This window comes from Parasteatoda tepidariorum, chromosome 10, assembly GCF_982258835.1.
Source record: "Parasteatoda tepidariorum strain Cologne lab strain chromosome 10, Ptep-v5.0, whole genome shotgun sequence".
NCBI classification, from domain to species: Eukaryota; Metazoa; Arthropoda; class Arachnida; order Araneae; family Theridiidae; genus Parasteatoda; species Parasteatoda tepidariorum.
The window spans coordinates 59,156,562-59,429,628 of record NC_141764.1 but is presented as its reverse complement, the minus strand read 5'-3'; the positions used below and the strand labels follow the sequence as shown (position 1 = coordinate 59,429,628).

Here is a 273,067-nt window from a genome sequence, read left to right as displayed (position 1 = left end):
GAAAAACATGATTATGCAATTTATCTATTTAGTAACTAAACAGAAAGAAAAATGAAATATTTACATAACTAATCTACTAAAATTTTCAAAAAAATTTTTCACACAAAAATATACAAAATTTTTATGCAAAACGAACTGGACAACAAGTGTCATTTATTCATGATTTAATTTCAACATTTGTGGGTTGTGATATTTCCTAAGCTTTGATACATGTACTATTTCAAAATTTTGTTTACTCAACATATTCTTTTTATTTATTTTGTAATTAGTTTCTGAAATTTTTTGAAGAATTTTATACGGTCCACTAAAAGGAGGTGACAACTTCCTCGTATTAGGATAAGTAAATTCGTCAAACATAACTAATTCATCAGTTTTAAAATCTATATCTAAAAATCTAGGATCATAATAGATTTTATTTCTTTCATGATATTCTTTAGTTCTTCGAATTGCTATTTTTTTAGCTTCCTCAACAGGTGGATAGATTTTTTCCTTTAAGGGATTTTCATAGGGGAGTCTACCATGCATGAGGTATGCAGGTGGAAATTTTGTAACAGAATGTGGAGTTAAGTTATAAGTATTAACTATATCTTTTAACATAGTAGGCCAGGGAGTTTTAGTAGGTTTTTCATTGATTTTACATTTTAAACTCGTAATTATTGTTTGACCAAGGCGTTCTACCTTGCCATTAGACTGCGGATGATGTGCAGTTGTCAATAATTGTTGAATTTTATTATGCTTCAAAAATTTTTTAAAATGAGAAGAAGTAAAGGCAGCGTTTCTATCACTCAACAAGGATCTAGGAATTTGATTTTGAAAAATTTGATGTAAAAAATTTGTATAGGTTTCTGAGCTAATGGATTTTGATGCAAAAGCCCAAATGTATCTTGTGAGGTGGTCAATAATTAAAGTTAAATATTTTTTTGTTGAATTATAGTAATTCAATCCACCAACACTATCTATTGCTAGCAAGTCAAATGACTGATTAACAGGGGGTAAGGATTGTAATAATCCAAATCTTTTTTGTCGCGGTTTTTTATTTAATTGGCACGTATGACAATGTCTACAAAATTTTGCTATATCTGAAGTTATGTTATTCCAATAATAAACAGGGGTTATCAAGTTTATCATTTTTTGCACTCCTGGATGATTAAATTTATCATGAGCAATTTGCAGAATTTTTAATCTCAACGAAAATGGAACAACTATTTTAGTAAAATTTTTCTTACGTACACATAAAACATTATTGATATCAACAAAATTACCTTGTAAGTTATCTTTCCTTTGAGCTTCAACAATTTCATCCAATTTTAACAAATGTGAAACATGAACATTATTATTGTTACAATTAATTTTGACAAGTGAATGTGTTGCATCTCTCGAAAGCCAATCTGCTTCAAAATTAGTAGAACCTTTTGTGTATTTAATATCATATTCATACATACTTAACAATAATGACCATCTAAATAATCTACCTTTGAAATTTTTAACATTTTTTAGCCAAACTAAAGCAGCATGGTCAGTATGTATGGTGAATTTTTGGCCAAAAAGATAATGGTGGAATTTATTTAAAGAATCTACAATAGCAAGACATTCAAGTTCTGTAATTGCATAGTTTTTTTCATAGTCCCTTAAGGAACGAGAATGAAAAGCTACAGGATGCAATACACCACATTCATCTGTCTGTTTTAACACAGCACCAATTCCAACTAACGATGCATCAACAAAAAGATGACATTCATGATTAGGATTAAAAATTTTCAAAATTGGTTTACAAATAATAGCATTTTTTAAAAGTTCAAAAGATTGTTGACATTTTTCTGACCACACCCATTTTACATCTTTCTTTAACAAGTTATTCAAAGGATGTCGAATACTTACATAACTATCAATAAATTTATTGTAAACATTTATTGATCCAAGAAATCTTTGCAATGATTTTACATTTTTAGGGGGCAATAATTTTTTAATAACCTCAATATTATGGTTATCGGGGAACACAATTCCATTGCTAATTTTATATCCTAAAAATTCTATTTGTTTTTGCAAAAATGAACATTTTGAAAGTTTTAATTTTAAGTTTTCTTGTTTACAAATATCGAAAATCTTTTTAAGATGGGTTAAATGCTCATCATAAGAATTAGAAAATATAATGATATCATCATAGTAGTTTGTAGCAAATTTAATTTTATGTTTATTTAAAATTCTACGAATTGTACGTTGAAAGATGCTTGGCGCATTCTTCCAGCCAAAAGGTAATCTTAAGTATTCAAATAGACCATTGTGAGTAGCGAATGCTAATTTCTCAGTGTCATCAGGATGAATACGAACATGATGATATCCCTGTGATAAATCTATTTTAGAATAATAACAACTATTAGATAATTTTTCAATTAAAGACTGCATTAAAGGTAGATGTTCAGAATCTGTTTTTGTAATTTGATTTAATTTTCTAAAGTCAACACATAAACGACTCTTTTTATTTTCATCTTTTTTAAAGACTAAAGTTACAGGGGCAGCATAAGGGGATGAACTTTCTTTTATAATGTTATTTTTTAACAATTCTTCTGTTTGTAAATCAATTTCCTGTTGTTGTTTTGGGGATGTTTTGTAAGGCCTTAGAGAAATAGGTAAATCTGATGTTAACCTGACTCTTTGCGGTTCGATTCTAATTTCTCCTACGTCATGTTTATGTTTTGCAAAAATATCATCATAACTTTTTAAAATTTCTTTTAAGTCCACATTTTCTATCTCGCTTTCATTTTTTATTTTTTCGTCGATATTAACCTGATAATGTATGCATCCATTACCTAGATCTATCTCCGAATCATTTGAAAATTTTGGACATTTTTTCTTTTTCCTATTTGTCCTTTTCCTTTTATTTTTGTTACCCTTTACATTATTTTTTTCAATGTTTACTTTAACTGAAACATCTTCAACTTTTATTTTTTCAACATTTTTAACTTTAACATTTTGAGAATTTTGTTGTCTAATGTGCAAAGATAAGTTGTCACTGTTAGAATTAGCAGAGGTGATCAATCTCTTACCAAATTGAGTAACAACTGGCCCGACACAATCAATAAACAAACAAAACTCTTTGCAAGTCTGCAACCCAAGTAAAGCATATGGTAAATCAGTATCAATTACAAAAAACTTAACTGACTTAACAATTTTGCCTAATTTAAGGGGAAACTCACAAATTTTGTTAAGTGTTAGTTGACCTTTCGTTTGGGTAACATTTAATTCCTCACATTTTTTAATAGGAATATTCAATTTTAACACCAAATCTTTTGGTATTACATTCAATGTTGACCCGGTATCAACATTCAACAATATCTCTTTGTTAACTTTTTCATTTTTATTTTGTTTTGGACGTCCCTTTAGGTATTTATTTTCCACTTTACCTCCATTTAGGTATTCATTTTTAACTATATATCCGGATATTAGTAATTGCTATTGATTACTTGTCATATTTTGAACGTTCATTTCAACAACATTGCTAGGGTTGTTTACACACGAGGAGCCCATGTGAAATTGATTCAAAAGTCCTTTCTTTGAGCAATATTTACATTGATTCAATGGGTTCTCCTGTGTAGTATGATGTATTTTGGGTTTTGTCACATTCGGGGTTACACTTTTATTTTTAGGACAAGCCGGGGCTTTATGTCCTGGTGCATTACATTTATAGCACTTTATGTCATATTTTGGGTTTTCCATTTTTTTCATAAATGGTCCCTTATTATTTTGAAATTTATTTTTGTCTAAGTCACTTTTAATTTTTTCATAAATTTTAAGTTTTTGTTTAAATTCAAAAAGATTATTGGCTCCATAAAGAATTGATTTATTATTTGTTTGGTCTGGTATTCCCTGAATTATGTAAGTGATTAGAGCTAAGTCATCAATATCACTTTGAGTTGCAATTTCTTTCATTTTTAGGAAATATTCTTGAAGTGTTTCATTATACCTTTGCTTTCTTTTTTGCAACATTGCATGTACTTCTGCACTATTACAACTAAGTCCGAATTCTTCAAACAAAAGATTTTTTAATTTTTCATAAGAATTTAAATGAGTTTCACTTCTAATTAAAGTTAATGCATTTCCCTTCAAACATCTTTTAGCAAATAAAAATTTTTGCATATCAGACAATTTAAATAAGGTAGCATGAGTTTCAAAATTTTCAAACCAAGAATTTATATTTTCGTGTTTTTCTCCTTTAAAAATAGGATTAACTGCTTCAACATCAGCGAAATTAACTATTAATTTAGTTTCAGGTTCTCTATTATTTAAATCATTACTAGAATTTTGACTTTAGGATGCCATATCTTTATCAGTATAAACATGAGTTTGTATTTCTTTATCAACATACATTTTAGTATTTAAACTAGCTTGTGTAAATTGACTTACACAATTTTTAATTGGTAAATGTGATTCAAAATCCGTTTGAGTTTGTTTACATTGAAATTGTTTAGTTTCCTCCTCATCTTCAGAGGGATTTTCAATTACTAAAGAATTTTTTAAAAAATTGAAATCGCATAAACAAGTTAAGATGTGTTTGGCAATTTCATCTTTATTTCCTTCACTGGAAATATTTAAAATGTCTGAAATTTTGACTAAGTCCGAAAAATTGAAAGTATTACAAATTTCTTGTAGTTTGTTTGAAAATTCTTCATCGTTTGGTTCAAAAGAAAATTCAGAAAAATTTAAAATTTTGTTACGGTTTAATCTAGAAAAATCATTTGGAAACAAAAGTTTAAATAATAACTTAATTTTGTTTGCCGTCACTAATTTAATTGACGTTTGAATCACATTTATTTCCTTTAAAAACATTTTAGATGCACGATAAATACAATACTATATCATAATATTATATAAAAAAAAATATATAAACACAAGAAATACAAGCTAACTCTTAAAAATACTCTATTCCATTATTCAAAATAAAATATTTAAATTACTACTCATATCCAATATTACTAAAATATTTAAGCATAACATTGAGACAGATAACAAAATAGAGAGGGAAAAAAAAATATATCTACAGTCAATCCTTTTCATTTGACCTTCATCCATTTTTCGTTGACGAGAGACACAAAATATATCACTTTTTTTTTTCTTTCGCGCACTTAAATCGTAGCAATTCATGAATATTCATGATTAAAATTCGTGCACATTCTCTTTTGTTTTCCCTTTTTTAGAAAACAATTCTTGTAAGAGACTAATTCATTTTTGAACCAAAGTGAAATTTCTTTTTGAGCACTAATGAACATCAGAACTGGATGGATGGGACACTGTAGGACTGTAGGGTCATCGGATGGGATACTTTCACTGGTTTCAGGGGACACTCTCCAGCATTTCAGGCGCAACGAGGTACCAGTAGTACGGGTTGAAAATCGCCATCCTTCCTTCCTTCAACGTTTTTTTCACTGCCGATTTTTTTCTCCTCCGGGGTTGATGGAAAATTTCAACGTAGCAGTCACAGCCGGTCAAAGATTTCCTCAGCAAGCAACTATGCTGCCGACTTGTAATAACAGGGCTCCAACCCTGTTATTAGTGTTGTATTTAGCTTGAAATAATTGCAGTCATAAGCCATCAGACGTTCTAAACAGGTTTATTAAATGTAGGCTGGCATTGCTAACAGTGGACGTCCAAGTTCCCTACGGGAGGGGAATGGACAAGACTCCGGACAATTCCGGCACAGCTTATCAGGATCACATTATGATGAAAAGGACACGCAAAACTATGCGCTCTTACGTTTTATACCAACATAGATTTGAAGTAAAAAGGCACATTCATACATTCCTTGTATCCTTACGCATTAAGGAAAATCATTTCTGCTTCCTTATATGGAATTGAAAAAGGGCACGATTCTATAAATAACTCTTCCTTTGAAATATAAATCTATTTATATTTCAATGGTATGTTTTCAGCCTTGATTTCCCAAAATAGAATCTCTCGACGTTTATTCTTTAACAAAGACATTTTATGAAAACGAAAGAGTTTTAATTCTTTTATTAATACAAAAGTATTTAATTTTTGTATTACATATATATATATATATATATATATATATATATATATATATATATATATATATATATATATATATATATATATATATTCTACACATAATTTGCATACGTGTCACATAGATTTGCTTTATTTGTTTTGAAAAACTATATATTTTGATTTGTATTATAACTTAGAAAGTACTCTAAAATTTTCGTTCCCTAAATGTTTATGAAAACATTATTTTATCAAATAAAATAAATGTGAAAATGCTGACTGATCTTAAAAATCCTCCAATTTGTAAAATATGAGTTTTTATTAAAATTGCTTTTCGATGTATAACGTCAACGTATTCGATGTATTACAAGTTGTAATAATTATGTGAAAATAATATTCACTTTAAAACATTTGATCGGTAAATCAAAAATGGTCGCTATTTTTATTATCATGTATCTATGATGTAAAGTGTGCTAACTCCCTTAATAACATTTAAGTGAACTCCCTTAATGACCTTTCATCTAATGATTTGATTTTCAGATACTGGACTTAAATGGTTCGAGGACCTAACCTTAAAAATGCTAATTAAATATTAAAGACGTTTTAAGTTACGAAATTAGAAACAGAAACGCTATTTACATGAATAAAAAAAATTTTTTTTCCTTAAGGATTCTAATTTTTGACCCTCAAATAATTGCCATATTTTTCATTGCAAGTTTATTTGCGTTGCATCTTTGGGGTTGTATACATTGCATCGACGTATTACAATCTATATTGCATTTTTAGATTTAATATTTATAGCTAAAAGTTAACAACACTTGATATAACTGTCATTGATTGCTATCTGTATCATACTCGTTACTCCAATCTTTGTACCCAAATTAAAATAGTGTGTTCCGTTATCACCTCTCTAAATATACATATTTATATGCCATGTTAGTAATGTGTTAAACATATACTCATAAATTGTAAAATCTATTGTTTAAGTGAGAAAAAACCATTGTCTAACCAGATCAATGTCTTTTTAGATAAAAACAGTGAAAATAGAATTCAAACTATCAAAATCAGTTTATTCGTCTGAAAGTAAAAGTCTTTTTTAATAATTATTTTTTACTGACTTTTAGTTCATCCAACAAACAAACTGGTTTCGATGCTTTTAATTGATATTGTCATAACTTTGTTTCCTTATTTTGAAAATTTAAACTCTAAGTTAGATTTAACAAAATTTTTACTGTTGTAATTGTACTAAGATATTCATCTATAGTTATACTAAGATATTCATATATGCTACCAGATTCAGTTAAATATTAATTTTCATTAGCATATAATTAATCCATGCAACATTAATATCTGTAGAAATTAATAAATATTTATGTACATTCTTTATTAGAATGTACATGAATATTAATTTTTACAGAATTATTTTTGTTCAGCAATACGAATAAGTTTGAATTTTTATTTATTGATATGACACTTAAATGAACAATAACTTTTTCAGTTAAAGTAGAGTGCCTGTAATTAGAGTCAGGGTAACTAAGACATCATGGTTTCTATTATCAGCGAATCCTTATTCCATTATAATTTATTAGGGTAACACTTCAACAACAGTAGTTAGCTATAATATAATTTTAGGGAAATCTACCTAGAAACACATCTGTCAGGTCCTTTATCGAAGCACTCTCATACGACTGAGAGTCATGGTAGCTCAGTGGATAGAGCGCTCGCCTCCAGGTGACCCGGGTTAGAATCCCCTGGTCGATACGATGTCCGAACCCGACTCGCACTAACCACAGCACTCACGAAAAATATCCTCAGTCGTAAGCGGATTATGGGTTAGAGTCCCCTTGACGTCTGACTAACCGTGGGAGGTTTTCGTGGTTTTCTCTCTCTATGTAACACAAATGCGTGTTAATTCCATGAAAAAGTTCTCCACGAAGGCATATTTCTCCCAACACTTGATCCAAGAGTTAAAAATTACAAGTCTAGGAAGTTGAATATTGATAGTCGTAAACTCAAAATTAGGTCTGCTGTTCAACGACGGTTATGAAATAAAATCTCGTACGACTGGTACATCTGATTAGTAATTTCAATAAAAAATATCTTTTTCTCAACTGCCCGCAGTTATTGACATTTTTGGTAATAATATTTTTATTCAGACGTCATATCATAATTGATTAACTCATTAAGGATCAATGTTCCCGAACTAACAAGACGATGATTAGTAACTCCAGGGCGGTTAACTTTCTACGCTTTTGGGGAAAATTTCTTCTAGTGGTAGCTAAGTTTATGTTTAAATGTATGATTATTTGTTTTATAAATTTGATTTAAAGTTGTTTTCATACCACTGCATATAAATAATTCAAAACGCCAATTTATTCCAACATTTTGTAGTGAGGCTTTTACTAAAAGCTCTAAAAGTTTTAATTTTTAATAATCTGCCACTCAGTAAAATATTTTGCGAACAGCTTAGAAAATTGGCAGCACTATAACTCTATAATCTTAAAACATTTTTTGAAGAAATATAATATAAATTTCATATAGATTAATAATTGAAATGTGTCGTATTCCGATATAAACTTATGAAAAAGCTATTTTTTTAAACTAAATTAGAAGTCAACATTAGAAAACAACTAATTGAAGCATTAATGCCCTACTGGTTTTTTCATAAAAGTAATTTTTTTCATCACCTCAAATGTTGCGTTTGCAATTATACGATTTGAAGTTTGCGATTGCAAATCTTCAATAATAGTCCGAAGTAGATAAAATATGCTTTTATCAAAAATCAATTTCTATTTAGAACTCACATAAAATAATAGATCGCAAACTTTTCGCAATTAGTGGGTTACATATGTACGCATAATAATACACATTTATTTGTCAATATGCAGCCTAATTATTTTATTGTTCAGAAAATAATTTAGTGCATTTTTTATGATTAATCATTTAGTGAAATATAAATTTATTTAATAAAATAATTTATTTGATCAAATATTTTTATACGAAATATATTTCTGTTTTTAATTACTTGATATACTGAAATATATTTTTATAAAAAAATACTAGTAACGATAGGATTAACCGAAGATGTCCACTTAAAATATATACAGAACTATTTAGGGTCTATTATTGTTTTAAAATTAACATAAATTAAAATGATTTTAAACATTAAAGTTAATCAAGCAAATAAAAAGTATGCATTACGACCATCGATTTTTTTCAGAAGCAAATATTACCTAATTCGTCTAGACATCCCTAAGAAAATTCATATTAACCTCCTAGCAGGCTGTTACACTTTATGAATGAATGTTAAGTATGACGAAATGAAGCAAAATAATCTAATTTATCAACATCTAAGTGGATTTGCGTTATTGCTTTTTTATGAGAAGGAATTCAAGGTCTTAGGAATAAAGCTGCTGATAGATAATTCCCTTATTTTATGTTTTAATTTTTCTGGTCAAGTAAATATTAGCGATAAACTTTAAATGTTACAGTTTAATTATTTTTTAAAATTGATATAGAAATGGCTCTTTGTTTGAAAGCATCTTTAAGGTAGGGAGTTGAGTTTAAATTAAAAAGTTGATATTAAATTTGGGGAAAATTAATTTTTTCTTTTGTGTACTTAATGAGGGGAACTTTAATAATAATAGTTACTCGAGAAATTTATTGAAATTTTATTTTCTGAAACTCTGAGGAAAAATCTTTGTTCATAATCGTAAACTACTTTTTTTTAGAGGAAATATAATTCAAATAGTTTATGTTAAAGATAATTTAATAGTAAGAGAAAAACCTTGATGTAAGTCTAATATAGAACATGTTTTGAATGCTAATTTAAATATTTATTGGATGTCTAAATTGAAGGCTGTACTAATCAATTTGTAGGCAGAATTGACGTGATTTTTAAATGAAATCTTAATTAGAGTAAAAAATACATATACATTTTGAATTAGTTGAAAAATAGTTTTTATATTTTTTCTTTAATACCTTTTAGACTTAAGCCCGAAATATTTATATCGAATTAAATTTTTTTGGTTATTTCCAATTATCCCTATTTTTAAACGCGTCCGAATAGTGGGAAAAGTCATCCGTATTTTCTAATTTTCATCATATTTTTAGACTTATTACAATCATCCAATATGCCTTTAGGCTGATAAGAAAATGTGCAACAAATTACTCTGGCTTGAATATTGGTTTATTGTAATAAATGTGTAAAAAGATTATTTACTCTAAGCCTTTACTACTCTAGGCTTAATACAAACACCTGAAATATGTCAGCTAATTTAGTAATAAATTATATATATTTCAATTAGCCTGAAGGTATCTGGACTCATTAGAATAACCCGAAAAGTATCTATCTGATCAAAAAAATACTGCATATTTTTCCAACTAGGCTGGAGCATTATAGAAATTAGCATGCGACGCATATATTATTTAATTAGCGTATGACATATACTTCTATTATATCTCAGTAATTTTTGTTATTCTCTTTTATTATGTGTATTTTTCTTTATATGTTATTTCTCTTTATCTAAATTTAAAAAACCCAACTATTTTGCAGTTAAATTTTACACTGTTACAATTATTTTACTGTAGGACTGTACAATATGGTTGAAAAACATAAGCATGGAAAAAAAATTTACTGTATTGTATGGTTTAATTTTGAAGAAATTTTTTCAATTTATTTCTTTTTTCAAAAACGATTTATGTACGTCTTACACCATTGAACAGTCGACCCAGCTTATAGTTTACTGCTACCAATAACAAGCTTAAGCCCGTCCCGCCCCCGTAAGGGGGCATCCGGGGGCACTCCAAAAGTTCGAAGTGAGCGTAACAGTTCAATTAGATGAGCAAACAAACATATTCAAAATTTTCAAATTAGAGTTTTAACAAATAGGAAGAATATTAAATATGAAATCCAGAAAACAGTGCTACTTAGAAATAGTTTTACTGCTACCAATGCTCAACTCCATAGCCTTGTTATTTTGAACCCAATCCAGAAGACAAGAGAACTCCTGGATGTGGTATTGGGAAAAATTTGCCTTCGTGGAGGACTTTTTGATGGAACTAACCCCCATTTGCTTAACGTGGAGAGGAAGAACACAAGAACATCCCACGGTTAGCCTATTGACAGCTCATCTCGTCCCTTTGGCAACAGCATTGGGACCTTCAAACTCAAAATAAACTTCATAACATCAAACCATATATAGACCCCTTACCTGTATTACGTTTACGTAATGCAGATGTAAAGCTTAATCGTCTCAGAATCGGCCACACTCGACTCACGCATCTTCATCTGTTGTTAGGAGAATCTCCTCCCAAATGCGACTCTTGCAATACTTTACTTACGGTTCATCACATTTTAACCATTTGTCCTTGTTTTAACCAACATCGTCTTACCTTTTTTAATAGCACGATTTTATGTATGAAGGATTTGTTAGATGATATTCATCATCCCAACATTTTCGCATTTCTGCGAGCTATTGGTATTATATATTGTATATAACTGTTTTATCTGATTTTATTCACTCTTATTTCCTACCCATGAACCGTTTTACCTTTTCTGTGCATTTTATAAAATTATGCTTTTAATGATTTTTATGAACTTTTAAAAATACGAATCTTGAGATAAACAATTTTATTACTTTCATTTATTTTATGACAATGAAACTATTGTGTGCAATTTACCATTAGATCTAACTCAACAAATTGTTTAGCGCAGCATATCCTCCTTTGGATCTTGTGCCATAAAACTCCATTCAATCCAATCCAATCCCACGGTTAGCCTAACGGCAACGGGACTCTAATCCATTATCCGTCTACCACTGAGGATATTTTGCGTCTTCACTGTGCTCGGTGCAAGCCGGATGAGGAATTCGTATCGACCAACCGTTGCTGGGATTCGAACCCGTTTCACTTCATTGGAGGGCGAACACTCTATCCCCTGAACCATCACGGCTCTAAAAAGTTACTTGACGTTATTTGCAGTTATTTTTCTTCCATTCTATTAATTATGGTGAAGGATTCATTCCAATGGAGAAAAATTCTAGCAACGAATGCCGTATATAGCCAATTAGCTCGTCAAGTCAGGTTGTACACTTTAGTTAAGATGGCTGAGCGTTTCACTAACAATTATCTGATTCCTGGTAGTACCTTAAAAAAGATTTTTAAAAAAATTAAGCATATAGATTAATATGTAATACTGTTCCAGTATTCCGCATAAGCTTGTTCATAATACAGCAAAAGTTTCTGCCTAAAATTGTAATTTACTTTTCATTTTACTACCACTGGGGAATATCATCCTTGAAAGGATTAAAAGTTGGCAGGTATGCATGTATGATAAAATTATAAATTTAAAATGTTCTTTATTAAGCTCATTTTCTTGCTAATAAGTAAATTATAATCTTACTAGTATTCTGTATCTATAAATTTATTTCGATCTAAATGTAATACTCTTTAAAGTTTTGATTTGATTTTGGTAAAAAAAAAAGAGTTTGGTTTTGTTGTTTTTTACGGTTGAATTATTATAAATTTTAAGTAAAAAGAAACAAGTCTTCTGAAAGAAAATTAGACATTAAGCTGTGTGCTTTAAGAAAATTTATTTTTCGTTTTTATATTTTTATTTTTCCCTAGAACTAAAATTCAAGTAAAATAGTTGAAAAAAAATCTAAAATAACGGCGAAAAAAGTTACTGTCGGTAATATCCGTAACGTTTCAAAGAACGTTTGAAATAACTGAAAAATAAGAAAGATTAAAAAACTTCTTTGAGGCTTAAGTTTCTTGGTCAAAGTAGAAAACTCATAGAACCGCTAACACATTTGTTTCTGTAAAATCATTCTTTATTTAAAATGTTAAAGGTAATATTTTTTTAAGGATAGTTAAATTAATAAATTTATGTTCTTACTTCACGAAAACAGTGTTCGTAAAAGTTTTGCATTTAAACTATAATACACAATAGGTATTGATATTACAATCATAAAATTTCATTCAGTATTATAAAAAATATAAGACTACATGAAATGACATAAACTGAATAATTTACTTAGCACAAATTAAAATAATGCTTTATTTAAATTTTTATTCTTATTTTAATAAACTGTACTTTTTTATGTGTTTTAATGTGAAAAATCTTTCATATATTTTTTTAGAAATCTTAGTAAAATGCATATTTTATTATAAATCAAATATTTTTTAAAACTAAAATTTAAATCTTCTCATGCATTAACACTTTTATGAAGATTTCAATGAAAAGCATCAAAGCAAAACTTTTTGAATAGTATACATTAAAAATTGTTATGTAAAATTGAGGTATTCAATTCGCCTTTATAATTAATAATGAACAAGAGCGTTTTTAAAGTTAAAGGAAACGTTTTTATTAATTCCTTGAAATATATACAGAGAATCTTACTCCACTAATGGGGTAAGACCGGGTGCATATGTGAACTCAATAGAAAATTTGGAAATACTTGTATTTCTGTAAAAAAAGTAGTCGACGTTTTTATGTTACGAGACAATTTAAGTATATTATGTTCAAAATGAGTGTGATATCATAATTTTTTCCTTCTTCCTCTGCTCCACTACAGCTTTCGTGAGCCCAGTAAAAACACTTTTCACGTGTGATCTATCTTTCACCTTTTTTGAGACAATAAAAATTTTGTATACACTTAGTTTTTGAACTGCCGTATTGTCTGGCGCAGTATGTCCTCATTTGAACCTTGTGCCACCAAACCCTACACACAATCAATCAATCACCTTTTTTGAATTAGAAAATACATTATTAGAGTATAACAATAAGCTACTATTGTGTTTTTATCGTATTCATCGGAAGAAACATCAATCAATAATTAAGAGGGTTTTTTTTTTAAAAAAGAAATGGTTTTGTTTTATTGATTTTTCATACATTTCTCTCTTTGATCATTCTACTTTGGGGTTCCTGCTTATTGCAAAACAACTTTCTCTTCCTTGACAACATATTTTTTTCGTGTTTGTTTCTGTTCTATTTCTTGATATTATAAATCAGCTTTATATGGTGAAGGTAGTACCCGCTCATGCCCCAACTTGCCCTACCCGATCTTACCCCGAGTTCTTTGGATTTTGTGCCATTAAACTCTACATTCAATCAATCAATCATTACCCCGAGTTCAGAGGTTATCGAAACTCGCGTGCTTTTAATTTATAATTAGTCGTCATTGGCGTCAGTACCAGTTGGTTACTTGCAACTCCCAAGTTGACTCCGTGGTGGGTGGTGTCACTAGTTAGTGAAATTTGGTTTATTTTTATATGGTTTAAAATAGCAAGGTGTTCAGTTCCACACACCAAAGCAGAAACACCGAAACATTCCTTATGCTATATGAATAGCTCGAACCAAATACTTCATTTTGTCCTCATTTATGATATAAAAGACTCTTTTTTTCCGTGCAGATAAAACAACCTCTATAAAGACCTGCTAGTACAGAGGTCCTCTGAAAAACGGATCACAATTTTGTCATCATACACAATGCTCTCACTCACAATAGTAGTCATACTTCATAAATCCTTCCACACCTCTCGGCGTGTTATATCAAAATATGAATTCATTTACAACACTGCAGAAATGATTACAAAGAATTAACAAGAACAAAATGTTATCCCTGTTCGTCGAGTTCTCAGGGATGACAAATTCATTTCTACCAAACGTCTTATTCTTACGGTCAGCACGCAAAAATCACCATGTTCTATTAAAATTGCTTAAAATAACTGTCCGGATCGAACTTTTGTCTCAAACCCATTTAGTTGCTTTCAGTGTCAAATGTTTAGTCATGGTCATTCTAAAGCATCTTGTTGAGCTCTACCCGTCTTTTTGATCGCTATTCTGGAACTGAATATATTGACACTTTCTGTGAGTAACTTCCCAAAATAGTTCTAAGAAAAAGAAATACACTCTGTAAAAGGTTTGCAAAACCTGACCTTTAATAAATCCCGCCGAATAGTTACCGCCTGTTCACCCACCCGAGGGTGTCGTATTCCACGACTCAAACTCCTTATTGTTAATTTGGTACGCAAACTGATACTGCAACACAAACATCTACTTAACATGCTCAGTTTAACATGCCACAAAAAGAAAGCTTCTCGCTTTAATTTTACTGTACCTTCAACATCTAATAAAACCAACATTACCTATAGGTATAGCTATAGCTATAGCAAAACATCTAAAACTGTCAACGAAAAGTCTTAACTTTTTCAGAAACAGCTCCCTACAACACAACTATTCCTAAGTCAAAAGCCTGGCCATGACACAAAGTATGTTCAATATGTTGCTTTAGCTGCTTTACAGAATTTTCAAGAATTTTTCTTGCACTCTATTAGCAATCAATGCCCACTTGACTGACCTTAAGTTCATGGTCAATTCTTGTCTCGTATATTACCTGGAAAAAAAGCGTCCTATTCCTAACTTTCAAAGCAGCTGACGTAGATGAAGGTCCATTATTGATAACATTGATATCGATTGCGTTATCATAAGGTATTCATCAGCTTAATTATAATGAACATACTTTAAAAAAAATAATTTTTGATGCAGTATTAACTGATAATTGAGAAAAATTTCAATATTCAAAAGAAAATTATTACTTTCCTAACATTAAGGTGTTTATTAATCATTATTCTCCTAACATTGAGGTTTTTCACTGGATGACTGAACAATAGTTTTACTAATGACAATCAACTTCTTCTAAGTTTTCTTTTAAATTCGCTCTTAGCTGGAATATTTTAATGGAAATTTCGATCTCTTCCTTACCAGCTGAAGCACTCAAATCTACCCTGGAGCTTCGTGCTTGTTGACAATGTAAGTTTTAATCATTAAGTTTCAATTTCCTGACCACTTTCTAACTAGCTAGCGTGTTCAAATTTTAGTTGTAGCTCAGTACTAGATGTCAACGGGGCAAGTTTTTCACAGCTACAAGCAGAATTTGTTGACATTATTTTTTCTCAATAAGAATTTATTTTTAATTCAAATTCCGATGATTTTCCGACAAGTATTCAAAACTGAAGAACTGTAATATTTTAAAAATTCACTCGACCGCTTCAAGCAGAATTGCTTATTGCAATTTTATCTTATTTATATTAAGTTGAAAATTCGCCTATTTTCAAGAATAAACAAACATGAAACTGAAAAGAATAAATACTAATAACATAAAAAGATAATTTAAGAAAATTACGCATTTCAAGTAGATAAAAAACAGTGAAGAGAATTTTACTGTTCGCTGAAATAAGAGCCTTGTAAAAGCTAATACAAGAAATGCATTACTTTCGAAATAAATTTCCATCATCACTAAAAATTCCATACACCTTTCATCCGTAGGTTTTTTTTCTGTTTATTAAATATTATAAAAAATATTTTTTTTTTCTACTCTTCTTGAAATAGTTAAGATGTTTATTTTATTAGTTTTCAAGATTAATTTATTTTTAAATAAATGATAAATTACAATTGAGTTAGTTATTAAATAATTTGTTAGTAATTGTAAAAATAATTAAACTAGAATTAATCCATTAATGCTCTGCTTTTTTTACCTGGACAGTTTACATCATTAGCTTAAATATTTCGAAAAAATAATATTAGAGAAATATTAGAAGAGACAATATAACAGAAATATTTTTATATAAAATAAATTGACATAAATTATTATTAATAATTAATATCTTTTTAATTTTAGCAATAGCAGAAACTGATTGCTTTAAAATGTAACCAAATTCTATTTCAAATTCGAAATTAGTTTTTCCCTATTTTTTTTAATTACTCTAAGGAAATTATCTGTTTTATAATCTGTGTTAATTACTCTGTTTCAGGAAATTTTGTAAAACGTATTTTCGTGTCGTTGATTTCAAATCTGCAAACGCTTGTTTTCTAACAGCTACAGTTTTTATGCAATTTAAAACTATATATCTGACCTGGATTTTTTAAAATTCATTCGGATAAATATTAATTGTCTGCATTTCTCTGCTGCGTAGGGAATAGTATAATACGGTGATAACACATTTCAGTTTACGGTGCGATATGTTAAGGTCAAATGTTTTTTGTCTTCACTGTTACTTTCAAAGGAGCAGACAAGTATATATGTATGCATATAAGTCAATACGTTCTTTGTAAATTCAGACAAAAAATAAACTTAGGTAAAAATACCATTTTAAAAAAAGAAATCTGTAGATATACAAAAAAAAAACAATTTCAGATTTGAAATTTTTTTTCCTGTGCGTTATTTGTAATTCAAAAATATTTGATGTTTAAATATTAACTCATTGGCATTTTAATAATTAAAACGGTAGGCATATTTTTTTGATATCTGTCACATAAATTTACGTTTTGTCAGTTTTTTGGCACATTAACTACCTTCTTTTTTGCTACGCAACGTGCTTTTGTCATAAATAAAAGCGAAAAATTGTAGGGAACTAATCTTGAAAGGATTCTAAAGGAATGTTTTTATTGAATATAAAAATTGCTCTCCACTAGTAATTCAGTTACTCATGAAATTACTTACAGCATATTGCTTTAAATTTAACTCGGTTACTAAAGACAGCTATTTACTGAAACGCTCTTTAAAAGTTATGAGAAGGGCTAAGTTTGAAGGAGGAAGTAAACAAATTATAAATAAAAATTTCAACTTTTTTTTACCACGGGCTAGAGCGTATAATGGCAAAAGATTAAAAGCATTTAGGCATTTAGAATTTTTTAAAACTCTGCCTGGCGATTAATTTAGTTTTGTACCTGAGTGTTCGCATTAGATTTAATGAGATAAGGTTTCTTAATCATAACTTTTATCATAACTTTTGTCGTCGAAAAAAAATTAAAGAGGTTTAGCATTCTATATTATATTTTTTTTCCTTCTCATGCAAAGTCACTAGCTCGAACTGTTTAACTTATTTTTCATTTTTAAGACAAATTATGAAAAAATGAAAATAACTCTCATAAAGTTTTCTCGCTGAAGTTAGTGAAAAAAATGAAAAGGGAGTGAAAAAATGTTTTTATTACTTCCAAAAGAATTCCACGCCATTATATATCATAATTGTCAATTCTTTAAAAAAAATAGATTTAGGAAATTTTGAATATTTACTTATTAAATCAAGGAATTTAGTTTATTTTTTTATTGTATTAACTCCTTTTTCGATAACTTTGAGTAAATGCAATCACAAAAGTAACTTTATGACGAAAAAAATACTTTAATTAAATTAAATTACGAAAATTAAATAATTTCTGTGTTGCTTACTATTAGTTTGAAAAAAATGTTGCAGTCGCATAAATATCTAGCAAAAGGCGAAATCTGTTGAAAAAGTACACAACCATGTTGTGCCTGGTTTTCAATGGTGTAGTGTTAAATGACTGGTACTATGAGTCATGAAAAAACTGAAAATGCGCACGAAAAAAAGTTTGATAATAGTTGCAAAGCTTTGCAAGCCAAGCTTAATTTAAGCAGCCAGTTAAAAGTTTTGTCAGATACTTTTTGAGTAGACCTCATATAAATGCTAATAACATTATTATATTTGGCTTTATACAAATGTTTTATATCTCCAATTGAATTTCAGAAATGAAATAGATATAGCCTTTATCTTTTTGTAAAGAGTACATGAGAACAGCTAATATTTTAAGATAATTTTATCAAGATCCTTTATCAAATTTTAAATTTTCATTTTCTTTGAATTCAAATTTTGTATTCATCTTCGTTTACTAAGGTAACGAACCTAGCTTATAATGCACACTGAAAAATTCAAACATTTTGCAAGCTGATATTTTAATTAAATCCGTTGCTTTATAATATTTTGCCTTTTGAATGCGTTTGCTTCGTTGTATTCAGTTTTATAAATTCAGTGTGATTTTTGATGGGAAAAATTTGTAGTATACATCTACCTGAGATTTATTTTGAAACCATTTGTTTGACGCAGCATGTCCTTCTGTGAACTTCGTGCCATTAAACCCAACACTCAATCAATCATTATAATATTTTGCATAGGGATTTAAAAAAAAGCGAATTACATATTTGATAATTGAATTTTGTTTTAGCGAACAGTCTTATGAATCTGAATTACTCATACAAATGACTTAATAAGTCTACCTTATAATTCTATTTTAAATTCAAACTGATGAAAATAGATTGCATTCGAAATATTAAATCAAACGATCTAGTAATATGAATTTAAACGACGTTTTATTTGAGTGCATTGAATTCTAAGCAAGCCTCAGTTTCAATCGAAAAATATTATACTGGGAAAAATTGTCTGTAATTCGGAGAAAAAAAATTACCAATTAGCAAGATTGCAGAGATAAGGACCATAAACACAATATTTTTGAAACTTTTTCGTCAAAAAGAAAATAAATAAATAAATAAATATATAAAAGAAAAGACACAGTTTAAGTACATTACACATGGATGAAAGCTATAATTTTAATCAGTATATATACCGAAATGCCGTTAAGAATTATCTGACCTTGAGAACGGACTAATCAGCAAACATTTACAAATTCCCAATTTGTTGAAATTTTTCCTCTTAGTTAAAAATGATTAAAGTTAATAAATAATTCTCAATTTTTAAAAGAAATTATGGTCCCAAATAATGCAATGCTAGTATAGCTGTTAAAGTGTTAAAAAAATAGTTGGAACTAGTTGGCTAGAAATTGTTGGCTTTTCTGCTCTTTGGTGGTTAGCGCCATTTTCTGAATTAGCATATACTGTAAAAAAAGGGCTTCCTAAAATGGCACAAAAATGTGCCAAAGTATCTTCGAAACAAATCTAGTCGAATTTAAAAACCCCATATATCCATTATTGAGTAAGTGGTACCGGATATGAATTCATCATTGAGCATTTTGAGCAAATCACTCTATTCAATAATGAATTCACGAGGTTTTAAAATTCGACTAGATTTGTTTCGGGACCATTTTGACAAATTTTGGCTCAATTTTAGGAAAACCGTTTTTCCAGTGTAGAGAGTGCTTGATATATATAGGCTAACCTTGACCTAACAGTCATGAATAGCTGTTATGGCACATCAGTTATGAAAATAGAATATTGATTGCAAAAAACTGTTATTTCATATGTCGGTAGAGCCTTTCCTTAAAAACAGCAGGGTATTTTCTGATCTAGAATCTTTTATATATTTCGATAGCTTATATTACAGGGTATATGTGGTCGGAACCGTTTGGCCCGGAAACTGTTTTATATAGTTGAGAAACGGACCGGCGATTACACGTCGTCGAGGGTTCACGGACGGTGCAGGAAGCAATCAGGCCTATATATGAAGACCTGTCAGATAATAATTTAATGTGTTAACGTGAACAGTCAAGACAATATTTAATCTCTAAATTCACTTAATTGGACGTTTTCTCTAACATTCACCTATTATGTTAAAGATATGGTTGAAATTGTCAATTATTTGGCTACGGTGATCTTCCACAATCGTCTCATGGGGATCGCAGCATGATGGATGTTATGGATATTCAAAGTGGCAATACGACGTTCGAGTTTTGCAAACGATGCAGAGATCGCCTTGAGCGCTCGGAACACCGCACTTCTAACAAAAAAGACAGTTTATGTACATTCAACGTTTAAATTTAAACGTTTTTTATGTAAAGTGTTAAAAAAGTCGATTTTTTTTTTCAAAATGGGCACCATTTTGTGAAAAAATAGCATTTTTCGCTTTTTTTTTTTGTTTAAACTGTAGCTATGCTCTTACATAATCGTTAATTTTTGGTATTTTCTGTTTCAGATTATACAGTATGGAGAGCAGCTACGCTTAGCATCAGTGCTCCGCATCGCCACCATCTTCGCCATAGTTTTTGTACATTAATTTATAATTATTTTGGACAGTTTAAAAAATAACAGAAAAGTGACGAAATGGAACCAGGAAATAATTTACCGGAACTTGTCCTTTTATTTCCCTGAAAAAAATTGTAATAATGAGGATTAAATCAGACATCTAGACCAGAAAACTTTCTTAATCCTTTACTAATCCTTTATCATCCTGATTTACTGCTAAAAACTCCCAACAGGTATGACATATTATTAGCTAAGAAGCGTTATTTTATGCATAGACATTAAGAGAACAGCCTTAAGAAGCATTTTAGTTTTTGCAAATTAAGGTTTACATTTCACGTTTTTATTAAATATCTCTTTAAATTTTTATATCACTGTGAAGTTTAAATTGCAACGTTTCTAACTGAGTAATAATTTTTATTCTAGCTGCACATAATGTTTTCTCATAACTATAAATTTCAATACAAAAGGAACTTTTTTTTAATTTAAAACTGCTGTTCCAAATATTTCTATTAGAATAAAAATTTACCATGGAAATTGTAATGAGTTTTCAATGTTTTTTCTTAATTTGTAAAGCATTGTCAACACTAAATCTTTTTCATTCGAAATGCTAGAAACACTAAATAACGTTAAATTTTCTTTTACTTTCATCAGTCATACTTTTTGAGTCGTGGGGGCTCAAGGGATGGAGCGCTCACCTTCCAATGAAGTGAAACCGGTTTCAAATCTCAACGAGGGCTGGTCAAAGAATTTCGCACCCGGTTCACACCGACCACAGTGCTGACGAAAAATATCCTCAGTGGTAGACGGATCATGGATTAGTGTCCCCTGTGCCATCAGGCTAACCGTGTTTTTCCTCTCCATTTAACGCAAATGCGAGTTACTTCTTGTTCTTAGAGGTTACCTCCAATGACTTCAAAATTGTTATCGAAGTTGCATGATATTTCGCAAACGATTTCAATTTAAGTCAGTGTCATTTTCTTGGTGTGGAAGTGCCACTTCTGTTGGCGTCATGAAAATACGGATCTATGAATAACATTTAGCGTCTATTAAAACGATCCCAGCTAATATAATTATGTGTAAAAACAATTTCACCAATTATGAACGATAAACCTAATTTAAATTAAATAATTATGATTTTTGTTAAAGTTTGCATTTAATTTTATATTATAAAAATTAGTTAGCTTTAAAAGATGAGAAGCGGTTTGTTTATTTCAGATGCTTGTTTTTTTCTAAAATGACTTTTTTTCTAATGCAACTCTAAAAGTAAATCATTCATAGCATCGTTTTTAGTACACTCTGACTGCAACATGAGGTTGTATAGTCAAAAAGAGTTCTCTAAATAAGAGCCGTACGCATATATTTTGAACACATTTTAATCCACTTATTTGCATTGTTAAATTTTTGGTTTTAATAATTTTTCATGTTTCCTTATTTAACCGCATTTGGTGCAGATGTTCTTCATGTTTCCTTATTTAACCTTTTCCGCATTTGGTGCAGATGTTTTTCATGTTTCCTTATTTAACCTTTTCCGCATTTGGTGCAGATGTTTTTCATGTTTCCTTATTTAACCTTTTCCGCATTTGGTGCAGATGTTTTTCATGTTTCCTTATTTAACCTTTTCCGCATTTGGTGCAGATGTTTTCTCGGTCGCTGGGAAAGGTTTTAATGGTCTCTCCTAAAGGTTTTTTTCAACCCAAAGTTAATGAGAAAAATTCCGTGCCCCCAAAAGTAGTCGTAAATAGAGGTGATCTTTTCTGGAGGTTTCATTGTATTATGTTTTTCTTATTTATTTGCTTTAATTATTTAATTTTATTTATTTAATATTTTTATACTAAAGTTTATGCTATGTTTACCCATCTTTTTAATTCATCGAAAAGGTTTCAAAAAAGATTTAAAAATTCACTTCCTCTGTTTTCGAATGATGCTTATTTTTATCCTAATTTTATTGATATATATATATATAAAATTTACTATTTTTTATTAGCATTTTACTTAAATAATTTCATGAAAATAACCTAACTAGAAAATAAATCGGCTATTAGTTCGATACAAACCTTTTACTTGTTTAAGAAATAATTACTGGTTAAAAAAGTCAAGGAACCCTTTTGACATTTCCCGGAACCCTGGGGTTCCGTGAAACCCTTTTTGGGAACTGATACTCTAAGGTATCATGATATTGTCAAATTTTATCATACATTATAACACCATATTTTATTGTTAATATTAAAAAAGGCACTTCGGTAAAAATTACGAGCTTTTTCACATTCCTATCTAAAAACTTGGCACATCAAAAACCAGAAATACGGTAAATTTGACTATATTCTGGTAGTCTTGACAGTACTTTTTTCTCAGTGTATAATTCTATAAAACTGATACTAAGCACTTGAACTAATTTTCAATCCAACTATATGCTTATTGTATTTGTTAAATGAATTAGAGAATTAATTTGTTTTTGCCGTAATTAGAACTACAGTTATTGCTTATAAATAGTTATCAAATAATTGCTTTATTTTTCTTTTTAAATTTAAATACTAGTGTTAAAGCATATCTAATATGTGGTATAGTTACTATGTTTTTAGGGATTTTTAAGACACTAAAACCATTTGTATTTTAAACAACAGTTTATGACATATTTGAATGTTTATCATTACAGTTTTAATTTTTATGTCTTGTTATGAAGTTTAAATAATTGTTCCGCAGGAAATGTCATTTTCAAGTAGATATATTTCCCCCCCTTTAAAATGCATAAATGCAGCACATTGTTTTACAATAGAAGTAATTCGAATAAAAGAATTTCTTAAATTGTCATTATATACGAAGTATATAAGTTCTAAACTAAATAAATGCATTTTTTTCAAAATTTTTTTAAGTTCTAAAACTCAACTAACTTTTTTTATGTCCCATAACTTTATTTTACGATTTTAATTCTTTAATCATGATTTTTAAATCCTTTTCATGAATCCAGCTTTTTAATTGTTTAAAACCTAGTAACCTCCTAGTGCTTAAATTTCTTCGAATTTCTATTAAAAATATAAAAATAATGTATTATATGTATATTTTTTATTTTTCAATTAAATAAACTTTAAATATGTACTACGTATAGCAGGAAATTAAGATTATTCCTCAAAATTAATAAATTAAAAACAGTTCTTGTTACAACTACATAAATAAAAAAGAACTTTTTTACATAAAAAAAAGAGACTTGTATGTAAGATTTTTACAAAAATGCTAAACTTTTGTAATCAAATTTAAATGTCATTCTTTATTTCTTTTACAAAGTCATAGAAAAAAGATTTACATAAAATATTGATTTATAACTATCTAGTTGCATGCTTATATAAAAATTTGAAACTTAGGCAACCAATGTCATACATTTTAGACAATGTCTACTTTAATTAGATAAAAAATAAGGAAAACATGATAACATAATAATAGGAAAACTAATTTTATAAAAAATACCATCACTTCCAACGGCAATGATTTTGAAGATACTTGTTTCTTGCGAATTATTTTTTACAACTATGTATCGCTCGTTTCTAATCAAATGCAAATATACTCTCATTAATACAGCATTTTTTTTTACAAGAAAAGTTGTTTACACATGATTTCTTTATTTTTCGGTGATTGCAAGAATTTTCCGGAAACCATAGAAAAACTCATAATGATATGTACTTACTTATACTGTTCATTATTATCTATGATAATAAAAACTTTTATTAACTAGAAAAAGAAGTGTATTTCAGCGTCTGGCAAAGTTTTCGGTGCAAGTTGAAAACACTGTATCGTGTAATGAAGTTTAAGGGGTTCAATATGATTTAACTTAGCATATAAAGGCTGATGCAAATTTGAACGATATGGCAATTAAACACATTATAAAATTTATTAGTTCAGAAAAACTACTCAGTTTCCATTATGCACTGTATTTAATACATTATTTTAATATATTCAATCTTATTTTAATGTATTCAATTCTATTTTAATACGTGCCAATTTTTGTTAATTTTTACGATTCTTTTAATTAAGACAGCATTCCTACATCATTTTGAAATAAATATTATTTAAATTCATTGTGTAACTAATTTAAATCAGGAATTAATTTTTCACTTTAGATAACCATTTTTTGAATTACAAAATTGCATCATTTTACGATAAATATGCAAAGAAAAAAATTATGGTAAAATTACCGTACTGTATAGTAATAATAATTCAGGTAAAAAAAGTCATAATTTTCGTTAATAAAACTGAAATATACTTCGTTAATAAAACTGAAACTTCTATTTCATTTAAACCATCCATTTGGTATTTTTTTCATTCATATGGTGAAACAGTTTTCCGGAAAATATAGTATTAAAATTTATAGTCCTTATTATCACATATTTAATTAAAAATACATAATTGAAAAATAAATTTAATCGAATAAATGGTTTTTCTGCCTTCCTCTAGGGTATCAAAATAAAATTACTGAAACCATTCTTAAAACTATATTTTATTATTAGTTGTATGAAACTATTTTTAATTATTTATTTTACCAAATTATTACCAAAGCTCTTCGGTGTTCCCATGGAACCAGAAGCACGTTAATTTATGTAATATAATTCTAGTAATTTTGTTCTTATTTTTCTTTCTCAGTGTATTTTCTTAATGTATTGTATAAACAGTTTAAATTGTTATAACTACTTTCGCCAGAAACTTATGTTTTCACTGTATTTAAACATCGCTTGAATTGAAATAAATTCTATATTATTTTGAGATAATTAATTATTTTGTAATAAATTGAAATTGATATAGTTTTAATCAGAAATTAACAATTTACCTTTTTTTTAAACAATTCTTTGTATTAAAAATAGGTACATTATTTTGCGATAAAAATTTTCTTCATGTAATGTATAAATAATTTAAACTGATGTATTTAGTTTAATCAGAAACTAGTTTGATTATTAAAAGATTAATTTGAATTGACGTAATTAGGCTAATCAGAAATTTATATTTTACTTTTTTTAAATCATTCGTTTAATTAAAAAATTTCTACCTCATTTTGAGATAGGGAAATATTTTTTAAATGTATTTCGTAAATTATTGAAATTTATATAATTAGTGTAATAGGAAATATTTTTTTTAACTTCATGGTTAATTACATTTTTGATGCCTATTTGTCTGTTTAAAAGTAAAATATTGACGGTTGTTTGAAAAAATCATTCTCATAAGCTTATAATAAGCATTTATGGGAAAATCTGTAAATTAAGGGCATTCTATTGCTTTAAAATATTTCATATAATACTTTCCTCATTTATGTAAATTAAAAGTTACGTATAAATAGAATGATGTTGTAGTAAGATATAATTTCTAAAATCTTTGTTATAATTAACCCGTTTAAATAGCGAGGTTTAAATACTGCTAAATGTTCACTAAAATACTTGATTTAATAGGTTGTATTTAAGGTGCAATTATAAGAAATGTAATTAAAGTTCCTATTTAGTGTTTCATTAAATTAGAAATGTTGCTGCGATAGATATTTATAGTTTATAGTATCTGAAAACTTTTGCTCCAGTGAATTAGATAATGCTAGTTCAAGTATGGTTTTAGGAAATTATCTTTCAGTTTAATGAAAGTTTTTGATATTTATTTTATCTTCGTTGTTTTAGAGATACGTTAAATTAGTCGATTTTTTATTTTGAATTTTATTTAAAGTTTCCTTCTGAACAAGTTTTAAAAGCTAATTTTAAACGCATTTCGTTCTTAATTTTTATATCACATTAAATTTTAGTAAAAAATTTTAAAATACTTTTCTTCTTTTCAATTCCGAACATAAACCAAGTAGAGAGATGTCATGAACTTTAAATCTCTAGAATAAATTTCAGAGCTTTGTTGTGATAAAGAGTGTGCTTTTTAAAATTTATTGCAGTCACTTTAGCATGTAAACATTTGGTCGTGACATGTATCAAAATATTTTTTGCATAAACTGGGTAAAAAGTAAACACTATATTATGTTTTCACTTTTTAACTGAAAGTTTAAATTTATTTTATGTCGAGCATACCTTTATTTTTCAAAAGAATTGCGAAAATTATAACGCTAAGCCAGTCCCTTGATAAGAAAATTTGAATTCTATAAAAATCGTTAAACCACGAAAAGTTATGATAATATATTTTTATCCTTTTTATATTTAATGTACAATGTATTTTGTTTTATCATTTTAATTCATAGAATAAAGTTTATAAATGACGAACTGATCAACTTTCATCTATTTTAGGAAATTTATAAATGTTTTAAGAAAAGTGCATACAAAGTACAAAGGAATTATGAGCCAGATTAATCTATCGCTCATTGGCTACAATGGCGGCACAACTAAAAAAATCATGTTTTGAGATAAGTGGGTTTAAAGTTTTCATTACTAAGGAAAATGCATAAGAAATGCTTTAGTTTGCTTAAACAAAGATTAAATTTAAGTTGAATTAAGAGTTGTGCTAGTATTGTTGCTGAAAAGAATGTGTATTTTCATATTTTACACCTGTTCTTAGTCCAAAAACGCGTGTTTTTTGAGTTGTGCAGCCCATGAACGATATGATGTTCGGTTTGAATGGTCTCTTTAAAATACTGTTTAGAAGTTGCCATAAAAATAATAAGAATAATTTTTATTGTTATTTGTGTCAACACATAAGTAAGAAAAATGTTTTATTGAATTTCCATTTTTTAGAAATTATGGAGCGTGCTAAATCATGATGTAATTCAAATATGCTAATATTAATATGTTGCCAACAGGAACAATATTAAATTTCAATTATTAAACTCTACACGGAGAAAATTTGATATACTGCTCTGGTAAAATTTATATGCTGCATAGTAATGACATTTTTTGAAGGAAAAAAAAATTCTAGTTAATAAAAGCAAAATAATCGTATTTAAACATGTCATTCTAATACAAGCAAATGCTTTTGCTGATCTTTGAAATTTCCTTTCCTCGTAAATAGGACTTCAAATTAAATATTTTGCGTTTTATTGTAAAGTAAACGGAATGCCAACACAAAGGGCTAAGGATATTTAGTTTTGACTTTAAAATACATTGAATCAGAATTATTAAATATGTATTTAATAACTAGCTAATGGGTCTATACTAATGCATTTTAAATTCATGAATACTCGCGAATACTTTTACTGATCTGTGAAATTTCCCTTTCGCTCGAATAGGATTTAAAATGAATTATTTTACGTTTTATTGTAAAGTAAAAGACAAGACATAGGTTTTAGGATATTTAATTTTAATCTAAAAAAGCATTGAATAGGGATTATTAAATATATATTTAATAACTAGCTAATGGATCTATACTAATGATTTTTAATTTATTACACTACGGTGTAAGTCTATAAAGTATATCCAAAAATTGTATGAAAATTTTAAATAAGGTTTTCTTTTAAAAAAGATTTACACTTTCTTGAACAGTACCTTTGTTTCATGATGGGTTACTTATTATTATTTTTTTTCAAATGTTGTTTTAAAACAGATTTCACTTTTACAAAATACGCGATTAGAAGAATTATAATTATATTTTGAATAACATGCATTTTTACAAATTTGACACGCTGGTAAAAATAAATGGAAATCATTGTACCTAATTCAATTAGTTACTACTTGAATATTGTTTATAATTATTTAAGGGGGAAATATTAAAAATCATATTAAAACTTTATTTCTAATCTTCATATATATATATATATATATATATATATATATATATATATATATATATATATATATATATATATATAATACACTATAAAAAATTCCGGATCAAATGATAGTAAAATGTACAATCACGCAGGGTGCCGGTTTTTTTTACCTTAAAAATTACTTTTTACAGTAAAGTTTTACGGAGCAAAACTTTTGATATACCTAACTTTTTCACAGTAATAATTACCGTAAAATTACAGATTCATTCTAGATGAATAATAATTATTGTAAAAATTACGGTATAATATTTTTCAGTAGAAATAGATTTGACGCTAAAAGTACATTTTACGGTAAAATGGATTTTACGGATGATGCAACCGAAGTAGCGGTACTTTATACTGTTGATCCGGAATTTTTTACGGTGTAGTTATAATTCCCTCGTTAAGCGTTGTGATTTTTTAACAATAACCACAAAATAAACAAGCTAATTGAAAAATTCATTTAAATAAATCGTTCTCCTATAATGAAATAAATGAAATAATTCTGGTGTTTTATATTTAAAATAATTTCCTGTTCCTTAAGAAAAAAGAATTTCATAAGAAAAAAGGATTGTTAAAGCAGCTTTACTGATATATCTAAATTTATATAAACAAAATGGAAAAGCAATTGTTTTAAAATTTTCTTTCAGCAAAGATTTTCCGTTTCTATATATATCGGATATAAAGAATTTTTAATTTAGTTTTATCTTTTTCTACGCGTATTTGTTTCCGAACGTTTGCATGAGTTGACGTAGTTGAGGCTTTAATTTTAAGCGCATTGTTATGCGTTAAGGCTTCTAATTTTTTTAATTTAGGTGATTTTATTTTCGAAATTGTAGTTCAAATTTAAATATATTTTTTACCCAACTAAACGATTTTTAATGTTTATCGATTTAAGATTGAAGCATAAGCTTAAAGATTGAAGCATAAGGGATAATGTGTACATTATTAAATGAGTTGAAGAATGTAAGAAAATAAGTGCATTAGCGAATCAGAAATCGGCGTATTAGTGAATTTGTTCCCCGCCACTCTGGTTACATCATCCAGATAATTAAATTTACCGTAAAATCCATTTTGATTGTAAAATTTTATACTGTATATTTTACAGCAATAATTGTTTAATTAAAGTAATTGTACTGTAAATGTTACTGTAAAAATCAAGGTAAATCAAATATTTTGTCCCCTAAAATTTTACTGTAAAAAGTACCAGCAGTTTGGTTGCCGGTACATTTTACCAGAATTTTATCCGGAATTTTTTACAGTGCATATTTTCTGCTCATTTTTTATCAAATTAATAAAAGAGAAAAACGGTCCTATTTGCTCAAATTCTTGGAATTTCGGCGTTCCTTTGCAATATTTTTTTTTATCTATACCTATATTGATTTGTTCTTGCTTTTTAAAAATTAACAGTATCTTTTTGCTCTGAAATTTTTAAATTGAGATAAAGTTAAGGAGAGAAAAATTTCATTAAAATTGGCGAGAAAATCAAGGGAATAAATTAGCATTTTCAAAACTGGCATGGCATAAATTTTTCACGTTTCATCAAATTTTTTTTATTTTTAACACTGTTAAAATACCTTGCATAAGAATGGGAGAGGTGGGCGAAATCGGGTGAGATGGATACTAACGGGATCTGGCACTTTTGACTAAACTGAAACCACATGAAGCTAGTTAAAGACGGTCGCCATGTTACTTAAAGATAAACGAGAGAAGCAAAAGGCTATTTGTTTGTCATCGCCAATGTTTTGGGAAATTTAAATAGAAAGTTTTAATTTTTGCTGTGCAGTTTCTAATTGCTCGGAGATTTATTTTACTAACTTCGACATCTGACAACTCCTTTTAACTCTTATTCTAAATGGTTAATACTGGTTGTAAATGACGTTTAAAATATACTCTTCAGGTACTCTTTTATGCTTAATAACGTTGTTGGACAAAACAGAGACCTTATCAAAAGGACAAAATCAGATAAACGTAAAAATCGTGGTGTAATGTCTTATCCAGGAAATTAGGCGAAGGAAGTTTTTATTTCAAGTTAACAGTAAAGAGAGCTTTAGTGTTAACACAGAAAAACCTTAACACTTAAGGTAAGAAAAAAAATCACGCTTATAAATGTGGAAAAAGAAAAGTTCACTCGCTTTTAATTTTTCGTTGCATTTATACAAATATTTGATCTTGAATGATTCGGGAGAAGACATTTCAAGTCCGAAACTATTTTTGCTGCAGTTTTTTCAATGACGTTTTTGGTCTAACTTTAGTTGAAATATGCAAGTTTAAAAATGCTATATATAACAAAAACTCACACAAATATTGCGGCAAATTTCTAAGGGAAGCAAGGCACATCACCAGGATTAAAATTGCATAGGAACCCATGCCCGGAACGCTTCCCTACATGAACTGTTCAGAAGCACGCGTATGAATTGTTCATAATAGTGAAGCACCCCTAGCGGTTTATGATGACATTTCCTTGCATGGGTTCCTATTCAGTTCATTACCGGTTATAAAGAGAACAATGAAGCCTGTAGCAATGATGCGGAATATTATTTAGTTTTATTCGTGGTTTCTGTTCTTAAATATGATCAGCTACTTTAATTTACGAGAAGTTAAAAATATATTAAATTTTAAATTATTATGTTCTTTGATTTTCAAAATCCACTTTCTTCGGGTAGAAAGATTATTGTCTTAAATTATTGCTATAAATTAATATTTCAAACTCGAAATTTCTTTTCTCCCCATTATTTCAATGTATACCTGGTATTATTTGTCGAGGTTGAAAAAAAAAATGGGTACTTGCATACTTCCTAAAATGATTATTTTATCTTCCGAAATATATAGTAACTTTTAATTAAACAGTATTTATATTTCCCTTTGGAACAAAAGGACTCATTTATCATTCGAATAAAAATTTAAACTACAATATTCACATAGCACTTTAGAAAAAATAATGGAAAATTTAAGAAACTAGTTTTGTCTAACTTTTTGATTTTAAAGGAATATATTTTATCATAGGACAAAAAACACATCTAATTGTATATCATCTTCAAAAAATAAATGGACCACTTTGAATAATTTTCGATCTAATGATCGAATCTTCAAGTTCTAGGACTCAATGTTTCGAGGGGGTTTAACTCAAATATGCTAATTGCATGGGGCAGACGATATTCTAAGTTATGAAATAAGTACGTACACGCATTTTTTTCGACGAAATTGGATTTCTGACCTTCTTAATATAGGAGGTCATTTAAAATTGCATCCTTTAAATTTATGTAAAAGATTGTGTAATTAATAATTAAATTTTTTCAACTTTCATTTAGTAAAAAATCATAAATTTACTAAAAATTATATTTTGAATGGAGTAATCTTTGAATAAAGGAACTTTATAATTGCGTGCCAAAATTTTTCAATTCGCTTAATAAGTTTTCGAGATATGGTGAAACACGCAAAAAAGAGAATTAACATTAAGGGATGCAAACTTTGAACTGCTCTCTTGACCTAACTATTGAGACCATATTTACGGGATTTCGGCTACCCCCTATATTTTGGGGGTCAAAATCCAAATCCGTCAACAAAAAAAAATTAAATAAAAAACGTTCTGTTCATTTATAGAAAATACGTTTTTGTGTCTAATTTTGCTACTTAAAATATCGTCTGTACTAATTAATTAGCATATTTGAGGCCACCCGCTCAAACTTTTAAGATTCATTCATTGAAATTGAAGATCCGATTAGTAGATCAAAAGTTATTTAGGGTGGTGCATTTTGGTATTTTGAGCACTTGTACACTTTAGTCAATAATGTGCACTTTCTCTTGGTAAACTTTTAAACATAAGATAACATATCTATAGAATCTCAGGCATCGGATAATTGAGATTACATAATATTCTTTAAAAAATTGATTCACAACAATATATGAAATATTTGTTTTGATATCAAGACAAACTTATATCAGAACGTTCAAGCTACTTTCTGTGTCAATGACAACATTGTTCGATGTTATAAAACACTTTTACGTTTGTGCAAAACGTTTAACATTTTGAAAAACATTTTTATACTTAGTATACTTTACACTTCTATTCGTGAAACTAATGTTTCTAAGTTAAACAAAGTCAAAAATATTGAGACTATTATGTTATTACATAAATTTATTCAACACTTAAAGTTTGATCAACACTTAAAAAAAACCACTTAAAGTTTGAACAAAATATATAACATCAAATCTATAACATTTATTCAACATTCTTTTATTTTCAAACCAAATATGCTTGTTTCGAGAAAATCTAGTAATGTAAAAAAAAAAAAAAAAAAAAAAAAAAAAAAAAAAAAAAAAAAAATGGTATTTCAGCTTTTTTTATTCTAAAATCTTATTTTTTCGTTGTATATTTTCCATTTTTTCTTAACTATAAGTTTATATTAGTTGTCAAATTTTTTTTTGTAAATGAAAAAATGTGGTTTATTTAATCGCATTAAAAATATTTACCGCAGAAAAATCTATATTTATTTATTTAAGAAAATTTTCACAAAAAGACGAAGATTCTCTAAAAGGCTAATTTTCATTACATATAAAAATAAATAAATTTTATTAACTTTAACAGGGATTTATTCGCAATATTATTACTTTTTTTATTTTATTGCTATGAATAAATATGAACATTATTTTTTTATTAAAATGAAGTTCTGTATAGCTACTGCTCTAACAAATTGAAAACTGACTTCTGAATTCTTCGAAAAATTTATTTATTTATTAAGAAAAACTAACGGATATCGTTTTTTTATTAATTTTAACTGTAATTCCAGAAAATGGAATCATTACCAAAGTATTTAAAACTTCTCAAAGTTTTATTTTTCGGCCCAATTTAAAATTAATAACAAGTTCCGAAAAATCACAATGAAAATACATGCATTAATAAAAGTTATAGCAAACATTAAAGTAACTGAAATATTTATAAACATATTAGTAATAATAAAACTTTCTATTGAATAACTTTTAAACATTTTAAAATTAAAATAAATAAGTTGGAAGAATAGAGAGAGAGTTTTAAAAATCACAGAGTTTTAAAATATTTAAAAAATTACTTTTTATTATTTTTATTTAAAAATTTCATCTTACCTTGATTTTTCTAATTTAAAAGAAGATAAGAAACTTTTTCAGTTCCGGTAAAAGTTCTTGAAAACAAACGAAAAATAGTTTTCCAAGCTGCAAGAAAGCTTCTGATGAAGAGGGAAATACTTTTTGTAAAGAATTTTTTTCCCAGGAAACTGGAAAAAAACTGGATATTTTTCAAGGGGGGAGGGATCCGATCCTTTTCGAGATAGGATAAGAGATGAGAACGAATCTGCAGATTCCACCCCTTTTAAACAGGGAGCGTTCTGCCCACTGCGTGGGAAGATCAACTGTTGCGCATGTGCGCGCTTTTCCACTCCCGAAAAAAGGAAAAAAAAAGGATAAACGTGTTGGTAAAATGGGAATCATAAGTGTGACAATAATTGTATTTGTTTTGATTCAACCAAAGACTTAGATTTTGATTAAAACCGTAATTGTTGGCAAAAGCCCATTCATTTTTTTTGTTTCTGTTATGCTGCGATTTGTCTTGCATGAAAGAAAACTGGATTAAAATTATTTAATGACTTTAAATAAAAGAAAATGAAAAAGTTTGCCTTTTTTTTCTTATTTTTCAAATTTTTATTACATTAAATTGTTTTTGTAAGCAAGTAATTTTGATCTATATCAATATTTCTTTTGTTTGTACACCGTAACAAAACTTTAAATCTACGGAAAAAATGCCAGGTGATGTGCCAATATGAAACCGTTTATTTCCAAGAAGAATAATTCCTATTAATTAAAAACAGACGCCTGCTATTAAGTAGATAAATACTGCTATTTTAACAATTAAACTCCGTTATTTTAACAAACAATCTATTTTATTTTGACAAAAAATTCTATAAAATAATTATGTCAACATTGTGGTCTACTCGAGCTGGGGTCACTCTTACGATCTGTCGAAGCTGGGATTCGAACCTGGGTTCTCTGCATAACAGCAGCTCTACTGTCTCAGTTAGTAGAAAAATCCTAAAATGTTTTTACCTTAAGAATCTTATTTATTGAAATAATATTTAAGTGTAAAAACGTTTAAACCTATAATTTCCCACCCGTAAAGCAATTTTTGGCGACTTAACTTACCAAACAATTGTATCTAAAGAAATATAATAATCAGGCAGAATATCAATTTAACAATAAAATCGAATCTCAATTTTTTTGCGATGTTCAAAAACACAAAATAATTGCAAAATGATATAAAAAAAGGTAGAGATATCACGCTGTTAGCAAAATTGCAAGACAAAAACTAAAATTGAACTGGCGGTTTCAAACCGCTTATGATTAGGATTAAAAACAGAGAAAAACCCCTTTGTCAACAAAACAGCTTTAAACTGCCAAATATATAGAAATTCTAGAAATAAAATTAGAATTTTTTACAGTGCGCGTATGTAAGATAAAAACAGAAAAATCTATAATTTTATTTGAACATGTTTTTCAGTAAAAAATATGTTTTTCAGTGAAAAATATGTTTTTCTCCTAAAGACTTAACAGTTATTTTTAACAGTGTATTAGACAGTTTCTACTTTGCCAGCTCCTTAAAATTGCTGAAAAAATAACTGAATTTTTGTTAACGGAACACATTTCAAATCAAACTTTATGAACGTTTATTTAATTTAATTATTTTCAGTCATATGTGATTTAATCATATGATTGTTTCAAAAGTTAAAAAAAATTTAAAATGGTTAAAACTGATTAAATCAAAAGATACTTATAAATAAAAGATAAAATGAAAGAATATAAATACGTTTTCTCACGAAGAGATTCCACGGTTTTTTGTCTCACACGGGAGACGTATATTTATATATTTGTCAAAATATATTCTGACAAATATTTTTTGAAATACTTTTGTATTAAATGTCAATGCAATAAAATAACTTTTTTCAGATCAATAAAAATACCTGTTTCAGATTATAATTCTAAATTGTCCCTCTCACGTAGAATTTTTTAACATTTCAAATTATAGAGCAATATTTTAAGAATAGATCTATAATTTTAACTGCATTTACTATGTTAAAACAATTTCGTTTTTAGATGAATTAATAAAATAATATATTGCTCTGAAAGTATTATTTCACGGTAAAAAAAATTCTGATAAAATTACCGTAGTGCATGATAATGACACTTCCGGTATAAAAAAATCTGGCTATAAAAACTGAAATATAGGGTATTCAGTTGCTAATTTTTCCATTCATTAGAAATATCTTACTAGAAATTCTGGTTTTCTAAATTACAGTTCTTATTTCCACACTTTTAGTGGGAAATACAAAACTAACAAGTAAATTCAACCGTACAAATGGTTTCTATGCTATTCTCTTAGGTATTATAATAAAATTACAAAACTAAATTAAACTCAGTGACTCTACAGCCCATTGAAGGACCAGGCCTTCTGAGCATACTTCAGTTTTCTTGACCTTGGGCTCGGGGCTGCAAAAGCAGATGTTCCGGTTGGGTGATTAGCCGAACACAAAACCCCCACTGTTTAATCCCTAAGCATGCTCAATATTAATTTTATCGACCCATTAAAAATGATGAAAGGTTAAGTCAACCTTGCTCGACCTGAGGATAGAACTCAGGGCCTGTGACATGAGACCGAAAAAAGCATACCATTCTGCCACCAGGATTATGATAAAATTACGAAATTTTATCACATTTGCCAGATTTCATCACATTTTCCAGATTTTATCACGTTTACCAAATTTTATCACATATTATAAAACTATTTTTGTTCGTAAATACACCAAAATCCTTACCAAAGTGCTCGTTCTTTTTGGTGCTCCTATAGAGCTGGAAACACAATAAATTTTATCATATTTAAATATGGTTAAGAAAACAATAAGACAATGCAAAACAATACAATACAATATCAGAAATCATTCATGTCCTCATCTGGACCTTGCGCCACTAAACCCTACATTCAATTCAATTCAATTCAATCAGAAATCATTCGGTTTTGCGGATATAATTGTGTGGGCTGATGAAAAGATTATATCTTTTTTCCCAGGTTTTTTTAAATAAAATTTTAACTTTTTTTTTTTTTAAACTGTTGTTTGTTATTTTTTTACTTATTATTTCCCCCCCTTTTTTTCATATGTCTATAATTTCTCTTTGTTTTATCTTCAATTTGAACTTTATATATATATATATATATATATATATATATATATATATATATATATATATATATATATATATATATATATATATATATATATATATATATATATATATTACGTCTTATAAATACATCCAAATGTTGCAAGTACTAGAAATGAAAGTAAAATAAAGTGAAAAGAGCACAAATAATGTCACTTAAATTGACATTCGATCGTTTCATTTCTAAATTGAGGCAACTTCTTCAGTGTCGAAACATATCTTATGTTTCAAAACTGAATAAAGATCTTTATTTTATTGTACCGAAGCAATTGTATGTCTGTTAAAGGGTCATTATTTACGCTCTTTTCTCGCTTTTATAGTTTTATTATACTGATACGTGCAATGGGTTAAAATGTTATGTACCGTAACACTATAATATAAAATAGTGGTTCCTAATTTTTTCTGCTGTGGAACCCTAAATTATCAACATTTTCTTGAGGTTTAACCCCGAAGTTTGTTAACTATACTTAAGAATATGATTAACGGATGACAACAGACTATTTGAATATTTAATATTAAGACTGAAATTTTTTCATGGTTCTATCTATAACAGTCTTAAATCAAGATTTTTTGTAAGATAAGTTAAAATTTAAGAAAGAAAAATTATTTAATGTAAAACAAGTGAACACAGGAATTTATTTATTTAACTTTTAAATTGAAAAGTTCGATGGGAAATACTAATACAACTTTTTTTAATAAATGCGTGTTATTTTCTTTATTTATTAATACATTAAAAAGTAGTTTTTTGTTGTCAAATTCGCAATTTTTCTTGCCACAAGCGTTTCATTTATTATAAGTTAAGTTGCATTAAGTCATATCATAAAAATAGCAAAAATATTATATAAATAATAGATTACTGATTGAATATAAATGTAATTACGTATTTCAAAACTCATTACGGGTTATAAAAAAAAATAAAAAAAAATAGTCTGTCTCCCGGATCCCTTGGTTTCCGAATTACAAGACTATTTTTCTGCGATTCTTGACTAAATTTTGATTTTTGGTCCAAAAATTCAAAATTTACTTACTGTTTACAATTTTCTTAACTGTTTACAATTGCCTTAAATTATACTTAAAAAAACTTTAACTGCAAAACCAAAATAAAATAGACCAAAAAAATGCTACATGATTTGCCATGAGCACTTTGAATACCTTACAAGTAAAAAATCTAGTTTGCTTAAGAAGAAAAACTAATGGGTGAAATATTGCACGGCTCAGGATCTCTCTCTCCTTATAATTGAGCAGGTGTCACAAAAATGATGGATAGATTTTGAAAATCAATAATAATAAAGAAAAGAAAACGAAACGAAATAAAAATTTCTAGTTTGGAACAGTATGCTTCGGAAATTAGGCATTCAGTCGCACCTAACAACACGTTTAGTTATACTTCCTGCCTATAGATGGTGCTGCAAAAAATGTGCAGATGAATATGGTTCTGGTGCTGTTTTGAATTTTTTACTTTATAGATACTTAGTTATGCTTTGATGGGTTGTTTTGCTTAGATACATAGTTATTCCTTTTCTGCAGAGCAACATATTGGCGGAAAGTTTAAACTATATGTGCAGTTTAGTCAAAAAAATTTATGTTCCCAAACAAAATTCATAAGTAAATATAAAAACAACTATACAAAAGGTTTTAAAGTAAAATGATTTTCCTAAAATTTTATCTTAATTAAGATAAAAAAATTATATTAAATAATCAGAACCTTGAAAAAACAAATACTTTCACGTATGTTTAGATAGAAAATTTTTAAAAACTCTATTTTAAAGAAAACATTTAATTTTTTCTTCACTTTATTACTCTTTAAAGGCAATTCTGAAAAAAATTTGATAAAAAATAATCAAGCAATTGATGGTTTTTTGAAACGATCCTTCTAATAAAGTTATATAAGTCTTGGGTTAGGCGTATTTTTCCATTAATTCTGTGTATTTGATAACTTTATGAAAATCACCACTTCGTCCTGTGCCGACGCAGATTGAGTAAGCCCACGACAGTAATTAAACAGAATAATTTGTCACCTGTCTAATTGAAACAAACAATGACAGCATGACCGATCCGTCTTGATTTAATACTAAATAACAGCTTTTAAACATGTAAATTTAAACCATAAAATGACGGCAAATTACCACAGTATCCGGTATTAAAAAGCCATTTGAGAAATAAATGATAATGGATTTGCAAATTTAAAATAGATTTTTAAACCCTTTTATGTATTTCTACTTATCTTACTTAAAATAAGTATTATTTTGGAAATGCTTATCAAAGTTGAGATTGCAGTTGTTCACATAAAATAGATCTGGTCATATTTATGCAATACGATTCACTGAAATTTAAAAAAATGTGCAGAACTACAAATCAATTAAATACAGATATACCAACTGCTCCGGATTCGGCAAAATATTTTAAAAAACGGTAAAGAACTACAAACTAAAATTTTTAGATTTTTGGTAAGTTTTTCTAAATTTTTAAAAGTCTCAACACAGCTCAACTGTTACGAACTGGCATATCACATAAGTCTGAATTATTTAGAAATAGTGATGTGTAAAAACTCTATGAATCAAATTTACTAAATCAAGAATCATGCAATAAAAGACTACCACTGGAAAAAGCTTATCCGCTGTCCGGAGAAAGTTGGCATATCTGGAAATTAAATGAGGAATTATAATAACAACACGGTTGGCACCAGGTATTATTTCAAAAATGACCTATGATCCAATAAATATATTTAAGGGGAAAAAGGTTGGAGACAGAAACATGCAATTCCCTGCATTTTACTTAGGAAAGCAATTTCGTTTATTCTCCTCACTTTTCAAAATGTATTACAAATTTCTCCAACAGATGGCGATGTTGACTGAAAAAAGTAGCAATGTTACTTCATTTGCAGTTTCTACTTTTTCTTTCAGTTATTTAAATTTAAAAAAAATTTCAAATTAATCAAATCATTTCAATGTAATTGTAATGATCTTTATTTTTGTTTTATTATTTTTTAACTGCTAACATGCTTTTTGCTTTTTTTCAAAGTAGGAATTATTTGAAAAAAGTTTCCAGCGCGTAGTGGCAGTTAGCACAGCAGTCCTTATTTATTTGTTTGTTCATTAAACTTTACAATCGCAATACGCTATTACATAATAATTAATATAATTACATAAATAATGTAATACAAAAAGATAATCATTTTAATTAATCCCCTAATTCAATATAAAATTATCCCTCGTAAATATTCCTTCAGTGTTCGACTGTTTTAATGATTTTGAAATTTTTTTACCGATTTTTGAATGGAATGTCTACATCAAAATAGACGAATCAAATTAGCAATGAGATGGAATAGGTTAGCAGCCGAAATAGCAACTGAGCCGAAACGGCAATGGTACCGAAAAGGTGGGACGAAACGGTGGATTGAAATGGCAGGACCGAAATGTCATGGACCCTAAAATACGCATAAAAACAACAAAGAAAAAGCACGAAATCGTTAGCCGCTCTTTCCCTGAGAAAAATTCGCTGCCATCTCATCTAAAGTTAAAGGCATTAAAGGTTTTAGTAATACGTACGGTTATTCCAAAACACATTTTATTACTCTCATAACTTCCAAAATCCAAAATTCTTTTCGCGAGAAATCCTTTTAGTCACTATAAAGATTCAATTTCTACAAATAAATGAAAAATAGTTCGTTAAAATAAGAGGTATTTCGAGTGTCAAAATGCACTGCCAAAACAAATATCTTTTTTAAAAATATATTGGTAGCTTGTTATTTAATACTGTAGTTTCCCCTTAATGTAATCGCAGTTAATGTTATCAATAGTTTGTTGTTATCGAAATAACCGGGGGATGATTTTTTTTATTTATTTGTATGTAAAAATTTTCTTTTTGTGATCATTACATCGTTTAATGTTATCAGTATTTTTTTTTCTTCGAATTCTTAGCTTTTATTCATTTTTATTTATTCTGTGTATTCAGAAGAAACCTTCTTTTTTCTCCTTGCGCTTAATGTTTGAATTTCTTGGAATTCTGCTCTTACTCTAGAATTCAAATTCTTTGAACCGATCTTTAACTGCAGGTGGACAGGAAATACACTGATTGGCTGTTACTGAAACGAGATTTTCATTGTTTCTCGGAAAAGTGATGTTTTATTTTAACTAAGAGCAAGAGTTTTGCTGTTTTATGCCCTGCTCGATTACATGAGTCCGAAGATATGGACGGCAAAAAGCGAACTAATTTAACATTAAAACAAACAATTGTGTTTGCATAAAAAAGATGAAAAAATAGTTTAGGAAATTCTAAGTTAATTTTCTAAATACTTTCAGAAAACTCAAAACTATCAGCAATCTTAGACGCAATCTGGTATATTTCCTAGAATTCAACTCTACACAAAGCGGTTCCAAAATTTTTTAAGCTTCGGAACCCTAAACGATCATACTTCTTTTTGGCGGAACCCCGACTTTTAAATTCAATTCTCTAGTAGGTGGGAATATGCAAATTAAAAATAATTTAGGAGCATTTAATGTGAAGAATAAAATTTTTTCATTGTGTCATCAATAACAGTCTGAAACGTTAGGTTTCATGTTGACTTTGCAAGTCTTAAGCGGTTTTAAATCTGGTAGTTTTTGGTGTATGCATAAATAAAATGATCTGAATAATGGTTTTTGAAAAAGAGCTGTTATCAACTGTGGGAAAGGTTATACACTGTAAAAAATTCTATTTCAAATTACGGTATAAAGTACCGGCACTACGGGGTGACAATTTTTACCGTGAGAATGGATTTTTGGGTACTAATTACTGTTACCCTGATTGCATGTTCTTTTTATTGGAAATTTCTACTGTGTAGGATAAAAATAATTCACCATTCTTGAATTTGGATACCTTGTTTTAAATTTTGAAGTCCGATAAGAAATACAGATGTAATCATTTGTAAATGCACATCCTTTTAGTAATTAATTCAGTTTATTAGGAGAGTAGGTTTTTAAAATTTGCCCTTTCCATTGAAATTTTATTTAATGAATTGTAGAAAAAATATCTAAGCATTAAATGAGTATTGGTTGGATACCAATTTATTACAAGTTTCAAAAATCAATACTGGTTAAAAATAAAAAAGATATTAGCTCAAGGAATCTCAGCGATCTTTCTACGGAACCCTAGGGTTCCGAGGAACACTTTTTGGGAAACGTTGTTCAAGAATATTCAATGAACTGCGATACTTATTATAATGTTGTATTTAAGGTGTCCTTAGCACCAGTTAATTTGTATTTTTAAATCTATACGAAGTTTTAATTAACATTGCCATGAAAGTATAGGGCAGTGATTCTCAACCACTGTGCCGCGGCATTTTTGTGTGCCGCCAAATTCTTAAAATGTGCCGTCAAATATTAGAAATGATACAATAAAAAATATAATGCTTTTTTTATTACGATAGTAAAGTTTAAATTGAATTAAAGTGTATATATATATATCTACTTTTTATAATTCTTCCACGTTTTAACCGCGTGAACAACTAACAAAAAAATAAGCTAACAATTAATAATTAGCAATAAAACTAGTTAACAAGAAATCACAAAAAAAATAATAATTAATGTTAAAATAAATAACAGTTAATGACTATGGAAAACAAGCTAACAATTAATAACTAACAAAAAAAATTGAATAACTGTTACTTACTAATAAAAAATTAGTCGAAAAAAATAATTAATCCCTTAATAAACGTGCTTTTGTAGTACATATTACTTTATTTCACATTCAAAATTATTATTACAAACCATTTAACACAGTGTATTATAGTTAAGCAAACAACTTTTAAACTAATTGTTTTCATTGTGTGCCGTCAAATTTCGAAATCGTTAAAAGTGTGCCGCCACAAAAAAAAGGTTGAGAATCACTGGTATAGGGCATTTTCATATAAAGTATTTAGAAATAAGAAAACTTTTTTTGCTTAAAATACTTAGAACATTAAATGTATTGACCACATAATTTATCAGGCAGTGATCTAGAGATAAATTGCTATTGTTTTAGAGAATATCTTTTAAAGAAAATATATGCAATATATATATATATATATATATATATATATATATATATATATATATATATATATATATATATATATATATATATATATATATATATACACAATAAAAAAAGTTGTAAATTATAACTGCTTATTTTACTCGTAACACTTTCATCTATTTTTATCTAACTCAAGATTAATAAATTAAACGCTGATTAGCATTGTAAAAGTAACGGAAAAATTTCTTTAAATAAGAAAACGCAATGCAATTCCTTTCAGTTTTGATTAATTTCATGAAAGCTAGATGCCTCGATGCAAATCCTCCAGAATCCGTGATAATAAAAGTTAATTTAATTAGTAACAGGTGTTTAAATTATTTTTTAATTTGGTAAAATTAATTAACACGTCGTACTTTTTTCTTGAAAAATCTATACTAATTAAAAACTTGTAAGGTGTTTATAAGATTTATGGTACAACAAACTAACAATATTATCTTTAAATATATTACTTCAATAGTTTTGTAAATTAAGTTTAATTACTCGGAAAAAAGGATATACATTTTAATTGATTTAAATTCTATTTTAAGTAAAATGAGAGTGTTTAGAAGTCATTGTTATAGAATTTGTCATTTCGGGATTTAATATAATACCGAATCAAAATAATTAACACTTAATACTATAAATAAGGATTTAATACAACACTTACAATAAATTATTTTAGTATTTATATTCTTCAAACTATTACCCTTTTCAGGAGAGAAGCCATTTTTGAAGCCAAGCAAAACTTTTTAAAAAGAAATAATTTTAAGAAACACAATACATTTTCTTCAATCTAGATATGGTCCGTTAATATATATATATATATATATATATATATATATATATATATATATATATATATATATATATATATATATATATATATATATATATATATATATATATATATATATATATATATATATAAAGTTTCAAGTTCAGCATCTCTAACAACCCTTTTCTGTAACTATACAGCTATTTATTTTTTTTTACTTTTACAGTAGCATTACAATAACTGTGTAAATTGAAACTTACTTATCAATTTCAATACTTTATTAATATTTATATTTCTTTCGAACTTTTAAAAAAATATGACTAATAATATTTTGTAAAACCAGCTTTTGTTTCTTTCAATGCTCATAAATCATTCTAATCACCTGCGCAAAATAACTAAGTATCTTTTTGGTTATAATGATGCTTATTTAAATATGATAAATATTTAAATCATTTACTTAGCAGGAAAATTATTCATTCCTTACAGGAAGAAATGTGACGCTTTTTTGTAGATTTTTAAAGAGATGAATAATTTTAAATAAGTACTCTTAAAAAAGAAAAGGCAACTACTTAGTAATGCTTAATTCAAATTGTGTTTTCAAAATCTATCTTATGTCTGTTTTTAATTGTTCTAAAAAGAAACCCAAAATTCTAACAAAAAAATATCGAACAATATCGTAGTGCTTATGAATTAATAAGAAAATTTGAGAAGCCTGAAAAAGGCTGTAATAAATCAATGAAAGCAACGATTCAGAATTAGAAACTGATTTCTATAGATTATTTATTTAAAAAAAGAAGTGAAAAATTTGTCTGTGCAGATATCTATTGACACGAGATATTTGTATCTCTGAGATACGTATTTGTATTGACTATAATCTTCTTTAAAATAAATTTAAAGAGCATGCATATAGCATTTGTGACATCGGTTACAACTTGCAATTTGTACATTTTCCCTTTTTAGGTAGAGCCGCATTGGAATTTCCACTATGCAGTCACCTGCCTGTGTTTTTCTTTCTCTTTGATCGACACGTGTGATTTTTTGAGCTTTTTTAGTTTAGTTGTGACACGCTTCTTTTCTGGCACTTTTAAAACTAAAACATCAAGCTGTAGTTTTCAACAGGGCAAAGTTAGGTCCCCTAAAGACTGAAATTTAAGGGCAAAAACAAGCTTGTGTATACGTACCTTGAGAAATTTCTTTCGCGCACCGACCTTCGTAGCATCATGACATTGAACATCTTCCTTCAATTTTTTTCTTTGACATTCCGACGGGCACCATTCCCATCGACACTGTAAAAGAATGATTGGAATCCACGACTCAAACTAAAATCCTTTTCTTCTACCATGTGATCCCATCCAGAGATTAAAGATATTTCCTCTTAACTATACCTGATCAGGTGACTACAAAAGTTTATTTTAATTCGCAAGAGGATTTACCCTTACAGTGTCGCTCCATAGAATGTACCTTTGAGTTTAAAAGGTTCCCATGCCTTTGATTTGAAGCAATAAATTCGTTATCTATCCATGACCACCTTTTTGTAGCTTTAGGAATGAAGCTACCTCTGTTCGCCGTTTAGACCACCTTCTTAAAAATGTAAAGGAGTCCACCCAAATAAATCCACATCTCCACCTAAAGATCAGATAAAAAAACTTTTATACTCTTTCCGCATACATCCAGACTCACCTCTACTCATTTTTGTTTTTTAAATTATTTTTGTAAAACTTTTTTCTAGAATTTTTTTTATTTTCCAATACAAACAATAACACAGAGGATCAATAAAAATAGAAAATAACAAAAGACCGAAGTCATCTTCCCAAAAGCTCTCTCGCACGCCAATATCTTGCCGTCTCCGAGTCAAGTCCATGGAGCCTCCTACAGCAATGCAGGTGCTCTCTATTCATGGGTGCTCCAGAAACACACAGATGACACTAAGGGTGGTCATAAATACCTATACGATGCAGGTGTTCTAGACAATCATGACCTGTTAGGAGTCTAAAGGATTTTTTCTAGAATATGATATTTAATATTGCTTGAATTATCTTTAAAGTGAGTTAGTGAAAATAGTGCCAATTGTATTGCTATAAAATCGACATGGTCTAAAATTTATTTTTGTATTATGTATTGATTAATCTAAAGCAATGGCTCTTACTATAGTAGCTTTTTCTTTTTAAAAAAAATCATTAAAATACGAGCCATATATATATATATATATATATATATATATATATATATATATATATATATATATATATATATATATATATATATATATATATATATATATATATATATATATATATATATATATATATATATATATATGTAACATTAAAAGCTTCAATTAATCTTTTTATGTTAGTTTCTCTGCTATAAAACTTCATCCTAATTAATTATTCTAATCGAAATACTTTCTCACACTTTTAAAAGCCACATCCTGTTCTTAAATCTATTTTTGGCTCAAGTATGCATTTAATTAAGAGCAGGACATTTTTCCCTTTGCTATGTGTGGGAAACATTCGATCTATTTCATAAACCAATAGCAACTACTAAGATTTCCCTCTTTCCCTAAATTAAGACATTTTACGGATTTTACTTTGCAAGATTTTCCCTAACATATAACCAAGGAGCGCAACTTTTCAGGTACACTTTTACTCACTCTCATGACTGCTCTTGTCTAATAATTAATAAATAAATTTTGTACCCTCCTTCCCGACCTATGACCTGTTTTAATCCTTCGACTCGGCAACGACGTTATATATATATATATATATATATATATATATATATATATATATATATATATATATATATATATATATATATATATATATATATATATATATATATATATATATATATATATATATATTAATTAATGCTGTACCATAATTTAAATTTTAAATTATGGTGCAGCATTAATTTTACTATGAACTCGACTTCATATTAACTTGGAATAACGCAAATTCGGTTAATAAAATGTTAAAAATGGATTAAAAACGATGTTACCTCTATTATCCAATTATTTCAGTTATTCGAAGTGTTTCGAGTTTAAATTACTTTGGGTATGTGAAGTTTTGTATTTCTCTCACGCTCTTATGTTTATGAGATAGTGAAGCACAAACTTTGCGAAATAATCATTTTAAAGCTGCAAGCATGAAAAAACTATATGATGTATGATGTTTTCACAACAGATAATTGATTTTATACAAGCACTGAGAGTATTTCTGGAAAATACTTAGCCATTGAAATTCAATCTAGCCACACGTTTTTCTCTTGAACTTATATCCGATTATCTCAATTTTTCAATTAGTATATTTATGTTTTATTCATAAGTCAATTACTCATAGTATATCGTCATAAATTCTGAAAATAGTGGATTATTTAAATGAATATTTCATAAAAAAAATCCACGTTTTAAAAACTGATAATAAAAATTCCTAACTTTAAGAAGAAGAATTTAGACTTTAAGAAATCAGTAACGAAATTTGTAAAAAAAACTTTTTTTTAACCGTTAGAACAATCTTATTTTTAGATAAAAGTACAACCAAAAAGAGAAAAAAAAGAAAGGGGATTGATGATTTCTTATTTAAACTCATATCCATATATTGACTTAGTAAATTAAAAGCGTTTGAAGAAAATATTTTTTGAAAACCCGATTTTTACTAAATAAGTTTCCTTAAAAATTTCAAACTGGTATTTTAGGCGAAGCTGTAGGCTTTCTTAGCATGTAGTTTTAATACTTTTTGATATTTTTATATTTCTGTTGACAAAAAAAATATACTAAATATTTGCAGAAAGATAATATTTTAAAACCTTGACATTCTTATGATTTTTCTTGAATCAAAGCTTACACAACCAAGCATTTTGAGAGTTATTAAGTCATACAGGATCAGATAACTGGGACATGTTCTTCGTCGTGGAGATTCTGATCCAGCTAAAAAACTAACATTTTCAAAGATTGAGGGTACAAGGAAGAGAGAGGCAACAAGGTGAATGGACTGTGTGGAGAAGGATCTAAAAGTATTGGGGGTGAATAGATGGAAAAATCTAGCTACAAGGTCGAAATATCAGGAAGAGGCAGACTGAGAAAGCCTTGATCTGCACTGGGCTGTAGTGTTGTTAAAGAAGAAGTACATTATACAAAACCTTTTACAGTGATATTTATTTAATTAGAAGATTCAGCGATTTTACGGTAATTATTACTGCAAAAATTACGGTATACCAAATTTTTTTTTGTTCCTTAACATGTTCCGGTAAAAATGGACTTAACGATAAAAAGTACCGGGACCCTGAGGGCCGGTACTTTTTACTGTAATTTGTTCCGCAATTTTTTACAGTGTGTTAAATTGAACCGTGTTTCCGTTCAAGTCACCTAAGCTAGCTTAAGGAGGGTATATGATTCAGTTTAACAATTTATTGAGTTTTAAGTACGAGGTACGATACGGGGTATAAAGTACGAGGCTGCAAACTATTCTATAAAGTACTAGGTACGGGTTACGATATTGCAGATCTGCATTATCCAATTTTTTTGATAGTGTATAAATTTTTTAATGTCAAACCGATTAATTTTTTTAAATTGAAATTTTAGCTAATCAAGTGTAATATTTTGATTTCAATTTAAGTAAAGGCAATCAAAACATACAAACGAATAACTTGAATACGAAATTTAATTTGTGTCTGTTATTTTAAGTTTATCTATCTATCTCTTTAAATACCTTATGAAAGTGAGATAAAAAAAAATTGTTCCTAGACTCTACAGTGCACGTTTTTATTTAATTTTGCATCAACAACCTCATTTTAGTAGCATTTGATGGAAACTCAGTTTTGCCGATTTATCTAAAACTCTCACATACACAAAATCATCACTCATTTTACACAAAAGTGAAAAATAAAGAAGGTTTAAACTCAAGTTAATGGTATTTTCGTCTCAATATAATACGTTAACTCTTTCTGAGCAGGAAAAAGCATTTTATTATTTATACTTTTTTGTCTATAAAAACATTCGAACGTATTCTAATTTATTAGGTATTAAAATTTTAGTGAATTCCTTTATAGTGACTCAAATTTTACTCATGGTATTTATTCTAAATAAACTTAGACTTTGTTTTCGTATATTCGAGGCCGTGAGAGATAAATAGTGGAATTAATCCTTTTTTCAAATACTAAAAATAACAACAGACAAGGCACGTGACGTGATTAACCTGTAAAAGATATAAGATTTTATTTATGAAACTGAATAAGGAATATTTTCACAAATTGTTATGTAGTCCAAACGGGAAAGATTTATTTATTTGTACTGAAATGCATTGATTCTGTTGAAAATTTCGTAGGTTTTTTCTGTACTCTGATTTATTTTACTGTTTGAACTGTGCTTTAGATTTTCTTCTAAACATTTACAAAGTTCTATGGAGTACTTAATTGAAATATAATTGAGTATGTTCACCTCATAGATAGCATACACCATTATTGAGACAGAGTAATACTGAATAATACAATTTGAAACCTTCATCTTGGTTATTTGTTGTAATTTGGTATGCATCAATAAAGGCTGATCCAGGAGAGCATAAAGTGCTGATCCAGAAGTAATATGGCTGATATAATTACCTTTACTGCAATTACACGGTTTTGTTGAAGATTTTCTTAGTTTTCTTCATAACTTATACAATTCTTGAGGAAAAACTTAATTGGAATCTAACTGAGTTTGTGGCCCTCATAGATAGCATTGCACCATTATTGAGATAGTCAGAGTAATACCGAATTCAATTTCATCGCTTCATCTTGGTTGTCTCTTTCAAATTGGTACGTATGAATAAATGCTGATCTAAAAGTAATATGGCTGACATAATTACCTTTACTACAATTACACTGTTTTGTTGAAGATTTTCTAAGTTTTCTTCGTAACTTATACAATTCTGAAGGAAAAACTTAATTGAAATCTAACTGAGTATGTGCACCTCATAGATAGCATGAACCATTATTGAGATAGTCAGAGCAATACCGAATATGATTTCATCGCTTCTTCTTGGTTGTCTCTTTCAATTTGGTACGTATGAATAAATGCTGATCTAGAAGTAACATGGCTGACATAATTACTTTTACTGAGTTACACTGTTTTGTTGAAGATTTTCTCAATTTCCTTCTTAACTTTTACAATGTTCGATGGGGTACTTGTCTGAACCATAATGGTGTGCGTGCACTATTTTCCTCCCAGATAGCGTGCACTGTTATTGAGAAAGTCAGGATAATACCGGATATGACATCAACGCTGCATTTTGATTGCCTTTTACAGTTATGTGTGTATAAACAAACCTTGATCCAGGAGTACATAAAGGAAACAGGTCACAGCTTTTTTCAGACTCATCCTGTTAATTGGATGTCGTTCGCAGCATTTCTTGCGTTTATAGGTCAAATGGCCATATTTTTTGCGAAGAAGAATTTATCGACAGTAATAGATGAGATTGCTCTACACCTAGCAATATTTTTGAAAAGCTATGAACACATAATTGAAAGTCTTGGGGGGTGGAGAATGTTCTCAGCGCAATGTACTCTTGAAGTTGTAAGGAATGCCTTGAACAGGAAACAGCCAATCAATAGTGTGAAAATAGAAGATCATGCGTTTGTTTCAGAATTGATTTCTTCAAGCAGTTTAGCTTTAGAAACAATTGGATGCTATTGTAGTCAACAGTAACTTTATTGTTCACTTAAACTAAGTATTTTCTAATTTTGAAAAAAAAAAAATTTAAGTGACGAAATAATATCACATAATTTTAATTAGTTAGTTTTATATGTATTTAATATCATAATGTACTTTTAAAGTGGTAAGAAATACTGACGAAACTAGCAAACACCGTGCCTAAAAGTGGAGAAAGTATATATTCAGCATTAATTTGCTCAAGGAGTATTGCTTTAGAACATTTGTATGCAACTGTGGACTACAGTACTTTTTTCCATTTAACGATATATTTCTAAATTTAATAAGCATCTTATGGGATAAGAGATTTAGTACTGTGATATACACAGGATTTTAATTTAGTGTAATCACAGCTTATCTGCAAAGTTGCAAGAACTGCTTTACGCAAAAAGCAGTATAAGCGTGAAAAGAGTTTGTTTGTTTGAGACTTGGATTTTCTCACGTAATATTGCCTATTAGAACATTTGGATACAATTTTAACAAACAGTATTTTTTTATATTTCTAACTTAAATGAAATATTTCCACTTTTAAGAAGAAGCTTTAGCAGTGAGATAGAGCACAGTGAAATATATATTTATACAATGAAATCTCAGTTTCTTTATGAAGTAGCAAGAACTGATTTGCGCAGAAAACTAGCAAACATTATCATAAAAGCAGAGGAAGAAGTATATGTTTGTTTGAGACTTGATTAGAATATTTGAATGCAACTATGGTCAGCAGTATTTTTTTTCTTAAATAGCATATTTCTCCTTTTCAAAAAGACACTTTACTGGTGAGAGATTTAAAACAATGATATATAAATAGGATTTTAACACAGTGTAATCAGTTTGTTTATGAAGTTGCAAAAACTTCTTTACGCTGAAAACTAGTAAACAATATCATGAAAACAGAGGAAGAAGAGCATATATGTCTGTCTCGGAGATGATTTCTCTCAAGCAGAGTTGCTTTGAACATTTAAATGCAACTACAGTCAGCAGTATTTTTTTTCCCACTTAAATGTATATTTTTAATTTTAAAAACAGCTAAGAGAATGCTTTAGCTAAGAGAAAATAGTGACTGAATTCAACACAATACTTAAACAAAGTTTCGTACTGTGTTTTTAAAGATTAAAGTACTACCTTACTCAGAAAACTAAAGATAATGTCAAAAAACCAGAGGAACATGTTTGTTTCAGACTTCAGTTCCTTAAAGGAGTATTTTTTAGTACAGTTGAATACTTTGTTTGGTAAAGTGAGACTTTTTGATTTATTTATGTACTTCTAGATTTAAAAAAAAGTCTTGTATGTGTTAAAACATTAGTAAAAAGCATCTTAATGAAAAGAAACTACAAATGACTTTAAATAGAAAGAAAATAGAGTTCGATTTTCAGACTTGATTTTACCCATGAATTTTGCCATACAAACCATTTACTGCAAATGTACGAAAGTAAAAGTTTTCTAATTTTCATTGAAATACTATGTTTTCATGTAGAAGAATTTAAAACTGCATATTGAACTGTATTTGTTTGTAAAGCACTTTCAAAAAGATATTTTATTTTTTAGAATTTAATGAAACTGAAGTTGAGCAAAATGCAAATATTTTGAAATAAATCAAATTTGATTATTTGCATTTAAAATACAGGACGCAATTTGTGTTTAAATCTTTCTATGTATTCGAAAATGCAAAGAAACCATTATTATTTTATAATTTGTTTACATTCATTTTTATTTTATGTTATTTATTCAATTAAATATTTTCAGTTTAAAATTTATACAAATCGGTAGAGTTTAAATTTTTTAAAATGTTATATCTCAAGACATAAATTTTTTTTAAAAAACAAAAATGTAAACTCGTTTTTTTTCTAAGTGCAACTATTAATTAATGTAGGTTGTGGTGCACTAAAATAAAATAAATTATCTAAACATATTGCAGTTAATTATTTCTTTTTACTTGCGTTAATTCAGAAATTTAAATCCATGGATAAATTTGTTGTTATTTGATGTAATTTAAGAAATTAAATAACTTCTAATTGTTTGCAAACTATATACATGAAAGAAATTAATAAATGTTTCATCTATTTTTACGCTCTAAAGTATTGTAATTTCCAATTTCCAGTTCCTTGACAAAAATAAGATTTTCATACAATAAATGTCCTATTTTAGTTCTTATTAGAGCTAAGATAACCACACTTCTAAAAAATATCTGTGATTAATCCTGAATACTTACATTTAATAATTTTGTAACTATAATACTGTTTAAATATTATAACTATTACAATTTGAAGGAAATCAAGATATATTAATACCACTAAAACTTTTCTTAAAATAATTTGTAACTTTTAACTTATTGATTAAAAAGAAGCAAACAATAATTATTATGAATTTAACATAAGCAATCTCTTTATTTATTATCTCTAATTATTATTTTTGAATATTTTTCATTCCATTTTATTCATTAATGTCTTATGAATTCTGATGAAATTAGTCAACAAATTTTAAATTTCTAAGATTTTAAGTGTTAAAAATAATGTGTTAAGTAAGTAAGTTAAATTTTAAGAGTTAAGTGTTATTTAAAGTGAAAAATTAATAAAATGATTAAATGTTAAATGTTCATAAAATGATAACTTTGAAAAACTATTTAATACTTTTACAATTATTGCATCATAACACATTTTTAATATATAACTAAAAATATGGATGTTTGAAAAAAATAATTAGCATCTTATTAAAAAAATGCATATATTTTTTATATATTACAGTGAAACCTCTCGGTAACGGCCACCTGTCGTTCCATTGAAAATTGGCCCTTATGAGGGGTGGCCCTTAAATGGGGGTGACCAAAAAATAAAATGAAGAAATCAAAATTTATGTAGAAAAAAACTGTTTCTTAACATTTTAAGTTTTAATACATGTTTAAAAAAAATTTCAATTGAAGTTTGTTTACTTTTTACAACTTTTTCGCAAACAATTTTAGTTTCTAATGATTCCTTAACTCTATAGAACAAATTAGTTAAATTCGCATCATTTATTAATGCCTTGGATTGGGATATCAGTTTATTTACTTCTATTAGCGTTTCTTGGTTTGATAAATATGGCACGGGGGACTCATTCTCATTATCTGAATCAGACTGAACTCCTGAAAAAATTGAACAAATAAGTTTAAAAAAAATATGTATTGTATTTTTTTAAAACTTAAAACAATATAATTTTTGAGAAATTTTTTTTAAAAATAAATGGCCTTTATTGGAGGTAGTCAGGAAAATGTGGCCCTCTAATGGGAGGAAAATTAACATTATGTCTATGGGGAAAATTTTCGTTCCTCAAAATATTGGCCCTTAATAGAGGTGGCCCTTAAGTAGAGGTGGCCTTTAGGAGAAGTTTCACTGTATATATTTTTTAGGCTAACATGAAAATTGAATATCTTTTCTGCTTGAAGGACGCAGCTTGTAAAACGTCTTTTTTTTATCAAATGAAATGTATTTTTTTTTATCACTAACATTTTCAAAACAATGACTAATTAAAACGACCCAAATATTCCAAACCTACATTTTTGACAAATAACCGTCCATATTATCTCCATCTGAAAAAATTAGCCATAAAAAGAAAACTTACCGTGCGATATTTTTACTATACACTTTTAAATGTATGTCACATTTATATATTACCTATTGAACTCAACCCATAAAGTTCCTACAATTTTCTATTTTTGTCTTATAAAAATAATAAAAAAAACAAATAAATAAAAATGACATTGACATTCTGCAGTAACTCTTGACAGTTATTAGGCAAGGAGACAAATGGATTAGAGAAGAGAAAAATGAATTAAACGATAAAACAATGGTGTTGTGATGTAAAAAATTTAACGTCACTTACTTTTAATTTTTTTTCTTCAGAATATACGTCTCGTGATAGGATTATAATGTAAAACAATTTCAGTTGTTCTGAAATAAGGAAAAAAAATTATTGAAAAGAACTCCCCGGTATTAAGATCTTAAGATCTATTCAAAATTTGAAAACATTTAGGAAAAAATTATGACCCTTTTTGTCTTCTTAGATATTTGACTGAGTGAAAATGGGCCTCAAGGATAAATGATTTAATGGTAAAAACTTGTTTTACATTTTATTCAAGAGATGTAATGAAAAATGAAGATTATAATTTTTTTTCCTGAATGCTTTATTCAGAAGACTTTTTATTTGAAGCATTTTAAAAGTTCTTCAAGAAAGTAATAACTGCTGATGAATGTTTTTTTTCTAAGTAGGGTGATATCACTGTGAAGGGATAATTAGTAATTATATTATTCAAGTCAGAATATGAGAGAATTATATTAAAATATATTAGAGTCAAGAAAGTGAATAGAATAATTCTGTTTGTTTGCAAAATATGAAGCAAAAAGAAATGCTTCTCGGAGGAAAAAAATTCTGAAAAAATTACCGTACTGTAAGGTAATGATATTTCTGGTAAAAAAAAAACCTTATAATTCTGGTTTATAAAACTAGAATATACGGTATTGACGGTACGGCCATTCATTTGGTAATTTTTTCATTCACATGGTAATAGAATGTCTTTTGGAATGGAAATTCTGGTTTTCGAAATTATAGTTCTTATTACTACACATTTTGTAAAATATATACAACAGTAAAATATAAATTTGCCGTACTTACCATACTCTAAGGAAGGTATCATGATAAAATTACCATATTGAATCACATTTACCAAATTTTATTGCATATTATAAAATCATATTTTATTATTAATTTTAACTAAAATATTATCAGAGAGCTTCGGTAAAAATTACCGAGCTTCCTATAGAGTAAAAATATATTTTACCATTTTCAGGTGGTTTTGACAATATTTTTTTTTCAGTATACCATTCATTAATATTTCAGGTATATTACTTTTTTTGGTAAATATTTTATTAATCTCATGCGTCACAATAAGGATTAAAGCAATAAATCTCTCAGCATTAGTTCGATTTTAAATATTTTATTTTTATATATACGGGGGACAAATGATATAGAATGCTTAAAATGCAAAGAGAAATAAATTTGGAATCAAGAAAAAAAAATTTACAATTTTGATTTTTTTTAATTTGCTTAGAAAGTTCTATCAATGTCCCGAGCAATTTCTGTTTTTTTTTTTTTTTTTTTTTTTTTTTTTTTTTTTTTTTTTTTTTAAAAAACTTTAAAATTAGGTGGATATTGTGACAAATAATATCCGCTAACAAAAATACTCAATTTAGTTGGGTAATAGGAAAAAAAATTACACCGTGAAATTTTTTGTTTTGCTTTCTGTAGCATGAGAGTTTTTCACAGATCTTCGATACTTTTGTATCGATGATTTTAAATCTGCAATAAGTTTTTCTCTCCGAAATAAGCTTCTTTTTTATTTTAAAAGTGAAATCTTTTTGTCAATTTTTTTGTCGAAATATAAAATTCTATTAACGTTATGTATAACATGGGTTTACAGTGGCGACAAACCTCTTGGCAAGTTAGGACACATCATCATCAGGATTAAAACTGTATTTGGAATCTACTCCCAGAAATATCATTCTAAGCCATTAGGGGATCTTCCGTAGTGGGAGCTTTCGAACAGGTTAAAGTAGGGAAGTACCCTCAGTTGCGCAGGACGACATTTCCGGACATGGTTCCTATCCAATTTTAATTTTGCTAACTCTCTTAGAAATTTGCCGTAACATTTATGTGTCCCCTGTTATATAGAACGTTTTAAAAAAATTTGTTCCATTTTGGCAAAAAAAGACAAAAAATCAGTAGCTTTAGGAGCTAAACTAATTTCAGATTTGAAATCTCCTTACCCGAATTAGGCATGATGAAGTAGTTGTATAAATGCAGTAAAACAATTGCTCCCCCTGGTTATTAATTATAAATATATTGTCAAAATAAACATTTTATTAATTCTTCTGGAGGAAAATTATTAATTAACCAGAGAAGCAAAGCTTTTCGTTAAAAGCCTTGATTTTAGCAGTAGGAATGTTCATATTTTAAATTTTTATTTTTTGTTTACTTTTCCTCCTTAAGACGTGCTGAGATGTTAGAGATTTTTCAGAAAAAAAAACGGTTAAAAAGCAATTTATTTATTGTGAGAAAACCGTTAATTAACTGTTTTAATCTAATACGGTTAAACAACCAGAATTTTGTCACGCCAACTGAGCTCACCTAATGAAGCCACTTAGCTCCTTGCTGATGGGTACATATTATAGCTGGGAGGGCTCATAATCGACATCATATCGATCATGCGATCTGTGAATCTCATGATCGACAGAACTGAGGTTAGAATCCCAGCGTTGACATCACAAGATTTCTTCCATTCCCTTCATCACATGAAGAGTTTCCAGCTTCCTGAACTTCTCAATTTGTGACCCTGAACTATAGGAATGCGATTCTCTTATTCAAGCATAAATAACAGCCTCATAAAGCTGCTTAACAAAAAAGGATAAATATTGTCCATCTAGTACTATAGGAGGAAAAAAAAACAGATAAACTAATTAAATTACATTTCATGAGTTCATTTGATACAACACAACTCAATCTAACTCCAGTGCCAATTCTTGTTTGTGGTTTTGAAACCATGCTAATTGTAAATGGTTAAAACATATAGTTTTGTATTTACGGTTTTTTTAATCCTTCTTGTTAAAAATGGTTTCAAAACCATAAAGATAAAAAATATTCTTTACCGTAAACTTAACTATTATAGACAGACTGCTGCCGGCTATTTACTGTAATTTTAGAATGAAATTTCTATCCAACAAACCAGGAAAGTTACTTTTGGTTATGATCAACTAGTAAGGCACAATTTTCTTGCATTTATATATTTAATGTGGTGGACATTTTTATGCTTTGATTATTTTGCTTTGATTTTACTTTTGAAGACTTTCCAAAACGCATTGATTAAGATTGGAGAATTACTTCTGAGTTCCACTGAAAGAACCCTGAGTTCTTCTCCAATTTTTAAGGAAAATATTAAAGCAAACAATAATACTATTTTTTATAATATATTTTCCAGTGTCTAGTATTATTTTGTATGTGATTATTAACATAGCACAAATTTGAAGCTTGAACAGAAAATTCTCTTTGACTCTTGAGCAATTTATACCTGTATTTGAAAATTTATGATAATTTTTATTCGCAAAAATGAATTTTTATTGATTAGATTTTTTTTAATAAAAGCTCACTTATTAATTTTAATTCTGAAATGAAATTTACAACAATTTATGCTATTTTCCTCATTGTTTAAATTAATAAAAATGAAAACTTCAACTTTGCAAACTAAGACAATTTTTAGTCTTGCAAAAATTCGATAATAGTAACTAAAATTTTCTTTTTGCTGTAAAATAATTTGTCTTATTTTTTACCCTTTGACGTAGATGAGACACTCCTGTCCTTTAGTATATTTTTCTCTGACTCTCCATTTACAAGAAAAACTATATCTTTGTATTTTTTAATTAAAAAGAACAGTCTCACATATACTAAAAATATTTTAGATTATCGGAACTTAATTTTGACTAAAATATTAAATCCAGAAATGTAGATTGAAAAAATATTTTTTTCATTCATTTTCAGAAATGTATCAATTTATTTTGAAAATTAAATCAATTTAAATTATGAATAATTGTTTCTCTTACTTTTAAATGACGGTAAACAAATACAAATTAGAAAATTTATTGTTTGGATGTCACCCGTGTTTTAAAGATTTTACATTACAAGACCGTAAATTAACAGTAAAAAACCATAAATTAAAATATAAAGTCCAGAAATGTAGATTGAAAAAGATTTTTTTTCCATTCATATTCAAAAATGCATAAATAATTTATTTTGTAAATTAAACCAATTTCAATAATAAATAATTGTTTCTCTTAGTTTTAAATGACGGCAAACAAGTACAAATTTAAAAAATTATTTTTTGGAAGTGAGCCATGTTTTAAATATTTTACATTACAAGACCATAAACTAACCGTTATCATAAATTCTTAAAATGTTAAATAAAATATTTTTCACTTTTTTTTTTACCTAAATTATTTAAAAAATATTTGAAAAAAAAGTATAAAAAAATATGATTAATAAGAATTCCGCATCAAAAATTATACTTAACGTTTTTGAAAAGTTAGTACATAATTTAATTCTGTTGCATGTCTATATAGAGTAGGCAATCGATATAAAGTTCACATATTGTTTGTGTCTTTAACTTGGGATTTTTTTCACCAGCAATAATTGTAAAATGTATTCTAAACTTTTTTTTTTTACTTTTCCGCAATCTGTGCTATAAGTTATTGCTTAAGTTTAAAAAGTTAGAGTAACAGTAATACTGAAAATGGAGACCCACCCGAAAGAGGAAATGATTTTCCTTGTTGAGCATTGTTTGTATCATTTTCTGGTAGCGTAATTTTCCGTTTTAATGATTAAGTTAGTCTTCTAGATCATACATCCTAGATCATACCATACAATATTGTTGAATTTTTTTTAAAGTCTGGAGTTTCTGCTAACAAGTACACAATCAGCTACTCTTAGTGAAATGAAGATGAAGATTGAGTACCAAATCCCGAAATTCTGTCAAATTTATGCGAGACGGTGATTGTAAATTTCGTCGTAAGTGTTTCTGAATCTGTTACGTTGTTTCATATATAGAGGAAGGGTATGATTGGGTAGCACCTTTGTTGGCTTCCTCTATTATTTTCCAGTTATTGACAAGAGGTGATGGTTTAATATACTTAATGAAATTTCAAAAGTGCCATTCAGAGTATGAGTTAATTCTCGTTTAAACAAAATTTATGAGTAAGAAAGTTTCAATTTTGCACTTATCTTCTAATTTCTTAATATAAACAAATCTTGCATATCAGTAAGACAAAATAGCCTTTCATTTATTACTGATAATATTTAAAATGTCATAAATCAGCATTATTTAGCGATATTAACAAATAGCTGCATACTTGTGAAATTGAATTCTCGGACGTATATGTCAACTGCTCATTGCCTCCAATAAGCCAATCCTAGTTTTTAAAAATGAGCTGATGGCTTAATCATAAAAATAATATTGAGATTAATATTTCGAAATTTTTTGGAAAGATTATAAAATGATTGGGAAGATTATGAAAAACGCAACATTAAGATCTGGAGACATTGCAGAGTGGTATTCGGTTTTTCATCCAGTCTATTTTGGCTCGACTTACACACCTTCATTTGCTATTTGGAGAACCTCCACCCAAATGCAACGATTGCACCGTTTTACTCACGATTCATCACATTTTAATACTTTGTCCATGTTTTAACCAGTTTTGCCTCACTTTTTATTGGTAGCTCCATTTTATGCATAAAAGACTTGTTAGATGAAAACCCTCATCCTAACATCTTTGCGTTTCTACGCGATATTGGTATTTTAAACTGTATATAACTGATTTATTATGCTAACTATTTTTATCAAGTTTTATTCACATATAAAAATATTTGCCTTAACACTATTTTAGAATTCTCATCATTTTTACTATACTTAATGATTTTGTAATTGTACTCTATTCTATCTTTTAATATGTTTTTAAAACCGTGTGTTTGGCGCAGCATGTCTTCTCTAGACCTTGTGCCATTAAATCCTACATTCAATTCAATTCAATCCAGTCTATTTTTGCTTATGGCAACAATTTATCAACATCTGGATAAAATAAAGGAAGGTAAAAATGATATGGCCGTAAAATTGAAGGATGCATTTTACGTTGACGATGCAGTGACAAGCGTCGAAAAAAAATGCAATTAGAGCGAGCAATTTTCAAAGACAGCTTGTAAAATTATGTCCCAAGCAGGGTTTGAGCTTGCGAGCTGGGTTTTGAGATCACAGGGTAAAAATCAAAATCTATACTTAAATGAAGATAGATATTCTGTTCTTGGCGTTTTGTGGTAGCATGCGATGTTAACATTATCACGACTTAAATCGACAATGGCCCAATTTTAATTGGTGCAAACAACGAGTTCAAAAATATAGACTGAAATAAACTACATCGCTCATTCAGATTTGAATAAAAATCTTTTGGCATTTCAACTGCTGTTTGGTGGGAGAGGTTAGTGAGAGAGGGTAGTAAGAATGTTAAAAGAATTACTGAGACGAAATTTAGAAAAAGCGTCTCTTGACTGCGACGAACTGTGTACCATTGTATGCGAATTTGAAACTACCTTTAATGGTCGACCCCTTACTTACCTCTCCAAAAACCATTAGATCTAGTGCCATTAACACCATTTCTCTTTTTACAGGTTCAGACTGAATTCTGTGACGAAGATCTCGATCATAATGACATGCGAAACCTTCGCAAACGCGCGAAACACCTTCATCCCGTTAATAACACGCTAAAAACGTGTTTTCATAAGGAATATATTTCTCTCCTGAAAACTTCTAAACATTCTCATCAAACCCCACTAGAAGTGGGAGGATATTGTTTTTATCAATTGAGATAATAAAAAACGCCTTTAGTCAAAATCCTAGAGGGCGTGGTGTTTCCCGAGTTGCAAGGAGTTAAAACTACCATTTCAGCGTTTGTTTCGTTTGGAGACTACAGGCATTGCAAGTTAATTTATAAGGTCTGCTAAAGCTATTAAATTGTAGTATTCAATTTTATGTTAATATTTTTTGACACCTTTTCTTTTGATATGCATCCATTATGTATTCTATTTAATATTTCTGAATTTAATATTTTAACTTAAAACTTTTGATAAATTTATTCTGTAACCTTTTTTTCGGTTAGATGATATTGCATCTCCTTCCATTTAACAACTAATTTTTATCTCTCAATAGATGGCACATGCATTGTGTGCATCTTAGAAGGGAGTAATGGATTTTTAATTTTTATCTTCATTGTATATGTTGCTCGTCGTTCTATTAAGTTTGTAATAAAATATTTTCAAAATAGCTCGCACTGAATTTAATCAAACTAACAGCCTACGAAATATTTCTCGTGTTTTAACAATTGTTTAAAATATTGAGCTTGCGAAATACTGTGATTCCTTTCCCAGAAATCTATCCAGATTCAGATCCATGGATATCGTATTGTTTTGGAAGCACAGACAAACAGTGTGAATTTGCTGACCATATTGAAACCATTCTGCCTTTTGTCACGCATAGGAAAAAAATTCTGGTAAAATTAACATACTGATGGTAATGACATTTCTGGTAAAAGAAATCCATAATTCTAGCATTAAAAATTTATGGTATTTAAACCACTGCTTTAGTAATTTTTCCTTTTACATGGTAACGGCTTTCCAAAATTTCTGGTTTTTAAAACTACAGTTTTTATTACCATATATTTAGTAAAAAATATAAAACTGAAAAGTAAACATAACCAAATGTGTTGTCGTTTGACAAGTGCAGAAAAGTACAAGTTAAATAGGACCAAAGGCAGTCATAGAGAGGTTCGCCATTGCCTTAAGAGGTTGGACTTCTATCTGTTGGTCCGCGGAAGGTATTTTATTTCCCTTCTACCATCCACGGGAAGACCAGCCATAACCAAATAAATGGTTTTTATGTCATGCTTTAAGGCATCATATAATTACAACATTTATCAGGTTTTATCACATATTATAAAACCATATTTTATTGTTAATTTTACCGAAATCATTACCAAAGTGCTTTGGTAAGAATAGGGTCTATATAACAATAACTATATAACCATGGTCTGTATAAGTATAGCACTTACTGGTGCGTAATTTTCACCTGATTTTATATACTTACTCTACCATTTAACACATTGACTGCCGCACGCATTTACAGTAAAATCTCTTTCAGGCCACGAGTACCGGCTGTACGAAACGTATTCTGCTAAGTACTCCCACCTATATTTTAATAATGCGAGTCTCTGGTGGTCACAAGAATAATATCTCGCTCTCCATGGTATCTTGTCAGTTTGTTTGTGTCCGCTGCTTCGCACCTGTTTCTCATCTCGCCACTTTACACGATCAGTTTGAATCTTTGCCAAGTAAAGAGGAATATAACTTAAAATCTTTACCCAAATTCGTAGAAATTTCGAAAAGGAAAAATGGAAAACATTTCTTTGAGTCAAATAATAATGAAAGCTTTTACGAGACTAATAATAATTTTTTTAATAAATCATTTTTATATTACTTTATAACTTTTATAATTCAATAGTTATGCTATTTCCTGTGTAATATCCTTTCAAATACATATGAATATCCTTCGAAAGTTGTCAAATAAGCGTTACCCCAATACGGTTGACGCGGCCCGATCAGAAACTTTGCTGTCACCCGAATATGGGTGACGCGGCCCGATCAGAAACTTTGCTGTCATCCGAATATGGGTGACGCTATTCGATCAGAAACTTTGCTGTCATCCGAATATGGGTGACGCGACCAGATCAGAAACTTTGCTGTCACCCGAATATGGATAACGCGCAGTCAACGTGTTAATCTGTTTTTTAAAACAGTGTGTTTGGCGCAACATGTCCTCTCTGGACCTTGTGCCATTAAACTCTGCATTCAAATCAACCCTACTGGAGCGTAGGTACTATCTAACCATAATTGGCTCTTGTGATAATTACTCAAAACAAACTAACTAACGTATCAACTTGCTTTCAGTAGCTTTAGATTCTATGCAATGCAGTTTCTAAATAATATTTTAACTCAAAGTTGAAGATACCATCTTGTTTTCAATTAAAACTTGACAAATAAAGTTATCTAGTTAACTTCAGTAAATTCATAAATTTATTTAGAATGTTTTTAACTACTTTTTAATTTACTTTTATTTATGAAATCAACGGTGAAATGCCTAAGATATTGTTGTCTTTATGAAAGTTAAAGGAAGTTCGAGTCGCGTAGAAGAGAAGTTAAACATAAATTGGGGGTAGCAGGTGCTTTAGAGAAAATATATTTTTTTTAAAAAAAGGAAGTGTAGAAAGCTTATGTTGTTATTGATAGGGTCTTAGATTCGTAGGCTATTTTTGGTCTTGAAAATTATCAGAAGACAACTGCATGATTAATGAATGGGTGGTTTTAAAAAGAAGTATTCAAATTTTGTTAAACTTAAATAATAAATCTTGATGTCTTAATGCAAAGATTATTAATCAAAAATAATTTATAGGACTATTTTAAAATGTGTAGGTAGATGCTAGTGATTGGATATTATATTAACTTTTTTCTTACTTGCAAGTAGAATTCATTTTTTGAAGAAAAATGTATTAAATAATTTTTTACAGCTCGTAAAACAAGAAATGTGTAGGAAATTTATTTAAATTGTATTTAATTTGTTTAGGTTTGCAAATGATTTAGATTTATAAAATGAAAAAAATAATGCTCACACGCGAGACTGAATATTTTTCTTAAATATTAGGATAAAAGCTCAAAAGAATTTTCTTAAATTTTATGAAGAAAAAAAAATTTACAAACGCATTTTGTTACGTTTGATTAATTAAGTTAAACAAACAAGTAGTGAATATTTTATGCAATGAGAAACAAAAATTTCTAAACTAAAACCTTGGACCAAAAACGTTGCATATTGATGTCTATAATGTTTACGATAATTTGTTTAAAACCTTGTTCAAATTTCCCTTTGAATTAAAATTCTAAAATGAATTGCCCATTAACATTAACTTTTTCTACATTTAAATAACTCTTATTAAGTCAGTTCAAAGTTTCTGTATATGAATCATTTTAGAGTGACACAGATCGTTTTGAAATTTAATAATTCATTTTTAAGCTTTTTTATTTAGGACGTTGTTAAACCAAAATAATAAGGAAAAATCATTTAAACAGTATTTCACAAATTTATAAAAGGTTTGACTTTCAATGAAGAATTCAATGAAAATGAAAACATTAATACAATCTTCATTTATTTTCTGATCACCTACAAATCGTAACTGTTCATCGCAAATTGAACCAATAATTGATTATATCAATTATTCACTTTATATAATTAATTGATATTATCAATTAATAACTAATGATTAATAACTTATCTCGTTGAGATTTTTATTTGCGACCTATATGTGTATTGTATAAATGTATTCTTTTCAGTGTTATTGAAAAATCAAATGTATCTAAGAAATTGTCAAAAATTATACTAAAATATTCATAGAAATGTTTTCAGAATACAAAGTTTTTTGAAAATTTTTTATTTTATTTATTTTTTAATGACAAGTTTCCTTTAATCCTTAAGTTATTTAGAAGCAATTTTGTTCTTCAAAATTTCGAGGAAAGCGATTAAAATTTAAGTTTTATTATAAAAACTATTCTCGCAAAGTATAAGATTTAAATTAATATTTTAATTCTACAAATAAATTAGTGATGAATCTACCTTTAGGTCCATTAAAAAGACGAATAATCTCAGTTTTTGAAGGTTATGTTTAATTTAATTAAATATGTAATCCCTTAGTTTTTTTAACCTACGTTTTAAGATTGATCTTTAAGAAACAGTAAAAAAGAAAAAAAAGGAAAATATTAGGAAAACCAAATCACTCAGAAATATGTTGCCAGGGGATATTAATAAGGGATTCACAGAAATCAAGTATTATTCATATTATGCTGTCAACAGAGTTAATATTACTGTGTAATTTTGAAAGGCGAACAATACAGGCTTTTAATACTCACTTTTCATGATCATTTCAATTAAAATGCGTTATCCTTTCTTTTAATCTTCTGTTTAGGCATTTAGCATAGCTTCAATATTTCAACTTCAGATATTTGGAAACTGAACCAAATGATCACCGGACATGGAGTATTTTTCTTTTCTTTATTTCTGATGCAGCAGACGAAACAGATATACATGGACTTCGTTAATATTTTCATAAAGAGAAGATACATGGTCAAACATTCAATATACAAACAAGCAAAGTACTTTTTTTATTTATTTCCTATGAGCTGCACAGTCAATCTTCCCGATGAGCAGACCTAGTGCGTTCTCCAGAAGTGGTATCCACTCTTTCAGGACCACCACAATGGGTGAGATACCGTTGGCCATGTTAATTTGGACGTCTAGTTTCTGTCACACTAGATGGCAGCACCGAGACTCTATTTGGATGCACGAGGAATTTAATACAAGCAAAGTACTAACCAGAGTTGGCCGTTGATTACAGTAATCGATTACAACTGTAATTGATTACAGATAATTACAGCTATGTAATCAATTACTTGTAATCACGATTACAAGTAATCAATTACTTGTAATCGTGATTACAACTTTCAAAAAATTTTGATTACAGCTGTAATCATGATTACAATTTTGATTACAGTAATCAAATACTTGTAATCGCGATTACAAGTAATCAATTACTTGTAATCGTGATTACAACTTTCAAAAAATTTTGATTACAGCTGTAATCATGATTACAATTTTGATTACAGTAATCAATTACTTGTAATCATGATTACAAGTAATTGCGATTACAAGTAATCACAACAAAAACGATTACAAGTAATTATGATTACAAGTAATCAAAATATATGATTACATGTAATCATGATTACATGTAATTTGATTACATGTAATTGTGATTACTTGTAATCAAATTATACGATTACAAGTTATTACGATTGTATACTATAGTCAAATTTTTTATGTAAGTATTCATGTGTTTGCATATTTTTATGTACATAGAATGTACGCACGCATGAACGTACAATTTGCGATTCCTATACATACAATGTATGCACAAACGTTGTTTGTACGTACAATATTCATAATTATATTGTAATATACTTAATGCAATGCGCATATGCTTAGTACATATAATTATGCATTTATGATTCATGTACGCATGTATGTTAGTTTGTACAAAAAGGCAATGTTTTGTATCTTTGTATACATAGACAATGTATGTATGAACGTATATGAAAATAATGTTTATGCGTTTGTATGCTTTTATGTACTTAAGTGCATATATTGTATAAATTTACGATAATAGCACGTATATACAATGTACGTTTGTATATAAAATTGTACGTATTTGCGGACAATATGTAAGAATGTTATTTAAAGGTACAATATATGCACATAGTTGCGTAAATAAAATGCGTACATGTATACATGCATATTTATATGTACATCAATATATGTGCACGCAAAGTATGTACTTATGTACAACTTACGTATGTACTTGTATAACTACATACTTTGTTAATACTTATGCGCATGTAATGCATGGATGTACAAAAAATAGTTATATGCACAATGTATGCATGTGCATACAACGTATACATGTACATAATTACAAGTAATGTACAAATACATGCGTATATTTAAATATATGTAATTACAATATACACATACATTATGCATACATTAAAAAAATTTATATGAGTAAAATTATTAAAATTTGTTTTAAAATTTATTCTAAGGCATATGAAACTCGACCTCATATTTTTTAGAAAGCAAACGATAATTTTATTTGGAATTTCTAAATATTAATTCCACACATAAAATTTACCGTTTTTCTTACCATTTAAAAAAATTTCTATGAATCATGCATTATGTTATAAAAAAAATAAATCTGTATTGTCAAACATTTCATGAAAATACCTGAAAATAATTTTTTATTCAGAGAATTTCAAAATGATATAGAACAATTAAAGCTGAAAACTAAATTTAAATATCGTTTGATTTTGTCATTTAACTTGCTTGAGTCATTAAAAGTTAACTTACATGCATTTTATTTATTGCATTGTACACATATTTAGACATAAATGTAATGTACATATGTATACGTGTAATGTATGTACGCATGTACAATGTATGTACGTACATTCATGTATTGTACGTGCATGTAAGTTAACTTTTAATGACTTCATGTATAGTACATATGGATATGCATACATTGAACATACGTGTATTGTACATGTGCGGATACATTCATTGGACATATATACATTGCACTATATGCATAGATAGGGATAGCATGCATGTACACATGTAAAATTTGTACGAAAGAATTATGCCCAATATATTTATGCACATATGTACTGTATATGTACTTTATATGAACATTATATGTTCATTTCATCATATGTACATTATATGAATATACATCTGTACGCTATATGTATATACATCTGTACGCTATATTTATATATCTGTACAATATATGCATATCAAATGTGTGTATGTACGTACGTTATGCATGTCGAATGCATGTATGAATATATGTGAAATATAAATACGCCCAATGTACGTACAATCGTACACAAATGTATTATGCATATTTGGATACTTACATTGAGCATGAACATATTATGTACATGTACATAAATACACTGGACATGCATATCAGGTACATGTATACATACATATATTGTACGTCCTACGGATATACCTATATTGTACATGCATACATATATTATACTGTTCATAAATAAATTGCACATACATGCATGGGACATACATTGCACAGACAATGTATGTATGTTCTTACAAACAAAAGTACTTGTATATACATGCTACATGAACATAGATATACATTTCACATACACAAATATTTGCATAAAATGCATATATTCATTATGTATAAATGTACATGTCTACATTGTTTGCACATACATACGTAATTATTATCTATATACATACGTACATATATTTTATACCTACAATATAAGTGTATGTGCATGTGTGTGAAACTAAAATGTCTGAACATATGCACTAGATAAAATCATATGTACACACATTTTAGTTACATTCATTTGTACGTATACAAATACGTACAAAATGCAGTACATGTTAATATGTGCAAAATGTATCATTATAAAATACATTCTACTATCTACTGTAAAATATAATCATTTATAAGAATACAATAGTCTTGTAATCGTGGAATTAGATTACAAGTAATCACAATTACATGTAATCAAATTACATGTAATCATGATTACATGTAATCATATATTTTGATTACTTGTAATCATAATTACTTGTAATCGTTTTTGTTGTGATTACTTGTAATCGCAATTACTTGGAATCATGATTACAAGTAATTGATTACTGTAATCAAAATTGTAATCATGATTACAGCTGTAATCAAAATTTTTTGAAAATTGTAATCATGATTACAAGTAATTGATTACTGTAATCGACTATGTAATCATGATTACAGCTGTAATCAAACTTTGTAATCATGATTACAAGTAATTGATTACTGTAATCAATATTGTAATCATGATTACAGCTGTAATCAAAATTTTTGAAAATTGTAATCATGATTACAAGTAATTGATTACTGTAATCAAAAAATGTAATCGATTACATTTTTGGCCAACTCTGGTACTAACATATATATTTGAGCCGTGGGAGCTCAGGAGATAAGGCATTCACCTTCCAATGAGGTGAACCGGGTTCGAATCCCAACGATGGCTGGTTGATACGAATTCCGCACCTCTCTCCTGACCGCATCGACCACAGTGCTAGAGTTCTCTTGTCTTCTGGCTTACCATGTGAGGTTTTCGTAGTTTTTCATTTCCATGTAGCGCAAATGAATGCTGGTTAGTTCCATCAAAAAGTCCTTCACGAAGGTAAATTTCTCCCAATACATGATCCAGAGTTCCCTTGTCTTCTCGATTGGGTTGAAAATAGCAAGTCTACGGAGTCTACATCCATTAGTAGTCGTAAATCCAAAATTGAGAAATTAGCTCGGCTGTTCAACTACAGTTGTTAAAAAAATGAAGAAAAATAAATAAATAAATAAATAAAAGAGAGACAGAATGGAATTAGTTATGGAGATGAATTAGATAAAATGTCCCTTATGTCTCTCAACATCGATTAGTTCACAGCAGACACTAAAAAATTCCGGATCAATTTACGGTAAAAAGTACCGGTCAGTACTCAATCAGGGCTGCTGACAATTTTAAATATGGTTCAAGCTTGCAGAAAAGTTAACACGTGGCATTGTGATTCAATTTGCACCGATATTTTGTAATAGTGTTGAAAATTCTTTCGATTTTTTGAGATTATACAGCGATTTATTTATGAAACAATATTATTTTTAAAGTGTTTTTGCAACAATTTTGTACTGAGCAACAATTTTAAAAAAAACCTAAAGGGTTATAATTTATAATTCTATGTTTTAAAATGTTTCCTTTTTAAAAAACTAATTTTAATTTAAAAACTAGAAAAGAAAATGATGAATTAACCACTCAACAATATAACTTTTAAACATCGTATCTCAAATCACGTACTTAATCTTGAAACTCGTACCATTTACTTTAAAACGACCCTTTAGTATGTAATTCTGCCTCCAGTGTTGCATACAGAGAAGAGTCATTTGTCAACGTCTGTCTCTGAAAAGAAACGAAGTTCGTCAATCTCTCAGTAAACTTGTTTTTAGTCTTCCTGTACGTGATCAAATTAAATCAATGAGTTAATCAATAGAGGTATATTATAATTTATTTTAGCCCTAATCAAAATTATAATGTTATGATTTTTGCGTATACTTGGGTGGATTTCAAATTTGAGGGATTTTGATGTCCGTCAGAAGAATATTTTTTATTACGGAATTTAATAGCCTGGTGGGCTTTGATGTTTGTGATTTCCAAAAATACATAAGATTAAAAATTATTGTGTATAATATTATTAGAATTTGTGAAACGCTTTATTTTCGATAATTTTTTTAACAAAGGGCAATCCAAGAAAATACGTTGTCCAAAATGACGAACTTTTCTTATATATTTTACCTATTTCCGAAAAATAACTTCGAAACGCATCTTTTGGACTTTGTGCCATTAAGTCCCATATTCAATCAATCAATCAATCGAAACACAAGTATTTTAAAAGAATTTTACAAGGTAGCGTTGAATTTTTTTAAAATTTCCTGCTACATATTGATCATCTTGTTCTGTGCAAGATAAGTGTTTGGCCTGTAATTGTTAGGTCTGTTGAGAAAATTATAGCTTTCACACAATAATCACAAATAAAGAGTTGTAAGTGTCATAAGAAATTAGTTAACATAAGTAATTAAAAAAGGCAGAGCAACGAAATCTATGAAAAGCAGACGACAATTTTGGAACATATTGAAGTTAACTGTTTCTGAGATTGAGTTTTTGTCTTTTTATTTTTTACAGCATGCAGTTACACAACATTAATTTAACATATCATTCATGATTAATTTATTCATAATTACTGTCTTGACGGCGATTATAACATAAATATGAATAATGAAGGGAAAAAAATTGTGATGTCTTAAGAAACGTATCCTGGCTGGAATTGCAAAATCAAACCTGTCCATTCGACGACAACCTATATAGGATAAACATCGATTGACGCAATTTTTATAGTCCATGATTTGAAATGTTGAAGCATTTTTGAAAGGCTATCCAGAGGAAAGAAAACATTTGACCAAAAGGTAATCAGTGATCTCAGTAATGGGCTCGCAATTTTTTCTCTTTTGTAATTAATTATAATTTTAGTAGTTTATTTATTTCATAATCTGATTTTTTTTTAATCTAAAACTTTTTGACGAAAAAGGACGGAAGCTTAAGTATTCCCAAACCTGTTTGTTTGAAGTTCATTTAAAGATTGTCAAGAAAGCAATCAGTACTCAGTACAATGTGAACGCTTATTTGGAGATTTATCAAAAATTTAACAAATTGTGAAATAGAATTTAAAATAGTTTAGCTAGAGAAAAAAAAGTTTAAGGATGTTAAATATTATAATAAATCAATAGCAATTTAAGATATTTATATTAATGCAAGTTAAAGCTATTTTTTATTTACGGAATTTGATTTTCACTACAAGTATTTTGGGGAAAAAGATTTAGTTAGGAATTTATGAAAAGAAAATTTGAGGATTAAATGAAAATATTAAGTAGGTAACATGTAATACGCATAAAGGGGTAACAGTATTGATGTTGGTTTAATTTATGGCGAGTCGGTCGGGCATATATTAATAATGCTAAAACTGATCTTTTTCGATGTATCTTTTTTAAGAAACTACTTATCTGGATGAAATTTTCTGGGGAATATTTGAGATCATATCAGTTGTATGCTGTGATAATGGTTTAGCTTTAACAAAAATACTTTTTGAGTTATAAAAGAATTTTGATGAAACAAAAAATCAAAAAAAGTCAAAAGTTCTCAGTTCATAATTTTTTAATGGATTTTCTGCCAAAGATATGTATTAACAGTTATCAGAGTGTAAACGTGTATTTGTGAGAAAAAAAACTTAAGCGACATCTTGTTTAGATGCTGATAAAAGATACAATAAAAATACAAGTCGACGTCGATGACTGAATTTTGGAAATTTGTACTAGAATCGAAGTATTCTGAATTAAAAAAGGCTGCTTGTCTAATTATTTCAATATTCGGAACAACGTTCGTATGTGAATCATTTTATTTCACTTTAAAATTCGTGAAATCCAAACACCGATCAGTATTAGCTAACCAACATCTCAAAGAATTTCTGAGAAGTGCTGTCACCAATTCTTCACCAAATTTTAAAGAATTATCAAAAGAAGTAAAATATATGTGTTTAATTTTTAATACACATATTTTACACATACACACATTTAAATTCAATACACATATTTTGTATTTATATTTATATGTTTTCAATAAATACAATTTCTGCAGAAATTTTTTTAATACCTTTTTTGCATACCCTTTAAATACGTATTTAATTGCGGCTCGTAAAAAATTTTAAATTTTGAAAAATGGCTCGACTATCAACAGCTTGGCCAATCCTGGTATATGCCCTACCAACTCCCCTTTAACCTACTTTTTCGAGCTTTTATGGTAAAAATGCCATTTCATTAGAGAAAAGTATTACATTGACTAAACATGAACTGTTCTTTACAATTTCAAACTAATAATTCTTCAAAATTAATCTCGATTATTTTAAATTACAATTTATTTTGACATAATTACATCTAATCTAAATGTAATTTATTTCAAACCGGTAAATACTTTTACCTACATTTAGTGTGTCTAAATTTTACAGCAATTACTGACATCATAATCAACTTACATTTTGGTCATTCCGACATTTATAGGATACAGTTTATTACTATAACGAATGGTTGGATGGAATTTGTCAGGTAGGCATTTCGGCGGACTGTCAAAATCTCCTGCCATTTACATAACACTAGCAATAATCATATGTGATACGTTCCGCATCTCTCAAAGTCACTGTGTTTTAATTAAAGATATATGAGGGAAATTTAGATGTTGATCTTAGGTCAACGTGATGAAAAGGGCAAGAATATTTTATTTCAGTAGCGTTTGAACAAATATTTGTTAGTTTAAGAATGTTTTCAAGTTATGAACCTTGTATGTTGAGATTTGAGATGACTGGCGTACGATAAAAAAAGGTATTAGATTCGGATTTGTAATAAATAAATTGATATGCCATAAATGGATTTATAATAAAGAAATTAGTTTTATAGTTATTTCATTGTACAGTTACAATCAGAGCAAATGTCTTACATAATTATTCATAAAAATAGGAAATTCTACCATTTTGTCACGTACACTGAAAAAAAAAATTCCAGATCAAATTTCAGAACAGCATCGGTAAAATCCACTTTTACGGCAAACTTTCTTTTATTTCCTCTGAGCTGCACAATCAGTCTTCCCGATGAGCAGACCTAGTGCGTTCTCCAGAAACGGTATTCACTCTTTCAGGACCACCACAACAGGTGAGATACCATTGGCCATGTTAATTTAGACGTCTAGTTTCTGACTCACTAGATGGCAGCACCGAGACTCTATTCGGATGCTAAAGTGCACTAAGAATTTAATTTTGCCGGAAATGCCAAGAGCCAATAAGACTCTCCAGGGATCTTTTACATGACGCATAATCATACAACATGGCCACTGAGGATTTTCTGCATCCCGAAAATCCGGTGTCTGGGCCAGGGATCGAACCCGCAGACTTGGGCTCAGAAGGCCGACTACAAACCAACTGCGCCACCCAACCTAACGGCAAACTATAATACCTTAATTTTTAACAGTAATATATATTTAACACTAGAGTGCTCAAGGAAGTCATTTTGACTGCTTTTTAATTTCACTTAGAAAAACAATGATGTATTTAGTGTTATGGATTTTTATCTGTTTCGTAAAATGACACCCTAGTGATAAAAAAAGTCGCGAGTTAGAATCCTGTTTCTAAAACCATTTTAGAAAGGACCAAATATAAATGGAAATAATTATTTAGTAATAAAGTTTTTATTTCTGAAAAAATACAAAATTATTCTAAATAAATACTTAAAATGTAACTAATTTTTTAACACAACTTAAATTATTACTTAAAACAACCTAACAAAATGAATTTAAATAAATACTTAACGTATAACTAATTTCTTAGCACCACTTAAATTATTACTCAAGACAACGTAAAATGATCAATAACTTAAGTGTTGAATATAGATAAAGTAATACCCAATTTTATGGTGTCAAATAAGAGAATATGAATTATTGATTCTGAAAATATATTGTAAGTTCATAAGGAGTCATGAATAATCTGCAACTGTAGTTAAATGTTTGTTTATTTCATAGTTTATATTGTGCTAAAGAATATTAACTCATATTGATGTATTAGGATTCCAAAAATATAATATAAGGTCATAAATTCTGTAATGTATTTATATTTGTTTATTGTTAGAGAATTAAATTACATTGCTTAATAAATATACTAATTTAAAAATGCCTAATTCGTAAATGTAAGTAAAAAAACTGTTGTCCAACTTATTCTTGTTAATCTGATATTATTCCAATCGTAATTTAAATAAAATTCATGTCTGCCCGAAAATTGAACTGATTTTCAATATTTCTGTAATGTTTAGTGACTAAAACCGTCAGAAAAGAATTTTATATTCGAATTTTATTAATTGTAGGCTGCACAAGGAATGAAATTGAAGAAACTTATGAATGAAAAATACGTATGATACTTATGAATACAAAAGTTTCCAGTTTAAAACGAATTACTGGCCTCATGTCGAATTTTTGTGCTATACATGTATATATTTACATGTTAAATTAATCAAATATTAGATGATATATCTTTTCCCAACTAAAACGAATTAATAATTAAAAGTTCAAAAATTGCAACGATAAAAAGGAAATAAAACAATCTGTTTAATATGATTCCTGATTTCGAGTATATTTTAACAAATAGTTCACTTTAAGATTTCTCTTAAAATTCCTCGCCGTCGCTAATACTTGTACCGTTTTGAAAGGCGTTTTACATCGAGATCTAAACAAATCTAATCTACATATGATTAAAATAATTCTTATCTAAATATATCTCAAATAAAATAAACATCTGAAATAAAGCAACTTCTAAACATTTTGGTTACTAAAAAATACTTAAATGTAAAATTTGAAAGCTTTTACTCTTTGTAATTAATAATGAATGAAATAAAAGACAAATAATAACTTTATATCATAATAAAAATCAGCTTTTATTATTCTGAAAATAACTACTTCCTTTCATTATTAACACTCTAAAGTTTTTAAAAGATATAAATTTATTGAAATCACCTAAAATACTGTCTGTGCATAGCTTTTAACGTTTATTTTTCTATAGAGATAGAATTTGATATTGTCATAGATAACAGAATAGACCTTATAAAATATTAAGTCGCGATGAAAATTTAAACTTTTTACGTACTCAATCTTTTACTAAGCCAAAAAATATTGAAAAAGATTATCAATTATTCATATTTAATTCTACATGCACTATGAGGAATTACTTTATACTATAAATATGAATTCTTTGAATATTTTAAGATAAATTGAGGAAGAAATATGCTAAGATCCACAAAAACTCCTCAGATACAGTTTGATTACTATGCATTTAAGGATAAAATCATACTATTTAGTGATATATTTCTTGTTATTGCTTTTACATATTTAAGTATTACACTAAAAAAATGTTTTTTTTGTCATACCATTAAGCATATTAAAATAAACTATGGGTGATTTAACGGTTTTATCACACGCATTTTTTTATATGTTTGACAAATATTTTGCAAAAATATATCTATGCCAAAGACATTTTAGTAAAACGTTTCTATTTTTTTTATTATACCACTAAGCATATTAAAATAAACAATGGGTGATTCAATTGTTTTATCACATACATGATTTACGATATATATTTTGCAAAAATATATCCAAGCCAAAGACATTTTAGCATCATTTTAGTAAAATGGTTCCATTTTTTTAATTATACCATTAAACATATTAAAATAAACGATGGGTAAATTCACGGTTGCATCGCACACAAGATTTATATATTTGGCAAATATTTTGCAAAAAATATATCGATGCCAAGGACATTTTAGTATCATATGTAAACACGTAAAAATTGTTTTATTCATATTCATAGGAAATCTTGTGTAAAATAATAATTTTTGATACGTGAACAAATCATCCTAATACTTTTGCAAGTTTATGGGGTATTACCTGCTTGGGGGAGGGTGAAAAAATTATAAACTATTAGGTTGTGTATTGTTACCTAATTTATGTTATGTTTTAATAGGCTTTTTGCAGAATATTCGAGCTTTTTTATTTATTTTCAATTTTTATTCTTAATGCCAAAGACATCTTTGTATCAAATCTAAATACGTAATATAATTACAAATAATTATTATTCATAAAAAGAGCCTATGTAAAACAATAATAATTTCTAATGCGTGAAATCGCCCAAATACATTAAGTTCATGGAATAATCCTCTGTTTTTTTAAAGGGGCGTAAAAATTTCTCACCTGTTCGGTATTAATATAATTACCTAATTTAGGTTTTGAAGTAATAAGTTTTTTTGCACACCCTCCTCCTAAAAAATAATTAACAAAACAAACCCGTATAAATACCGTTTGTGACTAAATTTTAAGGTAAATTCGGTTGTATTTTTACTTTCAATAATTGGGTTAGAAGTAATATTGGAAAATGGAAAAAGCAATTTTTGAATTGCTTTGTTCATGCAATAAATGTAGTACTTATTCTAAATTTAATGTAATCAAAAAACTTTTAAAAATGTTACGTCTATAAAAGAAACTATTTCTTAGAGGGTAAATATTCACTTTTTAAAATAACTTACGGTAGTCAGTCAGTATTAATAACAACACCGAAAGTCTTATTTCAATAATTTTTCAACACAGTATTTTTTTTCTTGGTATCACTACCTAAGAAAACCACAAAGTGTGTAAGATAATTTATTTCAAAGGAAACTACATAATAATGCCGCACAACACAGCGAGTTCCCATGTTAACGAATAGGCACTTTTCGCGTGGCTCTTGTGCCTAACAGCATTTTATATAAAAAAGATGTTCTGATCTTTGAACAATATTCTTCCTCATTAAAGAGAAATGATATTGGATCAAAAAAGTTCTACTTTCAAAGAAACCTTTCCTATTAGTAGGCACTACAAATATTGGATAAGAATTTTTATTACTTTAAACAAAAAAAATTAATAAAAAAAACCTTGACTCAGTATGTGTATTTTGGAGATTTAGAAGTATTATTTTCGTTCAAAAAAAAGTCCCATTTTAATATGTAATTATAATATTTTATACTTACGTATTACGATTCAAACATCAAGTTTTAAATAATGACAGTAATATTCAGAGCACAATTTGTAATTTGTCGCCAAGATAAAAATTTGTCACACGAAGTTATTCACACTATAGTATCTAATTTTTATCGAAGACTAAATTTTTCCTTCTGTCAAAAAAACGAAATTTAATAAGTTGGTCAGTTTTTCCTTTTTTTAAAAAAATAAAATATAAAAAGGTTAGATTTTTCTTCGAATTAATAAATTATGTTACAATAATTTTCGCATAATTGAATGTGAAACAATTGTGCAGGTCTTTAAGACGTTTTAGAGTTATAAATGAGTTTTAGTAATAGTCACTATCCCATACTGCTCAGTATCTCGCTCATTCTTTTTATAAATGTTGAGTCTCTTAAAGCGTTGATTAATAAGCTTTATATCAAAAAATACTGCAGTTTAAACATAAGAAATGTTAAAAAAATTTTACCTTTCTTAATATAATAAATTGAATGTCTAATAATTAATTTATAAGAGCTATAAAAATCAATTGTAGTTCTTTTTTTAAAAAAAAGTAATAAAACTTAACAGCATCGGACTGAAATGATCACCTCCGAAATCAATATACAGATTTGGATTTTCACTTCTCATATAAGTTTGTAAAATAATAATTAATAATAATTATTAATTATATTAAATATTTATTATAATTATTAAATGTAATAAATATAATTATAATAAATATTATTAATGACAATTATTAATGAATCATAGTTTGTAATAAATATTTATACATAATTCGTTAGAATTGATTACTAATTGACTTAATTAATAACTCCGCGTAAACGCAGTGGAAGACGGATCATGCGTTAGAATCTAACTTTCCATCGGGATAAGCGATAGAGGTTTTCGTGGCTTTCCTCTCCGTGTAACACAAACGTGGGTTAGTTCCCCCCAAAAGTCCCCCCAAAATCTAGTTTGTCCCAATGGTTGATCCAGAAGTTGATCTCTTGTCTTCTGGGTGGGTACAAAAGTACAAGGCTACGGAGTGACATTCCCATAGGAAAATTTGCCACAGACACATTCATGGCTATCTATGTTAACCTATTGCAACCGTAGAAATTTATATGGCAAGACACCATAAGTGTATGGTTACCATAGAAATTTGTTTGACATCCATATGGCAAGGTACCGTAAGCTTATGATGACCATAGAAATGTGTATGTCATTTTATGGTGAGCAGCATTGCCTTATGGTATGTTTAAAGGGAAGTACTCTAGACAAATGGCATAAAAATGATGGAAGCAAACGATATGCATGCGGTGTTCATATGGGAGAGTGGTTATCGTTGCACAAGGGTAAATTTTTTTTTTTTTTTTTGCAACTCTTACGACCCAGTTCAATTCTGCGTTAATTAAACCAATTCATTCAAAACAATAGATCTTTTCAATAAAGTTCTGCCACCTTATAGAAATTTATAGTTATTTAAAGTATTTCAACGAAATAACAGTATTTCAACTTTAAAAATTTCCAGTGCCCCTCAGGTCGACTGCAAGGTCAACGCGACGCTGATACCTCGACAAAGCCTCATTCGGCCAAAAATACAGGTTCGATTTTTAATTTTTTTTTTTAAATTAATTTTTGTACTCGTTTTTTTCGAATTTCTAATCGATTTCAAAACTTCTTGAAATTGATCAATATCCTATTAGTTTCGAAATTTTGGAATTGCTTAATTGAAATAATTTTAGAAGCATCTAGAAACGAATTAGCACGGCTACAACAATGATGTGTGAATTTCGCACCCTTCTACGAGATGGTACTAAATCTTTGATGTTGTGATTAAGTTTGGATAAATGAACAATTGAGAAGCAACAAATCTACCATTAAGTCCATTTAAATTTATTTTTCAATCACTCATATTACCTTTATTTTGTTTATGTTTTCTAATTAATTTTTGTCGTAAAAATCTAAATCATCCGGTTATATTATCCTTTGTTTTCTTACATAATTAATAATTATTGTCATTTCTTACATGTTTAATTGCTTAATCTTTCACTTTAATTTATCTCATTATAATCATTCTTCTAAAAAGCTTCCAAAAGAAGAACACTTATTGTAATCTAATGACTCTTGTCTATGTATAAATTTTCGTTGTATGATAAAATTCCATAGGGTTGTGAAGAAATGTTGTCCTAGACTAAGGAAAAATTTCATAGGCTATAAGCACACCATAGATTTTTGTTATATAAAAAATACCTTGTGATTTTACAATGGGGTCTTGCTTGTGGTAAAACTTTACCATGCACTACATATACGTATGGCAAACATTTTCCGTATGTTTATGGCAAAATTGTATGGTAAAATTTAACTATAGGCAGACACCCATAGAGATATCCCATGATAATTTTTATGACATACCTATTGCAAATTTTCCTAAGGGTAGGTTGGCTGTTCAACGTCGGTTTTGAGATAAAATACCATCACCAGTTTGATTTTATTAAAAATTGGACTCAAGTAGTTTTTTTATAATTTGTGCATAACTTTAATGATGAAAAAAATAATCCAACATTGTACAAAAAATTTCAAAAAGTAAGTAAAAAATCTTTGTTCTGAAACATTTAAAATTTTCAAAAAGTTTTTAAAACTTTTTTTTTCAATCTCTAAACCGTATTAAAAACCTTTTCCTTGCAAAACTTATACACACTCTTTCAATTACGTTTTTGAAACAACAAAAACGCATCCAATCTATCACAAAAACATTTCATATGCTTCCAAAACACTACATATTTAAAATTTCATCATAAAAATATTTCCGAAAGCATACGTAATTAAGTAATTGAGAGTTTAAAATGTTTCTGAAATAAAAACGAGATGTTTTGCGTTTTTGAAGAAAATTGTATTCAAGGAATAAACTCCGAGGGTCCCATGTGGCACTCTGGATCTAAACAATGAGAAACTATTTTTCGTTATCGATTCTCTTAGAGAGGGCATTTACAGATAAAACTCACAGCTTAACTGAATACCTTTTAAGGAAAGATACGCTTAGTTATTTTATCCACTATAGTCCTTTTAGAGAGTATTGACCAGAAATGATTAACGGTGCACTGATTTTCTATAGATGAAAATCTCTATTTAAAAGAAAAATTATAAAGAAAGAGAAAAAAAATGTTTTACGATTAAAACTTGTTCTGAAAGTTTTTATTTCGAACAAAAATATTTTAAATGTAATGTTATATTTTGGAAAATGTTTAAGTAATTTAAATGAACATTTTTTCAGCTTTAAATTCCTCAAGCAGCTTAAAGTAACTCACATAACCTGTTATCTTTTTTTTCGACAGATAAAATCTTTTTTGTTGTAAGATTTATGGTACCATTTGAAAAGTTTGCCAATATTAGTTAATACAATTTACGTCAGCATAGCAGATATTGAACTCTATATTATATTTAAACTTTTAAGGTTTAAAATCAAAATAACACTAGAAGGGTTCTACTGAAAAGAAAAAAAAATGCTATGATAAGTAAACTTGACCGATTTATGATAGTTACCCTTTTTCTAAAATGATTTATTGGTTCATTGATATAAACTTTTGGAACAAGAGCTATGTTTAGGATATACTGCTCTTAAAACTAGGTAAAATTCAAAATAACGAGATCAAACTTTAAGCAACTTGGTTCAAATCAAATAAATTAGGTTTAAAATCAGAACAGCAAGATTAAAACTAGAACGAAATCCAGGTAAAATCTGTTTCTGTTTTAATACTATAAATGGTTTGTTAGTTATAGTGTTAAAATTAAAAGGAGAATTAAAATTATGCCCCGTGACCTTGATGTTTTTTCTTCAATGCCTGCCTGGGGAAAGACCTACGTCATACTGGCTTCTGAAGGGCAGTTTTGTTGACCACTTTTACAGGTGCACCTTATTAGATGGGCCACCGTTGCTTCCACAGTAATAACAGATAGTACAGAGAATGAAAGAACATCCATGCCTTGCCCGGGATATGAGCCCAAAACCTTTCTGATGCAAGATCAGTTCCCTGACCCCTACACGGGACAGTCGGCCTTGTCTCTGAGGTAAAGTTTAAGATTTGTATGAGAAGACTCTCCAACTAAAGCAGATAAAGAAGTAAAATTGCAATTGAAGTATCGATGTCCTATAGATTTAAATTTTAGACACTGGCATTACGTATGTTCAACTGCTAATGTTTTTTGGCATATGGGATAAGTTGGTACTGATTCTCATCAAGAAGAAGGTGTGGTCAATACTTAATCTATTCATGAAGACTTCCTACTTGTCTCGCTATTAACCGTTTTATTTTCTTCATGTATTTTATAAAAATAAAATAGTAGTGTGCATTTTACCTTTAAATCGGCATTAACATACTGTTTCGCAGCATATCCTCCTTTGGATCTTGTGCCATTAAATTCTACATTCAACTCATGAAGACTTCCTTCATTTGAACGTTGTGTTATTAAACTATACATTCAATTCAATTCATGAGGTCTTCCTGTTTTTTTCTGTTTACTTCAGTTTTGTACGGTAGTCTGGTCGGCTATATTACGCGTAATTAATTGTTTATTTTTCAAATCTAGTCAATTTTTATCAAAATTTCATTATAGCATCACCTATCACATCTCTCTCATGGGCTACAGCAGTGGCACAACTCAAAAACCACGAGTTTTGAACTAAAAACAGGTGTAAATAGAAAAATACACATTCTTTCAGCAGCAATACTTGCACAACTCATAATTCAACTTGAAAGTAATCTTGATTTAAGCAAACTAAAGTATTTCTTATGCATTTTGCTTAGCAAGCAAAACTTTAAATCCACTTATCTCAAAACTTGATTTTTTGAGTTGTGCCTCTATTGAAGTCCATGAGCGATATATGTAACGTAAGAGTAGGTAAAATGTCGTTGTGCGAGGTTTTGCTGTGGTATTTGTTTCTCTGTTGCCGGAGAATCCAGTAAATCCAGGAATCCTTGGTATAGTTTTGTATATAGCTGTGAAATATGATTTGTGATTGAATAAGGTTTGATAAAGGGATTTTACTATGCATCAAATAAACTTCTTAGAGTTCAAATAAATTAAATCCCGTTCTCCCGTTTAAAGTTTTGTTAAGAAATAAAATCTAAGACTACAATTAATGCATAGCATTCGTCGGTAAAAAAATAGCTGAAAGGAAAGAAGGTTGTTGTTGTAGTTAATTTACGTTACACTAGAGATGCACAATGGGCTATTGGCGACGGTCTGGGAAACATCCCTGAGGATGATTCGAAGACATGCCATCACAATTTTAATCCTCCGCAGAGGGGATGGCACCCCCGCTTCGGAAGCCCAACGACCTTCACGCGAAGTCGAGCACTTTACGGTTGCACAGTTTAACGAGGACCAATACCGCACACCCTCGGTCCCTACGCAGACTGATCCAAGTGGTCACCCACCCGCACACTGACAGCAGCCAGTGATGCTTGACTTCGGTGATCTGCTGGGAACCGTGTCTTAACGAGAAAGGAAGGAAGGAAGGGAAAGGAAAAAGAAGGAGAAAAAAAAGGGATCTAAAATTTTAAAAAATACAAATTTGTTCGATACATTCATCAGTCTTTATTTCTAAATACTATCTATCACGGCCATAGTTCTTAAGCTAGATAGATGTAAAACACTTGCTTTGAAATATTAATAGTTAAATAATTCCAATTTTAATAGTTATCTAGTTCAAACATATTTTTAACTTTTTAAATATATAAATAAATAATAAGCCTAAAAAATTAATTCATAACTCAAAATTGATGCTATACTTGCCTTGTTTTAGTACTATACCTGAAACATGTATAATAGAGCTCTTAATTTCTGTATAATTTTTTTAAACACTTGAAATAAACGTTAACACTTCTGAGTCAAATTTTAAACTCTCTAAGGACAATAAATGAAAACAAATGTGATAAACGCAAATATATTCGTTTAATGTAAACTAATAATATCCGCAATGAGCATATAGTGAAATTGGAAGTAAATAGTCATGGATATTTCTTACGAAAACCATAATAACTTGAAACAGAAAAATAACTTAAACTCGGTAGTTTTAATTGAAATATTTAACTAGATAATTAAAACAGCTTTGGTTGATGTATTTTTAAAGAAAAGACAATGGCGTTTTTAAATTATTTAAAATAAAAATAACAATTCTCTTAAGACTTGGAAAAGTAACTTTGTTTTTCTTAAAGTTAAGCTTTTGGACAAAATTTGCTATTCAGAATGTATTCCATTTTAATTCATAGCAATTAAGGAAATGCATTAAAAGTAATTGCATTGTATTAAACAGGTAATAATAAAAAGTAAACATAATATAACATAATATAAAAGCAAACATAATATTACATAATAAAAAGTAAAGTCATTTTCTCGAATGAAATTATCGTTTAGTTGCGATCTTTTTAAATTTTTATTTGTATTACAGCTTATTTTTTTTAAGTTCTGAAAGCTTGATTTCTAGATGTAATATCGTAAAAAATAATTTAATTTTGTAATTTCCGTCTGTTTTTAGTTACATTTTCTGTTAAATAATTTAATTGCAGTTTTGCACAGAGAAAAAATAATCTGGTGAAATTACCGCACTGTATGGTAATGACATTTCTAATTTAAAAAAACAACAACATAATTCTGGTAATAAAATAAAAAAATACGGTATTTAAACCATTAATTTGGTAATTTTTCAGTTAATATATGGTGAAGGTTTACCAGAAATTCTGGTTTTCCGAAAGTATCGTTTTTTTACCAGACATTTAGTAAATAATACAAAACTGAAAAGTACATTTAACTGAATATATGGTTTTTCTGTGCCATCCCTTATGGCATCATGATGAAATTATCAAATTTTACCAAAATTACCTCATTTTATAAAATGTTATTTTGCTTTTAATAGTACCAAAATCACTACCAAGGACGGTTCGGTAAAAATTATCGAGTTTTAGAACCAGAAACATGGTAAATTTTACTATATTCTGGTAGTTAGGACTATTTTTTTTCTCAGTGTATTATTGGTCCCTTACCGATGCGAGCTTACAAATGCAAATATCAAAATTGTCAGTTCATTCGAATTCCAGTCAACTTGATGAAACCAAATGAAATTTATTTTTGTCTAGCATGGTATTTTCTTCGCTATCCAAATGTTACAAAGCAATTTTTTAAAAAAAAGCTTTTTACGGAATTCTTTTTGCATGAGAGTTTTTGGATTTTTTTTTAATTGAACATATGTTCAACATGCAATTGAATATGAACATATTCTATTCTATTTTTTTAATTGAACATATTCTATTTTTACATTCATAATGTAAAAAATATGAAAATGTAAAACAAAATTGCTACCAAAGTATTTATTATATTCGTAAAATATGTAACTAACATCAGTTATTATCTCTATGACATTAGTCTTAAAATGCATCAATATAAATTTCATCAAAAACAATTTACTACGTGTAGATCATAATGCTTACAACAAATAGTATCATATTCTTCAGTAAATTAAACATTTTTAATCGTACATTTAAATACTATTGTAATACTTATTTCATTAAGTAACCTACGTATTTCAAAAGAGAGATAAAAATTAACTTTGAGATTGGCTGTATTGATTCTCTGAAGAAATAGATATTTAATCCTATAATTAGTGCAGAAAGCTAAAGCTGTTTCGATCCCAATTACACTTGTTTTGTCATGTTATTTAATTGCCAGATTTTCAAAAGTTTCTCCTTATAGTTAATTCATTATTTCACAATCACTAATTAACACACTTTTTAAACGTACTCAACGAAATCATTGTCATTTTAGAAAATCCCTTCTTCTAGAAACAGAAGTTTTTTTTTTACTTTCAAAAATGTCATTAATATCAAAGGGAGTAGTGGAATTAAACTAATTATAATTTTTACGGAAAGAATTAAGTTTAAATAATCTTAAAAGGAAATGCATGAAATATAAAAAGTCTTTCATTCAAGAAAAAAAAAACTTCTTACTAAACTAAAGCCAAAGTATTGTGTATGTGGCGTAACTACCACTACGAATATTAATCATCAATTCACTGGTATATAAGGCATGCTAACTTCATTCAATCATGAGGTACCTTTCGATGGATAGCTGTTTAAATAGATTATAATTTCTGATTTACATGTGTAACTACCACATGTATATCAGAAATTACCCTACTGCAATCAAATTTTTTAAAACATTTTTAGCAATCATAATCGTAATTATAGCAGCTATAATTTGCGGACTAGCAATATTTATGAACTGCAATCATACTATTGTTTTTACAGCACTTTTTGATATATTTGATATTTCAATATTGCGGTACATAGCAGAATTTCCCAAAAATGTAGGTTGACCCCGAGTACCATTATTAAATAATACAGTTAAATGGAAAATTGACAATATTGCGAAACATTTAGAAGAAAAATTAGTTGCTAAAGTAAAAAAAAAAGCTACATTTTTTTTAAAATACTAATACTAGTTACTAAAATACTAAATATTACAAAAATATAAATTACTGAATACTACTTTATATTACTAATTTACTAAATTTATTAATAAATTTAATAAAGTTTTAAATGATCATAATCGTTAAGTTTTTAATTAACGATTATATATTTTTTATATCACTATTAATATTTTCTATTTTTCTTGAATAAGTATTTTGCAATTTTTGCGCATGAAATGAACGAACAAAGAACTTGATTTTTATTTAAAAATAAAATTTGTTTTGTAAATAAATCTGTTTTCTTTTTCATAAGGTGGGTCGCGAAAAATTTCGACTGTGAAGTGCTGTAAGTTTTTGTGACTCTACCAAAATAATTCAAAAAATGTGCCAACAATTTATTCTTCTCGTTTTTTTAAAAAATATTTAGAAAACGAAGCTAACATTGAACAAAAGTTTAGTAAATAGGTACATATAAACAAGCAAATTTAAAAGGAGGCAATTGAAATATTTTAATTCTCAAGTTTGCCTTCCTTTCAATACAATACTCATCTCACACAGCTCGGCACGCTTAAAAATTTCTTTCAACAGATTTGAGAAAAAAAGGAAAAGAAAGGAATGATTTAAAGTACTGAAAAACTGGAAAATGCAATAAGTTCATATATATTTTCGTTGCTCTTAGTCTAAGTTCCTGTAATTTAAAATAAGCATAAGTCAGGAGCCGACTCTTTTTATATGTTTTGAAATATATCGTTAAACCATTCATATCTATTTATGTCTAACCTCTTATATTCTTCGGCTATCTATTCTATAGAATAATGAAGAAAAATATGTGTTACTCAAAGCATTGGAATGTGAAATTCATTGATGCCAAAGCGTAAGAGATATAAACTGGAATTTCTGAAAGTATTTTTTGGCTATTTTTAGGTACTTAAAAATTTTGTTTTTAATTTATATAGCAAATGATATTGAATTCTAAAATGTTTCTTTTTATTGTAGACGATTCCATTGTTACATCATTATTTTTATGTTTTAGCTAAAGGAAAATACTCAAAAACCTATAATGTTCGTGAAAATAAGACTTGTTTCATTAATTTAAATGCATGCTGCATCAAATGTTTTATATTTGATATTCAGCTAGTGTAAAATAATATGCCATTTTTGGGTTTTTTTTATGACGTGGTCCGAATTAAAGATGTATCTTGTTTCAATTTTGAACTTAACAATTTAGTGATTTCAAATTAAAACCAAATTATAAAAGCATTAAATAAATGCGATGTTTTCCAAAAAAAAGTATCCATTTTATAACCAATTTCCACTAAATAACTTGATGCTATAATTTCAATGTCATTGACATCTTATTATAATCGATGTCTTTAAATAGTTAATTCATGTCCAACGTAAGCAATGTTCTTATTTTATTTCAACTGAATTTATTTGAATATTTGTGCTCTGACAAAAAATGTATCGTCAAAACTACATCATCTTAAATCACGCGAATTACGTAAATTATGTTAAATTAAATAAGCAATGTTTTTTTTTAAAAATTTCAACTGAATTTATTATTTGAATGTTTGTGCACTGAGAAAAAAAAAGTATCGTCAAAACTACCAGAATATGGTAAAATGTACCATGTTTCTGGCTCTATGAGAGCCTTGGTAATGAGTTTGGCAGAACATTAACTACAAAATATGGTTTTATAATATGCAATTAAATTTTGGTAATTTTATCATGAGACCTTAGAGCATGGATAAAAAACAATTTATTCAGTTAAATTTTCGTTTCAGTTTTGCATTTTTTACTAAATGGGTGGTAATAAGAACTTTAATTTTGAGAGCCAGAATTTCTACTAAACCGTTACTATAAGAATGAAATTGTAAGCGAATTAAAAATAATAGGAAAGACATGGAGTGAGGCAAAATATTTGGTCACAAATAGAGTGAGATTATGATTAGAAGTCCTATGCTACAATTTGGAACAAAAAAATTACCATACCATTATATTTTGATTTTATTTACCAGAATTATGATTTTTTGACCATAAATGTCATTACCACATAGTACGATAATTTTCCAGAATTTTTTCCTGCTTGCGTCTAACATCCTCTTAGTATTTACCCTGATTTTAAAATATCACACTCAGTATTGAATAGTTATTAAATCCTTGTACGACATGAAACTTTGTTATTTTTCTTTAAATGTTATCTCATATATTTTCAGATATGAAAACGTACTTTTCTTTTCTCAACATGGCAGAAACAAGCACGACTGTGTCAGCAACAACTATTGAATCAAGATAAACTGACCAATAGCACGCATCTAAAACACGACATGTGACATGTCTCATGATTTTTTAACGTGATATCATAACAGTTTCGTATATGTCTGAAAATTCTTTTCACATTTAACGTCAATAATATTTTTGATTCTTTCTTTTCATTTGAATATTGAATTTTGAATTATTATCCTGAAATGTATTTCTGTTAATAAAACATACTAAATTACAAACTGAAAAATGGTCCTCGGTTTTAATTAAAACATTTATAGACCACATTTGCTAAAATTTAAAACAAAAGCAATAGATTCTCATTGGTTATTGCTGACTTTTATCTCAATTCTTCGATATGGTGTGGCAGAAAATTTTAATCAAAATAATTATTTTTATATTTCGATGGACATCGAATCGATGAATAGCATCTTATAATTTTAATTGAATCCCCCCCCCTCCCAACGAAGTTCCCTCAATGAACATTTCCCTACATTGACATAAGAGAGAAAAGCTACATTTACGTAAAATTATGATTAATGTCTTTTGACTTAACTACATTTCAACAATCATTGCACCATGGTAAAACCAACATTTTGTAGCAACAATAATTTCGTTTAGCCTATAGATTATATAGTTACAGATTATAAAGTAATTAATATCTGAATTTTTTGGAGTAATCAGAATAGTAAATTAGTGACGCATGAATCTCATCTCCATTGTAAATCATACCAGAAGCTTTCACTTGTTAAAAGAAGATTGGAACAAAAACTGACGTAACTAGAATTAGCTTTACATAAAATTGTGATTCCTTTCTTTTTACTTGAATTTAAACTACATTTCAATCATCATTGTACGATGGTAAAAGCAACATTCTGTAGCAGCAATTATTTCTTTTAGCCTTTAGATTATATAGTTACATATTATAAAACAATTAATGTCTGAATTCCTTACGATGATCAGAATAATAAATTTATGAAACATGATTCTCATCGCCATTGTAAATCATATCAGACGCTTTCATTTGTTAAAAGAAGATTGGAACGAAAATTGACGTAACTATATTCTAGAATTAGTTTTACATAAAATTATGATTCATTTCTTTTTACTTGAACTCAAACTACCTTTCAACCATCATTGTACGATGGTAAAAGCAACATTTTGTAGCAGCAATTATTTCTTTTAGCCTTTAGATTATATAGTTACATATTATAAAACAATTAATGTCTGAATTCCTTACGATAATCAGAATAATAAATTTATGAAACATGATTCTCATCGCCATTGTAAATCATATCAGAAGCTTTCATTTGTTAAAAGAAGATTGGAACGAAAATTGACGTAACTATATTCTAGAATTAGCTTTACATAAAATTATGATTCATTTCTTTTTACTTGAACTCAAACTACCTTTCAACCATCATTGTACGATGGTAAAAGCAACATTTTGTAGCAGCAATTATTTCTTTTAGCCTTTAGATTATATAGTTACATATTATAAAACAATTAATGTCTGAATTCCTTACGATAATCAGAATAATAAATTTATGAAACATGATTCTCATCGCCATTGTAAATCATATTAGAAGCTTTCATTTGTTAAAAGAAGATTGAAACGAAAATTGAAGTAAATAAATTCTAGAATTAGTTTTTATGAGTTTTTGTTCCGATTATTTATAATTTCTTGGAGGCTTTGCTCCCTGCTGGCTCCACTGACTAACTCTCGTGATTGCACCACATTCATCATTGTTTTTCTCTTTTAAACGTCAATATTTTCAACAAAAACAAAGTTAATTTCGTTTGTAAATTGTATAACAAATATAATTTTATATACGAACAAACTTCAAATATGTTAATCGAGACAAAATGAATGACCTAGATTTCACAAATAACTAGTATAAACATTATAGTACTATAAACATTTTAACTTAGGAATGCAGAACGAGTGACACAATACGAAGAAATAAATGAGATGTAAGTTTTCTCGTTAGCAAAACTTATAACAGTTATAATACGAGCATTATAACTTACACGTTAATGTCATATACAAACTTATAACAAACATTATAACAGTTCAAATAGGAAACGAGTTTTACCTCCCTTGGATAAGTATTTTATGTTATTAAAAATTTTAATATAAATTTCAAGATTTATATCTGGCAATATCTAATCTCTCAACCACACACACTTTCTTGTTGCAACTCAAGCTTGAGTTTATAAAATAAAGATCTCTAGGGAGTAACATTATGTTTTCTTACAACAGCGGATAAATATCCATTATTTAAAGCAGGAGAAAAAAATCTCAAAAATAGCTCTTAGAATTGCAATAACTTTCTATGCCTCTGATCGGTCATCGAACCAGAGACTTTTCTGACATAAGGTCAGTTCCGGACCAACCGATTGTCAAAGCAATAAAAGTATAATAAGCAGGAAAGAGCAACGTGGAGCAATTTCTTAGAATGCCCCACGATAATGTTGAGGAAACATTTTTTTCATACATATGAGAGTTCAGACTTCGTCACGAATCACGTGATTTTGTTACGAAATGATTTTTGTTTTTATAACCGTCGTTGAGCAGTTGACCCAATTTTCTGGGTTTACAACCACCACATGCTCAACTCTGTAACCTATTAATTTTGAACCCAATCCAGAAGACAAGGGAACTCCTAAATCAAGTATTAAACAGTATAAAAGTAATTATCAAGTATAAAAGAAGGATAAATGTGCCTTCGTGGAGGATTTTTTGATGAAACTAACCCGCAGTTGCGTTACATGGAGAGGAAAACCACAAAAACCTCCCACGGTTGGCCTGATTGCAAGGAGACTTTAACCCATAGTCCGTCTACCACTGAGGATATTTTACGTCAGCACTGTGGTCAGCGAGACCTGAGTACGGGTTTCTTATCTTTGAACCAGTTCGTTCCAGAACGTTCTATCCCCTGAGCCAGCAAGAACAATTGAAAAATTTAAAAGATTACAATGCTTTTCGGAGCAACAGTGCATTATTGGAATTGGGAACCAATCCAGCCAATTCGATAATAAAAGGTCAAAAATCAATTAATGTAGTGTCTGAAACCCATGACTGGAAATGTTGTGGCATATATGTGTAAGACTGTGCAGAAAAAAAAACACATTTGACCAATGGGTAACCAGAGATTGCAATAAACCGATCACAATTATTTCTCCTTTGTGATTGTCGCTTTTCTTTCATTACTGAAAGTTCACCGTTTCATATTTTTACATTATTGTAAGCTGTTTTCTACATTAGCGAATAAGTCAGAGATGATTGAGCTTTATTAATTTTTTGCTGCTTTTAAACATTACAATACCAATGGGTTTATTGGTGGGGTTACATTACCAATTTTTATGGGTTACATTACCAATTACATTACCAATCTTACATTAGACCAATGGGTAACCAGAAATTGCAATAAGCCGATCACAATTATTTCTCCTTTGTCATTGTCGCTTTTTTTTTTCATTACTGTAAGTTCACCGTTTCATATTTTTACATTATTGTAAGCTGTTTTCTACATTAGCGAATAAGTCAGAGATGATTGAACTTTATTAATTTTTTGCTGCTTTTAAACATTACAATACCAATGGGTTTATTGGTGGGGTTACATTACCAATTTTTATGGGTTACATTACCAATTACATTACCAATCTTACATTAGACCAATGGGTAACCAGAAATTGCAATAAGCCGATCACAATTATTTCTCCTTTGTCATTGTCGCTTTTTTTTTTCATTACTGTAAGTTCACCGTTTCATATTTTTACATTATTGTAAGCTGTTTTCTACATTAGCGAATAAGTCAGAGATGATTGAACTTTATTAATTTTTTGCTGCTTTTAAACATTACAATACCAATGGGTTTATTGGTGGGGTTACATTACCAATTTTTATGGGTTACATTACCAATTACATTACCAATCTTACATTAGACCAATGGGTAACCAGAAATTGCAATAAGCCGATCACAATTATTTCTCCTTTGTCATTGTCGCTTTTTTTTTTCATTACTGTAAGTTCACCGTTTCATATTTTTACATTATTGTAAGCTGTTTTCTACATTAGCGAATAAGTCAGAGATGATTGAACTTTATTAATTTTTTTGCTACTTTTGACATTAAGTCAAGAGCGAACTTATAAAAAAAATTTCGTTAGAAAGAAAAAAAAAGTCAGGATGAGTAATCATTATTTAAAGCAAAAACAAAAAAGCATTCGAGAAAAAAAAAGAATTTAAAATTGCAGTAATCTTCGAACGAATTGAAATTTAAAAAAATTCGCGCGCATTCATTAATCAAAGCGGCCTTTTCAGGCACATCAAATTACAACTCTGTAGTTGAATTTCAGTGGGAAGTAAATCAGCAAACATGCTATTTTTTTACAAGTTTAACAATTAATAATTCTAGAATTAACAAATAAATGTTAATTTTTTTTATTCCCCCTCACCTTTTGTATTTTTCTACACAACAGATGACTAAAAATTTTTAATCTAATAAACAAATCTTCCCGTTATGCAATTTCTGCATTATATGAAGATGATGACAACAATAGTTATTGTGCAATTGCTTAAAAAAATCTTGTTTTAAATTTTTATTTATCTCACAGAAATAATTAGCACGAAAATAAATTATATTTAAGCAAAATACGCAATATATAATTTCAAATTTCTTTTTGTAAAATATTTATACGCGAAAGTAAATTAAAGATTTATAAATAGATTAGTATAAAATATTCTACACTAAAGAATTGTTTATTAAAAATCAAAATGTTGAGATATCAGTTTTAATATGAACAATAAAAATAATAAGTAATTAAAAGGCAATTTTTTTTTAGTATAAAAATATCTTTTTTAAACAAATTTTATATTTGTATTCAAATAGTTTTCAACTCATTTTAATTTTTATTATCGAACAAAATGCAGAAAATGTGAAAAAAAAATGTGGAATGTTAAGTTTTGACCGCTTTTTTGGCTAATATATTGAGATCATATTTTCTCAAAATTGCGCCTACTCGAAAACAAAATCAGATTGAGGGATACATTTTAAAAAAATACCTTATACTCAAATGATAAATCTTATTATTAATTTTTAAAAGCATTTAATTAAAGCAGAAAGTAGCTTTGATTTAATTATGTCTCGAGAACTTTTATTTTCTCTATTAAGATTAATCAAATAAGAATTCTTTTTGTGAGATTTCATTTTTAACAGCAAAGGAAATTCAAAAATATTTTGCTAACTTATAAAGTATTAAACAAAAAATTAATTACAAAAAATTATCTGAGTAAATTATTAAACAAGATATATTTATAATAGATATGCATACTTCTAAATTAATAAAAAGTTCATTTAGTTTTTTTTCCAACTCTTGTCATTAAATAGATTAATGCTTGATGTACATAAGATATAAAACTTAGGTAAATGTTTTTTTTATTATCAATCATGAATGCACATGTTCTCCACAATCAATATTAATTAGGTTTTTATGTATTTGAAGAGTAAAAAATTTATGAGAATATTTATTTGTTCAACCAACGGTATTTTTTTATAAGATATTGATTTATTTAAAATATTTATATGAACTCCGGATGTTATGACAAGTTTACTACTGTTCCTCAGAAAACACGGAAGACAGTTAAGAAGAAAATATTCTTGTTTGCTCATTAAATCTGAAAAATAAATGTTCTTCCATGGCAAATTTCCTTAAATTATTGATATTGACTTTTCTTTATGAAATAAAACATAAGACTTCAGAGTTTCAAAAGTTTAACCATAGAAAAAATGTTCATGTTTTAAAAAGAAAATAACCTTTTTTACGAGCATAACTACTCATATTATTCATGTCATGGGAAAAAATGCTTTTTGAGTGTTATATTACCTATTTCTAACCATTCAGACTTTACAGTGAAAATAACGTTTAAACTTAACGTTTAAGAAAATGAAAGGACTCATGAAACTTTTCTGTAGTTTGTATATAGAAAGAACACTCCTTGCCACAAGGTCTAAGGTTGCCTGCTACTATGGGAACAAGAAATAGGGAATCTTTCTCTCTATCTACCTCTATTTCTATTTCTCTCTATCTCCATCTCTCTCTCTCTATATATATATATATATCTTTCTCTATTTCTATCTGTCGTTGAACCCTTGAAATAGTTAAACACCTCGTAACCGTAGTCAACGCCACTGCTCCCACAAACAGATAATAAGTACTCTTATCTTAGTAAGTGGCAAAAAGTAACACTCTTTTGAGTATCGGATTTTGGACAGAAACAAAATGGGAAACGGTAAGTTAAAGGGATCAAACTTATACAAAAAAAAATAATAAAAATCAAACAAAAGGAAGGAAGATATGAAAAAGGTGTGGTGGTGGGGGGGGGGGTAGATCCAATAGCCATGTAGTTAGTCTGCATGTTGAAATTAAAGAAAATTAGATTTCCTAACATTTGGAAAGGATTAGAAATATTATAACTAAATTTTTCGAGTTTTCAAAAACTTGAAATAATTCCCAAAAATCTAGGTAAGTGGCTGAGAAATGGTGTTTAATGTTTTTAGAAGAAATCCAGCTATGTAGAGTGATGGAAAATAATTCGATAAAAGAAATGTTTTGATTTAAAACGCACAAAGTTATAATTCGACAAAAAAGCAAACAACTACTTAGCAATTAGTTAGGCAAATCCCTCTTTAATTATTTATTTCATTATTTTTTTCTTAAATTTTTTAAGAATCAGAAATAATTACAATAAGAAATAGATAATGCAATGAAAATGTGCAATTTTAAACTGTAATTTATTAAATAACTAAAAACGGTTTTATTCATTAAAAATATATTTCTTAAATCGATACAAAATAATTTAAATGCTTGTTAAATTAAAAGAAAACTTTTTGACAGAAGTGTTTTGAGAAAAACTATTAGGAACTTAAAATTCTGTTAGATTTCATTAGCTTAATCGGATTAATTTTATTCTTTCAAATCAGAAGAAAAAGTATCAATTTATACTTCTACGGCAAACTAAACTTGAATAAAGTATTAAGGGGATAATGTTTGTGGATTAAAGTTCAATGAATTTTTTTCATATACGTTATTATTTAATACAATTAATTTTATTTGTAACACTGCATGACTGTATTTTTTTATATAAGTTTTAAATAGAGGGACAATTTTTACATCACACTTGAATGTTAAGCATTTTAAAACATTATGAAAAAAAAATAATAATAAAGAAAACGTTTTCTGTAATAATCACCATAAATAAAAGTTTTTAAAACCCTTCTTAAAAAAAATATTTACATATTTATTTATTCGAACAGTGCGCAAAAAAAATAACACCACGTATAACTTTTAATCTAATGATCGGATCTTCACGTTCTAAGACTCAATCTAAATGATTCGAGAAGGTGACCTCAAATATGCTAAATCATTTAGTGCTAACGATATTTTAAGTTACGAAATCAGACACAAAAACGTACTTTCTCTGAATTAAGATACCTTTTTTATAATGGTTTTGGATATCTCACCCTCAAAATATAGGGTGTAGGCACAATCTGAGAAATATGGTCCCAATAGTTTGACCAGGAGAGCGGCTGAAAGTTTGAACTTTCGAGCACAAAAGTATTTTATTTCTTTTGTTTCTATGAGTGGTGCTTTTCCGAGAACTATTAGTAAACTACTTCTCGATCGGAAGTATTTTATTTTTAGCGTAAATTTTTTTTATTTTTTATTTTAAGCCATATTCCATGCAAAAAATAATTTTTGATAATTATTTTTTACAATTCTGTTTAATAATGATTGAAAATTTAGATTTTGTAAGGTATATGCTGAAGCATTTAAAGAATCTGATTTTATGAGGTGAAATCGGTTGAATATACCTGAGAAATTGAACTTAAAAAAAAAAAACTTATATTTTTGTCGTACTGTGTACTGAATTCGCTGTAAAGTTTTCGAGATACTGTGAAAAACGCCTGAGTCCAAGTACGTGAAAATCTGGTCAGAAAATCAATGTTTATTCAGATTGTTTAATTAATTTATTTATTTTTCGTACTGTGCATCAATACACAAATCAATCATTACTTAAATGATAACGGATAAAAATGTAATCACAATCTGATCAATCGTTTTTAAAGTCAGAAAGAGCAAAGGAGGGATTGAGACAATCTAAATCCAGATTATTTAAGAATGAGGCTTAAATGTGGATAAAAAAACTGATTTGCAGCGATTTTAATCCATTATTCGCTCTTGTCGACCTCAATAAAGATTGAACAAATTTTAAAAAGAATTAGATTTTAAGATTTTAAAGTTGACCTTTGACCCATCTTCAGCAATTATTTATCCACCAGAAGTGCTTCTGTGCATTTTTCAAACAAATTCGATCTTCTAGTCTTGTTTTTCATTTTGCATTGACTACATTCCTAACATCATCAGACTTCATCATTTGTGGTCGTTATCATGTGTGGTCATCATTTGTGGTCATTATTTGTGGTTGTAGGTTTGTTACGGGAATACAAACCTAAGATGAAAGCTCATCATTCTTCGAGTTATGTGGCCAGTGGATAATCATTTTAATCATTAATTTCTTTGGGTGACATCGAAAACTTTTATTCATTATTTTGTCCATGTTACTCGGTTTCGGATAAAAATATAATAAATAAAGTAAAGCATTCCTGCAACAGCCTATTGTGGGCCAGGGGAAGCAGGGAAGTTAACGCTCCACAATTTCGTGACCAAGGGCATGATTGTCGCAATGTCGTCATAATTGCGCCTAGGCCGTCTTTACTTCTCAGACAAGCTGGTACCCATCGATCTGAAGCTGGGCTGGTTTCAAGCTGCCTCTGGGGATAAAACCCCAGTTCATAACAATGACAACTCGGTACCTTAAGGATAATAAATATCTATTACATATTTAGGTTGGACGCGGTGGAACATTCTTAATACACTAAAAACCCTGAACAACTTTTGATTTAATAATCCGATTTTAATGATTCTCGGGAGTTATCTCAAATATGCTAATTAATATTATTATTAATAACTATATATTGACCTGTTATATTGACTATATATTGATCTGGTTATTACTACGTATTAAGGTACGAAGTCAGACAAAAAACGTATTTCTTCTGGATAAATATACCTTTTTTCCGACGAATTCGAAAATACGGTCCTGATAGTTTAGTCAGGCGAGTGGTCCAAATCTTGGATCCCTTATATTAATTTCACTTTTTGCTTATTGCGCCATATCTCCAGAACTTTTTGAGCGAATTGAAAAAAATTTGCACTCAATTATAAAGTTCATTTATCCAAAGATAATTTCATTCAAAAATAATTTTTCAGCCCTCATTTATTACTTTTATTCATTTTATTATAATAATAAATGAAACAATTTTCAATTGTAAGGCATAAAAATTAAAGGAATGTGATTTTATAACTTGAAAGACAAAACTTAAACGACATCAGCTGAATAGTTTCCGAGATATCGAATTTCAAGAATTTTGTTGCAGCAGTGCACTATATTTTGAAGGTCAAGAATCTAAATCAGTCCAAAAGAAAAGGTATGTTAATTCAAAGAAAGTGTGCTTGTGCGTTTGGTTTCATGACCTAAAATATTGTCTACACTAATTAGCATATTTGAGGATACCTCTTCAAACCATTAAAATTAAGTCCTAGTACGAGAAAATCCGATTGGTAGATCAAAAACAATTTAGGGTGTTTCGTATATTTTATTTTTTTACACACTCTATATCAATGTTACTGTACTTACTCTATATTATGTAGACGTTTTAAGCTTTGAAATTAGTTTTAAGAAAACCAAAGCTTACTTCATCATTTCGCGTTTGGATAAAAATCCCCTGTTCCTTCCTCATATTATGAATAGAAAATAAATGTGTTACAGTAGTTGCTTTTTAAATCAGAAATTCTAATTATTGATGTAAAATATTAATTATTTTTGTCTCTCTCAGTGGTTGCAAATTTTCATTTCTTAACCTTGAAGCAAAAAAATATGTAGACAAAATTTGTTTCTATTTTTAGGAAAGAATGTTAGAAAATATTGAATAATGTATTAATTGCTAGAAATAGTGAATCATTTTATTTCAATATTTTATACGAAATATGACGACAATGCGGCATATATCTTATCAAAGCAGATGGGAGTGTATAATTAATCGGTACACTTTCATGGCACGTGGTTATAACACGTTCTGTTAATACCAGGTGCTGGGAGATTGTCGCATACAGCTAGTTAAACACGTTCTCTTTTACAGTAAGCACAATGAGGCCTCTAACAGCCAGTAAAGTTATTTATAAAGGGTAGGAATAATTAATAATCGTTATATCAATCGAGGCAAATTGTTATTACTCATGCCAATTTTATTTTCAAAAATCATTTTGTGGTAACAAAAAGTGATAAAAGCAATCTTTATAGCTAAAATGTTATTATATAACCTATGTTAAAAATGTAAATTATTTATTGCTGTTTCTCTCATTTTAAAAAAAAAATTACTTTGAAATTTATAAAACTTGATCTGGATAAATTCAATCGGAGAGAGTTTTAAAAACACATACTCACAAATGGAAGTATGTAATTTTCTTCCATTAATTTTGACGTTTCTTTATGTAAATCTAAAATCGACTTTTTCTTAATATTCTATTGCACAAAAACAATGTCAAATTTTTCGAAAACTTTAAAGTATTGTTGTACAATAGTTTATGATCCAGAAATTATTTCGAGTTAAAAATCTTCACTCAAAAGTACAGAAATAATTAACTAAGAACTTAACAGAATTAATTTTAAACTATTTCTTTTACTCGGCTTTAATGCTTTTACATTTTTACTTAAAAGTAAGCATTTCCGTATGAATAACTCAAAACACTTCATTTTTTAGTACAATAAAACTAAAACTCACAAGCGTTGAGAATTCGGAGTTCAAATAATTTGGATTAAATTGAAGAAAAAAAGATATCACTGCAAATAAATTTTGTTTTTTATGACCATATTTTCACTTACTTAAAACCAATCCTAAAGATTTGAAGGATTTATCTCAAATATACTAATTATGTAGATCCAGCAATTAAATAAATTATTTCATTCATTCAAATTTTCTATTTTGTCGTTAAAAATTACGTTTGAATTGATGTAAAAATTGTGTACGACGCTACAATTCTAAATTTTACGGCCTATATTTAATAAAACAATTAGAAATTATTAATTATATTTCTTAGATAGAATTATCTTTGGATAAATGAATTTTATAATTGCATTTTCGACTCGTTTATAAAATTCTCAAAATTCGATCACTGGAACAAAAGTTATTCAGTTTCTTTTGTCAGTTAAATATTGATTTAGTTATTTTATCCAATTTAAACGTTATTAAACTTTAATTTAATATTTTAAAACACAAGTTTGTCTATTTTTTAGTTAGGACGTTATTCTTACTAAATGATTTATAATTTAAACTAAATTGGGATTATACGTTTTATGGGATTATAAGTCTCACACGAGGCTGCTTAAGACAATTAATATTTTAGAAACATTTTCTGAATATGTATCTAAGTCTATAATATATTTGTACCAAATGTGAATAAATAAAAATAATTTTATCTACATTTATGCATAAAAAGTATGCATTTATGCGCAATAAGTAGGCATAAATATAATTTCTGATTTTTCTGGAGGTAGAATTTCTCTAAAGTTTTTCTTGGAGCTGAAAATTCTTCAATAAAAATTTTTATGCAAAATATTACAGATACTTTTAAAATTAGTAGTATTTATGTACAATACTTCTGTATTCAAATTTTGATCACAAATATCTTTTTAAGTTTGCATAAAGCCATACATCTTACTTGTGAAATAAACTAATAAAAAAACTGCAGAATTTTAGCTTGACTCTGTAATGAGTGTATTAATCTCAAGTTTGGAATCAAGAAATGCAAAAGAAAAATTAAGAATTAGAATAATTACTATTTTTAAATTAATTATTTAAGCATTAATTAAATTAAATCAATTAATTTAAGCATGTTATGGTTTAGGCAAATTTGAACGTTAATATAACAATAGTTAAACAATCTCCAAAATTTCGAACCATGCACTTGTTTTTTTCTGTATTTCTCATAGATTAATTTTTGCATTTATTGTGTTATTGTTCCATTCTGTACATCCTTTTTTCATATACATTAGAATCTTTAAGTTCTGTTCAATATATTTTAAAATATTTTTATTTTATTATATATTAGATTTTGCTTTCTTTTTAATAAAATGCTAGTAAGTAGAGAGATTTTTTTAATATTTATTTTTGGAAACAAATTCAAAGGCAATAAACTCAGAAATTAGTAATTCATGTACATAACTGTTAAATTTTATTACAGTTACATTTAAACATCGTAGTTGGTTATTACATCAGAAAAAGCTGAAATGTTTTTAAAAGGGTTAAAATAAATAGGGTTTTTCAAAAATTACTAAAAATGATTTTTTATTTGATCCCAATAATTTCTTTCATTATTAGCTTTTAAAGTGAGTTTTATACAAATTATTATTTAATAATTATATTGTGTTATAATCAGGGGTCTACAAAAATTCAGATATTCAAAGAGCTAGTATGTTATTACTAGCTATTACACGTGAAGTAGCTTAAATAACGAACAGATAAAAAGAAAATAAATTTCTGCTCTTATGGAATTAAATGAAGGTAATTATTTTTTTATATTTAATATTTCCTAAAAATACATAAATTGTTCTGGAGTATGGCACACAGTTTTAATGCAAAGATTATTTATTCATGTTAAGCAATACAACAAATATACAAAATTATGTTAGGGTAATTTTTTTTTTCAAGAAATATTCAGATACTCATGTTTAAAGCTTAAGACAGTTTAACTTAAGTATTGGGCACCAATTACAAATTTTTGGCACTGAGGTGAGACAATCGTGATTTGTAGACCCATGGTTATAAGTCTATTAGGTCTAAAAATGTTAAGGGTCCACCCATAAATATAACAAAACTTAGTAACTTTATTTACTTTCTTACATGCCTCAAAAGAAATATTTTCATAGTTCTAAACCATGTGATAGTTCAAACAATAGTAAGAACGAAGAAAAAAGCTATACCTAGTCGTTATATTTTGATTAAAAAATCATTAAATGTATTTACATCAGACAAGTTCCTGTATATGTCATCAATTGGTGTTTATACAAAAACATCAAAGAGTAGATCCAACTTGCACTTTTTATTCAGTGCAAAATATTCATTATATGCTCTTAATTGACATTAAGGGAAATAATGAAATATAAAACAGCAACATCATTCTTTTTCTTCACCGCCTGCTTCTCTTATTGCGCCTAAGGCCGCCTCAGCCTCTGCTTGGACTGATGCACTATGAGCCCTCGCTCGAGTCTTCGGTCTCTTGGAAGATCTCCTTTTTGGAGAAGAAGTCGAATCTGTGGACTGCTGTGTACCTGCACCTGTTTCATCACCAGATTCTATGTCTTCCCCACGTAAGTTTTCAGGCATTTCTGCACCGTCTCCACTTTCGGCATCAGCTACAGCTTCAGCACTAGCTACAGCTCCAGCTTCAGCACTAGCTCCAGCTTCAGCACTAGCCCCAGCTTCAGCTCTAGCTCCAGCTTCAGCACTAGCTCCAGCTTCAGCTCTAGCTGTTGCTTCAGCTATTGCTTCTGAGTTAGCAGGCTTTTCAGATTCTTTACTTCCTCCAGTGGTTGGTGTAGTAGCTTCATTCTGTTGGAGATCTTCGCCGACCCTAGATGGTATGGTAGTTTCCTCTTGTGGAGGCAAAGTGGGAATATAAGGGTTCGATCCTAAAATCAAGCATTAAATTATTATTGAAACTTCAATCAGAATATCTAATAAAAATTCAGTTCAGATGTCAAGCTCACTCGCTTACACATTGTAGACTAACTCATCTTCATTATTTGGGATGCTTATACCAAATATAGTACGTGCAGTGTTTTACTCCTAATTCATCTCGTTTGATTCCTGTTTTTACAAACATCATATTACTTTATTTGGTAGCCCTATGTTATGTGCAAAAGAATTATTCGATGAAACATATCTTCCTAACATCTTACATTTCTGCGGAATATTAGTATTTTATATTATACATAACTGTTTTATCAAACTTTTAAATGCACCTGTTTCGTCTTGCACAGTTTTATAGATATCATGTAATTTAGTAAGATAGAATAATAGTATGCATAAAAACCGTTTGTTTGGCTTTTAAATTTTGTGCTATTAAACCCTACTTTCACTTCAATTCACTCTAATTAAAATTAACATACACTTCTATAATACTTTCGCAAGAGCTGTGGTGGCTTAGGCGATAGTGCGCTTGCCTCCTAATGGGGTCACCTGGGTTTGAATCTCAGGGGTAGACGGATCATGAGTTAGAGTCCAAATGCCGTCAGATTAACGATGGGAGGTTTCCGGGGTTTTTCCTCTCCATGTAATGCAAATGTAGGCTAGTTCTATCAAAAAAGTTCCCCAAGAAGGGAGAATTTCTCCCAATACTTGATCCTGGAGTTTCCTTGCCTTCTGAATTGGGTTCCAAATTATAATCCTGTGGAGTAGAACATAAATTGGATCGGCAGTTCGACGACGGTTATAAAATAAAATAACGTTCTTTAGTAACGGTGCATACCCTATTTTTGTTTTGCACTTTGATCATTTTTATTATATTTAAACAAGTTTACGAAAGAACAGTTTCGGGGTTAGGAAATATTTTTTCGAGTAAGCCACTATTCATGAAAAACAAAACGGAATTCTTTTCACCAACTGTATGAATGTTTAAAAAAATCAGTGATTTTTTCAAGTTGATAACACATTTTTTACTCCTCAAATCCGTTTTTCTAAGCTACAGATTTCCCTTAACAAATTACCTTTTAACACCGTGTAATATATAAGAGAAGCACATTAGCCCGGTTTTGATCTTTTTAATTATTTTTTGAGTAAGTTTAAGATAAAAAAATTCCTGATTATGCTTTAAAGAGAAAAAAACATTCATGTTTCGATAATTTATGCACCGACTCACTTATTTGAACTAAATAACTGAAAACCAGGTAAATAATACAATTTGGATTTCTTACCATTTTCCCCCTAGATTAGCGTACTTATTTCCTGGTATAAAACAAATATGGAAACTAACATTGGAATGAGACTAATATATAAATAAGAATGCACTAGATAAATAAGAACTTATAAGCAATTGGCATAAATGAAACAGTAATCTTTCATAACTTCATGGTTTTGTATCTTCTTACCTGGTGGACATTGCTCAAGTTTTACGCACAATCGAAAATCATTCATATACATTCCCTCAGGACAAAAGCAGCCTGGGTAGCATTGACCATCCTCTACACAGTCAGGATCTCCATAAGTACGACAAGTGGAATTACATCTTCTTGGACAATTTTGGTACGTCTCAGGACCACTGCATTTCACTGTGGTAATAGAAAAATATTTGTTTATATTTTTTCCTCATGAAATTATCTCTCTATATATTTCTCTTACACGGCGACAAACGAAAGCCTCATTACAACTCCCCGAATGGCAACGCTAGAAAATCGACCAATGATTGCCGCTAAAAATGTCACATGCCAAATCTATCTGAGATGGCTCAACATATAGAGCTTTTAAAAACGTAAACTGAAATAACCAGAGCATAAACTAGGCAGAAGTGAGTAGTCTTTGTCGATAGATCTCTATTTTAGTATTTTGTCGAAAGCGCTTTTTTTCACGAATTTATACATTACAAATTTATTTGACGATTTTTAATTTATATCACGAATTTATTTGTTTTACTAGAATTTATTTGTTTATGCAGGTTTTTCCATTGCAATTAACTTATTTCAATTTTTAATAAACTTAATTAAAGCCAAAATTTTTACCTTTTTAAAGAGAAATTTTATTTTTTAAAAATTTTATCTTACGATTTTATACTATAGCACATTTCTAGTAGGTTTAACGAATTACATGTCATTTATTTGAATTCAAATTTATTTTAATGACTTAGTATTTACTAAAAACATGTAATTTTTTTTTAAAAAAAAGTTGTTATATGGATTTGAATGATTGTTCTGAATTCTTAGAATTTTGTGCATTTGCAATGTACCTAAGTTAGTAGCGAGCGAGGAGAGCTTGGCTTGCGAAGCAAACCATATAAGATTGCGTGGCAATTTTCGGGGGTTGGCGAGCGTTAGCGAGTAGGGGACGCAGCCCACTTGTTTAAAATAAAAGGTGCAAAAGGGAAATGGATAGATTTCTTAATAAACATAATTTTTCTAATAACAATATAATGTGAAAAATATGAAAAAATTATGTATAGCATTCATAAAACTATCATTTATAACACTTTTCAAAGAAAAATGAAATTACAAAACTAGTTAGTAAAGAAATATATTTCCTTAATAACGATCTTCAACGTTTGTTTGTTTCATTTTTTATTTCAAAGAAAGCCACATTTCTGCTTATTTTATTCATTTTCGGGTATATGCTCACATAGCACCAAAACGCATTAATAACTAGACTAGAAAACAGCTTCGTGACTTCGAATTTAACTGCCGGACATAAAAACTATCTTAAGATTATTAATGACAAAACGATGACAAAAATTCATTCTTCTTATTAAGTGTTTTTAAAATTAAGCCTTTTATTGTTAAATACGTTCGCAATTATCTTTATGAAGTTGGAGTTTCGTCCAAAGAAAGAAATTCAATTAGTCTCATTCCATTCCGGAAAAAAAATTGTGAACTGTTGTAAACCAAATAATGTATGTCGATCAAATAATCTGCAAAACAGATTTTGCTACCATTTTAAGAACAGAGATGAATAAAAATTTAGTATGATTTCGTGGATTGTGGTCTGGTGAAAGATGGATGCTCTTTGTCAATTTAAATGTGAGAAATGAGTGACTGTGCATTTGTTTATCGAATAAAAATTTCAAAATTCATGTTTCCTCAATTTTTTTAATCTTTTTTCAGGTTCCCAGAATTATTGGGACAAGGGGAGATAGACTTTACAAGGATTCAGAATTGCATTGTCGGAAATGTCATAGGAAAGTAGTATGAGAGGTATAAAAAACAAAAAGGCACGAGACTGAGATCATCTAAAATATTTATTGGTAAAAGATATTACATGTGCTGCGGTAGATGTCACAAAGGTTGTTCAAAGTTTCCACCATTGCTAGAGATGCATGAGTTGCACCTTTAGACCATGAACTGGAGGCTTGCTCAAATGCACCTAGATTTTGTTAGATATCCGCAGCAGCACTGACGATTCTTGAAACCAGATCCATTTTGGAATCCACAATTGTTGCGTACTCAGCAAGCTTCAATGCACCCCAAATAAATAAATCCAGACTGCTTAAATCGGGAGAGTTTAGTGGTCAGGGGTCAACTACACCCAATATATCTGTGACCAAACCCCTGATTCAAATGTTCATGAATAAATCTGCCATAATGCGGAAGTGCCCTATCATGTTGAAACCACCTATGGCGTTCAACATATTGTGGCACAAAGTCGTGAATCATCCTACAGTATTCGTAAACATCTAGCTACATACTCGATTTCCAATTTCGCTAATAAGACCACAAAGCTGTAACAGCGACAATGAGTTCCGGATAGAAGAATTCGTTATTTGATGATATACAAAAGATAGGTATACTCAACAAAAGATAATGAAAAACATTAAAGAGCTCATTTTTTTGATGATATACAAAAGGCATATATACTCATGACTAGATAATGAAAATCTTTAAAGAGGTGATATGATATCTTAATAAGAAAACAACAGACTAAAACTCGATGCTATATTCACCATTATGCCATTTTCCTCGCCTGGTATATTTTAAATAACACTACAGTTTATTTGCTTTGCAATTGTTCAAAAGTTTTTTTTGAAGCAGAATATAGAGAGATCACAATGAAACTTTCAATAAATGACTTATAAAAAACAATATAATCTATTTCTTTACTATCAAAAATACACCCATGAGCCATTACATTATGACTACCCTGTTAATAACATGTAGGACCACCTTTAGCCCTTAAAACTGCTAGTACCCGCCGTCGCATTGATTCCACAAGGTGCTGATAGGTAGTCTGAGGTATCTGATACCAAGCGCTCACCAACTGGTCCTGCAATTCCCTTACATTGCGAGGGGGTAGCGTGGCAGCACGAATTTGGTTTTTCTAAGTAGGACCACAAATGCTGTATTGGATTAAGGTCAGGTGAATTTCGGGACCAAGACATGACTTGAAAGTCACTGGAGTGTTCCTCGAACCAATCCATTACGATTCGACCCTTATGACATGGTGCATTATCCTGTTGGTAAACACTATCCCCCGCAGGAAAAACTGTTGCCATGAATGGGTGAACCTGGTCTGCAACTATGTTCAAGTAGCTTACAGACGTCAGGAATTGTTCTATGAGGATTATGTGTCCTAATGTGCCCCATGAAAACATTGTTCTCGGACGAGAAACCATGAAAATCTGGGCGAGCCCATTGTTATAGATGGAGGATGGTCATAATCGAATGACTCTTCAGTGTATATCATTTATAAAGAGAACTGTAAAATTTGTTCTTATTTTACTCCATTTTAGGATTAATTCATTCATTGGGACATTAAAGGTGGGACAAAATACATTCTTCGAATATTATTACAATCAACTTGAAATCACATTTTATGTCATAATACTAAAATGCAGCTTTTAAAGCATATTGTAGTTTTTGTTATAGTAACTACTGTTTCTTAACCTCATTTTTTTTACAAAGTTAGAGTCTGATAGTTTAATTATCTTATTATTAGAATTAATTTTATAGAAACGAAGAATTCGTGTAATTAATTATACATGTAATTAATAAAGATGTTACGGTAAAAAGTACCGGCACTCAGGGTGCCGGTACATTTTACCATAAAATCCATTTTTAATGGATCATGTAACGAAACGAAAAATCTAATATACCCCAATTTCGACAGTAATATTTACATAATTAGAGTGATTATGTGATTTTAAGGTAATTTTTTGTTATAGTAACTACTGTCTCTTAACCTCATATTTTTTACAAAGTTAGTCTGATAGTTTAATTACACTATTATTAGAATTAATTTTATAGAAACGAAGAATTCGTGTAATTAATTACGAGTGTAATTAATAAAGATTTCACGGTAAAAAGTACCGGGACTCAGGGTGCCGGCACTTTTTACCATAAAATCCATTTTGAATGAATCATGTAACGAAACAAAAAATCTAATGTACCGTAATTTCGACAGTAATATTTACATAATTAGAGTGATTCAGTGATTTTAAGGGAATATTTTACTGTAAAAATGAATTTTATGATGAAATAGATTTTACACATGATGGAATTCGTTATAGTGATCGCTTACTGGTACTCGAAATATAAATATTACGGAGCGTAGAGTGCTTCTGAATTCAAAAGTTTTTCAGTTCTGCTCTGATTATTGAAAAATATAATTTCCAAATAAATTTCTAAACTAATAATTTTTAAAATTAGTTTTTAAATTAATGTAAAATTCATATTTCTCGTGAATGTGGTGATAAATAATTTCCTGGTGCTCTCATTTAGCTTTTAGCTCCGAAGCCTATTTGATTTTGAAATTTTTATAATTTTAGCTCTCCTATTTACTCAATAACTAATGCCAAAAAATTTTTCAATTCAATCATTATGTTAAAAAAAATTATTAAATAATTTTTAATTAAATTTCTAACGAAGGTGAATAGGAGACATGTAAAGCTTTTTTTTCACTATTAAATACTTTTCTAAACAGTAAATAAATAGAACTTTCAGTGCCAATTTGTAAATAATAAGATTCTTTCTTTAATCTGACGCTTCAACAAAATCAGTACTTTTCAGCTTATTAAAAAACTTTGTTTTCCCTCGACACTCAAAACGCACAAAAAGAGATGTTTTTCTTTCCTTTAAATTATTTCTTTTCTTGTTAAAGTAGTGCATCACATTGTTTAAATTAAAACCATAAAAAGTTTGAAACCGAGTCTACTAAAGCTGCTTTTCTTTCGTCTACGTTGTATTCTCCCTTAGAATTTCGTATAGTTTGTTAAACTTGTCAATTAGTCACCACGGAAAGAATTTAAAGAAATAATTAACTACTTTGACAAATGCAGTTAAAAAATAATTATTAATGTCATTTTACTAATAAGCATTGTAGAATTTAATTTTCGTATCGAATAAGTTTAGGTTTACTTGCGAATGTTGCAATTAAATGACACTAAGAAATAGAGCAGGAGCAATCTTTGAACGTTAAACGTATTTGTAAATCCTCATCCAGGAAAGAGCATTTTAATAAATAAATTAATAAATAGCATGAAATTTTTATTAATTTTGATAGCTCTTAAACATTAAATGCTGACCACAAAAACCCAAGTATTAACTAAAAGACTACGTATCGGTCATTCTCGCTTTACCTATATGCATACAGATTACCTATATGCATCGCTTTACCAATGTGCATATTGAGTACAGATGGGACAGGCCAAACCTGTCCCATCTGTACTCAATGCCATGTCGATATTTCCATTAAACACATTTTAACTGACTGTTTACGATTGAAGCATTTAAAGAATGAACTCTTTGGCAGCTTTTATCTAAAATAATTTCTGCTTCGTCACCCTACTTGACTTAGACTTAAAGGTCGGGCAGCTCCAAGGAGCAAGGAACTTCGACCAGGGGTCTATTGTGCCTAAACCCTGAAGCATGACTTGCGGTAAAGCTTTATAGCTGAAACAAAGTTCAGCAAACACCTGACAGGAATATCCTGTAGTTCCCAGGCCTTAACATAATGTTATGCCAGATGCTCAAAACTTTGAGCAGAAAAAAACTTCATTCACAAAGAGTATGTCGTGAAGTCTTCTTATCAAGATGACAACCACGACAAAGAGGATCGGGTGCAATACCCATAATGCAGACGTGTCTGTTGAGGGTGCAGTGACCAGTAAGAATACCAATGATCTTCCTCACGTTAAGAAGCTTTTTGTGATGTCACCCTATACATCAAAAATCTCATCAAGTTTTTGAAAAAAATAGTGGGATTATAATCATTAATTACAAAAAGTGCAACTCTTTAACCTAGTTACTCAATAGAGACAATTTTATCTCTTGTGCCAATAAACCTCAACCAACCAACCATTGATTTTCTCCATATTACTAAGCAATGTTTTCTTACGGATTAATTTTTTCCTGCTACTCAGTCTATTAATATTTCATACTTTTACTGGGTCGTAATAATTAAAATTATCCTATTTAGTCGTATACCAGAATAGACTCGAAGTGAGTCTATCTCGTCTACCACTCGTCTAGACACTCGATGTGAGTCTATTTCGTCTACCACTCGTCTAGACACTCGATGTGAATCTAAACTCACATCGAGTCTATTCTGGTAGACGAATGTCAATAGAATTTAGCATACACGTTATACAAATCATAGGCAAAAAGAAATCTACAGTAAATCAGATGAAAAAAAGTTGAGAATGGAAAAAACTTAATTGAGTCATAACATACACGCATTTTTGTCAAGCACATGCTCCTGACCTGCGTTTCAGGGTACAGCTGCATGCGTACGCGTCAGCGAAACCATGAAGATTATTTACTAGATATGCTACTACAAACCAAAACCTATGTTTTTTTTATCAATAAAAAGCAAAATCAACACACAATTTAGTCTGTATTCCTCTTACTTTCTCAGATATGAAAAACACTAGAAAATAGGTAAATTTCAAATTGGAAAAATGAGTTGAGTACTGAAGAAAATAACAAGTTGTTTTGTGTAAAATCATTTATCAAAGCCATAACAGAGACGCCTTCCACGTGAATATAAAGTAATCTAAAACAGACTGCGCATTGGTCACACCCGTTTGACGCGCAGACATCTTCCATTAAATGAACATGCTCTTACATGCTCAATTTGCAACAAGTCCTTAACAGTTATGCATTTTCTCAAACAATGCAAAAAAAATTCATATTTCAAAGACAACGCCATTTTGACTGCGAATATCTAATTTTATCAGATTTAATCGGTGACAAACCAAATAAAAATATCTTCTCTTCGTTTCAGGATATTAGATTTTATTCTAGGATATAAAACACTTCTTAAATGTAAGCCATTATACTTTTTACCAAATTCAAAAACACTAAATTTAATTTAGTTTTAATTTAAACAATTTATATTAACCTAAACCTAGTTATTTTAAGTTCAATCTAGTTTTAGGGGCGATATAACCAGTACTCTTGCCCCAAAAATCTACATCCCTCACTTATCAATAAAAAATTCAAAAGTTTAATAACAAACCTGTGTTTCTTATCAAAAATACTCATCTTCTGGATTTCTAAACAACTTAATAATTTTGAAATAAAAATAAAACTTTTATAAGGGTACTTACCAATATGGCAATATTTTTCCTCCATACAATGTCCCAAACCACTTCTTCTGAATCCCTCTTTGCAATAACATCGAGTGGCGTTTACAGTAGAATTGGAAACAATTTCTCCCTCCTCGTGTAAGCAGTACTCATCCTCAAATCCACTATCTCTCCACTCTTCCTCACGAGCACATCGCGTTTCTGAAGAATTGCAGAAAAATATTTTGTATAAAAAAATTCGGTTATATTAAATAAAAACTGCAAAATCATTTCGATTGTATTAGTTGTATCAAAAAAGTATGAATAAGGAAAATATTGTTAAGATAGACTTTGTTAAGATTTTTCGCTTTCGTAAATCCAACGTTCAATTTCGAACGTTATATATATATATATATATATATATATATATATATATATATATATATATATATATATATATATATATATATATATATATATATATATATATATATATATATATATATATATATATATATATATATATATATATATATATATATATATATATATATATATATATATATATATATATATATATATATATATATATATATATATATATATATATATATATATATATGATATTAATTTTTATTGATTTTTAAAATTTAGAAATGAATGTTTGTTTTCTCAATTTAAACGAATGAAACATTCAAAACAGGCAACGAGAATGATAAATCTGCAAAAATTTTTACATGCAGAAAAATTTTCATAACCATCAATTAAATACAATTCTCTCTTTTTTTAAACAGCTTTCATTAAAAAATTCTGGTTTTGAAATGTGAAATGAATTGTAATTTTACTTAGACGCTCTCTTTATGAATGTACAAAAACTGGATTCGTATTGCTATTTTCACTTTTTTATTTTTATAAAATCTGTCTACGGCACACGCATTTTATAATTTATTTTATAGTAATTATATTATCCTACGAATTTTTATAAACGCATTTTATAGACGCATTATTAATAATAAAGTCCAGAATAATAAAAAATTTTAACTATTGCTTAATAATACTTCTTAATAATAATAAATCTAATAATTAATATAATAATTAATATTAATAAATAATAGTATTAGATAATTATGAAATATATAAAATATAATATTATATAATTAAAAAAAATAATAATTAATAATTAAGTAAATAATAATTTATTATTATTAATCGTAACAATTAAGTTTCTAATAGTAACTAATACGAAAATAATAATTAATGGAAAGTTATAAAATCTATCAAGATTTGGGGAATTTTTTAAAAGTTTAAAACTTTAACAGGGACAATTTTATGCACTTCATTTTCTCAGTTTAAAAAAATTGATAATTGTCAGTAAGGTAATAACAAAACTGTTTTTTTTTCTATTTAATTTGAATCTTTATCGGCTAATAATTGATTTTATATATTTTTACTGTGTAAAATTTAGCTAAGTAACCCCATAAGAAGCTATGAAGAAATAAAAAATAGTAATAGAATATTTAAAGTTGTAAATGTTCAAAAATTGCAATTGCTAAAAAAGTTACTCATGTCTCTTATACCTTCATATTATAAAATATGCGAAGAAACTGATAGATATTAAAAAGCGTGATTAAGCTAAAGAAAATGATCATTGAAATTATGTTTTAAAATGAAAACTATAAAAAAATTTTTTAACAAAAAATATTAAATTTGTTACGAAATAGTGATAATTAAATAATAATAATAACTAAAAGAGAATAGGTGAGGTGGGCAAATTTAAATTAAGAAATTAATAAAAATAAAAAAGCATACGTAAAATATTAGTTATAGAAAATATATAGGAAATTATAAAATTGCTCTAATAAAAAGAAAAAATGAAATAAAATGCAAAAACAAAATAATGTTTAAAAATAAAATAACAAATTAATGATAAAAAAAATTCATGTAAATAGAATTACTTTTAAACAGAGTTTTAAGTTGAAGAAAGATTTATCATAAGATCGTCCTATGTTTAACAATTTTAAAATTCATTTGTAGAGCAAATTTTTCAACGTTTTGAAGAGTTGACCAAGTTGGATGAGGGAAAAGTTGAGAACAATTTTGATTGCAAATTGTCTTTAAAGTTTTGAATAAATTTCGAAAGTCTTGCTAATTTTTAAAAGGAATTACTGGGAATTTCTAGAAAAAGAAATCAGGAATAATAATGCTTTCACTGGAAACTGGATATTTCTTTCACGAGAAATACTTCGCAAAGACTATTCAATTTGAGGCTATAAAGATTTAGTTTCAGACTATATGAATTACAAAGACTATATTATATCTTAGTTAGATTGTATTAGAAAAGAATTATAATTACTAAGACTATTACTAAAACTTAAACTATACTCAGGCTATTACTAAGACAATTATAAGAATTAATAAGACTATTGCTGGACTATAAGAGTATTTAACAAGAAACGAGTACTGTTTGAGACTCTAAGATACGATACAATTTTAGACTAGACTTAAACTATTACTTAGACTATTTCTAGACTATAACAATATTTATTTTGAGACAATTAGAAATACTTTAGTTTAAGACTATAAGCAATTCTATATTTGAGTCAGATTGAGACCTATATTTCTTCATTTTAAAAACCAATTGTTTGATCATTACTGTTTTAGTCATTTGTTTGCCAATATTCGTAAATATTCAGCCATTTAATTTATCTTTTTTTTTTAATTTAATTTTTAATTTTTTTTAAAAACATTTTATATAAATCGAAGTGAAAAATATAAGATGCTTCAGTAGGGACAGTACTTTTAAAATTGTTCACGTTTTTACTCTTGCTGTAAATTTATTTAGTGTGCAATTTCTTTTTTGACCGTAAAATCGTGTTGTTTGATGCAGCATGTCCTTATAGAATTTCGTACCTTAAGACACTAAATTCTTTTGAATTCTAGCTGTAATTTTTTTCAAGAGGGAATAATTATTTGCGAGACATGTCTCCTTTTACCTCAAGATTATTAATCGGTGATAAAATACATTTTTAATAGGACTTTTTCAACCAGTTATAATTTTAAGAATCTGGCAATAGGAATTTATGTCCAATTAATTATTTCCTATTCATTTAATATTTTGGTTATTTTTATTAAATTAAAGTAAATGCATGTAAAGAAAGAAAAAGAAAAATTTATTAATGAAAAATATATGTATTTATAAAAAATTACGTTAGTATTTTATCCCTAATGTTGCCATTTTAAATAAAATAACCAAATTTATCAATATAAAAATACGTTTCGCTGATAGCCACTCCCATTGTTTGCTTCTATCCTTTTCAGTTTTTATTTCAACGAAAACTACAACTCCTAATTTTACCGCAATAAAACTGAATAAGTTGCATTCGGCTGATGTTTACTCCAAAATCAAGCTCAGAACTAGACTATATGCTGCACCAGATCTTTGAAATCAACTGAATAACATAAAACCTAATTTTAAGACTTGAACTGATAAAATTTAATTTTAATAATAAATATTTTCCAAATAATAGTCTTTCGTTAAATAATATGCTTACAATTGTTCACAATTTTATTCATAATGTTTAGGGGTTTTGCGAAAAAAAGATCGATCCCTTAGGGTTTCATAATCAAACAACTTTGGGAACCGCTGCTTTAGTGTATCTATATGTGCTGCAAGTAAATTTCCGAGAAAAAATGTAGTCTTAAAAAAGGAAGAATGTTACGGGGAAAAAGTTCTAAATGACATTCTCAAGCATTGCAAAAATTTTAGATTTAAAAAATTTGTTAGGATAAGCTGCATGCATCTTTATTTGGGTCGCGGTACTCCAGAGATTAGAGAATAGGACTCTGCTCCGATAAGACCCATCGAGTGCATGTGGTATGCGTGCTCGTAAAATTTGTGGAATAAAGAGTCATGTGGTCAGTCACTGAGCAGTACCATGATTACAGGGATCAGGAGAAAAATTCCTTCCCCTTCAGATCTATGTCTAAATTGAGAGAATGGCCTCACAAATGAGATCCCACCTAGAGATGATCACAATTGTGATTTCGTGTCTTCAGAGCATAATCAGTGATGCTTCCCAGACCGTCACCAATGTCCCATTGTACAGCTCTAGTGTGACGCAAATAAAAGACGTTCATTTTACCTACATCTTAATTTTTTTCCGCTACGTTATTTCTATTAAATTGTTTTTGATGGGTAAATGAGTAAAGAAAGTAGCTTTCTGATGTTATTACGCTTTTAAAAGACAATTTTCTTCAATTCACAGGAATAGTTGCTACACGGTCGAAAAATGCAAATAAAGATATTGTTTAACGATTAGCTTATATAGGGTGTCTGTAAAAGAACTCCGGGGTTTTGAGGTAAAATATTTTAATGAAATAAAAAACATACATACATGTTTTATACATGTCTGAAAAGCTTACATTATCAAGTTTTTTTTAACACTTAGTAAAGTTCTATATGAGCCCCGTTAGTGGCACGACAGACGTCTAAACGGTATTCTACCTCTTCCCATGTCCTGGCGAGCATGTGTGGGGGGACGGTTGCCACACAATTGACTATTCGTTCCCTGAGATCTTGGTAACCCCAACTCCAGACTGCATCTTGTCAACGATTTCTTAGGGCTTCGAAGGCATGAAGCTCGGATTCTGTCCACTTTCTATTGAGACACACTCGGCCTACCCGGCGACTTTTGCTTCAAAACACTTCCTGTTTCCTTAAATGCACTGAATCATTGACGAATGGTTTTGTCAGAAGGCGGGTTAACACCATAGTTACGTCGAAAGTTTCTTTGTACGGTAACTAAAGACTTCGTTTCTATGAGCCAAATAACACATTGAGCCTTTTGTTACGGAGTCGCCATCATTTCAAATTTCGCAACGTCATTTCAAGGTCAACGCCCTGCTGCGCCGCCAACAGTTGATACAAACATTCCCAATTGGTATGAGTAAAACTTTTTGAGCTACTCTTTTCAGAGAAATCGACTAAATTTTGCTATCTTTTGTAGTTAGTGAGATATGAATTTTTAAAACCCCGGAGTTCTTTTATAGACATCCTGTACTTAAGAAGAGGACTAAGTCATAATGAGGAACTTAGAAAATACTTAAAGAGGAAAACGAAAAGTTTTACTTATTAATGTGCTAAGTAACTCTAAATCTTTATTTAGTTCGATTTGAATGAATTTAAACCAAATTATTTTAAATTTATTTCACCATGAGATAAAAGTTTCGATGGCAGTGAAAATCAAGCAAAATGATTTTTTCTTTTCCACTTACTGGGAGGACATTCATCTTGAGGTATACACTTTCCAGTTTCGTTACGTTTATATCCTTCTTTACAGTAACATTTGTGCTCACAATGTACCATTTTGCAATTGAATGTTCCACATCTTTCACACATTGGACCACACTGTCTAAACACTTCATTTTCGTCACATTGTGCTGCAAAGAAAGAGAGATGTTCATGCGGAATTTATTGTCTTTGATTTCCATTATGATTATGTCAATTTAAACATTTCAAGTCAGTGTGCCTAAATGGGATAAGATTTCATATAATTTAGGTCAGTTTAGACATTTAGGTCAAACTTGACCTTTTATTATATTTTGTTCCAAGGTAAGACAAAACCGTTATCTCTACGGAGCTACGGAAAAAGCTTTTTTGCATCTAAGTCCACGTCAAATGGAAGCTAAGCTCTCAGCGCGAACGTATATCAGACACTAAAAACGACGTTGCACAACGTCCTTTTTCTTGCTAATACAAACAACTTATAAACAGCTATAAAATTCAAAAACTAGATTCATTGATAAGTTTCAATGCCAATCGAAATGATTAATGAACAGTTTTAAAACTGGAATGTTTTTCACAGACTCAAAATATCAACATTTGAGAAATATTTTTCAAAAAGCAACTATTTTTTTAAAATTTCTATTGAATTTTTATTTTAACAATATTTTTCCAATTTACATAAACACTCAATTGTTTTCAATATTGAAAATATTTTAAACTAAACACAGATATGAGTTTTATCAGGAAAAATCCAACAAATTTATTTAAATTCAAATTTTTTTTCTTCAAAATTACAAAAAATGGTTGACATTTGCTGATTTAAAGAACTGCGTGGATGCATTTAGTCATAGAGTAAATATAAACCTCATACTATTTTACCCCATGTTCATATTTTACAATAAATGGGAGATGATAATTATGATATTTTTTAATCTAGATCTCTGCTCACGTTGAAATTCCAGGAAATAAAAAGGCCGATGAAATGGCAAAACATTTCAAACCGACAGCTGACATATGCAGATATTAAAAAAGTTTTACGATATTAAAAATATTACATTAACTAAAATATTGGAAGCAACATAGACGAGATAAATGAATGGATGCATTTATGGGTCAGCCGTATAAACGGGTGAGACGTATGGGTGTGGCAGAAATCGAATTTTTGGCCATAGATAGCTCCACTGGAAACAAGAATAAACGCTGCCCAATGCCTTAATGACCTACTATATCAACAACAACAACAAACATGATATAATTGACTTGGAAAATTGTTTACATTTTTAAAATATATTTCAATTTTGGATGCCATCGTTAAAGAAATTATGTAATGTTAGATTTGGTCTCTGATGTTTTAGTTTTTTTCTTCTTATTGTTAAGATTGATCTCGCTCACTGAATTCACCATCTATATAAACTACCCTGTTTGTTTCGAAATTCTGGATGAAAAGATAATTCAACATGTGACATCTATTTTAATTTATTTATTTTAAGAGCGAAAAAACATAAGTGTGCCACCTTGAACTTTTGATCCAAGATCGTAACTTCATGTTTTAGGATTTAATTGTAATGGTTGGAAGGGGTGACCTCAAATATGCTAATTAATTAGTGCAGACTATATTTAAAATTACGAAATCAGATACAAAAACGTACTTTCTATGAATAAACATGCCTTTTTTAAACGAAATCAGGTTTCTGATTGCCAAAATATAGTGGGTAGCCGCAATCTGGGATATGTGGTCCCAATAGTTTAGTCAGGAGAGCGATCCAAAGTTTGGACCCTTTAATGTTTTTACTTTTGCGTATTTCACTATAACTCAAAAACTTTTAAAGCGAATCGAAAATTTTTTGCACCCAATTGTAAAACTTCTTTATTCGCGGATGACTTCGTAAGAAAAATAACTTTTAGTAAATATCTATTATATTTTTATTTAAATATAGTCGAAAATATTTTGAATTATAAAGTATAGAATTTTTTAGGTTATTTTAAAAAATGTAATTTTACATGGCAAAATAAGAAATCACATTACAATTTTTCGAATAATTGCTGAGAAATCAAATTTTATAAGTACGACATTTTTAAAATTCAATTTCTTGACGATTTTCTAAATTCAAGGCTTAGAAACTTGAAATTAAGAAAATAAAGAATAGAAGGAACTTGAAATTAAGATTGTAGAAAAACGCACTGTGAACATGATGGAATATAAAAGTTTATCATTCGACAATTAGATTTGAGATTTATTAAGTGTTTAAGTTGTTGTAAAAAGAATATGTTGGCCGTTATACCACCCACTGAAATGGAACTGCAGAGTTGAAACAAAAGTGAAGAATTGAAATAGAACTGAAGAGTTGAAATGGAACTGCAGAGTTATAAGGTTAGTGTTGAAATAGCTATCTTTAATTATTAACTTCACGCGAGTTTTTTTTTCTTCGAAATTCCAATCTAATCGAAAGTGATTATAATCTTTTTTTGTGATTTTGTTTCACTGTTTTTGCCATTTGTCGATTGTAGTAGAAAAATTCTTCTCTTCGAGATATTAATTTTATAAGATCGAGATTGCCTTCATGTCAAAAGTAGCAACAAGAAAATGAATTAATGAATTAAAAAAATTAACGAGAAGAGTTCAGATGTTGCTAACAGGGACTCAGAGATAAAAGACGATTCCTTTTCGAATTATTGAAATGATATAAGATTATAGAGAAAAATTACTTCCCACTTATTGCTTTTCACATTTTCTGTTAAGTTTAAATTATTTTCAAGTAGAGTTGAATCCTTTCTAAATTGTTACGATTGCGATCTTTCATTTTGTTACGATTAACTGATTTAAAAATATTCTAACATCAAGTTAAAATAACTGAATACTTTTTAAAAAAATATTCTTTTAAAAAAATATATTGATTTTTAAGAAACAACAAAGATGAATGAGTGGCAACCAAGGGGTTGGTAAGCGGAGTCCCCTAATCATAAAAATATCGCTCGATGTCAAATTATAAAGGTAATCTTAAAAAAATACTATTAATAACGAAAACTATAGCTTCTTCTAGATTTTTTTTAACTAATATTTTGCTCCATCCTTAATTTTGCGAACATAAAAATATTGCGTTGTTTAAAGTATTTTATACTTATCTTAGATTCCCTTCCACGAAAAAGGTGTATTTTTAAAGTTTAAAAAAGCTACATTTTATAAAAACAGAAAATCCCTTCTGTACACATTTCTCATAATATTTTACATTGAACACTTCAAATATCAAATCAAATGTTCCTGGCAAACAAACAATCCTCTGAAAACCAAAATGAAAACTAAAAAGTCTTCCTTGAGTATCGTTTCCCAACCGAAATACTTCTTTTGTGGGTGAGAATGTCATTTTAAAGAAAGAATCTCAGTATTGATTTAAAAGGATTTTTATCGGCAGAATATAGTGAACATTAGTAAAAGTTTTCTTATATTTGTTCTTTACTCTTACAACGATTTAATGCTGAACTTGTTTTCAAACAGAAAGACCTGTGATTGAAACGTCTTAAGGAATAAAAAGGTGTATCGCGTTTAAAACGTTTTTGCAGAAACTTCGGGTTGAATAAAATATTGTCCAGAATGAAGGATAGCGATTATATGGGAAGTATATGCATTTGGTTGTTTTCAAAGTTCGTTATATGTGTCAATTTAAAAAAAAATTAATAGTATCATATTAAATGTTTGGTACATATTTGTTTAATTATGCAAGTGTCAAACTTTTCTACGCCAGTTTTATTTTTGTCTTCCAATACAACGATTTAATGTTATTTCGATTAAGGAAATTTTGTATTAATGTAAATAGATGAAAATATGAAAGCACGGGACCTGGTGAATATAGTATAACAGCTCTTGATGAGCTGGCAAATATGCACGAGACAATATATTTTTGCATGGGAGCATGACCTTCTTTCAATAAATATCTTATTGTTGGCTTGAATTCTTCTAACTGTGAGCAATAATTTTTATAATTTCATCTTTTAGTGAGCGTAATCATGCTATTTGCTTTAAAGTCCCTTAAGCTGCATTTTATTAGAGGAGCAGTTAAGATCCATGCATTCAAGGAAGAAAAAAATTCTGCTAAAATTATCGTACAGTATGGTAATGAATTTCTGAAAAAAGAAAAGTATAATTCTTGTTTTTAAAGCCAAGATATATGGTATTTCAACCATTCACTTGATAATTTTTCCGTTATTATGGTAACGGTTTACAAAAAATTCTGGTTTTTTCAAAATTATCGTTCTTATTGATGCGCAATTAGTAAAATGTACAGCCACCGTAAAGTAAATTTAACTGAATAAAAAAGTTTTATACTATGCTTTGAGGTATCATGACAAAATTAGCAAAATTTACCACAATTTCCAAATTTTATCACACTATAACAACTATATTTATTGTTAATTTTTCCAAACTAAATAACAAAGTCGCTTCCTAAAAAATTACTACTGACTTTTGCTTCAATATCCCCAAACTAACTAACTCATTAAAAATTGCAGATCTTTTTGTTGTTCTTATAGAGACAGAAATACGGTAAATTTTATCATATTCTTCGAACATGCTTTTTTTCTCACTGTTCAAACATTCGAGAGTTAGTATTTCGCCGAAAAATGCGTTATTTCCCAAAGGAATAACTCCCAAGAATATCGATAAGGTAATAATAAGATAGTAACTAAATTAAAGAAAATGAGCGTTTTAAGAGAGCCTACAAAATGTGTATTTATCTCTATGCTGTTTTATGTCTAAAAACAGCTATGCTATGCTATAGCTGTTTTTAGGCCAAAGCGATCGGAAGTCGATTGACAAAACATGTGTGTAGCGTTCAGTTATTTTCTTACGATTTTAATAATTATTATTTGTAGGAAACAAAATTGTGAGAATGTATTATGTATTATCACGTTCTATTAGGAAATAAAAACTACTTCCAATAGTATGCATTTTTTGTTGTTCAATTCATTAAATAATAAAAAAAAAAACAATTTTTTCTATAAAAATGAGAGAAGTGATAATTTTTTATTTGAAAGTGATTACTTTAAAATTTAACTCTGATAACTTGTTTCATGCTGTTTTCCTAAATTAAATATTTATTTTATATCGATAATAATTAGGAAAAATCTTTGACGCTCAAAAAAAATTCCTCTTAAAGGAAAATTAAATGTCTTGAAGATCTGTTTTTTAATTAGGTCTGTTCAAAAGAAATATCTTATTTGATCAATTTTTTTTTATAAAGAAGTAAAACCCAAAAAAATCTATTTTAATTCTTTCCTGAAATAATAATATTTGATTAATTTATAAATGTTTAAAATAACAAGTGACCTATTGGTATTCTAACTTCGTTTTATTTGTTTGAATAGGTTAAAGTTAGATTTGATTTCAATGGCATAAATACTATAGAGAGATTATTGTGAAATATAATTAACTTGAGGAAATTTTGTAGACTTAATAATTTTTTTTAAATGTTTTTAGTTTTGAAATTTGTTATATTTGTTTCTTTTTTCAGTGGTCGTCTAATAACCCGACAAAACAAAAATTTACAAACACGCAATCAAAATTAGGAGATCGAGCTATACAATGGGTCGATTTTTCCCCCCGTGATGCTAACTTACAATCCAACTGCCTTTAACGATTTTCTCTCATTTTTAGATATTTTCCTCTCAGCTCCAAATATTTAATTATAATACAAGCTTTTATTTCTATCAGGGCCGACTGAACTGTGTATGGGTCAGAGAACTGACCTTGCATCAGAAAGGTTCTGGGTTCGAATCTCGGGTAAGGTATGGATATTCTTTCATTCTCTGTACTGTCATGCTTACTGTGGGAGCAACGTTAGCCTACCTAATATGGTGTCCCTGAAAGAGTGGTCAACAAATATGCCCTTCAGGTGTCTGTATTGACGAAAAGGTCGTTCCCCAGAAGGGCATTGAAAAAAAAAATTCTTTGAAACTTTGTTACCTAAACAAACAAAAAAAAGAGTCAAATGACAATTTTTTACAATTTTTTTTGTTGAAGAAAATGCCATCGTGTCGTTACAGGTCGGCGAATTAGAAATTCACCACCGGGAAATACGATAACTATCGATTTTTGAAAATACAGATTTCCATTACCACAACGAAATAAACAAAATCAATTTAACTTATAAGCATTCTATGCTGTTAGGTATTTATGCACTAAACTTCATAGTAGTTTACGTAAATCTCGTGGTACTTTATTTGTTTGCTTTAGAATACTCACGTTGTGGGCACTGGCTGACAGGCTCGCAAGGACCACCTGGTGTCAGCCTTACAAAATGGGGTATGCAATCACATCCATTTATCCTGCACTCTCTCAAAATGCAAAACCCACGCTGCTCACAGTTGGAACAATTACTCAGACATATCTTGAACACTTCATTTGGAGGACATTTTGGTGGAGGAGGTCCATTTTTTGGCATAAACATACCTGAAAAAAAATTTAGTATTAAAAGCAAAATAAAGGAAAACACAGATTTTTTTTCAATGAAAACAATTAGAGTCACGATGGCTCAGGAGATAGAGCATTCGCCTTCCAAAGAGGTTGTTCCAGACGCAAGTGCGTGAACGCAGATGCAGTGATTACCAGACGCAGATGCAGTGATTATTTATTATATTATTTATTATATTATTTCTTACATTATTCTTTTGTTGGCAACATGTATATTTTTTTGTGTACACTTGTGATAGTAAAAAGAGTTTGTTCTATGAGATACTTGTTTTAGTGTTGATTGTAATTAGGAAACATTTACGTTTATAACCAACACATTTTGGTGCCGAAACAACTCGGTTTAAAACTAAATACGAATCAGATGAATAATTTACGCAGTCACTCTTTTAAAAACTAAAGAAACTTCAAACATCAGTATTACTCAATGATGGAGAAACCAAACGATAAAGAACTTGGCGATAGTCTGGCACTTTTGAAAAGAAAAAGAAGAACAGTACGAGGTAATGTTACTCGATTAATTACGCAATTAAATTCCGATCTTTCTGCAACCTCTGACACTTCAAATGAAAATGTCGAATATATTAGTCATCGACTTTCCGATTGCTTGTTAGAAATGAAGAAATTGGATAATGACTTACATAGTTTATTAACAGATAGTGATTATGACAATGATATTATTCAATGTGAAGAATACGTGGATAATGCCTAGCTCGCTATCTTTAAAGCAAAAAAATTTGGTAGCAGAACTAATTTTGAATATAATACTTTCCAATCGCCAGAAGTAATCGTTTCTCAAATATCTGCTACACAAGTACCCGTTATGCAATTACCCGTTTCTCACTCTCACACAGTGAAACTCCCTACTATTAAACTCGATACTTTTCGAGGTGATATTGAACAATGGCAGTGTTTCTGGGAACAATTTAAATCTTCTATTGACGATAATAATAGTCTATCATTAATTGATAAACATGTGTTTTTGCGAGGATATTTAGAAGATGAACCTAGACGTTTAGTCGACGGAATCAGTGTTAGTGCCAGCACATATATATATATATATATATATATATATACATATATATATATATATATATATATATATATATATATATATATATATATATATATATATATATATATATATATATATATACATATATATATATATATACATATATATATATATATACATATATATATACATATATATATATATACATATATATATATATACATATATATATACATATATATATATATACATATATATATATATACATATATATATACATATATATATATATACATATATATATATATACATATATATATATATACATATATATATATATACATATATATATATATATATATATATATAATATATATATATATATATATATATACATATATACATATATATATATATATATATACATATATATATATATATATATACATATATATATATATATATATACATATATATATATATACATATATATATATATATACATATATATATATATATACATATATATATATATATATATACATATATATATATATATATATACATATATATATATATATACATATATATATATATATACATATATATATATATATATATATATATATATATATATATATATATATATATATATATATATATATACATATATATATATATATACATATATATATATATATACATATATATATATATATATATATATATATATATATATATATATATATATATATATATATATATATATATATATATATATATATATATGCATATATATTTATATATATATATGCATATATATATATATGCACATATATATATATATATATATATATATATATATATATATATATATATATATATATATATATATATATATATATATATATATATATATATATATATATATATATATATATATATATATATATGCATATATATTTATATATATATATATATATATATATATATATATGCATATATATTTATATATATATATATATGCATATATATATATATATATATGCATATATATTTATATATATATATATATGCATATATATATATATATATATGCATATATATATATATATGCACATATATATATATATATATATGCACATATATATGCATATATATATGCATATATATATGCATATATATATGCATATATATATACATACTAGCTGTACCCTGCGTGCGTTGCAAAGCTTTCAGTTTGAATTTAAATTTTGTATTTAAGTGTGTAAATGAGATTTGTGATTATGATTTGAATAGAGAATTTTATTTAATGGTGAAAAAACCAGTGATAGTCTCAACAGTTAATTCTCCAGGATATCGTTAGTGCATTTTCAAACAGACATGTATGGTGATGCACACCGACCATGAAACATATTTTGGATGATGATCTGAAATAATTCTGGATCAATGGCGTCATGAATATTTCTGCTGATATGAGCTGACCAATTTGTCCTGGTGTGAGTTTTTCAATAAGCCAAATCATGTGGCAATTCTCTTTTTCTGCCGTTCAATAAAATGCATCAAACACCGTGTCTCTCTAAAAACATGACTTTTCGCAATAAAACCAAGTTTAGAGCTTAATATTTGTTTTAACTCACGTGTGATAATGTATCATGAAGATCCGATGATGTTTGCCTAAGTTACTAAAGCTCTTTAATTTTAGCTCAAGCAGGATTGCATGTGAATGTAATAAATAACTCTAGCTGTCCATATGCGCACCGATACTTGTAGCAGCACCGAATGAAGTCATTTGGAAACACGAATGTACTGACCTATATTCGCCAAGAAAAGTTTCTATTGATTTGCTTGACCCGATAACAACGTTGATAATGGCTCGACTGGCGACGTTAAATCTGGTAGTTACACTTTGCCTCCAGAACAGCAAATTCCAGCTGTTTCATTCTTAAATTTGAGAGCACTACAAAACATACATAATTGATCCATTTTTCCGATGATGACGCTTGGGTGAAAGACTATAGTTGGTTGTCGGATCATAGTGAAATGCACTCAGATTCAAATCAGAGTATTGGCAGCGTCTGAATAGCGAAGTGCGTTCTTGATTGATTTTTATTCTTGCATCCCGTTGCTCTGATGTTTCCGACGAACGGGCTTGATAAGTGCGTAGTTGATTTGTTAACAGTCTTCTTTCCCGTTGCTCTGATGTTTCCAAGGAACAGGCTTGAGTAGTGCGTAGTTGATTTGTTAACAGTCTTCTTTCCTGTTTCTCAGACGTTTCTAAGGAACGGGCTAAAGCATTGTGTTCTCGATTAGTTTCAAGTCTTTCTTCCCGTTGCTCCGATTTTTCTGAAACACGGTTAGTTCTCTTCTTGCGTGCTTGAGATGTTGATCGACTAAGAGCGATTCGTTTAGGCGGCATATTTTTGCAAATATTCTCTTTCAAACAAAAAGAAATGTAGAAGTTGACAGTGGTCGCAAATTTGCTAATTCGAAAATTCACGTATTTATTTTAAATAATAAAAAAGCAATAAAAATGAAATAAATTAAATAAGAAATATAATAATGATAAAATTTAAAACAAAAATCTATTTTTGGTAAAAATATACTTGTGGGTGCCCCTTGACGAAATTGGTAACTTATGTTTATCACCATTCCTGTTTGCGCGGAACACCGCGGTAACAGGAATGACTGCCGAAACATAATGATATTTTAATAATACATTGGAAAATTTCAGCAAGACATCGGCCAAAACTTTATAAAATTACAATGAACCCAATGTAAGCAAAATTAATAAACCCAATAAAATGCATTTTGAATCGAAATAAAAATTAATGGAGTAAACACAGAAAGAAAAGGAAAAAAAACATCTCACTTATTCATTAAGCTTGAATTTCCACAGTTTTAGGTGCACAGAATTCTCTAATAGCAGTTAGATACTGTCTAAATTTATCATGAATAGAATCTGTGTTCCTATATCGCCACATAAATTCGGCGAAATACGAATTGAAAATGGCGTCTGTGGTATCGGAATGGCGGTGACATTTTTTTCTAAAGTCCTTTTTTTATGACTGCCCGCATACCTTCGATCCTATTGATCAGAAGCAAAAGTAACCTAATCAGCCGGTATCCAACATAGAACTAACGGACTTCTGAAATTACATATACCGTTGAACATTTAAAAATAACGCTGAAATTTAAACGAATCAGAATCACGATTGGGATTCAACATCGGCCAGCTTGGAGATCAACCGCTATCACAACTTGGTGAGAGTCAAGGGGCACCCTCAAATATAGTCTACTCCTATTTTTTAAATGAAATAATTAAAATGAATGTGAATTCGCAAACTTTGTAATAATAAACAATCTAATAGTTTTCAAATGACAACTGTCAGCAATGAAAAATTGCATACTGAATTGAGCTAAAATTGCATACTAAATATAAATAATTATTAAAAGCGTGCAAGATGAATAAAATTTGCTTTTGGCTTGATTTTTATTAAACAGTTTTCACAATACTAAATCCGTGATACGACCAATAATTACGAAACTTATTCTCGTTGATTTTACGTGCTTGTGCTCACCTGAAATAAAGAACCGAATTATGATTAAATATTAAAGTATATGTAATTTACTTTTCTAAAAGAATAGAGCTATAAGATAGAAAATATCACTGTTGTTATCTTCAAGATATTTGAAAACTGATTCGTGTACAGCAAAATTTAAAACAGTGGCTAACTTTTAACCAATCAGAAAATTCCATTTCGATTTTCGCTGATACCGCTGGAACGGTTTGTGGCAGAATGTTCTATTGTGAATCTAAACCATTCTCGAATCCTTCTGAAGGTACACAGAAAATTTCATTTAAATCAGTCCAGCCGTTTAGGAGGAGTTCAGTGACATACACACGAACAGTCGAAATATATATATAAAGATATATATGCATATATATATATATATATATGCATATATATATATATATATATATATATATATATATATATATATATATATATATATATATATATATATATATATATATATATATATATATATATGCATATATATATATATATATATGCATATATATATATATATATATATATATATATATATATATATATATATATATATATATATATATATATATATATACATATATATATATATATATATATATATATATATATATATATATATATATATATATATATATACATATATATATATATATATATATATATACATATATGGCAACGTTACTTTTAAAAAGTAACGAGTAAAAGTACAAGTATTTTTAAAAAAAGTAACGAGTAAAAAGTAAAAAGTTCATATTTTAAAAAGTAACGAGTAAAAAGTACAAGTAAAAGTACAAGTACTAAGCAAAAAAAGTAACGATTTAAAAGTACATTTCTAGGAAATCGAAAATTCAAAGTAACCTAAAATTTTATTGAATAATATTCTTATGCTCTTTAAAGTTTTAGCCAAATTGTTGTCATTTATTTAATTATTTTTAATTTTGAAAGTTATGGATTTAAATTATTTTTAAATTTGAAAGAATATTATACTATAATTTTATAATATAATAGTATAATATAATTTTCAAATCAAATATAGTTTTAATTTCAAACTTTTTATGGATTTGCACGAAAAAGAAATTTTATCTATTGATTTTAATTTTTAGTTTATTATTTTTATTTATAAATTACCATTGATTTAAGATTGTTTTACTCTTTAGAGACGCGTTTTAAAAGCACAAACATAAGCAAAGCAAACTCAGGGTTTCAGATAGCTTTGTGATCTTTGAGCTAGTAAAAAATAATTGAATGTGCAGTATAAGTTGAAACAGAAGGTATTTAAACACGAAGTTAGATGTGAATGCATGTATATTGCACATTAATTTTATAAATTAAAAAAAAACATAAGCATTTTTTTTCAATTTAATATTTTTTTTTAGAAGGCTTACCGAGTTTTAGAAAAAAAGTAACGATTTCGTTCGATATTTCCGTTACAAATACTTGTACTTTTTCCCTAAAAAAGTAACGAAAGTACAAGTAAAAGTACTAAATTTAAAAAGTAACGAAGTACAAGTAAAAGTACGTACTTTTTACTTGTTCCGGCGGTACAAGTAACGAAAGTAAAAGTACTGCCATATATGTATATATATGCATATATATATATATATATATATATATATATATATATATATATGCATATATATATATATATATATATATATATATATATATATATGCATATATATATATATATATATATATATATGCATATATATATATATATATGCATATATATATATATATATATGCATATATATATATATATATATATATATATATATATGCATATATATATATATATATATATATATATATGCATATATATATATATATATGCATATATATATATATATATATGCATATATATATATATATATATATATATATATATATATATATGCATATATATATATATATATATATATATATATATATATATATATATATATATATATATATATATATATATATATGTATATATATATATATATATATATATATATATATATGCATATATATATATATATATATATATATATATATATATATATATGCATATATATATATATATATATATATATATATATATATATATATATATATATATATATGCATATATATATATATATATATATATATGCATATATATATATATATATGCATATATATATATATATATATGCATATATATATATATATATATATATATATATATATATGCATATATATATATATATATATATATATATGCATATATATATATATATATGCATATATATATATATATATATGCATATATATATATATATATATATATATATATATGCATATATATATATATATATATATATATATATATATATATATATATATATATATATATATATATATATATATATATATGTATATATATATATATATATATATATATATATATATATGCATATATATATATATATATATATATATATATATATATATATATATATATTATATATATATATATATATATATATATATATATGTATATATATATATATATATATATATATATATATGTATATATATATATATATATATATATATATATATATGCATATATATATATATATATATATATATATATATATGCATATATATATATATATATATATATATATATGCATATATATATATATATATATATATATATATATATATATATATATATATATATATATATATATATATGCATATATATATATATATATATATATATATATATATATGCATATATATATATATATATATATATATATATATATGCATATATATATATATATATATATATATATATATATGCATATATATATATATATATATATATGCATATATATATATATATATATATATATATATATGCATATATATATATATATATATGCATATATATATATATATATATATATATATATATATATATATATATATATATATATATGCATATATATATATATATATATATATATATATATATATATATATATATATATATATATATATATATATATATATATATATATATGCATATATATATATATATATATATATATATATATATATATATATATATGCATATATATATATATATATATATATATATATATATATATATATATATATATATATATATGCATATATATATATATATATATATATATATATATATATATATATATATGCATATATATATATATATATATATATATATATATATATATATATATATATATATATGCATATATATATATATATATATATATATATATATATATATATATATATATATATATATATATATATATATATATATATATATATATATATATATATATATATATATATATATATATATATATATATATATATATATATGCATATATATATATATATATATATATATATATATATATATATATATATATATATATGCATATATATATATATATATATATATATATATATATATATATATATATATATGCATATATATATATATATATATATATATATATATATATATATATGCATATATATATATATATATATATATATATATGCATATATATATATATATATATATATATATATGCATATATATATATATATATATATATGCATATATATATATATATATATATATATGCATATATATATATATATATATATATATGCATATATATATATATATATATATATATGCATATATATATATATATATATATATGCATATATATATATATATATATATATATGCATATATATATATATATATATATATATATGCATATATATATATATATATATATATATATATATATATATATATATATATATATATATATATATATATATATATATATATATATATATATATATATATATATATGCATATATATATATATATATATATATATATATATATATATATATATATATATATATATATATGCATATATATATATATATATATATATATATATATATATATATATATATATATATATATATATATATATATATATATATATATATTATATATATATATATATATATATATATATATATATATATATATGCATATATATATATATATATATATATATATATATATATATATATATATATATATATATATATATATATATATATATATATATATATATATATATATATATATATATATATATATATATATATATATATATATATATATGCATATATATATATATATATATATATATATATGCATATATATATATATGCATATATATATATATATATATATATATATATATATATATATATATATATATATATATATATATATATATATATATATATATATATATATATATATATATGCATCTATATATATATATATATATATATATATATATATATATATATATATGCATCTATATATATATATATATATATATATATATATATATATGCATATATATATATATATATATGCATATATATATATATATATATATATATATATATATATATATATATATATATATATATATATATATATATATATATATATATATATATATATATATGCATCTATATATATATATATATATATATATATATATATATATATATATATATATATATATATATATATGCATCTATATATATATATATATATATATATATATATGCATCTATATATATATATATATATATATATATATATATGTATATATATATATATATATATATATATATGTATATATATATATATATATATATATATATATATATATATATATATATATATATATATATATATATATATATATATATATATATATATATAGATGCATATATATATATATATATATATATATATAGATGCATATATATATATATATATATATATATATATATATATATATATATATATATATATATAGATGCATATATATATATATATATATATATATATATATATATATATATATATATATATATATATATATATATATATATTCGTATTACTTGCACTCTTGCGCAAGAATAATCTGCAATGCAATATTACATTGTTATTGCGTTAATAATAAAACGAAACTTTATTTTAAAACTCTTAAGACTCTTTCATATTGTTTGTTTAACAATATTTATCATTCAAAAAATCATTTATTTAAAAAAAAAAACATTAATTTCTTATGAGTGTCAAATTGGTGGAGTGTGAATTGAACTGACTGTTTTAGGTAAGCCCAAAATCCGAAATTTTGAATTCTGAATACCGCACTCAAATCATACACTTTCAATGGATTCTTTATTTACGCCGAATTCATCGCAAATCTAAGAATGTTTTTTCTTTACCGTTCTGTCAATAGTTATTGCTATACCTTTTTCCACTGGGTTTCAAAAATCCTGATATTTTTAATCTGGTGCTATAGCGATTTGAGATTTTCGAATCAGAAATTTAAACCATCTCCTTTGGCGTGCTTTATTTGTGCCAATTTCAACGTCACAATCTAAGTTACTTTTCAATTGTTTTTTTATTTTAATATCGATATTTTTAATAAAATCTAACAGAACGTGAAATTCGAATAGGCGCTTTTAAACTGTTTACTATTTTTGAATTTGTTTCTAATTATTTGTTGCTTAAAAAGTGGTTTTAAGAATTTAATATTCATAAAATCTCTTATAATTCGCTAAAGATAAATGTTTTCAATTTAAAAATAAGCTGAACTGAATGTTAAATATTATTTCGAGCTTTGTTGTTTTGTTTTAAATATTTTTAAACCTCATGCAATTTCTTAAATTAAAATATTTAATTTACAGTTATGTTGCTCAATAAGATATTTACTTTCTACTTTAACTCAATGACGTTTCAGTTAATTATTTTTAAAATGCACTTTTGTGTTACGTGCAAATACATTACTAAGTTGATTTATAAAAAAGAAAGGGGAAAAAAGGGTTAATTAAAGGAATTAAGGAAATAAAAAATAAATATAAATATTTAAAAGAATTTAATTTCCTGCCTTGATGTTTTAACAAAAATTATCGTATTTGCCGTCAACATGTTTAAATACTTGGGCACCCACCCCTATTAATTACTTTAAAAATATTTTTTTTCTTTTATAAGAAATTTTTTAACTCACTTTACAAATAAAACTGTTTCTTTACTAAACTTTGAATATAGTTACTGTAAGATAGTGAGTTATTTTCTTTTATTTTTAACATTAATTTCATTTCAATGTGGTAAGTTGGTAAGTGTATATAATGCTCCAACTTAATACTTTTTTCTTAATTCCGGCTTCCATCGCAATTAATTCCTCATTAATCAACATTAAAATATACCAATTAGAATAAAATTAATGATTATAAATGCCTGAATGTCTCCTCACTGTGTTTGCTTCATATTATAATTTTTAAAAAAAATTGTGTTAAGTCTACGATAGGGTACATTTTTAAATTTTGCATGGGGACGTACCTAAGCTTATGTACGCCACTGCTATGACTGGCAGCAGCTGTTTTATTTTTTAATACAGTATTGCCTTAATACATGTCAGTAAAATATCTAAGACTATTGTGAACATGATTTGTAACTATAGTATGCTAATTAGAAAACAACACAGAACATTAAAATATTTTATGATGTCCATTAATAAAAAGAATATTTATCCAATTTTAATTTTAATTACCTCTAATATATTTTCAATAAAACAAATATAACATTAATCTCAAAAAATGTGCAAAAAATTAGCCTCGATATGATTTTCATGTTTGGACCACCAGTAAACTAAAATTCGTTTGCACAAATTGAGGCAATAATGGATAAGTACTTGTCCCTCAATTCTTCCTATTGTATTTCAAATTTTTTAAACGACTATATTTTACAATAATTTTTTTAAACCTTTTTATCGTCATTATTTGTGAAAAAATTATAAATTTATTAATAAATCATCATTATTAAATATTTTAATGCATCATGCTATAATTCTTTTAGTTAAGTTGACTACGTCTAGAACAAAAATTTTTTTCCAAATGTTTTCGATTATGATATCGAATTAGATAAAAGTTCGAATGAAATAAAATGTATATTTACTCACACAAGTCATTATAAGCGAGATAGATTCCGAACATGAAAGCAAAACATGATAGTCGAAGAAAATATTTCATTATAATCCAGTTTTGTTTAAATCAGTTACTTGCTATTAAAAAACTTTAATATCTCTCTAACACTCTGCAACGTCTATCTTAATCGAAAGAATTTCTGGTCAGCTTTTCTTTCAGCAGGTGTTGCTTAAGCATATAAATAGGTACACAAAATTATGCATGAACATCACATGCTGTCATGCTATCATTGCTTAAAAATGTCATTCCGTTTACAGTTAAGAGTTCCCGGACAGCGCACCTTCAGATGCGTCGATTGTTCTCTTCAAAGAAAAACATTCTATATCATTAGTCAGCACTACACGGAGAAAAAAAATTCTGGTAAAATCACCGTACTGTATGTTAATGGCATTTTTGTTAATAAAAACCAAAATAGGCGGTATTTAAACCATTCATTTGGTAATTTTTCCATGGAAATTCTGGTTTTACAAAATTGTAGTCTTCATTACATCACATTTAGTAAAAAAATACTAAATCGAGAAGTAAATTTTAACCGAATAAATGGTTTTTATGCCATATTCTAAGGTGATAAAATTATCAAATTTAATCTCAACTATAAAATAATATTTTATTTCTAATTTTACTAAAATCATTAGCAAAGCGCTTCGTTGCAAACTACTAAACTTTTCAGTGCTCCCATAGCACCAGAATTCCAGTAAATTTTACTATATTCTTGTAGTTTTGAATATACATTTTTTCAAAGTGTCAAATTTGAAAATATGTAATTATATATTCAATGTTCTTAATTATGAAAAAGTTTAGTGACTTCTTGTTGGTTAGAATGTGTCTCTTTTTAATATTCGTTTTATTAATATGCCTAAAAGTCTTATGTGGCAAATGATATCGAATTGAAGGATATTTAATAAAAACTAACAAATATATTGTTCAGATTTACGGTGAAATTGGGATAATCTGCAAAAATGTATAGTAATATGCCACATTAAAATGAGTTTCAAATTTTCGATCGTAGTTGGTCAAGTATAATAGGGGAGAGCATATCAACATAAAGTCATAAAATAGATATTCACAGATATGTTTTTGAGTAAACAAGCGGAATTTACAATTATGATTTACTGTAACTCTTTCCTGATTGCATTTACGCAAGTATTATTATTACTCTTAAATTGAGGGAAACACAAAGAAATCTGGAAATGTGATAGCGAGGTCTCCCACTTAAAGCATTGAATTGATTAATATGATGTTAAAAAATGTAAGCATGCATCTACGCCTGAAATATTTTGATGCCATGAGTGCCAAATAATTTTATTCATACCAAATATTACTTGATGCCAAATATTTTTACTCATCACCCATAATTCTCATTAAACGATATTCAATCTACTTTTGAAAGCTTTTAAAAACTCACAATGGGATATCTGAAAGAGACATAGTGTGTTTATCTCGATCCAGATTGGTTGTTGAAACGTGGCATTTGTTTATGTTAGAAACTGTTCTTTCCATTCTATTTCAAGTAAGCCCATCCCGTCAAGTATCAATTCTCTCCTGTGACATGTTCAATATTCTTTCATAAAGATTCTTTCACAAAATTTTTTTTTCCATATATTTTTTACTTAACACAAAGATAGGTACAGAGCCAATTATAACATAAACTAATTATGCATCGAAATTGCAAGGTGCTCAAAACAGAAATATATCATGGCTACATTAAAATACACAAACAAATAATAAATCTAAATTAAGAAAAATACATGGACGAGAAAGCATTATGCGCCATGCGATGTTGTAAATTAACTTCATGTTAATTGACATTCTATTTTATGTGGAGAAACTTAGCTCGACTTTAACATCCATCTAACTACCTCTAGTGAATAAGTAAATTACTAGAATGAATCCGTTACCAATAAATGAAATGAAGATAATTTGGTTGTTGTTCTTTTAACTTTTAATTGTGAATTTTAATTGCTACAAAGTGACGAAAGAAACCGAAACATCCTCCAAAAAATCCTTTTCGGACCTATCTCATCTTTCAAACCGAGAAGAGTTGAAAACTGTTGACTTGTAATGTTTGAACATTAAAGCTTTTTTGTTTATTTTAAACCCTTTGAGAGTAATATATTTTAATCTGTTGATTGTGTGTAATCTCTATGGATGTTGGTATTATATAATAAGGCTTACAATATTCTAGACACCTCCTGCATTGAGAAAAAAATTATGGTCAAAGCAACCAAAATATGGTAAAATTTGCAGTGTTTCTGGCTTTATTGGAATACCCAAAACCTCTGTAATTTTTACGAGCACTTTTGTAAGGATTTTTGTAAAATTTACAATAAAATATTAATATGGTAAAATTTGTTAATTTTATCACGATAACATAGAGCAAAGCATAAAAACCATTTATTTAGATAAATTTACTTTTTAGTTTTGTATTTTTTACTAAATGTGTGGTAAATGGTTTTGAAAAACAAAATTTCTTGTTAACTGTTACCATATGCAGGAAAAAAGTACAAAATAGATGGTTTAAATACCGTATATTTTGGTTTAACCAGAATTACGTTTTTTATTTTATTTTTTCATTTTTTTTTACCAGAATTATCATTACTTTACAATACGGTAGTTTTATCAAAAAAAATTTTTTCCGTGTATCATTTAAGAAATTTCCCAAATAAAACATTATTAATATTTTTGCAGTAAGATCACATTCCTTATAAGAAAAAAATAAATCTTTCCTACTCAAATACTTATTTGTTGAAATAGATCATTTATATTTTTCATGAAAAAAATAAATACAGTTAGCAGTATTAGTAGATCTTTAAGCTTCTTTCTTATTAACTTATCTAAGCCGCAAGTCAATAAAACAGACCACCAAGTCAAACTATAAGGATATAAGTTGGCACATCTAGGTATTGTCACTTATAACTATCCATCAATCAATGAAATTTTTTTTCAAAAATAGACCACCAAAACAGATCACTTTTCTTACTCTCTTTAGCATTTACTTTATTTCTGCAGAAAAAAAGAATTGTTACCAAACATTCAGGCCCGTGAGACGTTTTCTCAAATGTCCTTTCTCTGTTTACGTTCATGGCTTCCAGGCATTTATTGAGAATAAAGCTGTGAGTTTGTATTCAGACTAAAAGTATGATAAAAGTGGTTTGATGCATTTGGGCATTGGGTTGCACTTTAGATCATTTAGGCTCCTTTGGGGGATTTTGTAGCTTGAAACGCAGGATATAATGTTAAATTAAAAGACAATCTCGGGGATCGAATCTAAATCATAAATAAGTGTATCGAATTTAACGGCTAAAACTAATAGTTGTTTTAAAACATTTCATTTTTAAAACTGAAATTTGTCGTGCCTCTTATAAAATAATTCTTTTTTTTTAGAAAATTGTTGTTTTTGAAAAAAAAATGACTGCAAAGAAAATATGCACCTATGCTAAAAATATATTAGTACTAATGTGAAGCCATAAAAGTAATTTTATTCACATAAAAGAATCCATAAAAGTATAATAAATCTTTCCTTTCGTAATTTTTCCTTTCATGTGGAAACGGTTTAAAAAAGATTCTAGGTTTCAAAATTATAGCTCTTATTACCCCACATTTAACAAAGAAAATATAAAATTGAAAAGTAAATTTAACCGAATAAATGATGAAGCTGTGCTCTAAAGTATTATGATAAAATTTCAAATTTCACGAAACATTATAAAACCATATTTTATCGTTAATTTTTCCGAATACATTACCGAAGCGTTTCGGTAAAAATTACTTAAAACTTAAACTGTATAAAATATCTGAACACCAGAGGCCACTTGCGGCCCTTCTACCATTAATCTTTAGCTTGATCACTGTAGTGCTTCGATGAGGTTGTGGAATGCAAATGAAGTAAAGGAGTATTCATGTGGACCATTGAGGTTCAAACTCAGTAGATTCAGATGTGCTGTAGGTTGATAAGACTATATTGCAAAAGTATGAACTTTAGCTAAGCTGATAAGATGAAAATGAGGTTATGTCTATGCTAGTGATGTCGGGAATATGATGCATCACTGCAATAGTATGCTGCTATTGGTCTGATGTTCTTGTCGTCAGTTAAATTTTCAAATAAGAATATTTCATTGAAGGTAAAAATTACTCACGGAAAATATATTGGTAGTTGTGACCATGCTTTTTTTTCTCCATATCCTCAAAATTTTACGGTATAATTCTCTGTTTATAGTGAAATTACTCTAATGATCGAGAGTCTTATAGAATTTTTTGTGACGTATTAAGATCCTCGATCATACATCTCAGCAGACGCAACAGTTCATTAGGTGGTGAGTTCCTGGAGTAGTACAGGTACTTAGAAACCTTATTACAAGCATTGGTACATTCCTGTTCATGGGATAAATGAAAAATAAACGTAATCTATTTCATTATTAATCTTATTGCTTAAACGTAGTAATAACATGAAATTTTACTTTATCCAAACGTTTAAGTAAATTATGTAGTTTGATATTATTTGTCTAGATTTTTAATTAGAAATTTCAACTTTTTTTTTGGTAGTAAATGACCAATACTAATTACTTTAACAGAACCAGCTTTATGTAAAATGCTACTCTAGTAATTTTAAATCTTATTAGCAAGATTTAAAATAGTAAAAAAAATTATAAATAAATTAAAGTGGGATTAGAACAATTCCACGAAAGAAAAATCAGCAATTTTTTTTATAATAAGTTATTTTTCTACAAATATTAATAAAACTAATTCTAAAAATAGCAAAGGCAAATATATTTCAGGCATAAATACAGATTTTCAAAATGCTTTTATAGCTAAACCAATAATTATTTACATCAGTCATATGCACTAAAAGTGCTGATTAGTGACAATCTAAAAGTAATTAGTTAGAAGTCAATTCTTCTTAATTTTTTTTAAGTAAGAAAAAAGTTTGTTTACCAAAAATAACTACATTAAAAATGGTTTTCAGCAAATCGTAGTAACATTAAAGAAATATTTAAATTAAAAATATTTTAGTGAAACTACCTTTCTATTATGTTAACACTAGAAATATGTAAGTGAAACTACCAAATTTATTTATTTCTCTCCGTAAGCTTCTACTTCAGCAATTTTACCTATTTAATGCAAAAAAGAAAAAAAAACAATATAAAAGAAACCTTTTATCTACCGAAGCTTGAAAATCAAAACTGAAGCGGATGTAAAGTCAGAAATATGCACAAAAGTAACTTTTATACCCTTCAACATTATAACATACATTACCTTTTACTAGAAAAACACCGCTTTCAGTCAATGACTGAAAAGAATGGGCTTTTGAATACAGTTCTGGTCTCTTGTTGAAAAACACATGCGTGTCTTATAAAAAATTCTTGTTATATTCACTACTAAAAATTGTTCCTTGCCATAAATGCTTCAAGAAGTATTTTGTTTCCCCACTGGCTTTTAAGCAAAAACATTTTAGGATTTTCAAATAATATGTTACGTATGTATCGTACGTTATCAATTTAAATGAGGTAAAAGTTTTGAAGATTTTTATCGAAGAATGATTTTTCATCTGCACTTATTTCCACTACGGTAGCTAAATTTTTAAATGATCTATTTATTTGATTTATGTGTAGCAGTGCATAAAACTATGTGAGGGTTTGTTAAGAGCATGCGGTGAAGTTTCATAACTTCTCGTTTGTGAAGGTGCAACTCGTTTACTTCCTCAGCTAAAGTGGTCACACTATGTAAAAAAAACTAGTTGCTTTCAATGCTAATGCTAAACACTTTGTTGTCTGTACCGTATTGTAATCGTTATTAGGAAATAAAAAAACAAGTAGGGCAGAGTGGGGTCAATTGTAACAGGGTACGATTATAACAGAGCAAAAATTTCGAGTGTCGGGTTCTAGATGGCGCACAAGGTGTATTTAATAAATCTACATGTACACCCCTGCTGGCAACCATTTTCATGTACTTTTGAAAGAGTTACATAACAAAAGATATTTTCACGCTACGTAAGTACTTTTTTAGGTATTAGAATATTATATTGTAACAAAGTAATTTTGTTTAAACAAATAAAAATTATTGACCGAATATGTAAGTGGACACCTTAATTAACATTTCAAAAAAAAAAAGATTAGTTTTGTTAATTAACTAGCATTGTTTTTAACAAATGAAGCTGAAATGGCGTCTTGGGGACGATTGTAACAATACGTAAAGGGACGATTGTAACAGCTGAAAATAAATAATCTTATGTTTACAAACCATTACTTAACTCTCTAAGAACCACCAATAGTTTCCTATATCATTTATATTATGTTGCATGTGCATAATTTTATTTGTCAACTTTCACAGCATAAATTGAAATTTTTAACCCCTTAAAGTTAAAAGTTTAACCCTTTAGATCTCTGCTCATTATTATTTTTACTCCTCAAATATCACTACTATTTTGATCAATAAAAAAATATATCACAACTGTGATAATATGTATAATTAACTATGTTTTAGTTGAATTTATGAACTGTTACAATTGACCCCGTAAGTGGGGACAATTGTAACAAGTGCACAACCGTCAAAAATTGTTAATAACTGATATAATAACATTTAAAATAAGGAATTTATTTTTTTTCTAGTAAAGGATAGTCTACTTTACTCGTCTGTCAATTAATACTAATAATATATTGGATTTTTTGTTAGTTAAAAATAGTTAAGTAAAAAATGTTACAATTGACCCCACTCTCCCCTATTGATTATATGCATGCGTCAGTTGTGAAGTTCAGGTAGGAGTAATCAAAAAACTATACGTATGATATTTGTATTTATAGTACAATGATATATGCTTCCCAAAACATAATTTTTATGATTAGAAAGATATTTCAATGGTTTAATCCAATTGCTTCAAGCTCTACGGTAGAATATTAAGACTGCTTTTTTTCTGAAACATCTCAACTCTATTGCAAATGGATTCTTTTGGAACATGTTATTTACTTTATTTAGTGAAGCAACGCTGATAAAGAGTATGCTCAAACGTGCCAGAGCATAGTAAAATTTATCGTGTTTCTGGCTCTGTGGAAACACCAAAATGCTCGGTAATTTTACTGAATCGCTTTTCTTATGATTTTGGTAAAACTAACAATAGTGTTTCATAATATGAGATAAAATTTGGATGTGGTAGATTCACGATGATGCTTTAGAGCATGGCATGAAAACCATTTATTTGGCTTTATTTACTTTTCAGTTTTGCATTTTTTACTACATGTGTGGTAATTTGAACTATAATTTTAAAATCTAAATTTCCCAGTAAACCGTTACTAAATGAACGGAAAAACACCAAATTACCAAAAGAATAGTTTAAATACCGTATATTTTGATTTTTATTACTAGAATTATGTATTTTTTTTAATCATAAATGTCATTACCATACAGTACGGTAATTTTGCAGCAATTTTTTTCTCTGTGAATATAAGTATTTATAGCGATTTTCTTCTATATGTCATGAGTTTCTTACTCTTAATATATTAGTTTAATTTTAACAAATAAATAGTCGCATGTTTTGTATGACTTAACGCTTGAAATTATTTTAAACAATTTTGAGTTGTTTATGCATTATTTTAGAAACGTAAATGAAAGGTTATAGTTCAATAGATTAATGAGGTAGCTTCGGAGCTGAACGTTAAAAGCCGATTCTTATATGGATCCACTATTAAACATAAGTTTAAAAAAATGAAAGTTTTAGTTGCGTTTTGAGAATAGTGGATATTTTTATATTTTAAGAAGTAATTACTAAAGCATTTGAGAAAATTTTGTAATTTTTTTAACATTCAAAAGTTTTTAAATCGACAAAATAAATAAGTTTCTTATATCATTTCTGTTCCGTGATTCAATGAATATTTCTTAATTTAATTTGACTTTAAAATACCTTTGTGGAAAACATTTGCGTAATATTATTTGCAGAAACATAACCAGAACTTGCAATTTACCTCCCTTCGAATAAAGTGTAATTTATCTCAAATATTTCTTCTCTACTGAAATGGTGAAAACTAATATAGGAAACAATACTTCTCTTTGAGAAATATCTTTCTTACGCAAAATTATTCTCAAAACAATGCACAGAATCTCGACATTTAATTGTTTTCGTACGGATTCATTTTTAGAAACCCTCGAGCTATTCTCAAAACTGTGAGCAAAGATGTATCCTTTTCATTATCATCATCATCTCATTCCGAAACATTTCATACATTATCTTGCGTATTATAAAACTATCTATAGTAGATTTAGTAAACCAGATTCTTAGTTTGATTGCTTAAACAGAATAATTATTTCGTTCTAGATATCGTAATTTGCTTTTCGTCGGCACTACTGCTCGGGTTAGTTTTTGCTTTTGTCTAAATATTTACCATTACTATTTTTATTGAAGTTAATTCGATATCGTAGATCTAGATAGTGTCGTAATTTACTTAAGAAAGCAAATCTAAAAAATTGTGTAATTATTTTTTATCTGGAAAATAATAAATTATATAATGATTTAACTTTAACTGTTTAACAAGCATTGTGTCTAATATTAATTCTTTCAAAGAAACTATTGAATTATTTTTGATATATTATTTTTTATTCCATTCTTTAATCATTTTAAAATAAATAATTTTACACTCATTAATTTAATCGAAGTGTTTGAAAGATTTAGAAAATCTCAATGAAAAAATAATGGAAAATTTAGTAAAAAAATTTAAGATGGCTTTATTAAATTGGATTAATAAATTTAAATAAAATTCAAGTCTATTTTACCCAAAATTAATAAAATACTTTGAAACTTGCAGTCATTTAAAATAGTTATATGGTTTCAACTATATTTGTCAAAGTTTCGCTAATTTATTTAAAAAAAATTTGCTTCAGTTCCCTTTTTAAATTTTTTTTTTAAAAAATAAGACTTTATAGAGTTAAATCTCACTTCCTATGAACTGTATTAAGCCAACTAAAAAACATGAGTAAAGTTCACTTCTACAAATACGAATTGTTCTAGTTTAAAAAAAAATGAAATATTTATGTGTAAGGTTCGCATAGGTTTAATTTTATCACAGTGGAGAAAAGTTTAACATTTATATAAAAAAAGGCGCAACAGATTTGATACATAAATAGAACGCTTCACTTTAAAATATTTGTCGCTGTTTATTATTTTTTATTAAAACACTTTTTTAAAATATCTTCTCGCTTCTATTTCATTTAAACTAAATTCCTTGTCTTTGAACCTTATATATGTATACTTCAAACAATGTATTGTAAAAATTCCTCATAAGTTTTAAGTTTTTAGATATTGATTTATTCACATTAGATTTTTTTTCAACTGATAAAACGTGCAGTTGTGCTAAATAGTTGTGACATGCTCTTTAAAAATGTATAACTATTAAAAAGAAATACTAATACATATACCATATAGTACACGGCATACTAAAGTTATACATTAATATTTCTGTACGTACAGTGCTAAAAAAAAGTGACACCCTGAATAACTCTTGATCTAATGAATAAATTATCACTACCGTACCAGAACTCAATCTAAATAGGTCTCAGAGGGGTGACCTTCAAATCTGATAAATAATAAGTGAAGACGATGTTTTAAATTATGAAATCGGGCATGTAAGCGTACTGTTTCTCAATAGTCATAAAAGAAATAACATTAAAAGTCCTATGTTTAAAATTTGATTTCTCAGGAACTATTCGCCCGATTTTGCTACGTATAATTAAATTTTTTAAAATTATGAAATATTTGTATACCTTACAATTCAAAACTTTGTGGGTCATTATTAAATAAAATAGTAAATAATTATGAAAAATATTTTTCGAATGATTATCTTTCGATAAAAGAATTTTATAATTGTGTGAAAAAATATTTTCAATTTGCTAAAACAATTCCAGAGATTTAGTGAGATATGTAAAAAGTAAAACTAACATTAAGAAGTCAAAGCTTTTGGTCGCGCTCCTGAACAAACTAGTAGGACCATATTTTCCAGATTGCGGTTACATTTTGGGGTAAATCCGCCGAAAGAAAGGTATGTTTATCCAGAGAAAGTACATTTTTGAGCCGGATTTGGTAACTTAAAATATCGTCGACACTAATTAATTAGCATATTTGAAGTTACCCCGGTGGACAATAGAGTTTAAGTTCTAGTTCGTGAAATATCGATCATTAGATCAGAACTTATTTTTTAGGACACTGTACTTTAAAAAGAGAGAAGATGATTTAATATTTTATACGTATAAAACAGGTTACTTAATTCTTTAATGTAAAAATATGTAATAAATATTGGGGATATAGTCTTTTGGAAAACAAAACTGTCTAAATATAGGTTATTTTTTTAAAAAATTGTATTCGTGAAAAATCTTATTGATTATTATAAAAATAATTGTTTTGATTAAAATCGCTAGATTCTATAGTAATTACGTCTAAATCGAAATTCGTTATAAGTTAATTACATTTTAATATTTTTGCTAGTATTTTATTGTTTATATTGTTCTTCAATAAGGGAAGTTGATAGACAATTAAATTATATATATTAATCAATGCAAAAATTTCAATAGTTTGAGAAGTACTGCAGGTTAACGTGTTACTGTGCAGGTTAACAGTCGACGTGTTTCGAGCACTCAAACGCGGTGTCATTTTCAAGACCCACCACACGTGATTGATAAAGAATATATAAATGAAAAAAGTAGGAGCAATAATCCAGATCTGTGATTCCTAATTTTTTTACGACTACAGAACCCTAAACAATCATCCATTTTTGTGCAGAAATCCGACTTTATATAAAGTTTATTACGGTAACTGTGAACGTTATAACCCATTAAAAAAACTATATTTAAAATATTTTGTAAGAGAAACCAAGTTTTTTCATCGTTTTATCATTAACAATCTTAAATTAGGTTTTATGTTGAATTTGCAGCCCTTGTTCTGTATCTAATTTAGTTATGAATTTATTATTTTCGGTATATATACATAAGTGAATAAAATAAGCCGAATTATGGTTTACTTCGAGATGAAAACTGCTGTCAAATATGGTTATTAGGGAAACATATTTCTTTATTGAAAACTACCTATTTTGTTTTGAAAAGCGCAATAGGATATACTAATGCAATATTTTATAAGTGCTCATTCCTTTCACAGTTTGTCCACTATATTATGATTAGAAATGTAAAATTTTCTTTTAAAAAATGCCATTTTCATTTCATTAGCATTTTAATTTCATGAAGGCAACCAAAAGATTAAATAAATTACGAACTATAAGTTGTATCGAAATATAAAAAGTTTCAAAACTCAACACAGGTTATAAAAAATACTAACTCGCGGGAACCCTTTCACACTTCCACAGAAACCTAGAGTTCCTCGAAACCGCATTTGAGAACTTAGGTTGAATCTAATTTCACGGAATTAAAATGAGCTAATGTGATAAGGACGGAAAGAAGTTTATCAAAGTTTAAGAAGTTTCAACAATGAGCAGCAATGAGTGATTTTTCGAATTATTGATAACCGATCACATATCTGTCATGTTCCCTTTATATAAATTTCAAAGCTTACCTGTTATATCAAATGTAGCAGAGATTACATTAGCAAGGTATGTAGTAATGTAGTAAAGAATATGAATGAAGATAAGAAGATTGCAATGGATTTAAATTTAATTTTGCTAACAGGCATGCAAATATCTTTAAAATCTAGCCGGGGTAGGATATTAGTATTCGTTTTTTAGCAACCAAGGGAGGAAAAACATTATGGCAACTATTTCACTGTATGAATTATTAGAATATGATCTGATTAGTTTTGCAAGAGCTGAATCAACTATAAAAGAGTTTAATTTTAACCCTTCCAAATGGAGTTCTTGCATAAACAGGTGTAGGTGCGTTATAGCAACTACTGGCTACTTGCGCCAATGACTCCTAACTACATAGCCAGGTATATCATTACGCTTCAGTTTCTTGGAATTATTCCTTTAAGCTAATTTATTGTGTCTTTAATCAATAAAATTGCTAATTATGAAATTGCTAATTATATATAACATTAATGTTCGATCATTTATCACCATATCTCTCCACTATTAAAGATCTCCACTAAGCATTTGTGATTTAAAGCAAACTCAATGTAATTAACTATATTATTATTGCACTTAAAATCTATGTTCAAACCATCTTTATTAAAAAAAGTGGGTAGATGAAAATGACCCTTAGAAAAGCTATTTAAATAATCGACCATAAATAAAAATACGTTTTAATAATGTATGGAAGAAAATGTTCTAATTATTTCATTCTTAAATAATTAGTTTTTATTAGTTCATTGGTTGAAAACCCTTTTTATGCACGATAACTACATTTAAGGCTGACTCTCATCATCTCCACAATCATAATCTCCTTCTATGCAAAACACAGTAATAACAGCCATTAATACTAGAAATTAATATTTTTTATTTATACGTGGAGAAAGCATTATGATAATGTTCACATTTAATTACATTGTTTAATTTTTTTCGAAACTATCTGAAGAGAACATAAGGGCTATTAACGAAAACACTGTTATTCTTTGGTTACACTGTTACTGTAAAAATTGCAAACGTGCAAAAAAATAGGTCCAAGTTTCCGTATGAAATGCTGCATTTTACACTTTATTAAAAATATTTTAATTGATTAAATTAATTTTGTGTACTTTTTTGGAGATTCAAAGAGTTATATAGCTAAAATGTAAAGGCGAAAAAAAATATTACATTTATATGGGAAATTATCCTCCTCCCAAAAAAAGAGAAAAAAAGCTTTAGATTCCAAAAAAATATTTTTTTAAATGTGAAGTTAAAGCATTACTTTTTAAAAAATATATATATATATGCATTAATGCCCAAAGTTGAATTCATCTCTTTAATAACTTTATAGTTTTGCCTTTTTACATGAATTGAAAGCATTGTTGTCAGAAAAAAATAAAGTAACATTTCTTATTAGGATATACGGTCGAACGCTGCTATAGTGAACCGTATGAACACCCAGTGATAAATCCACTATAAACGATGGTCCACTATATTCAAAATCTTTGAAGAAATATTTTACAGTATATTTCAATTGTATTGTCTTGGAAATAGTGATTGCAATAGTGCTTTATTCATATTCAATTCAGTAGCCAAATGTAATGTAATGTTTTCAAAATGAAATTCGTAAAATTGAAAATCTTGTGTTCTTTTGTAATAAGCTTGAATGCTGATAAACATGGCTCAATTCAGATCTGCTATGCTGTATAAAGAGGAATTTGCACAATCCACTAATAATCTTTTATTTCTTGGTGTAAGTGCTGTAAGTTCATAAACATAGGTTCAACATTCTCATTGGCGCAATGTTCTTTAGGATTGGTTGAGGTGATAAAAAATGTAAGGCTGACGATTCTTTAATTATGCTGAATTTTTAATTGTTTTGAATCTGTGATTTTTTTGAAACAAATTCTTTAATATTCTTTTTCATTGAGTATTCTGTCATAGTATTTTTAATGTTATCTGTGCTTATTCACTACGTACCTCAGTAAAACTGTTTCTTTGCGTTTTTGAAAATAAACATAAGTTATAATGAGATACATTTTTCTTCTTATACGGAGAACAAAAATATAATAAAATTCCTGTTTTGTATGATATTAACATAACTGCTAGAAAAACATAATTCTGGTTAATAAAACCAAAATATACGGCATTTAAACAATTCATTTGGTAATCTTCCCATTCATATAGTAACGGTTTACCGGAAATTTTGGTTTTCATAATTACACTTTATATAGCCAGACATTTAGTAAAATTACAAAATTGAATCGTAAATTAACCTCACAGGTGATTTTTATGATATGCTCTAAAATATCATGATAAAATTGCCAAATTTCATGACATATACTAAATTTTAACAGGTAATTATAAAACCATGCTTTATTGCTAATTTTACGAAAACCATTAAAAAAGCTTTTGGGTGAAAATTACCAAGCTTTTTGATGTTTCCGTAGAACCAGGAATGAGGTAAATTTTACCATACTCTAGAACAGTGATTCTCAACCACTGTGCCGCGGCACTTTTGTGTGCCGCCAAATTCTTAAAGTGGGCCGCCAAATTTTAGAAATGTGAAATTTATTTAGACTGGACATCTTAAAGGATTTGTAACACATGTTAAAGAACTGAATGGGGATGTATTAGTTTTTGCATCTAGAAGCACTTGTTTCAGCATAGAACTATTTATAGAACTATAACATTAGCGAACATAGAACTATAACATTAGAGGAGAGAATTATTCATTATTTCCCAAATTTAGATATAAAAAATTTTGATTGGGTTCGTAATCCATTTGTGAATTGACTTTGAAGGAAGAGGAGAACTAATTTCGCTTTCTAACAATCGATATTTAATTTTAAAATATTCGGAAGAATCAATTAATTAATTTTGGATTAACATTAGATGAGATCATCCCATGATAGCCAAAAAATCTTTAAAAATATTATTACAATTTTCTGCATCTTATTTGTGTGAATTCGGATTTTCAGTATTAACCAACATAAAAACGAAAAAAAGATCGAGACTGTTAAATGTAGAAGACGATATGAGACCCAATATAAATGAAATTATCAAAAAACATCAAGCTCAAATTTCTCAATAAAAGTATTATTCATTTGTAATTAATCCCTTAATAAGCGTTTTGTAATTGTTTTTGTAGTACATATTATATTATTTTATTTTACATTCCAAATTATTATCATAAACTATTTTACACAGTGTATTAAAGGTAAGTAAACAACTTTTGAACTTATCTTTTTCGTTGTGTGCCGCCAAATTTTGAAATCGTTAAAAGTGTGCCGCGACCAAAAAAAGGTTGAGAATCACTGCTCTAGAAGTTGTGACTATACTTCTTTTTCTCAGTGTACTAACCACCGTTTAGTCATCGTGCATGGTTTGCATATAGAAATCGCAAGATTAATTTAGTTGGGTGAGATGATGAAAAGAACTTTTTTTTGGAAAAGAATATTTTGTGAATAAATAAAATCACCGTAATTTTTTAATTAAAACATAGATTGAAAGAGATCTTTCTGTAAATTTTAAATTCCTACAGAATTTAGAAAAAATATTTAAAGATTTAGTTTGAAGTGTTTTATTCCTCCTCTTGTATTACAAAGTTGGTTAACAGAATTTAAAAACAATTATTTTATTAACAATGTTATTTATCTTAAAAACTTATGTTCACAAAAGTAAGATTTTGTATAAATTTTAAATAATGTCTTCAAATCTGCATATATTTATGTAATTAACCTATGTTAAAAATTTACATCTATTTTTGAAATTATCGATGTTTTCTAGATTTGATATATGCAGTTACATGCCTTTTTTATATATAAAACCTCCTTATTTTCTTTCTCACATTGAAAACGCATAACAAAAAAATCTTAATTGCCACAGTTTCCAATCATTTTCTTAGAAAAAGAAATTAAGGCTCGCAGCAGAGTCTAAATTAAGCCAGATGACAAATGAAAAAGAATGTTCCAATCGTAATAAGTAGAGTTAGAAGGAACTAAAAGTAATGAAATTTTGCAAACAGAACGGTATTTTTTTTGCTAGGGTAATATTATTCTAAGCAATGTAAGCAAACGTCATTATGCCGAGGAGGCTATACTTTCCTCCGAGATTTATTTTGGAAAAGATTCTTTGCATCTTTTAGCAAGAACTAACCCAGAACTTCATTTCTGATAAATCACTCAGATATATTTCTTCACAGAAGCAATCGCTGTGTAATAAGAATATGTTTGATCGATTGTATGGCTTAGATTAAAATTTCGTAATTTGATTTTAAAGATAGTTTTGAATTTCATTTTTTTTTGTACTAATCAATAAATCTCTATGAATGTTGATGTAAATATGTTTTTATAGTGTATGGAATTATTGAAATTTATGAAAATGCATACAGTTATAAAAATTAAGTCGAAATAATAAGTTATATTGAAACATACAACTTAGGTGATTGATAAAGTTATATTGAAAGATAAAACGTTCGTTTTATGAAACTTAGACGCTTCTAATTTTTTTTAAATTTCTTTCTAAGGACATCACATACTGTTTATATGTATCACATACAGTTATATCATCAATTACTGTTACATAAAAACAATACATGAACTTTACAGAAGCAATAACTGTTTAAGTAATCAATAGCATCATTGATAACATCACATAGTGTGATGTTATCAATAATGTGCCGTTTTATAAACGAGTAAGGTTGGGAAAGTAGCTAATATATAATAAAGAACGTTGTTTTGTTCATTTATTTATTTAAATACTAAAAACGAAAGATTTTATTTTAATATCATTATTGTAAATAATTTACTAAAGAGGGTTTAAATTATTAATTTATTTAATTTTCAATGCTAACATTAATGACTCAAATTTGATCCACATAAAAATTAATTCGATCGAAAATGTTTTTTACTTTGATTAAAACTAGAAATGTTTATGATGTGATGAAGGAAAATAATTTTAAAAGGAATTTCTTATTTTGATTCTTTCCAAAAGCACAGCAGTCTTTTATCCAAATTTAAATGATGGAAATCAGATGCCACTTGTGCAATAGTTCTAAAATAGAATCGATCGAGTTATAAAACCAACCGTGTCAATTGAGTCAAGAGCATACTCAAAATATAACATACCAAAAGAAAATTTAAATTATCACGTGTCTGCAAAATAATAAAACTCAAACGCGTTAAAAAAATAGTATCAAAATCAAACGTGTCGATAATAAAGCCAAAATAAAATATATCATTAGCATGATCAATATCAAACGAGCGAAGAACATAGTCAAAATAAAACGCATCATATGCATAATCAGAATCAAACGTGCACAGCTGTGCCGTGCACGTTTGATTCTTGATTGACCATCAGACACTGCTCCTGCACTGACTGCATGGTAATGCCCACTGATGATTCAGCCATGTATGTCTGAGCCTCCACTTTAATTTCTTTTTTAGTGTTTTTTGTTTTTGATTTTTATGATTTTCCTGTTACTTCTTTTCGGTTTTATTTTTTTATTCGGTTTATTTTTCTCATGATAAATTATATATATATATATATATATATATATATATATATATATATATATATATATATATATATATATATATATATATATATATATATATATATATATATATATATATATATATATATATATATATATATGAATAGCAGTGTGTGTGTGTGTTTTATTATATAGTGTATCATTAGTATATGCCTATTTCCATCCAGTATCACTGTGCTTATGCTTTTATGGAATTTCTAAAATCAAACTATCAAAACAACTCATCTTAGTTATAGGAAAACAGTATTTTAGTTATGGAAAACACAACGCTTGAAAATCAAATTAGATTTACTCGTTTATTAAAATATTTGTCAAAGAATTCTTAAAAGTAATTATAGTCAGTAAAAGGAGCTAAGTCGAATCAAGTAATATTACAAGAAAGCTTTTCAGCTTAATCGATCAATGTCAAGTGTTTGTCTATCACCAAAAGTTTTTCTTTTAAACTAATTTACATTTATGAAGTTTTAAGGCAAAAGAAAATATGTTGAGAAGATAGCATTACCTTTTCTGACCAATATTTGTGTGTCGATCAATAAATATGCTCATAAGAAATATTTCCAGGAAGTTTTAAATTCAAAGTTTTATGAATGAAATAAAGCATTTCGATTGCATACTAATAGTACTTATTAACAGTTTTTTTAATTATTACAAATTTAATTACTATATGTAAAATTTAATAAGAAGGAAACTTAAATACACGATAAAATTTTAAATGCTTAAACCATACACTTTTTTTTATAGATTACTATAATTTATTTTAAATATTTCTAAATAAACAAGGGGTTTAACACTCCCTGCTGCCACCACACAGAAAAAAAATTCTGGTACAAGTACAGTACTGTATGGTTATCACATTTCTAATACAGAAACCATAATATCCGATATCTAAACCATTCCTTTAATACATTTTCCGTTCATATAGTAACTGTTTACTGATAATTCTGATTTTCAAAATTATATAGTTCTTATTATTGCACATTTAATAAAACCTACAAAACTGAAAATTAAATTAAACCGTATCAATGCTTTTTATGACATGTTCTAGGGTATCTGGGTAAAATTGCCTAATTTTACAACATTTACCAAATTTCATCACGTATTATAAAAGCATATTTCATAGCACAGCATAAGTATACTATTTTATTTATTGTGTCTTAAAATTTGACACTATTGTTTAGAATATTATGCGTTATTCGTCGTTACTTCGTGCAAAACTTTTAATAAAACACTGATATACAAATGTATATTTTTATATAAGTACATTGCCTATGTTTTATAGATTAACAATTTTTTAAGGATTGTTTATTAGGGAATATAAATGAAATGGCACATTACGTTACAGAATTTTAATAATTGGTTTAATTATTAAATTTAAGTTATACACTAATTTATATAAATAATAATGCAAAGCACAATTTAAAACCTTTTTTTTTTTGTATTTCAGAATTTTCCTATAAGTTATTAATAATTGAGATCGTAGTGTAATTATTTAAGAAAAAAATTCTTATTTTATTGCTGAATAAATAAGTACATAAACCGTCTCCCAAAGTAATAAAACCATCATGATTGTGTGCTGTAAGACAGACCAATAGGAACGAAATAAATATATTGAACGAAATAAATATGTTGAAATAATCTATACTAATGTATATTTCAACGAGTAAGTTATTCTCGAAGTAAAGGGGAAAAGTATAGGAATTCAGGTCCTCTAGGTGAGAAAATGTCGTCAAATTGATGATTTTGAAAAAAAAAGTTTAACTTAAGGAAATTAAGTTATTTGTACATGTAGTTAAAAATTATACCATAGCTTCAAGTTTAAGGCACTTAAACCGTGGTTTTTCTATTTTTATTAGTAAAAGAGCTTCGAAAAGTAAAGACCATTATCATGGATTTTTTTGGTTTAATATAGTTTTTCGAAGCTTTGCCACCAAGTAAAAAAAAAAAAAAAAAAAAAAAAAAAAAAAAAAAAAAAAAAAAACAGTTTAAATCGCTCATAGGCTACAAAAGTGGCACAACTAAAAAAACACGAGTTTTGGACTAAGAACAGGTGTAAATAGGAAAATACACACTCTTTCAGCAGCAATAGCAGCACAACTCATAATTCAACTTGAGAGTAATCTTCGTTTAAGCAAATGAAAGCATTTTTTATGCATTTTGCTTAGCAATGAAAACTTTAAACCCGCTTATCTCAAAACTCGATTTTTTGAGTTATGCCGCTATTGCAGCCCATGTGCGAAATGTCTTACACCTGAAGCAAAACGATGATATGAAGAAAGATCTAGGCTTTATAAACGGACAAATAACTGGAGTATTTTATACGTAATTAAACTTTTTTTAAAAAATCACCAATTTAGCGACATTTTTCCACCTAAAAGAAAGTTATCAAAATCATTGCCTAATTCTCAGTTTTTGCAAATTTTTAGGATCCCAGATACTGCAGTATTGGAGTAAGTTTTTAAATATTAAAACATTAGACCACAAACGTTTTTCATTTTCACAAAGTTTCTTCGTTTTGCACCATTTTCAGGATAAACGAGAAAAAGACATCGCTAGGTTTAGATAGGCTAAACTTGTCCTAACAATCATGAGTAACTGTTGCAAGCTCACAGCAGTTATGAAATGATACTTTTTAGCGAATAATATGCTATTTTCATAAGACTATGAAGCCAAAAAAAAAAACAAACTTCAAGTACTTATGTCAGACATAATGTAATTTCTTGAAGCGTGGTCATAGAATGCGTAACTGATATATTACGCAGTGTACAGTTTTTTTAAACACCCTTCAATTATGAATATGTAAATCATTTATTATCATACATTGTATAGTTTTCTTTTAATCAATCTCCCTCTCCAAAAAAAAAGTTTTTTCAAACGCTACATTAGAGAAATAAGTCATAAATATTTATGTGGTAGTATTTGCTTTCATTATCTTTCGTCATAACACGTAAAATAAAAACATGAACTACATTTCTTTTTTACTTCCAATACATTTCAATTAGTTAATGAAACGAATATTTATAACGAATTATTTTATAGCTAAACAATGAAAGTTGTCTCATTTTTGAATAAAATTAAGATTTATGTTAATGCTCTCACCCTTGAGTGAAATTTCTAATCAATATTCCTTTAACCACATAACATCTGATTTATCTGTTTTACTGAATTTAATTACATGGAACATGTTCTTAAAAGCAATACCATCTGGTGAACTGTGAAACAGATGTTGGACAAAATACACGATAACCATTATTAGTTATTAAAACTAGAACAATAGAACATGGGAGAGCTTACATTTTCATTTTGAAACCTATGCAAAAACATTTCATGGCCTAAATAACTATTTCCATATCTAAAGAAAGTCTTTTAAAATTGATCTAGAATAATCTAGATTTCAAAATTGCGTTTGTTTTATATCTCGTATAAATTTAACTAAAAAAAAAGGAAATATTTTCTGTACTTAACCCTTAAGAGTAAAAGATTTTCTATCCCAGTACCACAAATTTAAATTTTAAAGCAACTCTATTTTGCCTGTTTTTACCCTAGTTTATATTTACTAATTGGTGATAAGCATCACGATATTTTTCTTAACTTAAAGGATAATGGATTTTACATTTCGATTCCGTATATAAGTATAAATCTTTGTGAATTAAATCAATAAATAGTCACAAGTGTCAAAAAACCTGCTAATTTTACCTGTAAACCTGTTATTTGTGTCAATTTGATGGTGTGGTATAGCTCAGCTGACCAGCGTCCTGTGGAAAATAAAAAGTGGTAATAAATTTTTTAATTGAGTAATCTAACACAAACCGCTTTACCTATTTAATTCTTTAAATAAAAAACTATTCTACTAGAGAAACCTCTTCTTGGATTTTTTGTTCACGTAATATTAAATTGGAAAGGTGAGTTTTCGAACAGCATTTTATAAACTTAATTGCTAGTTTTTCATTTTTCCACGGCATTAGTCAGTTTAGGTACAGCCATTTCTGGCTCCTACTCCAAAACTGTATACTAACTGACCAATTAGCTGAAATATTTTATTCTTTTATAGGCTTTAAGCATTGAATAGCAAACTGCAAATTTTACACTGCTGATTCTGTCAATTGCGGAATTTTTTTTAAATAAAATTCTTATTTATCCACTATTTGCATGTATTTATGCAGTACAGAGCAAAAAAAGTGAGAATTTTAAAATATTAGTAATTATTTAAGTATATATAAAAATAGAAACAAGATATTAAAATACATTTCAAGATGTCTTATCTTTATACAAATACACATGCATTTTACAGAAACATGAACATGATAGAGATACATATACATTATACGGATAAGTTCCTAGTAAATTTTTTCTCCTTTAACATTAACAGCCATTTGAAGCCGTCTTGTCGTAGATTCAACGAGAGACTTCACTGCAAGTGCCTTCTTTAAGTAATTTTCTACCTCCAAGTGCAAATTCCTATGGAAGCCTAAATGAAAATTTTCAGCGTTAATATAATTATCAAATTCTCGTTTCACAAAAGAAATATCGAAATGTAATAATAAATCATTTTATAAGTACATCATGTAATGCATCAAAAAAAGAAAGGGACCACCCTGAATAGCTCTTAATCTAATGATCGGATCTTTACGTTCTAGGACTCATTCTTAAAGGCTCGAGGGGTGACGTTAAATTTACTACTAAATTAGTACAGAAGATATTTTAAATAACGAAATCAGACACAAAAACGTTCTTCCTGTGAATAAACATGCTTTTTTTTCAACGAATTCAGATTTCTGAACCCTAAAGTCTAGGGAGTAGCCACAATCGTGAAAATATGATACCCACAGTTTGAGCAGGAGAGTAATCAAAAGTTTGCACTTCTAAATTTTGCGTATTTCGCAAATATTAAAATTTAAGCGAAATCGGTTCAATAGTTCTTAAGAAATTGAATTTTTTAAAACTTGATATCTCAGGAACTATTTATCTGATTTTTACCGTAGAATATTGTATTCTAATTTTTACAGTACTCAGCTACAAGTGCTTTCTTCAAGTTAACAACTTCCAAGTGTCAAATTGCCATGGAAGCCTAAATGAAAAGTTTAGCGTTAATGGAATCATCAGAAATCTTCAATAAATCTTAAGTTTTCACAACCTAAAAGAAAAATCAAAGGTAATGATAAATAATTTTAGGAATACGTCATGTACGTACATAGTACGAACACAATTTCTTGAATTAATTTATGACTTACAACTTGATATTTCTATTGTAAATAGTTCAAGATGCTTCCGCGCCATTCTAAGAGCTGTTTTTCTAACAAAATGTTTTTTTTTTCAGATACAAGTTTGCTTTATCCGAATATTCCAGCATATTCCAAGTAGTTACCATAGGTCTTAGTTGTTACCATTATTTAAATTGCTTCAATAGTCAAACACTTAAGACCTATTTTGGTTTCCTTTTATAATTTTAAAAAGAAAAATGAGAAAAAAATAAATATTTAGAATAATTGTTATCATTTCTTACAAAAAAGATTTGAGATACAATTCTTGGATTGCAGAATTTCGAAACGGCTACTTTGGTCACGTCAACTTCTCGATCGATTGTGATTGACTGAGCAGATTAGACAGAATTCGCTATCTCAGCACGTTGTAAAGCATCATGATTTGACTTGAATTTTCAAAGATTTTTTTTAGCTGTAGGGTCTACATTTAAGAATAGCTTGCTTCAATTCTAAATGATTTAAAATACATTTTATTCTTTCATTTTTCTAAGCAAAACAGATTTTAAAAATAACTGCATTAGCAATCAATGGAATTTGAATTCTTTGGAATTTTAATTAAAATGGAAGATATTAGTCGGATACAGAAATATTAAAACAGTGAGTATTAGCAAAGAGTGAGGCAAAACAATGTTTAAAATATAAATATCTGCAATACACACGTAAATATATTCAAATGCATTATAAGCAGTAATTCCGTTTTGGACATAATTTCATTCTTATACTTTTGAAAAACAAATTATCTGAAATTAAAATGTAACTTGCGCCCTCATTTGGCCAATATTCACGAATTCTGGCTGAATAAGAGTTCAAAGGGTCGTATTTTTTGATATTTGCCCTACATAGAATTATCTTGGATAGGGATATAGGACCAATATTTAAAAATCTAGACATCCCAATATTCATCCCTCGATGCATGATTAGATAGGAACTCAATTTGAGCCCAATTAGGGCCAAGATAAAATTGTTGCAAAGGAAGTTTGAGAACTTAAATTTTGTATTCAGGAAAATAACTTGTTATAACATTTAATGTCAATATATATCTCTTAAAAGTTTTTACTCAAGACTGTGTGGAGATTGATTTGCTTGAAACCACATTGACGAAGGCTTTTAAAATTATTTCCTTAAAAGTATCAACATTGTTCATCGTCTATCGCTGATCCTTTTAAACGAACATTATTCGGGAACAAATGAATATAAAAGTTTTCTAAATAAAAAATGAATCACTTTATCATCACTTTATTATCACAATCATCAATGAACAAATTTTGCTCTTTTATTTATAGTAAAGTAATAACAAATGCTTTGCGACAGGTGCTTTATCAGAATTTTAATTAATATCATATGATAAATTTATAGAACAATAATAGATAACTTTATATGCAGTATTAAGAGCAAAAAGGAAAAAAAAATTGCTTTTTTTACTGAGAAATTAATTCTTTAAGGAAAAGGAATTTTGTTGAAAAATTGGTGTTCCATAACTCAACCGTTGTGAACGCTGCACTTAAAAAACATCGTAATAACATTTCAGGTAGTTAAAAATGATGCAGCTTGTACCATGTTATCTCAGAAACGTCATTATGTTAGACAATTCATTTTGGTCAATAATGCGACATTTCTGGGACCTTTCTGCAGCTTTAAAAATGTTTTTGTTTCTTTTATGTGTAAGGTACAAAATCATTTGAAAAGAAGAAAAAAAAAAACTCAGCTAAAATAAATAAAAAACTATCTACCTTTAATCTTTTTATCACCGATAGAGATGTTTAAGCCAGTAGCTGAACTATATCACTTGAGTGGAATCAATCAATCGTTGTTTTCACCATTCCTATTGGAAAGTTCATGTTCCCATCCCAATAGAAACGTATTCTTGTTGGTTGTTATTTGTAACTGCTTGATCATTGATGGATTTCTAGGGAGCAAGTAGGTGACATCAGCTTAGTCATCTCTGGACTTGAAGTCCTTATATGAATAGTGGGACAGTTCCACTTATGCACATTTTGAGTTACAACGTCTTTAAACCTATTTGGACCTATTTTATTGTTTCATTTTTGGTTTTATTGTCTTTATCTTTATTGTCTCATTTTTGATGTCCTCTATTTCGCAAATAAGATAGACTGGAACTAAACAAGCTTTAAACAAAGATAGAACTCCGTTGAATAATTTAAGTTGGACCACTATTCAAATAAGGCCTTTTGTTTTTAATTTAAGGCGAACAAAAGCTAAACTCATTAAATCATCTCTTATTTCCCGATGATTTAATTTCTGTAATGAATTTCCCCGCTGCTTTTACGCAAATTGATTTTTTATTAGAATCATCTCAACAAAATAAGCGATTTTTCACGCACCCAATTTTATCAATGAAAGAATTTAAAAATATTAAAATATAACCTTTAGTTACATCATCAACTTTTCAAACACGTTGGTTAACCAATTAATGACGATGGCTACCTTTTCGTTAAATTAAAATTAAATCCCAATTCTCCCAAAAGTTAAACAAAAAAGTCAAAGTTCAAGCAATTCAAACTGAGGGCCATAAAAAGCAACAAAGGTAAAAGTGATTGCTTAGTAATCGTTCCCACGACAGTAGTTGAAAATACATAAAATTCGAATTCCTCGAACCATGCTGTTATTTTTAGTTTCCTTTTTTTCCTGTTTTTTTTCTGGAGAGAGGATGCATGAGAGTTTTCGTTTCTTTCTATTGGATTTTTTTTTGACGAATGGGAATGTTAAAAAGTGTATGCACAACATGTGAAACACCAAGAGTTTTTGTGTTTGAGTAAGACGGTGTAAATAGAGTAGAGCTGTGTTTTAAAATGAAAAGTGTTTGAAATGATCTTTTTTATGACGCCAAGATGCGGAAGTTGTCGTTATTCCCGCGATGATGAAGTGGTAAAAAGTATTTGGTAGTCTATTTCATCTTCCGATGTTTTTTTTATTTTTTATTCATTGTTATTTTTTTATTCAAGGTTGGAGCATTAAAGTAAATTTTATAAAGCTGAAAATCGCAAACAAATTTTGTAACATGAATTGTTTTTTTGTAATTACGTAAAGCAATAAATATTACTATTGAAAACTCCCTCCAAGACAACATACCGTTCTCTTCTAGAAATTAAATAAATAAATAAATTTTAGAAGGATTTACATTTAATGCAAACGGACATTTTATAAACTATACTTTTCGTTTTCACGTAAGCTCTATTTTCACTAACGGACTTATACTATGATTTGACCTCCAATCATCTTCGTAGCGTAGATTAACTGTATGGGAATATTAGTATATTATAATCAATGTTAAATTAAAGGATAGCAGCACGATTACTATCTAATTTTTAAGTTTATTTATAATAATGATACGAAGAGTTTGTATAAACGTCTTTCTCTTGGAGCTTCAGAACTGTTTGTACTATGGTCTTAAAATTCGGACCTCGACTTAAACGGGCAATTTTATAATACTATTGATATACTGAAACTCGGTCAAAAATTTCAGTTAATCCGCTCAGAAGGGGCGTTTCAAAAAATTTTAGTTTAAAATTAAGAGAACTCTGCTTTTGATCAGTGATGTTTGATAACTTACAGCTCTATTAATAAAAAAAAGCTTTTTGCTCGTTAATTCAAATGTAATTATTTTTTATTTTATATGCTAAGTAACTTCAAGATCAATGAGTATAGCGTGTGAGGGCTATGTCTCCGAGTTAGTATTCATAAAATTATTTGAAATCACATGCACACTTTTTTGTAGGTAGACTTTTGAAATGCGTTTTTAAATAACAAAATAATTTAAAATCAACAGTTATGAATAAACATTAATCATAAACGGATTAAACCGTCAGTTCAAATTCTTGTTTTTGGCCTTCGGTTTTACTCACCGTACTATAACAATACCTTTTTTTAAAAAAAATAATAATTTTAAGATTATTTTCTGTAATTGCTCTTACTTTTCAGTAACAATTATTTTATGAATTTGAACATTGTATAAATAAAACTGCGAATCGGCGTTATTATCAAAATGACACTCTTCTTGATAAATCTACCTGATCTAGAGCTTGAAGTTTTTTGGCAAGTTATGTTACGTTGCCAGACAATTTTATAAGAGTGGGTCACTATAGTTTTAAATGTTTTTACACTTAAGTATCATTTCAATAAGACTTTTAAGATGAAGATAGTTTAAGTTTTTTCTTCATAATGAAAGATAGACCGCCGATAGCTCAGGAGGTAAGACACTCGCCTCCCAATGAGGTAACCCAGAGTTAACTGGTTGTACAAATTCTGTAAGCGGCTGTCACCGATCGTAATGATGACATAGTTATTTTATAGAGTTTATTTTTTTCTATTTAAATAACACTTTTTTGTTAAAATAACAGTTTTTTTGTTAAAATAACAGTTTTTTGTTAAAATAACATTTTTTTTGTTAAAATAACAGTTTTTTGTTAAAATAACAGTTTTTTGTTAAAATAACAGTTTTTTTTGTTAAACAGTTGTTATTGTTTTTTTGTTTACAGGTTATGTTTTTTTGTTTTTAAGTTTCTGTTATGCAATAGAATTTGCTTAATTTTAAAAGCTTATATAAATATGTAGGAATATTAATGAAAGTTAATTAAAATTGGATTTTTTTTGAAAGTTCAATGTAAAATTGCATTTGGAAAATTAACAGAACTTAATATTTAGTTTTAAAAAATTACATAAAACGCTACGAATTTCTAAAAACCACAATGATTACTTTCTTAACTATTTTTAGCAAAATAAATTTCAGTAATTTTGTGTTTCATAGCTTCTTTCAAATAATTTATCATTTACTACCGTAGAATTGTCTCTCTTTTTCTATTTTTTTCTCCTCAATAGAGTTAAGGGTTAGACACCAATTATTTTTAATTAACGTTCAGCTCTTGACAAAAATAAAAGATGTTCGAACAATATGTTTAAAATTTTCCATTATAGAAAATAAAATAAATTGGATTTAACTCAAAATTCTATCAAAAATATATAGTTTCACTATTAATTCTGTGGAATTTTTTTTTTCATTTCTCTTTTAAGAGCTTTGCATATTCCTAACTGTGAAAAGGATGAAATCTCTCAGTTTTTACTGTTCACAATCGATCCTCTATCTGGGAAATTTTAATAATTAATATGTTATGATCAAGAATCAAGATTATGAAAACATACTACTCAACCAAAATCCTGAACCTATCATTCGAATCTTCAAAATCTGGCAGTATTTAGATTTAAAATGCGGAGAAAATGTCCGCATAACTCACAGGCAGGTAATAAGTTTAAATTAAAACCCAAAATAGAGTTAATAAATATAAATTCTTCATAATTACATGATAAGTATTAATATCCGCTATTAATTATTAAGTTGTACTACTTAACAAAAATTTTAAAATCGACAAAAAAAATTAAACATTCTGAATTATTTTTATATTGCAATTATATTTTAAATTGCAAGATTAAAATCTTCACGTTGGCTCAGTGTTTAAGGCACTAAACTGTCATTGTGAAGAACTGGAGTTCGATCCTAGGTGACGGCTTGAAACTCATCCAGTTTCAGATACCAGCTTGTCTGGGAAGTAAAGGTGGCCTGTGTGTAGTGCTGTCCACATTGCCACAATCCTACCGTTGGTCTCAAAATTGTAGAGCTTTAAACCTCTATGACCCCATGGTCCACAACTGGTTTTTGCGGGAATGCTTTACTTCAGATTAAAATATTCATAATTTGAATACCACATTTAAAATAAACTATTTAGTTAGTCAAAACCATTTACTAAGAAAACAAATCATGCTCTCTATGAACAATAAAATGTATCGTAATAAGAATTATAGAATTTTGAAAAACAGAATTTCCGGTTTACGGTAAGAAAGGAAAAATTACGAAATGGATGGTTTAAATACCATAATTTTTTTATTAGCCAGAATTATGTTTTTTTTTTTAATTTCTTCTTCTTATTTTTTTATTACCAGAAGTGCTATTACCTTACTGTGCAGAATAATTGTACCAGAATCTTTTTCTCCGTGTACATATTAACTTCCTAATCATATTTGTTTTCAATAACAGAAGCGAAGCCATTGTTTTGTAAGAGCTTAATTGATTAAGATTTAATATTTTAAAAACATTGGATTCTTCTGAACGTAAAGTAGCTTTCTTTAAAATATAAAATTTGCACGCGTGTGGCCCTGTTCGCACACTTATTTATCGAAATTAGACAGCTGACAGTAAAATATTCTTTCCTACAAGAAGTTTTCGAAATTTGCTGGAATCGGAAATCTAATCAGAAGGTCCAAATCTTACACATTCGAAAATTCTGTCTTCCTTGAAGCTTCGAAGTTGATTATCTGTCAACAAATCATAGAATAAGGCTTGATTGACTGTGGAACTTTGGCATCTTTTCTTGTCGGTTTTTAAGTTGACTCGATATGATTTTTGGAACGAAAGATCACCTTTTGTTATAAATGGCCTGCTTTTTTCTCCACTGGGTTCATTATTTTTATGTAAATAAAGAAAACGTGATAAGGATTTATTAACTTTTTTTCTGTTGTTTAGGAATTTACATTTTTTGGATCGTCAGTAGGGTTGTGTGTAGAGAGACAATTTAATTTCAGTTTAATAAATCTTAAGTCGAAACTTTTAACCTTTGTTATTGTTACGTATGCCACTTTCCAATACCAGTAAGCCTGCTTGAAATGAAGCGAGTTTTTAAAGCAGGGTTTTAGATTCTGTTTATACAGTGGCTCCATCTATGTCCAAGAATACGACTTCAGCCAAACACACGTCAAAACCCGTTTTACAAGGAGGATCCAATCGCACTCTATTCATCCATCCACAGATCATAATTTTGATCTGAATAAGAGAAAAAATTCAGTACCCCCAGTGGTATTGATTTGCTATGCTAACTTGGAGGACGTTGTGACCCCGACAGATTCACCGTGCTCCAGTCACTATTTAAACGGGGATTCTTCAACCGGCGGGATGTGAACTCACGTTCTCACGAACACCAGCTCAACTTCCCACCAACCAGGCTATCTCGACCATTTTAAACTTTTATAGGAGTGAAAACAGAAATAATATGCATTAGTTAAATCATTCTAATTTGTTTTTTAATCAAGCAATATTGTAAATTCAATACTCAAGAGAAAGAAATTACATTTTACCTTTCACTTTTTTTTAGAAGAAAAAAAAGCAGTGTGCTCTAAATAAAGCAATGAAAATCTTGAGTCGGTACGACATGGCATGGAAGGAGTTTAAGATATTGTTTTGTAGTTTAAAAAAAAGGCAAGGCTGCGATTTTATGAACGCGATGTTTAAGGAAAAGTAAACGCAAGAAAAAAATTCTTTGAAAATGATTACGTAAATGAAGAATAAGCATCCCAATCAACTGATGCCCATAGAATGGACTGAAAGAGTCATTATTCAGTGAGATAAATAAGATTTTCAAATTAAAAAACCAAAACTACAATGTATAAAATCTACCACTAAAATGCACTGGATTTATTACGCTCCTATTAAGAGATATTTCGCTTTTATTTTTGTTTCTAAATACAGTGGTATAGACCATTATTTGTTTATAATGCAGCTGCAGTGATATCAGATTTCCTTGTAGAACTAAATTTCTAATCAGGTGCTTAAATGTAAATACAAGTCTCAAAATAATGCAATCACCTTCACCGAATTACTAGATTAAATCACTACTTTGCACATGACATCAAACACATACTTATTCATGGTATAGTTTTTTTCCAGCATTTTTGTTATAAAAGAACATTCTACACGAGGTAGGTACTCTAATGGAAAAGGCAACAAATATCAAAACTGAAGCTTATTTTCCAAATATAAAAGCCGACTAAAGCAGACATTCTAAAGACTGATCAATGGAGATACATATTTATGTTGTAAGGAATTCTCAGTTAAGCCGGAATTCAGAAAATATTTTAAGTCATTGTTTAATTTAAAATATTTTGAGTTCTGAACAAGCAGAAGAGGTTATCTACATTTTATCCCTAAAATATTAACGCAATTTACTTATGAAGTAAAAGAAAACCATTGCTCGTCAAGGTGGTCACGGAGGTTAAGGCTCCATAATTTTGAGACTAATAATATGATAATAGAAAGGTGGTCAGCATTGCACGCAGGCGGCCTACACTTCTCAGGCAAAATAGCTCCAATCCATCCTAAATTGCATAGTCTTCAAGTCATCAACGGGGATAGAACCCCGTGGCTTAACTACTGCACTTAATAATAAAATTTTCACACCATTACTATTTACTATTACTAATTATTCTACAAATCAAAAATTAAATCGGAATTAAAAAATCAAAATTGTTGATGAATTTGCAACGGATTAGGTTTAAATTTTATCCCAGCATAATAGGAAACTTATATGGGAAATTTTAACAGTTTTTCATTCAGGTGTAGCAACCTGTTTAATATCAAAATAAATAAAAGCGTAGGATTGGAGAGCGAAACGAGGCAATGGGCAGAACATCATAATATCCTTATACAGAAAAATGATAGTTAAAAAACAATTATGTTGACAAATATGGAAAGTTAACTACTTGAAAACAGTTAAATCATAAGTTTGATCTTCTCATTGATGGTATGGCATTTTATTTTTAAATTACCATTTAAATCACATACAAAAAGAACAATTTTAGTATAAAACTTTTATTGCAAAAATACGTCATTTAGGCAAAGTGTTTACATTATAAACACTTTTTATTTTGAAATACCAATATTTAAAGAAAAATAGCATGTTATCGTATTGTCCATCATAGTTCATACCAGGGTACATCAAACTATGGAAATCTACCAGAAAGTAATAAACGGCTTCAACAGTAGCCAAAAAAGTGTCAGGTTTTCCTCGTTGTGGACGCCAGAATAAAGATTTTTTTGAATTTAGCACAACACATTGTAAGTCTGTAAAAGAAAAGAAAAATAGCATAAAAAAAGTTTTTGAAATGTTTGAAAATAATGAAGAATAATATACAAAACAAACAATAATACAAATTTAAAAATGTTAGAGCGACATTTTCAGGTCAGTATAAAAATTTCAAGCAATATTTCATGTTCATTTCATGACATTGGTTTAATACTACAAGAAGCGATAGGAATGTTCGTTGAATGGTTTAACAAGAATGAATGGTTAAATGTCGCACAAGAGCCAAACTAATGAATTTGATTAATTCTGGAAACTATGATACCATTTTTGGAGACTATGATATGCTTTGCATTCAATGACATCACCTTCGGGTTTCCGCAACTTTTGTTTACCTTTATGTTATTGGCTCTTGGTTTATTTAAGTATATATTCATTTATTTGGAAATCGCCAAAAATGAGAGGAGCCTCCGATTATAAACTATTATCTCAAGAATTACAAAATTGCGAGTTCGGAAAGTGTAATACGTGATTCGGCAGATATAATGGGGATAAATCAAACAATTTAATTGAATAGTCTAAGTCGACTGAATATTAAATTACAAAATGATGGAAAACCAATAATTAAAGGACAAATAATTAGGGATAATTTGAAATTATTTGTAAAATTAAGTGAAGTCTATGAATACAACAATCGTCTATGAATACAATAAACAAACGCAGACTTATCGAAATTTGTCAAATGAAAGTACTAACATGTCAGGAAATAAAGCTATTACAGTAATTTACGGTAAGAAAACTGAATAAAAAAATGCTTTTCATCTAAATTATAATCACAAATATTTTCTGTGAATGTCATTATATAGATAAACCATGTAATTTTCAATACATTTTTCAGAACATTAAATCGTACTAAGTAGTGTTCAATAAACATAAGTAAAAATAAACTTCAAATAGCCTCCTCATATTTGGTACTTCTCGTGTCTTATCAAAAATTGGCTTATACTAAAATATCCTCTCTAATATTAGCAAGGTAGTCTACTAAGACATTTTAAGCACAATATCGCGGCTTAGACAATTTTAACTTAAATTTTTCTTGTTTTTACACGCTTCCCTATAAAAATTAGCTGATGCGCAATCTGATTCCTTTTCCAAGTAGTTTGAGCAGACTACCTGGGGATTTTACACAGATCTCCATATTTCACTGGATGGCCGATTCAATGTTTCGAGCTCGAGCATTACCTCCTAGATCAGAAAGCCTCCACACGTTTTTTTTATAAGTAGTCTGCGCAGATTATTTAAAAAGTGAACCAGTTGTGCGCAGGAATCCAAATTCTCTTCTAATATTAATTGAGAGAAGTTTATCATATATATTTTAGAATTGAATCGGTAGTGGTAGACAAGTAAATAAGACAAACCAATTATATTCAAAAACTAAGTAAATTTTTTGATATATATTTGCTATCACTATCGAACTTTTACTAGATTTTGTATTAAATGCTTCGTCCGTTAACTTGTTTACCCTCATAGTGGTCTGACCGGACTACCTACAAAAAACTGTGTGGAGGCTTTAAGTTATAGGAGGCGTTGGCTTGAAGCCCACGTTGGCGAAGTACCGAGATGCGTAACTGCAAATTGTATAAATTTAGAACGCACTTGGCGGACTAATCTGCAGCCAAAACTCGCTGTATAGCGAGTTTTGGCTGCAGATTATTTGGCAAAGATATTGTTCCGTGCAAGCTCAATAGCCTTTAAAACAAAACAATTTCTTCACTAAATGATAATTAATTTATGTAATTTAGTTTTATCACAAACTAAAGGTTCGCTAAACTATAGATTTCTATTCAAGAGATTTAAGAATACGTGATATAATCAACAAAACTGGAATGTGCACGATGATAAGAGATTTAAGCGAGTAAGTTTATTTATATTTACTTTTAATATCAAAGCGAAAAAGACTATTTGCATCAGTTCCTTTTAACTTAGTTTTTATTATTACTATTGGATGTTTTGCTTAAATTATTACTTTTACAAAATGCATTTATCTATATAATTATCAAAACTGGCACTCTATTTAATCTTTTATGCAAAAATTGTTCTACGCTCGCTATAAAAAGAAATAGCATGAAAATAAAGTAGAAATCTATCTTCGTTGATGCTTCAGACAAGAACTCATGGACAATATAATAGAAGTCAACAAATGCGACATACGATGCAGCATTTTATGAGCATGCAATGTTTCATGAATGTATCAACTAAATTGTGTGCGTCGCCATTGTAAAAAAACTCTTTTTTTTCTCATTTTGCTTTTAAAAAACATGGAATTTCTTATTGGAAAACCACTTTAATCTAAGCACTTCATCCACTACAACTAACCACGTGCAACTAGAATAACACGTGCTTCATCCACGCGCAGCTAGAATAAATTAACAAGAGGACTCAAGAAATAAAAAACTTTATTGCTAGTACAAAAGCAGATCTATTTCGTTAACACTGTCGAATTTTGATAAGCTTTCAATTTTAAAGGATCGTACAAAGTTCTGATTTTATAGTACATAAACTTAAAGAAAAATAGCATGTTATCATATTGTCCATGATAAGGCACATCCGGTTGCAATAGATTGTGCAGTTCCACAATAAAGTAGTAAATAGCTTCAATGGTAGATAGGTGAGTTTCTTTCTTTTCGCGATAGTATCGCCAAAACAAGGATTTATGATCATCGAGAAATACTGAACGGAGTTCTGAAATAGAAAACTATTTTTAGATAACCAATTTTATTCGTAAAAATAATAAATTTAGTGAGTAATTAATTAAATGAGAATTGAAAATTTAGTCATATATTTTTTCTAAAACATAAAATAATAAAAATGTAATAAAATCGATCACTGTGATAAAAGGTTTTATATGTAATAGTTTTCAAAAGGTTTTTAATCGAGTGTGATTTCGTAAAATAAAATTGTCGAGTAAGAATTTTTTAATATTTATAAGAAACAGATAAAGGGCTTATAGATAACAAATGGCTTTTGAAACATTTTTTTTAAAAAAAAGCGAGATGATTACGAAAATTTAAAATCTATATGCACAAAACACACCTTGTTTTTCTTCACTCTTAGGCTTTGTTTGTTTCTTTCGTTTCTCCATCAAGTCTACTAACGTGACAAGAGAAAGCAGCATTCGACAAAGCGTTCTAATAAGTTACTAGAGAGAAAGACTAAATAACTAGAGAGAAAAGCAGTTCCAAAACTATGGATATTAAAAGCCTAAAAACCAAACAACTTGAATAAAGCACAAACTGTAGCAGAAAAAAAGATGCACTATAGTTTCGTCTTTATATATAGGAACCTTTTTAGAGTCAAAACACAGAAAGACTGAGAAAAACACAATACAAACAAATTGAAGAAAGTGATTTAACCAATAGGGGAAGAGGAACAAGCTTAAACAAGATAATAAAATAAAAGAAAGGCGATAAGAAACATTATGTAGTGGAAGAAGTAGGGTGAGAACCTCAAATGTGCAAGATGAAGAAATTAAATTAAAATAGATTTCCAAGCTTTAAGAAAGGATGGGATATTAAATAAATAATTAGGTTATTAATTTTCAAAATATGAAATGATTCTCAGAAGTCAAGGTCAGTTGTTGAAGAGCCGATTCTCGAATTGTTCGAACTGTGAGTGATTTCCAAACGTTAAAAAAATTTAAGAGATTGAAAACGTTAGAATAGTCACAGAAAATTAAGAATATATACTAAAATTTTTTCCTTTTTTTTAAAGAAAAAAAATCTTACTTGCGAAATTGAGATAATGATGTTCTTTTGGGATATCACTTTTTCAAATGTATTGTGTCCTTCAAAATGTTCAAATTCTCACGATTTGACTTAATTTATTTCAATATTGCCACATTGCTTCGCATAAAATAATTATACATGTAATACATGTATCTACAACAGAAACTACAATCAATTAGAATTCTATTATAAAATAATATTTAAGAGCTCTAACATTAGATTGCATTAAGCAAGTTTATTTTTAAATATACTTTTTTTCTTCATAAATTTGTTGTAAATATGAAAATTCTGGAAACATTTTTGCGGATCAAAATACCATCTGATATAGCCTACGAAATTCAAGAAAAATTCTAAAAACTAAAGAATAAAAATTTCAAGTTAACCATAAAAATAAATCAATAAGCAATTTATTTAATCTTAACTAATACCTTTTTAATGAAATTTATCTTAAAAAATATTCTGTAAGCAAGAAAAAAATAATTTTAATTCCTTAGCTTGTAGAGATAGATCAAGTGAAAAAAAAAGTTTAAGAATTCTTTGCCGAAACAATTATTGTGATTAACTATATAAGGAAAGCGAAATTTCGGAAATCGTATAGCAATAAAGCGAAGCTAAATAGTCACCGCGATTATCATTACCGTTAAGTAAGCTCATCATGGCTTTTCCAATGAAATGGTAAGTTACAGCATCCTTAAGAAAGTATTAACTTAGTATCTAAGAATAAAACAAAGATTTGATACAATCATAGATGCAATGGTATCCTTAGGGAATTTCATTAGGAATTTCTGGATTCTGTTCGAGTAATTCAGGGATTGTTAATTCCAGGGATAATCAATTTATGTTAATCATCATTTGTTTAGCTACAAAAACATATTTCAATAACTATAAATTAACTGAGCTAGAATTGTAGATAAAGAAAGGTAATATAAAATATAAAAACGTAAAATGCAATTGATGGAATAAAAAAGATAACGATTTTCATAGAAAGAATAAGATGTTTTTGTGGATTACCCTGCCATCTAGTTGAAATGTAGTAAAATTATTAAGTACCTATCTTGAAACAATACAAAGGAATAGTTTAATATAAGTACAACAACATTCTTATTGGACAAGCAGATCAGTTATCTAGCTATCTGTACACGTTATCTGTAAATTACGCAATACGTAAATTACGTTGCATTTAGTGAATTCCAGCTGTAAATGAAAAACAGTTAGCACAACAAAATCAACGTTATTTTTGACTATAACTAAAAATATTACACATTTTTTCAATAATTAATATTAAGAATTTTACACTCTTTTTAGCTAATCATTAAAAATGTCAAACCTATGAATTTTCAGTTTAACTTTTATTTAAATTCAAATTAAAAAAAATGGTAACGGAAGGTCATTTTTTCGACATGATTATCATGATTTTCATAAAAATTTAGCCAAGCTAAAAAAGGAAAAACTTTGGAAAAATAAGAATACATAAAGAAGACAACATTATTATAATTTGACCAGTATTTCTGAAAAATAACATACATACAAACATAGAAAACAAACATAGAAATGAGGTACTTGTTAATGGTAACGGAAGGACAAAAAGTTCAAAATGACAAAAAGTAACAAAATAGAGATTTTCAGCATCCTCAAGAAAGCAGATCAGCAGATTCAAGAAATTCATTTACTCCTGAAGAAAATGATGCATGACAAGTGTCCAAATATTAATTTTAAAAATTTAAGAGATGTCTCCCTTTTTCCAAAATTCACCAATACAAATACAAACACTTGATTTTGCCTAATTCGAGTGTGGGGATTTCAAATCTGAAATTATTTTTGCACCTAAAGCAACAGATGAATTTTTAGTCTATTTTTTGTCGAAATGTACAAGTTAGTTTAAAAGCTCCCCAGCACAAACAGTGCTTAAGGCGTGATAGCGGGCCCATATCAGATTGCCGAGAATGTTGTGACAAACTTCTAGGAGAGTTAGGGCATATCATCAGGATTAAACATGAATAAACTCTAGCCCATAAAATACATGCGGCTAGAGACTTTACCTCTTATGACCAGTTCAGAAGCATACGAAATAACAGTTTAATATAGAGGAAACGTCCCTAGCGGCGTATGATGATATTTTCGAACATGGGATTTTATTCAATTTTAATTCTGATGACGTAACTCTCCTAGAAGTTTGTCGCAACATTTAAGCTACCCTATGTTACATACATCGCTTTTAATTGTACATTTAAAGGATTACTTTCATATTAGACTATAATTTCTATAACATGTCAACGCGGCATTTAATTTTAAATATTTTCAAAAAATTTTTTTTTAACCCAAACTAGTATTATGTGAAGAACATAAGGGTTATTTTTGTTTTAGACTATATGCAAACAAACAATAACACTAAAAGCTTTTTAAGAATCAATAAGAATCTAAAGCATGCATAAGAAATTTTAACCAATTTCGAGAAGTGATTTTTCAGCATCGAAAAAGAGAGCAGCAAAATAAAGATTTATATCAATCAATAAAATTAATTTGGAATTTTTTAATTCTTACATAATTACAGATCTAAAAGAGAAATTATAGAACATGTTTGTAACAATAGAAATAATACCCAGCAAACTTTTGAAAAAGTGGTATGATTTAAAATAGTAACTTGGTAAAATTAATTGAAATAGATTTTTTGTTAGAAAAAATCTATTATAATATATTCTGATGAATAGAAACTTAAATGCAATTAACTTAATACAATTTAGAAAGAAGAACTTATACAATTTATTGTAAAGACGTTAAAATTTACTGTAATGATGAAAATCGAACCCTGAACCATAATAGGATGAAATTTTGCTGTTTTTGCTGAAAATAAAAAATTTAAACTGAATGATGTTAATCATAAGCCATAGTCAAATGTAATCGATTTTACAATGTGCGATAACAGATATTTTGCATGGCGGTTTGTCTTACGTTCTCATTTCTATTTAATTAACACAGAATTTTTAGAAAAGATACATTTCATGCTTTTTTCTCACATTTATGCCAAAATTATTTATGCCAAAATTACTAACTAAAATATATTATATTTAGCTTTCAAATAATTTATGGTTATGAAATACTGAAAATACGTGTCTTTTTCTGCGTAAAAGGTAAGATCTTCCAAACAAAAATTTGCACTTTTCTGCATTATTTTTTCAGATGAATAATTTTAGTTTTTTTTGAAAGGCTTACAATAAACTTTCATTATATTAAACTCAATTCATTGCATTTACATTAACCTTTCTTTAAAAATTCAGTGTTAAAATTAAAATTTGATAGAGCAGTTTTATAATTAACGTATTTGTTAAAGTGTCAGTAATTAGTACTTATTAACTTATTCTAAGTTTAGTTAATAGCTTAAACGATTTTACCAATTATAATAAATCACTAACATATGTTAACATAGATAGTTTTGTTAAGATATTTATAATCTCATCATTAAAATTTAAATAATTTTTAAACCTCAATTAGTCAAATTTTGTGTAAGTATTATAGAAAAATAATGGTTTAAAAATTAAAATAAGACAACTATCTGCCCCCTTAATTTAACTTTCCTTTTCTCAACATTGAATTGAGTATTTTACAAGTGGTGATATTCAAAATTGCACATTTCAGCGAATATAAAATTTTTAGGAAAATTAGTCCTAAAACAAATAAAAATAAAATGATGAGTAAAGTTTGATATGAGATGAATAAAATGTAAACTTTTAAAAATATAATCCTATGAATTCTAGCTTCTAAATGGTCATTTCGAAAAATTGAATTTTCCTTATGCTTAGTCAGAGGAAAATCCGTAGCAGCTGATATTCGTCTTTCTGCACAATAATATTTTTCATTTTATTTCATTCCTTTAAAAGAATTTATATTACCAAATTTTACAAAATTCAGTTTTTTTTCCTCTTTTTTTTATCGTGTCCATGGACAATTAAATGGCTTCGTGTGCCTTCATAACTGCATCCGCTAGCTCCAATACATCATTACTGTAGAGGATCTCACGAAGTTCTGAAGCCAGTGGCACCATACACAGTTGTAAAACATATGGGGTAAGGACTGGGCACTCGAGAATATGATCCGGGGTAAGTTGGATATCGGTGCAGTTCTTGCAGGGTTAAGTATAAGTTCTTATTTTGACGGGGAGAATTTTCATCCCTTTAAAGTGGTTTGTTTTTAGTCTTGTAATTGTTGATGTTAAGATTCTGGAACAATCAAAGTCAGTAATGAGGGGTTTCCTGAAGGAATGGGGCAGAAGTCTGTGTCTTGCAACTGCATTTGAGGTATGCAAGCGTGATGGTGGTGCAAGGTTGGTCGGCACCTCTGCCTTCCTTAGCCAAGGAGGACAAAATTCAGTTAACAAATTATTATCGGGGAAACGCAAAGTTTTTAAAATAACAAATTCAAACTTATACATTTCAGAGATTATAAATTTTACGGTGAATTAATTTAAAAATAAATCAGTTTAAAAAATGAATTAAGTTTGCTATGAGATGAAAAAGAGGTAATCGTTTAAAAATATAGTCCTATGAAGTCTTAGCTTTAGGCCGTGGTACAAAGCATCGAATACTCATTTCGAAAAATTGAACTTTTCCGTATGTTTAATCAGAAGTAAAAAAAAAAGAAAAAAACGTAGAAGCTGTAGACATCTGTCTTACAGTATTATATTTTTCGCTTTGTTTCATTCCTTAAAAAAATTAATACTATAACGTTCTTCAAAATTCAGTTAACAAATTATTGAATTTTAAGAACTCTCTCTAATTAAACAAATTGTTTTCGATTAAATCAATTTATTTTATTTAGTTTTATAAATTTTTTAAATACGAATTTCATTTAATTAAATGGAAGATAATCTCAGTAACGTATTCATCGATCATCGTTTCAAAATGTGACATTTTATATTTATTCTTGGAAAAAACATCTACCAATCGATGTCGTTTCGTCAAGCTAATGCTTACCTGGAAACGCAAAACTTTTAAAATAACAAATTTAAACTTATACATTTCAACGGATTTAAACTTTTTCGAAAATTATTTCTAACTAAATCGGATTAAAAGGAAGGATAAATTTTTTATAAGACGTGGTGCAGAAAAATGGTAAGCCTTTAATAACGTAAGACACGATTGTGATAAATAAATACATGTTTATTTTCCCTATTAAGTTTTAATAATTTAGCAGGAATTAAGTCGGTATAATCATTTAGTAGGAATTAAGTTTTGAGTATATTGCAACAGATAATTTAAGCAGGGGTTCAGTATTTTGGATTTTTATTGATTTCAGTATAATTCGGAGAAGTATTTTTGCCATATTAGAAAGATTTTGCCATATTTCAAATTAACTATTCGGATTATTAATTTTAGATCTAGAACCTAATATGAGGGATGCCCGAAAATCGGGAAATTGTGAGCCTACTGCTCTGCTGTGCAATCGAAAAATCAAGGTAAGCGATAAAAAATTCAAAATTGAGATTTTTATACATTTGGCATCTTTATATAGCAAAAAAAAGGATTTTATTTTATCAGTTTTTTGGAATTCCATTTGAAAGTTTATAGCATCAGCAGAGGCGAAAAGTTGTCAAGCCACTTTCCTCGGATTTAATCGTGAAGCACTAACGTTGTTTTTTCAATTGCACGGCAGAGCTTTATTATCAATCAATAAATATTAATTTGATAATAATAATTAGATTGGATTGATGTTAGGTCTATGTGCCTGAGAAATCAGTATAAAATTACTTATTTCTTTGCCTTTAAAATTTCGTTAGTTTCATAAATTTAATTTTCTGAATCATTCTTAATCCTGTTATGATTAAATTAAACCAATTATTTAATCTTTATCACATTTTATACTAAGCAAATATAAATACTTTTATTCTTTTCTAAACAATGTAACAGCTAACTTTTAAAATCGATACAACTCTACAACTCATTAATTCAGCGTGGCGACTAATCGAATATCAAAATCTATTTTTAAATCGATTTTTCTTTAAAATACTTAATTTCTTTAACCACAAAAATGTTTCGGTTATAGTGTTAGATTAAATTCCAACGGTATTTTTGGTGTTTAAGCTGTAACCAAATTACTTAAAATTTAATATTAATAACATGGGGTTGGCTTTAGTTTTTCCTATATTATCTAACTCGACAAATTTCGGATCTTTTCCCTTGCTTCTAAGTGTCCGTTGCCAACTATTCACTAGTAAATTTGTAGTTTTTGGGGTTAGTACTGATGGGTTTTTGGATTTTGATGGCCCCTCAGTCCGACCATTAAGAGTTACAAAATATGTTATTTAAAAATAAATGCCTAAATATAAACTGTCTTCGTCTCTAAAAGAGATGCTTAATATTTTATTTTGTTAATATAATATATTAAGTTTTAAGTATGGCCATATTTGTTAATTTATAATCATATTAAAAAAAACTTCTTAAAAAATTATGCTCCATATTAATAAAATGCTCCATAATAGAGCAAGATATTTTTCTTTGTTTGATCATATCTCAGCAGTTTCTCTGTGTTGTGGTATAACGACAATGTAAAAGAAATTTCCCTTATTACTAATCTGACACGATCGGGCCAGATGCGGCTATTCTGCGCCAAATATTTTTATTAAAAAGATTTAAGACAATATGCACTCAAAGCACAGACAACTAAACGATGCTGAAAACTATGTCCGATGAAAAAAATAAAAGAGGAAAAAAACAAACTAACAAGCATATCTGTTTATGTGTACTTAAACGCAGGATAGCATGATGGTTATTAAATTCTAAAAACATGTTAATATTAACCAAATTAGTTTTTTTGTGAAACAAAATGGAAAACAATAAACTTCGTGGAAGATTTTATGGAAAATCTCGTAGATTCTAAAAAATTTCACTCCTTGGATGCCTCAAAATCATGTGATTTCGACATCCATAGAATAAATGATTTAGCAATTCATCACGTTCCAATAGCATGACATTTGAACAAATTCCAAAGATATTCTTCCCTGATAACTTCATGATACACACAATTCAATCGAACATAATGATCACCTGTATTTGCAAACCCCCGCAAATATCGATGCTGAATAAATAAACACTGGACAGATTGGATTGTTCTGAAGATAAAACACAATTTTAAATTCAAATGGAGGGGAAAAAGCGAAGCCTGGCATCTTATTTAGAGATAACTGACTCATTGAATGAAAATATACATAAAAGCAACTGGAAAAAGATACAGAAAATAATAAAAAGTTTAGTTAGTCAATAGTTATATAGTGCTAGTGCCAAGAGTAGAATTATATCTAATGTTATATAATGCAAGTTTATGTTAAGAATTACATCTAATGCAAGACTTTTGATACTTACAAATATTTTCACTATTCAAAATATTACACTATTCAAAATAAACAGATTTCATTAACTGAATTATCATTTTTGTTTAAAAAATGTTGAATAATTTTGCAAACTAAAATAATGTGCAAAAAAGAACCTTAATTAGTTAATATGAAATTATGTAATAGTTTGATATTACGAAATATAATGAAATAATTTATTCTGGCCCCAGCATTTAAGAGTACGTAAAAGTTTTAGTTCTAACTCATTTTCTTCTTTTATTAAGTATCCTTGGCGTAAAATATGTGAGATTAAAACCAATTTTTTCAACAATTTGGAAACATATTAAATCCGAAATCTGGCAAATATTGTCCCAAAAGTTTGATCAGGAGAGCGGTCAAAAGTTTGGATTCCTTTATGTTAACCTCACTTTTAGCAAATTGGGCCATAACTACAGACATTTTTGTATACAATTACAAAATTCGTTCCAAAAATAATTCCATGCAAAAAAATTATTTTTAATAATTATTTATTATTTCATTTAATAATAGTCGAAAAAAATTTTTAATTGTTACGAATTACAAATTTTACATCATTTTAAAAAGTGATTTCATAAATCAAAATACAAAATTTAAATCAAATTGCTCAAATAGTTCATGAGAAATCAAAATTTTATCTATCCAATTTTTTAAAATTTGATTTCTCATGAACTATTTGAGCAATTTGGATCAAAATTTGTATTTTGCGATATAAAATTCATGTTTTAAAAATGAATAACTTACAATTCGAAAATTTTTTGTCGATTATTAAATAAAAAATAATAAATAGTTATTAAAAAAATCTTTTTTGCACAAAATTATTTTTGAATAAAGGAATTTTATAATTATGTGCAAAAATGTTTCAATTCACTTGAAAAATTTCCAAGATATAGAGAAAAAGTGTAACTTGAAGTGTAAAGTTAACACTAAGAGGTTAAAATTTTCGATCGCTCTCCTGAACAAGCTATTGGGACCATATTTTCGAGATTGCGGCTACCCCTATATTTTGAGGGTCAGGAATTCAAATCCTTTGAAAAAAAGGGGTATGTTTTTTCAGAGAAATTGCGTTGTTGTGTCTGATTTCGCAATTAAAAATATCGTTTGCACTAATTGATTAGCATATTTAGGTAACCTTATCGAACCGCCCTGAGGGGGTTTACCTTCTTTAGGTAAACACAGGGAGTCACGCCCCGGGGTACCCTAGTGATCTGTCCTCCCTTCGTTTTCCTCTCCCTCTACTCCTACTTTCCCCTTTCTCTTCCCCCTTGTCGTGGTTGCCAAATTTACTGGTAAGGGCTTGTCATCTGTGTTTGATTACCACTCTGTTGTGTTAGACATAGATGGGAAGAGACCACCCGCGTGTTTGCCGTGCGTGGAGACCCGTGTCCCTGGAAAAGGGGATCCTGGCAGTTGAGGGGCATCTTGGTACCCCAATACACTGCTTTGGCCCGTGCTTCAGGTAAACGGGAGGTGCATATTGGCCTGTGTGCATCAATCGGCTGGTCACAATCGTCATCTGTTTCTAGGGTCAAGACCGGGGTCACCTACTGGGAACTTCGTTAAGGGTGGAGGCTGCCTCAGGGGTGACTCAAGGTCGTATAACTATTGGTCAGCATCGGTGTTAAGTAACAGATTCCACTCTGTTACTTGCATCCCCTTGGTTGGACTCCGTGGTGGGTGATGCCGCTGGTAGTCGAAATGATTTTTATATTTTCTATGGCTGAAAGTAGCAAGGTGTTCAGTTCCGCACACCAAAACAAAAACAGCGGAACAATCTCCTCACCGTTTGAATTCGCTAGATTTTACATCATAACGCTCACAAACCCTGAAGTACCCAACACTTCATTTACCAAAGTCTCTCCATTTCTGATTCACAAGGCTCTTCTCTCAGTACTGGGAGAAGTAGCCTCCGTGAAAAAGTTACGCTCGGGTGACCTTTTAGTTGAGGTCTCCCAAAACCAAGCTACTATTCTATCTAATTGTACCAACATATGTTCTTTCAATGTGACAGTATCGCCTCATAAGACTCTTAACACCTCTCGAGGTGTCATATCACAATCTGAATTCCTCGATGATGCAGAGGAAACAATTGTGGAAAATTTAACAGACCAACATGTTACTGCTGTCCGTAGGATCAAGATTAGGAGGGATGGGAAACTCATCCCAACGAAACATTTGATCCTTACTTTTGACACACCGAAATTACCATCTTCGGTTAAGTTTGCCTGGCATAACTGCCCTGTACGACCATATGTGCCAAACCCATTAAGGTGCTTTCAGTGCCAAAGGTTTGGACACTCTAAAGTATCTTGTCGTAGCAAGTCCATTTGTTCTCGATGCTCTGGATCTGACCATGATGACACTACCTGTGAGTTGCCACCCCTCTGCATTAACTGCAAGGGTGCTCACCCTGCATACTCCAGAAGTTGTCCAAAATGGTCCCAAGAGAAAGAGATACAAAGTGTCAAAGTATTGCAAAACGTGACCTTCAATGAAGCCCGCCGAATAGTAACCGCCCGTACTCCTCGTCCGGGTGTGTCCTATTCTGCGGCTGCAAAGACTTCATTTTGCTCTGTCAGTACGCAAACGGACCTTCCACCTTTGCCTTCTACCTCTCATCATCAGACTAAGACTACAGTCCAAAAACCAAAATTCAATTTTAACACACCATCAACATCAAATAGAACAACATCTCCACCTCCTAAGAAAACTTCTAAAATTGATAATGCAGAAAAAGTCCGACCATTCCCCAAACAGCCTCCAACAACAAAAATACCTCAAACTAAAAAACCTGGCATAACTCGGAAGAAGAAAGACCCAAAATACGTCAATCAATCCACTTCTTCTACGCAGAAGATGGATTTAGACGTAGAATTATCTCTTCATCCTTCCGACGATGAATTTTTACCAGACTAACCGAAAACTTTTGACGTTAAAACACAACTAAATCCATCCATTTCATAATGTCAATAAATTTTATTTCATGGAACTGCCGTGGCCTTAGAAACAAGCTCTCTGATATTAAAGATATCATCTCAAAATATCAACCTGCATGCTTTGCACTGCAGGAAACTCTTTTAACGTCATCTCATAATTTTAAATTGCGCAACTATTCTTGCTCCCGGCATGATTTCGATGGTGGAAATCATCCTCATGGCGGTGTTGCAATTTTAACTTGTAATGCATTTCCATCTACTCATCTTACTTTATCAACCTCATTACAGGCTACCATCGTTCAAATTCACATCAATGTTCTCCTCACAGTTTGCTCTGTCTATTTGCCTCCTCATGCACCCATTTCTCAAACAGATTTAAACTCACTTATAGATCAGTTACCTTCGCCTTTCATTTTGCTCGGAGATTTTAATGGTCATAGTGAATTATGGGGTAGTTCTGCCTCCAATGACCGGGGGCGTAAAGTTGAACAACTCATCCATGACCAGTCTCTGTTTGCTTAATCAAGGTGAAGAAACTTACTTTCATACTCCTACATGAACTTTTCATTCCATTGATTTAGCTTTATGTTCACCATCTCTCTTACCTTTTATAAACTTTTCAGTAAGTAATGATCTTCATAACAGCGATCATTTCCCTCTCATAATTTCATATTCTGCTTCAGTTCCCATGAGCCCAAGGCCCTCAACTTTTATATACCATCGTGCTAATTGGTCTCTATTTGCTCAGCTTGCTCAGATCACGGTTGATATGGTCACACAAGATACTATAAGTGTAGCTGTTGATCGTGTTACGTCTGCAATTCTTGAAGCGGCAGAAGAAAGTATTCCTAAGTCGTCAAGTTCGCTTCCTCGCCACCGCAAGCCGTGGTGGAATGAGGATTGTGCAGCTGCTTATAAAGAGCAGAGACGCTTATGGAACATCTTCCGCCGCTACCCTAACACTGCCAACCTTTTAGCTTTTAAACGGGCTAAAGCAATGGCACGAAAGGTCCGGCGCAATAGTCAGAAAAATTCTTGGTCCCGTTACGTCTCTTCCATAACATCTTCTACTTCTCCCAGACAAGTCTGGTCGAGAGTCAAGAGAGCTAATGGCATATACCGTGAATCTCACCTTCCGGTATTCAAAAAAAATGGCACCACTTGCTCTTCTCCTGCCGATGTCTGTAATATGCTTGGTGAGACATTTGCTGCTGTCTCTAGTTTAGAGAGTTATAGTCCAGCATTTCAACAACATAAGCAGATCGTCGAAAGGAATAAAATCAACTTTAATACTCGCCGCCTCTTCTCTTATAACAGCAATTTTAATTTTGTAGAATTGCAACGAGCACTTTACCAGTCTCGCAATACAAGCCCTGGTCCTGATGGCATCACATATCACATGCTCCGCCACTTAGATCGGACGTCGTTGTTGAATGTCCTCATTCTGTTTAATAGAATATGGACGGAACAAACGTACCCATCTGGTTGGCGTGAAGCAAGTGTGATACCCATCTTAAAACCAGGTAAAGATTCGAAAGACCCTGTTAACTATCGCCCTATAGCCTTAACCAGCTGTATTGGAAAAACATTTGAACGGATGGTTAACTCTCGCTTGGTATACTACCTAGAAAAGAATCACCTTATACCAGACTTCCAGAGTGGTTTTCGTAAGGGAAGATCCACCATTGATAACATCGTTGCTCTAGAGTCACGAATTCGTAACGCCTTTGTCCGACGTAACCATTTTGTCTCTATCTTTTTCGATATTGAGAAGGCTTACGATCGGACATGGCGATACGGAATTTTGAAGACACTTTACGACATGGGACTTCGTGGAAACTTACCCATCTTCCTCAAAAACTTTCTGTCGAAGCGGTATTTTCGAGTAAAACTGGGCACTACATTTTCCGATCTCTTCATCCAGGCTGAAGGCGTTCCACAAGGCAGTGTTTTAAGTGTTATACTTTTTATTATTCATGTCTCGCTCATCTTAAACGTATTACCACCTTCCGTATTTGGTTCACTGTATGTTGACGATCTGAACGTGTCATGTACAGGATCTGACATGTGCGTTATTGAGCGTCAACTGCAGTTGACTGTGAATAAAATCGTTGAATGGTGTGAACAAAATGGTCATAGTCTTTCACCTTGCAAAAGCTCTTGCATACATTTTTGCAGGTTACGCAGAATGCATCATGATCCAGTTATATCTATTCACAACGTCACCATACCCGTTGTATCTGAATTAAAGTTTTTAGGTGTCGTATTTGATCAGAAACTCACTTTCAAGAATCATATTTTACATCTAAGAACACGGTGCGAGAAGACTTTGAATATATTACGCGTTTTGTCGAATACCTTTTGGGGTGCGGATCGTATCGCCTTACTCAGACTGTACAAAGCGTTAATACTATCACGTATAGATTACGCTTGTGCAGTCTATGGTACTGCTACTGCTTCCACGTTAAGACGTTTGGATACAGTGCATCATACGGCTTTACGTATATGTAGTGGCGCATTCCGCACCTCACCAGTAGAGAGTTTATATGTCATTTGTCACCAATCATCTCTCGATTTTCGTCGCATGCAATTGTCTTTAGCGTATTACTATCGTGTGAAATCCTGCAAATCTCACCCTCTAAAACACGATGTCCTTCCATCAAGCTTGGAACGATTGTATGACGCTAAACCTTCATATGTCCGTCCATTTCGTGCTCGCGTGCGTTCTCTCATACAAACATTTAACATTTGTGAGGTGCCAACACAATCAATAGATCATCTTCTCATACCACCATGGATCATCTCACCATATCAGTTTTATTCCCTTTTTAAGTTGTACAGTAAATCTAATGTTGCATCCATCATTTATCAACAAATATTCAATTCTCATCGCCACCAATATTTTGAGTATATGCCTGTATATACTGACGGATCAAAATCGACGGGACACGTAGGCTGTGGTGTCATCATCGCTGATGATACTTATAGCTACAAGATCCCAGATATTTGTTCCGTCTTCACTGCGGAAGCTGTTGCCATCCTTTTGGCATTGCGGCTGATTTCTTGACGCTCCGAACGAAAGTATTTTATATACTCCGATAGTAAGAGCGTTTTGAACCAGTTAGAAAATTTTCGCAGTGATACTCACCCAATCTTATGCTTCATTAATCATTTATTAATCGCTCTTCACAAGAAGGGATTTAATATTTCATTTTGCTGGATACCGAGTCACGTCGGTATCCCAGGGAATGAGTTGGCTGATTCTGCAGCACGATCTGCAACTACTGAATTAACAATATCTGTACCATTCTCAGACATTAAACTACATGTTCGACAGCTTATCTCGTCCCTTTGGCAACAGCATTGGGACCTTCAAACTCAAAATAAACTTCATAACATCAAACCATATATAGACCCCTTACCTGTATTACGTTTACGTAATGCAGATGTAAAGCTTAATCGTCTCAGAATCGGCCACACTCGACTCACGCATCTTCATCTGTAGTTTGGAGAATCTCCTCCCAAATGCGACTCTTGCAATACTTTACTTACGGTTCATCACATTTTAACCATTTGTCCTTGTTTTAACCAACATCGTCTTACCTTTTTTAATAGCACGATTTTATGCATGAAGGATTTGTTAGATGATATTCATCATCCTAACATTTTCGCATTTCTTCGAGCTATTGGTATTTTATATTGTATATAACTGTTTTATCTGATTTTATTCACTCTTATTTCCTACCCATGAACCGTTTTACCTTTTCTGTGTATTTTATAGAATTACGCTTTTATTGATTTTATGAACTTTTAAAAATACGTGTCTTGAGATAAACAATTTTATTCGTTTTTTTTATTTTATGACAATGAAACTATTGTGTGCAATTTACCATTAGATCTAACTCAACAAATTGTTTGGCGCAGCATATCCTCCTTTGGATCTTGTGCCATAAAACTTCTACATTCAATCAATCAACCTTATCGAACCATTGAGATTGAGTCCTAGTACGTGGAAATTCGATCGTTAGATCAAAAGTTATTCAGGGTGTTTCGTTTATTTTTTTGCACACTATACGCTACAGTTGTTAGTACCTTTCGCTTCAGGAGTGCTGATTAAAAGTTTAAAGCAAAATTTTAAATTAATTTTCCAAAGCTAACAGCAAAAGAACAGTTGTTTAAAGCAGTTATTTAATTTCACAAATTAATAAAATAATTAGAAGAAATATAGCTTTTTCGGTAATTTTTAAAGCTAAATGAATCAGTAACCAGAAAAAAAAATTAAATCGAATCAGGGGACAGAATTATAGCACATACTGTACATAGAGCAGGAAAAAAAAACGGATTTGCGCGCGCAAAAAATAAATAAATATCTTCAAATTTTTTAAAAAGCTTATTCATCTCAACAAAGATATGTACCTTAATATTTTAATTTAGAAAAAAAAATTTAAGAAAAAGATCCTAATAATTTTTTTTGTCCTGAAATATATTAATGCCTTATTAGCCAATAAGTAAGGAATTTTTTCAATAAAATTTGGTTAACCATAGGGAAATACAGAATATGAGAAAAAAACGTAAGTTAAGAAAAATTCACATTATTTCCTGTTTATAGCTTAATTAACAGTTTTTCGAAAGTAAAGCGCATATTCCAAACTAGCAGAGGAAAAAGAACATTGGAAATAAAATCAAAAACCACAATTATCGAAAACGATTTTAAAAAAAAATGAATTCCAAAGAATGAAATGAAAAGCGCGGGAAAAAATCAATATCCAGAAAAGGTGGTAGAAAGGACAATACAGATTAGGAACAGCAATAAAGAACAAAATAAATATTTCTTTCCGTTTTCTTTACACGTACTTTTTAAGCTTTATGCTGTTGCTATTTTATATTCAATAAATTCCTAGAGTTTTTTCTTTTTAAAATAAACAATGTATAGTAGGGACAATATACTTATATTCAAAATAAATAAGCGTTTTCAAGCAGCACATATTAGCAGGTTGTAAAATATTCTTTAGTCAAACATCAAAAAACAGATTGTAAACAAATGGTTAAGGGTAGACATCAATCAAAGAATATTCTAAAAAAAGCGAAGGAACAATCCGTCACCCAAAGCTTCCATGTATCATTTTGAAGCATAAAGGTACGATCTTAGTTCAAGCATTTGCAATTTTTCCGACTTCCAATAGGTTGGATATGAAAAACGACAGGAAATACTGGAGAAAATTGTAAAGAAACTATTTTCCTTTCAAGTCAGAAAAAAAAAATTGACTATTTTTTTTAAAGTAACATTTCCTCACCGTACTGAAAACTAAGAAATTTAGATGTTTCAAAACGAGTTTTGAAAACAAATATTACCATTAATATTGATTGTTTATTTCAACTTAAAATACATATTAATTTAAAGGCTTTGAACAAGATGATGATAAGCTACATTTTCAACGTGTTTTCGGTGGGGGGGGGGACGTGATTTCCACGCGTGATAAGATGTTTCTGTGTATTGTGCTGTTATTTGAAGGAAATGTTACAAAAATAGTTAAAGAGCCGCGATGGCTCAGGGGATAGAGCTTTCGCCTTCCGATGAGGTGAACCGGGTTCGAATCCCAGTCGATACGAATTCCGCATCCAGCTTGCACCGACCACAGTGCTGACGCGAAATATCCTCAGTGGTAGACGGATCATGGGTTAGAGTCCCTTTGTCGTCAGCTTACCATGTGAGGTTCTCGTGGTCTTCCTCTCCATGTAACGCAAATGCGTGTTAGCTCCATCAAAAAGTCCTGCACGAAGGCAAATTTCTCCCAATACTCGATCCAGGAGTTCCCTTGTCTTCTGGATTGGGTTCAAAATTACAAGGCTACGGAGTTGAACATTAGTAGTCGTAAACCCGTAAAATTGGGTCGGCTGTTCAACGACGGTTATAAAAAAAATAGTTAAAAAACTTAATTGGCATCTGTACCAAGAAACAGTTTGATGTAAAATTAGCATTATGCCAAAACAAGTGTCGTATCACTTTATTAACCAAAGTCAAGCTTTTTAGATTTTTTGAAAATGAATAACAATTTGCGTAAACAGCTCTCGGCATCAACATTTTTCACAACCAATTTCTGTATAAAAATTATTTTTTTACCTCTTTAACTTCTTTTTGAATGCCACACAATTAAACAACTCATTTGTGCAAAGTTAATTCCAAATAATAAAAAAAAGTACTTTTTTTTCCAATTATTTTTTTATTTTAATAATGGACTAAAAATATTTGAATTACAAGATATATAATTATTTCACTTCATTTTTAACTAAGTATTTCAAATCTAAAAGTGAAACAGAATCGGTCAAACACTTCTTGGTATATGAAAGTTTAAAAATATGACTTTTCAACGTGGAAAAATGTACAATTAAAACGAATGAGCGAAAAACTTCAACTGCTCAACTTGGCTAAACTTCTTGGGACCGCATTTTCAAGGTTGTGACTATTTCTTATATTTTGAGATTCAGAATCTAAATCCATCGGAAAAAAAAGTATGTTTATTCAAAGAAAGATTTTTGGTTATTTTCGTAAATTCAAATATTGTCGGCACAAATATTTTAACATATCTAAGGCAAGTCCCTCGAAACATTAAGATTGCATCTTAATATGCGAAAATTCAACTATTAGATCAAAAGTTATAAAATGGTGCCCCCTTTTTTTTATTTTGCCCACTCCATATTTCCTTTATTTAATAGATATGCAACTATGCAAGTCTTTATACTCCAACTCCTTATTAAATAATATCATCTAAGTCTACTCAGATATTGCTTTTATTTTAATTATGTACCCCATAAACTTTTCCGAATGCCTTTATTTTCAATGCGATGCCATTTTACAAGTTCTAGGACATTTTTTAAGTATATTTTCAATTCATATAAAACTATTCCCCTATCCTAATACAAAAACTTGTCAGTTATTATTGTTTATCAAACTTCCGTTTATTGTTGACCGACAGGCGTATCTGATTGTTTCATGTTAATGCTTTAAAATAATCAATAAATCACACATCTGATATTCACTACTAAAAATACGCACATTAAGATTTCTTTACAATACGCACTAGTATGAGAGTAATCAGGGCTAAAGAGAATAGAAGGGCTAGTTCACTCCGCTCTTAGAGCTGAAACTACGATTTCCCTCCTCATGACGTCACTGTGTCCACAGATCTCGGAGATCGCAAGCAAGGATATTATGATAACTTTGCATCTTTCTCTTTGTAAAAATAAGTTAGACTTTTTCTGGTTATTAGCTTTCAAACTTTACGTAATTAACACATTATTTCCGTTCATAAACATAGTTTAAAAAAAACTTTCTTGGTTATTAGATTAAAAAAAGTACCATTTTAAACTTATAAAAATGTTTTGCTAGTTGATGAAAATGACACGATAAATACTTTATTTTAAAAAGTTCAGTTTTAACTTTAACTATTAAGAAAAATGAAGGCATATATCGACACTTTTTTTATCTACATATTCTTTCATAACGATAAGTTAAGTTAAATTTAGAATCCCTGATTTTAAAATATGCCGTTAATAGCAATTTGTTCATACTTAATCATTAGGAAACATCAACCTTAAACGTTAATTACTGAAACAAAATAATAATTTAGGTTCATAATGACATCAGAAATTTTACAATTGCTTATAGACATTTAAATTTACGATTATATAATTTATAGATATTTAAATTGAAGAGAATATAATTTTTAAAAAAAATCATAAATATTTAGAATAACTACATTAAAAAATATGTTATGAAATTAGGAGAATTTCAACTATATACTATATATTTTATTTATACTTTTTATTTACATTTTAATTTTCTTTGACTTTATCCATTTTTTAGTTCTTTTCACCTGCCTTTCTTTATGAAGTAACGAGGCGGTTTCTATTTAGATAATGAATTTTTAAAAAAGTTCTTTACGACAGAATAAACGTATTGCTGTTTTATATTGACTGTGTCATTTCGGAATCCATTCTTTACATAGTTGTTCATTTACTTTAGGGAACACGCGAAAAATTATACTTTTTTCTTTTGTTTTTGTGTCAGAATTTTTGCAAGTTGCAATCGCGCAAACTGGCATTTCGATAATAGTTTTAAATTCTTGTAAATTCACTGCAAAAACTGAAGAAAGTCATTATAGAAAATAACAAATGTCTTAGAATATCTCGCGAAAAGAAATGATCCAATATTAGTTAGAGCTAGTAAGGCCAAACGCTCCGTTCTTGAAGTAAAAGTGCGAGCTTTGCGCCAAAGTGACGTCACTAGAGTGACGTCGGAGGATCGGCGCGGCGAGAGATACTTCAAAGGACTGAACCAGCCCTTCTATTCTCTTTAGCCCTGGAGAGTAATATCATTTTCTATTTTCTCTACATACTCGTTTATTCTTTGTCGAAGGCAATTGTTATAATCCCGGCTTAGTGACCAGAAGATCAATCTGGCAGAATACAGGTTGACTTAATTAGGGCTTAGATATTCAAGTCAATTGGGAAAGAGAAATTATTTAACAGTAAGTTTTAGAACTTGTAATGCTTTTCAATGAAATTATAATCGATGCGAGATACATTAAGTTGAAACTAACATTCAATTATTAACTTTTTACCGGTAAAATAAATAAATAAATAAATGAGGTGACTTAAATAAGTTCTGTTACGGTTATCAAAACAATATTTGTTCAATATGCTGACCATTATTGACATCGCAAAATATATTCAACTGTCATGCTCAGCAGATTCTTGGAAATGCGATCCTTGAATGAGTTTTATCAACTATCTCAAAAAAAATGTAAATAATTTTTTTTACAACTTTAAGTCTTTCATATCCTTTTAATTGAAAAGGTAATATTCTTAACTAGTAGGCTCCACGCTCCCCAACTCCCGAAGATTACTATGTAATCTTATATGGTTTTCTTTGAGATTTAAAAAGAAAACCAGGCTCGCTTCAGTGGCTAGCGTAATATATATATATATATATATATATATATATATATATATATATATATATATATATATATATATATATATATATATATATATATATATATATATATATATATATATAAAGATCAGTAGATTTTGCAAGGCCCTGGGAAACAAATTTTACGGAGCATGTGATAAAATGCTTCACTTAGGATTCCGACCATTTTTTTATATTTTATTTAATTTATATGTTTTTAAAAATAAATTTAATAATTTTTTTTCCACGAACAGACAACGTAGACATTTTATTTATTATCATTATTATTATTTTACGTTTTATTTTCAAATTTTAGATTAGTATCGCTTAAATTATCATGTAAAAATGTTTAAATCTATAATTCATATTCAGAATATGAATTATAGAATATAATGTTTAAATCTATAATTCATATGCAGATCTTAATTCATATCTAAGTTCTTGATTACTGCAGTTATTTGTAAAGTTAAATTAGAAAGAAAAAAAAACTCTGGAATTTTTAATGTTAAAAACAAATTTTAAAAGAATGCTTTCTTTTTCTGGTTATCTCTGTTTCTATCAAAGTTCTAGAAATGTGAGACCCTCATCAAATAATCCTCAGGCCCCATCTTTAGAAGGATCAGGTAAAAATGTCTAAATCTATTGTATTTTCTAATTCTATGACTATGATTTCCACGATTAGGAATGTGGAGACCACTGCTTTCAGGAGCCATATCTAGGTTCTTGATTATTGCAGCTATCTGTAAAGTTACAATGGAAAAAAAAACTCTCGAATTTTTAATGGTAAAAACAAATTAAATTTTTTTTCTTCCCCGGGTTATCTCTGTTTTTATCAAAGCTCTAGAAATGTGCGACCCTCATCAAATAATCCTCAGACCCCATCTTTAGAAGGATCAGGTAAAAATGTCTAAATCTATTGTATTTTCTAATTCTATGACTATGATTTCCACGATTAGGAATGTGGAGACCACTGCTTTCAGGAGCCATATCTAGGTTCTTGATTATTGCAGCTATCTGTAAAGTTACAATGGAAAAAAAACTCTCGAATTTTTAATGGTAAAAACAAATTAAATTTTTTTTCTTCCCCGGGTTATCTCTGTTTTTATCAAAGCTCTAGAAATGTGCGACCCTCATCAAATAATCCTCAGACCCCATCTTTAGAAGGATCAGGTAAAAATGTCTAAATCTATTGTATTTTCTAATTCTATGACTATGATTTCCACGATTAGGAATGTGGAGACCACTGCTTTCAGGAGCCATATCTAGGTTCTTGATTATTGCAGCTATCTGTAAAGTTACAATGGAAAAAAAAACTCTCGAATTTTTAATGGTAAAAACAAATTAAATTTTTTTTCTTCCCCGGGTTATCTCTGTTTTTATCAAAGCTCTAGAAATGTGCGACCCTCATCAAATAATCCTCAGACCCCATCTTTAGAAGGATCAGGTAAAAATGTCTAAATCTATTGTATTTTCTAATTCTATGACTATGATTTCCACGATTAGGAATGTGGAGACCACTGCTTTCAGGAGCCATATCTAGGTTCTTGATTATTGCAGCTATCTGTAAAGTTACAATGGAAAAAAAAACTCTCGAATTTTTAATGGTAAAAACAAATTAAATTTGTTTTCTTCCCCGGGTTATCTCTGTTTTTATCAAAGCTCTAGAAATGTGCGACCCTCATCAAATAATCCTCAGACCCCATCTTTAGAAGGATCAGGTAAAAATGTCTAAATCTATTGTATTTTCTAATTCTATGACTATGATTTCCACGATTAGGAATGTGGAGACCACTGCTTTCAGGAGCCCCATCTGTAGGAGGACTTTATCAATGACCAACTAAATTAGACATGTCTTTAAAAATCGTCACTATTATTTTCTTGTTTTACTATTGCAGGATTTGTACCACATATTCTAAAGAAAAATCATAAGGTCAAATTTTCGTTTTTAAAGGACGGTTAAGAAATGTGAGCTTAGGCGTAACTTCTGAAGTAAGATGGATGACAGTCTCGTTCCTGCTTTGATAGTTTGAAGATCCTTCTCAAATACTTCGAATGAAGGAATCATAAAAATATCACCCCGATGGGAGTTTGCTTTTCGGACTTTTGGAAACAAGAATTTGCATGCACCAACAAAAAAAAAGTGCAGAACTCTCAAAACAGCATATTTATTGGTGAAAGAGGAGTTGATCATAGAAGCATATTCCAACTAGGCGTATTAACCATTTAGATGAAATATGGAAAGTTAGCTTCAACTGAAGTAAAAAGGAAAATACTTAAAATTTTTAAAAAAAATAGATTTTTGCATTTTATGATTAAGAATATGGTAAATTTTTTTAAAATAACAAATGTGTAACTCACAAATTTTTTTAGAAATAACAACTCCCATGTCGTCTAGTGGTTAGGATTGATGGCTTTAACCCGGGTTCGATTCTCAGCATGGGAACATTTTGAGCCGCGATGGCTCAGGGGATAGAGCGTTCGCCTTCCAATGAGGTGAACCGGGTTCGGATTTCAGCGATGGCTGGTCGATAAGAATTCCGCATCCGGCTTGCACCGACCACAGTGCTGACGTGAAATATTCTCAGTGGTAGACGGATCCATGGGTTTGAGTCCCTTTGTCGTCAGACTAACCGTGGGTGATTTTCCTCTCCATGTAACGCAAATGCGGGTTAGCTCCATCAAAAAGTCCTCCAAGAAGGCATATTTCTCCCAATACTACTTATTCCCGGAGTTCCCTTGTTTTCTGGATTGGATTCAGAATTACAAGGCTACGTAGTTGAACATTAGTAGTCATAAACCCAAAATTTGGGTTGGCTGTTCAACGACGGTTATAAAATTAAATAACTAACCTTTAAATATCAATGTTTAAAGTTGTAGTCATTTAGGGAAATTACTTCTATAAAAACATAATGCTTAAAAAATCTTGCCAGTTGAGTATAGTCAACTCAGTTAATTTTTATAACTGTTTGCGTGGCCATTGATTTATAAGTATTTTATGTTGTGTTTTTATATGTTGGATACGAGGATGTGTTATATTAATTTTCAAAAATAATCAAACCTATATTATTTTTTTAGAGAGGAGATTGGGTTTCTTAAGCATCATAACACAATTGAAAGCGCGTATGATACATTTAATATTTTTGATTTCTATGATGACACTTGATAGTGATAGGAAATTCTTTTATCAGGCTTTGTATTTGTTTAAATACCTTTACTTTTACACTTGGTTAAATTTTAAAGATTTTTACTTTTAAATGCGCTTTATTGATTAAAATGAATATTTCAAAATTGCATTTACAATTTGATTTTATACTTGCATTTACGCTTATTTTTTCCGGAAGTTTGATTACGTATTTTTTGCAGTTACTAATCCTCCAAAGTCTGGCCAATCTTCCAAAGTCTCTGACCAGGTCCAAAAGACCGTTGACTCGAAGAAAGTCAATGACTTAAAAAGGGATTTGAATAAATTTCCTTTTTTGTCCATACAATCCAGTTTGTGTCTGGCAGAAGCCTCTTGATCATGGCATTTTATGCAGATGGTCAAATTTTTCATCGATTTCATTATGTGTTTAAGATTATTGATATTTTAATATTAAAAAAGGGTCCAAGACATTATATTTTTCGATTTAATGATTGCTATTTATTATTTTCCGGTTAGGTTAATGATTGAGAAATAATAGTTAGTGAAGGAATGAGTAAGTGAAGGAATTGAACAAGAGAAGAAAAGAAACGAAGTAGTAAATGCGTCTATCAGCTTAAAAAAGAGTTTAAAAACCTAAAAGGCGATTCAACTGTTTTGTCGGGCACGTGACGTATTGAATTAAGCAATATATTTGGAAAAAAATGACTTGTAAATATAGATTTATACCTGAATTTATACTAGTACTAAATGTGAATACATTGTTTTATTCATAGTGAATAGTTAGAATAGTCATAGTATAGAATAGATTAATTCAGAATCATAAAAAAGCCAGTGTAAAATTATAATTTTTTCACTGTCTCTCAGATTTGGAATCGACCTATATGCTGTGATACAAATACTGACTACATTTTCATTTCTTTCGAAAAAAGATAATATTTACTAATGTTATGTAAGTTTGTTGTTCACCGAATATTACTAAACTAGCCGCCTTTGGTTTTACACAGTACAACATATAATTTTTAATGGTAACCAAGCCGAAAACACAGCAGAACTGTATTTAAATATTCTAATTCTTCAACACATTCTCCAATCTTAACAAATTAATTAGTTTTAAACAATTTATTAACCAAATTGTTTCACCGTATTGCTCTCGCAGAAGTATTTTGACTTCAATTTTGATTAAAAAATATGGAAGAAATATGAAAATTTGGAAAAAGATGTAAAAAATTTTTTAAGGGAAAAAAAAATTAAAATAAAAAATATTAAAAAATTAAAAAAAAACTAAAAAAAAACAAACAGAAAACAAAAAAAGGAAATGTTATAATCTAGTCATCAGCTCACACGATTATATCCGAAAAAAAGTGCTTCCTAATATTGTATTAATATAGCCAAAGCAAAATATATCAATACAACAGTGTGAGAAGCACCAAAAACTAAAACGAAAATAGAACTAATTAAGCAAAAAATGTAAAATAAAACAAAAAATGCAATATAAAACAATCAAGCAAAAAATAGAAAATAAAAATCAAGAAAATACAGAATAAAACTAAAAATGTAATATAGAAAGCGAATACTTAACGTATAACTAACTATTCAACACTACTGAAACTATTATTTAAGACAACATAACAAAATGAATATAAGTAAATACTTAACGTATAACTAATTTCTTTAACAGAATTTAAATTATTGGTACTTATAACAAATTAACAAAAATGAATCAAAACTATAGTGTTACCGATAGATAGATAAAAACCCGAATATATGGTGCCAAATAAGAGAAATACATATCCATATACAGTCGAATCTCGCTAACTCGAACCTCGATTTCACGAATTTTTCAATATCTCGAAGAAGAAAAAATTCCCTTCAAATTTCCTATACACTCAATTTTAAAAAAAACTTGATTTCACGAATTTTTTTTTCTAATCCCTCCATAACTTGAATTTTTCTTCCATAAATAGTGTATATTTTTTTTCTAAAATTAAAAAAATATTCCAAAAAAAATAAAAAAAATTTGAGAACGGCTGACAAGGCATGAAATGATGTGTCTTCCTCTACGATCATTCTGGTCGAATGGTTCGTAGAAGTCTGGATTCATTAAAGATCACGAAAGTAGTTAAACAATCAATATCTTTAATTCTGCTGAAAACTACACCGAAAATGATTGGAACAGCCCAGACATTGACCAGACTCATGAAGCTTGATGGCATGGAATTTCACGACTTTGTAAACGTAGATGATGAAGTAACAGTGTGTGGTCAGTGGGATGACAATGATATCATCGCTCAAACGAAAGCTTCTTGTGAACTATCAAAAGAAGAGGATGAGGAAATCGAAGATTTACAGCCCAATGTTACTAACAAACAAGCACTTTCTGCAGTGGACTCTGTAAGGAGATATATTGAGAGGCAGCCGAATATGTCGGAGGAGACATTTAAAGCTATAGTCCACTTAGAAAGTGTTATAGACAAACTTTCTTACACATCTCTAAAACAAACAACAATTGAATCTTTTTTAAATGAAAGTGTAAAAAGTGCTTTCAGAATAAATATGGAATAGAAAATAAGGTATGTAAAGAGCATTTTTCATTATTCTACCATCGATAACATGCGATTTTCGATAATTCGAATTTTCGATATCTCGAATTTTTTCTCCTCTCCCTTCAAGTTCGAGATATCGAGGTTTGACTGTATATTATGCCGAAAATCTTTGCCTTTACTATTAAACGTAAAATTGAGATGATTACTACTTTAAAAAATAATCTTTAAATTAGAGGGAAAATTAAAAATTAGAAGGAAAAGGAAACACTAACAATCAACAATACACATTTTCTGCAGTTTGTTCTTTTAGGAATTCTAAATACTTATCAAAATATCTATTTTGTTCATAGAATATTACAGATATATGTCACCAAAAAACCAATTATATTTTATACTAATTAATTCGGCTATTATACTTAAACAAAATATTCTATTTCTATCAGGGATAATCTCGTATGTGAAATAGAATCTCGCCTGAATCTCCATTTAGCCCAAGTGCCTGACTTGTATGGAAGTATAGTCTAAAGTAAATTCATCAATCATTGGTATGGCTGTTTGTAAATAACCGTATCTGGCCTTAAGGTAACCCTTCTAGTTTGATAAATGCAAAATTTATGTTAATTCACTTCGCTGTTCCGGTTAATATCATTTACCGAAGGACATAGAATTAATTTTTCGGCTTGGGGCAAAATACTCGATTATAAGAATTTACTCTAATTTAAATTAGGATATTAGTTTGCTTCAACAAACTCGAATACAGTTTGTTTTATTAGTCGTTAACACTTTCTGAACGGATACAAATTGAACACTCGAAACTGTTTGATTTGTTGGTGAGTTATAAAAATGGTGAACTTTTTAAAAAAAAATGAATCTCAGAAATCGATTTATTTTTATTGTTAGTTGTAAAAGGTTAATATTATAGTTTATTCGAGAACGTAAATTGTTGGAGGACGGATAAAAACTAGAATGTTTTCATTCTAAAAGCAGGGTTCAAGATATTTACGGACACAAATTGAATTGTTTGATTTGTTGGAGAGTTATAAAAATGGTGTACTCTTTAAAAACAAATTGAAGGAAAAAAAGTGCCTCTCAGAAATTGATTAATTTTTATTGTAAAAGGTAAATTTTATAGTTTATTCCAGAACGTATATTGTTGGAGGACGGATAAAAACTAGAATATTTTCTTTCTAAAGACAGGGTTATATTTACTGGTACAAATTAAACAACTCGAAATTGTTTGATTGGTGGGTGAGTTATAAAAATGGTGAACTTTAAAAAAAAATTGAAACAAATGCATCTCAAAAATAGATTTATTTTAGTTGTAAAAGATCTCTCCATGTACGAGATGTGGTGACTCAGGGAATAGAGCGCTTGGCTCAAAATGTGGTGACCCAGGTTCGAATCTCAGCGATGGCTGGTTGAAACGAATTCCACACCCGGCTCGCGCCGACCATAGAAAATATCCTCAGTGGTAGACGAATCATGGGTTAGAGCCCCCTTGCCATCAGGCTAACCGTTGAAGATTTTCGTGGTTTTCATCTCCTTGTAACGCAAATGCGGGTTAGTTCCATCAAAAAGTCCACAAAGGCAAATTTCCTCCAATGCTAGATCCAGGAGTTTCCTTGTCTTCTGGATTGGGTTCAAAATTACAAGGCTACGGAGTTGAACATTAGTAGTCGTAAACCCGAAATTGGGTCGGCTGTTTAACGATGGTGAGTGGCCTGGAGCAATATCATGCCAAATAAATTTATTCATTTTGGTAGAATGAATTTCTAAAAAAGCGTTTTGTTTAATTAATAACGTAAAGTCGCAAGGGATGACAAAGTATTAATAAAAAAATTTAAATTATTTTAGCTTTATTATGCCAGTATATACATTCAGTTTAGTGCATGACTTTGTAGTATTAATAAATAACAATTTAGTAAAGACTTACTGTTTTTTTTTACCCCGTACGAGAAACTGGTATTCATCTAGTAAATAAATAATCGTAATACAAATACCATGTTTTCTTATCCCGGATGAGAAATTATATTTTATTAAAACAATATCACAATCAAGAAGATAATGCTTTGTTTTTGTGCCTCTTAGTTTAATTTTTAGACTAGTACCCTTGAACTATTTGATTTCAAAAGGCACGAATAAAATTTTCACTAATAAATTTTAGAAAAGTTATTTCAGACATTTTTAAGAATACTCTAAGAATTTGTTTAAAAGAACATTATTAATAAGTAAATTATTTTGAAATACAATTTATAACAGGAATATCGGAAATATTATGTTGTCGGATATTTTTTCTTTATTACTCACATTGAAGTAAAATATACAAATACATTTTCCTTTATTTGAGTTAGGAGAGTTAATATTAAAACACTACTGTGAATTTCAGCTCAAATTGACGAAAAAAATATGCCTGGTATTTGAAACATGAATATCAAATATACTTGACACTGACGTAGCAGCGATATTTTACCAAAACCTATCATAACTCAAAATATTATTTTTTGCCTTTCTTGTTTTAAAATCCCTGTTTATTTTCCAGACTAGTGATTGCAAAAGGACTTAGTATTATCCTTGTTTGGTATAGAATCATATAAAACAAACCGATTGACTTAGTGAAACTATATGTTTTCAATAGAATCTTTTAGAGATAGATGCATCATCTAATATTGTTCTCAGTTGTGTGCAGAGGAAAAAATTCCCTATAGAAATGGACGACTGGTTCAATATTTTTGCATTCGTCGCACGTATTCTCTGGGGAACTTTAAGACGATTTGCCACCAAAGGGCAATGTGATGGCTGTTGAAAACTTTTTATATGTTTTTATTTCTTCGGATACAAAAAGTAAATTTTTAGGAGAAAAGAGCGTGTTAAAGCTGGATACAAAAATTTATTTTTCACTTTTTTTCGCGATTGCTTCTACGTTATCGAAATATTCAAAAACCCTTCCATTTATCTCTAGATGAGATATAAAAAAAAAGCCATGACATGAAGTGAGAAAATGATTTGGTGCTTGGAATAAAGAAAAATATAGGGATTTAAAAGTGGTTACTATGCGTGCTGATTGCATAAGTTTTAGTTATTTTAAATAGAACGAAATACTGTAGCGAAAAGTTTTAATTTTGCATTCAGAACAGGAGTTTAACTGATTATGAATACATTATTAAGTTAAAGACATTTGCTGGCACCATTAAATGCATATGAAATATTTAAATAAATGATATTTAATGGGTTATTTTTCTTCTAGATATTTTGAAGTGAAAATTTTATAGGTAGTATAATTCTGTTCTAAGAAAAAGTTTTAACAAATTTAAAGTTAAAATAGAAGCTTGGCAGTTGAAAACTTTTAATATGTTTTTCTTTTTTAAGATACAAAAATGTAAGCTTTTAGAAGAAAAGAGCTTGTTAAAGCTGATGGATACAGAGATTTCTTCACTTTTTTTCGAGATTGCTTCTACGCTATTGAACTGTTCAACAAAAACCCTTCCATTTATCCCTCAATAAGAAAATAACCATAACGTGAAGTGATGAAATGATTTGTTGCTTGGAATAAAGAAAAAATATAGAGATTTAAAAGCAACTATTTTTACGTTCTGATTGTTTAAGCTTTGTTTCTCTTTGGTTAAGCGAAATACTGTTGTGAAAAGTTTTACATTCAAAACAGGCGTTTAACTGTTAATAATTTGATGAATACATAACTAATACAACGGTATTTGCAAGAGCTTTTCAATTTATATAAAATATTTATGTCTTAGATTCCTAATATCTTATTTATGCTCTCTTATTTGAAATCTTACTTTCATAAAATAAAACACGCAATTTATATTTCCTCTGCTTTTTTGTAATGATTAATGTCTTTCTGTGACATTATCAAGAAAGAGATTTATATATGTTATTTCTTCTAACATGTTTCATTGAAATATATTTTAGAACATCATGTATAAATTTTCTTCTATCCAGCATTAAGGTCCAGAAGGAGTATGTTAAAGTGTCATATAAGGTATATATAAAATGTTCTTTGATTTTCTTTTCTGCCTGAAAGTTAAGCAGGTAGTATTTTACTGAGGATTGATTGTTTGTTTTACTTGAATTTATCATAAATATATCGCTGACATTTGTTTTTTTTATTTATAATCCATTTTATAGATTTATTTAACATTTACGTGAAGTATGTAGCAAGATAATTTATGACAAAAGTTTTTAAAAAGTGAAATAAATTGATGAAATTCATTCAAAAACAATTAATTTCCTTTCTCCAGTATTCCTTTGACTATATAAATGAGAATACTATATGAAAGGATATAGAACAAAATTAATTTATATGCTTTATAACTTTATTCTTCATTAACGTATATTTGTACATTATACAGATCCATAGTTCAAACTCGATTGGTACTAATCTACTACGAACGAGATTTAGCAAATGTATAATTTCTTGCTTTCCACAAATCAATCGAGAAAAAATTAACTCGGCAGTATGTAAATTTTAAGAGTTAAAAAAGTAAAAGCTGTCTTAACAGAAACTTAATCTATTTTTTTCTGGAATTTACATTTTTATTTTTAACAAAATTACTACCTAAAATTCATTTCAATATTTAAAAAAAAATCGCGCACACACATGATAAAAAAATATGAATGATTATATACGCAAAACTTTTAAATCTTTAGTAAATTCATAAAATGTTATACTGAAAAACGTTACCAAAAAAAATTTTCCCTTGCAAGAGGGAGATTTTTTTGGTCAAAATTCTATTGTTTACACTACAGAATATAATTTTTAAGACCCAAAAGAGGAGGGAAAAAAATAAACGAAAACACTAAACTGGAAGTTTTAGTGAGTAGCAAGTAAAAAAAAAATTTTAAAAAATCGTGGGAAAAATAAATATGTCAGCGCCTTATATTAAGATAGGCATGGAGTTTAGAAGGTGAAGAGAGAGACAGTACAAAACTTTTTGCAGCTATTTGCTAATATGTTAAAAAAAAAAAAGACAAACTTTGGAAAATGAGTGTTACTTACAACGTAGAAAACACCTCGCTAAGAATATACTATGCCATTTCAAACTTGGAAAAGTAAAAAATAAACGAATGGACCGAGAAAAAAAACGAACAAAAAATAAATATTTTCTTCACAATACTTTACCGTTTATGTTGATGTATCGTAAATCTCATTTTAAAAGAAAGTTGGATGATATATTTCTCAAACGATACTTAAAAAATGTTTTGACACTATGCCTATTTCAATTTTTTTCTTCTGAATACGTTATTTATAGAGAAAAATAAAAACCATTTCGTCAGAAGGAGGGAAAAAAAATGAGAGAGAGAGAGAGAAAAATGTTAAAAAAATTTTTAAAAAAAACTTCAGTCTACAAATTTTGAACAAATAACTAAGATTTTTTTTTAAAAATTATTTTTAAACTCTTAAAACAAGATTAAAAATTTCTTTTCAATAAGAGAAAATAATTAAGTACAATTATAGTTATTTTAGCTTACGCAAAAGTGAAGCATTCCCGCAGCAGCCGTTGGTAAGCCAGGCCATGGAGGATAAGGATCCACAATTTCGTGGTTAAAGCCATGATTGTGGCAATGTGGTCAGCACTCCGCACAGCTCGATTTTACTTCCCAAACAAGTTGGTACTTATTGATCTGAAGCTGGGTGGGCTTCAAGCTGTCACTGGGGGATCGAACTCCAGCTCTTCACGATGATAGCCCAGTGGCTTAACCACTGAGACATTGCGACTCTAACTATTACGTGGTGCGGTAAAATTGTGGCAGCTCATTAAAAAAATTTATTAATCGAAATAATCTACAAGAAATGGCATTAAATAAGTAAAAACATTATTAGAATTTAGAAAAACTTATTCTACAGAGATTTCTTATAGTACAAGATTTAATTTTAAAAAATAGGCTATATTTTGTCAATTATGATTAAAATGGATGGAAAACGGCGGTCTTATTTAGTTGTAATGAAATGTGGGCACTTACAGGAGCTTTGAAGTAACTTTTACTTCGTGTGATAAATAGGATCCTATTAGTACCCCATTCTTAACTTTTAAAGTTCAGCAGAATCTAAAGAAAAAATATGCCCGTATCAAAAAAAGTGTATGCTTGTCGTACCTTGGACCAGTCTCTGTATTGTAAGTTCGACCGGTCAAGGTTTGTGTAACAGGTCCAGTTAGCAAAAATATATATTTCTGTATACTTAGAGCACTCGCAATGTGAAAATAATTTCATGCTCTAGTTTGTAGAAAAGCTATAAATTGTTCAAATATTCCAGTAAAATATTCTTTGAAATAACGTTTATATTTAAACACACTTGACCTAATGCATGTTGCAAAAATATCCAAATTTAATAAATTACAAGTGTAAAAAATATTAATTCAAAATGAGTGTTACGAAAAACGTAACATGCCGTGGTCCAAAGTACAACATAAAGTGATCCAAACTCAGGTACAATGCCACGTTGTACATTAGACCAATTTTTATTACATCAAAAAAAAATTCTATGAAGTTTATATGCTAAAATTGACCCACAAATCACATCAATAAACAAACGAATAATGCATTGCTTTTTCTCGACATAATATCTAAGTTATTTATGAATAATTATTTTCAGCATAAAAAAATAAAAAGATAAAATTGGTCCAAGGTATAACACTCTTCCCTACTTTAATTCTAAAGCAATCTTTACTTTAATTCGACAGCAATCTTTACTTTAATTCTAAAGCAATCATTACTTTAAATCTAAAGAAATCTTTATATCAATTGCAAAGCATATATATTACATTAATTATAAAGCAATCATCAAACAGCAAGCCTCTTCAAAAATGTAATCAAATTTTTACATGAAAATTTCAAACACAAACTATATGGCACTATTGTTATTTAGTATTATGTAACTATATCAAAATAAAACAGGAGTATTTTCAGTTAAGGTCAAATTTTCTGAATTCGCCTTCTTTAAAATTAATGGAAGTTTAAAGATAACTCAAAATAAAAAAGTTTTATATTTTCATCTTACAGAAATCAATATGCTGTTACGAAGTAAATTACGAAGCACATAGAGTGTTTCAAGTCATAAGTATAAGGAATTTTTATTCTAATCTGAGTTACGACAGCTTAAAATGGCAGATCATGTAAGCTATAAAAGATCTACCCATGCAGCATGAAAGGGCAAATAAACGTTAAAAATCCGTTCGTCCGTTATAAGGTTTTGGGCTTACGTTAAAATTACGTTAATTTCACGTGATGATTTTCACCATTTCTTCATTCGTTAAAACGTATACGATAAAATTACGTTAATTTCACGTGATGATTTTCACCATTTCTTCATTCGTTAAAACGCATACGTTAAAATTACGTTAATTTCACGTAATGATTTTCACCATTTCTTCATTCGTTAAAACGTATACGTTAAAATTACGTCAATTTAACGTTATCAATTTTCCCTTTAAATAATTCGTTAAAAATACGTACTTAAAATACGTTATTTTAACGTGTACATTTTATCCATTTTTTGACCGTTTTTTAAAAACGTGTTATTAACGAAAAATTGACGTTTTGTTGCATAGTTATATTTACGTAAATTGTTGTGGATTATAAACGTAAATTTAGTGGTAAAAATGTTTCAAGCAAAAATGATGAACCTGTGAGAGCCCAAGAAAGATAATCTTTTACGTCTCACTTGAATTCGAATAAACTGAACATTGCAGATTTTCATTACAATTCATATTTAATTTTTAATACTTATAATTATTTTTGTTTTATTAAACTGGTTATAAATATTTGCTTGTTGATAATATTGAGTCGGCTCATTATCAGTAACTGACAAGGGAACTATGAGTTTTAATTCTTATATAACTAAACTATGATGAAAATTAAGAAATTTTCCAAAATACTGAATAAAGTAAAAATTTTCCACTACTTGACATGCAACGAACATAACGTAAAAACACATTATACTTAAATTTAAATTATCTCTGTCCAGAACAAGAGTCGTGGTGTAGTGGTTACAGCGTTCGCCTCAAGGGTACGGCGTCCTAGGTTCGAGCCTACTCTAGAGTGGGATGTTAATATGCGAATACTAATAATTATTATTATTCAAAGATCTTAATTTAAAAAATTTATTTTTTGTTATTATGTAAAAATGTATTCACTATTTTTTTATATTGCAATTATCGCTCGCCATACGAGTTTATAAAAAATAATTTATAATATACAATATTCTAATTATTATTTTCTACTTCAATCAACATGAAATAGAAACGATTATTTTTGGTTAATTTTGTTAACATTTATTTATTAATTTCTTACTTTGCAATAATCGCTTCCCGTATATAAGTTTTTTCAAAATAATTGCTAAGAAATGTGTCTACTTTTAAATTCCATGTTCTTACTGCATGAAAGAGACATTTACTTTATTTTAAAATACTGATTTAATTTTTTTTTCCTTCCAAAAATTCATAAATTGTAAAAATAGAATTAAAGTATTTTGAAAAATTTATCAATCTTGATTCTTTAATGTATATAATATTTATTAATGAAAAAAAAATACATATCAAATAACAGGTAAAAAGATAATTCTCATAATTAGTTTTCGTAATAAAATTTAGTGTGGGAAGTTTTAAAATATTGGTTGTTATTAAAAGACGTTTTTACACACAACAACGTTTTTACAAATTTATTAAATTTTGCTTTGAATCTTGAATTTTATAATCTGGAAATTGCTTAATTATAAAATCTTAATTGCAATAAGTAAATTATTTATGAAAATCATATATAGTAAAAAATAATATAAATTTATAAAATATAAAAAATAATATAAAATAGCATAAAATATAAATAATAATTGTAAGTTTTGTTGTAATGTCTGAAAAATAATTTTTTTTATAAGAGCAAGTAATGATAATTCTTTATTTCTTTGCAAAATATTATTTATGAGTGAGTTTTTGTGTATGTGAAATTGAAGTACTTTTAAAAATAGTTAGAGCGTTAGTTCGGTTTATTTTTCCGAGCTGTCAGTTTTAGGCTTTCTTGCATTGAATAGTCTGTTTTTTTTTTTCTTTTTTTTTTTATTATATTGGGCAATAATGTTACATAACAGGGAATTTTAGTAAAATTTACCTAGGGACACAATGCTTGGAAGGTTTTAAATAGTTAATGAAGTTAAATAAATTGTTTTTAATTGTTTAGATCATATAAATAAAAAAGAAAAGGAATTAAGTAAGGAAAAGAGAAAGTTCCTCAAAAATTGAAGTTAAGACCTAAATTTTGCAATGCTAATACATAGATCCTAAAAAAAAAAAAAAAAAAAAAAAAAAAAAAAAAAAAAAACCACCTTTAAGAAGAAAAAAAAGGTCCCGCAGTGGACTGATCGTTAAGACACGGTTCCCAACAGATCACCAAAGTCAAACATCACTGGCTGCGGTCAGTGTGCGGGTGCCACTTGGATCAGTCTGCGTAGGGACCGAGGGTGTGCGGTATTGGTCCTCGTTAAACTGTGCTACCGTAAAGTGCTCGACTTCGCGCGCTACCGAAGCGGGGGTGCCATCCCCTCCGCAGAGGATCAAAATTGTGATGGCATGTCTTCGGATCATCCTCCGGGATGTTTCCCAGACCGTCGCCAATAGCCCATTGTGCAGCTCTAGTGCGACGTAAATTAACAACAACAGCAAGAAAAAAAAGAAGAGAGAAATTAAATATTTGTTTTTTTCATATTTTGACATCAGTGCGACAAATTTTTTCTTTGTTTTTTGACCAAGATTTTTTCATTTAAGCTTAGTTCCCGGTTATTAGGGGTTTTAAGGGCCATTCTAGTCCTTGACGGGGGCGGTGCTCGATCCTCGACACCACCGAGTACATGCGATATATGTGCTATTAAAATCTGTGGAATAGAGAGGCCTGTGGTCGATCGCATTACTGTGCCAAATGTACAGGGATCTGGAGAAAATTTCCTACCCCTTCAGATTTAAGTCTAAATGGATGATAAGCCTAATGTACAGCTCTAGTGCGACGTAACTAAAACTCCTACCTTCATTAATTCGTTGACACATTATCTGTTTACACTGTGTTATCTGGGAATAAAATTTCAACAAAATCTTTTTAATGTATACATACATTGCTTTTAAAATGAAGACAAATATCAGCAAGCGAAAAAACAGATTCATAAGAATTTACTTTTTTTTTTTTTATCTAAAGCACTGAAGAGGGAAACGGAACGTTTAACGAAAATGGATCCTTCCAGCTGAAATTAAATATAAAATTTTTAATATATTATATGAAAATAACTTGATCCACTAGAAATGTTAACAACTTGACACCCTTTTTTACCCTTATTGTTATAATCAAGTTTTCAAATGCATGATATTACCTCTTTTTTTTTCTTTTCTCCAAATGAAATCGTGATTTAAAAGGTGCTTTTTATTTAAATGTGTATTTTTTTATGTAATAAATATTTTATGAATTTTTTCAAACTATTATTTTTAACACGGTCATCACCAACAACTAAAAATGATACCTAAATCGTGAGACCATGCCTTTATGCATGCCAATTAATGTATGTAAAATCTTCACCTACGCAGACGAGAAAAACAAAAAATAAGCACGAAATTTGAGAAATAACATGTAATCATGATATAATAATTAAAATTAACCAGAGATAAATAAATGTACATGTTGATCCCATATTATGTTAATCGATAAAACTTTTACATTGGTGGATGTAGTTAGATTAAATCTTTTTGATTTGATCGAAGACCTAACGTAGAATGTATTCTACAATATCTTTCTTACTCTCATTTCGGATTAAATGGAAATCCTACAATTTATGGTTCATTGATCAGCCTATATGATGCACAAAAAAATCAATGTATATTGTTAGTTTTACAGTTTTAAAATATAACATAATTAATGTCTCATTTAGTTAAATTACTATAGTACGATCCTCTAATTCCTAACGATTGGATATGAACTTCCTGGTTAGAGGAAGCAAAAAAGTGTAAAGTTTTAAAATAAATAATCACGTATTTTAAATAATCTTGTATGTCTTACGAATCAGTGATCTTAATTTATAATATTTATTCATGTTTATCTTTTAATAATAAATTATTGTTATAATAATTTTACATTTCCAGAGCATAAAACAGCAATTTTTATGAATTCATGAAAATTATAAAAAGCATTAAAATCGAGTTTTTTTTTATGTACAAGCTATTCAAATAATATTATACTAGTAAAAATAAAATACTATTATATCTCTGTAATGAAAATAACATTACATAACAATATAATTCCATTTTTCTTTAAGTCATCAGGTAAAATAGTAATAATTTTTTAAAAAAAAGCTTGGCAGTTTTATTTAACTTTTTTAAAAATATTATATGAAAGTTATTCTACAATGTAGCATTTTATTCCAGGTTTAATTAGAATAATAATAAGAAAAATAAGAAGAAAAATCAAAAATAGAGAAAAAATTGATTAACAATATAGATTCAAAAGTACTCTCCACATTGCTTTCAGTTATTTGAGTTTTTGTTTTACAAGTGGATTAAACGATACTAAGTTTCAACTTTTCACTCCTTTTCCGTGGGAGCAAGTTCTACACAAGGATTGCTACCCCTACACTAGCTACCCCTACATTTATTTACATTGTTGCACGCGTGTGTTTACAAACGCCGAATTCAATGGTAAGTTCTTTTATTCCTTACTTTAATTATTACTATTTTAGAATGTTAATTCATTATAATGCTTCACTGTCAAAAAAAGTAAATAATTATTGTAGTTAATTCTGCTTGAAATAAACACAAATATTCTAAGCCTATCATTTGCGAAGTTTAACAAACTATGGCAAAACGTAACGATTTTGGAAAAAAGCAAGAGAATTTGTTGAATCTCATTTACTGTGCTTAATGTAAAGAGACGAAATACAGACCCGTTATATACGATTGTTATGCAGTTAAGATATTTTTAATAAAATCATGAATTTTTGGAAAGTTTTCTGATGGTACCTAAGCTTAATCAAGGAATATTAATCTGAAATACTGAGTTAAACTAGTTGCGATCTTATGTAAAAAAAAATTCTATTTTAAAGCTTTAATTATCAAAATTATTAAATTAATGCTGCATTATTTTATTCACCTGACAAATTTTGTTGCTATAATAAATAACAATTAACAAAAAGTAACAATGATAAGCATTATTCTGAAGATAATACTTAAATGTCATTAATCATGGTTGACTTTACACACCAAAATATGAGTAGAGGGGATATTTTCTTTCTGTGATTTGCTGCGCCTACTATTGTGGATTTCAAACTTGCATACATTTATAAAAGAAAACTTGTAGAGGTTTGCCAGGGGGTAGTGGCTACAAGATATACCCTGTTGAGTTTCTTCCCATGTTTTGTTTTCAGTGTGATGATAGCCACTGGAAGTTACCAAGACCTGTTGATTATTCTGCCACAGGTGATGATAAACTAATTTTCCGGAGTGGAAAAGAATTTTAGCTAGATTTATAATGTAAATTTTTCTGTTTCACTAATTTTAGGGGATATTTCCATATATTAACCTGTCACACTAACTACAATAGCCAAGCTACCAAATAGATATAAACTTGAAATTTTTTTTGAAAAATACATGAATGTTTGCCAAATGGTTACGAGTTATATCTTTCGAGTTGGTCCCTTTCTGTGATTTTTTAACTTTCTTTCAGTTTCTCCGATACCAGAAGTTGCCAAGACGTGCTGATTATTCTGCCATTGTTCCTTTTATAGAGATCTCCCCTCATTTTATGAATCAAATAAAAGGGGATGTTTCCCTATTTGAACTAGATTGTGCCAACTAAAAATGTTGAAACAAAAAAATTGTACTTTGCAAAAATTTTTAAAAGAAGTATGTAGAAGTTTTCCTGAGGGTTGCTTCAACTTATATTCTCTGAGTTACTCCCATTCTGAGATATTTTCTTAATTTTTCGTGGACCGCTGGAAGTTTATAAATATTTATCCATAGGTAACAACATAGAAATACTCATTAAACTTTTAATTCCCTATTAGGGTTACTTCTGTATTGTGAGCAGTTATGCCAACTGCTATCGTCCAGGCACCAAATAGATTTCTAACTGCTAACTTTTTAAAAGAATATGTAAAGGTGTGCGAAAGGTAGCTACGAGTTATACTCTTCAAGTTGATCTCCGTTCGTTAATTTTTTTTAGTTCCTCCTGGTTGCTGCGTGGAAGTTGCTTAGAAGATATAGTGATTATTCACCGGCAGATCATGATACGGGCATTTTTCTTACTGTTTTGCCTACTCAGCACGAGATGGCATTTTTATTAGCAAATGAGACGAGACAAGTGTTATACGTGAAACAGTCCTATCATATTGTTATTAATTTGAGCTGTCTTATCTACTTACCTACTATTGTCTTATAAAGTATAAAAACTATTAGTTGTTGCATTTTTAAAAAAGTTGAGTAGTGGCATTTTCTTTTAACTTTACCTTTTTAAAGAACCAAGGGTTAAACACGCTTGATTGGTGTAAATTTTACAAGAGTCTATAGCAGATGGTTCTTCAACCAAAATGTCGTGGAAGTATCATCTTAACAAGCTATTGCAAGAGAAAATCTCACATGGACAAAATAGTTTTTTGACTATTTATTTTGCAACATGATATCTTTAAAAAGAAAAAGAAAACACCCAGTTGAACATTTACTGGAAATTTTTCTTCTTATTTTTGAAACAGTTTTTGAAATTTATCAGCTAAAACGATATGGAAAATAATTGCAGTAATTTTCAATATTAAATTATCTTTAGAATTATTCTTATTCAAGCTTTTATTTAAATTTACATTGCTGTTTAAAACTTTTTTAATTCTTTTATAGTCACTGTATTCTAAAAATATGCCTAGGCAGAGGTCTGTCAAGGCCAAATTTACTACCGTTTAGCAGTACCTTCACAAATTCAACTTTAGAAAAAACATTAGTTTCACAAAATACTTTTTCTTATAATTTTATTTTTGTATTCCTTAAGAAACGATAAATCCATATTTTTGTGTTGATTTTTTAATGTAGTTTTTAATTTTTCACAAATTATGTCTAAATTTTCATAAAATAGGTACCTATCAGAAAAACCTAGACAGACCCTTGCTAGGTGAAAAAGTTCTATTGAAATTTTTATTGCTAAATTTTTCTTTTAAACAATTTTTGTCTTGGTTTTTACCTAGCTTTTTACATTTCTAAAAAACTTTGTTTTTATTAACTGTATGACACAGTAATTAAGAATGTTTCTATTGTCTTTATTCTTATCTGGAAAATATGATAATTGGAAAGACTGAGATGTAAAGCTTTAAAATTTCATTTTGAGAATTAAAATAGATTTTTCTGTTTTACATTTGTATATAATCTTTTGTTTTTTTTTAGCATTTTTAAGATAACACAGCATTTTAATAACATATTTCTAATAGATTATATTTTAGTTAATGTTGCTTTATGGATACTGCTTTACAAAAAATATTATTCTTAGCATGGAAGTTTTGTTGTAACAATTATGATAATTTTTTTTTCTCTTTCTATTTTACTTCATAACTTTATTAAGTATTTCTGGTTTAGTTTTTTGTTTTCCCTTTCGCCCATTCCACTAATATAGATAAGCATGGAGTAATTTCCAATAATAAATAAACTTATTTATTCGTAAAAAATATTTATTAATGAATTTTTTTTTAAAAAAATATTGCTATAAAAATATATTCTGCATTTCACCATTTTTTGTAGCTAACATTCTACCAAACCATTACTCCTTACTTCTCTAGTTCTGAATAATAAATGTGCCCGTATAAGCAAAACAAAATATGTTTGAATTATTTCTATGTTTTTGAACGTATTAACTGAATGAATTTTCTTTTTCATAATCTATTGATGTACTTCTGAGGAAGATCTTTGAAAAGGATCTAGCTTTGAGAATGAACCTCCATCAAGTCTCATTTGAAGGTACCTGAATTAAGTATGTCTAAAGAAATAACTGTATTTGAATTGTTTCCTTTTTTCTTGTGCTTAAAAATGGGTAAAAAAAATTCGTGAAATTATAAACATGATCAAATCAATTGTTAAAAATTATTTCAGATTACTTTTGCTGATATTAAAAAAAGTAATTAAACATTGTTTACATAGGCTGCCCATGCTTCAATAACAACAAATAAAAGTACTCAAAAATTTGTCTCTTAAAATGAATTATCATATATTGTAAATATATTTTCCATGTACTGTAGAATCCTAATTATTTCATGCACAATCATCAGCCTTTGCACTATTCAACTAATTTATAATAGAAGTTTCTGGTGTAAGTTTCATCGTTAGTATCAAGTAGAATGGTAAACTGTTACTGTTTTTACCACCACTATTTTTGCTGTTCCAATGTTTTATTTCACTGACACTTAAAAAAAAAAAATGTGTTTTATCTGCATTAAATTAGTCTTTTTATTCATAGTCCTCCATAAGTTCAAACAAATTCTGAATCTTCTATTTTGCTTTTGAGAATTCTTCAGCGATTATGCAGATTGATGAATCCCTCAAAGGCTAAGGCTACTCAAACCAAACATTTGGCAAACATTAAAATGAATTATAAAATGAATAAACAACATCAATTAGAAATTCTCAGGGAATTAAGATTTATGCATATTGCTCAGTATTTCAAATCTCCGTGGCAGAATCGCAGCGAAACGCCGACATTGTTGCAAAATTTTACAGATTTTTCTCTTGAAAAGAAGAAAATATTACTTTTCTTTTTTACAGAAATATTTGAATCATGCATTTAGATAATCAGTTTTTGACACGCTCAATTTTCACCGATAGTATCATAAATCGACGTAATGTTTTGATAGTATTTTCGGCAGTTATTGATATTGATTTTCATTTGGTTCTTAACCATCTTGATATATTTAAACAATATGGAAAACTCGAATCGAGCATTTGAGTATCTATTTTTTAAGGCTATCTATTTTTTTTTTTTTTTAAATTCTATTGAATTTTTAGAAGTTATAGATGTTGATTTCTCCTTAAATTTTAAATCAGATATTTTTTATACGATATTATTTATTACAACCTAATTTCAAAGTGTAACACGCTTTTGAGGAGTCCAATTTACGTAATTACATCATATATTTTTTTTTGGGGGGGGGGGCAATTGCTACTACGGGTTTCATGATATTTAATATTTTTTTATTGTGATGATTATTTACAAAATGTGAAGAAGCTAATAAAGTGTGTGTCTTCCTACCAACAAAATGTGAGAATATCACCCATAATATTAAAAAAAAATTATTTCGTGTTAAATTAAGAAAATCTTTATTATTATTTTTTGTTAACACAGCATATTTGCCATTTTAAATTAGCAACATATATGTTTGTTTATATTAAAAGTATTTTGCAATTAGATCTTAGTGCTGGAGAGTTTAGTCGTAGATAGCTCAAAAATATTCTGCCACAAGATTTCAAATTATCCTTGTTTTAATTAAAATAAGCCAATTGTATATATGTTTATATATATATATATATATTTTTTTTTTGTGTACATCTGCAGTTTTCTACAATTCCGCATATTAGAAATTGAACTTTCAATATTGTTAACTTTAATCAATGATTTTATATCTATGACTATACATATGATATTTTCTATTTATATGATATATCTGTCTATGATATTATCACTTTATTTTTATAAAGTTTTTTTTTTTTCAATAACTTCTGCACTATATTATTATGCTTACATTAAATGAAAAAAATTTTGATTTCATACTGTTTGAAAACATCTTTTATTTAAATATCTTATTTTTCCAAGTGAATGATTTTGTGTTTATTATTTGGTGTTGAAGTATTAATGATTAAAATGCTTTGAAACACGATTCATTGTGTATATCAAGGTTGCAAAAAATGCTTACTTTTCTCTAAAAGAGTTAGACTGACTAGTTTTCATTAATTTATTATATTTTCTTGCATTTTACTGTATACATTTAGCATACTTATGTTCCAACTTTTTATTTTAACAAAAACTATTAAGTAAAATTTACGTTAAATGTCTAATATTGCAGAAAACTTGTAAGTTAAGTAGTTCATGCAATGGAAATTATCACTACTACAAACTATATGAATTACAGTTTGACAAAAAAATATATATTTGTTTTCACATCTTTAAGGAAGTTAAAAAAAATTTTGATATATCTGCTCTATACTTGTTCAAAAAAATTTTTTTTTTATTTTTTTGCAAGGGTGTGGAAAGTTGGTAATTTTGTTTTGCTCATATATATATATATGCAGCATTAAAAAAGATAATTTCTAATTAGTTCCAAGCATAAAATTATTATTTTTTGAAACAATTTTAAGTTTAAGGCTGTTCCTCCGAATTGTTTTTATTGTCCAAAATTGCTATACTGCATTACTCCAAACATTCTGTCATGTTGCTACAATTAACTAACACCATTGTGTTCCTTTCATTTAATCACATTTTTCGAAGAAATATTTATTAAAATATTTCTCCAAAAACTGTGTTTTGTGTGTGAAGTTTTTTTTTTGAAATTTTTTTATCCAGTCCTTTTTAAGTGGTTTAAACAAATAAAGTTTTTACTGCCCCCAAGCAACCTGATTGTAACACACTAGGGTCAAGGAACACAGAACCTATTTTTCCCACCCTTCCTATTTTCCCCACCATTACTAAGAATTCCGTTGTGGAAATGAATTTCTATATCACCAAACAGCTTTCTAATGTATTTTGGAGTAAAGTGTTACGTTTTAGCAGCGATTTTACAGAAATTAAAGAATTTTCAAAATAACCATTTTTTGTTTAAAAAAGCTTTAACAGAGGCAATTGTAAAATGTAATTCTTCACTTGAACTAAATAATATATAGTTTAACAAATTACTGAATTTGTTAAAATTACTCCTTTTGTATATTAAAGATACTGTTAGTGTTAAAAGGCATAGTATTTTTACTGTTTTAATAAATGAGAAATTAAAAATTACGTAACTGAAACTAATCGAATTGTGTTTCTGAACTACAAAGTTCTTGCAAAATATTCTGAAGAGGAATGAAAATTGCAGCCAAGGAGCAATAAAAAAATGAAAAGAATGAGAGTGGAAAATAAAATTCTGATGATAAGTAAATAAACAGAAAGTATAGGGCAGCTTTTTGGAGTACTTTACCTGACAATGGGCACATGTCGTGGCAAGTACAGCGGTTATGAGAAAAAGTAATTTCAAATGGGGGTGTTTTGTGAATAGTTTTGTCTTGATTTTAGGTCAGCGTGGGTAAACCAATTGACACCTTTATTCCTTCATTGTTCCCCTATTAGAAATGTGCTCTTACTTGTTACCAAAGCAGCCAACAGCACCAGACTAAAACTCTGGAGGAGTTCTCCTCAAAGCCACACAAAAAATAATTTTATGTTTTGTTTATAACTTACTGCTGGCTTCAATGTAAGATTTAGTTAGGATAAAAAAAAATTATGAAATATTCTAATTCAGATTTGTGCTGTATATGTATGTAATTTTGTTGTGTAATATGTGACTAAAATTTGTAAAATAAATTTTCTTATATCTAAGTATTTGGATGTACTCAATCGATATATACTTAGTAGAAATTCCATGAAAATAATAAACAGTTTTAATATTTTTTTAAAATTTTTTATTTAACTGTATTTTATCTCGTCAGTATTGCTTCGTTTTAGAAATCTACTGTTGGTTGTAACAATTTATTATTATTGTCCGGTATATTTTTTTTTCATATGCTAAAATATTTATTTGTTTTCCAGGAACATTGCAGTGAGGAGGTGATAGTAACAGCGGGATGGAAGAAGTTATGAATGTTTCAGATCTGTGGCGATGTGTTATAATTGTAAATCTATATATTGTAAATATATTGTATGATAGTTGTAAAATAAATAAAACTTAATAAATCTTATTTGATTTAATGTTTTTTTCTGTATTTAGAATTATTTAGTTAACTGCTCTTCTGGATTAAAAATTGTAATTTTACGCACATAAGACTTAGAAAAATTGTAATTCTGGTAAGTAAACAAATCAAATGGTAAATTTGGTTAATATTTTTTTTTTTACTTCGTGTGTGTGTTAAAGTAAATTTTAGTCAAATTTTTCAAGCTAAAAATTAAAATATATGCAATTAAAAAAAATATAATGAACCCAAAAGCATTCTAGAAGAGTAGATAATTTCCAGCAAGCAATTTGGAAACATGGACTTCAGGAAAGCAGTAGATTTCTTAATTATTAATTTAAACTAAAAAAAAAAAATTTTTTTTTTCCATAGGGGTTTGGAAAATCATGTAAGTATTGAGTAATTTTTTCTTCTACCAATTCTTTATATTACAAACTTTTAGGAATGAAAAATGTAAAAAATTCCTGAGGGACATGAAACTTCATAAATAAACTAGTATGCTGCTGTGAAGAGGTAGAAAGATTTGCATTCCATATTCGTTGAGTTATAATTTGAATTGTGAAAATTTACAGAAAGTGTGAGATTAAAAACAAAAGCTTTTTCTAGGATTCTAAAAAAAAGCATGAATATCGGCTATTTTCCGTTATTTTAGTTTTAGCTCGAAAAGAATTAAAAGTTTTTTTTAAATAAAAAGTAAATGCTATATTTTTTAGTGTAATTAGTGCAGCGTAAACATTAAAATACGGAATGGTTTCTTTCCTTCTTAGTTAAAAAAAAAACTTAAAATATGCTATTGTTAACAATTCGGTTAAAATTACGATAAATTGAAATTAATTTAGTTAAATCTACGCGAAAAATTTATTAATTCACCTAGCTCAAAATAAGCGTTAAAAATATTGATATATAAGCGTTAATAATACGTAAATAAAGCTCAAAATAAGCGTTAATAATACGTAAATAATATGGATAAAATACGTTTGTATTTTGGTTAAAATAACGTAAAATGTACGTTATTTTAATAAAAAAAAGCGTTAAAAACACGTCAATATTCATGGTGAAAATAACGAATTTATTTTACCAAAAATATACGTAAATAGTTTGGTGAAAAAAACGTAAAGAATACGTTAAAAATTGGTTACGAAATTCACCTTAGTCAAAATAACGGCAAAAATCCGTCATTTTTACGTTAAAAACAGCCCAAATATAAACGCTTTTTTACCTAATTCGAGACTACCACTCGAAACGTAAATAAAACGTTTTAAATAAACGTTTTTTTGCTCTAAACCTTGTGGCATTTTAACGTTATTTTCACGTAATTAATACTTATCTCTGCTGCATGGGTAATAATGAAATTTATAGAACATAATTTAAATTCTTTCACCAGTAGGAAATACTTCAGCATTTTATTTAACTTTTAAGAGATTCGAAGTAAAAAAAAAAGTATATCGGCGTGAATATGCGAGTGGCGATGCCACACTAAATAAATAATGAAAAATATAACACCCTTAAATATCTGAAAATTTTATAAACTACGTAGTTATTTTCTTCGAGTACTAGGATAAGCAAGAATCGAGTTTTTCGATAAATATTTAGCACTAACTAGAGCAATGGATTTTTAAATTATTGAGGAGGGATATTTAACCATAGAATATTCTACTTTTTTTTAAAAAAGCAACTTTCTCAGAGGGATTGTTAAAATAACGCACTTTACATTATTCATAATTTTACATGTAAAGTAGTTGCAATAGTTATTTACGTTTTTATTAAAAGAGAATTTGTCCTGTACTTCATTTCGCGACATGTTCTAAGTATTATTTTACTGATTTTTGCAAAAGTGTTTCAATTTTAACCCATTAAAGCCTGAATTTTTCATTTACTGTGATGCAAAAAAAAAAAAAGCTTTTAAAAAAGGTGGTTATTTGTTTTAGCTAAATAAATATTTTCTTCTCTTAGCAACTACGCTCACATAATCACTTGATTTTTGAGAAGAATAAAAAAAACATTTGTTTGCGGTAAAAACAGTCCTGTTTCAGATAAAAAATTCCCGTAATTCGGGTGAAATATTTGCCACGCTAGGTCGAAATGGGTTAACAAAAAAAAAAAAAAAAAAAAAAAAAAAAAAAAGGACTGATTTGTCAAATTTAATTTAAAAAATCATAACACTGAAAAAAATTCTTTTAAAAATTAAATAATTTTATTTAGTATCCTTATTTTTAGCGATGGGCAATCTACTAATATGTAATGAAATAGTGATAATAGACACCGTCATAAAACTATTTTTAATAGCATTTTAGAAATATATCGTAAATAGCATGTCCTACAATAAACATCAAATAGACGATAATTATAGAGAACGATATATAGCGAATACCATAACCTCCCAAGTATTATCGATAACAACAATATTAAGATTACCGACTGTGATAAGTTCACGAATTTTATCGATAGCGAAAAGTATCGATTCGTAATCAGTATTGACAACGATAAATAACGGATAATATCTAAACTAAACTCAGTGGCGCGACAGCCCATAGAGGACCAAGGCCTACTGTGCCCATCTTGACCTTGGGCTCTGGGGTGCAGGAGTAGATGCTCTGGTCATGTGGTCAGCCGAACGCGGAAACATCCAGTGTTTAGTTCCCAAGCATGCTTGGAACTCATTTATCGACCTACTGAAGGGATGAAAGGCTGAGTCAACCTTGCCCGGCCCGAACCAGGGACCAGTGGCACGACAGCGCGAAGCGCTGCCGCTCAGCCACCGGGCGTCAACGGATAATATCATGAACATTAAATACAAGGATAGTTAGCGATTTACGAAAATATTAGTGTAAAAAAAAATATAAATTAGCTATATTATGAAAATATCGTGATACGTTGTTAAAAATCTATATTTTCAGATAAAATATCGATATTCCCTGACGATATGTTGCGCTTTTTTAAAATCTTGATATCACCCTATCTACATGACATCCCTTGATATCTACTAGTTTCCTGCTAAGTAAAAGAAACTATTTTATCTTTTCGTTTTTACACAAATATGACGTTATAATAAAAATACAATTTTTTACAGATAATTATATAAAGTATTTCTCTTAAGAATTCCATCGTTATTTAATGGATGTAAATATTCTATTTAAATAACGATATAATAAATCTCTAATGAATGTAGACTGTTATACTACATTCAGTATAGAAAATCCTTGTACTGTCTGAATGATATTTCAGCCACGAAGTTTATAATGCTGATTGATAATCTGCATAAATGATGACGTATGGTAATGGGCGTAGCGATACACGAGTTAAGAATTCTGTGCCATTTTCCCTGACCAATGGTGGAATTCAAAGCAGGGAAAAGCACTCAACCGCTTTAAGTCATCGTTGTTTATTTTTCAAATACTCAAATACCATCGACAGTTCATTCTCGAAAATGGAATGAAAAGCATTATTTCATCCAACAATTCTGAATAACCCAAATCTTTTGGAACTGCCAGGAATATAAGCCCCAAAGGATATCGTACAACTAACTGATTTTCGATGTAAATAAGCATTATTTTAAATATCATGGAATTGATCTGATTCCAATACATTTATTCTGATTCTTATAAAATGATAATTAGAAGGGGTTATTAAAGTATCCAAATATTAATAGTTTTCTTAATATTTTAAAGCATTGAATTAGATGTTTATGCTGTTAGTTATTTATGTAGAAGTCTAAATATACCTAAGAAAACATATTTAGCGTTCCTTCCTCCTTCTCTTTAGATATCAGAAATTCTTAATTTTTTTTTTAAACGGTAAAAGCATTTCATTTAATTAATCATATTTTAGTTCTGTTTTTTTTCTTTCAATTATTAAAGCAATAGGTAAGGTACAAACTTATCAGAACCTATAAACAACATAAAAAGATATTCACTAGCGTTTTTTAATTTACAAAGGGTGATTTTCCAGCAAAAAAGAAAAAAAAAGTCTTAAAAAAATCTTAAGATATCTGGAGTTTCAAATAACTTCCAGCAGAAAACAAAATGTAAAAAATCTGAAGAAAACAATATTCTAACAGATTTTCTGGAGGAAAACAATACGTAGAAAATTTGAAAAGAACTTTTTTCTACAGATTTTCTGAAGGGTGCAGAAAATCCGAAGAAAACTACGTTTCTACAAACTTTCTGCTTAAATTTTTTATTATTTATTTACTGGCGAAAAGATGTAAAAATTCTGAATGACAAGCATTATTAGTAGCTAAAAATGAGTGGTTAAAATCGTGATTTCCAGTTAAAAAACATTTCCATCAATTTTTAGAAATTTACAAGGAACGAAAAAGATCGTCAGACAGAATCTGAAGATAGAATCTTTAGAATGATTAGTTTTATTTGACGAACGACTTTCCGATTAGCTATTGTGCATGAAATTCATATAATAAGAGATGAAACTGCGAAGATCGAAGAAAATAATTTAACGATCATTCATGATCTTCGATTGAACCTAGAATCAGTCCGTAAAAATGTCTGATGCGAATATCAACAGGACTTTGATGAAGAGAGATCACAACATGGCATTATAATCGAGCATTTTAATATTACAGACATTATATTGTTTGATTAAATAATCACTTTATGACGTTTTATTATCGTTATATCCATGCGATGACAAAGCCTGTGCATGCCACGGCATCTATGAACAGCAAAAATATTACTGCTTGTTGGTCTAACAATCTTCAGTGAACTCTAGTCTGCCTCAGATAAGCGCCTCATTTTTCACGGTTCTGGGATGTAGACTACCAGCCTTGTAGCAGAATTTTTTCGGGCTTTCTACGACATACCTAATATGTTTCTGCAAGATACTTTTAAAAATAACAAATATACATGTTACTAAATTAAAGTAACAAAAGCGTCTTCTTCTTCTTCTTCAAAAAAAAAAAAACTTTTTGGATCCAAGAAAGTAATTTTTCAATTAAATATGTAATATTTTTTTATTCTAATATTAAGGGTGATATTCTCCCATTTTGTAGGGGAAAAACACACTAATTATTTCCTTTTCGCATTTATCTTAAAAAAAAATTAAAAAACCTTGAAATCCGTAGCAGTAAATACCGAAAAGAAAAAATCGACGACGAAATCACACAAATCGAAAACTAAAAAAAGGTTACTAAATGCATATTTTTATTTCAAGATTCAATTGTTGTAATAAATAATATCGTATTTTAAAAACTATGTGGAAATCAGTAGTAATAACTGCATAAAAAAATTAAAACGAAAATTTATGCAGAAAAGAAAACCAGATTTTTTACTTCATTTTACTTTATTTTTCATTATTCTCAATTGAGAATAGAAAAATTACACGCATTTTTTTCTCACTCGGATGTGCGAGAAAGGCATCTTTTGAATATAATTTTGAAAAAAAGATAAAATATTTCGAGAATTTCTGGGGAAAAATTTTTGTTTTTTACTTCCCAAAAGAAAAATTTCAGCAAGAACTCTGAACGTTCTGCGACAATGTCGCCATGATTCTGCCACGGGGATTGCCTGTTCTTAATTTTATTCCCAGGCCCTTAACAACATCTTCGCTTTAGTTTTCCACAGGGGCAAGAACCTCTTTTTTTCTTTTAATCGAAGATCTTTAATCTGTTATATAACAGAAGACTTGTTGTTATCATACATCTGCTGAATGTGACCGTAATCATTTCAATCTTTGTGTGTTTAAATTAACAATGTAATGGGTTTCGTATTTATGTGATGATAGTAATCATTTAATTCTTTTTGTGTTTAAATTAACAATGTACTGAGTTTCGTATGTGGTTCTCGAATTCCAAATTCAAACGAAAGCTTTTTCAACATCTTAATAGCATAACCCAAATGACTTTTTTTATTGTCCTAGTTAACATTGTTTGATCAGTTTACTTAGAGTGTGTAAGCTCGTTTACGTTTAACACAACGCAATTAATTTTAGCTCTTTGTGTCTTTTAACCCTATACCCATCTACAATATTTGAATGCATACAGGTTTTTAACTGCACTGTTTGAGTGACAGATGTTTTCGATACAACTCAGATTGTAGTCCGACCATTCTATCTTCGAACCAGACCACGTGTTTGTTTCGTTATCATATCAAATGCATGAAATCTCAGGGAAACGAAAAAACGTAAAACCCTCTTGACAATGAGTGAATAACATATGAAGTTTTATTATTTTTTTAATAGCAATTGTAAAACGTGAACTTCCAAAATTAATATGACATTATGATATTTAATATTGATTTTTCACACTAAATTTATAAATAAAAGACTAGTTCCAATTGATTAATAATTTTTCGATTAAATAAATATAAAAACCAGATTTCTAATTTGGTTGTGTCTCTGAAACACATTTTTACCCTGTTCAAAGTCAGTTCACTTCTACATTACAAATTAATATTGACGTGACTTTACATTAAAATAAACATTACCAGTACAATCAGGAATGTTTCCTTTAGGTTAAAATTCCATTTTGACTATTATTAGCTTATTTATAAATAACAATAAAGTGAATAGTCAATTTCTTTACTCAAAAGTTTTATATTTATTGCACACAATAGTTTGAAAATTGTACAACTTTAATCCATCCTTTTTAATTTTTTTTATATTAACCAAAAACAAAATTTATGCATGGTTTTACACTTGACAATGATGAAAACTAAAAATTTTAAAAAATATTATGAATAAAAAAAATTCAAAACATTAAATGTCTTCAGTATATTATCATGATTTAGTATTGTATATTACCAAGTATTTGACACATTAGAAATCTGAATTTCTAATTTTTTTTAAAATGCCTTAGCTATTTTTGTTATAAAACGTCTTTGAAAACCACCAGTCTAGTTTAAGAAATTGAGTCTGTTGTTGTAGCTTTTTCTGATTAAAATGTTCAATTTTAATGAGAAAAAGTTACAGTAAATTGCTTATCCAGATTTTTCCCATTGACCTATTAAAAATATTATTGCATATGTTTAAACTTTTTTCCACGGAAATGCATTATAAATTAAAAAAGAAACAAGTTATTTAATCTCAAAAGTAATCAAATTGGGAATAATTACAATTACAATATGTTTTAATAATAGTTTTTCTTACTTGCTTTTATTCTAAAGAACACTGCATAACAGTTACCGTAACTTAATGCTGTTCTTCAATGGGCTTTGTTGTTAATACTTATTCTTGGAAATTTTTTTACCAAATCTGTGATTTTTTTAAAAAAAAAAAGTTAACATTTTTTTAAATATTAACTTTTTGGGTTGTGGGGAAGTTGTTTTTTTAAATCTTAAGAGAAGTTTCACAGGTCATGATTGAAAATCACTTTCAACTCCAACAGGAATTGCTTCACTTATTGAATTGAAGTTTATCATAGCAACATGAAAAAAGAACTGCAGGAAGCTTACATTCAGGATTGGCATATATATATATATAACTTTCTCAAGGATAAATAACTTTCTGTCCAGTAAAAATTTTACTAGACATTTTTCACACTAATATTTCATTATTAAGTTTAAACTTTAGGTTTGTTAATCATAAAATAAAATCTAAATTGCGCTAAATTTTTTGATACAAAATAATTCATATAATTGACTTGAACCATCCACAATCTTTAAAAAATAAATAAACACGGGATTCGCAGAAATTATTATCCATTAAAATTAAATACACTTTTTACTTCTTTCATCAAAATTAATTTAAAAAAAATTAAATTGTTAGTTTTAATGATCAACTTCTAAATTTTTCAATATACTTGTAAACTATTTATGAAAGAAATGCTATAAAAAATACACATTTTTGATAATCTCTAACAGTGGTAATGATATTTACTGATTGAGAAAAGTACCAATGAAATTTTTCTGATAAACATTTTTTAAAGTACTAATAGGAAATTACAATGAATACAATGGTTTTTAAATAGAAATTACATTAAATAAACATCCTTTCCAGAAAATATTATGTTTTTGGATATGTATTTATATTTTATTTTAAAGTTTTCTGCTAATTTTAGACATAGAAAACATATAAAAAAAAAGTAGTTAAAAAAAATCTGACAAGCATAAAGAGGTAATAAAAATTTTATTTGATTTAAATGCTATTTATACTCAATAAGTTTGCTTCCCCTTTTTTCATTTTATTATGAGGTATAAATTTCATATTACTAATGGTTATTTTTGGTAATTTACCAAAATAATATTCATGTTATTAAAAAAAAATCTAACTTATGTTACATACATTTCTAAATAATCAAATAATTTTATGAATACAGTCAACTGCGTATAAAGGAATACCATTGGATCTATCCAATAGTATTCAATTAAGTGTGTTCTTCGATTCAAAGGGGAGTGCATTATTCAATCTTAAATGTTATGTATATATAAAATTTTATTTTTAAATTTTATGTACTACATAGTATAATGTTTTCAAAAAATAAAAATTTCACAATCAATAAAAAATTATAATGAAAGTTTCCAATGTTAGTATCATAATAAACTAATGACATTTAAATTCATATAAAAATAAATCAATGGTATTGAAAATATTATTTTGCTACTACATTATTTTCTTTTCTTCTAAAAATTCTGCGACTGAAAACTGATTTGATACACATTTAACTGAACATTTCTCTATTTCTTTTTTTAAGTTATAAAATACATTGTAGTTCCCTCCACTGCACTCAAAATGACGCTTTATTGTGGCTAAAAAATTGTAAACCTTATTAATTGATGTAGGAAGGGGTAGATATTTTAAATCTAACTGAACTCTGTTTGAACTCTTCTAATTCAGAATTCAAAATTTCTTCTACATCATCTTATTAATTGATGTAGGAAGGGATAGATCCTCTTGGTCCTCTTCTACTTGCTTGTCTCCTTTGGCTCTTCAAATTTACAAACTTCATCCGATCATTATCTGTCATGTCCAACTCTTCTAATTCAGAATTCAAAATTTCTTCCACATTATAGATAACTGTTTCATTACATTATCTCTGATATCTTCCACACTCTTTTTAAGCAGTCGTAAATCACATCCATTAGAACACTATCCCATACTCTTTCCGTAAATTGCATTGCTGTGTCTCATGAAGCATCTTCCATGAAACGCAAGACCTCTTGAATCACTTGCTGCTGAATTTATCACAAAATTATCAAGAGGTTGAATCTTGCAAGTTGTAACAGTGGAAAGAAATTGTAAATTAATGCTGGTTCACCAAATGGAGTAGCTAATGTATGGTTTGAAACATTGACAAAAAATTAAACTATTTTTTTATTCAACCATTTAAAATCTACATCTAAATTTACCAACCATTTTCGAAAAATGTTTCTCGTCACCTATGCATCCATTGTCGTTGTAAATGCATATACAAAATCAGACATTTTCTTAAATCTCTTTTTAATTACCTCAAATATTTGCATTTTCCAATCGCAAAATATGCTATTTAAATGTTATATAAATATTTACCACCAATTTTCGAAAAATGTATCGCCTCAGCCATGCAATTCGAGAATGTGTATATAAAATCAGGCATTTTTTTAATACCTTTCACACACTTTAGCTTCTAGCATTTCGCAATCAGTAAGGGCTCAAGCTTTTTCGTATCTGTTTAAGTTGCACAAAAAAATAAAGACACACTACATTTTTTTTATAACCCAAGACTTTTTTCTTCAAGTCTAAAAATAGCACACCATGTCTTGAACGATACACAAATACGGCTGTACCTTCCTACATTTTAAATGGTGTGCAAGGTGTCTACCCGAATCCAAGAAAAAGAATTCATTACTTCAAAACAAATGTTCATGATTTTTTTTCATGGTAATTTGCTTTTAATACTTTTATTTTTTGTTTAATAGAAATTTTTGAATTTAAACAAATGTTATTGAATGCATTTGACATTCATTCATGGTATTAGTTAAACATAAAAAGAAATTTTTCAATAAACCATTAACCAGATGTATTGCTAATTTATTGAGTGAAATGTTGGTGATATGATTTTCTGAAGCCTTATACATTACTCAAATAGACATATGGAATAAAAAATTTTAAATTTGCTTCAAATATTGTCATTATTCTATGTAATTTGATATTTTGAGCAGGGTAATTTGGAAGCAATAATTTAAGTAAGTCGAAAAATAAATTTAGAATATTATCTAATGGTATTAAATTAATATCGCTTTTTCAACTTTTCTTTAAAAAGAGGTACACAGAAAAACAATTAAAAAATATTAGCTAAGAATAAAGTCTTTAAAAAAAACTACACTGTAATTTACAATACACATCTAATTATTTACATAAAAATACACTGTATTACTCAGCATTGCAAATTTAAGCTTTTAAACTTTGTTTGTGAGACTGAAACAAAACAGTTTCCGATATTCCTACTGTTTTATCATTTTTACTGCAGGTTAAGAGAAACACACACAGAACATTAAGTTTTATTTTAATATGGGTTATCATAATACACAAATTTCAAAATTGGGCTATAATTTTTGATGTGCTTAATTCTGGGGGATTTCATTGTTTCGATTTCATAACGTTTATGATCCTTTTTGTCAGCCCTTTCCACATATTTTCTTTAGTTTTTATTTCAAATTCTACTATTTTTAATAAGATGTTATTATGAAACACGAATTTGAGTAATTACTTCTCAAAGTGCTTGATTTTTGGCAATTCCATCATAAATCTCAGTAGTTTTTTTTAAGTAGTATTAATCGTTTACTGTCCTTTCACACATACTTCCTAATAGTTTAATATTTTTAATATGATGTTATTATAATACAAGAATTTCAAATTTGAGTTAGCACTTTTGGATGCACTCTATTATGGGTTATTTCAGTGTAAACCCATGTTATTTTCTGATCGTTTTTTAGCACTTTCAGCATTTTTTTCTTTCTAAATTCTGCTAAATTCATTACAGTAGCACCAAAACATGATTGACTGGAGTTATCATAATCACTAGTACACATACATATATCAGAAATAACTCAACCAATATCTTCACACTTGATTGTAAAATTAACGGCAGAGAATTTAGTAAGAATAAAGAGAGGAATAAATAAAATCTTTTGGTATCTAAGCATTATTGATATCTTTGAGATTATTAAATATTTCAAAGCAACTTAATAGATACAATATCTACATGAATAAACTCTTCGACATGGAAAACTCTAAAGAGTTCCCTTTCAGGCAGAAAAAGGATTCTATTTTTTCCATGTTAACCCTTGGGAAATTTTACATCCAGAATTTCCTAATTCACTAAGTAACTAGTTAATATTTTATTTCAGAACTTGAATGTAAACAAACTGAAAACTTTAAAAAAATGTTTTAAAAATACTTCGCACCTTTGAATTAAAAATTTGAACACTAAGTTCAATATAACACATTTAAATGGAATCAGATGAAACCAAAAATATTAATCAGTTATGAAATGAATTCAGAAATTTCAGACGTATAATTCCCCAAAGGTTAATATGGAGGAAGTGGAATTCCTTTTCAGCCTTAAAAGGTCTTTTAATAAAAGAATGCAAAAAAAACCTACTTACTTTTTAACCTTGAATCATTATGTAATGCTTTTGATTGTCTCCATGTACTATAGAAGTAGATAAAATTTTTACTAACACATATTTTACAAAAAACTAAATATAACTTTATTATCAAAACATGACATGACTCATTTTAAGAGAATGCTAGCAGCAACACATTCAAGACTTAGTATTAATTTTATGAGGAGATAACAAATATTTGTGATTTACTCATTCTTTCTATTATTATTATTAAATACAGTAGAACCTCACAAATCCTTAAATTTGAATCAATATTACTTCTTAAAAAAATTATAAATGAACAAAATCTTTGTGAAAATATTTATAAAATGACTATGAAAAAACAAACAATTGGTAAATAATCAAATACCAAAAAATAATCAAATAATAAAAAAGGACAAAATATAGATTTTAACAAAGGTGAGAACTATTTAAAATAAGATAAATTCTTGATAGTTCAAATTTATATTTCTTCTAAAAATTATCACAGTAGAGTCTCGCAAGTTCGAGTTTAATATAAATTCGAGCTAATGAAAAAGAAGGCAGTCTTGCTCCCAAATAAAGACCAATGCACACAGAACATATGGAAAGATTACTACGATTGGTTTCAAGAAGATTACTATGACTGAATGTTGATATTGTGTGTTGTCGAACACCGAAACACATAGAGAGTGTGCTTAAACAAAAAACAGTAGAGAATTATTTTACAGTACAATTAACCAGATGCCGTAATATAATGAGTATTGCAACTTGATGTAATGTAGTAAATAAGTATCCTGATCCTCAAATGTAAGTAAATTTTCTTTAAAACTAATGCATTTTTCAATTAAATAATGAAATTTAAATATTGCTTTATTTCCATTCATTTAAATATGTATTAAATTTTAAGTTTTAGAAAGTTCTAGGTATCTTGGTCCCGCCCACCTCGAATAATGAAGACTCAACAGTAATTAAAAGAATCTTTGTGAAAATGTAAAATAACAATAAAAAGATACTAAATATCAAACATAAACTAAATGTTAATCACTAAACAATCTAATAAAGACAAAATATAGATTTTTGTTAAGGTGAGGCTTACATGAAATTGTCCAATAAAATGAATTGATATAAACTCTTTAAATACTAGAGATGTTCATGTCACGTGGATAATTTAAAAACAAAATTTGCAAAAATGTGACACAATTTAAGTGGAAAAGGAACACAAATTTCCACTGTGTTACAAATTTAAAAATTTTAGAATTCAACAGCAAGATTTATAATTAAAGAAAATATCAAAAGGTACTCTGAATAGTATTTGATTGTCGATTAAAACTGGGAGTTATAACTTTTCAACTCCTCTCTAATTCCTGTCATAATAACTAAAATAATTAGCAGTTTTAGCTGTTCTGTCCAGCTGCCTTCTTTAATAATAATTCATCAGGTTTCGATTGCATTTATTCCTTTACTTAAATATTAATTTGTGAACTTATTTGTCTTCAGTTTTAATATGAATTCCAAAATTGCATAAAGAGAATTCTTTACAGAACATATAGTATACAAAAATTTATTATGATGAATAATAATAATAAAAAATATTCACTATAAAATTCTATAAATTTAACTAAATTTTTCATGCAAAGAATATTTTTATTTATTTCTTACTAATACTAACCTATCAATAAAAATTATTCGTTTCAAAGGACAATTCACTTCTTTTGTTGGTTTTTCAACATCTGCATCATCAAAATGTATGCTTTTTTGTTCTGGATTTATTTTCAGAAAATTATTCTGCCTTTTTGATAAAACAGTAGAACTCCACCATTCATGAAAAGGAATAGCAGATTCACCCGGGAAAATAAGTAGAACCTGAATTGAAAAAATATATATAATTAAGAATTATTTTTCAAAACACAAAAATAGCAGTAGTATCATAAGATGTGCTAAAAATGAAGTAAAAATGATTAAAAGAAAAGTATAATAATAGAAAATAAACAAAAAATGGTAGATGAATGCAGAAATTGTTGTTGTTCATTTACGTCGCACTAGAGCTGCACAATGGGCTATTAGCGACGGTCTGGGAAACATCCCTCAGGACGATCCGAAGACATGCCATCACAATTTTGATCCTCCGCAGAGGGGATGGCATCCCCGCTTCGGTAGCCTGACGACCTGCACGTGAAGTCGAGCACTTTACGGTAGAACAGTTTAACGAGGACCAATACCGCCCACCCTCGGTCCCTACGCAGACTGATCCAAGTGGTCACCCAACCGCACACTGACCGCAGTCAGTGATGCTTGACTTCGGTGATCTGCTGGGAACCGTGTCTTAACGATCAGTCCACTGTGGGACATGAATGCAGACGTAAAACATAAAGATGAATGCAGAGAAATCTATATTTTAGGCATTTCAGTTCAATCTTTATGTTTAGAAGTTTTAAAACACTCAATATATTTTTAGATTTAAAGATCCATGAATAATTCCTCTTCTTTATATTAACACTGTGAACATTTTTAAGTAGACTACTTTATAAAACTACTTAATATAAAATTTGATGGCAAAAAACATTGCAAATAGTTGAATTGCAACTGAAACAAATAGTGTTTTTTTTCTATCAAAATTGTCAAAACAAAATAAATTTAGTTACTAACTGTCAAAACAAAATAAATTTTAGTCTAATAATTTTATACATCAGAACTTTGTTTAAAAATTAATTACAACTTAATATTTCAAAACTGCTCCACCCTCATGACAGCTTTGCACATTTGCTTTCTAAGATGACACAGAATTGAAATTAAGACAAAATAATTGATCAAAATAAATGCTTCCGGAATATTTTTGGCAGGAAATGATTAATCTGTTACAAATTTTTTTCCACATAGACATACCATTTCCCCCCAAATTCATATTATAGCTTTGTAATTTTGCACATTTTAATAGCATTGTATAGCAACTTATAAACTTATATTAGCAGTGGGATCATTACCAACTTGGCAACATTTTTGGTGGCAAAAGCTTTATCTAACCTTCCTGAAGTTTAGAAGCTTTAAACGCATTAAAAATTGAGTAATCAGAGAATTCACAAAGAGCTTGTTGAAATTTTTTTTCCATGAAAATGGTATAAGATGGACCATTTTGGTTTTGATTGTTAATCAAAGTCAAAGGTTTTGTTTAATAAAGCACCTTTTCTTTAACATACAGAACAGGGTTGGCAAGATTTTGCCGCAGGTGGAAAAAACCAGGGTAAATACCGGTAAAAACCGTCCTGGCAAAAACAGATCTTTGCCAAGCAAAGTGGCAAAAACCTATATTTTCCAAGATGAGAGGACAAAAACACATTTTTGATACAAAATTATTCCTAAAATTGAAATATATACTATGAATATAAATAATTACAAAAAAATTAACAAAACTAAACTTCCATAGTTAAATGATAATGTATCATTTTAGTAGTTTAAAACATTATTGATTGGAAAATTTGTGATTATTCTCTTTTTTCCAGTGAAATGAACTTATTTTAAATTAATAAAAATATAATTTAAAGCATAAAATATCTATCAACATGTGTAGTTAATTATTGTACAAATAATTTTTTATAATAAATAATAGTATTATACAAATAATAATATTTATTTGTAAAAAAACATTTATTTTAGGATTCTAAAATGAAAAGAGATCAAAAACTTTCAATCTTTTAAAAATTATTACCCTTAGGTATATTAATTATTAATATGTTAAAAATAATTTTTTCATGTAATGTATCAAAATTATTATTCCTTATGATTGATTTAAATTTGTTTCGAGTATTTTATAATAATATTTAATCAGCAATTTAGATAATTTGGTTTTTGCCGGTTTTTGCCATTGTCCTGGTAAAAACCCCTTTTTGCCGGCAAAAACTCCAACCCTGATACATAATGACACAATTTAATCTAAAGGACAAAAAAATATCTTTAAATTTGTTGTACAGTGTAGTTTGTCTCATTTGTTTATTTTTTCCACTAAATTTACTTGAATTATTAATAAAATATTTTAATCTCTTTTTAACCCCCTTTGAAAATATTAATAAGTTGTATAATAATATTTTGAAAGAAATATTAATATGTAACTTATTATTTTTCTAAAGAAATTTAGTACAATACAAAGATGTTGCACAAAAGAAAAAGTTGACCTCATTTAGTTAAGTATATCTGAATGAAATCACATATTTTATTATGTAACTAAATACTATTACTTATATAATGAAGTCAAATATATCTTAAAAATTTGAAATATTAGAGTTTTGAGAATGAGTATACTTGATTACAAAAATAGTTAAATTTTTAGTGATTTACATCACAATTGCCGTACAAATCAAGTAATATATAACACATGTATGTTAAAGATTTAAAAATGAATAAAACTTAGAATCTTTTTTTTTCTTTCAAGCAAATACTAATTTCACTTACCTCAAAACAAAACTTTTATTAAAATGAAAAAACTTAAAGTAATGAGCTACATTTGTAAAAGTATCTATAATGGATAGTAAAAAGAAAAAGAAGATTGGTACAGAGGTACCATTGAAATCAGTGTAAAAAAAGGAAGTGTGCGATTAATGTACCACTCCAGCCTTTAAAACAAAAATTCAAGAATAAGTAATTTTATTACTTTTTTTAAAACTGATTCCAATAAACTTTGGAAAAAAAAAAGGAATTATAACATAATTACAAAATGTAGAAATACCGATTCAAGGTGTTGAAATATTGAAATATTTTGATAGAATTTAAATATTTCTAAAACTAGATATAATTAAATTAATGCTGAGGATATATACAAAATTTATACTGACTTGGCCATGATTAAGCTGCTTTTTTTTAAAGTTTATTTAAAAATAATTATAAACAACATAAAATCTAAAATTAATATTACATACTTTATAATGTACAACTTAAAAGAAAACATACCTCATCATAATTATAAGTGGGAAAATTTGGATATGTGTACACTGTTACATCTTCTGAAGCTAAAACAGCAGCATGTGCAGCAGTACTTTTACCATCGACCTCCTTAGGATGCTTTATTATGTCAATTTTTATTGGCAGCTAAAAGGTTAAAATTATTGAATAACATACAAGAGAAATACATCAATATATTTAATTTAAAAAGTATTAAAATATTTTTGCTTTGAAATGAATATATATATACAGAGAGGGAGAGAAAAAGAGAGAGAACTAAGTACATAACATATTTTTTTCAAAACAAAGTAAACTAACAAAAATTTATTAATTGATAAACAGCTTGAAAGCTTTTTTCTGTTATTTAAATGGAAAATTATGAGAAAACAAACTTTAATACTTATAGTTTTAAAATCACTTAAAAAATTTAACCAGTTAAGAATAATCCAAACAAAGTAAATAATCAGAATTTAACCTATAAACACAGGTAATTTTACCAATAAATAATAATTACTTAAACAGTGAATAAATTTTTTTCGCAATGGAATCTGAATAAAAAGGCAGTGTTTTTAAGGGATGTCGGCTTATTTTGACACAAAGAGGGCTCATTTATTGGGATCAAAGTAGGGCCGGCCGCCCTTCAAAAACACTTAGGAGAATACTGTGTTATCTTTAATATTTGGAAAGTAAAATAAGTTAAAACTGTAAATAATGTATGTGCATAATCCTATGCAAAAAATTTGTTTTTCATACATCCCTCCTGAATGGATAGATAAAATTTTTTAGGTAAGAAAACTAAAATTGTTTTTACACCTACAATTTTTACAATTTCAGGATTTTCAAACAAACAGTTCAGGCATTACAAGAGTAAGATAGACATGTAGATAGACAGATGCACATAATCTTTCTCTTATTATAATGCAACCTTGACACTGTAACCAATCCACTAAAAAGTTTTTGACATCAAAAATCCAATATTTTTAATAATTTAATTTAAATAACAATTGTACTGACTTTTTAAAAGTCATAGAATATGTTTATACTTCAAACAGTGTTAACTTCTTTGCTTCTTTATTTAATTTTACGTCTTACTGAAATTCTTCTGCTTTATCATTTTTCTTGTTTGATATATTCTAATGTTGTAACCTCTTTTAACATTTCTGACTCTTCCCAGCTTTTACATAGTTCTACAATACTATCCACTCCCCAGCATCTACTTCATAATTATCAGTTTATTCTTTTTATAGGGAGTTCTTTCTAATCACACACACATCAACATTCAACCCCGAGCCTAAGGGGGCATAGGCTCAGTGTTAAGGTTGGAAGATAAGTTGGCAGATGTTCTTATCTATGCACATGTATATCTTAATATTTTCATTTAGAGGAATGAGCGATTGTCTAACTTCTTTTAAGACATGAATATCTCTTCTTCTTAAATTAGAGATTCAAGATATAGCTCTTAAAATCATTCAAGAAAAATCTCAAATAATTAAGTTCAAAGAAGAAACAAAAAACACATTAAGAAAAAAAATTTAAAATTAAGAAAAAAAAACACTTTTTTTTAAAAAAATATTTTGTGAAATTATGAGTAACCAAGACAGAAGAGAATACTTAATGTCAAAAAATACACAAAATAAAAAGATGACCTCAAAGAAAGACTTCGAATCAAATAATCAAGAAACCTCTACTATTACGTTTATTATAAAAAAGAAGAAGATTTATTTACAACAAAATTACAGAATCGCCGAAAATTCAAAAGACAAATCTTAAACTCTCTCAAAACTATTATTTACATTCTAAACTTACCATGGCAACCACCAAAACTCTTCTCGTTGCCATCTTTAAATAGGAACAAAAATAGGCTGCGCATAAGCACATAATATTTCACACTTAATTAAAATAGGGTTTTTTTTTCTAAAAGAGGCCTTGACATAACAAATATATAAGATATTCAGATTTTTTTGTAACATTAAAAAATTTGTCTTCAAAGTTTGTGATATCAAGGTTTGACACCTCTCTTTAAAATGAACGAGAATACAATGGTTATATTCTCCATTCAAACTCGAATTCCCCGAAATTTCAAAAGTAAAATTTTAAGAAGTTTCAGACTTTATGATTTAATTTCATATAATTTCAATAGTAATTTAGGCATACATATTAAGAATTTCATTTAAATTCAGAACCTTCACTAAATTTTTTTTTCAATCTGCAGTTGTTAAATTTTTCATATTCAAAGGTTTTGTGACATTCAACACAAGAAACCCATTTAATTCTGCATCATTATTAATTTCATAAAAAGTTCTAAAGATATGAACAAATTTTCAAAAATGTACTTTGACTAAAAGAAGTGATTCTTTATAAGTGTACAAAGGAAATAAAATTATTAATTTGATTTATTTATTAAAGTTGATGAAAAGGAAAATAAAAGATAATACAACTATCACAGCTTTAAAACATATTTCCTATATGAAACAGATTTAATATTTGATTAAATATATTTCTAATTCCAAGAAGTTCCAGAGTTCATTGTGAATTAGGTATTCTAGGTATTCCAGAGGAAGCCCTTATTTAATGCAAAAATGTAAACTTTTTGTCTCCTAATTAACATACTGGTTTTCTGTTCTTGGGTCAATAAAATCAAACGAATTTTCTCAAGAAACTTACAGACACGTGTGGTAATCTATCGGAAATCTCTTGCACTGCTACATAGCAAGTATAACAATAATATTTTCTTGATCTATGACACTTAGAACAAGTGCTACGATTTGGTACGCTTTCTAAAAAACTACAATCATCAATTTTGAATTTAGAAAATGGATCCTTCTCTTGACAATTCGTATAAAAAGAAGAAGACTCAATAAATCTCTTTTTCGATGAACTGCTGCTTGATGTTTGCATATTTATAAGGAAATATGTAATACGGTATAATGACAAAAAATTAGTGGAACAATTTATTTTCAAGATTGACACTAGATAAAATTCTTAAAAATAAATGAAGAAATAAAATAATGGAAATCGAAGATCAATAAAAGATTAAGCAACGAATTTCCATGATTCCTAGTAATATTTTATAAGTTTTAATTAATATTGTATAACCATTAAATCAGTTTTAATAGATACTATGGTATTAGGGTCAAAATCGTGTTCATGATTTGTTTATTTACGTTTTCATAATCTGTACTGCCAAACTCATTCATCTTAAAATAATGTATAAAAGTAATAATAATTTGAACCAACAAATATGATCAATAAACTTTTTATGAAATACATTTTAAAATTACTAACACATTATTTTATCCTTTTTCTAAATTTATATTCAATTATAAAAAAATAATTTAACTTTATTTTGTTTTCTACTCCTTAGCTGCAACTGTTGCTTTTTTCATTTTGTATGCCGTCTGCTACTATTTACAAATGCGGTATGTGTTGGATTTTAAATGTTATATAATGTTATATAAGGTTATTTGTGATCTTTTTTTGAAAGACAAATGTAAGGACATATTATTGTTAAAGAATATTATTTAGTACGAAATTAGGGCTAATAAAAACTGATTTATCTAATTTTTTTTTTGTTTGAAAATGTTTTTTCTTATCTTTGACAATTACTTCTGTGTAAAATTGCCAATTGCAAGTACATATATATTTATCGAATTCGGGACATACAATTGCAAATTGCACTGTAAAATCAATAAAATATAGTATTAAAACTTCTGAAGTATCGTGGTTAGATCTCACAGACGTCTTTTTTCTGTTGAACTAATAGTTAGAATAAATAATCTTTTTGAATTCCATGCCTTTTCGTTCTCATAATTTTATTTTTCGTATTAAAATTTTCCCTTTTAAAGATTTACGAATCAGGTAAATAATTCTGGTTCTAATTTATTAAGAAAGGTTTAGCATATTAATCCTTTGAAATTTCAAATATGTTTAATCTACTTCAAATTGCAATTTATTTAAGTGTGTCCCGTATGTGGTTAATATGATACAATTTTATATAGTAGATGCTATTTTTTTTATTTGAAAATGAATAAAAAATAGTTTTTTATTTTTTAAAATTCAATCAGTTAAAAAAATAGCAGGGAAAATTTATGTTTATGTAATGTTCACGATAGTGAACACGATTATGTTTTTATTCAAGTAATCTGCATCCAAAGTATTGTTGGCAAGGTTTTGGTGGTTTGAACCATGGACAAAACTATTAAGTAAAAACTTGTGTTGCAAAAATCTAAACTATTAAAATTACATTTTGATAGATACTATTTTTTATATTTTAATCAGCACATTGTGTAATTCTGTTTAATGTTAAATACTTATTCTAGATTATTTTCTGAAAAAGAAATTGTCTATTATAAAAAAATCATTCAAAATCTATATATACTTTAAGTGTAATAATATTTAACTATTTGCTAACATATATACTAGTAGCTCCTTGTAAAGTTGCTTTGAAGGCAATTTTAAATTTTAATGATAGAAAAAGGAAAGTTAAACTTTCAAATAATTGTCTATGTCATAATTTTCTTGTATAAATATGTAAGATAATATGATATTTGGAGTTTAAAAATAAATTTAGTTAAAAAAAGAAGTAAAGAAACCTGGTAAATGATATTGATAAAAAAAAATTCTGAATATTAATTGATCTACTTAAAAATTTCTTTTAGTTCCATGTCATTTCAAAAATTTTTTTCTCTTAAATAAAGTAAAGAAAACAAATAAATTAAATGAAATAATAGAAAACAATTAAGAAAGTCTGATGATTAAGTGAAAATTGTTTCTTCTCCCAACTATAACTTTTAACCTTATAATTATTGTCTAGATTTAAAAAAAAAACTTGTTTATTCAGTTCAAACTAGTTCAAATAAATTTCTTTATTAATTTAATCTTTTAAATAAAATATGATTTCACACTGTTTTTTTAGATTTTTAGCAAGTTAAGCCCAACTTTTGATCTCAAAAATCCAATCCTGATTTAAAGTTAGGTTTCTCTTTCTTCTATAAAAATTTATATTCTGTTATAATTGTAGTCACATGTCTATTTCTTTATACTAGAGACCGTATAATAATTCTGTTTTATTTTTTTAGATTTCAAAGAAAAGTATGTAATTAAAATAATCACATGAGGAACCATTGAAGTTATCTTGAAATTTTGAACAAATTTTGAAAATGTCATAGTTTTGAAAAATTATTTAAAAAGTTAAAATAATCTCATCCCCTTTCATATTATTTATTTCATCATGTCAAGTCGTATGTCTTCAATTTTACTTAAGCATAATCAATATAAATTTATTATCCCTTCTTTGCATCTCCGATGTAAATTCTTTTCGTCATATGCTGATACAAATCAGCAACATTTGGAGTTTAAAAATAAATTTAGCTCTAAAATTTAGTTAAAAAAAGAAGTAAAGAAACCTGGTAAATGATATTGATAAAAAAAAATTCTGAATATTAATTGATCTACTTAAAAATTTCTTTTAGTTCCATGTCATTTCAAAATTTTTTTTCTCTTAAATAAAGTAAAGAAAACAAATAAATTAAATGAAATAATAGAAAACAATTAAGAAAGTCTGATGATTAAGTGAAAATTGTTTCTTCTCCCAACCATAACTTTTAACCTTATAATTATTGTCTAGATTTAAAAAAAAAACTTGTTTATTCAGTTCAAACTAGTTCAAATAAATTTCTTTATTAATTTAATCTTTTAAATAAAATATGATTTCACACTGTTTTTTTAGATTTTTAGCAAGTTAAGCCCAACTTTTGATCTCAAAAATCCAATCCTGATTTAAAGTTAGGTTTCTCTTTCTTCTGTAAAAATTTATATTCTGTTATAATTATAGTCACATGTCTATTTCTTTATACTAGAGACCGTATAATAATTCTGTTTTATTTTTTTAGATTTCAAAGAAAAGTATGTAATTAAAATAATCACATGAGGAACCATTGAAGTTATCTTGAAATTTTGAACAAATTTTGAAAATGTCATAGTTTTAAAAAATTATTTAAAAAGTTAAAATAATCTCATCCCCTTTCATATTATTTATTTCATCATGTCAAGTCGTATGTCTTCAATTTTACTTAAGCGTAATCAATATAAATTTATTATCACTTCTTTACACCTCCGATGTAAATTCTTTTCGTCATATGCTGATACAAATCAGCAACAAAATTTAAACCAAACAATACAAGTTTCAAAACGTCTTAAACCGTTCATTGGCCAGACAGTGAAAGAAATACTTTCTGAGGTGGATTCAAAATACACAACCGCTTCTGAATCGATAACTTTTCTTAAGGCATTAAGAATCCATACAATGTTTAACAAAGTTCCTCCTGAGACTTTCACCAATGATCCGAAATTTAATTTATTATGTGACGTTTTTCAAAAAAACTGTGATTCTTTAAATTTAAACCTACTAATATCAGGTCTCCGTAGTTTATTAGAAGTAGGAATGCCATCTCACTCCCAGTGTGTTATAAGTGCTGAAACACAAATTTTAAATAACTGCTCTGAGCTGAACACTTTAAATTTAATTACATGTCTAAATTTTCAACAAAATTTTCTGGACTCTGATTTACAAAAGAAAGTTAAGATTGCCCTAGAGGAAGAACTAGTCAAGAAATTATCGCAAGTCGCTACTCCAGCAGAAGTTTTACTTCTCTCTAATATCTTTCACTCATTAGACAAGAATCACTCAAAGGCAGTTGAACTGAAGATTATAGAGCTAGTGCCTTCATTAAATGTTCATGAAATGTGTAAGATAATTGTTTCATTTGCTCAGCATTCAAACCGAAATACTGCTATCTTAAATGCCATAGCTTTTCACTTGAGACAAAAGAAGGAGCTACCAGATGTTAAAGAAACAGTCGACATACTTTATGCTTTCAAGAAACTAAATTATGTTGAAGTTAGATTTTTACCCTATCTATTGCATGCCGCTGCCCATGAAGTTCCGAAAATCACCCAGCCTTCATTGATATCTGGAATTCTAGTAACATGTGGACATTTGAAGTGGAAAAATGTTGGTATGATTTATTTTTTTATCTTTTTAATTTCTTAAAGAACTTTTTTTTAAAAAATAGTGAAAATTAAAAGGTCTACGTGTTTTAGAAAAATACTTTGCTAACAGGTAACATATTTACTTTACGCCATTGAATATATTAAATATATATTATATAATAAAGTTTTGTTGCATTTCTCTGATGAGGTATTTTTTCAGAGAAACATTTAATTTTTTTGATTTATAAAAAAAAAAGTTCATGTAAAGAGTAATTAATGTATAATTTATCATAAACTAATTATATTTGCTAATCAGCCTTTGATTTCATGTGCTTTATGTGTTACAATATAGTATACGTAAATATTTTTTTTCATTTCAATGTTCCTATATCATATTACAACAAGGCCTTATCAAGCTCAACATTTCTCTTTCTATTTATCATTCTTATATCTTGTTATAGCAGGTCCCATTTTTAGCCAGGATTTTAAAACACAGAAAATAACTTGTTAAGTTTCCTTGCTTACTAAATCGAGATAAGTATGAACATAAAAAATAACTTAAATGATTCGCCACTTGACCAGCTTTATTAAAACATAAAATTATATTTATCCATTGTTAATTATTTAATTTAACAAATTTTAATGATTGTTTGTTTTTTTAAATTTTATTTCCATAATAAAACAACTAATACAGTAGGGAACCGATTATTCCGAAACGATCGGGACCATCGCTATTCCGGATGACTGATTTTTCCGGTTTTCTGGATCGCTACAAAAAGCCGTTTTTTTTATTGTTAAACCCAACTAAAAAAAAATAATATTTGGAAATAATCTTGAAAAAACGAAGTAATACACTAATGATTATTTCCAAAATTAAGGTAAAGTAAACATCTTTCAAAAAATAAAGAAAAATCCTAAAATCTTATGAGGAAAATTTTTTTTTAAATGGCAGGAAAATTTTTCGAATTTGGTTCCGGTTTTTTTGTTTTCCGGTTTACTGATTTCCGGATAACGGGTTCTGTACTGTACATCATATGTTTTATCACCATATGTTTTATCTGTAGGGAAGTTTTTTTTAGGGTTTAAGGGGAGGGGAATATTTTTAACCACTACATGTTAATATTTCTAAAAGCTTATATTCATTATATTTGAAAACGTTTTAACCTTCAAAATGTTTCTCCTTAAAACCAATAAATAAATAAAAGAAATTAAAAAACACCTGTGTGACAGTAGAATATCAATATCACATAATTCTATAAACTGTAACTCTCTATGAACTGCATTACCTTTACAATCTCTAAACTAAAACAAATCAAAATTGAAAAATTTGTAGGATTTTAATTTTGATGCTCTTGATAGTTTAATTTTTTTGTGTAAATTATAAATTCTCAAGTTTATACTTTTGTGTTTTAAACTATTTGTATTTAAAGCTTATTTTGAAGCATAAATATTGTTCCGTTTCAAGGCCTGGTTTCTTAGGACAGGACGCCGTCAGCTGGAAATCAGCGTTAACCTCTGATTGGTCCATTTGTGAGTTTGATAGTATACGTCATCGGACGCTCATCTTGAACTACAATTGCCGTCCAACTCAACTGCAGTTGGATTACAACGTGACGTTAACCACAGAAGCAATGGCGGACAACATCCAACAGCACATTGAAATCAGTCAAGATTTTGATTTTGACATTAAACATAGCTTCTTCATTAAACATAGCACTCTTCATTTAACTCAGCTATAATGTGTTTTTTCTTGGACAAAGTCATTATTTGTTCTCTGAAACACTGGTCGACAATAACAAAATCAATACAAATTCATAATAAATATTTGTTTACGTTATTAACGCATGCGCAATGAGAGATAATGTCTGCGTTGGACCGATTGCTCACGCTGAGCTAACAAAAAAGTATTTTTTTGGCGTCAGCTCTACGTCAACTTTCCGCTGACGCCCAGATAAGGTGCTAGTTCTAAGAAACCAGGCCTTGCGCTAACAAACCAGTATTTTGTTGGCGTCAGCGGGACGTCGACGTCCCGCTGACGCTCAGATAAGGCGCTTGTCCTAAGAAACCAGACCTTTAGATATACATTCCCATACTTAGTAGGATAATTTATTGATAATGATATTTTGATCTAGGTTTGCATTATAACGATCTTCTACAGCATTTATCATTTGTTGGCAAAAATATTATGTGTCGGGTAGCCCCGCCCAGTTACAAAATTTATATTTTTTCAGGTGTAAATGAAAATGACCAATGGGACAATAGATAAACCTCATTTATCATTTTTATCACAAAATTATTTTATTCGTTACATATTTATAAACTTTTAGTGAATTCTATCATTTAATAACAACAATATTTGTTGTTAAAAATGCATATAACATTCAAATTTGAAGCAATAAAATAATAATCTTTGCAACCGTACATTTATCGACGAAATAAAATTGGGCGGTGATACCCGACATTCATGTGAGCGGGGCTACCTAAAATCCAATTTTTTTGTAAATTTGTAATTACTCAAACAATTTTTCACATATAAACTTCTTTCTTTGTGCAAATTAAACTTAAGATTACATACTTTAATGCTGTATGTATAGAAAAAATTATTTTTTTAGTATTAAAATGAAGTTTAATCGAAACATTCAACCAATTTTTCTTAATTTCATGACTACTGTATTCAACATATTTTTAAAACTATTATTTACAATGTTACCAGCTGCATAAATACTTGAAACTTTGAAAATAATCTTTCTTTAATATAACAATTAATGTCCGATGGCCCATTGACTTAAAAAAATATTCTATGCATATGAAATTAACAGTGGGCGGGGGTACCCGACATTCCCCTATATGTTATTAGCATTTTAAACATTTATTTTTAAAATTATAAATTTCACACATTTTAACACACTTTTAGGAAGTAAATTGCACATTTATTCTTCAATACCTCCTAAATTAATATAATTTTGTTTCATGCTCTTGTTTTAGATAGAATAAGATAAAGAATGTTTCTTTTTTATTTCTATTCTTTTGGATAAATATTAATTTTAAATGTAACTTTAAAAATATTTTTAACATTTCTTTTCTTTTATACAGAGTTATTGGATGCTTGTACAGAATGGATAAAGAAAAATTTTAATGCTTGTCGTAATCGAGAGTTTATTGCTTTCATCTTAGCCACTGCTTCTCTGTATCATCATAATGCAAAAACTAAGGAAGTCATTGAACTGATATTACCTTTTATTACTCCTGAAAAAATTGAGTCTTCAAATGTTTTGTTAGATGTTGCATGGTCATTAAGTATTTTTGATATGTTACCAAAGGATCTTCTGCTCCATGTGTTATCTGCTGGTTTTTATAAACCTTTATTAGGTACTTAAGTTTTTTATGAAATTAGTATGTTTTTTTACAGTTTATTATATTTTAATGAATATAATTTCATAATACTTTATACAATAGTGAAAGTATCATCTGTATTTAAAAAACAATTTAAGTGAATTTTTTATAAATTTTAATTTATTTTAGAGCCATAAAAAATTAAGAATATCATTTAAATTTCTTCGTATTCAGCTTTAAGGATTTTGCTACTTTTACAATTAATCCAAATATTTATTTGATTTTAATCTTTCTAATCAGTTTTCTCTTAAAAAAATATAGTATCTTTGTTAACATGAGTTGAATTAAATAGTGTCTTTTTTATTATTTTGGTATTTATTATTTGATATTAAATTAAAAAAATTTGGTTTTGATGTTGATGTTTTGGATATACAATATATATTTTTGTGCAATTGTTATAATAATTATTCTTATTTTATTAGCTAGATTTCAATAGTATGAGTCTGTTATTTTTTTCTTTATAAATATTTACTCTTATTTTTGGTATTGTTAAAAATTTAAATTAGTGATCTCATTAAAAATTTTGGGTTTCAATTTTTTATAATTCAATCTTTTTAGTTTAATATATTTGTAATTAATTTATTTTTAAAAATTGATAATTTTTTTTTTGTTGACAATGAAAAAATTCTGAGGGAGAGAAAATTGCATATATTTTTCACTTGTTTTAGATGTGCCTGATCCTCAAGTTCAAATCACTAATAAGCTTAAGCTGATGAATTTAAAAGGAGTTTTAAAAGTGAAGTATCCTGAACACATATTTGGATGTGATCTTTACTTAGAACCTATAAAAGTAAGCTCTTTTTAGTCATTTAGATTCTTTTAATTGTTGATTTTATATATTTTTATGCTTGTCTACTTAATTTTTCACATGTTTTTTTTTAAAAATAATTTCTTTATTTTAATATCTCAACTGATTTAAGTTCTTTTAATTCTTGTTTTCAAAATATTAATGCATGGATTTCATACTAAAACAAATATTAACACATGTGATTCTGGTTTACACTATTTAATTCGTTATTTTAAATATTTTTTTATTTTAATTTCCAATCTACTTTAAATTATGTTTTCCATATTTTGATGTATAATTGTTTTCCTAAGGGCATAAAAAATATTTAAAAAATAGTGATAAAATTTTCTTGAAACTTGTTTTTCTGTGTAATGATAAAAATATGGTGTTAAAATGTTGGACATATGGAGATCAAAGAGGAAGAACAGTTTTCTTAAAAAATAACGATGGTATTGCCACCAGTTACATTTTGAGGATATGTTTTCACAAATTAATAACGTGAAAAATCAGTTTGCCACTGAAAGTTATTGCTCGGTGAAGATGGGGCGTACTGTACAAAAAACCCTTGTTTTCTGTATGCAAAGACTTTAATCCACATAAAACGTTCTTTTTCTGTTATTTTCATCCATATAAATTTTAATAAACACCACAAAAATTTTCATTGAGTTATTTCAATAACTTGAAACAACGTACTCTTTACCTGAATCATTATCACTTTGGCTTTCTAATATTTTTTGAAAATTTCTTCCAACTGTTCATTTGTTTTTAGTATTCATTGAATTTAAGCCTTAGATTTTTTTTTTTTTTTAAATGTGAGGATATTTAATAAAGAGCTTTTAAATCTCACAACTGCATAATTCATTAGTTTATACTGTAGATGAAGTTTTTAAATTGGTAAGTGTGATTTGTTTTTATTGTTTTGTGTTCTCTTTCAGCTAAAAGATAGTTCTGATATTGAAAATGGTAGGAGGCATGTGATTAAGGTTTTGAGCAATTTTGTTCCAACAGAGAAATGTTTGTGCACCAATCAAACTAACGATATGGGCATTTTTATAGGTAATGCAGAAACATTTTCCAAACTTTGATTTTCATGTAACTTTGATTTTGCTTGCCTAAATGTAGCACAGTAACAAAATTTCATTACACAATTTATTATGCACACAACCATTTCATATTTTAATTTATGTATGTCATGAAAATGACTGGTCATTGCTAATTTGATTATTTATTTTCCAAGAAAAAATATTACTGAAATCATTTAAACTATCCACTTCCTTTTTTTTTATATATAAGTTTTCATTAGTTAACTTGTTATTCACAATAATATTTATTTTTTGTACAAATCTTATTATGTATGTTTTAAGTTTTTCTTTTTCATTTTAATACATAACATAAAAGGAAATTATATCTTATTTTTCAGATGCAGAGTTTATTATGGATAAAAATAAAAAACCATTATCTTTAGCTGAATATGGTGTGATAGCTCAGACTCCAAAAAAATCTAAGTTGTTACCCTCAGGAGCTCAAAGGTACATTTTTTTTTTGCCAAAAATTTTTTTGACAGTGATCCCGCCCTCCCAAATAATGTTTTTACTATTGTCTTAATCAAAAATTGTTCAATTCTTGATTTTAGAAATTTTAGTCACTCTTAGAAGGTGAGTTAAACATTTTACAGTCAAATCAAATTATATCCATCATAAATTCAATCTATAAAAAAATAATAAAGTTATTGTCTAATCAGCCTTAGTTTATGTGGTATTATATACCACATATGAAATATTTATTTGATAACATAAATATATTTTGCTATATTTAACCTTAGCAAATTAAAATGCATGTTTTAATTAATTTGCAATGAATTTAATTATTAATTAATTATGTTATATTATTAATATATTTCATTATGTTACTTTAATATGGTATATTTTTGTTAAATTTATAATTTTTTAACTAAGAAAAATTGGTGTGATTTAATTACTACCTATTTAATGATAAGCTATCACAATTATGATAGCTAACTGAACTGTTTTTCAACAATTTTTCTGAATTAAAAAATTATTAATTTAACAAAAATATACCATATTAAAGTAACATAATTAAATTAATAGCAATCATAATAGATTAATTAAAACAAGTATTTTGATTTGCCAAGGTTAAATATAGCATAATATACCTATGTTATAAAACAAATATTTCATAGATATACAATACCATAATTTACATTAAAGTTAAGTCTGCTTTAAAAAAAATGTGCTGTTTTTATAATCATTTAAATTTGTTTTTTATTGCGCTGCAATCATTGAAGTGCTTGTGAAAGAGTAATATTTTCATATTTTAAATGGCTTATATATACATTTGTAATTTTTTAAGTATTTAATATATTGGCTGTTATATTATATATACATTTATAATAAGTTAAAAATACAAAGAAAACATAGAAAAAAATCTATAAATTTTTTTAAGAGAAGAATTATTACTAAATAAATATTTCTCAAAAATTTAAAAATAAAAAAAAAATAAATAAGGAAAAAATATAATTTTTGTAATCAGTTCACACGATTATATCCGCAAGAAAGAGTGCTTTCTAATATTGTATTAATATAGCCAAAGCAAAGTATATCTATATAATTTTATATACCCTATTCATTATTCAAAGAATTGGTCTTCAGATATATATTCAAATTATTCATAATTTTCTTTTTCTTTTGCCAGTTTTCTTCATACAATTTAACATTTCAAACAATTATTTAACATTAGGAAATTTCTTATTTGATTTTAGCGAAAATAAATAAGAAAATGTTAAAAAATTTTATGTAAATACTACAAAACAAATCTTCAATTAAAATTGTATAATCATTTTCTTATTAATCCTGATACTGTTGTTAAACTATATTTTTGAAACCTTCTCTGCACATTTTTCTTTTTAATTTTGTGTATGATCAACTTATCACTTTACTTAAAAAGAAATTATATGTTACTATTTGTATTTTAAGTTATAAAAAATTAATTCACGCAAATGTAAATTAATATTACATGTATGTAATATTAATTATTAGTTAATTAATGTAATATTAATTAATTACTTAATAAAATAATATTATATGTAAATTAATATTACATATGCATTAATGACTTTTTCCCCCCTCCTTAGTTCTGAAGTATCTATCTATATTATATATGTATACGTGTATATATATACATATATATGTATACATAATATACATATACATCTATATATATAGATAGAGATACATAGGCATAGCATGAGGGGCATACTTTTTGTTTTTAGAAAACTGTTCATTTATTAAGTTGTATGTAAATTCACATGTTTGTTTTTATATTAATGTATATTTATAGATAAATGTATGTATAAAACTTAAAATAGGCAACCAATTTTCTAAAAATAAAAAAGTGTGCCCCCTTACGGTACGCTTATATACATATATGTTTTATGTGATTTATAGTTTACTAAACAATGCTAATAAATAACAAAAAATAATTTGTTACTTTTTTTTAATTCAAGAATATAGTTTGTGTTTTCAGAATTCTTTGATATTTATTTTTATATAAATATCATGATGTATTATTTATTCAAAGTAAGCATAAATAAATCTGTCATTGAAAAAAAAACCCATATTGAATATGAATTTCACCATATTGGACCCATAGTTACGTGCAGAAACTTAAATTATAGAAAAGTTAGATTATTTTCTGAATAATTATTCTAGTTAGTTAAATATTTAATGTTTCTACTATGTCAGCTGGGTTAAAAGAAATGTTCTTTTTTTTTCTTTCTAGTTTTGACTCAGAAAACTCAAATTTGCTCTCAATATGTCACTGCAAAGGCAAAAACTTTCATTTCTCTTTAATTTTTTAAGAGTTTTAGAACACAGAAATAAGGGAAGGGAAATTGCGTTATTTTGGATTTTTAGTTAAGTAAAATTATACCAACTATGGAGGTCAAGTTTATGTCTTGTACTTAGGTTAGTACAAAACATATTTAATATTTGCGAATATTCTGCTTGTTCATATTTTATTTGATAACTATTTTGTTAAATGAGAAAAGAAAATTTTAATTATATTATGAAAATTTGTATGGAAGGAAATTTTTGCTTTAATACTATGCAACAATGAGGTTAACTTTTTAAATGTATAGATATCAAAAAACTTAATGTTTTTGAGTATCAAGATATTTACGATCTATGAATTATTTGTCATTAAGTGATAAAAGTTATATTTCCTTAAAATTGTTTGTTAAATGCTTATGACTTTAAAGAAATAATACCCTGATAAAAAAAGGCGTTGCAATTTTTTTTTCTTTCTTCTTATCAGTTGTCTACTTTGACTCTCTTCTATGTATTTAAAATGTTATAAAAAGTGAAGTGGTTAAAACTATTTTTTCTTCATTCATTTAGTACTAATATTTTTTGATAAGAATTCATGTTTAAATTTTAGTTATTATAGTTTAGTTGAGGAAAATGAGAAAAACAATGAATATCAACATTTATTTCTATAATTATTAAAACTGCTTTGTGATATTAAAATGTATAAGTGTGATAGATCTGGAAAAATTATTTAAAAAAAATCAAAATTAATGAACTAGCATTAATTAATATAAATTTTATCCTAATAGTTTTGTGAAGAAAATTCATTTTATAAGTTTTCATACATGAAACAAGATTTAAAATATCTATCATCGGTGTGTTTCGTTTTTGTAAATGATTAAATACAATTTCATACCGTTTAAGACAATTAAAGATTTTAATTTCCAGTTATAACTTTAGTCCTTTTAAGAATTTTAATTTCATAGCTATTAAAATCGTTGAAATATTTTTTTTCCCCTCGTGTTAATGCAATGGCATTGATATCATAAGTATAGATTTTATTTAAACTTAGCCAACACTTAATAAACGCCATAAGAGAGCCTTCAATTTATATCTTCAATGTAATGATAGTCAAAATAATTTTAAATAAAATTTATTGAAAGCAGAATCAAGAGTGAATGTAAAATTTCTGCTATAGAATTAAAAATAAAATCTTCCAGAAAATCTAGGGGAGTTGGCAAGTAAGCTATTTATTATTTATGTAACTTAAATTTTATTTATTTCTTACAGAATAGCACTTTTAGTAATGTTCCATAAAGACTATGTACAAAACTCTGGAAACTTAACTGGAGTAAATATTCTAGCAGCAAAATTATTAACTCATCTAGGTTATGCAGTTGTACAAGTAAGAATATTTTCTTATTTTATGCAATTTAGAAATTATTTCATTATTTATATGCTTTCAAGTATAATGACAGGAAAGATATTTTTTTGGTGTTAATAAAACACCATAAATCAAAGTGAAATATTTGTGGTTTGTTGGCTGATGAAGATGATTTAAGCATTTTTGTGAAGTGGATAATTATTATTGAAAATCTTTCTGTTGATGTTTAAAAAACAGAATTTTAATTAAAAATGTTAAAAACAAACAAGCCTTTAAATTTAAATTTCTCTTATACTTTATCTCTGAGAGATATGAGTTTTTTTTTAAATATAAATTCCTTTGTTAAAAATATTTTGTTATACTGCAATTAAAGTAAAACTTGTTGCCTTAAAATATTGCTTAAATTCTTTCACTTTAAGGTTTTAAAATTAGTTTTTAGCGTTTTATTGCATTTTTGAAAATATATTGAACAAATATTGCTGAATTGCTAATCAAAATCTTTGCAATGATTAAAATGTTGCTTTTAAATATTATCATTAAAACTTTTTACAAGGCACAAATTACGTTAAATTAATTTAAACTAAAATGAGAAAGAAAATTTAAAAATATTATTTTTGAAGGTATAAATAATTTAAATATGCTAATCTCTAATTACTTTACAAAAAAAATAGCTTATTATATTAAATAACTATAAAATTGTTTTTAAATATACAATATGGAAATATCTTTTTAAGAATGTAGATACAATTACAGTAACTAAAATAAAACCTTTCGTCTATTTTTATTGACTGCTAATTTGTAAGTAAACATGTTTAGATATAATTCCATATTTTTATTGAGTACAGACCGAAAAGTTATGTTAATCTCTAAGTCTGGTCACATTTTTTGGATAATTGGTTTATTGTGAGAACTTTTAGTATTTCTTAAAATATATGTGTGAGAATGTATACTACCCTACAATAATGGAAGAAACACTTTAAGCTTTCGAATTTTTTTATTTTTAATTTATCAAGATACAATTAGAGGAGTTTTAGATAATGCAATTTTATTAATACTGTGCAATAAAGTTTAAAACTTTTAGGGGTTTATGGGACTGACAATTAATTGTGAAAACAATTACTTTCAAACACCATAGAAAAAAATTCAAGCAATAAGAGAGTAACTTGGTTCTTATTTGCAATAAACTCCATAAAATTTCACAAACCTAACTTTAAATATTTATAGAGATATGTATATTTTTATTAAAAAAAGTTATTTTTTTCCCCTTCTTCATTTTGCAATGAGTTGTATTTGGCAACTAAAGTCAGATTTGAATATCTTAAAAAGTTTCAAGCAATTTTTACTCTTTTAAGCTTTTTTTACTCTTTTAAAAAAAGCTCAAAATGATAAGGGGTCTCCCATAAATTTCATTGTAGGTTATTATAAAGTGGTGTAATTTGTGCAATTCTATAAAAAGTACAAAATAAACTTAAAAATTGCTTGATTTTCTTTTAAATTTTTAAGATATTCAAATTAAAGTTTTCATTAGTCGCCAAAAAGGATTCACTACAAAATTAAGATTTTATCTATGCAGAACTACTTTAAACACTCATACCTTATGCAGTTTTTAACGAATTTTTTCCAAAATTTAAAACAATAAATTTGTGTTTCATTTTAAATTGCTCCAAAAAATTCTGTTTACTCTTAAGAGAATAATAATAAAAAAAAAAAAAACGTAAGACTAAAAAATTAGTTTTTTCTTCATAAAATAGTTACAAGCTTATTGCTTGATTTTCTGGCATAGGGTGTTCAAAAATACTCATTCCCTCAAACCTCTGGAAGTTATTGCTAAGTAAGAAAAATCACATGAACTAAACACCCCTAAAGTTACAAAAATCCTCTTAGTATTTCTTGATAAATGTGAAAAACCGAAAATGTCTCTTCCGTTATTATAGGGTGAAGTATCGTAAATAAATAATATATATTATATATAACTTTGTATAAAACTAATTTATAAAATTTGTAGCAGAATAGGAATCTTAAAAAACATCTTTTTTCAGATACTATATGATGACTTAATACGCAATCGAACTGAACTACAAAAGGCAAAACATCTCATGCAAAAAATTACAACTGCTATACAGAATACCAAAAGAGGCAATGTTTGATTTTAAATTATTAATAAATAGCTTTTTTTTAAAAAAATGTTATACTTTATTATTCATTTCTTTGTATCAAAAAGGTTAAACGGAAATATGTATAAAAAAAATCAAAGTTCTAAGAAACTTTCAACTGGTATAAAATAACAAATTTAATGAAAATCACTTTACATTTGTACAGTTAAACAAAAATGTTTTCCATCAATTACTTTTTTGGCCATTGTGTACTAGGTCCAGTACTACTGCCACTTCCATCTCTGTTAAATGAGGCCTGCTTAGCATGTTTCCTATTTTTTCCAAAATATGGTCTTGGTGTCTAAAATATTAATTTTATTTATTACAATATAATTCTGCTTTTGTGACATTCTTTTGCATATTGAGCCAGGTCTTACTAGCCGATTCCTCTTAAAAAGACTTATTTTAAATATAAAACAAGGGGGTTATTGATCCACAATGTGATCAGCATTGTTAAACTAATTGTATGCAAGATTTTTTTTGGATAGTTACAATTACAAAATAATCCTTAGCTATATTATTTAAAAATGTTTACATCTTGAGTTAAAATTATAAACATCACAAATATTTCGTCAATATAAAAAGCTTTGAAAAAAGGTTGGGCAAAAAAAAGTTTAAATGATATTCCAATATTTAAATTATGAAATCGGTGACCAAAGATTTGGTCTAGAGAGTGGTTAAAGGTTTGAGCCCCATAATATTAATTTCATTTTTATGCTATTTTCAGTTTTTTAGGGAATCAAAAAATTTTTCATATATAAAATTCATTTATTCAAAAATAGTTTTTAATGGTTGAAACATTTTTGAATTGGCAGGAATATAAATTTTTACACAAAAATTCACCATTTGAATAAAATCAGTCTGAAAAATAAAATTTCAAAATAGCCATGTTTTAAAATTTTATTTCATAAGAAATATTTCATCAATTTCGTAAAAAAAAAAATTTGACTATTATTTTATAACTGTATGTAGGCAAAAAAATTTTAAACTTCTTGAGATCCACACACAAAAAAAAAATTAACATTAAAAGATACTAACTTTCAACCACTCTCCTTGCTAAACTCTTGGGATCATTTTTATGGTGAATAAATATGCAAATTCATAAAAAAAAGATATGTTTTTATATCTGATATCATAACTTAAATACAACTAATTATTATCATATTTGAGGTCCCGCTTTTGAACCAGTAAAATAGCTTACTTGGCTAATTTTTTATCACAATATATATAAAACTTTATTATATCCATTAAATTTTTTGATATCTTTAAAACAATAGATTTAATGAAATAAAATAAAATTTAAGAGGGATAATCATTAATCGATAGAAATGGATGACAGGAACTGATAAATTCTATACATACTTGATAGTTTTGGTTTTTCTTCTTTTTAGATTTGAAGCTTGTATTTGGTTGACCTGGGTAAAATAAAAAGCAAAACTTGATTTTTGAAACATTAAGTGAAAGAATCGTTGCATAAATTTTAAAATAAGAACTAATGAAGTGTGCAGCAAATTGTTATTCAAATAATTGCACACATAGCATTTTTTTTCCTTACATAATTCATATTAAAATTTTAAAGAGAAAAGCATGTAATAATGATAAATAAAGGTATTTAGAAGTATTATGCTACCTTAAATCCTTATTATTTTTTCAGTGGAAAGCAGTGAAGAGTAATTTAAATCACACGACTAGATTACAAAATTGTTATATTTTACACAATTTTGCATTGAAGGAAAAAAAAAAACTTTTCATAGTCTTTATAATAAATTATTATAAATATATGATTAAACTAAAATGAATAATCACAAAAAAACATAGGTAAAAAATTATTCGCCATAGAGAAAATGATGTTTCGAGTACCTGAAACAAAGATTGTCAGGCTGACACTATTTGAAAGAAAGTTGATTAGGTTCAAAACAAGAAATTTGTCAATTTCTCATCGTGATACAAAGTGTAAGAAGTTTGCAGTATACATAATAAATTTTTTACATATATACAGTATACATAATAAACTTTATCACCAAGACATAACAGACTAAGATGAATGAGATATCTCACCAGAAAATTTGTTGTAATCCGACTGACTGTAATCATAGGGTGTGAAGCTATCATCATCTACAGTTACAACTTCAGGAGATCTAGATTTTTTGCTTTGTGGACCAGATGATTCTGGAGTTGTAATAAGAGTAATATCAGGTTGAGGTTTTCGTTTCTTCTTGTTTTTCTAAAAATAAATATACATTCTTAAAACCGAACACAAACAAGTCTCTTCAAAATAGATGGGTGGGGTTTTTTTCAGAAGAAAAAAAAAACCAAATTAATCTCTAAATAAATTAGTCATTATATGAAAGAGCCAGTTGGAGAAAGATATAGCAGTATAGGAAATAAAATTGATAGCATGCAAGTGTATTACAGCAACTTTTTAATAAAAATATTGAACTTAAAAATTTCTCTCTTTTTACAGCATCAGGTATAACATCAGAGACAGACTCTACTGAGAATTTAAATTCTAATCGTTAATAAATGAAAAAAAAAAACTTAATCATTACTATTATTTTTCATTAAATTTTGTTCAACTAATTTTGGTAAAATATTTTTCTTTTTAAAAAAAAAGCAAATAAAAAAAAAATATTTTGAAAAAATTTAGAATTGGTAAAAACAAAAATTGTATAAAAATGAAAAAAAAAAAAAAAAAAAAATGGACACATAAATGTAGCTAGACACTGCTTAAAAAAGTATTTGTTAAATTATTGTTAATATGTAGTACACATTGCACGTCGTATATCTTTTAAATAGCTGTCAATGCACACAAACCCTTTTTCTAATGGGTGTTGAGCTTATAATTTCACATGAAACATCAGCCTGTGGCATTTCAGACGTATCAAGTTCTTCCACCACTTCTTCCACATCACTTTCAGCATTTTCTTCTCTTGCATGCAATGAAGAATCATTTGCAGTCTAAAAGAAATATTAATTAAAAAGGTAAAGAAAACTGAACTTCACCAGTTATTATTAAAAAATTAAACATATCTTTAAAAAAACTTTGATAACATAAATGCTTTAAAAATAAGAATGTGTTTAGATTTTTACACATTAGATAGATTCATGCATTGTATGAATCTATCTATCTTTTCAATCTATCAATCTATCTTTTCTGTATGGTTTAAGTAGAAAATTTGAATCATACAGAAACACAGGACAGTTTCACAGAACAGTTACCAAAAATATATGAACTAGTAATGTTAAATTAAAACTAGTTCATATATTTTTTTACAAAATTAATAATTAAATATAATAAATGATGCATTGCAAAATGCAATTTACAAAGTCACTACATTTAAACTATTAAACAGTGAGCATAAAAATAAGTAAAAACAGACCCCTAAATAAGTGTTACCAATAAAATTACAAAATATACTCTAGAATAAACTGAATGAATTAAAAAAAATTTGTAGAAATAAAATTTATTTGCCAAAAGATAATTTTTGCTCAAAGAAAAGTTTTGAATTATTTATATGTATTTTAAATTAACTACAGAAAAAAATATCTTTAGAATCATCAAATTAATTTGGTTATTTCGTAAATGTTTACAGCTAATAAATCTTTTTACTGTCAGTAAATATTTTTAAAAAATATTTAGACTTTATGTAACTTTAATTTTATTAATATTATATTTGAATTAAAATAGTTTTTTTATTGTAATGCCAAAAAAAATTAAGAAAGTACTATCCATTTCTTAATCAAAGTAGATATTTTATAACTAGACTCAGCCTTTTCTTGTAATCCAATCAGATAAAACGGTAGGCACTGTATTAGGTATTACAAAAAATGTAAATATTATGTACAGAATCAATAATCATTTTATTTAGTTGAGTTATGAATTTTTTTATTAGTTAAATTTAATTATTTATGAAATTAAGGGGAGTATAATATTACTAAAAACAATTTGCAATTATCAGTTACAAGGTCAGCTAAACTTGACCACTTAAGCTAAATTTTGCACTGCTATACAAATCCATTCTAATTATTTATATAGTAATATGACAGCAGCTATCATCATCTTTAATTAACAATTTCAAATATTGCATTCTTAATGATGCACTTTTATTATACAAATCCCTTTTATGAAATTTGATTACTAAAAGCCTTTAAGTTAATTTTCTTATAATTGAAATAAATAAATATTACCTCTTCATTATGGTTAATATTAAGATTAACAACATTTTTTTCTGGTTTCTTCAAACTATTGCTCTGAAGTTCTGTGGTCACCTTAAACTACAACAAAAATAATAAATTAAACAATGTGATTTTTTTTTTTTTTAATTTACAATATCTTAAGGAAGAAAAAAGAAACTTAGTGAATTTTTTCCTTTAAAAGTTAAGTTTATAAACAAAATAATGCATTTAAGAATATTAACCAAAATAGTGTACCAATATGAAGAACAAATTTTAAAAAAATTGCAAATACATGTTTAAAAAAAGTTTGGAATTTAATAAATATAAACTTTCTAAATTACATACCCTTTCAAATGGACTTTTGAGTTTCTGAATGGCTTCAATTACTCTCTGGGGTAATTTTTTTTCAGCTGTCATGTTTTCTGAAGGCTTAGACTAGAAAATATTTAAACCATAAAGAGTTATTTTCATAACTATATTTGTAAAACTAGACTGTATTCTCTTTGCAAATTCATTATAAAAATATTTTCACATAATCCACTTCAAAAAAATTAAGAAGTCAAAATAATTGGATTCTGACCAACACTGTTTTCAAATGCAGATTCTTTTTTCATAATCAATGGTTATGGTTTAACACAATTATTTTTGTTATAAGGATTATATTTAGGGATATTTTTTCTACAAGAGATCTAAAAAAGATGACATGCTTTTACTCAAAATTATTTTGCAAATTTTATTATGATTTTCAAAGGCAAAAACTTTTAGTTGCAGGTTTTCCTGTAAGGAAAAATTGGTCCTCCCCCTGCAATTCAATGGGTAACCAGTGCAGAGCAGGGAACTTCAATACAATTGCACAATTTTGCCTAAAGGTTCAAGGTTTGGAAGGTTAAGAAGCCATCTATAACACTAGAAAGGTTGAACAATGCTGCATGCCTAAAAAGACTGAAGGGGACAGTCTGGCCCTTCCCAGATTGCTTTAGTGCAGATCAATTAGACATCCAAAATCTTAATATATATATATATATATATATATATATATATATATATATATATATATATATATATATATATATATATATATATATATATAATGCTGCATATATATGATGTTCAAAATCTTAAATTTACAAAGAACTATATTAACTTTATCTTTCCAATTATAGCTATACACAAGTATCTCTGGTTATTTAGTTTAATTTTCTTTATATTTAATTATTGAAGATATGCAGAGATGTTGATATGAAGAGAGCATAATAAAAACCGATTGGCAAAATTTATCCACCTCATTGAAATTTTGAATTAAATATTAGGGATACATCATGTAAAGATTTTTAAAGCATAATAAATATACAATCAACTAAATACATATGATAAACTAAAACCTCAGAGTTTTTGGTATGAAATTATCATGTGGTATAGAAAATTATTTCATTAACTAATGACTTAATACTTTTTTAAAGGAAAAGGAAATAAATAGTGTAGGAATTAAACAATGAAAATTATGACAAAATACAACAACCGAAGCTGACGTCTTCAGGTGTACCAGCTTCAGAAGCCATAAATGCAAAGACTTTTCTATCGAGAAAGCACAACAAATGTCTAAATTTTGCATTTAATTATAGGTTTTGCATTTATGGCTTCCAGAGCTGGTACCCACTGAAGACGTCAGCTTCGGTTGACATATTTTTTCATAATTTTCATTGTTTCTTTTGTATCAATTACTTTTGGATTTTCAGCTGCATAGCGCATTTTTCCACTGGAAGAATTGTTTTTAATTGCTTTAATTATTCTGAATTCTTTACTTAATTACGTAGGAATTACTTACTATCTTAAGATCTTTTGTAAACAAAGCACTTAGAGATGGCTTCTTTTTAAGTAATAATTCTGAATCATGATTTTGTGATGTAAGTGGCAGCATTTTTTCAGATGAGCCTGATAAAAAAAATGATATATCAATTAATTAATATAATATTTAAAAAAACACACACACTTTACAATTAAAAACTGATGATAAATTGTTAAATTTAATTAAAATTATTCCGTGAAAAAACATGCAGTTAACTCAATAAACATGATAAAATGTATGCCTCCACAAATCCGGCAATTTTTTTCAAACGTTCTTCTATCACCTCCTTATCAATAAAATAATAGTAAAATAATATATATATATACAGCAAATAAAGAAAACTAATAAATTGCATGCATTGTGCATAGGCTGCAAGTATTAAAAATATTAAAAAAAACATGGAAAATAATAAAGATTAAAGAATAGAGAAGAATAAAAATTATTAAAATATTAAAAAAAAAAAAATTTAAAATATATATTGAAAGGTCAGAAAACAAAATAATTAAAAGATATATAAAATAATGAATACATAAATCCATATATAAATAATAATAATAAACATAACAGAAACTGATTTGGTAAACAGCTAAGAATTCACAATGCAAAAAGAAATATACTTAAATTTAGTATTTTAATTTAAAAAAAAAAAACAAGATTTTAGACAAAATTCAATTTTTTTTTTTTATATTCATAAAACATAATAGACACTGGTTTGTATGTAGTAAAGAATTCTAAACTTAAGGAAACATACTTAAATTTTATATTTTAATTTATGAAAACAAGATTTTGAGTTAAGTGTAAAATTATTTTTTAACACAAATAAATGAAGAAAAACATTTTTTTTAGTACAGATCTAAACTAAATTAACTAAGCCGTTTAAGTATTAAAGTTGCATACAGCAAATTTTTAGCACTAAAAATTAAATAAATTGCTGAAAAATTCAAAGAACATACTTGATTCAGTATTGTGCACTTTCTTTTCTTCTAAATGATGGATATCATGAGGACAATCAATTAAACTACTTAGATCAATATTATTACTAGATTTTGGAATTTGAGCTTGTTGATGATAATATAAGGATTCAAGCTGTAATAAAACAAATTCGAATTATTTTAAGTATAAACTAACAAAAAATTCATTTAAAAACAAATTTCTAATGTATATGATTATTTGCTTTGCTTATTACCTGAAATAGTAAATTTAGCAAAGCTCAGTATGTATCAGAAATATTTAATTAAAAGGGAACAAGTGAGGAAAATGTGTGAACGCTTACATAAACAAGTTTTACATTTTGTAACATAAGAAACTTATCCAACCATTTTTAAACATTGCAATAAATGTACTTTAAAAAACAACGATAAATTTTTAACAAGGAATTTAACCTTACAATCTTGGTAGCACAATCTATAAAAATCTAAATTTGTTGGTAAGCTTAATGCAGTCAGACAGATAATCGTAAAATTTCAGCGTAATCTAACATACATGAAGCAAAATTTTCTTAAAGGTCATTAAAAATTATGCATTAAAACCTTATTTTATGTGAAGTTAAATTGAAATTTATATTTTGATACTGAAATAGATTAAATCTCAACACAGTTATGTCTGTAATCAATAGACAAAACTAAAAAATCTCTTTTGCTCTTAGAGGTGTTTACTCAATCCTGTTTTAAATTTTATTCAAAACAAGTTGAGAGATGTTTTAAAAAAGAGTCAATAATCCCCAATCCAATTTGATTGTTTGCTTCTTAAAAAGAAAACTTAGATGAAAATTAATCTGCTGCCCTGCTGGAGTGTATCTGCTGCCAGGCTTGCAAGGATCAGAAAAAGAAAGAATATAATGTATTACATAAAATAGAAGATCACCTCTTTTAATGAGTATTCATTAGCCTTCAAAATAATAGAATGCAGCTCATTAAGTTGCTGTTTCACAAGAGGTGGGATAGGATTGCAACAAGCTAAGATACCCTGTTGTTCTCTATAAGGAAATGCACAGAATTTATATAGAATAAAAATACAAATATGAAAACTATTAAGTAAAACTGAACATTACTATTTTTACAATCAAATTTAATAAAGAAAATTACCTAATAGAGGTTTTTATAATTAACTGTATTAGGATAATTTTAAGATTAACTATTAAAAAAAAAAGCAAAATCTCATTTAACTGAATACCTCTATGTTAACCCTTTTACAAATTTTTAATACACATGTTTTTTATACTGTTTTCATATTTTTTCAATAACTTAGATCAAAATAAGATAAAAAAAATACTATACTTAGCATTTTAATAACTTATGGTTATGAAATACAGCATGAAACACCAGTGCCTTTTTCCGTGTTGAAGGCAAATACTTACAAAGACAGCTCACTTCCAAATAAAATTTTTTTTAAATTTGTACTTATTCGTAGTTATTTAGATAAAAAAGAAACAGTTATTCATCATTAATAAATATAAATGCAATTAATTTTCAAAAAAAAAAAAAAAATTTAATTTTATTCAACAAATATGTCACATAACTTAAAAAAGATTAATTACTTAATGGATAACAACTTGTTATAATTTAATCCTAAACTAATAAGTTAAAAAAAAAAGAATTTCATATATTGTTAATGATGCATGTCAATTTTTATAAACCAATTTCGTGCTGTGCATTACTTTAGAGGTCAATTAAAACAGCAGCAGGAGGTTAACTCATAGAGAAAGATGTATTAATGAGTCATTGTCACTCTTTCTTCCCCCCTGTTTTTATCAATATATATTAATCCTGTCATTCCTAGGCACAGTCTTAACTCTTCAGGCAATTCATAAATTAATTATATGCTACCAATCAAAAAAGATAATTGCAATTAGTTTTTTTAAATGAATTTTATTTAGCAAATACATCAAAGAATTTAAGATTAATTACAGAACAGAAAACAATTCGTTATAATTAAATATTACACTTAGTTAATAAAACATATTTTATATAGTAATATTTTGTTAATGATATATGTCAGTTTTCATAAATAGTTTCTGAAAATAACAATATACGTGAACATATAACTGAAAAATAAGTTTTTGTTCAACACCACTTTGGCATTAAAAACAATAATCTAGTTTCTTGCTATTCTCGATATGTGAAATCTACTTTTCTTTATGAAAATTTACTGATAAAAAACTTACAGATTTTACCTAACAGTAGTTAGAAGATAAATGAAATTCAAATAATATCATATCACTTTATACAATATCATTTTTAAACATCTATTTTTTTCATTTATTATTTTCAATTGAACCTTAAAGTATAAGATCTAGCTTTTTCCGAAATTTAAGCTGGTGGTTTTTAAGGTATACATTTAAAGATAATATTAAAAAGGTAAAGCTAAGAGATTATCTTATTTAACAATTAAAAATTTAAACTACTGCTAATTCATTACTTTTAGTTAAGTCAATCAACTATAAAGCAACAAGCCAAAAATAGTTTTCAAAAAATTATTTAGAGATCATTAAGAAAATGCTTGAAAAGTGCCTTTTAATAAATATTATATTGCACAGACAAATAAACAAATTATTGACAGATATCAAAGTAAAATAATGACTAAAGAAAAGTGAGATAAAGGTCTTAATTACCTTGGTAGAGCTTCAGCAATTTGCAGCAGCATGTGGTTTGGCAACACATACCTAAAAGATAAATTTGGTAAAAAACCAAGGCAAAAATAAATAAAAATAACAAAAATAAATTTAATTTAATGTGCACTGCTGGAATTTCAATTTTAAATACAATCATTTCTCAAAATGTTCCTAACAGCTTAAAAATATGATCAGAAAAGAATTGAATTAATTTTCTTTACAATTTGAAGTTTACAAGATAATACAAACCCTTTTATTTTAAATTCAGACAAAATATGAACGTTTTGGGAGCGTTTGGGTATTTTTCCTATAACACTTTAAGAATACTTGATCCCAAAATCAAGTTGCTTTATACAATAAAGATAATGTCTCAATAATTCAATGTGCATGTAGAGTAAAATATTAATAAACTTCATTAATGATAAATATTGTTATATTGTGTCAATAAAACTATTAAGTAGGTAATTTAATTATGTCCAACAAAAAAATTAATAAAGATTTTAAGAATTTAAAACTGTTTTTCTTTATATCTAAATAAATTTTTAACACTTGATCTGTTGGTAAAAAATTATTCTAGAGTTTGAAGTTTAAAAAAATTTAGTTGCTCAACATTTCTAAATAAAATCTAGGAATAAAGTTTAACAAGGCCCTTTTACCAATCAACGTTTATTGTAACATGTAATAACAATAAATTTAGATAATTTTCTTAATTACATTAAAAATTTAATTTTTACAATAAAGATAACTACAAAGCATACAGATGAAGGGGTTCAAAATTAGTTAACAGAGGAGTTTAAAGCAATTTTCAATGAATATGCAATTACATAGATTAAAACATATTATTTAGTACCTATGTTTCGTTTTATTACATAAAAAAATCAATATTAAGACTAAGACAAATTATTAAAATTAATAGAATGTTGGTCTTAAATATGGTTAGCAAAAATCACTGACTGGATTTTAAATATTCATATTTTTAAAACTAAGCAAGGATGGAAGTAACAATTAACAACTGAAAAATATAAGTAGGCTTTTATTAGAAAAAATATAAGACAACTAAAAATATGGTTTTCTGTAAATGTTTTTAATATAATCAAAATCAATTATTAATTAAAAGCATACCTATCTTTATAACCTACCTCAACTATTAATTTTAGGAACAAAACTACAAAGATTCTAATAATAGATTACTAATATCAAAACATATTTAATTTTTTCATTTAACGGATAAAAATAAAATTTTTACTTGTAAATAAAATCCTTCTTTTAAGTTGTTTTGATAATATACATTTTCTATGGCGAATTTTAAATTTTTCGTTGTCAGCATCTATCATAACCTGAGCTGCTTCCTTCACATATTTCTGTTTTATTTCGTCATGAGACGGTTGGTGACCTTCATCAATCATTGACTAGGCACTTGATTCCCTTTCCTCCAGGTTAGAAAGTTAATTAGGTTTTGCTTGTTCTTTTTGCCATATGGGCTTAGTATTCAGCATATATGCAATCGCATAAAATTTAATTACTTTTTGAGAAACACTAACATCTGTAACCTTTCCTTTCACAACAATTTTGGTAATTATTAAGCTCATTATTGAACTTTTAGACACGACAGTGCTTTTATTAGAAAGAGACCTCTTTAAACTGATACGTGTTCATAGGAGAATGTAAGACAGGCTTTGACAAAACTGTATCAGGTAAGATTCTGAGAGTCATTTAATTCAAACACGTTCCTCCAACACTGTTAACTATACTCAATGGTACACAAAAGTGTTCTTTAAATTCGTGCAGTTTTTTCAACATTATTGGTTCATAAACAGTGTGTAAGAAATAACCTCATAAAAAGAAATCAGATGGCATAAGATTTGAGTGGTCATGTGATTGAGGATAAGACATTAGTCAACTGCAATCCCAAGAAGCTGTTAATGAGCCCCTGATGTGGAAAACAATGCAAAAAATTTAAAACTTAACTTCCTTGATAATTATTGCTTATAGTGTAAAAAAATATTAAGAAAAAAAATTTCATAACATAGTTGCAAAAAAGATCATTAACATAGTGTTTTAAATACTCACAAAAGACTTTCATCGTATTCTCGAGCCATTCGATCTCTCCAGGAATAAATTTCTTTTAAACAGTACAACTGTTTACCATTGAACATTTTTCTACTTTTTTTATAAAGTTCCATGAATTTGTCATCACTGAATAATGGTTTTTGATATTTCTGAAATAAATATAACTAATGAATATTTATTTCAATTTGTTAAGAAATCATATATAGGAAATATATTTTATAGGCATAGTGTCTTATTTAAGCAAATATTCGAGTGTTTCATAAGTATTAATTGTTCAATTAAAAACACACATAAGTTCTGTTTAATGCATTTAATAAACAAATTTTATAATGCTTGCCTTTCATGCATTTATACAGAAAATTATTTCTTAGAATTATCACATCATTTCATTATATTTAAAAAAAAATTTCAAAAACAGTAAAAATATAAATATAAGTTGTAAGCAGTCAGTATTTTCTTAAATATGCTACAAAAAGTAATTAACATTAATCAAAACATCTAATGCAAAATAAAAATATTGAAAAATTTCCATGAACTATTACTTTTTTTTTCTTTCTAAAATCAAAAACTTTTTGAGATGCTACTATTTATGGGACAATTTTTAAAAACTCGAAGGAATTTTTATATTTATTTGATACTTACATTTTCATTGCAATAAATACTTTGCTGAAGCTTCAAAATTTATAGTTTATAATTTGTAAAATTTTAAGGAATTTATGATAACAAGGTGTCAATAGCATTAATCAAATTATATAATTTAATGCATAAAGCTCAAAGTCTTAAAATTTTTTAATAATAGTTACAAGTCTATAAAATATGCAATTAGTCCTCTTAAAGTTTAACATTAAGAAAAATATATTTTAATGAATTGTAAAGCTTTCTGCTTGCATTTAATAACTTTATTAAATTAATTTTTGGGCAAAAATCTGTAATGTTATTTTTGTAGAATGGAAAGAATAGATAAGATTTACCTTTAAGCAAATTGATTTGCTTCTTTCAAAGGTAGAATGCAACAGATTTTTCATCTCATTACCTTGATTGATTAAGTCATTTTTTAAACAGTCATAAACATAAAGTAAGTAATGAGTGTCTTCTCTAGCATACTTGATCATTTCTTCTGGTAAAGGCCTGAAATACACACATTTTTAGTAATTTTAAGAACCAAACAATGAATTAAATAAAGCTATCTATATTTTCATCAATATTTTAAATGTAAATTAAACAGTTTCTTCTTAAATCAAACTAACAACATAAAAAATCTATATTTCACAAAATGTATCAAAGGCAAAAATTAAAATTTTATATGCTACTACATAAATCATAAAAATTTATTAGTAAACACCTTTCTTTCATGACTTTATAATTTTCTTCATTTTTTATTGAGTTTATCATAATTTGTAATTTTACAAAAGATGTAAAAAGAAGAACAAAACAAATTATAAATTAACTAATAATTCCTAAAATTAATTAATATATTATAATAAATTATTACACTTGTGCTTTCTATACTGTAATAATTCCAACTTCATTATTAATTTGTCCTTTCCCTCACTTAAATACATTACTACTTTATCCTTCTCCTTGTTTATCACTGGTCATATTTCGGACAAATTCAATTACAGGATTAAATTGGTTATTAAAACTTGTGATAATGTCACCTGTAAACAATAACTAACCTGATACGCCAATCTGCTAACTGGAACTTTTTATCAACATCAAGTTTGCAATAATGTTTCAGGAGATAAGATAGAGATAAATGTGCAAAATGGAGAACTCTGGCAGCTTGTCCTGTATCAAACATATTTACAACATAGACACCGAAGTCCCTCTGTAACCAGAGAATATCCATATCTGCACCATGGAGAACCTGAAATATCATATAGAAGTAGTGAAGAAAGATGGACAAATATCAATAATAGTTTAGCACACACGCAATAAAATCAATATTTTTCACTTCAGCTAACGTTTATAAAAAATGAAATAGTATCTGAAGCTAAAAAAAAAAACAGATTGAATAATTTACAGACAAATTGGTAACAAATATCTGATAAATAACACAAAGTTAATAAATATAAAGACTTTTATAGTAAAAAGAAATTAAAAAAATAGATATATCCTTAAGCAATATTTCCAACCAAGCAGGACAGAGTGGAAGCAACATTGCTATTCTTCATTAAAATTTTGGAGGGAAAATAAACTTTTAAACATATTAAACAATAATTTTTCTAAATGTTTTTTCTGATGACAGGACAATAATGGTCAACTTATGGTGACTGGTATCAAATGCGATTGATAATCGAGACAAATTTTTTGCTTTTCTTTAGAAAAATATTAAAGATGTTTTACTAATAGTGCTATTAAATAAATAATCCAAACTGATATTACCTGATTAAAAACTTTTTTTGTTTTAAAAATATATTTAATTTGGAATTAACAGGTGACATGTTTCAAGTGCTCAAAAACAGGCACCCATTTTAAGACATGCCAGACATGAAGAATCAAAAGTGATTTGAAATATAAAGCGAAAAGGAGCCAGCAAAAAATGGAAAAATAAAAGGGAGAAACAAAACTAGAAAAACCAACAGTGGTCAAGATGGGCAAATCAAGGTAGAATGCATTTCCACACACCCTTGGCCACTGTTTTTTTATTTTTTTCTTCCTACATCGTTTTTCTCCTTTGGGTACTGTGGCTTTTTAGTTTCGTTTTACCTTTTATATTTCAAACCACTTTTTTTTTCTTCTCATCCACATCCTACAAGTCTTGAAAATGAACACCTATTAGTTGAGTGCTTGAAACTTGACGACTGTTTTTTTCCTATTTATATATTTTTGAACTGAATGAAAATTTTAATCAGGCATTACTAGTGCTATTGTTTGTAGGGTTAATGAAGAGGGAAAAAATGGAATGGAAGAAAATAATGTTAGGTTTAATTACACTTTAATTTAGACAGGCAAAACAGTTCATTATGTAAACAGAAAATAAATTAATTACCTTAACAATCTTAGGGTCCGTAAAAATATCATTTAAAACAGGCAACTGACTTCTAAGAGCTAGGACATCCACTATGTAATCTTTACTGCGAGAGGATATTTGCATTAAACAAGTAAAGCCTTGGAAACTTCTATATGAATGATGCTAAGAAGAAAAAAGTATAATTCTGTTTAAAACACACATATGATACTAATGTAATGACTGCACTGAGTGTAAAATTATTTTGATACCTCTAAATCTACCGCAATCTCTTTTTCTACTTTTAATTCCTGGCACATTTCTTTCAATTGCATTTCAGTGTCGACAAACATATATGGGGTGTCCTCCAAGGATTTAGGGAACTAAACAAAAAAGTAATGCATAAATATTAGTATACATATAAAAACAGGTATATAAGTCGCATATATAAAGAAATTAAGAGTATTAAGATGATCTCACAGTAATGTGATTAGGTATTTTGGAACAGCTATTTTCAATAATTTCATAGTAAGGATTACTTATAACAATTTTCATAAATGTATACTTCAATGCAACATAAATAATCTAATAGTGGTAAAAATATAACTACCAACTTCACATTTTTAAATACATATTAATTTTCTGAGACAGATATGAGATTGTAGATCAAATTTATATGAATTCTAATTACAGCAATATTTCAGGATAATAAATTTAACATTATCTGATACAATAAATAAATACCAAATCGATTAACTGTTTTAATAAAATACTTATAAGTAAATACTTTTGAAATAAATTATTTAATGCCTAATAAAAAAGTGCATTCATGTGATGCGTGAATTTGTATTGTTAGGGAAATTAGTTTTGTATATTCTATACAGTTAAGAGTCAAGTGCTTAGAAATTATAATTTAGAGAAATTTAGAGTGCAGAATTAATCAATTTAGCTAGTGAAGCATTTATAAATAAATACAGACAGTTAGAAATTTTGTAACTTATTTGGTATTTAATTATTTGGTATTACTTATTTGGTATGGTATTTATCGGACTTAACCTGCACTCAACGAATGATCCATGTATTGTATTCAAATGAATCTGTTAAAATTAATTTAAAATTATAGTCATATTCAATAAAAATGATAAATAAAATGTTCAAAATAGCTTAATTAATCAAGTTTACAATAAATTATTAAACTTTTAACAAAAGGAATTATTACAAACATCAAAAAATATAGCAATTAAAAACTTTTTAATATTATCTTGAAATAATGGAACGTTCTTAGACGAAAAGTATGAATTTAGAAGTTTATACTACTAAAATATAAAAGTTTTACAATGAATATGAAAGATTTAACAAAATTGTCGATAAAAAGTTCAGTTTGATTTAAAAAAACTTATTATTCTAATAACTCCCTAATATACCACATCAAACCACCTGAGTCACCATTACTGGACATAAAAATTTATTAATTCCTATATTTCAAGTTGATATTGATAAGCATTATATGTTTTCAAAACTTTAGAGTTGGATCTATGGTTATTTTTCAGCATCCATTGAAATATAGCAAAAAATTGAGGAAATTTTCTAAAAAGGTGAGACGAAATTATAGGTCTGTGGTAGAACTTCATGCTTGAATATATGAAATATTGAATAAATGTAATAGCAGATGGTAAAATTACAAGAAAATACAGGCTGACATAAATCTGACAGAAAAACTAAGGCATAATAAAAGCTAAAGAAATATTTTTTGAGAATGTGATAAAAAATTGAGCTAAACTCAACGAATAAAGTGATAAAACATTTTTCTGTGAGTATGGTTTAACAGCTGCTAAATCTTAACTAAATATCAAAACATTTAGAATTCAAGTAACTTTCAAAAAATGGTTAGCCTATTTATAAGTTAAACGAGTTCTAATTTTTGCAATTATCAGCATACCACAACGCATAAAACATAGCCAAACTTGTAATTCGGAAATGCATAGCTTAAGCAAGAATTTTTTTGAAATTGAGCCGAACAATTCAAATACTGATATCAAGAAAGTGGTTAAACAATCTAATGCTTATGCAGATCACTTGAATAGAATTTTTATTTTATTTATTTATTATGCAAAATGAAATTTGAAAAAAAATAATATTCTGGAACAGAAAAGCATGGGTGCTATTTTAAGGGGGGTGCTATTTTAATTTATTCTAAAGAAATTAAAAATTGCAACTTTCTATATAAAAGGTGATTAAAAAAGCTTAAGCATAGTAAGAAAATTGATTGGCACTAAGCTTAGAATTTATAATTTTATTTCAAAAAAAAAAAAAAAAAAAAAATTTGATAACACTATCTATGTTTAAACTAAGATTACTTGCAATTTTTAGTGAATATGAAACAAAATATAATATGAGTTTTTAAAAAAAATATAGAACTTTACTTTGATTAACAAACAATATTTCAATGAAAAAAGTTTAAATAATTGAAAACCTGCAGTATTTCTTTAAGCAAAAAAATTGAATTTCCTTTTTAATAGTTTAGAATACACAAAAATAGATTAATATTAACCTTGAAAAACCCCAATTTTAAAGTTCTTATTCTTGGAAATAGTTTAAGATTTATTTTTGAATTACATAGTCAAGGTAGTTTACTCAAGAAAACTTACAACTAATTCAGCTTCTTGGAGATGCTCCTCTTCAGGATTGAATTTTTCAATTTCTAATTCATATGGATGACAAAACCTAAGAATAATATTTTGAAATAATTTTTAAAATTTGTTTTACATTAGAACTAAGCAATAAAAACTACAATAAATAACCATTAAGTTATGAATCGAACAATTCATTCTTTTATATCTTTTGAAAATAATCAAAATTGATAAAACTTTAATTAATATGGCAGAACAAACTTAGAATATTTTTTTTTAATAATAGCAAATTGCAGTTAAATTGGCAATTAACTAATTTCTCCTAGCAGAAACTGGCTGTTACCACTGTATTCCTGTTTTGAATTGATATACCTGTTAACCATACATTGAGACACACATATTCATATCATATTTGTAAACTAAGATTACATAATTCTACTAAGAAACACAGATTTTTCGTTAAAAAATTATTAATTTTTTGAAAAAGTAATAAAAATCATTTTTAAAATCATATGAGCATTAACTTTTAATACTTTTACTAAGTCAAAATAATAAAGAGAATTTTGTCAATAATACTTTATCTGATCATCCCTATTAATATTAATATAATTAAAAAAATATCAAAGCTTTTAAACATACAAGATGTTAGATACTCTTTTTACTTTAATAACATGAATAATAAGCCAGATGTCAGACATACATAAAATATTAGGTTTTTTTTTAAACAAAACTGTAAAGATACAGTTGATAATTAAAAATGAATAATTATAAAAACCTAAGCTTTATTTAGTGAATTTGCAATGAATAAATAAGATAAGTAAAGGAAATTATAATCAAAATATGCTTTTAAAATTAACTTACTCTTCTTTATCCTCATTTTTCTCTAGAGTGATAGCAAGAGGTTTTATAGAATTGGGCTTTTCTTTGATAACAGGCACAAAAATTGTGTTGCTGTTATCAATTTTATCCTTAAATAACAGCTGAGGTCTTGAAATATTCTTGGCTGTCAATAACTTGTAACTTGACGGACTCCCCAAGTTAAATTGCTGAAACAAATTGTTAAAAATATTAGTAAGCTATATAATAATGAACTAAAAAGTATAAAAACTTTTTACCCACACATATTACTTTAATATTTAAACATCAATAACAATAATAAAATCTGAATTGCAACCCACTTAATATTGAAATTTCTCAGCCCTTACTTCTTAGTTTTCGGTCCAAATCATTTCATTTTGGTCCTAATCATATTCATTTCATTTAATAGATCATGAAAAAAAGTTTTGAAATAATTTCTAACACTATTTATGATTTTTCTAAAATAACATGAATAGAAAGATAATGATGAAATAAAGATTGAATTATTCCCCAATTATTAATTTAAATCAGTTTTACAATGATAACTATACTTAAAGTTAATAAAGTCATTAGTTCACTTAAGTTAGTAAAATTTATGCGCATGTTCCATGATGTTTCTCACCAAATAACCATAATATTGCAGAAATAGGCAGCCGTGGTGCATACCCCGTGTACTTATTTGATATAACCCTTGTTGAATAGCTGACCCAATTTTAGGGCTTAAGACTTCTAATGTTCCACTCTGTAGCCTTGTAGTTTTGAACACAATCCAGAAGACAAGGGAACTCTTGGACCAAGTATAGGGAGAAATTTGCCAGAGTGTATTTTGATGGAACTAAGCCGCATTTGCGTTACATGGAGAGGAAAACATCCCATGGTTAGTCTAACGGCAAGGGAACTCCAACCCATGATCCATCTACCACTGAGAATATTTCACATCAGCACTGTGGTAGGTATAAGCCGGGTGCTTAATTCGTATCGACCAGTCATCGCTGGGATTCGAACCCAGTTCGAATCCCGCTTTCATTGGAAGGCGAACGCTCTATCCCCTGATTCACCATGGTTCACATCCCTCAGAAAAATGATTGATTTGCTTTTTTCATAAATACAGTAGCTTTTTGAGTAATTATTAAAATAAACTCCCTCAAAAAATACAACACATGACACAACTGTTTACTTTACTTACATTGCACAACAGCTGCATAATGACAATTAGGGACGGTTTGGGAAATTTCCCCAGAGGATGATCTGAAGACATGCCATCAGGATTGGTGAGGCCACTTCCTCAATTGAGATATAGATCTGAAGGGCAAGAAAATTCAATCCAGAACCTTGTACACATGTTACTGCTCAGTGACTGACTATAGGACTTTCGATTCCACAGATGTTACAAAAAAATATCTACATATATATAATTGATTTGGCGAGCACTCATAAATATAAATAGATTGTTAGAAATTTTACATGTATACGTATATATATTTACTTAGATTTTATAATAAATGAATAAGATAATAAATTATGTTAATTAAATCCTGAAAATTATATACAGTTAGCATGTTTTATTTCTCCCGTAATCTAATTTTTATAATAATATTTGTAAATTAGAATCATAAGAATAAGCCACTACTTTGCAAAGTTTACCTTTTTGTTCCAACTTGTATTAATAGCAGTGGGTGGCTTAACAGCAATAATGAGATCTTCTTCAGATTTCTTTTCACCAGAAGCTTCGTCCAAACAGTTACTCTAAAAATATATCAAAATTTAAATAATCAAAAAGCTGAATGAAAATAAATATAATGAAAAGGCCTTTCATTAGTTTTACTATTTATTGATATTGAGTAGGTATAAAACTTTTTAATATAGAAGTTTGGCTTACTGCATTTTCCAATATTGAGTCATTTACTTCTATTAAAAGATCTAACTGATCTTCAAGTTCAAGACCTTGAAATTTTTCACGAATCCCATGAGCCTGTATAATGGAAGTCATTCTGCAACAAAAATATTTATATGAGTATTTAGTGCATATGAAAATGAATAATAATTAGAGTGATTAGCAATTGGAAAATAAAAGTAAGAACTGTTGGAAATAATTAAAGAAAACTTTTAAAAATTATCACAGGAAAATTAAATTGTCTTTAAATATGAGTACTAAGCATTTCACTTGACTCACAAAAAATTCTATGCTTGGGGATAGTTTCTATTTTAGGGATTGGCTGCATAATACAGAATACCTTGAATTTCCAATGAACATAACACATATCTTAATTTTTTTATTCCATGCGATTGATATCTGTTGAAGATTAACAAAAAAAGATATATTGTTCATTGAAATCTACAAAATGTCCCATTGAGAACTTAACAATCAAGGATTACATAAGTATTGAACAAGAATGATTAGCATCAAATGATGTTTTCATAAAAGTACAAAAGATACTGTTTTATATTTTTATAATTAAGAAAAATTATACTTTTATTTTTAAGGTGCTAAATTTATGCCAGTTTGTAATATAATTTTTATGCCTATTCCTTGTGACATTAAAAATAAATATTGTCAGAGGTAAATGCGACAAAAAGTTATAAAACTTGAAAATTTTACGTGCAAAAACTCAATAACAAAAATATCAATTTATATGCTATTCATATTTAATAAAAATTTTTAAATTAATATTAAAATTAAATCAGCTACCAGTAAAAAATATCATAGTTTTATAGTAACTAATTTTAGAAAAAGCTTAGTTAAGTTCTATCTTACAAGAATTGTGATATCGGATTTTAAAATTGCGTAAATATGAATCTTGATATTGGAATCTAAAATTGCATGAATATGAATTGTGATATTGGATTTAAAAACGCAAAAATACAAATTGCAATATTGCCTTTTGAATAGCATAAATATGAATCGTGATGCATGGGTTTTTAGATCTTGTGAATACGAACAGCGATATTGGATTTTAAACTTGCATGAAAACAAATTGCGATATTGATTTAAAAAGCATATAAATACAAATTGCGTAATTGGATTTTTAAATGAAGTGAATCACAATTGCGAAAGAGAAATTATTCAGAGAACTGAAATTATAGTATGTCCATTTCTACATGGCATCAAGCTCACGGCTGCATAGTGTACATGTCACAAAGTATACACAATCTTTTTGGATCTCCCATCTTTATTTACAAATCACAAAACACAAGATTATTTAGTGACAAAATTTGCTTATAAATCAGGACTTTGAAGTTAGAATTCTTGCCATGTTTATACTGAGGGATTTTGTTTCACATTCTATGAATAAGAATCAAGAATCACCACTGAGATGATAGACAAGATGTCGCTATTTAAATGCAATACTAAACGAGGTAATATTACACGTTTTTCAACTTATGTTAATAGTCAAAAGAGTATTCTTCAAGAAGTATTGAATATATATTTGTAATCGCTTGGCAACTGCCTAAAATGATATTAAATTAGCAGAAAAATTAATAGTTTATTTTCTTATGAAGAATATGATAACAGAATTGCCTAATGTGAAAGCTACATGGATACTGCTAAGGTGCTTATTTTTCAAACCATTAAAATTTTTTAAAGCAAATCATCACCAACTACCAATAACCTTGACTATAAATAAGACGAATTTGGCAAAGAATTTAAGAGTCCTCTAATACAACACTTGTTAACCAATCCTACACAATGAAATTGCCTATAATTAAATTAGAATCATTTAAAGGCAATATAGAAAAGTGGCAAAGGTTTTGGGAACAGTTTCAATCTTTTGTAAATTCTAATAAAAAAATTTAGCTATTGATAAACATGTTTCAAAGGGACTATTTGCAAGATGATGAGATTTTCATTTTCATGGCATTTTGGATTAATAGAAGTTTCTGCTACTGGAAAAAGAACATGAACGAAGAAGATAATTATCTACGAATTTCAAAAGCAAAATATGAAGGGAAAAATTTAAAACAATAATGATTATTAGGTACAGTGAACAGTGCCACCACCAACGACAAAAAAGAAAAGGAAAATTTTATTTATTCCCCATAGATTTTATAGAATGTCAACCCAGGATTTAACATATGAAACAGTTGATACAATCAAAATTTTAATTTTCACTCCAAATCTGCTGCAACTTACTAATGGTTAATTAACGTTAGAAATAAATGATAACTAAAACTTATTGAAAATAGTCTACTTTTTGATTATATCTTTCAAGGGAACAAAATCCTTTCATATTATATATTTAAGGTTAAACCTTAATTAAAATTTAATTTTAATTATCTTAATATAAAGTTATGCTAAAACTATCTAATGTAATTTGCACATTTTCAAATACTTTTTTAAACAAACAACAACGACTCAGTTTTACTCAAACATACGACTCAGTTTTCAGTGATATTTGTTTTATTTTGCCTTTCAAGAAGTGTTTTTAATTAATTCTTGGTAGAATTAGTAATGAATCAATTACTAATTGCATTGTTTATCGTACAAAAAAAACATTTATATTATATTAAATACAACCTAGCTTGCATTAAGAAAAAGACCTAGAAACTTTGAAAGAACAATTCTTAAGTACAGGTAGTTTTCAAAGTCAAGTGCTATCACTAGCAATAAGAATAAATTAAAACATCTTAGTCACTCAACGTTATCATGATAATAACAATAACATAATACTGCTACTGCTAATTCCATAGTAATCAAGATTTTTAACCTAAGAGCATAGTTTTATTAAATATATTTCAGTTAAAATTTCCGAATTCATTTTTTTAAATGCTTTCATTTACTATAAAATTCTGACAAACAAATAGTTTACTCTAAAACTATCTTTTTGCAATAGTATTTTGTTAATGAAAAAAGCGCCTTAATCTCTTAAGACTTACTGAATAAATACAAATAAAATACTTACAAAGATAATATAGATTTTCCTTTCATTTGCAATACTGATTTAAAGCCTGGAAATGTACTGTAATAATCAAAGTTATCACCAGAAGAGGGTAGCTCATTTGAAGCTTTTGTTGCCCCAACAACAGTTCGAAGCACAGTCTGTAAACATAACACACAGCATTTTATTAAAAAAATATAGAAATCAATGATCACACAAAGCACTGAAGTTACTCATTTTTAAGAATCTGTTTTTAGTAGTATATCACATGAATGTAATTATAATATATTTACAAGAGTGCAAAGATAGGTCAAGCATTTTGATTGATAATAGCTAAATTAAGCTTAAGATCTGTTGTAAACTGTTAGGTTTAAAAAAAAAAAAAAAAAAAAAAACATGCAAAGAGGAGTTTTTAATTAGAATATCTGAACAGTAAATAGAGTTATATACTCTATAGTACTACTTATTTTTAACTTTGTAGCTTTTTGTATAAAATCAACACACTTTATGTCTATATTCATAAAACAAATACAGAAAAAAATATTGAATTGAACTAAAAACTACAGTACCAAATCAATAAAATGTATGACCATATGTGACAAATTTTTTTTTTTTAAAGTTAAAAATATATATTTTTTAATATTAATACCACAAATACTTTTAATACAGTCCAACAATCACTTAATTAACAAAATTGTACAAATGATGGATAATACACAATATATCAGTTATGTTTATAAAAATCAAGTAATTTTATTTTGTTCATTATTGTGCAAAACTTTAAAAAACATTAATTTTAATTGAGTATGTTAGCTCCAAGACCAACTTCAGTTCCACACTCTATTTGGGAACTCTTGGCGACTTTTTGAAACCTTGCCAAGTTAGCGATTATTAATGGGATAAACGTTGCTTTTTGATTATTAAAAAAAATAAAATTTTTATTATTACAAACTCATTAAAATATTTTTAATAGAATAAAATATAACTACAACTTTACTCTGATAGCAGTGCTCTTATTAATTTTGACTTAATTCACAACAAGTTCATTCATATATCTTCCAAACCGAAATGGTGAAAAAATAAACCCTTTTATCTCTTTTGTAACCAAACCTGAATTTCGTGTAGGTATATATATATAATAACCAATGAGGTTAAAGAATTTTGGGGGTGTGATCAGAGATTCAAAATAATCTCCCCGAAATATCTTCCGGAAATCTAGTATGGTGAGATTTAAAAAATCGCCACAGGGTGGGCAATTCTAGAATCTATCCGAAACAAGAAAAGAATAAATTAATTCCATACAGACCTAGACAACAATTGCATATTTGGATTCCTCTTATCTCCGGAAAAATAAATACTTGTGTTTTATTCTGTTTCTCAACAAGGTTCACTATTTCTCAAACACAATAGTATTGGACACAATAGTAAAATCGATAATAAAAACTATAATAGCAAAATCTATAGTAAAAACCATAGTTTTGATAATGGATAATAAGTGTATTCATTATTAAATTTTGGAAGGTTAAGACAGCACATAATATGACTTGTTTTAAATAAACATTCAAAATCCCAAATCTGTTATTTAGGATTCCAGAAAATATGCTGATTCTTGGTTTATGAAATCATTGTAAGATTCAAGAGTTTCCTATTTAGTGTACAGGAACCTGAATTACACCTAAAGTTATTGGTATATTCTTGCATTTAAATTTTGGGAAAACAATTGAAGATAACAAAAAAAATTAAGACTTTGGAAAATGTTCTCTATGCAAACTTTTAATTAGTAAACTCAGAAGCAACGAGCGTTAGGAAGTTGAAACAAAGCTAACAAATTTTTCACACAATATTTATTTAAACAGGCTGCTATGCATATGAATTGCTGAAAGATATTTTTTAAAAGAAATATTACAAAGACTTTATAAATTCTGATATTTTATAAAATCACTGTTTTATATTTACATCCCTAAATAGACTAGCTTTAAACATCAAATAACTATAATAGGTTAAATTCCAAATTATTATTAGAACAGTCCGATAAAATAAGTAATTTTATCATAGGTAGGTAAACACAATATATAAATCTAGGTATGTATAATCAAGAAGAAATATAAACTTGCTTGTGAAAAACTAGAAGCGTCTTTAAAACCAGGAACAAAGAATGACTCTTCTTCATCTGCTTCAATGACAGAATCATCCATGTTTCCGTTTTTTATTACTTATATTTTATTAATATTTAAAAAAAACTTAAATTACACAACTTAACATGCAAAAAGAACCGAACAACGATGTAAACAAACAAATCAATACTTAATTTCACGAGTTTAGTTGTAGACCTCTTACTTCTATTAAATTTAATAATGTTTAAAATCAAAGCAAGCATTATCACAAAAATAAACTTCTACTTAGATCATAACTTCATGATCACATGATGTTGGAGATCATAGGAACCCAAATGAGGAAAAGGTTTTATCTTCGAAGTGGCAATGAAAAACTATTAATGAAACTATACTACTATCGTAAAAAAGTGTTTTTTTTTTTTTTAGCCATTTTTTACAGTAAGAATTTAGTTGTTGTTATTCTGAAATAAATTATAATAATATAACATATTATAATTATATAACATTATTTCGCATTATCATCTAAATTTTTAAAAACACTTCCTTAAAATCTTAATCCATATTTTTGATAAATAAAAAAAAACATATAAAAAGTTCCATATCATATTAAAAAGCGTAAACAGAAAATGAATGATTCTATTTGAAACATTAGTAAATTTAGACACCCCATTTAAATGTTAATAATGTGTCTGAAATATATATTTGAAGGTAGAAAGTTTATTATTGTCGTTTAAATTTAAAATTTAAACAATTATTGAGTGAAAATGTTTTTCATTTTACTTAAAAAAAATTTGGAGATATAGCGAAATACGCAAGAGGTAAGGTTGACGTTAAAGTGTTTAAACTTCCGA

At 27.8% G+C, this 273,067-nt stretch overlaps 5 protein-coding genes and 1 long non-coding RNA gene across 14 annotated transcripts in view; 2 read left to right on the top strand and 4 right to left on the bottom strand.

Annotated features, from left to right (window-relative positions):
• The window catches only part of LOC107455101 (uncharacterized), a 139,119-nt gene extending 105,276 nt beyond the window's left edge, over positions 1–33,843 (bottom strand). Inside the window, exon 1 of the mRNA XM_071183988.2 lies at positions 33,577–33,843. The gene's annotated coding sequence lies outside the window, so the exon portion shown is untranslated. The remainder of the gene's footprint in view (positions 1–33,576) is intronic.
• A 66,534-nt stretch (positions 33,844–100,377) lies between these two features.
• Positions 100,378–133,410, bottom strand: LOC107455135 (uncharacterized). Of its 2 annotated transcripts, XM_016072600.4 has the most exons (6): positions 133,230–133,410; positions 121,294–121,500; positions 115,049–115,213; positions 109,817–109,996; positions 102,660–102,839; positions 100,378–101,201 (listed from the first exon to the last, which is right to left on the bottom strand). In XM_016072600.4, exons 1-6 carry the CDS (start codon positions 133,297–133,299, stop codon positions 100,687–100,689), a joined length of 1,317 nt encoding a protein of 438 aa, XP_015928086.3. In that variant the 5' UTR covers positions 133,300–133,410; the 3' UTR covers positions 100,378–100,686. The 2 variants fall into 2 exon arrangements, with proteins under 2 accessions (XP_015928086.3, XP_071040087.2); XM_071183986.2 differs by lacking the exon at positions 115,049–115,213.
• A 21,166-nt stretch (positions 133,411–154,576) lies between these two features.
• LOC107455131 (tRNA-uridine aminocarboxypropyltransferase 1) lies at positions 154,577–231,731 on the bottom strand. Of its 5 annotated transcripts, none has more exons than XM_071183985.2 (5): positions 231,219–231,718; positions 228,564–228,701; positions 225,295–225,488; positions 223,644–223,690; positions 154,577–154,798 (listed from the first exon to the last, which is right to left on the bottom strand). In XM_071183985.2, the coding sequence occupies exons 1-5, from the start codon at positions 231,450–231,452 to the stop codon at positions 154,668–154,670; spliced, it is 744 nt and encodes a 247-aa protein (XP_071040086.1). In that variant the 5' UTR covers positions 231,453–231,718; the 3' UTR covers positions 154,577–154,667. The 5 variants fall into 5 exon arrangements, with proteins under 5 accessions (XP_071040086.1, XP_015928077.3, XP_087009969.1 ...); XM_016072591.4 differs by lacking the exon at positions 154,577–154,798 and adding an exon at positions 164,226–164,493 and having other exon boundaries at positions 231,219–231,731; XM_087153843.1 differs by lacking the exon at positions 154,577–154,798 and adding an exon at positions 164,226–164,493 and having other exon boundaries at positions 230,361–231,724.
• Positions 204,807–212,118, top strand: LOC147802957 (uncharacterized). Its single transcript, XR_015429923.1, has 2 exons — positions 204,807–208,171; positions 211,970–212,118. It is a non-coding gene; the product is annotated as an uncharacterized LOC147802957 (long non-coding RNA).
• Positions 231,732–231,921: 190 nt separating the features above from the next.
• Positions 231,922–247,116, top strand: LOC107455134 (FAST kinase domain-containing protein 4). 4 transcript variants are annotated; one of them, XM_087153842.1, is made up of 8 exons: positions 231,922–231,973; positions 233,633–235,570; positions 238,638–238,913; positions 239,606–239,727; positions 240,660–240,780; positions 241,145–241,253; positions 244,839–244,953; positions 246,972–247,116. In XM_087153842.1, the coding sequence occupies exons 2-8, from the start codon at positions 234,598–234,600 to the stop codon at positions 247,077–247,079; spliced, it is 1,824 nt and encodes a 607-aa protein (XP_087009968.1). In that variant the 5' UTR covers positions 231,922–231,973; positions 233,633–234,597; the 3' UTR covers positions 247,080–247,116. The 4 variants fall into 4 exon arrangements, with proteins under 4 accessions (XP_087009968.1, XP_042900463.1, XP_015928085.2 ...); XM_043044529.3 differs by having other exon boundaries at positions 231,930–231,973; positions 234,446–235,570; XM_016072599.4 differs by having other exon boundaries at positions 231,944–232,044; positions 234,446–235,570.
• Positions 247,117–247,204: 88 nt separating this feature from the next.
• Rrp6 (exosome component Rrp6) lies at positions 247,205–272,411 on the bottom strand. Its single transcript, XM_016072598.4, has 21 exons — positions 272,217–272,411; positions 270,127–270,263; positions 267,105–267,216; positions 266,870–266,971; positions 265,229–265,413; positions 264,386–264,461; positions 262,010–262,120; positions 261,780–261,923; positions 260,464–260,654; positions 259,759–259,915; positions 258,788–258,936; positions 256,718–256,768; positions 254,971–255,082; positions 254,061–254,193; positions 253,087–253,193; positions 251,607–251,696; positions 251,274–251,360; positions 249,900–250,043; positions 249,144–249,309; positions 248,448–248,500; positions 247,205–247,386 (listed from the first exon to the last, which is right to left on the bottom strand). Exons 1-21 carry the CDS (start codon positions 272,295–272,297, stop codon positions 247,276–247,278), a joined length of 2,499 nt encoding a protein of 832 aa, XP_015928084.3. The 5' UTR covers positions 272,298–272,411; the 3' UTR covers positions 247,205–247,275.
• Positions 272,412–273,067: the final 656 nt, after the last annotated feature.

Coding starts and splice junctions, on each gene's coding strand:
- LOC107455135 (XM_016072600.4), bottom strand. CDS start 133,299: ATGAAATATTTTCTTCGACTATCATGTTTTGCTTTCATGTTCGGAATC. Junction 115,214..121,293: donor TGTCAGCCAGTGCCCACAAC/GTGAGTATTCTA, acceptor CTTTCTTTGCAG/CACAATGTGACGAAAATGAA. Junction 109,997..115,048: donor TCAAGATGAATGTCCTCCCA/GTAAGTGGAAAA, acceptor GCAATTCTTCAG/AAACGCGATGTGCTCGTGAG.
- LOC107455134 (XM_087153842.1), top strand. CDS start 234,598: ATGTCAAGTCGTATGTCTTCAATTTTACTTAAGCGTAATCAATATAAA. Junction 235,571..238,637: donor TTTGAAGTGGAAAAATGTTG/GTATGATTTATT, acceptor TCTTTTATACAG/AGTTATTGGATGCTTGTACA. Junction 244,954..246,971: donor TAGGTTATGCAGTTGTACAA/GTAAGAATATTT, acceptor ATCTTTTTTCAG/ATACTATATGATGACTTAAT.
- LOC107455131 (XM_043044527.3), bottom strand. CDS start 231,452: ATGCAAACATCAAGCAGCAGTTCATCGAAAAAGAGATTTATTGAGTCT. Junction 228,702..231,218: donor ATAGATTACCACACGTGTCT/GTAAGTTTCTTG, acceptor TTAACCTTTTAG/CTGCCAATAAAAATTGACAT. Junction 223,691..225,294: donor CGAATAATTTTTATTGATAG/GTTAGTATTAGT, acceptor CTACTTCTATAG/TACATGGAGACAATCAAAAG.
- Rrp6 (XM_016072598.4), bottom strand. CDS start 272,297: ATGGATGATTCTGTCATTGAAGCAGATGAAGAAGAGTCATTCTTTGTT. Junction 251,361..251,606: donor TCAAAAGTCCATTTGAAAGG/GTATGTAATTTA, acceptor TTTTTGTTGTAG/TTTAAGGTGACCACAGAACT. Junction 249,310..249,899: donor CAACACCCATTAGAAAAAGG/GTTTGTGTGCAT, acceptor ATTTATTTTTAG/AAAAACAAGAAGAAACGAAA.